General features: G+C 38.4%; 1 protein-coding gene across 1 annotated transcript; it reads left to right on the top strand.

Annotated features, from left to right (window-relative positions):
- The first annotated feature begins 93033 nt into the window (after positions 1 to 93033).
- CABCOCO1 (ciliary associated calcium binding coiled-coil 1) lies at positions 93034 to 252226 on the top strand. The gene is made up of 8 exons (XM_051982611.1): positions 93034 to 93393; positions 126783 to 126886; positions 128808 to 128977; positions 154972 to 155113; positions 158997 to 159069; positions 242941 to 243069; positions 245357 to 245494; positions 251659 to 252226. Exons 1-8 carry the CDS (start codon positions 93358 to 93360, stop codon positions 251731 to 251733), a joined length of 867 nt encoding a protein of 288 aa, XP_051838571.1. The 5' UTR covers positions 93034 to 93357; the 3' UTR covers positions 251734 to 252226.
- The last annotated feature ends 36132 nt before the right edge of the window (positions 252227 to 288358 follow it).

The following is a 288358-nucleotide window of genomic DNA, read 5'->3' as shown; positions in this document are numbered from 1 at the left end:
CACAGTCCCCCTCCTGGATTAGCCTTAAAATATTTGAATTGAATTTAGATGTAGAAAGAGGATTCTTGGCAAGAGGAGAGGGTACAATGTTTCCTAAAATCTACCCAAATATAATCCTGAGTTGTAACCAGACTGGAAGTTGCAATCTCTGTCGGTGAAAAGCTTCCATGCTAGGAGTTCCCTGCCACATTAAATCACAGGTTCAAAATATCCCCTCTCTAAAACAAATCAGTCCACAGCACAGTGGTAAGAATACAGCAGATGCTCAGCAGAAACTTCTTAATTGATTTAAAATCAACCTTGCAAAATACCTAATTTCTTATGGAGTTTCACGTATTTAAGCCCATATATATGTGTGTGAATATGTACATGTATAGTCAAAGAGCTAGAATGTGTTCAGTCTGACTCTAGGATCAACCTTCTATCTACTATGTGGCTATACTTTGTGAATAAATGAGCACATACACATATATAAGAATTTATATTCCAATTATGCCTTACAAGCTGGATATTGTATTTTTAATATATAATATATATTACATATGTATATATGTATATATATATATATATATGGATAGCTATTGTGAAGGAGCTTGAAAAATCCAAATATATAAAATTTTGAGTAGAAGAGGCACAAGGGAGACCAATTTTTGACCCTGTCCTAAATGGAGTTGACCACTGAGCTAAGATGGTAAAAGTCAGTTGCCCCCTGTTCTTTAGTCTTTAAAATGCCAGCCTGATGTCCAACAGGAGCTCCCACAATGAGCCCAGACAGTGAGTTGGATTAAGTGATCCATTGTCCATAAATAGGAAAAGGAACATAGCTCTAGAATAGATTAGTGACCAGTTAAGTCCTAGGCTCAAGAGAGAGGACAAGAAATCAAATCCTGAAGAATGGCCTTTTTCATCCTCCAAACCCCCATTATTGTAAGATTGCTGAAATCTCCTAAGTTGGACAACACTAAAGGTATTTTATATGTTACAGATGGCATGGAAGGCTTCCAGGGAGGCCGTGGGGATAGCTTTTGTCTGGCTTTTTCTAGTGGCAGAAAGATAAAATGGACAGAATCAAATCACTTCAAACCTGAATCAAAGAAATGGAATGAAAACATAAACTCATTTAAAAACTCAGAGGATTTCTATGGCTTAATACAAATCAAGGGGAGAATTCGATACCTTCCAAAAAAAGAAATCATTTCATATCAAATCATCCAACTAAAGTGTCCCTGGAAAAGTGAATAAGCCCATATTACAACTGTACAAACTTCAAGGCATGAGTGTGTGTTTGTGTGTGTGTGTGTGTGTGTGTGTGTGTGTGTGTGTAGGGGCGGGGGTGATGAATTGAAGGTGAGTTGGGGGAACTTTTAATATAATTGACATCATTTTTATATTTAAGGCAAAAGAGGGATTTGCAGGGCAGAGCTGACCAGTTAGGCTACTGAGAGAAATGATTATTTCTCTCATATTAATAACCAATTACTAATTAAGATTAATACTTTTCTTTCTATTTTTTCATAAAAAATAAGCCCTGCATGCTAATACAACCAGTCTTTATAGGACATTACTGAACTTATCCAAAAATTTACCCCACCTAGACTATCTTATTTAGGTAGAATTTGTTATCCCAGATAACTAATAAAAACAAAACCTGATCTGTGTGAATTCCAGCCCATTGTGTTCTGCTCAGATTTGGGGAAGGGGGAAAGGGGGAGATGCTTTGTCCAGATTTCTGGAGGTGGTCAGAAAATAAAGTAATCAAATTCAAGTTCTCCAGACTCATTAGAATAAACCACTTTTTATTATAATATTCATTCTCTTGGTAATTGTTAACCACAGTTTATTGCTGCCTCTCAAGATCACCCACTCTTCAAGAGTGTATATGTAACAAGAAGTCTTCAGGAGAGATCTTTACTAGCCATAATTAATGATTAATTAATTATTCACTAGCCATTATTAATAAAATGATTAACAATGTCCTTGAACTTTCTATACATATACAGTTTAAAGATATTTTAGAATAAATTAGAATTTTAGGTAACTAGGTGGTACAGTGGATAGAGTTCAGAACCTGAAGACAGGAAGACCTGAGTTCAAATGCAGCAGGAGACATTTATTAGTTGTGTGACTCTGGGCAAGTCACTTACCCTTGTTTTCCTCATATGAAAAGTGAGCTGGAAAAGGAAATGGGAAACCACTCCATTATTTTTACCCAGAAAACCCCAAATGAAGAGTTGGAGACAACTGAAATGAATGAACAACAATAATTTGGAATCAGAAATTTGTTGGAGCTGGAATGATTGTCTGTTGTCTAGCTCGCAATCGTCATTATACAATTCAGACACCTAAGAAACTTAGTCTAAGTCACACATCCATTCAGTGGTAGTGCTGAAATTTGGACTCCAGGTTTCTCATTCTCATCAAAAGTTATTTTGACAGTATTATCTTATGACTCTTTTCTCCCTTTCTTTTTTGGTCTGGGATCTACATAGTAATTCTAACAAAATTTAGGGAAATGAGAGAAGATTTAATGGAGCTGAAACAAAGTTAAAAAAAAAAGTTAAAATATGAAATTCCCCCAAATTTGGCCAAATGAGTGAACAATCATCATTTTTATCCTTAATCAAATTCTCTGAATTTGGGGAGAGGGAATAAAATTAAAGACTCCCTTCATTCACCCAGAAGTCAATTACAATTGATTTTTCTTGGATATTATCTTCCCTCTCCAGGATCATACATTTTCTAGAATTCTAGAGTTCTCAGGGACACAATAATCATATGAGATGCTGACACAGCAACCCCTGCAAGAGCCATTGAAGACTCCTTGGAGAACTTGAGGGACCTCAAACCTTCTAAGTACCTGCTTTCACCATCTGCTACCACTGTGCCTGGACTATTTCCCAGTGGGTACCATATATCTGCCTCTTCTTATTCTACCCATTGCTGAACTCTTAAAAGTCTGTCTCTAATCCCATCTGGCTGTGAGCTCTCTTTCTCATCCTTACCTCCATCTCTTATTCCCTTTACATTATAGGACATAATCTCCTTCACTCTAGTTGAAGGCATGGTCCTCCTATTTGCCAAGGTCAACCTCTCTTCATGTATTCAAGTATCCTTGATCCCAATGCCTCTTCCCTATTCCATCATATTGCTCCCACCATCAGCTACCATCTTTCATTAATTTTCCATCTCTCCATCATTAATCTTCCTTTCTGTTGCTTCAGACACACACAAACCTTATGATCCATAATCCTCCTTCCCTCCCAACTGGAGGCTACCATTACTTTCAACTATCATCCTAAATCTTTCCTTTCCTTATCAACTAAATTGAAAAGACAATCTTGACATGGTGCTTCCATGTCTCTCACTCTTTTAAACTCTCTGCATTCTGGCTTCTAAAGGAAACTTCTTCCTCTGAGTTACCAGTGATCATTTAGTCACTAAATGGAATGGCTTTTTCTTAATCCTCATTCTTTTTTGACCTCTTGGTACCAACTGACACTATTAACTACCTTCTCCATCTGGAACACATTAGGGTTTTCCTACGTGTGTTCTCTCTTGTGCTTCTTATCTTTACCTATTTCTCAGTTACCTTTATGAAATCTTCATCTAGTTCAAGGTCACTGAGAATAAACCCCCAAGGCTCTGCCTGGATCCTCTTCTCTCTCCCTTCAATTCTCTCTCACTTGTTGATCTCATTCGCATCCATAGATTTTATTCTCTCTAAGAAAATTATTCCCAGATCCAATCCTAGTCCTTTTCACCAAGTGCCTGTGGGACATTTTGCAGTAAGCATCCATTAGGCATCTCAAATTCAACATATCCCAAAGAGAATTTGTTTTCTTTCACCCAAAACTATCCCCTCTTTCCAACTTCCCTATTCCAATTGAGTTAACCACCATTTTTCCAGTCACTCACCCAGGTACTATACCTGACTGCTTACTCTCCTTCATGTCATATGTCAGATCAGTTACAAAATGTTGTTTCTAGCTCAGCAACAACTCGTGTATAAATTGTATTCTTTCCACTCCCACTGCTCCAACCCTATTTCTAGTCCTCATGACCTCTTGTCAAACTAGTGCAATAGCCTCCTAAATGGCTTCTCTGCCTTGCCTCTCTCTCTATTCTGATTCATTTTCCTTGCAGCTGCCAAATAAATTGTCCTGAAGTGTAAATTCGACCATTTCATTCTCCTACTTGATAAACTCTGGTGGCTACTTAGAGGTGGCTACCTCCAAGATTAAATACAAACTCCTCTTCATAACCCGGCTCCTGCCTACCTTTCCAGATTTCTTATTTTGTGCTCCCGTCTAACTGGGCTATTTATTCCTCACATGTCCCATCTCCTTGACTTTGGATCGACCATACCCCATAACTAGTGTTCCTTCCTCACCTCTACTTCTTAGAGTCACCCCTTCCTTTGGAAGCCAAATGAAAAAATGCCACCTTCTCCCTGAATACTTTTCTGGTCTCCTCCCATCCCCCTTCCCTATTAATACCTCTTCCTCTAAGATTACCTTTCTTTTTTTAAATATTTTTTATTATAGCTTTTTGTTTACAAGATATATGCATAGGTAATTTTTCAGCATTGACAGTCGCAAATCCTTTTGTTCCAACTTTTTCCCTCCTTCCTCCTCCCCACTCCCCCAGATGGAAGGTTGACCAATACATGTTAAATATGTTAAAGTATAAGTCAAATACAATATATGTATACATGTCCATAAAGTTATTTTGCTGTACAAAAAGAATCAGACTTTGAAATTGCAATGGGCTGAAACTAAGTTGATGCATCGAGATCTGAGCACTTAAGGCTAATTACCAATTGGACAATACTCTATAAGCATATGCTTGGAGAAAGAATGGCCCTACCCACTACTCTGTGCAGGTTTGATCTGTTTGTCCTATAGAGAGATTGAGGCAGGATTTAGAGGATGGAGTAAGACAATCGAGTTCTCCTCTCCCTTCCAAAAGAATAAAAATCAAGGACTTTCGCTTATCCTGACTCCAGATGATTCTAAAGTATTCAAGGTGCTAATGTGGTCTTCACATGAAATAGTGTACAATTAGCCTGTGAAGGAATCAAAAATACAAGCGGACAAAAATAGAGGGATTGGAAATTCTATGTAGCTGTTTATAGTCATCTCCCAGAGTTCTTTCACTGGGCATAGCTGGTTCAGTTCATTACTGCTCTATTGGTACTGATTTGGTTTATCTCATTGTTGAAGAGGGCCACGGCCATCAGAATTGATCATCATATAGTATTGTTGTTGAACTATGTAATGATCTCCTGGTCCTGCTCATTTCACTCAGCATCAGTTCATGTAAGTCTCTCCAAGCCTTTCTGAAATCATCCTGCTGGTCATTTCTTACAGAACAATAATATTCCATAATATTCATATACCACAATTTATTCAGCCATTCTCCAATTGATGGGCATCCACTCAGTTTCCAGCTTCTAGCCACTACAAACAGGACTGCCACAAACATTCTTGTACATACAGGTCCCTTTCCCTTCTTTAAAATCTCTTTGGAATATAAGCCCAGTAGAAACACTGCTGGATCAAAGGGTATGCACAGTTTGATAGCTTTTTGAGCATAGTTCCTAATTGCTCTCCAGAATGGCTGGATGTATTCACAATTCCACCAACAATGTATCAGTGTCCCAGTTTTCCCACATCCCCTCTAACATTCCGTATTATCTTTCCCTGTCATTCTAGCTAATCTTACAGGTGTGTAGTGGTATCTCAGAGTTGAAAGATTACCTTTCAAGGACTGTTCTATTATATATCAAGTTCATAACTTAATTATACAATTGTGTCTTTTATTAGAATAAAGCTTGAGTATGGAATACTTCTTCTTCTTCTTCTTCTTCTTCTTCTTCTTCTTCTTCTTCTTCTTCTTCTTCATCTCCTTCTTCTTATCCTTCTCCTTCTTTTCTTTTTCTTTTTTGTATCCTTGGCATTTAGCACAGCACCTGGATAACAGGAAGCATTTAATAGAAATTTTTTAATTGACTGATTCAAGGATAGGTGAAAGATTTGTGGAAATTCCCTCCACTTTTCTGACACTTAGATAACAACTCTATCTATAATTTAAACAATAAGTCTGAGAAAATTATTTGAGTTTCAAAGAGAGTAAAGATGTGTCCAGGGTCACACTGATAGTAAATGGCAGTCATTTCCATCACAATTCCTTATCTATATAAATTCTCTCTACTTTTTCCCTCTATTTCACCTTTTTTTTCTCTATCTTGTCAATATATGCTTAAATATTAGAGCCTCCTGAAATGTGTAGTGGAGTCTCATTTGACTCATTTAATTTCATAAAGGTTATGTCCCCCCCAAAAAAAGAAATGTGCTGCATTTTGTTTTCCTCTTCCTGCCCTAAAAATTTCATTCTTCTTTGTCTGAGTCTGACACATTGTCATCAGATAATCTAATTTAAATGAATTTTTCCTTCCCTGTTTCTAAAATATAATTCAAAGAGAATATGCAAGGAAGTTTTTTTTTGGGGGGGGGGGAGGTGTCTTTCACAGACTCACAAGAAATTACACCTGCCTCATAGGGCTATTATGAGGCTCAAATGGGATAATGCTTTCAAACATGAAGGTACTTGATTGATTTTGGTTGTTATTTTTTTATGATAGTGATGATGATGGTGGTAATGGTGATGGTAACAAAGATGGTGATAGACGTCAAGCCCCACCCCACCTTCTGAGGTAACTCAAAGGAAAGATTCAGTTTTTCCCTCATTTTCTCTGTTTCCGGGAGCCAAATTGTGAGGGATTGGGAGTTAGTTTTAGTTTTGTTTTTTGTTTTGTTTTTTTCCCCCAAGGGAGAAGATATAAATTGGCTCAATTCAAATAAACAAATATTTGTTAAGCTCTCATAACTTGCAAGTACATGACAATATGGCCTCATGGTTAGAGATCCAGACACAGAGGCAGGTCTAGGGGAGAGAGGGCTGGCCAAATAATTTCAAAGACATTGATCCTGTGAAACATGTTATCCTTAAGACCTTACACAACCTAATTCACCTCTCAGTGCTGTTCATGGCCCCTAGTGAGCAAGAGAGTTCTATCCTAGGAGCTTTTTGAACCAAGAAGTCATTCCAGTAAAATAAAAAAAGGAAGAAGAATAACTTGTAAGAAACAAAAATTGACAGGATGATAAGATTATAGTTGTGTAGCTGGAATGGACTTCAGAGATCATCTAATAAGGAATAAAAGAAAACCTGGCATTTCTCTAGCCCAAGCTAAGTGCTAGACATTATGCTAAAAACCTTATAAATGTTATCTCCTTTCATCCTCATAAGAATACTGAGAGGTAGGTGCTATTATTATCCCCACCTTAAAGATGAGGAAATTGAGATCAAGAAAGGGCAAGTGGCACAGCTAATTGTGTCAGAGCCAAGATTTGCACTCTGGCTACAGATACTTCCCAGCTATGTGACCCTGGTCAAGTCACTTAACTATGTTTGCCTCAATTTCCTCATCTATAAAATGTACTTGAGAAGGAAATGGTGACCCACTTCAGTATCTTTCCAAGAAAACCCAAACTCGTCATGAGGAGTTGGACACGAATGCAAAACAACTAAATGACAAGTTCTAGACTACAAGGCCTTTTCTTGAGGCAGCTGGATGGTGATGTATACAAAATGATTTTTATCCTTAACACTTACCAGTTGTGTGACTCTAGGAAAGTCACTTAACCCTAATTATTGGGCAAAAAAAAAAGAAAAAAGGAATTTACTTGGTCTTTTCTATTTGCATACCTAGCCACCTATTTTTATAATCATAGCCACTGATATATATAGAAGGTACTTAACTAATGCTTATTAGTTTACTGATAAGTGTCATTATACCAAATTTATAGAGGAAGAAACTGATACAGTACAGGCCCTCATTACTTCATATGTGCACTGTTGCCATAGCTACTGATGGGTCAGTCTGCCTCATCTTTCCTCATTACAACTAATTATTCTGTCACTAAAGAGATTTTCCTAAAACACAGTTCTGATCAGTCATTCCCCTACTCAGTAAACTCCAGTAGCTCCCTATTCCCTCTAGTACCAAATATAAAATGCTCTATTTAGCATTTAAAGCCTTTCTTGCATCTTATTCCCTGAAATTTATTCTTCAGTCCAATGAGGATCCCTTCTGGATGCTCCATCAACAAGACATTTTCTCTCTCAGCTCTGGGCATTTTCTCTGGCTGTCGGCCCCAGTTTCCTGAAAGTCTCTAGTAAAACCCAACTTCCTCCAGGAATCCTTCCCCTACCCCTCTTAATTCTAGTGCCTCTTCTCTGTTAATCATTTCCTATTTAAACTGTCTATATCTTACCTTGGATATATTTGTTTGTATGTTGCTTCTCCATTAGCTGTAAACCCTTTAAGGGCAGGAATATCATAGATACCTGATAAATATCTCTTGAGTTGAGTTAATAAGCATATAAATGAAATATCATGCCCCATGGGCAGAATCATCAAAGGTCAAAGGTAGCCTTTCCTATCAGTTCTTCCTATCTCCAAGTATACACTGCTCCATGTGATGGATTGGTTGCTAGATTGGCAATAAGAAGCCGTGTGTTGAAATCCCAACTCTACCTCTTTCTGTCTGTGTGAACTTGTAGAAGAGCCTCTGTTTCTTCTCCTCTTGCTTGGACAAAATGATCCCAAAGCTCCAAACATGCTTTAGGGCCATACCGGAAAGCATCTCAAACTACACTTGGACATTAAGTTGGCTACCATGTCTTTGATGTTGAGTATTAACCTCTCTGATTCATTTATTCACTTATTTAGATTTTTTAACTAGGTGAAAGAAGCCATTCATTGTCTCAATTGCTAACTAGCTTTAATCGCTGAATGGGTTGGACTCAGTCAAACTGATAACTGTTACAGACCTTAGCTTAAAAAAGTCAAGATTGCCATTGTATCTAGGGCCATCTCCAGTCATCTTGCTCTATATCTTGACATTGAACCCAGAAGGCTCTGGAGGAGAGAGTAAGGCAGGTGACTTTACACAGTCCATCCTCAGGTAAATCTAATGCAAGTCACGGCATCCCCTTCCCGATGTCATGGTCCTCTTCAGGAACGAAGGACAAACAACAATGACAAAGCACTATCCTAATCCTTGATGATCTCCCGAGAGAAAACCTGACCCTTACACATGAGAATTATTTCAATATTACTTACTATAAGACTAGCCAAATGAGACGTGAGTTGTGTAATGAGAATGGTGTCACATTGATGCCCTCTATTAAAAACACTTTGAATTTCCCTTGTATGAGTGGACTTTCTTGGTTTCATCCTTCCAATTAAGCTTGATTCTCTTTGTTCCCTCACTGAAAAAAAGATTGTCAAAGCCATGAGCATCTTCTCCAGTGACATATGGTCTACTGGCATCTTTGTCATGCTCTGTAGACAGGTTTTCTTTGCTGGAATTTTTTTAAATGATGACTTTTTCTTTTCTCTGCACATGTATTTTTATTTAAATTTTCTGGATCTGTGCAAGGAATTCTCAATATAGGAAGAAAAATTCTCTCTAACATAGATCAAAATTTTTCTACCACTTATAATTTTAGTGGGAGGATCTGATGCTCCAAAACCTTAGGTACCTTGCCCATCATCACAAAGGGGATAGCAGTCAAAGGGAGGATTTGCACCCAGCTCTTACTGATCCCAAATGTAGCCCTCTAGCCATTAGACTGCCTGGATCATTGAACACAAGAATACAAAAACGTGAATTTCATTTCTTTTTTCTGAACATTTTCTAAAACGTACAAACAAATCAGATATTTGTCACTATATTAAAGATGTTTATTAAGTAATACTTGTTTTGAAGGTTATGTGGGCAATTTAGCTAACATTTATCTAACATTTAAATGTATTATCTCATTTGGTCCTCATAACAACCCTATGAAATATATGGTATTATCTGCATTTTACAGATGAAGAAATTAAAACTAATGAGCTCAATCAATTTGGCCAAGGCAATGTGTTAGTAAGTGAAGCAAGATTTGAACCTGAACTGAAGTTCAGTTTGCTATCCATCAATCAATTAGCTAGAGATCTAGCTCTGGAATCACAATGACAGGCATTAAAATCCAGCCTCAGACACAAACCAGCTGTGTGTCTGGGTAAGTCATTTAACTTCTGTCTGCCTCAATTTCCTCAATTATAAAAGGGAGTTAATAATAGTATCTACCTCATAGAGTTGTTATGAGGAACAAATGAAATTATATTGGGAAAGCACATAGCACAGTACCTGGCACATAATAGGTACTTGATAAATGCTTATCCTCCTTCCTTAATTCAAGCTTCTTCTCAGAAAATCATGTCATGTTATTTTAAATTAAATGCATTCTCTTCTCTAGAAATCAATATAATAATATTTTGATATTTAAAAGTGCATCCACAAAACAAAACATTTGACTGAATTGGGAAAATAAAAGAAAAATATATAATTAAACTCAATCTAACATGGGTCTATCGGTCCTAGAGGATCAGTTTCTGAAGCATCCATAGGTATTCCCTCTAAAGTTTTAATCCAGGGACCATGTAGATGAAAAAAGTGGGTGCTTTATGATGATGAAAAGTATCTCAACTGAGTTCAGAGCCAGAAGGACTAATGTTTGAAAGTTTATTTATGTGCAGGGATAGGGTATGTCCAGGTTTCGTGAAAATCATTTATACCAACTGCTTTTACAATATCTGTTTAATAAAGACATTTTAAACAATCCAACTAAGTCTAGCTAGATAATATTAATTTAATTTAATTTTAATTTAATTTAAATAAAATTATTTATTTAATTGGGGAACTCACTGATGGGGACTTATGAGATATGCTCAAGGTTATCCCTAGATCTCTGAGGAGAAAAGAGGTCATCTGGACTCTGAAGACTAAAACTGCTAGTGTCCTTGTAAGGAAATATTACACCAATATTCAGTCACTGTCTCTATCAGCAATTGATATATATCAAGAGTTGATAGAGACAGACAGAGAGCAACTGAGAGACACAGAGAGATGTCTCCATATACACATATATGTATGCATATGTGCATACATTATTGTGTACATATGTGTGTGCATATACATGAACATATGCACACACACATATATACAGTAGATAATTTTCTGGTTAACTAATAATCAGGATTGAGTTCTAATCTTGGTTCAGAAATTAACTCCTTATTCGAGATTGAGCAAGTTACTTGCCCAATCTTGCCCGGTTTGTATCAGCAATTCTGATGTCTATGGCAGACAGATTCAGCTAAATGTCAGCCCAGAAGGCAGAGATTAGATTATGGTGGTCAACCTCACGATGCAAGGCCCTATGGAAAGACAGAGTCAGGATACTCCTATGTGGGAGGGAGACAGAGATCTGGATATGGCATGTGTCTGCTGCTACAGATGACATCATTTGGGTGAAGGAACAATGGAAGAAGGGGTGGAGGGAGTGAAATTGAACCTTTTCAAATTAATTGTCCTTGTTAATGAGATGCTAAATATAAGTATTGCCAGTTCCTGCTAAATATACTCCCTTATGGGAAAGCCCTAATGACCCTACCCAACTTACAGCTCTGTTACTCTGTTCTCTGTGATTCATTTTTCTCATTTGTAACATGAGACAGTTGGATTGGATGATCCATAAGATGCCTCTGAATGCTCAATCCTATGTATGATCATATTTATTTTTTAGAAATGAGGGAAGGGAGACCTAAAGATGTGAACTGAATTTTTCAAAGTCACACGATATAGTGTCCCAGGTCCAGATTGTATTTCTACCGCTACATATTGCCATGCACAAAAATCATGTCAAAAAGGACGTATGGGATGGAAATATGTTCCCAATGTCCAGATCAAATATAAATTTATGACTGAATAAGTTGCCAGCATAAAATGGATGTAGATTGTTGGGAGAGTTGGGAGGAAAACTAAGAGAGCTTTGGGTATAGTAAGAACAGTGTGAATCTCCATCTTTCCTGAAGAAGGACAAGTTTGGAATGAAAGTAACATCTGGATGAGATTGTTAAAACCCGGACAGGAGACAGGAAACCCAAAAGACATTCAGTTATACTGACTCACATCAAAAAATTGAAGAAAGGAACAGTTTAAGACAAAACAAGGCAAAAAGGACTTATAAGAGAAAAGCAGCTGCTATGAACTAGTGCATGGGAATGACAAATATTCAACAAGAGATGAATTGCTTTCTCTCTCATTCTCTCTGTCTTGTTCTCTCTCTCTTTCTCTTTCTCTCTTTCATCTTCTCTCTTTCTGTCTCTGCCTCTCTGTCTGTCTCTGTCTCTGTCTCTCTCTCTCTCTCTCTCTCTCTCTCTCTCTCTCACACACACACACTCAGACATGTAATGGAAACTGACCCCAAAAAATGAAGTTCAAATATGTCATTAGTCTAAGCCTTTAAGCCAGTCTAATTGAGTTTGTGATCCATTCTAGGCTGAAACACCACTGGGGAATTTCAATTTTTCCAGAGATTTCTTGAAAGGCTGTGCATCCCCTGAGCCGGCCACCAGTCCTCTCTAAGGAATGTTAAGCCACATTGATATCTTTATTATCTTATTCAAATATTTACTTCTGAGCTGAGAAACCCATGTATTTATCAGATTCCTCAACATTTTTATCTAACTATTCCCTCTAAAAACAAAATATAGGGGAAAAGGTCACAGAATGTCTCCAAGATAGATAAGGGGCATTTTCATCGCCCCAGACTAAGTAGTTCCTAAAATAGCTGAGAGTATGCTTGTGTGTGTGTATTTTAATTTATAATATTGAGCCCATCATGCATGTGCCTAGAAGATATTTCTAGTTTTAAAATGTTTTCGTTTTTAAAATGAAATGGTTTTAAAATCCCTTCAGAATATGAGGAGGAAGAAGAGGAGCAGGGAAAGAAGGAGGAAGAAGAGAAGGAAAAGGAGGAAGAAAAGGAGAAAGAAGAAAAAGAGAAAGAAAAGAATGAGGAGTTGAAGAAGAGGAAAGGGAGGAGGAGGGAGAAGAAAAGGAGAAAGAAGGGAATGAGGAGGAGGAGGAAGAGCAGGAGAAGATGAAGAGGAGGAGGAGAAGAAAGAAGAGGAAAAGGAGGAGAGAAAAGAGGAAGAGAAAGAAAAGAATGAGGAATTGAGGAAGAGGAAAAGGAAATAAAGAAAGGAGGAGGAGGAAGAGAAGAAGAGAATGAGGAGTTGAGGAGGAGAAAAAGGAGAAGGAGGAGGAAGAGAAGGAAGAAGGAAGGGAGCAGGGACTAGAACTTAGCTCTGAACTCAGAGAAAAAGGTTGCAATCTGTTCTCTGACAATTCCCTAACTGGCATCCTTAGGTGCATTCTTAATAGATCAGGATCCCTCATATTCTATTACTTACTAACTGTATGACCTTGAATAAATCACTTAACTTGACTGTCTCTCTATCCCCTTTATTATAAAAGAAAGAGATTGGTCTAGATAGCCTTGGAGACGACTTTTAGCTCTAGTTCTATAAACCTCTGAACAAAAATAATAACAGATTATTTAACCTTTTGAAGTTACACAAGACTCACAAATGCTAACTCAAACCTCATATCTGCTGTGGAAGGCAGTGCCTGCAGATATTGTTGTCCCTATTTAATGGGGGAGGAAAGTGAATTAGAGAGCTGAAATGTCTTGTTCATGATAATATAAATAAGTATCGGAGGTGGAATTTGAATTGAGATCTATGAGGAAAGTATGTTCAGACATCAAATAGGAGAAAATCCAGGGCATCTTTTTCTACAGCTATAACCTGGGTTTCAGGGAGTTCCCAATTTTGTGCTCCTATGCTGCCTTACCCAGAGCTAAGCCACTGAAATTTGAATATATTCAGCTTCCACAAAGCTATTCCCAGATCCCATACAAGCATTCAAGGTAATAAAAGGCATTTATCTTGTATAAAACAGCCTTTATTTTACTCCATTAGTGATAGAGAAAAAAAAAAAAAAAGGCTCACAAAAGCTCTTAAATGAAAGCAGGCACCCCCAAAAGAGACTCACAGTGGTCCATAAACAATCCATATATTCTCCATATCTAGTGGCTCCCACTTTCCTACATGGTCACTTCTTTACCCATTCAAAACCCACAGTTTAGCACTACCCTATGGTTTAAACTTCCTTCATAAAGGAAATGCAGCAGGGAATTGCTGAGTGATTAGCACATTTGAGGGGCTACTATATGGCTCAGTGGAGAGAATTCTGGGCCCTATCTGAGATCAAGAAGATCTCAGTTCAAATACAGCCCTATATACTTAATATAGCTGTGTGAACCTGGGCAAATCACTTAATGCTCTTTGCCTCAGTTTCCTCATCTGTAAAATGAGCTGGAGCAGGAAATGGCCAACCACTCTAATATTTTACCAACAAAACCCCATTGATGTATGGTCCATTAGGTCACAAAGAGTTTGACATAGTTGACTCAAATGAACAACAACAGAAGCTTCTGTGACACTGAAGTGATTCCCTGACCATTGCTTTATCCAGCACTAGGAGTCCCATTTACTCGACTCTCTTCTTTCTCCAAGAGTCCCTCCTGTCATCAATGTCTCCTTCTCTGGAAAGAAAGTCAAATTGCTGAACTTTTTTATTTAGAATTATTATAATTATTTATTTAGAATTTATTTTTATTTAGAATATACCAATGCCCAAAGTGAGTAGTACCTAAGACTTCCCCCTTCTCTAGACAGATTCTGGGATCATGATACCCGGGAAATCTTTGCTGGCTCAATCCCAGATCTCTTGCTAAAGGGGAACTCTTTGAGTCTGACTCTCCCCTAGATAGATAATGAGATTTTGGTAATATGCCACCAAGGAAGTTCCCATCATCTCCTTCATGTAATTAGAGGGCAGGACTTGGGAAAAGATATCGTCTGGGTCATAAGCAACTAGCAGGACCTCTTCAGCAATTTTTATCAGTGGTTGAGGAGGTAGGAGGGAGATTCTCCATTCCCTACTCACTTTGTGAACACTAAGGATATCTCAAAAAGAAAGGTAGAGGAATCATGATTGAAAAAGAACCTGAGTTTTCAATGAAGATCCCATTTAATCTTAAAAGGGGCCACAAATTGAACAATTTTGTTAGCACCTTGTCAAATTTAATATCTTTAAACTAGATATGGAAATTCACAGGAAATTCACATTCATAATTAGAATCCTCTTTTTTGTTTCCCTTTATATGTTGAAATGCTTTGAATTTGTTGATTAATGTTAAATTAATAAATTCAATTTTGAAAATTGCCTTTATAGGCAAACCCCAAGTAATGGTCACTCAAGCCAATATTCTTCCAAGCATATAAGATGGATTTCATAATTCATCCTGGAGATCCAGTGATGAAATCCAAGATGCAGCAGATGTTTAGGAACAGACCCAAAATAAGTACATTGAGATGTACTGAGATCTAGTCTGTCTTTTCAACAGATGTCCATAATGTCTATACAAAGAAAAAATAAGAGTCCCAAAAGAAAGGCTCCTGAAAGCTTATCTATTGAATCCAGAAACTATCTTGAGGGCTTTCCAACTGAATCCAGATATAACTAAATAGGAGCTTCTCCATGGACCTTAAAAGGTAATAAATTTCTCTTGGAAATATCGAACCAAACCACAAGAACTCTAACCCAGTCTTAGCTCAGTTGTGTGGCCATTGGTACATCCCTTCACTTATCTTAGCATCAATTTCCTAATCTATAAACTTTAAACTTCCCACAAAGGTGTCATAAAAATTTCTGTAAAGAAGTCAAGACTAGATGAATAGGGTCAAACAAATAGAAAAATATGTCACTAAACAGAACGTGAGGATCCCTGTGAGCCATGTGTTAACTTAGAACAACACATATTAACATTATCTACAATCCGTTGTAATTTTATGCATTTTGTTAAATATTTTTTAATTACATCTATTTTAGTTTGAGCAAACTCAGTGGAATTGTTGGTCCTAAGTTTGACACCTTGGACTATATTATTTCAAAAGTCTCATCACTTGTGCAAAATTCTATGATTCCTAAAAATCACAGTTAAGACCTATTGTGAATTTCTTATGGAGAGAAGATGACAGATTCATAAGGGAATTGACAGGTCTCCTGCTACTGTTCCTTGGATGAGAATAAACAGACTTTCTTTTCTTATTTAGGGACACAGCTAAGTCAGGAGAATTAGAAGCTAGTTCTTTGCATCTGGCATAAGTTTGAGCCATTTAACACCTCTTGGACTCTAAAAATTAAAAATATCTGTTTCTCATTCCTTACTTGAAATAATAATTAAAAAAAAAAAAAACATGGGTTCAGATTCCACTTCTGATACTTCCTTTAGACTTTGGCAGGGGTTTGCTGGAGCCAGCTCAAACCAGCTCAGAACTGACTGGCCAATTTTCAGTGGGAAACTATATAACTTGAAAATCTGCAAATGCTACAAATCAGTTCTTGATTCATTATTTTGTTGATTACCTAGTCCAGAGGTGGCAAATACTTGGCTGTAGCAGCATTGCCCCAAAGCTCAGGAATATGGCCAGAACAGGAAAAATAGAATTGAGAAATATTTCAGAAAAAAATTAAAATACAATAAAGATAATATTAATATGTGGTTTTCTAAGTCATTACATAGCCTATGAGGATCTTTATGTGTGGTTGAGTGACCCCCAATCCCATATGAGTTTCACAACAATGGTTTAGAATTAAGAAAGCAATGGAGAAATTATTTAATTGTTTTCAGTCAAGTCTGACTCTTGATGACCCTGTGTGGGCTTTTCTTAGCAGAAATATTAGAGCAGTTTGTCATTTCTTTCTCCAGTTTATTTTACAGATAAAGAAACTAAGGCAAACAAGGCCTATCCAGGGTCACATAGCTAGTAACCATCTGAAGACAAATTTAAATTTGGGTTTTCTTAACTTCAGGCCAGTGCTCCATACAGAATAAACTTAAAAATATTCCCAGTTGCTTTTTTGAAGATATTTTATTAAATAAATATCAACATATCCTAAACATTGGGCATATCACTGCCATTGTGGACTCAGCTCTTTCCTTGGTAAAGTGAGATGGTCACACTCAATGGCCTCTAATATTCTTTCTACTTTTCAATGTATGATCCCATTCAAGACAAAATGTCTTCATCCCAATGGGTTAGCCACTGTTCCTGAGCACCATCTTGGTGGACTAAAAATCTACACATGTAAAAAATCATGTAAAGACACAAAATAGGGGCAGCTAATTGCACAGTGGATAGAGCACCCGCCCTGAAGTCAGGAGGACCTGAGTTTAAATCTGGTCTCAGACATTTCACACTTCCTAGCTGTGTGACCCTGGGCAAGTTAAGTGAAATCATTTAATATTGCCTCTGCAAAAAAAAAAAAAAAAAAAGAAAGAAAGAAAGAGAAAGAAAGAAAGAAAGAAAGAAAGAAAGAAAGAAAGAGAAAGAAAGAAAGAAAGAAAGAAAGAAAGAAAGAAAGAAAGAAAGAAAGAAAGAAAGATACAAAATAAATCATCTCATTTGGGTCTACAAATGAATCTTCTCCACTGTCAATCTCCAAACAAGTTCAAAAGAAAGTAGAAAAGAAAAAGCTGATTTATGGTTTTGATTTTTCTCTTCTGTGTATGGGAGGCAGTGGGAGAAGGAAGGAATATTTTTGTGCCATCTAATATGTGTGCCAGATAGTATGTTAAGCATTTCACAATGTCTCATTTGTTACAAAAGGATTATAAGGGTTACAAAATGCTAAGAGATAGATGATGTTATCACCCCCCTTTTATGGCTGAGGAAACTGAGGCAAGCAAGTTAAATGATTTGCCCATGGTGACATTTAATAAGTATCTGAGGCTAAATTTGAACTCAGGTACTATAGACTGCAGACTCAGCACTCTGTGCACTATGGTACACCTAGCTGCCTCTGAAAGAATAATTGGGTCTACTCCAGTCTAGTGCGACCCTGAGCACATCATTTAATCTCTCAGAGGTCTTGATAAATAGAAAAAATGGTGAAAAAGAAGGTACATTTGCAGAAGGTCCTCAGTCCACTAAATGACCAATCTAGACTCCATCCCTGTCCCATTGTCATAGAATGAGAGATCTCAAGTCCCCTCTTTATTTGACAGATGAGCAAACTGAGACCCAAAAGGATGTGACTTTTCTAAGATCAATTGAAAGAAAGTAGAGTCAAAGAATCACTGGTTTAAGGCTAGGAAGGACACCAGAGGTCATTTCAACTATTTACTTTAGTCTTCCTATGAGGAAACTGAGGCACAGGGCAGATAAGGGCCTCCAGGGCCCTGGCTTTGAAATCTGAGAAGTCTAATTCTATTGTTCACACCCTTGTAACTTTGGGTGAATTATTTTCCCTCTGCATTTTAATGTCTTCTTCTGCCAAAAGATCACTGGCACTTCAAGCTCATTAAATCCACTCCTTCATTTAATGAAAAAAGAAAAGGAAAGTTTGACTCAGAGGTGTTCAATCACACAACTGAGACAGGATCAGAATTCAGCTCTTCTCAATTCCCAATCAAATGCTTTGTCTGACAGTTCTAAGCCTATGAATCTGAAATTAGCTCAAGGTCAGAATGGGTTGCAGAGTGAGGTGGGGTGAAGTTTGAACCCAGAACCTGCCTTTCCCAAACCCAGCATCCTCTCCAAGGCCCCATGCTGTCTCTCATTAAAACATCGGACATGCATTTTCTACATTCGCCTGGAGTGTGGGGAACAAGCGCCTCTCTAAATTAGCCTGTCTTCATTTTTTCTTTTATTTAACATTCTAAACAGGTTTCTAATTATACACCCTCAGTACTATTAATAACCAAGTTGTGGAATAAATGTGACTCTCTGGTTGATAGCATCCCTTGCAGCTCTCCATTACAGTGATCTGCTAATCTCCATGTTCCCCCTTTCAAAAATCCAATCTTCAGCCATCATTCCAATGAGTCAACCCTGTTTCCTTGGCTAAACTTCCCTCCAGTGGCTGGAATTCCAGTTCTGTTTACAGAAGCTGATAAAGGAAATCATTCTATACTTTGTGCTAGCTTTCCCACACAAGACTGCTAGATCCTGATAAAAAAAGGCACAGATCTTACAAGGTGAAGGTGGAAACTAGGAAAGCGAGGACAAATGATTGATGGAACCCAAAGGCTCCGGCCAGAGTGGGGCAAGATTAGAGGCTCCAATGGAAATTATTCCATGTTTCCTGTTCTCTAGGAACACTTAAGAAGCAACTGATTTCCCTTTCCTGTTAAGGGAAGTTTCTGAATTGGAATATGGGATGGAGGGAGAAGAATATTCTCAATTAAAAGTCTAAGTCAAATGGAATCAACAAACATTAATTGTACCTTTTTCCCAAAGAACACCTTACGGGGGTAGGTTTCTAAAATAACACACTTTGCTCTTGATGGAAGCTCTTTCTGAAAATTTCTCAGTGATTTGCTTCTTATTCAGTTGGAACATTGCATCATATTTTTGGCTAAGGGATATTGGCCATCATGTCAAGTTAGTTCTTTAAAATCCAAACTGTAATGGACCGCCATTTTGTTCTAACAAACAGTCATTCTGCTTCTGACTTCAAGGTATTGCTTGTCTCCTAAGGTGTCCTATGCAGCAAGTAATCCAATATAGAGAGGGAGACAGAGAGAAGAAAAAGCCAGAAAGAACCAGAGACAGAAAGAAGCAGAAACACAGAGAGAGAGAGACAGAGACAGATATAGACAGAGACAGAAACAGAGACAGAAAGAACCAGAAATGTATACACAGAGAGAAAAATAGAGAAAAAGAGAGAGAGAGACAGAGAGACAGAGAGACAGAGACAGACAGAGAGACAGAGAGAGAGAGAGAAAGAACCAGAAACACACAGAGAGAAAAAGAGACAGACACAGAGAGAGCCAGAGACAGAGAGAGACAGAGAGGGAAGAGAGAGGGGGGTGGAGGGAAGGAGCATTTTAAACTTCAGAGCACAGAGAGACTTGCGACATATTCCAGAGAGGCTGCCCACCCTCATTATTTTAGACACCACTGACTATTCTCCTTTCCAAGCATCCATAGAACTGGCTCAGGCTATTCCAGTACAAACCTATTCTATACCTTATTACCCGAATGACCTCAGGAAAGTCATCTCTAAAACGAAAGAAGCAGAAAAGTTGATATTTTGGAACTATAATCATCATGCTCAGCCCTGAAGAATTGAGAAAATGCTGCTCCCTTTCTCCTCTGCAGAAGTTGAGGTCCATGGGCTTGGAATGCTGTCTTTACCCTCATGTTTAGTTGATGTGTGGTTGGTTTTGCTGAAATACTCTTTTTTCTCTCTTTATTATTTTGTTATTGAGTTTCCTGACAAGGGAGAAGGAACACCTGGCACAGAAAGGGGGAATAAAATGAAAGATATCAGTATTTTTAATGAGAAGATTATATGGACAATTGCTAAGAACCTTTTCAGCTCTAGATTCTGGAATCCTATGATTACAGCACTCAATTATATAAAATTTCAAATTTTATTGCATAATGCTGCTATTGTCCTAGAATTGTCTTGTTTTTAATTGTGTAATACATATTGACAGAACTCCTCCAAGAGGCCAAGCCACAGCTCTTACTGTAATTCCCTTCACAGAGATTAGCATGGAGCTACAAAATGTAGGAAATACTGAATTGAAATGAAAAGGGGGATCTCACCAGCATCTGGGAAATCGAGGTTAATCATATAACCAGAAGAATTCCTCTAAAAAAATAAAAATTAGAGTAATAATTTATACTTGTTTACGTAGGGTACGTCTCATAGGGTGCTGCACATAGTAGGCACTTAATGATAATTAATTTCTCAATAAGTGCCTACTATGCGCAGCACCCTGTGAGATATACTGGAGCTACAAAGTTGATTCCCCTTTCCTGTTAAGGGAAGTTTCTGAATTGGAATATGGGATGGAGGGAGAAGAATATTCTCAATTAAAAGTCTAAGTCAAATGGAATCAACAAACATTAATTGTACCTTCTTCCCAAAGAACATTTTACAGGGCTTTTTTTTTTTTAACGACAATAGCCCAAGTGTATATATTCCATTGGAGAGTATTACATATTATGGACTCTACCACAATCAACTAGGAAACTTTGTTCCTACCAGATGTCAAGAAGATTTAAAGCCCAATTCAATCCAGCAGGCATTAAGTTCCTACTGTGCCCAAGATATCCCACCAGCTTCTAATAACACAAAAATAAATTTTATGTCTTGAAGGAGATTCTAGATACATTTGGGAGTTCATAGATACATAAATATAACATCTATCCCCAAATCAGACAAAATAATTTCATGAAGAAAAGAACATTATCCCAACAAAGTCTGCCATTTTCTTTATCACAGCCTCTCTCCTGTTTGGGAGGGATTTGTTTGCTCTTCCCTGACATGTGCTCCAAATGGTTCATTCTTGTATTTGTCTTCGGAATATTCTCTTGGAAAATGCTGACAATACCTCAGATTTAATTATCCCATTTGAACCCCCACAACCACCACCTAAAGAAGTGATAGAGAAAAGGTGAATAATGAAAATTAAACATTAAAGAGCCATCTACGCTCAGAGAGAGGACTGTGGGAACTGAATGTGAATCACAACATAACATTCTCATTCTTTTTATTCTTGTTTGTTTGCATTTCATTTTCTTACTCATTTTCTTTCCCTTTTGATCTGATTTTTTCTTGTACAACAAGAGAATTAGATAAATATGTTTACACATACTGGATTAAACATATATTTTAGCATGTATAACATATATTGGATTGCTTGCCATCTATGGGGAGAGGCTGGGGAGAAGGAAGGGAAAATCGGAATCACAAGGCTATGCAAGGTCAATGTTGAATAATTATCCGTGCATATGTTTTGAAAATAAAAAGCTTTAATAAAAAATTAAATTTTAAAAAGTGTCATGAGAACTTTTTCCCCAAGAGCTGGTTATATAAAACATTTACTTGCATACCCCTGATTCTAACCTAATATTCACTTAGCATTTATTAAGTATTACCCTCGGGAGATGAAAACAACTTAGTCTCTGCCCATCAGAGTTTGCATTGTACTGAGCTAGTCTTGCTTGCTGCAGTGAGGAGTGCCATGATCAAGGTATAGAAGGTAATGGGGAGGACGTTATTTTCCTACCACCACTCCCTCATCCCAGCACGCTCTAACATATGAGATGAATGAAAATTTTGATCCAGAGTTTCTAGATAATTTATAACCAATTTATTAATTAGACTAGCTGGCAATCAATAAATTGATGGTCAATGGCTTCTCTCAGTCACCAGAGATGCCAAGGGAGATGCTGAATCACCATGAACACCTTTTAATAGGGAATTCTCCTGGCAAGGGAAAATCAGTCCTAATTGGTTGACATTCGATGAGGAGCTGGGCTAAAAAGTCTTTAGCTCTTCCTGCTAAGAATGTGATTTGACAATGAGATGCTACAATCTGGATTCCAAACTCTCTAGTTAGTTTTTTTTTTCCTTTCCAAGCTCAGTTTCTCTAAACTCTAATAAAGGGTCCAGAGACAGGGATTCCTTCCCTTATGATAAGGACTGACCCAGACAGAATTCTGTTTATATTCTAAACAGAAATTAGTTCTTCTCTATGAGTAAGGTCCTCATCCAAACTAGTTAAAGAACAGGCACTTGGAGGGTTATGAGCAATCTTATCAATGAGCCATGCTCATCAGAGATTGTTGACCTTAGCAAGAGTCGGTCATTTGCAGAAAATAAAGGAAAAAAGGTGGGTTGTCATTAATAATCAGTTATTAGTAAAATAGTATAATATTAATTTCTCTCACATCCCCTTGGAAAGCCTTTGTCTTTCTTCTATACTGACCCTTTTTTATTATCTTGATTGTCCCCAGACTTACAGTGCTCTCTCTGTGTGATTGGATCACTTTACTATAGGTTCTGGGAGAGAAACTAGGAAAGACCCCCATTGAGCCCATTACCCCTAGACTTTAAACATGAAATCTACATCTAGATTCTAGGTACTAGTGGCAACCAGGAAAGATGGAAAAGTGGGGAAGTGGGACATCAATTCTCTCTTAAAATATGATAGCAAAACAGCCTAATATCCCATCTCTGGCTACAGCCCCCAAATGCTAATTCTAAATAAAAACCACCAGACTCCAGAGACAGCAAAAGAAGACAATGACTTGAATATAATTTGAAGAGCAGGGAAAATGTTTAGGAAAGCAAATCCTAACATAATTCTGATTTATGGTCCTAGTTCCCCATCTGGGAAAACATCTCCTATCACCAATTCTTTTATTTCTTCTCCAAAGATAAGACAAATTATGGGCTTTCTTCTTCCTCCATTCTTGTATCATATAATGAAATCCAATTATGAGCCGTTTTTCCTTAGTTTCTAATACCTGCCCAGAATTCCATGCTTAGATCCAGCACTAGTCGCACCTTTGTTATCCTTCCTATATATATGAGGCTCTTGGCTTTTCCTTAAAAGCCCTGAACTGGGAGTCAGGAACTCTAGGTTCATGTTGTTACTCCAATGTTTACTAACTGGGGGGTCATGAACAAATAAATAGCTCCCATTCACTGAGCCAGCTTCCCCATTATTGATAATAATGATGACAATAATAGTTATCATTAATATAAAACTTAAGGGTTTACATAGCTTTTTTATATTTGTTATCTCATTTGAGCCTTACAATGCCATAATATGTGTTAATAATGATGATGATATGATAATAATAATTAATGTAATAATAATAATTTGGGCACCCAGGTAGGACCTGGAAGCAAGAAGACTCATCTTCATGAGTTCAAATTTGGATTCAGACACTTAACTAGCTGTGTGACCCTAGGCAAGTCACTTACCTCAGTGTCTTCTTCTGTGAAATGAGCTAGAGAAGGAAATGGAAAACAACTCTAATAAACTTGCCGAGTGGGGTCATGAAGACTTGGAAATAACTGAAAAACAAATGAAGAATAACAACACTAATAACTCAAAAATGTGATAAAGACAGCACTTTGAGGTCTGAAAATGCTTTACATATATTTTTAATCTGATCTTCAGAACAGTTCTACCAGGTCAGTATTATTATTCTCTCTATGTTACAGATAAGAAATGGAAAGTGAGAGAGGTGAAATAGCTTGCCCAGCATCACACAGCAAGCGTATAAGGCAGCAAGCGTATAAGAGACAATATAAGCTTTATAAGCTTATATTGTCATGAAAATTATTACCTGCTTTATTGTTAACTCTGCCGCAGGCTACATGCAGATGAAACAAAATAACTGGTTATAAACTCAAAACTGTGACTGTAGGCACAATCTTCAAGGCTAGAATACCAGGTTTGAAATAGCATGAGAAGTTCAAATCTAACCACAAACATTTATTAGTTACATGATTCTGGACAAGTCACATAACCTCTCTGTCTGCCTCAGCTTCCTCAACTGTAAAATGGGGGTATAGCAGCACTTTACTTGAAGGGCTAATTGTCGCTCTATTGTATTAAATTGAATAATATCCATAAAGCATTAGTAGAGTTTCAATCAGACACTAGGTGCCATATAAACGTTTCTTCTCTTTCCCCTAGTTTTCTAAGGATCTATTAACTTTGGGGTTTTGGAGAATATTTTTTTTATTATTATGAGCTTACCATCAAACAAAACTAATATCTATGGGCACCTAGATAGGAAAGGAAAAGAACGTTACACATGAGACACCGAATATTAAATCAAGCTTGTTTTTCTTTTTAAATTTAAATTTCTTTTACAATTCAATTTCATCCAGTTTTCAAAGTTGCTTATTTGTGATTCTCTCCATCAAGGATGAATTTAAGTCAGCTCTCTTTTCATACCCCATCTGCTGAACTTATGAGAAGAAAAAGACAAGAATTCAAAAAGTTAAAGAGACATGGACGAAGAACCATAATTAAGACTTTTAGTGGCTGTCGTTTATGCCATATTAGCATGTGGGGCAAGAAGAGCTTCATAAAGTCATGAAACGTGGGAGTTGGAAGGGATTTCGACAATAGAATGAATACCCACTATCTATGGGAATTAAGCAGACCAATCAGCCAGAAAATAAACATTTATTAAGGATTCACAGGGTAAGCCAGTCACCATGCTAAGCCCTGAGATGAGAAAGAAAGATAAAAGACAGTCATATACACATAGTGTGTACACACCGTGTCTACATACACACACATGTACATGCGTATACATGTGTAAACATACATCTCACACATCTGCTTGTGTGTGTTTGTATACACACACAAATAAGCATTATTTAGGACAAATAAGAAATAATTAACAGAGGAAAGGCACTAGAATAAAAAGGTTAAACAGAAATGGGACAGTGGTCAAGACGGAGAAGGTTCTCACTACAAACTACCATCTGTCAGCATCCTATTTTCACTTATCATTCTGGCTGACTAGATAGTAGGCTGTGTTATTTCTATGTTGATAGAGAATTCTTAGCTTCCCTTGATTTTAGCACCATGGGACCAAACCCTAATCACTCTATCTTGGATATATCTCTACACAAATTGGTCACAATTTTGGAGATTGAACCCATTTTAATAAAAGTAGGTGATTCAGTGAACAAAGGGCAGGTCCAGGAGACAGGAAGACTCATCTTCTCATGTTCAAATCCTACTAGTTGTGTGACTTTGGGTGAGTCACTTAACCCTAATTGCCTCAGTTTCCTTATCTGTAAAATGAACTGGAGAAGGAAATGACAAACCACTCTGGTATCTTTGCCAAGGAAACCCCAACCAGAGTCATGCAGGATTGACCATGTCTGAAGTGACTGAACCAAAAACTCACAAAGGAGTGGAATACTATACTTGTTTATCCTTCGTTCTCAAAGAGGATTGTGACGGAGGTGATATCATGACATGCAAGTGAAGGAGATTTAAGTGAGGGAGAACTGAGTAAGGTTCCTTACCTTACTTTCCCTTCTAGAGCCATCCGAATCCAGTGGGAAGATACAGATTAAGACGACTGAGGATGGCCCTCAACATCCGAGAAAGAACAAAATGTCTGGTTTCATCGTTCTGTTGTAGCTTGTAAGGATTTATGAGGAGAGGAGAGATATTCTCAGTCATGGTCGTAGTCCTCCACTGGTATCTACCATCTAAGATGCAGAAATTTCAAAAGAAAACAGGCTCATAAATCCAAAATATGTAAATAGTAAAGATTGTTGGAAATCAGTAATGTTGTCTATCATATACCAGAGGTAAAATTAAGCTTGTAAGACTTTTCGGCTGCATTTAATACTGAAGCACATTAAGGTCCTCATAGATCCATTTAAACTCTCTGATTAAGCTATCTACTTCAGTAATTATGTCATGTTCTTTTTACTTAGCTAGTTTCAATTTGCTCGAGGAAGGAAGGGGGGGACACATGCCCATCAAGTTAAAGACCCTTTTAGAAAACCCCTCTGTTCATCCCCTTTCTCAGAAATGGAATGAAATATCAATATTGGGCTGAGGACATTCAGCCCTGCCAAGATTTACTTCCTGTTTCTACTTGGGTTGCTCGAATATTATTATCCACTATTCTGAAATTGCATGTCAGAATTTATTTGAAAACATAATAATTTGAAAATGGATTTCTTGCTAATTGGCACATCTGTCTAGAGGGGGCTCTTTTCTTCTCCTTTGCACCACTCTGATTTATAATGAACCCCTCACCTCAAGGGCTATTGCACAGTGTTTAGGAATAATGCTCAACCCCATTCTGTCTGTGGAGCAACGGAAAGCCATCTCAGGTTCGAAGATTATTCTACCAGCAGAGAAAATATTTCTCTGCTTTGTTCCCTGCTGAGCTGGTTTGTTGCCAAAGCGATGATTTATGTTTTGTTTGCTTCCAGACACTGTTATTCCAATTTTTCTTAAAGAGAGACTGATTGAGCTCTGCATAGGCAAGAATTTGAAAAGTGGGGGCTATCAGGTATTTAGTACCATATTCCACATCTTTTCCATTTTTCCTAAGGTCAGCTAGTCAATAAGGCTTTATTAAATACCATTATGAAATAACGAGACACATCAAATGTCAGAGAATTCAAACAGTTAACTGTTCTCATTTATGGATGTGGTGATAGTGATGATAGTGATAGCAATGGTTGTAATGGTGATGATGATGATGGTGATGGTAGCAGTAGTGAGGCCAGTGGTACTGGTGATGATGGTAATGGTCAGGATGAAGAAGGTAATAGTGATGATGGCAATGGTGATTGTGATGATAACTAGCATTTATTACTTAATTATTTCTCCTTATTACTTTAATCTTTGCCATTCACTTTGCATATATTACTTGATTCGAACTTCAAAACAGTCTTAGATTATATACTATTATATATACCATATAATAATATAGTAATATAATATATAATACTATTATTATCCTTGTCCAGATAAGTAACGTGAGGTAGATAGAGATTAATTGACTCACTCTTGGTAACAGTGTCAGAGGCAGGATTTGAACTCAGGTCTTCCTGACTCCAAATCCATCATTCTGTCCAATATTTCACCTAGCTGCTTCTTTATCATCAATTCTTGCATTTTTAAAATAAAAAACTTCTTTATGTTGCCAAGTATGTGTTAGCTACAAATACTTGAATACTTGTAATTTTTGCCATAACTCCACAGAACTAATCCAGTTTAGTGTTTTATTCCAACATTTTCCATAGATATTCTCAATGAAACCATGGGCAACTAACTCTATCCATGAAGTCTAGACCAGAGAAGTATAAGCTCTGTCACATCCAGCCAAACCTGAAAACTTTTGAGAAAGGGCCTAATCATGGTAACTAGGGGTAACTAGTCATGCTAGAAGGGGAAAAGACCCACATTTTTACCAACTTTTAAAATATAAAAACTTTTTGGACCCAGGACTAGTGGGTTATGTAGGCCTTGGCAATTGATTACCTGCAAAGCTGAAATTATCCCTCCAAAAATTAATATGTAATTTTTATCATGGAATAGATATGTATTGAAATCTTTCAAATCATAGAGAAAAGGAAATGTCAACTTTGTACCAACTATATATACCGACTATAACTTAAACTGTGAAGCACCTGGGTTAATACGAGAAATATTAACTCAGAAAAGAGCATATAAATATAATAAAAATATTCTTGTATAATGAAAAGAGAATATTTAAAGATAATTTAGATCATACAAGGCAAACAACAACTTTGTGGGGAAAAAAGAAAGAAGGAAGAAAGGAAAGAAGGAAAGAAAGAAAAAAGAGAGAGAAAGAGAGAAAGAAAGAAAAAAGGATGGTATTTGATTATAATTAATATTTATTCCAGGCTAAGTTGTACAAATATAGATTTGAGATCCTGTGAAATTTTCAACTCCAATGAGAAAGGAGGGGGGAGAGAAAGTTTTGCAAACTGAAAAATGAGACAAGCAGAAAAAGAGGAGGAAGAAGAAGAAAAGGTAAAGGAGAACAAGGAATAAGAGAAGAAAAGGAATAAAAAGAGGGAAAGAGAAATAGTAGAGGAAGAAGTAGAAAAAGAAGAGGGGGAAAAGAAAAAAGAAAAGAAAGAATAATGGAGAAAAGAGAAAGAAAAAGAAAAAGGAAGAGAACCTTAGAGAATTAACTAAAATTAATTTTAATAATGAATGATTTCAGCAAGTTGCAAGTTATAAAAGAAATCCACATTAATCATCTGAATTACTGTATGATACAAATGGACTCCCAAAAGGAAGCTATAGAAAAAGGAATTTCAGTTAAAATAACTACTTAGAAATCTAGCTACCAAAACAAAGGAATCACAAGAAAACAAGCATAAAATGCTATTTGTAGAAGTAAAGATAGACCTAAAGAACTGGAGAAATATACTTGATTTTAGGTAAGCTGAAAAATTAATAAAAATTATGACACTATGTAAACTATTTTATTTATTCAGTGTCATACCAATCAAATGACAAAAGTATCACTTTATGGAAGTAGGAAAAAATGAACTGTATCTTAAGGAACTTAAGAATAGAACCACAAGTGCAGTGATGAAGGAAAAAGAAAGGGAATGAAAAGAGACTTAGTAGTACTGGTCTTTAAATACTTTACAAAATAATATTCCTCAAAACTATTTGGTACTGGTTAAAACAGTACCAAACAGATTAGGTGCATAACAAACAAAAACAAGAGAATTTAGTAGCTTAGCATTCAATAAATCCAAAGATCCCAAATCCCAAGGTAAAGACTCACTATTTCTATGAAGTAGAAACTGTTGAAAAAACTGGAAAGCAACATAGGAAAATTGCTTTAGACTAAATGCCGCACATAAAATAAAAAGGTTAATTCCATAGGTACAAATGGAAACCAGTTTAACTAAAAAGTCACATTACCAAAAAAAAAAAAAAGAAAAAAAGAAAGAAAGAAAGAAAAATAGAAAAACAAAAAAGAAATTTCCTTTCAGAACAAAGGACAGGGGAGGACTTCATAACCAACTAAGAAATGGAGAGGATCACAGAATCTACAAAACAATTGGAATCACATAAATTGAATCATTTTTGAACAATGAAAACAAATGCAGCTAAAATTAAAAGGAAAATATTTGCCACAAGACTCCCTGATAAAAGTCTGATTTCCAAAAAATCTAAAACTAATTCAGTAAAAAAAATAAAATAAAATAGAAACCATTTACCAACTGATAAGTGATCAACATATATGACCTGGCAGGTCACAAAAGAAGTCATTCAAGTTATCAACAGTCAAATGGAAAAAATGCTTCAAAACACTAATTATTATGGAAATACAAATTAAAGAACCTCTGAAATCTTATCTCATGCCCATAATATTAGACATCTAGGTGGTGCCGAGGATAGAGCATTGGGTCTGACGTTAGTAAGGCCTGAACTTCAAATCTGAACACAGATTTTTACTAACAGTATAATGCTGGGGAAATCATTTAAACCTTTTAGCCTTAGTTTCCTTATGTGTAAAATGAACTAGAGAAGAAAATGGCAAACCAAGTCACTATCTTTGCCAAGAAAACTCCAAAATGCGTCATGAAGAGTCAGACATGACTGAAAACGACTAACCTCACAAAACTGGCAAAGATGAAACAACAAAAGGAGAAATGACAAACATCAGAGAGATTTCAGGGGAATGTATTTGTTGTTGGTGGAGCTATGAATTGGTGCAACCATTATAGAAAGCAACTTGAAACTATGCCCTTAAAATTACTAATCCTTTCATACTCTTTGGCCTTAAAATCCCTCTATTGTCCAGTAAGATCAAAGAAAAAGAAAAATGATTTGATATTGTTCATGTTTCTCTCTACTATTAACTAGTCTGAGACTTCCATTAACTAGAGTTTGAAAGCATAGTAAACAATCCCATGAAATTAACTATTGCAGACACCAATAAACCTTGAATGGGATCACAAACATTTTACTGATCTTAGAGAACTCCATAAATGTCAGCTGTTAGCAATAATAACATTGCCAGCAACTAGTCTATCAGAAAATGAATAAAGACATCACATTCACCCCTTTAATGAGCCAGAGATAAAACTAATTCCAGTCAATACTGAATAACTCACATTTCTATTGCTCTTTGAGATTTACTATCCTTCCCACAATTCCAGAAAGTATCACATAAGCTTAGAATTGGGAAGGAACACAGATGGTCCATTCCACACCTGATAAACAATTCCCTCTACAATTCCCTCCCTTTATAAAAGGAGAGTTCTTCCTGTCTCTGATTTGCAACTTCCAGGGAAGGGCTGTATCTCCTCAGTCTACAGCTGCCCCTACCTTCTAGCTTTAAAGCTTTGGTGTTATAATCCCTGAGATATATACATATACATGTACACATGCATATGTACTTGTTGAGTATGGTAGCAAGACTTTGGACTAGAGCTAAAGACTAAGTGATATAACAAAGTTACAGCAAAGGTTGCTGTTGGTCATTGTGGCAAAGTTCCTTCTGCCAGAACTCGATGCCCATTCCACTCACCCTGCTCCAAATGGGCTAGTTTTATGTAGAAGAGATTGGAGGCTCCTAGAAGTAAAGATATAAATGTAAAGTTTCTTATTGTTGAGTCATTTTTAGTGTATCTGACCCCTTATGACACCAACTGGAGTTTTGTTGGCAAAGATAACGAAGTAGTTTTCCATTCCTTCTTCAGTTCATTTTACCCTTGCCACACAGCTAGTAAGTATCTGAGGTAGGATTTGAACTCTGAAGATGAGCCTTCCTGATTCCAAGCCCAGTGCTCTCTCCACTGCACCATCTTAAGGGTGCAGGGTGTGTTCCAGGAGAACTAGAACCTCTGGGGTGAGGGCTGCTGAGCCTTTTTGCAGGGCTATTTTCCACCTTTGATATCTACCTGACTCACCTGTGGCTTCAAGAAGCTGTAGCACGATCCCCCAGCATAAATGTAAGGTTCTTTATTATTGAATCATTATCCAGTCATGTCTGATACCAATTGGAGTTTTTATTCCTGTGCATTATGTTCTTAAGTGTTGTTTATTTTCTTGTTGAGTAAAAATCAACATCTGTGGCTGCTTCCACAAGACTTAACTCTGTTGTGTCAAGGTCCTATGAGCAGCAGTTATTCATATACAGCCAACTCACCAAAAGTGGATTTCATTAGTATATGGGGGCTCAGAGCTAAGTTCTAACTGGATAGATAGGCGTCTACCCATCTCCTATCAATACCTTCTAGCTAGAGGTGGAGCTAAAAGAGTAAAGGTCACCGATTCCCTGGAAACTACAGAATGGAGCACTTTCACTGATTGAGGTGTGTGCACACCGCCAAGGGAAACATGGGACAAGTCCATTTTCAGGTCCAGGTAATGCTTTCACTGCCATCTAGTGGAAGGATGGGGAGTTTTCTTCAGGATCTGATGCAAATTGACTCTACAAAGTCCTATATGTCAGAGAAAAGATTAGAATCCAGCTTTTCTTGGTTCTAAGGTCTTGTTTCCATCTACTATCTCATAACAAATATGAGTTATAATAAAGACATTTCCCAAGTTTAGATTTGAGTCATTGGAAAATTTGAAAATCAAACTAATGGAAGAAAAAAAATTTTTTTCCTCTAGGGCATCACATCCTTCCAGTCAAATGGTTTTTCAGTCATTCACTCTTTATCTTCTTCACCTCATTCCTCATATACGAACATATGCCAAGTCCTATCAGTTCAACTTTTGTCACATGTCTTGCATATGCCCATGTCTGTGGCACAGTCACCAAACTAGATCCAGTCCTTATCATCTCTCACCTAGATTATTACAATGGCGTCCTAACTGGACTTCCTGTTTCCTATATCTTCCCATTCTGATGCTGTCTCTATACTGTTATCAAAATAGTAAAAAAAAAAAAAAATAGCTTAATGCAAAGCCTCAATTTCAGAAAAGCCTGGGTTCAAGTCTTATCTCTGACACATATCTTGGCTACGTGATCCTGGGAAAGTCACTTAACTTCTTGAGATTCTAAACAAGTTTCTTGGTCTTAGACTTAGGCTATTAAGAGAAGATGCCAAGTTGATTTCCTCTTCGTAAGCCAGTGACATCACATGTCCACCACCTATCCCTATGGATCTAGCCATGCTGATCTTCTCCTCAAGATCATCGATGGCTCCCTATCTTCTCGAGGATAATATACAAAATCTTCAGTATGGCATAGAAAGTCCATTTCAGTCTACTTTTTTAGATTCATTCTGTATTATTCTCTTTGGTGTTCTCTGTTCCAGTCCAACTGACCAATTTGATGGTTATCCAAACTTGGTATCCCAGGATGTACTGTCGGCATTTGCACAGACTGTCCCTTATGCTTGGTATGCCCTTGCTTCTTAAATCGACTCTTTGTACTACTTTAAGACTCAATTTATATGGGAAGTCTTTACGGATCCATCCCCTCTCCCCCACCATGTACTCTCCCTCCTCCTTGAAGGAATTAGCTTGTATTTATTCTCCCACTCAGGAACCAAGCACAGGGTCTGGCACGCAGCATTTGCTTAACAAATGCTTACGAATTGATAGCCTTATGTTTTCCATGACATGTCTATATATATATGATGAATGTAATCCCAACCACCATAACAACCCCACAGCAAGGATGCTTCTTGAGGGAAACTCTTTCAGATTTTTCTTTCTACTCCCTTGCCAAGCATAGGAAACAGTGACCACTAAATAAATAAATGCTTGCTTAATTGAATTGAATCACACCATAATTACGAGAAGACTTATGGTTAGTCCATCCTACGAGTTCTACAAGGAATCTTCTCTCTCCAAAAAGAAGACCCGAATTTTGAACAAAGTATTCATTTGATTCTTTTGAGTCAAAGCAATGCCTCCTACTCTATTGTTTTAGAGGCCTGTTTCTGGAGTCTTGGCATGGAGGATCCACACACACCCAGATGCAGCCAATAGGAGTGCCCCACAGAAAATGCCTTCTTAAACTTGGAATCTTTCTCAGCATCCTTCTCGAATAATACCCCTGAGTAGCTGTTGAATTGAGACATCTGGGAAATGAAGGCATTATGTGTTGACCTGGGATAATTTGCTATGATGCTAGTGATTTTCTATTCATTTTCTTCAGTACTTTTCAAAAGACTATTGTATTTAAAAAACCAAATTGCTTGCACCATGCAATTTTTTTTTTAAATCCAAGTACAAAAATTACTTAGGGGAGGGGAGGGAGGGATTTGAGAGTTTATTCCAAGAAAAGCTGGTAGCATGGAATGTGTCACACCAGAAGCTGGTGAAGTCACTCTTTGTATATTTGCAGATGTGATTTATCGCACTCCTATGCAGACAGTGTGCTTATTCCAGAGCCAAAGACTTTGCCGGCAATCACAGTTTCCGCAAGCGCCGATTTCTGGTCGTCGACTTCGAATGATCCCATCATTGGTCTGAGCCCCGGTCTCTTTGTCCAAAAAGGTCGGTGAATAGACGGTGTGTTTGTCAACGTGGCTGGACCCCAAACCAATTCTGTCACATGGCCTTGGTTTGGAGACAATCGAGGAAAGGTCTCATCAAAACCGCCCCGTGTGCCCCGTGTGGCTTGCTATCCCATTACCTGCCATGGATCTCTGAAAGGCTGTGTTTGCGCTACCTCCAATTACTTGCTGAAAGCTGCCCAGGTTGGCTAGTCCATAGCATTGTTTGTACAAAGCAGAAACATGAATTAAATCTGTCACTCTTTTGATCTACATGCCAAGTCGATGGAGCAGTCATTGTAAGCACTTATCAAAAAAAAAAAAAAATCCCTCTGTATTTTGCCGCGGAAAAACCAGAAGGTTCTGCCCTTATGTCTATCTCCCCCACCCCGTATCATTCTCTATGTTATATTCCTTTAAAAGTGACATTTATTTGTCAGCAGGAAAAATAAATTTGTCAGATGCAGGTCTTAATTATAGATTTTGTGGTTTGTGCAGGCTCACATTACATGTTTCATCTCGGGACAGACCCCACTAAAGAGTCAGTGCAAGGGAAATTGGGGCCAGAAGATGAATCCCACTCCCCCTCCCAGAGCATAGTTTAGAACTGCCTTGGAACTCTTTCCAAACTCTGAGCACAAGCTGTTGTTCCACATGCATCATTAGAGTAGACATAATATGAAGCAACAGATAGAATGGAAACTCCTTGAGACCAGGGAATGTGTGGTGTCCGCTATTCCTATGTAGCACTTCACTAGGCACATAGTAGGTACTCGATATATTATTCAATTGAAGGAAGAACAAGATAGAAGATGAAAGAATATCATTTTTAGATCATTTAATTAATTCAAGAAAATTCACAAGCATTCAATATGTGCTAGAGGTTAGGGAGAGTAAAAGAACAACCTTGCCCTGCCTTCAAGGAGATTCTAGTCTACTCGTTAGATTATATTAGAATTATACAAGCAAACCAAATATAATGGGGTAAAGGAGAGATTCAAAACAAAGTACTCTAGAAAGTTCTGAGGAAGGAAGTAACACTTTTAGTTTGGGGGAGGTTGGGTGGGGAGAAGGACTAGATTAGCCGGGTTCTAATCTTGCCTCTCCTTGGCCAAATTATTTGATAATGAGAAGCCTTGTTTTTTTTAATATGTGAAATAAGGAGGTAGGTGGAATTGGTTTTAAAGGACCCAGACAATTGGAAATCTAGAATCCTACAGTTCTAGGAAGTTTAGGTATTCTCTGTTCCAGTCCATGGAAAGATGACATGCACTGTCATCATGAAGGAGACAGTCCCTTAGATGCCCTTTGAAAGAAGAAGATTTTGAAAGGGGAAGAGGAAGGAGGGCATTCTAAGTAACGAGGAAACCTGAGGAAGTATGTGGAGGTACAAGACCAAATGGCACCTTAGGGTCCAAATTATTAGACCAGTTGGACTGCCACAGATTGCACAGTGAAGATAGAAAAGAATGTAAAAATTACTGGAAAGGAAGGCTATAGGCTGATTGTTGGAGACCTTTAATGCCTAGTTAGGAAACATGTTTTTGTTTTTGTGGGCAATGGCAAGATACTGAAATTTCTTGAATAAATGAGCAACATCTGAAGATGTACTCATTAGGGAGAATATCTAATGTCATCCTTAAGGGTGAGAAATTAACATTCAAGGCTAAATAGAATCAGGGGAAATGAGTACTTCAATCATACAAAGTATTTTAATAAAAGAGGGAAAAGGAATGATCTTTTATTAAGCATCTACTGTGTGCTGAGCACTTTACAGTCATTATCTCATTTGATTTTTCAAGGAAAATGACATTATTATCCCAATGTTACAGTTTGGATTAAGTGACTTGCCCAGGGTCACACATCTATTAAGTATCTGAGATCATATCTGAACTCAAGTCTTCTTAACTTAAGGTCCAGAACTTTATCAATTGAAGTGCCTGGTCACCTCCAGCAGATGAAAACAATTGACAAGAAGAGCTACTTTTCTGGAAAAAATAGAACAGAAAGCTCCCAGAGAAAGGGGCTGCTTGCTCCCCACAGAGCTTCAAGTGTGAAAAAGACCAAGGAGGTTGGTGTGATTTAACCATAGAATGAGTGAAGGGATATAATAGACTGAAAGACTGCAAAAGATATGGCCACATACTGGAAAACTTTAAGTGCTAACTAGGGAAATTTCTATTTGATGGTGGAGGAGATTTTTTAGTGACAAAATGCTTTGGAGAATCCCTGATACAAATAAGAAATGTTTATTGATTGGTTGGCTGTTCTCTGTACCTGTGATGCTTTGCCTTCTCATCTCTACCTATTTTTTTTTTTTTTTGAGGCATTTGGGGTTTAAGTGACTTACCTAAGGTTAAACAGCTAGGAAGAGTTAAGTATCTGACATCAGATTTGAACTCAGATCCTCCTGATTTCAGAGCTGGTACTCTATCCACAGCACCACCTAGCTGCCCTTGCTTATTTCTTTAAGATGGCTCAAATCATGCCTTCCAAAGGAGTCCTTTCCTGGTCCTCCCAGCTCATAATGCTTTCCCCTTGAGATATTCTTCCAACTATTTCTTGAATATCCCCATTACTTGCAAGTTGTCTCTCTCCTTAGGATGTGAGCTCCTTGAAGACAGGAACCATGTTTTTTTTCCTTTCTCTGTATTTCCACACTCATTTAATCAGTATTTTGTTTAACTCAGGATCTGATAGGAGCACCGGAACTTAATGAATATGGAGATGTCATGGCCACTCCTACTTTGGGGAAAATAACTTTGGCCATTATCTGAAGGCTAGATAGATTGGAGAGGGAGGAAACTTGATACAGGGAGCTCTCTATTAGGAAGCCATTGCAATAGGAGAGATAAAAAGCATTGAGGGCCTAAGCTAAAGTGCTATGAGTAGAGAATGTCCCTGTACCATTTCTCGGACTTGAATATGAGAGCCTTCCTTGTGTGTGTGTGTGCTAAAAAAAAAATAGCATTTTAGGCAAACATCCATTTGGCATTCAAACAACATGGCCAGCCCAATAGTTTGAACACTGGTAGTTTAGTTAGAGAAAGGACCTCAGTGTCTAGAACCTTATCTTGCCAGGTGATCTTCAGAATCTTCCTCTGACACTTCAAATGGAAGCGGCTCAATTTTCTGTCCTGGCACTGGTATACTCTCCAGGTTTCACAGGCATATAATAGTGAGATCAGTCCAACAGTTCTGCAGATCATAGTTTGCTAGGCAACCTCTTCTATGCTACATTTTCCTTCAGAGCTTCCCAAATACTGAGTTAGCTCTGACAAGTTGGGCCATTGAGAGAGACTCTTGAGGAATCTCTGAAAATTTTTGGAATTGGTTGTGAGACATAGGAGACACTGATATGGAACTGTCCAGCATCAAAGGGACATTGTGCTCAATGAACAAAGCAAAATTGCAGAAGCTCAAAAGAAATAGGAGACCCATAAATTTAATAATTGCCATTTCAATTGTTCAGATGGACCATTTGTGTCTAAACTGTGGTAGAAACTTCTGAGGTACATTGACTCTGATCCAGTGGTATCATTTTGGAGTATAAAGGACAATGGCTAATCATGAATGTAGAGAAGGGACTGTATCAATTAGATGTAGTGAATAAAGAAATGTCAAATCTTGGAGATTGAATGAATATACAGAGTCAATGAAGAAAATAACAAATCTAGATGATTAGAAGAATAACCATATCCTCAACAGTTATAGATAAATTTTTTTTAAAAATTGGGGAAAGATAATGAATTTTATGTTGGATGTATCAAACTTGAAATGCCCATGGGGCACTCAGTTTATAACTTCTAATAGGCAGTTCATAATGAGAAAGTGAAGGAAGAAGAGATGTTAGGGATGAATAAATAAGTCAGAGAATCATCTTGATAGAGATGGTAATGAATTTCATGGGACTTGACGAAATTATCAAGTGAAAAGAAAGAATAAAAGGTTCCAGGACAAAATTTGGAGAACTCTTGGAGTAAACTGGAATGATGTGGTCAAAAATTTAGGAAAAGAAGCTGAGAAACAAAAGTCAGACAAGTAGGAGAATGACCAAGAGAGCTAAGAGTCATGAAAATCCAGAATGGAGAGAGTGTGTGGGAGAATATGGTTAATGATTACAAATACTACAGGCATCCAAAAGGATGAGGATTGAGAAAAGACCATTGGATTTGGCAATTCAGAGAGCATCAGTAACTTTAGAGACTGAGGATTTTGTTGAATAATGAGATTTGTAAAGTAGACTGCAGAAAGTTTGGAAGAGCATTTGAGGTTATGGAATAGAAACACCGAGAGGTGGAAGCTTCTTCAAGGATGTTAGTTGAGAAAACTAGGAGAAATAGAAGGTGATAACTAGCAGAGATGGTAGGATATCATGAGAATTGATGAGAATGGGAAAGATATGGCAGGCTTGCAAGCAGAAAAGAAGGGTCCTGATAGGAAAAAATTGGGGAGAGACGGACCGAGACAGTGGAATGAGAGAAAGACAGAGACAGAAACCTAGAAACAGAAGAAAATGAAGGCAGTATTAATAGTGGAAACAATCTGATTGGAAGAGATGAGTTTGCTTTGGAAAGAAGAAAACCTACCTCTTCACTAGAAACTCAAGTAAAAGTGGGAGAAAATATCAGAGGGGTGTGAAATAAGAAGAAAACAGGGAGTTGTAGGCAAATTGCCTCAAAATTCTCAGATAAGAAGATAGAAAGGAGATTGTCATGGAAAGATTGAGAAGAAAAGATAAGTTTGGAACAGCTATTGTGACAGATGGAATAGAGAATTAGTAAGGAAGGGAGTACATGGATTGCCTTCCTGCATTGAGGGTCCAGTTGAAATTAGGTGACCAAATTCAGAGAGGATCCAAAATCAGCATGGTTCTGTGACCTACTCCATCTCTGTTAAGCAGCATTTAAGTGGGAAAAAAGGAATATTATGACCCAGGTCTGGCAAGGAATGCTAGGTAATAGTAAAGGTGATAAAGGATTCAGAGTAGAGAGTTCCATTGGCTCACCGAGGGGTTGAGAGTGGGAAGGGAAGGGAATGTAATCATAGGAGAATTTATGATCTGATAAAAGAACTGAGGCATAGAGGGATTGTGGGTCGTAATAAGAATTAAAAATAGCGGTCATAAAATATAAAGGAATATGGAATGAGAGGAAACTTTATTATTAGGATAAGTGAATTTAATCATTTTTGAACATGAAAGTGAAATACATGGAGATGAAAGGAATATCAAAAGTATAACCATCTTTGTGTGTGGTTAAGGTGGAGGACTGAGGCAATGGAAGAATAGAGAAGGTCATTGGGAATTGAGTGGGATATAGGAAGTATGGTATTGAAAGATCATCAAAATGAATTTACTCTGCATTTTGAAGCACTTTCCTCTGGTCAACATCACTTCTCTACCTATATTATCCTACCTATATATTAATATGTAAGAGAGAAAAAGATGGAAAAGAGAGAACAACTGGGCAAAATAAAGGGAATTCGTTAAAGAAGGAAAGAGAATGTTTTGGGGATTGAGGAATAAATACCAGATCTAATCTGAGTGATACATGTGGATGTTATGCACTTCAAAGGAAGAGAAGTAATGGTTGGAAGAGTTTAGAATTAGCAGAAGCATTCTAACTCTGCTGCCACATAGCGGTGGAGGTTATGGGGTAGGATAGGGGAGTGAAGTGGGGGATGATATGAGAAAAAGTGCAACTATAATTAGAAAGGATGGCCAGGGACGTCATGACATTAGGAGGAGCTCCACAGAATATGTTGGAAGAGACAGACATAAGGTTGAGGTGGGATGGGAATAAGGAAGTGAACAATTTTGTAGGGAAGGGGAGTTTTCCTTTTGCAATCAGGAGGTTCACTATCACTGCAGTGGGCAGAGGGAAAGGGTGCAAAAGGGGATAAACAAAATCACTGGGAAGGAATACAGGTAAAATATCAGTGGATCAGGAGAAATCTGCTGACCAAGGGAGGGCATGACAAGGTTCTAGATCTTCCCTACTGTTCTCACTAAGAACCCTGCTTCCTGGCAAGCACAACAGGGTCTGATCATGTTCTGATTATAAATGAGCAGAGACTCAAATACCTCAAGCTGGAATGAATCATAGAGATCATCTAGATCAAAACTTCATTTCAATACTCCATTTCACAGATGAGGAAAGTGAGAGCCAAGGACATTAAGTGATATGACTAAGGTTAAACAGCTATTCTATGTCAGAGGCAAGATTTGAACCCAGGTCCATTAAGTCTAGAGTTAGCATTTGGTGTTTTTTCTATTCTATCACACACTATAATTTTTTTTTAAATCAACTCTCCTCCCACCCCCTGCAAAGAATAATATTTATGAATCCGCAGATTAAAGCTCTCACCTCTAGAGTTGAAAATGAACTCACTCAAAGTCTTATAAAAAAAACTATTGATTCAGGATCTCTAATGAAAGCTGAATTGGCTTTTTCTTTTTTGAAGGAGAGAAAAATGCTTTCTAAGTCGTCAGCAATTAATACCTGAACCATTGATCTCCAGCAGCATCCAGCTAAGCACAGCTCACAGTCTCTGAGAAGTCTCTTCTCTGAGGTTGTAGGGAGAACAAAGGCACGATACTGAATGCAGTGTCCCCAGCCCTTTTCTGTGGCTGACCTTCCCGTGGATGAGAAATCAGACACAGCTGTTGCTCTGGACAGCGAAAAGCTCATGCTCAGGATTCTGGCGGAAAGCTCCCATCCCACTTGTTCGTCTTTGTTTCCAAAGGCGTCTCATGCTCAAGTTGCAAAGCTGAAAGACAAAGAAAGAAAATGCCTATGAGGAGTCAAAAGCAAAACCTTGATGAGATAGAAGTGAATGGACTCCTCCATATTTCTTTTTTTTTTTTTTTTTTTTTTTTTTTTTTTTTTTTTTTTTTTGCAGCAGCCTGTGATTCATGTTTGGGTTCTAACATCAGCAAAATGAAGTCACTGAGCCCAATATGGTGACACAATGACCAAAAAAAAAGAAAGAAAGAAAGAAAGAAAGAAAGAAAGAAAGAAACAAAGAAAGAAAGAAAGAAAGAAAGAAAAGAAAAGAAAAGAAAAAAAGCTATGTCCGGAGTCTAACAACCTGAATGCCAACTCTGACTTGGACAGATCCCTAGATTTATAACCTTTGTCAAGTTAGTTCAACCCTCTGGGATGCAGTTTCTTAACCAGTAAAAATTTAAAAAGAATTGTTTATATCAGTAGTTTTTAACCTGTGGCCTATGAATTTTTTTTAAGTGATTTGATGAATTTAGAGCAAAGACAGTAGAATAGCAAGAAATATAGGAAGCTCCCCATCACAACGTCTCCAAAAAGATCTAGTAAATACACCAAACCAAATTCTAAGGAGGAAATCCAAGGAAAGTCACAGTGAGTCATTTTTGCAGCTCAGGTTAGTATAAGGACACAGAAGGACAGATCTTTGGAGAGGGGCAAGGGTCTGGCCGGGAGTGTGCTGAGGAGCACTGTAGTACAAGGAGGGGGTGCACCAGGTTAAGGGGAGGTTCTCTAGTTGTAATAGGGCATTGAGATAGAAACAAGTGCCAAGTGGCAATTTTTTCACTCCTTCCTCAATACCAGGTCATAGATCCAGGGAGAACTGAGGAGGGTAATGGCACTTTAGGGCAATGTTCAGAGATAAGGAGCACTCATACCCAACTGGATACCAAAAGTAAAGCAATAGCAATAGTGTGATGCAATCTTGGTTTCTGCTTCTAGCATAGTCTGAAGCCTGCAGAGGAATAAACAGAGCAGGAATAACAGATCAAAATAAAGCTTGTCGCTTGGTCTATCATCCGAAATTAGTAAAGTTTACTAGCTGGATGATAATAGTAGATTAATATTGCTTAGATCTAAAACAGATTAGAAACTTGCAGAGGCCAGATGGGGATGGGGAAGCAATCAGACTTTTCTTCAATCAGACCACTTTAGAATCACTGAAATTTTGAAAATTCCCCAGAATATTCCTAAAACTCTGAAATAATATAATACTTGATATCCTAAGAAAACAATAAGAACAGCCCAGACCTTCCCTATGGAAGTATAGCAAATTCCAACCATAACATCAGATCTAAAGTAAGTAGGCTGAAAGAATGGGCAAACATAAAAAATGCTCCACTAAAATGACCTATTATGTTAATGGAACATTTGAGGCACAAAAGGAGAAAAAGAGAATGATTCCTGGTCATCTATAAACAAAGCCTCAAAGAAAAATGCAGCTTGGGCCCAAATTTAACTAGAATTCTTGGAAGAGATAGAGAAGAATGTTTATTTTTCTTTCTTTCTTTCTTTTTTCTTTTTTTCTTTTTATTATTATAATTTTTTATTGACAGTGAATATGCATGGGTAATTTTTTACAACATTATCCCTTGCATTCACTTCTGTTCCAACTTTTCCCTTCCCTCCCTCCACCCCCTCCCCTAGATGGCAAGCAGTCTCATATATGTTAAATATGTTATAGTATATCCTAGATACAATATATGTGTGCAGAAGTGAGCAGTTCTCTTGTTGCACAGGAAGAATTGGATTCAGAAGGTAAAAATAATCCGGGAAGAAAACCAAAAATGCAAACAGTTCCCACTCATTTTCCAGTGTTCTTTCTCTGGGTGTAGCTGCTTCTGTCTATTATTGATCAATAATTGTAACTGAATTTGATCTTCTCTTTGTCAAAGATATCCACTTCCATCAGAATATATCCTTATACAGTATCATTGTTGAAGTACATAATGATCTCCTGGTTCTGCTCTCACTCAGCATCAGTTCCTGTAAGTCTTTCCAGGCCTTTCTGGTCATTTCTTACAGAACAATAATATTCCATAACATTCATATACCACAATATATTCAGCCATTCTCCAATTGATGGGCATGCACTCTGTTTCCAGTTTCTGGCCACTACAAAAAGGGCTGCCACAAACATTTTGGCACACACAGATCCCTTTCCCTTCTTTAGTATCTCTTTGGGATATAAGCCCAGGAGTAACACTGCTGGTTCAAAGGGTATGCACAGTTTGATAACTTTTGGGACATAATTCCAAATTAGAGTAGAATGTTTAAAAGGTTAAATATTTTTAATAAATTAAATGATAGAATTAAAAGGAAAAAATGGAAAAGAGATGAGAAGTTTGGAGTAAAGAATTGAAAAGGGAATTAAAAGTTTTGCACAAGAGATACCAAACTCTGCCCAAGTAACAAATGGCCTGAAAATAAACATAACCATTGATTTCAATAACTTCATAGAAAAACAAGAAACATTAAAATAAAGTTAAAAGACTGACAAAATAGAAGGAAATATAAACTATTTCTTATTTAAAAACTGATTTGGAAAACAGATCAAGTAAAGATAATTTAAGAGTCATTGTACTACTTGAACACTAGATCGAAGAATTAAGAAGTCATATTCAACTTTATTCAATGCTTTTTTTCCCTTTTAGAACATAAGCTTTCTGAAGTCAGACTGTCTCACTTTCTCACTTTTCTTTTTGTATTGATGGTTTTTAGCCTATTACTTTGAGCACTTCGTGAATGCTTCTTTTGTTTATTCAATTTTCATTCCTAAAAACTCAGTTACATTCAGCTCTACATTTATGATTCTAAAATTGTATGATTATTGCAAAGAAATCACCTCTGAATAATAATAATATGAAAGTAGGGAGGGGAATTAATAGGAATCTAACCCAATGATTTTTTTTTTTTATTATAGCCTTTTATTGATCAACATGTGCATGGGTAATTTTTCAACATGACCCTTGCAAAAACTTCTGTTCCACCTTTTCCCCTCCTTCCCTCCACTCCCTCCCTAGATGGCAGGTAGTCCCATACATGTTATATATGTCAAAGTATATGTTAAATACTATATATGTATACATATTTATACAGTTGTCTTGCTACACAAGAAAAATCGGATTTAGAAAGAATTCAAAAATAACCTGGGAAGAAAAACAAAAATGCAAGCAAACAATAACAGAAAGAGTGGAGATGCTATGTTGTGGTCCATACTCATTTCCCAATGTTCTTTCTCTGGGTATAGCTGGTTCTGTTCATTACTGATCAATTAGAACTGATTTGGATCCTCTCATTGTTGAAGAGAACCACTTCCATCAGAATACATCTTCAAACAGTATTGTTGTTGAAGTATATAATGATCTCCTGGTCCTGCTCATTTCACTCAGCATCAGTTCATGTAAGTCTCTCCAAGCCTTTCTGAAATCTTCCTGCTGGTTGTTTCTTACAGAACAATAATATCCCATAACATTCATATACCACAATTTACCCAACCATTCTCCAATTGATGAGCATCCATTCAATTTCCAGTTTCTAGCCACTATGAAAAGAGTTGCCACAAGCATTTTGTGCATACAGGTCCCTTTCCCTTCTTTGATCTCTTGTAACCCAATAAATTTAATGATTATTCTTCTTTTGTAAAAATATGGAAATGTGCATTAAGGCTTAGTAAGGAGATAGCTAACAATTACTGACTTTTGGAATAAATTGAGCTGTCTCCACAATTATTGACTTGAGAGAGACTCTTGTCTGTTGAACCACCTTTCTGTACTAAAAGATAAAAAAAGAAAGTGGAGTGGGCTCCAATTGGTCTCCTGATCTCTTCAGCTTATCTCTTCTATGTTTTTCTGGATTGCCTCTGGGGCAGAATTGGAATGAAGAATAGTTAATTGTTGTTCTCTCAGAAGCATGGGCTTGGCCACCCATCTTGAAAGAGGGTTCTAGATTTTCCCAGTCCAAGATTTAGTAACATCTCGGTACAACGGTAGAGTATCTGCAAAAATACATGGCAGAGGTAACCATATTTAGGCCCGGATTGCCTAAAATGGAAGTTCATGAATAACGTTCCCAAATATTACTCTCCCAAGTGGCAGTACATATTTTGGTTTCCTGGGCAGTCTGTTCCTGGAATCTTGCCCTCTGGCTAGAGAAGGAAGATTTCCTAGGCAGCACTAGCCTTGGAGTTTGCCTCACAAACAATTCTAAGTTCAAGGACCCTAAAATATGACCTTCTAACCAGAGGAGTTCTCAGGTGACCTGACCCCAGAATCTAGAATTTAGACTTCTAGACAAAAAAAAAAAAAAAAAAAAAAAAAAAGAGTTTTCTTGAGTAGCACTAGCCTTAGGGATGTCCAGCTCCCAATCCAATCACTCTTAGAATTCCTAAATTTGAAAGTTCAGTGATTTGACCTTATAGAGGGAGAAGATCATCTTTTGGAAAGAAGAGTGTGGTCTACCTGATCCCTAAAGATAAAGAAGTAATGAAAGAGACTTATGCCTCAGTGATTTATCTAGCACAGCTGTGATGGAAAGGGATCGTTTACCCAACAAGCTTGAAGTAGATTTGCCTTCCAAGAAAAATGTAAATCGTTGGAGCTTTCCAAATGTTGGGAGAATGGACTCGAGAGAATCGACGATAAGTTGGCTTAATGGCAACACCCGTTTTGATTCATTTTGAGGAGAATTTCTTTGATTACCTAACGTGGTTTAAGTGTGTTTATAGGCTTCTGAGAATTATTTGTATCTTTTATATGATCAATACGGTGAAACTAAGGCTATCGTCTCCACATATTGTTGCCTTGAATGCTTCTGTGGGAACTCAGACACTTTGTTACTCATATTTAGGAAAGCTTAGACAACCTATGGCTGAGCTATATTGTATTTGGAAATTTCCCAGAGTAAGCTTTGGATGGGAACAGACTGAGCCAAAAGAGAAAATTACCTTCTTGAATCAGCTCCCAGGATTGAATTCAGTCTGTATGAGTCCACAGGGGTTTGGTCCCTGGGCTATGAGTTACAATAATAATAGTGTATATTTATAGAGCACTTTAAGGTTTACAAAGCCATTTACATAGATTATTTCCTTGAAGCCTTATGACAGCCCGGGTGAGGTAAATGCCACAGGCATTATTATCCCAATTCTAGCCATGAGTAAACTGAGGTTCAGAGAAGTAAGCTGATTTACCAAGAATCACACAGTCACACTGGAGGTGGAGCCACACTAAGCCTGGCACTCTATCCAGTACCCATTCTTTGTCTTAAGTTGTCATCGGAGTAGGCACGATTTTTTTTGGCTGCCCTCAATTCAAACAAATTTAGATTCTAAGCAGGAGTGAAAAAATATTAATAATAACTCACATTTATATAACATTTTAAAGCTTGCAAAGCACTTTACGTATGAGTCATCGGGGTTTTTTGGGACCACTTCTGAGGCCAACTTTCCTTGGTTCTCTAAATACATCTAACATTAGGATATGCTAAAGTGGGATAGAAATCTCAGGAGACAAAACCTTCAAATGAGATTTCTAATACTTCCTGCTCTCCACCAGGCTACGGACACTCTGCCGTGAGTCTCCCCGGGGGGCTTTTGTTTTCCATGTTTCATTTCAGGCCAGACCCCAGGGTCGTACTATTTTGATCAATTGTCTATGACTCTCATCAGTCTGTAAGGTTTCTCTTTTCACTTAGCTGTTGACTATCCCATGAGCCCGTATTTGTCTGCCACAGTCAGACACCCTATATCTTGACCCTAATATCGTGATATCATTTGGTTCTTTTCAAGAATGAAGGACAACAACCAACCAATTATGCCATGGAGGAAGTCCCAAAGGATCAGAAGACCCCAGCCACGAGAGATAACACAGATTGGCAGAAGGACTTTGGGTTCAGAAATCAGCAGATGTGAGTTCCAATTCTGCTTGTCACTTATAATCCATATGATCTTGTTGATTCATTTGCTTGCTGTGAGCCTCAGTTTAGTAATCTTTCAAAGCAAAGAATTAGATTCTAGCATTTTTAAGCCATCCTTCCAACTCTGGATTTATGACTCATTTATAAAATAAGGGAGACTCGGAGTCACTTCCAAATGAAGCATTAAAGGTGTTAGAGAATCTATCCAACTCATCTCAAAAGAGGGAAATCATGTCTGCTTTTTAAAGATATTAGCATCCACAATGCTGACCCTGGAAATGAAGCTGCCTGTGGTGTGATTCCCTCTAGATGATCCAGAATCTCACCACCGCCCCTCAACCAATCAACCAATGGCATGCTAATTTATTAACAGCTGATTCATCACCTGGGTGACCTGGATTCAAATCCTGACTCCACCCCCATTTGACTATGGATTTTAATGTCATTTAATCTCTCATTTTTCTCAGCTGTAAAATGGGGACATTGGTTGATGGTTAACATGCATCTGTCTTTCCCAAGTCCCAAGTTCTACATCAGTAAAATCACAGGGTTCAACTAGATAATCTATTGTGTCCCTATCATTACTAAATAATATAATTTTATGACTCTATGAATTACTGAGCAGCACCCTGAGGACACTGAAGTAGAGGGGAGAGAATCAAAGGAAAATGAAAAAATGTTGAAGAATTTGGGGGAAATTGGATGAATAATGAAAAGGGCAAAAATACTCAATATTTGACCTTAACTCTCCCCTCCCCCCCCCCCCAAGGTACTAGATTATTCTGAACATTTGTGCGAGTGGAGAGATGTGGGGGAAGGAGACTCTCAGCAATCATCATAGGCCATTGCAAGTGATGACTTGCTGATTAGGAGGCTTGAGTTGAAGTTGAGAGATGATATGATAAATTGGAGGGCCATAGGTTACTTGTGAAAATTTGGAAGATGGCATGTTTTGTCTTCATAAAAAACGAGCGACTGGATCTCAGTCAATTCTGGCCTGGAGCAGAAGGAAGAAACCCAAAATGTAGAAAGAAAGGCTCAGCTGTTTAAAAAAAAAAAAAAAAAAAAAAAAAGCTTTAGTGAAAACCTTTGGGAATTCGATTAAGTAGAACCTTTCATTGGAAGCTAAAAACAGCAGCATATCACCTGACAGAGTATGCAGTATTCTATTCCACTAGCCCCCAGCTGATAAAATCTACCAACCTTTTGAAAACCCAAATGCACCTTCTCTAAAGACATATGGAGAAGGGAGAAAGGGGAGGAAGAGAAATGTTGTTGACATTAATTAAGTCATGAGCTATATATAGTGTAAATCTGGGAAATTTTAGTCCCTGTCTATTAACCTCTTTTTCTTGCCCTTTATGAAGATGCATGAAGGACAAAACATTTAATAGGTTTAGTACTTTTATTCTGAAGATCTGGAACTTAGCTCATTCCAGTGAGAGAAATTGCTAATATGGCCAAGGGTGCCTGACTTCTTCCTAAATGATTTTAATAAATAGTTCAGATACTCATTCATCAAAGAAGGTTTATGTTCAGTTTTGTTTGTCCAGCAGAAGGAAACCAGGCAGTTGACTAGCCTGTATTAAATAATACTAGAGTGATATAGGAACTCAGAAAATGACAAACCACACATTATATTTATAGGTAGGATTGGAGTTGATTCATTAGAGTAAAAAGAACTCTGGATCCAATTAGAGGAACTCTGATGACCAAAAATTTTCATTATCTAATGGCCAGAAATCTAGAGATAGGCTTCTCTGAACTTAGCTAGGCCTGTCTTATGCTAACATAACATAATATAAAACATACACACACAAACACACATACACACTTTGGGCCAGGCTGTTATCTGTTGCTATTCCAGCTTAATGGGTCTTCCCCGCTGGTGCTGAAACAGAGAAATGCAAAATAAGACAACTTTGAGGTACCACTACACACTTCTCAGATTGCCTAAAATGACAGGAAGAGATAATGACAGATGTTGGAGGGGATATGGGAAAATTGGGACACTGATGCATTGTTGGTGGAGTTGTGAAGTGATCCAACCATTCTGGAGAACAATTTGGAACTATGTACAAAGGACTATCAAACTGTGCATACTCTGTGATTCAGCAGTATTTCTACTGGGCCTATACCTCAAAGAGATGATTAAAAAAAGAGAAAAGGACTCATGTGTGTAAAAATGTTTGTAGCAGCCCTTTTTATAGTGGCAAGAAACTGAATGGATGCCCATCAGTTGAAGAATGGCTGAATAAGTGATGGTGTATGAGTATTATGGAATATTATTGTTCTGTAAGAAAAGAACAGCAGAATCATTTCAGGAAGGTATGGAATGACTTACATAAACTGATGCTAAATGAAGTGAGTAGAACCAAAAGAACACTGTACACAGCAATAACAAGATCATATGATAATCAACTCTGATGGACGTGGCTCTTTTCAACAATGAGGTGATTCAAGCCAGTTCCCTTGATTTTGTTATGGAGAGAGTCATCTGTACCCAGAGAGTGGACTTGTGGGAACTGAATGTGTATCATAACATATTTTCACTTTTTTGTTCTTGTTTGCTTGCATTTTCTTTTCTTTCTCAGTTTTTTTTTTTCCTTTTTGATCTGATTTTTCTTGTGCAGCATAATTGTAGAAGTATATAAAGAAGAATTGCACATCTATCATATATTGAATTATTTCCTATTTAGAAGGCGAGAGGGATGGAGGGAGAAAAATTTGTAACACAAAGTTTTGCAAGGGTGAATGTTGAAAATTATGCATATGTTCTTAAACTATGTTTTTAAAATTAAAGCAAAATGCTTTAAGAAGAAAAAAAGAAGTGATGAACTCTGAAAATTAAAAAATATATATTTTTTCTAAGTATCTAGGGTAACCACATGAGCCGATGAGACTCCACAGGGAGACTTTTGTGAGGATCTAGTCATTGACTACCTAATCAAATAAAGTCAAAACAATTTTGGCCAGGCCCACATCCTCCCGCCTCTGGGCCCAAATTGGTTAACACCCAGAATTGTTCATTTTTCCACAAATAGGCCATTTTCATACAATTCAATTAAAAAATATTTATTATCATAATCTCTCTTCTAAACTTCAGTCTTACATCCTCAATTGCCTATTAGGCAACTTAAATCACAGGAAGACATGAAACTCAACATGGCCAAGATTGAACTCATTAACTTTACCCAAAGCTCTCCCCTCTTTTTAATTTCCATGTTATTTTCCATGGCTCCATAACTTGTCCAGCTACCCAGGCTTACAATCTGGATGTTGTACTTCCTTTTACTCACTCCCCATCTCTCAAATCCAATCTGTTTTCAAGTCTTACCAACTTTTCCATGTCCCTTTCTCTCCTTTGACACTGCAAATGGACTTCACCACTCACTTGCACTATTGCATAACTTGCTGATGGGACTCCCTGACCCAAGTCTCTCCCCATTCCAGTCCACCCACCACTCTGCTGTTAAATTTATCTTCTAACATGAAAGTGGTAGCTTTTTATTTTTTGCTGAGACAATTGGGGTTAAGTGACTTGCCCAGAGTCACACAGCTGGGAAGTGTTAAGTGTCTGAGGCCAGATTTGAATTCAGTCCTCCTGAATTCAGGACTGGTGCTCTATCCACTGTACCACACAATTCCCTTATTTAATCAATTCCACAAGTTCTCTATTGCCTCTAAAATCAAACATAAAATCTTCGGTTTGGTACATAAAGCTCCTCCCCATTAAGCCTCTTCCCCCTTTCCAAACTTCTGAAGCCTTATTTCTTCCCCACATGCTCCAATCCAGGGACCTGGCCTCCTCCCTGCTCCTCAGATTTCTAGTTCTATGGATTTCCACTGGTCTTGGCACTCTCCCTATTCATCTAAACCTCTGGGCTTCTTTGTTTTCTTTGAGGTCCCAGCTAAATTCCTACCTTCTATAAGAGGCCTTTCCCAAACTCCTTTAAAGCTAATATCTCGGGGCACCCAGGTGATGCAGTGGATAAAACACCAGCCTTGAAGTCAGGAGGACCTGGGTTCAAATCTGGCCTCAGACACTTAACACTTCCTAACTGTGTGACCCTGGGCAAGTCACTTACCCCCAATTTCCTCAGCAAATATGTATACATATATAAAGCTAATAGCTTCCCATTCTTATCTTCAATTTATTCTGGGTAGATCTTGTATGTACCCAATTATTTGCACTAGGCTACGAGTTTCTTGAGTTCAGAGACTATCTATTGCCTTTCTTTGTTCTCCCCAACACTTAGCACAATGCCTGATACATCCAAGGTGCTTAATAAAAGCTTTTTAATTTGTTGACTTATTTAGTACCTACTAAGCACAAAGTCTTAAGAAAAGAAAATTGAGGGAAAAAATGATAACTTGCCTTGATCAAGTATACAGATTACAGGGAGATATATGAAATGTCAATAATTAATTGTAACGTGACATTGAATGTGGTTGGGATCAAGAGGGAAAAGTCCAGATTAAGTGATCCAGGAAAAAGTGAAGATGGACAAAGTTCCTTTAAAATTGAGGTCTTTCAGTAGGGGAGAAATTGGAACAAAAGGTTTGGCAATTGTCAATGCTGTAAAATTTTTCATGCATATAACTTGTAAATAAAAAGCTATTAAGTACATATAGATCCTTTGATCTAGCAATACAACTATTAAGTCTGTAAACCAAATGAGATTAAAAACAAAAAGGAAAAAGATCTATATATACACAAATATTTATATCATCTCTCTTCTTATGGCAAAGAAATGGAAATTGAGGGGATGCCCATGAACTGGAAAAAAGCTAAACAATTTATGGCACATAATTGTTATGGAATATTATTGTGCTCTAAAAAATGAATAATGGGATATTCTCAGAAAAACCCAGAAAGACTTTCATGAACTGACACAGAAGAAAATGCACTTTGTACAATGTAACAGCATTATTGTAAGATGATCTGCTCTGAATGATTTAGCTATTCTCAATAATACAATGATTGAAGACAATTCTGATTCATTTTATTACATAGCTTCATTACAATAAAAACTGCTATACATTCCCAAAGAAAGAACTGATGTTGTCTGAATACAGATTAAAGTATGCTTTTTTTAACTTAAAAAAAATAAAAATAAAATAAAATAAAATTGAGGCCTTTCCTGGAGAGACTTATATGAACTGATGCTAAGTGAAATGAGCAGAACCAGAAGGTCATTTTACATGTCAACAAGAAGCTTATACAATGATCAATTCTAAGGACATGGCTCTCTTCAACAATGAGATGATTCAGATCAGTTCCAATTATTCAGTGATGAAGAGAACCATCTATACCCAGAGAGGACTGTGGGGATTGAGTGTGGTTCACAACAAAGCATTTTCACTCTTTTGTTGTTGTTTGCTTGCTTTTTTTTTTTTTTGCTTCTCTTTTTTTCTGATTTGATTTGATTTTTCTTGTGCAGCAGGATAATTGTATAAATATGTATGCATATATTGGATTTAACATATATTTCCACCATGTTTAACATATGTCTAATCAAGAAAAAGTATTAATGAACTGATATTACCTATACTGGTGACATATATACTTGTATAATGGCCTTCAATAATCAATCATCAATAATCATTATAGGGGCCATGTCTGATCATCCTGATCTACATTTTGCCATTGGACCCAGATAGCTCTGGAGGAGAGAGTGAGGCTGGTGCCTTTTCACAGTTCTACTCACTTCAATCCACCTCACTACTATGCCATAGCATCACCTCCCTGATGTTATGGTCCTCCTTGAGAACAAAGGACAAATAATAACAACAATCACTAATGATCATTTGCTTTTGTATGGCAATCTTCAATAATCAAACTTCCTAGTATTATGTAAGGTATGAAAAGCTTTTCAACAGGCTCCCAATACTGCCACAAAGATCATTTTATAGCTGTATAGCTAGAAACTAAGTCAGAAGCCTTTGAGTCCAACTCCCTCATTTTACAGATGAGAAAACTGAGGACAAGGAATATGAAGTGGTTTGTTAGGAGTTATCAATAGAGAATCAAAGCTGAAATTTGAATGTGGCTCCTCAGACTCCAGCATCAGAGCTATTAGCCACCTCTCTATACTCTGCCAATCTGGAAAATCCATCTGCCTAGGGGAATGCAGGAGCCAATGGATGCCTGACTTTTGATTTCTTGGGATTGTGAGTCTTGGCTTCCTTCTGGTGACCAGGGGACTTCCCATGAGCTCATATCATTTCAGAGCCATGCCAGGGACTTTTGATCTTAGGCTCAAGCTGGACAGTCAAGTAAAGATTGGTAGCCATAGGAACTTTTTGAGAGTGCAAAACCTTGAGGTTTTCTTTAATTCCTCTCACTAAGTCTTCCTTCACTTCTGATCACTGCTGCCAGATTCCAATTCTTTAAATTACTGCATATACTGTGCTTAAGTTTCAAAATCAGGGTCCCATAACTTCTGAGTTCCCAGATTAGAGGATAAAAGAGTAAGAAGACCATAGATTTAGAGCTGAAAGAAGCTTTGAGGGCTCCTCTAGGCCATTTCTCCCATTCTACAGATGAGAAAATTGAGACTCAGAATCCCATAGATAGTAAATCCTACAGTTGGAAGTTGAACTCTGGCCATCTGTCCACATCCAGTTAGTGATCCCTAACAATAAAACGTTCAAGAAAAAATGAAACTATTTAATAGGCAGAAACATAATGTCTTACACTTGGGTTCAAAAAAATCAAGTACTAGATGTGGGAGTCATAGAAACTCACTTGAAAAGACCTGGGAATTTTAATGTGTTTCCAATCTTGACAAGAGTCAACAGTGAGTTGTGAAACAAGGAAACTCCAGAAATCTTGGGATTCTCTAAGAAAGGTGAGGCTAAGGTGCTATTCTCTACATTTCTCAAATCACCTCTGGAATGCCACATTCAGTTCTGGGTCTTATATATGACAGAGAACATTGTTAGAATAAAGAGAGCCTAAAAGAGAACAAAGAAAATCTCCGAGACCTCTGGATTCTAGTGCCTAAGGAACCGCAAATATTTAGATTTGGGAAGAAAAGACTAAAGGAAGCCAAAACAGCCCTTTCAGACATCTCAAATTGAATTGATTGATTCCAGTAGACATCTTCAACTCAATACGTCCAGAATGGAGTTCAATCTGTCCCTTATCTTTCCCCTAAATTCTCCTCTTTCTTCACTTCCCCATCACTGGAGAGGATACCACCATCTCCCCAGTTCCTCAAGCTTACAACCTAGAAGTCATATTGAACTTACCTCCATCCCTCTGGCTCCTTCCTTCTATCCATATCCAATATGGCGCCAAAGCCTGCCAATTTCTCCTTGGCAACATTTCTGGTCAATTGTTTCTTTTTGATTTCACCTTTGAAGTATCTTTGGTCAATTTCACCTTTGTAACATCTCTGGTTAATGGTATCTTTGTAACATTTTTGATGAATTTTAACTTTGAAGCATTTTTTGAATCTCCCTCTTCAGTTCTGTGACGCTGTCCCCACCCTAGGTGCTGGCCCACCTGGACCACTAATATCTGCCTGCCTCAAGTCTCTCCCCACTACAGCTCATCTTCCATTCAGCCACTAAAGGGATTTTCCTATAAAGCAGGATTGGTCATGTACACTCCCACCCCCACCCCACCACTCCAGTGCCCCCTAATGCCTCAAATACAAAATGCTCTCTTTGAAATTCAAAGCCCCTTATAATCTTGTCTCCTCCCCCCTTTCCTAACTTCTTGCTCTCTAGTCCCCAACATGTATTCTTTGATCCAGTGGCACTGACTTCCTGGCTATTCCATGAAGAAGATCCTCTATCGCTCATCTCTGGACATTTTCTCTGGCTGTCCCCATGCCTGAAACACACTTATTCCTCCACTGAATACTAACTTCATAGAAAGCTTAAGTAAAATTTCACTTTCTACAGGAAGTCTTCCATAACCCCCCTTTTTAATTTCAGTGCTTCCCCTCTTAATTATTTCCTATCATCCTGTATATAACTTACTTTGTATATGTTTGCATGTTGTCTCTCCGACGAGAAATTATGTTTCTTGAGAGCAGCAAATGTCTTTTGCTTCTTTTTGTCTCCCCAGTGCTTAACACAGGGTCTCACACAGTAGGCCCTCAATAAATCTTTACTGAATTGAATTATTGAATGTCATGTAGAACAGAAGTTAAATTTATTCTCCTTGATTCCAGGTGACAAGACTGTGTAAAAGAATGTGGAAAAGCTGAAAAGATTCAATTTGAGCTTGATAGAAAGAAAATATAAATTTGAGCTGTCTAAAAGTGAGTTTTCTGTCATTAGAGGGTTTTTTTTAAGCAAAGATGAGGTGATTGCTTATCAATGTTTAGATATGCTTTAGAAAAATATTCTAATTTCGACTCCAATGGTTTTTAGGCCCTTTCAGACACTGAACTTTTGAGTTTGCAATTGTGTAAATAGGAAAGGGTTTGGAAAATATTTTCAAGAACATGGATAGCTTGATCTTGAGACAGAGGCATCACCTCCAATTGTCAGATATTCTTGTAACCAATAAATCTTTTAGTTCACAACACAGTCTAAAATACAAGACTTTGTATTTTAAGTGATCACAAGTACTTGCGGTCATTAAAACACTGCAAAAATACATCTACAGGAACTCATTCAACAGGAGTGCATAAACACCAGGGCATGGGATTAAAGTACCCAACATTCAATCCCCCAGAACATCACTGCCTCTCATCAACAAATGAGTTCTACTTTCTTTCTTTTCCTCGCTAACTGCAATTTAATCACAAAATTATGGAATGTTCAGTCATCTTTTCCAGCCCATTCATTTTGCAGATGTGGATGGAGACTGAGATTCAGATAGGGGAAATATCTAAAGTCATAAGATTATGAACTGAAAAACCAGAACTGGAATTCAATTCCCAGACTCAAAGTCTCTTCCATTTTGCCATTATAAACCAGCCTAAATAATAATCCCAAAATGGGGCATCTACGTGGCACAGTGGATAGAGCACTGGCCCTGAAGTCAGGAGGACCTGAGTTCAAATCTGGCCTCAGATTTAATACTTAACACTTCCTAGCTGTGTGACTCTGGGCAAGTCACTTAACCCCATTGCCTCAACAAAAATAATAATAACCCCAAGGCATGAAAGCTACTTGATTTTATATAATATTTATAGTCAGTTTGAGTAGGAAAAAAGTCTGAATAGAGACTATTGGCAGCGCTATTACACACTTTGTCTAAACTCATCAGCCCTGTAATGGGCTGTTCACACCTGTGTGAACCCATCTCCAGTCATCCTGTTAGATAAAAAAATCTAACCCAGACCCAGATGACTCTGGAAGAAAGAGTGAGACTGGTGACTTTGCACAGCCCAACCTCACTTCAAACCAATTCACTTGGTCACACACCTTCTATATTAATGGTAGATATTATCAGCTACTGAACAACTAGTGAGGAGCTTTTCTTTCTTATTCTACCACAGCTGGTGTTACTAGCCCTTAACCTGCTCCTATTCAATTGGAAGAGTCAGCCATTCAGAGTTCATTCACACTCTCCTTGGCTGTTATGGTGCTTCTATGGCTTTACTGGGAGTGGAAATTCTAGGGAAACACACTGGTTCCCATCGTTCTCAGAAAGGAGGTGACAGAGTCAAGAGAATGCTATTGTTTAATAACTATTCCCCAAACAATGGGTAGAATTAGATTCCACCACCAACCTAAAAGCCTTTCTGGAATGATTGGACCTACCCACGTTTACACTCCAGAGACACAGGTTTCTAAAATCGAGGGTCACCTCATGTCAAAACAAGATTGATTATAAGCATAATTTCATTTTCATTGTTAAAATTTCTATTCTAAGTAATAATAATATGCAGGTCATAAGCTCTTTTATCTGAAGATTTTCAGGCTGTCTGAACTCACCACATCACATTGACTGCATTTTGCCTAATATCTACAAGATGGCATAAGTTCCAGTACTATCTAGATTGCCCTTGAGTAAGATTCATCATCATGTCCTAAATTCTTTACACGCATCATTGAAAGCCTAGTGGCAGACTGAAGGGATTTTCAGGAAGCATAAAAGGCAAAATAAAAATTTTATGCTGTTTTAGGTAAGCGAATAGCTGCCCTATAGCACTTTCTAATATTAACTCATTAATCTTCACAACTGACCTAGAAGACAGGTTTCTGTGAGTTCTAGCCTTTCTCCCCTTATAAAATATACCAGTATGTAATAGTGGCACCTTTATTTTGGTTCTGAACACTTGCAGATTCAAGTGAGAAATGACAAATAAGAAAAAGAAATCTTGTGATTATTTAAAGGAGGAAAGAAGATGGAGAAGAAGGAGGAGGAGGAGAAAGAGGAGGAGGGGGAGGAAAAGAAAAAGGAAGAACAAGAAAGAAAAAGGAGAAGGAGAAGACAGAAAAAAAGAGAAGAATTAAGAGGGGGGAAGAAAAAGGAAGAAAAAGGAAAAAGAGAAGAAGACAGAATAGAAAGAGAAGAAAAAAGAGGAGGAGCAGGAAGAGGAGGAGGAAAAGGAGGAGAAGAAGAAAAACAAGAACAAGAAGAATAAGAAGAACAAGAACAAGAGAATGACTATAATCATGATGACCACTTGGAAGTAAGATAACATAATTTTTATATCTTTCAATAATTCAACAGTTTGAATAGTTATGATATTAGCATTGTCAGGTTTCTTCTCCAGAAATGCACATTGCAACTTTTGCAAATGGCACTCCTGAATGCTGGGACAGATAACATCTATCACTAAGAAGCATAGCTGGTCCTGAGCCACTTGGACCTAGGCTTATTGGACTGTATACATATAGCAAGCAATATTGAGAACGTTTCTAATTTGGTAAGACCAAACGGAACTTGTTGGCAAAATCTTTGAGAGGCACTTCTGTTTCAAAATGAGCTATCCAAGAATGACAATATATCATTGTGTGGTCATTTCCAAATTTGGAAATATTAGAAAGAAGCTTTTATTTTCTCTTCAAGTACTTTAAAATTTGTCAGGCATGAGTTTTGTTTTGTCTTGAAAAAGGAATTTGAAACACTTAACCATGAACTCTATCCCTATTTTCATAATACACATGGTTTTAATAATAACAATGGTATAATATTTGTATTTGACATTAATATAGTATGTTAAAGTTTGCAAAGAACTTTAGGTATGTTATCTGATTAATCCTTAAAACAACTTTGTGAAAAAGATGCCATTATTTCCATTTTACTGATGAGAAAGCCCATATCTAAGTTTGTTTCCCTAATTAAGAAGCTTCAATGCCTTCCTAAGTAGTCTCTTTTAATACTAAACTCATTAGTTTGGAATTTAAAACCCATCACAGTCTGAATTCAGAATACCTTTCTCTGATATTACTTTGTATTTATTTGATCTATATTTTATGTTGGTTTACTGTAGTCAAATTGCATTCTTCCAGAAGAATGCAAACTCCTTGATCAGAGGGATATTTATGTATCCTCATTATCTGACCCTGTATTTAGTACATACCCCAGTGGGTATTTAATACATGCTTATTGAATAAAATAGAATTAAGTTTAATGAGGGGAGGAGAAGGGTAGAAAGAGGGGAGCAGAGGAGGAGGAAAAGGCGAAGAAAGGGAAGAGGAAGAGGGGGTAAAAGGTAGGGGGAAGAGGAGTAAGAGAGAAGGGAAGAAGAGAAGGAGGAAGAGAAGAAGAAGGAGGAGGAGGAGGAGAAAGAAAGAAAGAAAGAAGAAAAGAGACGAAAAGAAAGAAGAAAAGAAATAGAAGAAAACTCCAAAAACAGAAATATTTTGTGGAAGTGGGGTAAATACAATTCATATAAATTTAGTCTGGTGCCTTCTCTTAGAAGAAAATAAAATGGCCAGCCTCATAGTCTGCTCTTATCTTCCAGGCAAGAATCAAGTTTCTTTTGGAGATAAGTCGCCAATATTCCAAAAATGTTTTTTCTCTAAAGCAACGTTTAAACAATCTATGTAAATATACATTTTGCCTAAGTAGCATGTATCTATACAAACTCCTCCTAGTCTAGTGTTCCATTCTTATATTTTTCTCAGTTCAAATACTTCAAAAATCCAATGAATAGATGATCTGAGCGATTTGGTTTTTCCCTCCAGTGATACAGATCACCCAAATGCCCATCCAAAACCATTCTTGACCAAGAATTCCAATAAATTATCCTCAATGAGTCAAGTACCCTTCCTCAAGTATATTTGATATAGCCAGGACACAAATGAAGTATGAGAGCTATTCATCCATCACTCATGCATCTTGCATTCTTATCTCTTTAGGCCATCATTTAGACTCCCAGCCCATCTGAGAATGGGACTCCGCATTAGTTTATCCTGAGCTTTGATAAATCAGATTTGATGTTTTTTTTTCTTTTTTAAATCATTTTTATTTGTTTCCAAAGAAAGAAAAAAGAAAGAAAGAAAGAAAAATTGCCATGTGCACAGCAGAACAGGAGAGGATTCAAAATATGAGACAATAAATTTCCATTTCAAGAAAACATATATAATAAATACTACCTATTGCGTTCAGAGCTGTCCATCTTTTCTCTGCTTCATTGTGAGTTTTCTTTTGTTCTTTGCTGAGTGCTTTTTACTTTATTCTTTTTTTTCCCCTTTTCCTCCTCTCTACTCCCAACTCCTCCAAGAAGGCTACAATTAAGCACAGATATATTTCTATATACATATATATGCACATGTACATTTACACACATGTTTTTAAGGTCATGCTGAACTTGTTTGTGTTTCTCAGTAAGTAGACAGCATCATCGTTCATAAATGCAAGTCTTTCCATATTTTTTCTAAATCCACCAATTCATCATTTTCTACAACACGGCATTATTCCAACCTTATGCTATCTAGTTCTTTTAAATAGTCTAAAAATATTGAATAATATGGTTGGCATTTGGTATAGTTTCCCTATTTTTCTTTTTTATTTAAATCTATTTTAGCTTTAATTTTGTCTGAGACCAATGATTATCAATCCTGTTTTTTTTCCCCTAAGTTCTATTCCTGTTCATTGTTGTTATGTTTGTATGTATCTTTTATTTCTTATCCCTATTGACTCCTCTACTTTACTTATACCTTCTACCTTGCCTTGATATTACTTCTTATCCCTCCAGGAAACCTTCCCTTATCATCTTCCCCCACTTTTTCCTCTCCTTCTTTATCCCATTTCCTTTAATAGACATACTTCATCCCATTTTTGTTAATCTATATACCATTCTATACCCTCCATGTTATTCCCCTCTCTCTTATTTCTTTATAAGTTTAGAAGATTTTTATGTCCTTTTAGATATATATGTATTGTTTCCTCATTAACCCATTCCCAATATGAGTAGAATTTCAGAACTAGCAGCCCTTTTCCCCTAATTCCTCTGGGTCAGTTCTTGTTCTTACATTCATGCTTATAATATAATTACTGTTTTTCCTTTTTTCTACATGTTTTTGCTTTTTAGAATCACATCATACTCAGCTCTACCCCAATCTTTCTTTCAAATTATCCAATTACTGATGACAATTAGTAGTAGGAATGACAATCTTAGACATATGATTTATATTTCCATGTATAAGATATAAACAGTTTGTCCTTATTGAGTCCCTTGAAATTACTTACCTTATATTTCTCTGGGATCTTATTATGTTTAATTTTCTAAAAGTTCAGAATTTTTTAACAACAAAACCCTCTAAAGTCTGACAATTCATTGAATATCCATTTGTTGTTGCTGCTGCTGTTGTTCAGGATTATATTTAAATTTGCTGGTTATTTTCAGCCACAATCCTAGTTTTGTTTTGTTTTGTTTTGGGGGGGAAGGGGTTTGGAGGGATTTTTTGTTCTTCAATATATAGTATTCCAAGACTTGTAGTCTTTTTATTTAGCTGCTGTTAGGTCCTATGTGATTCTAATTAGGATTCTATCATATTTAAATTGTTTTTTCCTTGTTGCTCATAAGATTTTCTCCTTCATCTAAAGGTTTCAGAATTTATCATTTATGTTCCTATAGGTTTTCCTCATAGCATCTCTTACAGGTTGTGAGGGGTGGATTTTTTTCTATTTCTATTTTTTCCTCTTATTCTGAAACTTCAGGATAAAATCAAATAGGTCAATTATTCTTATGTTTACTCTTACTGATCTCTTCTCCAGATCTATTGTTTTTTTTATGTTTCGCATTCTCTTCTATGTTTTTCATTCTTTAATTTGGTTTTATTATTTCTTTGTCTCGTAACTTTGCTTGCTTCCACCTGTCCGATTCTAGTTTTCAAGGAGTTGTTTTCTTCCTTAAAATTCTGGATCTCCTTTTCTAGTTAGTTGATTTTCTTTTCATAACCTTGTTTTTCTTGAATTGCTTTTTTTTTCTTTAGTTTTTTCCCAATCTCCCCTACTTGATTTTTACTCCTTTTTGGGGTTCTTCTGTGAATTTTTTTCAGTATCCTTTTCTGAAGATGAACCCAGTCCTCTCTATTTCCATAGAAACTCTATTATCTCTCCTTTTCCTGTTCTTTATTTTTTTTTTAAATAATAACTTATTAGTGTAATCACCTTTAGTCTTAGGATCGGGAAATGGTGCTTCTATATTCAAGTCATCCTTCAGTTCTCCCCTCTGGCCTGGAACCTGAAACCAAGAACTCCACCTTCTTGTAAGTGTCCACTGCCAGCAGTGTCTCTGCCCCACCATTTCAGTACCCAGCAGGTGTACACTGGTTACTTCTTGCCCAGAGCTGTGTCTTGGCAGCACAGCTAGACTGGGTATTTATAATCAGCAGAGGTTCCCTCAATCTTCCCTGACTCAGTCACCCAATTCCTCACACTGTCTGGAAAGTAAAAGTTCCTGTGGCAGGAGCTGAAGCTACTTCTCAACCTAGCTAGTCCCAGGGATATCCTGTTTGCTATTTCAGGGGAACCCAGAGATACCCTGCTTGCTATTTCAGTGGAACTATCCTGGAGGTGTTTACACTTCACAAGGGCCAAAGCTCCTCCTGATATCTTTCTTCAGATTTTCCCTGATTGCCATAGGAGGACCATTCCCAAGTCCTATTTGTTTTTTGTTTGTTTTTTATTTTATAATAACTTTTTTATTGACAAAACCATGCCAAGCAAATTTTTTTTTACAACATTATCCCTTGCACTTGCTCCTGTTCCAATTTTTCCCTTCCCTCCCTCCACCCCCTCCCCTACATGGCAAGCAGTTCTATATATGTTAAATATGTTATAGTATATCCTAGATATAATATATGTTTGCAGAACCGAACAGGCCTTTTAACACAACAGGACAGTGTCCAGAAACTGGAAATTGAATGGATGCCCATCAATTGGAGAATGGCTGGGTAAATTGTAGTATATGAATGTTATGGAATATTATTGTTCTGTAAGAAATGACCAGCAGGATGAATACAGAGAGGGTTGGAGAGATTTACATGAACTGATGCTAAGTGAAATGAGCAGAACCAGGAGATCATTATACACTTCAACAACGATACTGTATGAGGATGTATTCTGATGGAAGTGGATTTCTTTGACAAAAGAGACCTAACTCAGTTTCAATTGATAAATGATGGACAGAAGCAGCTACATCCAAAGAAAGAACACTGGGAAATGAGTTTACATTCATTTTTGTTTTTGTTTTTCTTCCCGGGTTATTTTTACCTTCTGAATTCAATTCTCCCTGTGCAACAAGAGAACTGTGCGGTCTTATTTGTTTTTAACTGCTGTGGTAGCCCTGGGGCACAGTTTTCTTTTTTTCCCCCCTTTGTAGGGGAAATCTGGAGAGGTTGAAATTTTTTGCCTTATCTCCCCATCTTCCCAGAATCCTCTCAGTCTTTTCTTGCTTGAGTCTAGAGTCCATTTCACTTCCAGGACATTTATGACCATATTACTTCATGTATACTTCCCTTTTCCAGCAACCCAACTTCCTTTTATGTATTGTCCTTTCTCATTTAGAATATAAGCTCCTTAAAGGCAGGTACTGTCCTGCTTGCTTCTATCTTTACTCTTTGTGCTTAGTGCAGTATCTGGCATATAATAATCATTTAATAAATGTTCTATCTATATCCCCCTCATTCTCTTCACAAAACTGGATCATATTTTTTGCTGATATGTTTCTTTGATTATATCCTTTACATATCTCTTTTTGTTTTTCCTTATTTATAATTTTTCCCACGTCCCTCTTGGGCCTCTCCATGGCCCTCTGAGTGATACCTGTTTTCAAATCTTGGTAGACTATTGTGAGCCATTCCAAATTGGAAAATGCTTCATTCTCATTTTTACAACACAAAATAAATGTCTGTTTGTTTTCTCCTTTTATAAAATTGTTGCCATATTCTCCTCCCCTCTCTCACACAAAGCAATTTTCCTCGTGGGATTTGGAGTCTCTGCTACGTGAAATCTCTAATAATCGGTATGAAATCATAATTTTACAAACCATTACTGAGCTAATTCCAAGGACTGTAAAAAATAATCCAAATCTTTTCTGGGCCTTCTTCCATATCTGAATCATAGTAAATGTAAGAATATTTACCGACGATTCCATATTTCCCACGTAGTGAGCCTTCTTCCTCCCTCCCAAAAGTTGAGGTTTATCTTCTTTTCACAGAGATTTTGATCTAGCACATAGTAATTCTGGCACGAAAGCTGGTGTTTAGAAAGATATTCAGTTTATTATAGACTGTGAAAATCAAAACAGAACTAAAGTAGACTTAAGAAAATAAAATAAAAGCAACATTCTACATGAAGTATTGGGTTTGGACTCAGTCTGAATGGAATTTATTATTTACTTAATAATGCCTCTCAAAATTAGGAGAAAATATGTAGTTGCTAGATTAACAACAAGCTTTTAAAAAAAGACTCACAAAAAAGAATGAAGACAGGTATTTAAGCTTATTTGCATATTCTAATTAACATTAAGAGAATCATCTCTGAAAGACCTGAAATAATTTAATAGCCTGGTACTCAGTTTATGGAAACACAAAGTGGAGTTTTTTTAATTAAGTTGTTACATAAGATTCCTGCAGTCTCTGCTGGAATTGGGCTGCTGGCTCAGCAGAGTTCTGGAGCTTTGGTCACAGAAGGATCTGTTCAAGTTTCAGAGACACTGGAGTGTTCACCAGTGACCTTGATGCAGTCATAACTAGCAGTCTTAGCACCCAGCACAAATTTTATTAAGCATGACCTCAAATCAGTTCTGTTTGGGAGAAAGATACCTCATCAATACATCCCTGAGGATATAAGGTAAATGAAGGCTACAAAATACAAGACTCCCAAGACTGGAGTTAACTAGCACAGCTTGTTAACCAAGCACAGTCCTTTTCTATACTGGTGATGGAAGGTGAGTGCTTTTAGCACCCTCAGAAATTTAGTGTCTGAAGAAAAGTCTCAGTCACCTACCCTCAATGTGGAGTTGCTATAATATAGGGGAAGGGCATTTCCCACAATTGCATTAAAAAGTAGATCGCTGATTACAGTTAAGCAGGGAATTCCACTTCCCTGAGTCTATATGATGCAAAATGTCCTCATAAAAGTGAGATAAATGTCAACTTTGGGGAGTTGGAAGAGGGCTCGCAAAGTGGGAAATATGAAATCATTGGTAAATATTTTTACATTTACTATAACTCTGATATGCAATAAGGCCCAAAAAAGATTTGGATTTTTTTTTTTACAATCCTTGGAATTAGCTCAGTAATGGTTTTTAAGGCTACCAAATTTATTCATTTTAAACAAATCTTTTATTAAGTGTTTGCGCTGAGCAAATTATTTCTTCCAGGTAATAGTAGTAGCAAGCATTTGCATAATACATTAAGAGGCGAAAGATACTCTCCAGTCAACATTTTATTTGAAGTTTTCTATAACCCCATGAAGTAGATACTATTGATAATAGCATCCCCATTTCACAGAGAAGGAAAGTGATAGTAAAACACCCTTTCATGTACAGATTGGATTAGGCCACCATCAATGCCCCTTCTGATTCTTAAATTTTGTTATTTTTTCAGTGAACTCAAACTTTTGTTAACTAAAAAAATAATATTCTAAAGGAATGAAACTGCCTCCAAAATAAAGATTATAACTGATTTTTTAAAGTCGCATCGCTTTTTCAAATCATTTTTGTCCCCATTTTTTGCACTTTCCAGTTTCCTAGAAACTGGTCTCAGTCACATACACCCCCGCCATTGCCATGGTTCTGGTCACACGACTGAAAGGACTCGTAGCTAATATCTAAATGAAAGTCTATCCTGGGCTCAGCATGCTTTCCATTGCCCCCTGCCTTTGGAAAGATGTTTGGCGCAGCATCGAAACAACCTAAGCGATGCTCTGATTGACCCCTAGGTACTTACAGGGCTATATTAACATCTTCCAGCACAGCTATAACATCAGGAAGGCATCCTTTCATTTCCTAGATGAGTGCAGGGATCCAAAATTAAGTCAACTATCAACATTAGGTGTCAATATTAAGAGGAGAGATTTTCTTCGGTATCGACCACAAAGTGCTGTCTGTCTCAACTAGTACTCACTTAAAGGATAATAAATGGGATGAAGAGAAGATGTAACAGACAGCAATCAATGCAAGAGGTCTATAGAACACATTAATCAATGCAACTTAAAATCACAGGTCATTAACCATAAAGGTAACAGAAAGGTATGGGAGATGGGAAGAACAGAGGATTTGGAAATGGAAGCAAGAGAATGGCAGTGTGGCTGCTCACTCAATGACCTTTTACAAGCCTTTTTCTCTTTTCTGGGCACCAGTTCCCTCATATGCAAAGTGAGAATCTTAGTTTCTGCTGCATGGATGTTGATCAGTTAGGGAATGTCAGAACACATTGTGGCATTTGAATGTAACGGAATATTTTTGTTCCATAAGAGACGACGAAAAAAAATTCAGAGAAATCTGGAAAACTTTGTATGAACAGATGCAGAATGAAACAGGCAGAATTAGGATAATAAATGGTCAAAACGACTTTAAAAAGTCTTCATAGATCTGATTAATACTAATTAATAAATATATAGATTAAATGTGATATATGTTATATGTAATATATTACATTATATATTCACATATAGATTATAAAGGAATTAATAATTAGTGATAATTATACTGGCCAATTGTGGCTTCAAATTTGTCAAGTATGCCCCTTGCCTCTCAGAAGAATGGTAGAAGGCTGTTATTAATTTCTTTATAATCTATATGTGAATATATAATGTAATATATTACATGTAACATATATCTCATTTAATTTATGTATTACAGACCTTACCTCATTTGATATTCCCCATAGCCCTAGGAGGGAGGTATTATCTATTTTTCAGAAAAAGAAACAGATAAACAGGGGTTACTGCTCAGAGTCACACAGCTAGGAACTCAAATCTCCCTGACTCCAGGCCCAGCTCTCTATATCCTGGGGTGCCCTGTAGTTTTAGAGAGTTGCATGGATCACTAAAAATTTAAATGACTTTCTAGAGTCATTTAAGCAGCACTTGAACCCAGGTCCCCCTAACTCCAAGGCTGGTCCTCTATTCCCTGGGATATGCTGCCACTCAAAGCACCAGATAATCATTTTTTACTACTAATAAAAGCAATTATCATTTGATGACCAAATTCATTCATTTCTTTGCTTGTTCCTTGAACAAATACTTAATGACCTCCTTTGTTGGAAAATCTGCAATACTAAGTACTAAAGGACATTCCAAATTGATTAATAAATGACCCCGGCCCCCAGAGAGCTTTCAATTAAGTCAGGAATTAAAAGACCAAGCACTTCCTCCATCCCTCAGCCTGTAGTATTTCTTCCCCATCCTCACCATAACCAACTTTCTTTTGAAAAGAACACATGAGAACATACATCAAAGCAAAAAAGGAAAGTAAACACTAGACAATTTCCGGAGTCTTCAATGTCCACCCTCTATAGATTCAGTTTTTGGACCAGCCACATAATAAGTGGTCAATAAATTCTTGTTGAATGATTTATTGAGTAAATGAGGTCTAGATAGCCATCCATCATGGACTCCTTAGTGAATTATTCTGCTTTTCAGATAGAGAATATGCATGAAGAGTCCACAGTAGTCTAGCTTGACAGCCTGGAAGCAGGAGTACTTGCTCTCTCCTTTACTAGCTGTGCAGTCTCAGGCAAGTGATTAACTTTTGATGAGATTCAATTTCCTTATATATAAAACGAAGGGGATTAGAGTTCCTTTTTCAGCTCTTAATGTGATCTTAATATTCTGAATCATCAATAAAGGCTGGTTTATTTAGAACTAAAGAGACCCCCCATCACTGGTAACATACCTCAAGAAGAAAAATGATTGATAAATGAAAATGAATGACAAATGAAAAAATATATTGATAGCAAAGAACTAGAAAGTAGATATCTCTATTGGGGGATGGCTGAAACTGTGGACAATGGAATGGTTTTATTCCAAATGAAAAAAATGAAAATGAATTCAGAAAAATGAAACCACTTCGGAAGATGTATAAGCTCATGTTGAATGAAGTAAACTGAGCTAAGAGAGCGTTATATGTGACTAGAATAATGTCAATGACAAGAACACTAAATGAAGCCCAACCACAAGAACTATAATGGGCTGTCTTGGCCACAGAGGAAGGAAAATGCCCTTTTCCTTTCCATAGAGAGGTAGGTGATGACGGAATGTATATATTGTCAGACATAATCAGAGTCATAATTTCTTTGTTTTTCTGTGCCATGATACAAGCTACTAGTTTGAGAAGAGAGGAGAAAGGAGACATCTCCAAAAAGGACAATGATATAAACACAAAAAGCATCCGTAAAACGTGGAGGCCTGGACCTCGCCCAGATTTCTGGGGACAGAATGTTACTGAGTGCTGCTTTCTGGATAACTGAGATAAGGGAGAAGGGAAGTGTCTTGAAGAAAAAAGAGTAGCCATGGCTAGTCATGGCTGACTAACCACAGTGGTTGGGAAGAGCCCTTTGTGTGTTGACTGCATAACCAGAACTGTAGAGATTTCCAAAAGGGCATAAGTCAGCTTTGAGCATCTCTGATCTGCACATGGACGGTGATTGCTCTATAATGGGGATAAGGCCTTCTTCCCCTCAGCTATCATAAAGCCCCTGACACAGCAGCCTCTGTCCTTGTCCTTGTCCATCTTTTTTCCATTCTTGGGTCAGAGAGCGCTTTCATATTTGGCCAGAAGAGTAAACCACAGGAAACCACGAGCCAGGATTCAGGCCAGATTTTGTGCCAGCCTGACACTAATGCCTCGAAGTGGAGATCTGCAGAATGATGTTTGGAACTCCATGACAGAGCAGCCATGACACATCTATACATGATTTTGGCAGGATCAGTGCTTTATAAGAACTGAGTTGTTATGAATTTAGTTTCTGCCATACCACCTTTGCCACCAAGAAACCAATATATATCTTTTGTTTGTTTGTTTTTGTTTTTGCTGAGACAATTGGGGTTAAGTGACTTGCCTAGGGTCACACAGCCAGGAAGTGTTAAGTATCTGAGGCCAGATTTGAACTCAGGCCCTCCTGACTTCAGGGCTGGTGCTCTATCCACTGCTCCACTTAGCTGCCCCCCAATATATATCTTGAAATCAGGAAAACCTAAATCCATCTTCAGATACTTACTAGCTCCTATATATAATCCCTCAGGATGCCTCAGAACCAAAGAATGGAACCAATTTAAAATTTTGAAAATAAATTAATTTTTTGATTTAAAAATAAAAAATTAAATAAATATAAAAACCTCTAAAGATTTTCTAATATTGACATGAAATGTTGTCACTGTTAATAAGATCTTTTAAAGACTATTGACTATACAACTAAAAGAAACAAGTTTAAAATGTCCACAAATACTGTGGACAGGTAAAGTCTCAACCTCACAAAACACCAATAACTTGTGGTAGAAACCATGTCTCCCAGGCAATGGAGTGTCAATTAATAGAGACACTATTATCAGCACTTTCATGTTAACAAATGCTTTTCTCATAGAAATTTGGTGACAGAGCCAGTACAAAGATTACTTCTTCCATTTTATAAATAAAGAAACCAGGACTCAGGTGAGCTAGTAAAGAGGAAATTTAAGCCAGATGTCTTGATTTCGGTTGTCTTAACACTATATTTTGTTATCTTTTTCAATCAACCCAGGCAAGAAATTCAGTTGAAGGATTCTACAAATTTTATCTCCCAAATATATTGAGCAATCCTTGGAGATAAAAAGAGATAGAAAAAAGAAAAGGTCAGAAGAGATGGCCATTAAATAAGCCTAAATTGGAACGTATATTTCAGCCTGTTATCAGCCACTTCTGACAATGGACTGATAAACCTATGGGTCTGAAGCTCTCTTCGACACCGTGGGCTATACAAGAGATAATTCATCCAAGCTCACAGGGGCCTTACAACTAATCAGTCAATAAATATTTACTAAGCATATATTGTGTGTCAGTAATTATTCCGGGTTATAGAGACACAACTATACAAGTGAAATAATTTGTGCTTTCTAGGCGCTTAGTTCCATGGTTAGAAAGACAAAAGTAATATATGAGAAACAATTCAATACAATGAAACAGGGATGTATTAGGCACTTACTATGTGCCAGTTGTTGTACCAAGCAAAATTATAAGTAGTTCCTTCACTGGAAGCTCTCCCAGTCAAACAAGTATACCTTCCTTTTGGTAATATATAACAATCATGATGTGGGTGGTTGCTGTTGGTCAACTTTCACAATTATTCTCTTCCATTTAATTATATAACAAGATGATACACTTGGAAAACTTAACCAAAGAAGACAAGGCTTGTGTACTTCTGTTCAATTATTTATGGACTTTATTGTTATTGTTGCTGTTTACCCTTCATTTTTTTTTTCCTGAGGCATTTGGGATTAAGTGACTTGCCCAGAGTCACACAACTAGGAAGTGTTAAGTGTCTGAAGCCAGATTTGAACTCAGGTCCTCCTAACTTTAGGGCTGGTGCTCTATCCACTGTGCCACCTAGCTGCCCCTACCCTTCATTCTTAAAAAGGGTCAAGAATGAGCTTTAGACTAAGTGTGAAAAATCCAGATAATTTAAATTTAAACATGCTGGGTGTTTATACATGAAGTCTGTTTGGACTGGTTGAGAGACAGTCACATGCTATAGGATTCATATAAAACTAGTAAACTAATTGGGATTGGAGATATGACTATGTCTGCTAGCATAAAGGAAAAACCTTTCAAAATTAAAGGTAGAGTAGATTAAATTAAAGGGGGAAATGGAAAAAATCACACTGTCACCAATCTTATTCAATTTTTTCTTAGGTCTCATTTCTCAAGAATATGAAGAACTTTGTCAAATTTATAAGACTCCAAATCATACTCTCAATTTACAAATGATCAAGGAATAGGAACAGGGAATTTATACATAATCATAGAAAAAAATGACTAAATCATTATTGATTAGAGAAATGTAGATTTAAACAACTTTTAGGTATCATCTCATACCCATTAAATTGTCTAAAATGATAGCTGCCCTTCAATTGGGCGATGGTTTAAAAAAATAAACTCTGTGATTGTGATAGAATACTACTGTAATATAAGAAATCTTGAGTTGGTTGATTTAGAAAAACATGGAAAGACTTAGATCTATGAAGAAAGATGCTAGCTATCTCCAGAGAAAGAAGTGACATAGAAAATGTATAGTATGGTCTTATATATATGTATATGTGTGTTTATGGATATGTATGTACATGTATTCATATTCATGTTTGATTATAGACTTGATGGGAAGAGATAGGAAGGAAGGGGGGGGGGTGGAATGAAACAATAAAAAATGCACAGTCGAGAGTCAAAGCAGCACAGAAGGAAGCCCAGAAAATCTGAGTAGCATTGAAAATATATAGCACTTATTACATAAGTTTTCTTGAAGTGGGAATTCATTTGTTTTATATTGAATCCTTTTGTATGTACTAATGTATACTTAGAAAAGTTTTTTATCTCCTCATGTTTTATATTTAAGTTTATATTTATATATAACATATATATGTATGTGTGTGTATATATATAGGAGAAGCCTTCAGCCAAGTCCCTAAGAAGGAATAACTTAGTCTAGAGGAAGAGGAGGAGGAGAGCACATCACCCTTGGACTTATTTTTGGCCCCTTTGCTCCACACCTATTGTCTGGAGAAAGATCTCATGAACTCAAGAAAACCAGAGGATTTGGCCTTTTTCATTGGTGTCTTAGCATCTAATAGCAGTGTCCACATTGAGAGCTAAGAGCAATCTACATACATTGAGGAAAGTCAGGTTCAAGGTTAGTTATACAAGGAGGTAGAAATAGGGTCTATAATGGGGATATTTGAGGAGTCAGCAAAAGGACTTCCAGGGTTATGAGTTACCACCTTTTCCACATGTGCTTTAAACTTAAAATAACATTTTCTTTGTCTCTTCTATGCAAGAGTATATCATAGACTTCTGAGGGGTGGTTTTACCCCAACTATACCACTAAAGTAAATGCCCATTTTTAAAAGCTAATTTCATCTGGAGGAGTAATTAATATCTACTGATAATCATAGGAGTGGGGAAAGCACAGAAATTGGGGCTTGTGAACAATAGCATTATTAATAGAAGTTCTTAACCTGGGGTCCATGAACTTATTTTTGGATTTTTATAACAGCATTTCAATATAATTGGTTTCCTTTATAATTCTCTTTATTTTATGCATTGAAAAACATCAATCTGAGAAGGAATAGGCTTTACCAGAATATTAAAGGCGTCTACTACACAAAAGTGGTTTGAGAACCACTGTGCTCAGACACATCTCCCAGATCCCTTAGGGCTACCTTCAGAGACCAGAGGGATGTCCTGATATTACCCTCTGGAACGTGACCTGTTCTATAGAGCTAGTTGGGTTTGTAAGAGTAAGTCTAGAATACTTGCTACGCTAATAACAAGAAGAGTAGAGTCTGAAATTAAATATATAAAGATGAGCAGAGGAAACAAAAGGATCTCTATTTGCCAGTAACACCATGTTTTAATTAGGATATCTGGAAAAATAGCAAAGAAATAAAAATCGCTAATAGTTCTGATAAAGCTGCATAATTAAAAAAATAACAAACCTCCACAAATCAACACTATATCTATATAAATTTAAATATATCTAATCAATTCTCCCATTTACTGATGAGAAAACTCAGACCTAGAGATTTTAATTGACTTGATCAAAGTCATAAAAATACTAAATGCAAACACTTCCCTCCCCCCAAAAAAAAAAAAAAAAAAACTTTTGCCTTCAAGAAGAGTACATTATGTTGGCCCAAGGTATTAGATGGGATTTTGAGACTCTATTCAGTAACAGGTAAAGCCAGATAAATTGGAAACACTATGGGCCTAGGTAGGATTCAGAAGGTAGAAGTTCCACTTAGGGTTCTTTCATTACTAGCAATTTGATCCTGGCAAGGGCACAATAATAGTAGCAATTATTAATATGGTGCTTTAAAGTTGGCAAGATATTATAGATTTAGATCTATTGAATTTAATCATATCTATCTCTCTATAAAGAGACAGATACACACATTTAATGAGATGGTACATAGAAGTAGAGGTACCTGTATCTGTATACATGTATGTATATGTGTATGTATTTGTATCTATGTATACACATATAATCTCATTGAATTTAATTATCACAACTCTGGGATATCTTTATTCCCATTTGGAAATAAGGAAACATCAAGACAGGTAAAATGACTTTCCAAGGATCACACAGCTAGCAAACATTTGAGGCAGGAATCAAAGTCGGGAGTTCCTGATTCAAGTCCAGGACACAATATTCTAATTTACCATCCTCCTCCTAACTTTCCTGGAACTCAGGCACCTCAATCTCCACATAAGGGGATTAGGCTAATTTAAAGAATCTTAGCACCTCTGAGCCAGAAGAGACCAAAGAGCTCAATTCCCTTCCATTTCTAAAATCCTCTGCTCCTTAGCCTATATTTCAGCCATGTCAGGGAAGAAGTCTACAGCCTCCTGAGTAATATTACATTTTTGAGCCTTCAAATTTAGAGCTTAAAAAAAGCCATTACAAGCAACAAATAATGGAGCGCAGCTTTCTTGAATCTCCTCAAAAGAGAACTGAGCCAGCATTCGCCTATTTTTGATCCCAGGATAAATGATTTTGTGGAAAAATATACTGAGAGGGAAAAAAGATGACTCTGCCCAGAAAATCTAACAGATATTTTTCCTCATGTGTCTCCTTCATCTTGCTATGATTTTCTAATCAATTGCTATAAAATTATTTTGGATGACGTGTGTCTATAAGAGTGTTATTTCTTCCTGCCCTTGGGGTTGTTTCTGCCAATAGATTTTTGGATTACAAATGTATCTTTGAAAATAGAAAATCGTGAAGAAAATGCATGTTGGGTTGTGGGGCTTAGTTTTGTCAGAGTAGCGTTTTTCAGACTGACTCAGCAGCTCTGGGTCCAAGGCAGCTGTTATAGGGAAAATGCCCTGATTGACTCTGTAGGGAGAAAAAAAAAAATGAATAGAAGAGGGAGGCAGGACAGGGGAGGCATTGTGATATACAGAAGCAGCACAAATCTGAAATCAGAGGTCCTAGGTTCAAATTCCCGCAGCGCCTCTTGCTACCTATATGAATTGATCTGTCAGGGCCTTAGTTTCCTCATCTGTAAATGTTGGTGAGAATGAGACAACCATCACGCTGTATGGAGACAAAGTCTCGTGGGTAGATTCTTTCTGGGGAATTGATGGGAGATTGTGAACAAGATGGACAGACAAGGTTTTATCTGAACTGTTGGAGGGAAGACCCTCATCAAAGAGGTGCCCAATTCAGGGGGGCTTTTGACTAACATCTGACAAGAATTTCTTTACACTTATGGGCTGGTTTGTTTTTTTAAGCACTCTCCACACATAATCTTGTTTCAGCCTCCTCATGAGCCCATAAGGCAATTACAGCAGACATTATCCTTTCCCATTTTGTAGATGAGGAAATTAAGACTCAGAAATGTTAAGGGATTTGCCCACTGTGACACAGCTAGGAAGTATGGGAGACCAGAATTTGAATCAGGTCTCACTTGGTTCCATTACATTCCTTCTATAATACCTAGAAGGTAGTATATTGTTGTTAAATATTTATGTTAATGTTAAATAACAACAAATATTATATTGTTGTTAAATATTTATGTTAATGTTAAATAACAACAAATATTATATTGTTGTTAAATATTTATGTTAATGTTAAATAACAACAAATATTATATTGTTGTTAAATATTTATGCTAATGTTAAATAACAACAAATATTGTTGTTAAATGTTTAACAACCTAACTCTGAGGAAAACACATCTATCAGGACCCACTTTTAAGTTTAATATACATTACTAACATTTTCTCCATCACTTTCTTAAGTCCGGACAATCAATGAAATAATAAATCAAGCCCTAATTGGTAGCATTTGCTGATTTCCAAGGTTTAAATGCTCACACTGAAAATTTGGGCTCTCACAAGCCAGTTGGCGTTTAATCCAGCACACACCTGACAATAGTGAGTCTCTCCTTGAACCTGAGAATATATAAAAAATGATAGTAATGTAACAGCCACACAATCTGACAAAGAAATGACAAGTAAATGTACACATATCGGTGGGATTTTATATTTCTGTGTGTATAGAGAGAGACACACACACACATATTATGTGCATGTACATGTACACATACATGTAATTGGGGGAGAAAAAAGTCAATAGAGGGTTTTTATTGATCCAGGCAAGACTTGGAATCAGAAAACAGGGACTGAAGCTGAATATGAAGCATGGTTTAGTAGATAGAAAACTGGCTTTGAAGATTTGGGTTCAAGTTTCATCCCTACAGCTCACTGCCTGGGTTACATTCAGGGCAACTTTCTAGGAGCTAAAAAGCAGAAAATGTGCAGACTTGTTTTGGCAGAGGGGGCTTCCTCACATCAACAAGATCCCAGGTCTAGTCCCTTTCCCTCTCTGACAGAGACCAGCAGCGTGATGACTGACCTAGAACCTCTCAGGACCCCGGACTCCCCAGAAGAGCAAATGTTAGGGACAAGTCACTGAACTACACTGGGGAAGGAGGTTTCCATGAGAGGCTTTCCCTACCTCAATGGCATCAAACCCAAGCTTGGACCACCATCTATTAACAGACACACGTGTGTGCATACATCCATGTATGTGTGCATAGATGAATACACAGTGTTCTAAATACACATGTGTATATGTGATATAATGTACATATATGTCTACATGTATATTGTATGTGTGTATATATGTGTACATAGATAGATACATAGACATGTGGAGTTAGATATGAGGTAGCTGGATAGTTAACAGAGTGCCCATCCTGGAGAAGACTTGAGTTTAAATCCATATTCAGATGTTTACTAGCTGTATAACCAGGTAAGTCATTCAACTTCTTTCTGCTTCAGTTTCCTTATCTGAAAAGTGGGAATAATGATATCAGCATCACTTATCTGACTGGATTGTTGCATGATTCAAATGAGGTTTAAAAAGTTGAATAAATGCCAGTTATCATCATCATCTGAGTCATGTATTTGATAGAGTGTTAGTCCTAGAGTCAGGAAGTTTTTGTTGTTGGAGCTGTTTCACTCTGAATCTCCACGACCCCATGTGGGGTTTTCTTGGCAGAGACATTGGCTGGTTTACCATTGCCTTCTCCAGCTCATTTTCTAGATGAAGAAATTGAGGTAGACAGGGTGAAGTGACTTGCCCAGGTTCACATGGCAAGGACGTGCATGAGACTGGATTTGAACTCAGGTTCTCATAACTCCAAGACCAATGCTCTAACCACCTCGCTTCCCTGGCCAGCTGTGTGACTTATTGGTGTCACTTAACTTCTCTTTGCCTCAGTTTCCCCCTCTGTAAATGAGGATAATAAAAACACCTACCTATTGTGAGAATTAAACGAGATAATAAGTGTAAAGAGCTCAGCAAGTGCCTGACACATAGTGAACACTATATAAGTTTTATTTTTATCATTATTTTTTATTATTGTCTATGTTTCTCTTTCCCTTTTCTACAAGCATAAGAGGAGGATTATGGATTAGAGTCCCAGTCTTCAAATATAAGTTAAAGAATGTCTTAGACTATATAAGCTTTCCAGATCACAATCTAGAATGGAAGAGAACCGCAAAGTCCTCAGCCTCTTCATTTCACAGAGACAGAAACCGAGGCTCAGAGCAGACAATAACTTGGCCAGAGCCACACAGCTGCAATTTTCCAGAATCTTAGAAATTATGCAGCCCAGTGAAGAAAACTAAACCTGACTGGGCGTCTCTGGGTCAAAGCAGGCTCTAAATTCAGGTCTTCCTCAGCCCACGCTACCTCTTTTTTCCCCATGCCGCTGCACCAAAGGAAATGTTGAGTTAATCTTTTCAACTCAGAGGGAAGAGTCATCCGAAGGTTCCTAATAGACTTGTCTTGCAGAAAACACAGAGTCTGCCTTCTCACGCGTAATGGACACATTGAGACAGTGATACAGCTGTGTCCTATGTGACAGTCCCAGCCCGTGGCTTACAGCAGATGATATCATAAGTGGAATCGTTCCATTATGAGAAGAAAGACAGCTACCCTTCCCTTACAGCACGCTGCTGTGCCACACTTTCCTCTATGAGGACCAAATGAGACAATGTGTGTAAGGCACTCTGCAGAACTTTAAAATGCTGGATTAATATTTGCTGTTATTCTAGGCATCTAGGGGTTACCGTAGGGAGCGTGCTGGATTCGAGGTCAGGGAAACGAGTTCAACTCTTGCCTCAGTTATGTAACAGCTGAATGATCCTAGACAGATCTTCTCCTCCTTAAGTATCTCATCTATAAAATGGAGATAATAAATAACAGCTCCTACCTTGTAAGGCCGTTGTGATGATCAAGTGAGATAATATATACCAATGCCTTTAAAAACACCTTCAATAAATGCTAGCTATTGTGATTACTCGTGTTGTTATTGTTAATTTGCTGCCATCCATGGAAACAACCATTGATCCTGGGAGAACAGCAATCAGAAAGTTAAATCTCAAGATGATTTTTATCATAGAAAAAATTAAGATAGTTTTATCATTTTTTTTTAAAATACATATTTCTAAGGTAACAAGATTTTTTCAAATATCATTGACAAGCTTGAAAACATGTCTGACTTGGTACTAATGTATTATCTGTTACCATTTATTCTCTTTTTCATTGTCTCCAGTTTTATTTGATCATAATGATTGGTGCTCTTCTAGTAATAAATGGAGACCTCGCAAATGAAAATTCCCCTAATGGTCTGGACAAGTTCCTACATTCAAAAGCAGCAGGCAAAAGAGGAAAAAAAAGAAAAAGAAAGAACAAAAAGCCAATATGTTAATTGTAGACTATTTTAATGCGCACGAGCCATTAATTAAACAATAAATTAAAAACAAGCCAAACATGTGATTTCATCTTTGTGGAGCTCCTATTGTGGAAATCTTTTTTGCCAATGCAAATTACCAACTAATCCACAATTTAGGGAGTTGCCTGGGTCCGAGAGTCAAAAAGCTCATTTTTGTTCAACTGATATTTATTTATTCCATGAGATCATGGGATTTTACATTTAAAATTTGGATAGACCTTAAAAGCTATTCTCATTTTGCAGATGGAGAAATTGAGACCCAGAAAGGTTAAATGATAATAATAGCAATAATCATAATAAATAAGTATTGTAATGATATGGTCATTGTGTAATATATAATTATAATAATATAAATAATAACAAAAAACTAATATTTATATAGTACTCTGAGGCTTGTAAAATACTTTATAAATGTTATTTCATTTTATGCCATACCACGCTATAAGGTATGTGCTGTTATCATCTTCATTTTACAATTGAGGAAACTGAGGCAGACAAGAGTTGAGAGATGCAAGTCTAAGATCATATAACTAGCAAGATCTGAGGCTCCATTTGAACTCTGGTCTTCCTAACTCCAGATCCAGCACCAACTACCTCTAAGATGAATAGCTAGCTAATAAATATCTACCACAGAATTCTAATTCAGGTCTTCCAGATTCTAAATTTTATCTGATTTCCTCAAAAATAGACACTTCCAATCCCACCATTGTATCTTCCTCAGCCAGCCAAGGCGATCGGGGTCTCACGCCTCGCCTCCTATCAATAAATCACATTCAATAAAGAGGGGCTGATTCACTGCAAGCATAAATGTCTTTTTCTCCCTCACTCCTTTCAGTGGGCATTTCTGCCTTAGTGTTCCTCCCGCATACACAAACACACATGCTGTAATCATAACCATAAACTAAATGACTCCATACAGCACAGAGATGGCTGGGAGAAAATACTCCAGCTAATTGATAATGACATCATGCTGGTGTGTGCATTACAGTGTAAATGAGGCTTCTAGACTCATTTATGGATCTTTTATTCAAAGTTCATTCCTGATTCCTTTTATTTGTATGGTTTTGAAGATTCTTCTTCAGTCCGTGAAATAACTTATCCCTGCTGATTTGCCCCTTTGAAATTGGAAGACAAGTGCCAGTTTTTAACTGGATTTTTAAACAGATGCTGACCAGGATTGAAACCAAAATAAAACGTTACCATGAAAACCACATTATTGAAAAGAATACAAGAGGAAAACTGATTCATGAATCTGCCCGTACCAGCACACAGTGTAACTCATAATAATACTAATACTAATAATCAAATTGTATTTTTTATTAAAATGTATTGGTGCTTATGGTGGGGGTGGGGATGGATCATCTGTGAGCATGGAACAGTGCTGGAGCTTCCATTTTTCTAAAGTAGGTTAACATTCATCACAGATGCATGTGTAAAATTAGCTGATTTCCCAGGGTCAAATGGAAGGTCTGCAAGAAAAATGCAGATCTCTGGATTTCTGATGAACTGAACAACGAGGGAAGCTTGCTGTCTTGAGAAAGGGAAAATTAAGGTGGAGAGGGAGAGAAATCTGGAACTTAAAAGTCCTCCAAAAATGAATGTTGAAAACGAATTTTTACATGTATTTGGAAAATAAAAGACAATTAAAATTTTAAAAATAATTGAATCTATGACAAAAAGAAAAGAAAAAGAACTAGGAAATGAAAAAGATAAACGTCTGATCTCATAGACCTACATTTAGTTGGCTCTGGAGGAAGTCCCATCAAAGAGTGCCTCAATTCTTTTCTATTCTAAGAACTTCCAGCTCCTAAAGTTCTAACAGTGACCACGCTGAGGGGTCAGCATAAGGATGTCTCCCTTTCTTGTCATATTCTTTTATGTTGAAGAAAAATAGTCTTAATATCTTAAGTTCATTCATATTCACAGGAATAAGAACTTGGTATTGATATGTATAGGTCTGTGCATTTATGTGTTGTTTTTACATTCTCTTCAATAATTTGTGTCCTTATTGATTTGTGTTAAGCACAATATTTGGGCTTCACTTTTAAGTAGAAATGGACTTACCTTTTTGAGACAGTTTAGCCCATTCCCACAAAAGCCACCTTCCATCCTACCTTGGATGGTAGAAGGAGCTTCTGGACTTAGTCTGAGGACTTGGGCTCCATTGCTCACTGCTCGAGTAGCCTTAAGTCACCCATTACCCACTAGACAAATCATTTAAGTTCTCAAGGATTGAGCATTTCATATTTAAATGAGGTTCTACCTTTGAGCCCTTTCCAACTTCTTGATTGCTCATATGGGACATGGAGAAGTTATTATAATGGCCTCTGAGCTCCCTTCCCAGTTCAAACCCAACTCCTGTGATCCTGCCTGAATGAATTTGGACAAGCCTTTTTAGCTCTGGGCCTCAGTTTCTATATTTGTAGAATGTGAGTAAGGAGAGTGTATTTATTTGTAGATTGGATTGGATGTCCTCTGAGGTTTCTTCCGGCTCTAAACCCATGCTCTTGCAATTCTGAGATTTATGATCCTGTGATTTACACCAAAATGAACTCCAGGCCATCATGAAGTGGAGTAAGGGGACAAGTTCATTAGCCCTGATCAATCAGCGAGGTGTCAAAAATGGTCCTGGAAATGATGGAAACACTGAGAGGAGTGCGTTAAGGGATGATCTCATGCAGTGATCTCACAAGAGCCATTTGTCAGCCTCCCATTCACTTGGCAGGGAAACCAGGTGCTGGGGGCTGAGAGCCTTCCTTTGCAGTCTGAGCTATCTGCAAACAGAAGGCATCTTCCTGCTTTGTCTTACCACTCACCTTTCAGGTGGGTTTCTTGGACAGTCACCATGCAGCTGGTGGCTATTGTTGCCTAAATTGCCCTTCTTATTGTAAAAGAACATTGTAAGAGGCTCCAAGCAGCTCATCCAAAGACCCCTTTCCTAAATGAGTCTGCATTTTCCATTACTCTCTATGAAGACCCTGGATCAAGCACAAAGCACATTCGAAGGAACCCCAATCCTATCATTTGTTGCCCTGACAGGTTGAGGAAGATATAAATATTGTCTGGGAGAAATCAGACAACTTGTGGGTGATAGTATGTCCAGGCCCAGGGGGAAGGGGAGAGGACTCTGGGAAGTTTGTGGGAGAATTAGAAGTAACTCTCTCTCCTATGTCACTCACTATGAACTTGCAGCGATGGGTTACTTTTTATCTGAGACAGGGTTCTGGCAGGAATCATGGGCATCTAGGAAAATAACCAAGTAGGAAAAGACATGAGAAGCCAAGTCATCCCATCCTTACCAGACTGAGAATCCTCTCTGCTTCATTCCTGGCAAATGGTCCTCAAACCATCACTAGAATCTGTGCAGAGAGGGCGAACCCTAACCCTGAAAAGGCAGATGGGATGATACGTGCACAGTGATAACTGATGTCCCCTGCTTTCATCAATGAAAAGTAGTAGCAGTTGTGTTAAGACCTGGGATTTGGACATAATAAATCATTTAAGAGATGATCTTTTTTTTTTTTTTCATTCAAAGCTCAAAACAGGTTTGTCAAACTTGAGAAAGTGATGACATTTGAATTTATTTCTTTGTTCCCCAAAAGCTTTTGATATCATGGGGTCAAGGTATCATAGAATGAGAGAATTTAGAAATGGAAGGAGTTTAAATTAAAAAATAGCTATTTTCATTAATGAAATTGAACATTTCTTTCACTCAAAGCTGTCCTTTTACAGGAAGGAAACTGGAATTAAAATAACTTGGCCAAAGACAAACAGACAATGCAGTTGGGTTTTTAACTCAGGCCTCTGTATATTTAGGATCTTTACTGAAAGCAACTAAATAAATAAATTACTTGATTAGTGTACAAAAGTTGAGATAGGTGCTGTATTTGCTTATATATTAATGCACACAGACTTGCATGTATATAATATATATCATGGGTAGCATGCACATTTCTTCAGTGATTTATACATATATCTCTGACCACATAAGGAATATTCTGGTGTGCATTAGCTTGAAAATATATTACAGTCAGAACTAGGTATATTTTCACCTGGGGAAAACAGTAATTGGGATGAGGGATGGGCAGTGGGTAGCAATGATGCAGAGGGCAGAGATGTCAGGAAGGGGAGTGATGGTTCTCTCATCCCCATAGGGGATGAGGGAGAAAAAAGGCTCTATGGTAGAGGTTTGTAGGGAGAAGGGTAGGAGGGCAGTCCTTGGTTGTATACAAAGTAAAAAATGAAATATCCCTGAATTTGGAGTCAGAGGATCTAAGTTGGAGCACCAGCTCTGCCATTGACTGGGTGACCTTAGGCAAGCAAACCCACTGAAGGTCTTTGGATTTCAGATCCAATATGTGGGGTTGAGTAGTGGACCAGTCCCAATTCCGTGATCCTTAAGAAACTAGCAATATTCTCACCATCTGGTGATACCCCTTCCCCGTCCCCAGAGCATGGTTTTCATCTTCTTGGATTTAACATTGAGTTTATCCCTGAACTGATCCTCCTCCCTCATTTCCAGAATGGTGGCCCTGAACCTGAATGTTTTCACAATGCATCTCTATTGAATTGAGTTTAGAATGGCATAAAAGCCAGACTCTTAGTGAAATATTTTAGAACACACATAGAATTGATGGATTTTCTGAGTTCATTTCCATGCTTTTATGAGAGATATAAATGTCTTTATGATTTTTTTTCGTCTAGACTTATGATTTCATCTGTGTAGGATACTGCTAGTGAGGAAACCTCTTCTAATCAGTTCCTGAACTGCTCTGTAACGAAAATCTTAAAAAAAATTGTCTGGGACACAGAGATTTAATGCTTGTCCAAGGTAACACAGCCAGTCTAAGTCAGAGGACAACCTTGAAATCTGGCTTTTCCAAGGCCATCTGTCCACACATTAAACCACACTGCCTTGTTGGACTTAGGAAATAAGTGATTTACTCTAATCAAGGATTCCCAAATAATGCAAATCTGTAAAGGATTATATGTGACTCATCAGCCTTGGAGATTACCGATCTACGGTCTCCCTCTATTAACCCAGATTACAACCTACTGTGACTTAAAAAGTAGAAAAGATGGATAATACAAAGAAATCAGCACTGATTTTGGAGGGAGAGGACTTTAGTTCGAATCCTCCCTTAGTCACTCACTACTTGGCATTTCCTTGGGAGCTCTACTTTCCTCATCCATAAAATGAGGAGATTGAAGTGAATGTCTCTGAGGTCCCTTCCAGCTCTTCACCTCTGATCTCAGGGAGTTGTTTAATAAAGACAAAGTGAAGTGATTTACCCAAGATCATTAAGCTGGTGAATGTCAGATGCCAGATTTACAAGAAACTCTTCCTGATAACCATAGCCAGTGTTCCACCAATTGTATAGCACTGCCTCTACACCCACAAACACATACACATATATGCACGTGTATTTCGACATATTGATTCAAAAATATAAAGAGAACTGGATAGAACAGAAAGAGAAAACTCTTTCCTTAAAATCAAGAGAAATCTGGGCTTAAATCTTGCCTCTGGAACCAAACCCAGAGATTCTATGATAGCCTAAACTGTCTCTAGCTGTGAACTGACCAGAGCTAATGGTCTACCAGCCCTGATGCTAATTTTGTTGCAGTGGACAAGACATTTAATCTCTCTGATCCTGTTTGCTTCTCCACAAAATGAGGATCCTAATGCACATAGCGCTTTCCTTGAAGGCCTGTTGTAAATTGTGATGGGACGTTGTCATGTATGAAAAACACGTCACAATCTCTACAATGCTGAATTGTTTTTGTTTTTGTAGGGGCTGCATTAAGCATGTGTAACGTACCTAAGGAATCTTTAGGACGGGAATCTGTGGCAATAGTTTCTTTGTTGTCATTTTTGTTATTGTTGTTGCCACTGCTACTGCTGTTTTTCAAGTTAATTTGAGTCAATGATGGCCAAAAAAAACCCCAAAAAACTGAGGCAAACTTGAATTCTATGGAGAGTTGAAGAAAATGAAAGTTTCCATGATTTCTGTCTTGATCAAGGCTACTTCTAGAACCTCATCTTCAGTAGTCAAGGTCATCGTAAAGGAAGGGCATTGATGAAATGGAAAGAATCCCAAGGAAGTCAGCCAGTCTGGTGAAGAATTGTGAATTGATGGCTCATTGGGAGCAGGGGGAGGTAATGGGGGAGATGAAGAAAAGAGAAGGTTTGACAGGAATAAGAAAGTTGTCTTCAAGTGTTTGAAGAAAGATTAATCCTAGAAGGCAAAAATGGCAGGGAGAGGGGAGAAGGTGCAGAAAAGCAAATTTAGGCGTCATTTCAGAAAAATGCTTGTTACCATTCAAGCTGTTCCCCCAGTTGGAATAGGTTTACCTTCATTAGACATTTTCAAGCTAAATATGAATTACTGCTCATCAAATATATTGTACATTCAGATGAGATATGATTTGGCCAAGACAGCCATTAAGGTCCTTTCCAATTCTGAAATCCTATGATTCTGGGAAAACCGTGCTTGAATCTCACTCCTTATTTTTCCCCCATTCATAAAACATATTTCTTCATTCATTATTTATTTGATTTATTTCAAATGTGTTCATTGCCCAAGGACCTCTGGACATGTGCGCAAAATATAAATACAAAACTCAAACTAAATCTAGTTGTGAAAATTCCTGTGGAATTAGAATGGAATTACCAAGTTAATGGAGCAGTGTAATGAAGGCAGACTTAATAAATATGGCGTGGCGTTAATGGGGGCTGTAAGAAGAAATGTCAATAGATATTGGCGATTTGCTAGGCCAAGGCCTGACATTTGTTATGTTTATCCTCGTGTTGTCAAGAATTAATTATTTTTATAGCCCGGTATTGCTGAGTGTTTTGGAGCCAGACTGATAAGCCACATGGAAAGAGGAGATTTCAAAAACCTTTCTTTCCAGGATTCGAGTTATCTGAGCTGTTAAAAATAACACTAATTAAAGCTCTCCAGACGTCTATCCAAACTCAACCACCAACACTAACAAACAGACCCGAAAACATGTCCTTAAAGTGCAGTGGGACTTGGGGTGAGCGTTAAGCACTCAAGGAATGTCTTCCAATCATGCTATATGGCTGTTTCACAGAGTACTGATAGATGTCAACGTGTGTGTGTGTGTGTGTGTGTGTGTGTGTGTGTGTGTGTGTGTGTTCTATTCTCCTAGGAGGAAAGTGTTTAAACCCTTTGGAACTTACCCTCCTCACTCCACTTCCCCCATATACAGGGAAGTGACTAATCCTTTTGGAAAAAGTATGGCTCTTAAGTCTTCCTTGAAAGTCTTTATAAACATCTGCTAGCACAGCATGGCTTGTATTTTAGCCTCAGAATTCAAGAACAAAAGAGCTCCCCAGACTGATTACAGAATATATATAAGTCTTATACACTAATGGACCTTGCCAAACTCTATCTATTAGCCAACAAGAACAAAGAAAGGAATGGGGGAACAGCAATAGATGCTCTAGTTGGCTGTGTGTGCTAATTGGAGAACTCAATCAGCGAGCATTATTATGCTTGTTTTTATTTTTAGGAATAAAAGGCCGAAGCTAGGAAAGAAGAAAGAAGGAAGGAAGGAAGGAAGGAACGAAGGAAGGAAGGAAGGAACGAAGGAAGGAAGGAAGGAAGGAAGGAAGGAAGGAAGGAAGGAAGGAAGGAAGGAAGGAAGGAAGGAAGGAAGGAGAAGGAAAGGGAAATGAAAAGAAGGAAGGAAGGGAAAGAAGGAAGAGGGAGGGAGGAAAAGAGGGAGGAAGGGAGAGAGAAAAGGAATAAGTAGGGAAGAAGGGAGGGAGGAAGAATATTTATACATGGATCCAATCAGCTTGAAAAGAAGCAGAGTTCAAGAGATAAAAGTTCTAGATGAGAAGGACCCACAATTTCAACAGGACAAATGGTAAAAACCCTGAGTGAGGGAAGAAATGATTATAATGTATTATGTTCTACCGACAAATTTGAGTATTTTAATTTTAAAACTTTAGAGGTTAAAGCTGGGAAGCAGTAAATTCAACAACTGGATATTATAGTAACCTGTTGTGGGAAGAGTTGTATTAGAAGGGCTGACTGTAGTACAATCCAGATAAAGGAGTAGATCTGGAATGCTATAGATTGAAAGTTTAGTGCTGCTTATTTACCTGAAAGAAGCAATTCTGTGGGGCAGCTGGGTGGTTCAGAGGATAGAGCACCAACCCTGGAGTCAGGAAGACCTGAGTTCAAATCTGCTCTTGGACCCTTAACATTTCCTAGCTGTGCAAGTCACTTAACCCCAATTGCCTTGGCAAAAGAAAAAAAGCAATTCTGTGATTTTTTATTATTATTAAAACATTTTAACTTTCTTAGCACTCTGCCAATAGGCTGTATTCTAAAAGAGCTTGACATTGCTTCAGAAGCAAAGTAAAGTCTATTCTCATTTTCTCCAACAGACATTAAGCTTGCATTTGCTGTGAGATTCTGACCCAGGTTTAGGGATAGAGTGTTGTATTTTTATTATTCTTGCTTTTCTTTTTACTGAGATTTTCTGTAAATAGGAAGCAACATAGTAGAGCCTCAGGAGCAATAGTGGCAAGTCTCTCTCTCTCTTTCTCTCTCTCTGTCTCTGTCTTTGTCTCCCTCTCTGTCTCTGCCTCTCTGTCGCTCCTTTGCTGTCTCTCTGTCACTCCTTCTCTCTCTGTCTGTCTGTCTGTCTCTTTCTTTCTCTCTGTCTGTCTGTCTCTGTCTGTCTCTCTCTCTCTCTCTTTCTCTCTGTCTGTCTCTGTCTCTGTCTCTGTCTCTGTCTCTCTCTCTCTCTCTCTCTCTCTCTCTCTCTCTCTCTCTCTCTCTCTCTCTCTCATTCCAATTACTACTACCCATATTCAGTCTTTCAGTCATCTCTTACAGGGACTATTACAATTACCTCCTGATTGGTGTCTCAGTAACACATCTTTCTCCATTTCAATCCACTTTCCACACCCACCAACTGATTTTTCCAAAAGCACAAGCTATCCTAATTTTCCCTAAAGCACTATATCACTTCCCATCTACTCTCAATCAATTCCAGGGGCTTGCGACAACCTGCAGAATTAAATACAAAATCTTTTGCACTTAAAGCTCTTTCACTATCTAACCTGTTCCTACCTTTCCAATCTCTACATATTGCTTCCCTCCATTCATTCTCTTCTCCAACTATAATGGTCCCTTGCAGTTCCTTTCACATGACACCCCATTTCCCACTGGCTGTTTCTTCTCCTGCTTTGCCTGTTCTCCCTCTTCACTTCTGCCTCTTGGAATCCCTGGTTTCCTGCAAGATTCAATTTGCAACCTAAAGAAGACTTATCCTGGTTCCCCCATACTCATTCCACCTTCCAATTCTTAGTGTCTTTCTCCCTAGGATTATCTCCCATTTACAGCATGTATACTTTCTATCTGATTTTTTTATTTTCAATATGTCTTTCCACTAGAATGAAGGCTCATTGAGGGCAGGAACTGCTTTTTGCTTTTCTCTATATCCTCAGCCCTTCTCACAGCATCTCGCACATAGTAGGTGCTTAATAAACTCTTATCAATTGTGCTTTCACATCAATTTCCATCTATCATGGTTGCCAATGAACAAATGGAAATAAGGAAATAGAAAACTGAAAGACATGGCCTGTCAGCTGAGATTATACTCAGTGGGGCAGATATATTGCAGTCTATTAGATTAGTTGATTTCATATTGATTTCATATTTATTATAGAGCAGGGCCAGTAGTGTTTATGCTGCATAAAGATGAGACTGGAAAGAATCTTGGTCATTTGGATTGTAGATGAAGTCGACTGAGAAAGTATTCCTCACCATTGACCCACATGGCTACTTCCCCAGATCTATGAAACACATCTGGGAATAATCTCATGAATAGGCATTTGAAATAGTAGAAAGGAAATAAGCACTTGATATGTGTCAGGCACTGAGTGCTTTCAAAATATTATTATTTTATTCTCACAGAATCACTGGGAGGGGGAGTTATTTTTATCCCCATTTTATAGTGGAAGAAACTGAGGCAGACAAAAGTTAAGTCCAGCTATTCTAGCATAATGTGTCTCAAATGTGGCAGAACAAAGCATCTTCAATAAGAGCCATCATCACTGAAAAAGATTTTAAGCCTGAGTTTTTACACAGCAAACAGTTTATGAACAGAGAAAACTTAAACTGTAATGTATTATGTAGATAGGCAACCCATGATTCTGGTCCACCATTATAGCACATCTTAGACAGACATGACAGGTGAATAATGGACCAGACGCAGAATAAAAAAATAAAAGAAGGGAATAGGATTGCATTTAGAAAATTGTCTGGTGCTTTCCATGATCCCTAAGTTTCTCAAGGTTCATTTTTATAGCATGAATATTTCCTTGCTTTTGCTCTATGTTGGTAAATCATGGAATATCATCATTTCTAAAGTATTAGAGTTGCAGCTCACTCAAGGAATAATGAATGGAAAGGTATATTATGGGCATGAGTAAACAATAACACACTGTTGTTGATGATGTTGTTATTCAGTCCTTTTTCAGTTATGTTTAACTCTTCATGATCCCATTTGGGGTTTTCTTGGCAAAGATAAGTTTGCCATTTCCTTCTCCAGCTCCTTTTCCGCATAAGGAAACTGAGGCAAACAGGGATAAGTGGTTTGAACAGCGTCAAAAAGCAAGTATCTAAGGCCAGATTTGAAGTCAGACCTTTTTGATTCCAGGCATAGTGGATAGTGCCACCTGAGAGAGATTTGTAACCAGAGAAGTCAACACATTAAACTGGTTGCCAACAAGTTAAAAGCCAACCAGTGGACAATTTATGGATTCATTTGGTAACTGTATGATGGCAAAAGAATTGCCCATAGTGGGTGGGCTTCTAGGGATATTAAAGGAGGACATGGGCAAAAGTCATCCGGATGGACCTGGAGAAATGATCTCTACTGTTGAAAAAGTACCTACTTGAACACTATCTCATAGATCCATCAAAGTATTAGATTATAAATGCTGAAGAGAATCAATCAGCAAGCATTTATTAAGCACTAACAATGTGCCTTGAGGTAAACTGCTACTACAGAGGTTAGAGATCTAAAGGGAGCCTATTTAACATCTCATCAAATTACAAAGGGAAAAGCTCCTTTCTATGATTTGCAAATTTCCCTCCTTTGGAAGTCTGTCTCTCAAAGACTCTCTCTACTCTGGCACTTCTGAAACTCACTGATGAGCTCACCTTCTAAACCACCTTACAGAGAAGGGCTCCAGTATCAAGAGTATGTTATACTCCTTTTTTTTTTTTTTTAAGAAAGAATATATATATATATGTTGGGTTCTTGTTCTTCTTTAAAATATTATAAAAGTTCTCTCTGGGTGCCTTCCCTGGAATCAGGATTTTGTCTGTCCCTGGTCAGGCACCAAAATGTGGTGAGTTCAAATGTTGGAGTTCTTGTTTTTCTCGAAACACAGCCGGTTTAGCTTAGAGCCCTCCGAATATCTCCAAATCCAAAGGTTCTCTCCTTCAGCCTCTGCCTCTGCTTTCTTCAGCCTCCAACCAGCACAGAGATGGAATGAATCTCTTGTCTCCTTCTCTTGGGGCTCGGCTAGCTTTCTGGTGAGTCTTTCAGACCAGCTTGGTCTCAGTGGGGGGCGTGCAGGAGCCCAGCCACCAACCACAGTGGTGTGAGATGAAGATGAATCTGGTTGTCCACTGAACTCTCGACTCGTAGCTTCTTCCTCTGAAAACTCTTCTTCTGCCACCAGCCAGCCAAGTGGAAAATATTCTGCCTTGCCTGGGAGACAGGGCTTCTGGCGTAATTCCGCTGAAATCTGTCAAAGTGCCCTCTGCACCAGAGTCGCTCCTCTCCAGTCCAGCTGAACTCTCCTCTGCGACCAGCCAGCCAAGTGGAAAATATATTCTGCCATAGCTCTCTCTTCATTGGCCTTATATGTGAATCTTCTGAGAGAATGGGATTATGGGTTTTCTCCCATAGTGCTCTCTGGCCCAAAGAGCTTTAAGGGAGGTGTGAACACAAAGGTGTAAACACAAGCATTGTACTAATTAGTTCTACTTAGTACCTTGTTTCAGGTTCTGGCCAAAATCTTCTTGTAAGATTAGATCAACTCTAATTAGTTAGCAGTTTGTAAGGATTCCAACATATATATATGTGTATATATATATATATGTACATATATATATATACACATATATATATACATATATATTATATATATTGTATTTAAGATATACTTTAACATATTTAACATGTATGAGACTGTCTGCCATCTAGGGGAGGGGGTGGAGGAAAGGAAGGGGAAAGTTGGAACAGAAATGAGTACAAGGGTCAATGTTGAAAAATTACCCACATATATGTTGTCAAAAAAAAAAAAAAGCTATAATAATAATAATAAAGGTACACATATTTTCTGGGTCAAATGCCTAAGGAATCTACATTTTGGATAACCTAAAAATCAATAAAAAAGAGATGATGTATTTCTGAAGATGACTTACATTCAAGAAGGGGTGTGAGGGATATAGATTATTGAAGAAATGTAGAACCAGGAAAAGAAAGTGGACAAGAGGGAAATGCTGGAGTTAATTCTTGATGACTTATGAGAGCCGATTGTTAACTTTGTGGTGTATTTATCTTTGCTGTATGCAACCAGTTTAGATTAGGGCTTGATTTATTGTTTATTTATACACTTAAGAAAGTGATGGAGACAGCGTTTTAAATGCAGATTATATTTGACCGTATTATGCAAACTTTTTGTTGTTGTTGTTGTTGGGTAGACAGTCCAAGCACTCTACCAGTCTTCACAAAATCTAAAAGGCCTATAAGAAGGCCGCCTCCAGCATTTGTAAGGACAGGGATACTCCATAAAGGATTTGTGGGAGAATGTGAAAAAATATTGCAGAAAATCGACTCAGTGAAGGAAGCTCGTCTTGTAGCTTTTCCAACAGGCTTAAGGCCCATTCTAATGCAGTCCATAAAAAGAGGATACCTGTGAAATGAAAGGATTTATACCAGAGACCTCCATGATTGAGGAGCAGTGGAATATAGTAGAAAAAGTAGAACACTCCACCTGGAGTCAAAAAAAATGGGTCAGAATTCTGTCTCTGACATTTTCTACATGTGTTGTGCTGTCCTGGGTGAATCATGTGATCCTTTATCTACAAAATAAGAGAGTTGGACTCCATGATCTCCAAAATCCTTCCGCTCCAATTCTATGAGCCCATAAATGGGGTTCTGAATCTTAACTCTTATTTTTACATATGTGACAGTGAAGAAGAGTCAAGTAGAGCAATGGATAGAGCACCAGACCTAGAGTCAGGAAAACCTGATTTCAAACTTGGCCTCAGACACTTACCAGCTCTGTAAGCCTGGACAAGTTACTTAGCCCTGTTGTCCTCAGTTTCCTTATTTGTTAAATGAGCTGCAGAAGAAAATGGCAAACTACTTCAACCCCAAATAGGGTTAAAGATTTGGACATGACTGAGACAATGAATATGTGATTGTAAGCAATTCTATTGACCTCTTGAGACAGCAATACCATTCTCTTTCTTTGTGATACATTCAATCTATTATTTTTTGTCTCAAACACAGGATCATAGATATGAAGCTGGAAGGAATCTTGGGGATCATTGAACCTGACCCACCCCAATATTTTAAAGACAAAAAAAAATTAAAACCCACAGAAAGGATGACTTGCCAGAGATCATAAAAGTTTAGACAGGTAGAGCCAAGAATCCAACACAAGGCTCCTAAGCTACCGCCATGGCTCCCTCCATCATGCTGCCCAACAGACTTGCATTGAATATCTGTTTCAAGGGTTCTGAAAAGCAGAGAGAAATAATTTCTCAAGTGGTCAAGGCTGAGGTTTCATTGCCTTTATATTGTTTGCCAGTTCATAAACATTCATCATAAAATTATCCAGCCCTTGTCAAGATCTGACTCCAATGTGTTATTTTCTGAACCTTGTTAAAGGTACAGTATTGAAGCTGGTTCAATTTCACCAACCTTCATTTTTAAAATATTTATTTTCCAAGAACAGAATTCAATGATCACAGCAGTCCCATGGGATTATCCTGGGTAATTACTCCAGATTCCAACAGTGAAAGGCAACGGGATATAGGATAGGAAGAGGCGTGGCCATAAAAAAACCACTGAATTTGAAGCCAAAAGATGTGGCATTAAATCCTAGCTCTATTCTATACCTTAGAGCAGGGCTTCTTAAACTTTTTCACTTGTGGCTCCTTTTTGCCCGGTTAATTTTCATGCAATCCCAGGTATACAGGTATATAAAATAAGTATACAGATCAAACATTTACTGATAATAAATCATAATTTTGTAACCCTCACATTCAGTGATATGACTCCATATGGAGTTATGACCCACACTTTGAGAAATTTTGCCTTATAGGCCCTTGAACAAGTCACTTCTGTCTGGGTCTCAGTTTCTCCCTCTGTAAAATGAAGAATGACTTCTGAGGACCCTTTCAATTCTAAATCTATGATTCGAAGTTTAAGTGCTAGCACTGGGTCCTACTCTTTGTGTGCTCCTGGGGGAGGACTTCACAAGGCTGAGTCTTATTTCCTCATCTGTAACATAAAGAGCTTCAATATCATATTAAATGAGTTCAAAGGTTAATCCTAGCTCCCTAGTCTACAAAACGATGAGCATTTATTCAGCATCTATTATGTGTCTGGTCCTGAGCTGGCTGCTAGCGATGCAAAAACAAACACAAAATGAAATGTGTGGATTTAAAGCTAGACAAAATAAATACAAGGAAAAAAGGAAGTAATATGGGGGTGGGAAGCAGTAAGTCTCAATAGATGGGGGAATCAGGAAAGGCTTCATATAGGAGGTAATGTCCAAGCTGGGCCTTGAGTCTCAGAGAGAGGGGTGAGACAGAAGCAGCAAGATTATACCATGATCATTTCTGATGGACGGGGCTCTTTTCAACAGTGAGGTGATTCAGGCTAGTTCCAATGGTTTTGTGATGGAGAGAGCCGTCTGTACCCAGAGAGAGGCCTGTGAGGACTGAGCGTGGACCACAATATATTTTTTCAACTTTTGTTGCTGTGGTTTGCTTGCTTTTTTAATTTCTCTTTTTTTTTTCTTTTTGATCTGATTTTTCTTGCTCAGCATGATAATTGTGGATATATGTATGGAAGAATTGCACATGTTTAATATACATTGGATTACTTGCTGACTAGGGGAGGGGAGTAGGGAGAAGGGAGGGAGAGAAAAATTGGAGATGGGGTGAAAAAGAGGGCAGGTCAGGTATGGTCACAGGCTGCGAAAAGGCCCAGAGACAAGAGATAGATATTAACTGTATGAGGAGCAGCAAGCAGGTCTATTTGGCTGGGCTGGAGGGCAATCAAGGGGTAATAAGCCTTTACCCGGATTTATACTTTTTTTTTTTTTTTGCACAAATCTCAATAAACATTTGTGGTTTGAAAATGGAGGAATTATGTGTTACCTATGCTCTGTAGGAACTGGAAGCGTTTTGAAAAACAAATTCAGCACAGGAACTGTGCGTGTGTCTGGGAAAGGCATATATCTTCCAAATGGATTCAACAGGAGAGCGACTCTCCGCTGACCTCCCAGGTGACGAAAGCCCTTCCATTGAGCAGATTTTTCTTCTCCGTTGACAGACACCTGCTTACCAAATGTATGGCAGATGAAAATGAGCTTCCTTTCCGCCAGATCAGGCGGGGCCTCCGGCCTCCCCGGACAAAGGCTGCCTCGTGCACCCCCAAAACCTCTTTTCCAAAACAAGCTCACAAATGTGGCAAATGCTGGGAAGTGCCTCTCGTCTCGGGTTCCTCCCCTCCCCCTTTCAGGCCTCCCTTCATCCCCCTTAGCTTTGGTCAGGGCTTAATAGAGTAATTCGACTTCCTCCGGGCTCCCCCCGTGAAAATTTACAGGGAGCTCAATGGGTGGGACAGAAGGAAGAATGGAAGAAGAGGGTGACGGGGGACCAGGGTTACCCAGACTGCCAAGTGAGCCCGTTATCCGGAGGCTGGTGATGGGCAGCCTCTCCCCAGGGGTAGGAAACATCGGAGCCGGAGGCGTTTATCTGTGTAAGGTGTAGACGAGACTCGGGGGAAGATGGAAGGGAAGGGATGCAGAGACAGTGAGGGGGAGAGGGCTCTAGAAGGGCAGGCGCCTGCTCTGAGCCTCCCAGAATGTCTCTGGAAGGTGCCCCCCACGCCCCAGGCCATATCTCTCGTCCCCTTTATTTTACAGAAGAGATCAGAGGGGTCCACGACTGAAGGGAAGTGATTGTAACGGCCTCTCGGTCTCCCAGCTGACCTGAAAGCCTCCCTCCAACTTCCTGGGTTCGCCAACCCCCACCCCTCAACAGCTGAAGTGAGCCCACTCCGGGCCCGCCCCAGCTCCGCCCCCTCCGGCGCAGTTCCCATAGCAACAGAAAGACGCTTCTCCTGCAAAGATGAGCACCGCCAGTACCTCCTCATCTCGGCCGCAGGTATGGACTTCCTTCTTCCCTCACTTCGATCTCTACTGAGTCTCACTCCCACGGAACCCCTGGTGGGCCATGGCTCCCAAGTCTCTGGACCCGCAGCTGGGGAAACGAGGGGACAGGGCCGGGGGAAGGGGAGGGCTTAGGTTTCCAGATGAGCGGGAGGAACGAGAAACTCGCAACCCCCCTCAGGTTTAGAGCAGGAGGGACCTGTCCAATAGCTGAATCTGGGCAGACTGCTGTGCCTAGAAAGCCAGGTTCAAATCCCTGCTCTGACACTTGCCAGCCAAGTCTTAGTTCTCTCTCTGCAAAATGAGGGTTAAGATGGACTGTGTGATGCCTGTGGTCCCTTCCAGCCTGAAATCTATTTCTATGACTTATCCAAAAATCACAATACATATCAGAGATAAGATTTGAACCCATAGGCTCTGACCCCAAATCCATGCAGTTCGCAAGTTCTGATCCCAAATCTATGCAGTTCGCAAGTTCTTTGAGGTATTTTGTCATTTTAATAAAATATAACATCTTCTACAAATAAAATATGAGGGATCAAGCTGAAAACGAGAACTACCCTCAGAGATCAAGGCGAGGTCCCTCACTAAGAAGAAACTGAGACCCCAACACCTAATGTGACTCGTCACTGATTGGAACTAGTTTTCACTTTCTAGCCTGCAAGAAAACTTGAGAGACAGGAAGACTGGAGTCAAAATAATAATTATAATAATGCTCATATAGCAGCTTATGAAGGCTACCCTCCTGGGGCAGCCTGGGCAGCACAAAGCATATTATCCCCTTTCCAAAGCTGAGGCTCTAAGAGGGAGCTAGCTTGCCCACTGTCACATGGCCCATGGGAATAGTACAGGTTTGGGAGTCAGTCTGGGATCCTGATGCACCTGTGACTCTTAAAACCTGGGTAATCTCAGGTGAGTGACTTTGCCTCTCTGGAGGTAATCCCCCTGCTGGGGACATTGACCCAGGACAGTCATTGGATAATGAAGAGTACAGATTCAGAGGACATAAGTTCAAGTTCTTGTTTGAGCTTCAGTTTCTTCATAAGTCAAAAAATAGTCTCTAAGGCTTCTTCTAAACCCATTGATATCTGTAAAAGTGAATTACGTTATTTGTTCTCATTATCAGGGCTTGAGGAGAAAGTCACCAGGCATGTTTTATTAATTTATTTTGATTTTTTAATTTATTCTCTTAAACATTTCCCAATTATATGTGAAAAGTTTTTTTTTAAAAAAATTATATATATATATATATATATATTTTAAGTTCTTCCCTCCTGCTCATCAACCCTCCTCTCCTGGAGAGGGCAAGCAATTTTATATTGATGATACATATGAAATCGTGCAAAACATTCCCATATTAGCCATATTGCAAAAGATACGCACAAAAATTAAAATTTAATTAAAGTAAGGCAAAAATTTTAAAAGTATGCTTCAGTTTGCATCCTGGGTTCTTCCATTCTCTTTTGAAGTGGATAGCATTTTTCAACATGAATCCATTGAAACTGTCTTAGGTCAGTGTATTAATGAGAACAGCCAAGTCTTTCATGATCGATCATCATCACGATATTATTGTTACTGTGTACAATGTTATCCAGGTTCTGCTCACTTCACTTTGCATGAGTCCACTTAAGTCTTCCCAAGATTTTCTGAAAGCATCCTGTTCATCATGTCTTACAACACAATAGTATTTCATCACAATCATACCACAACTTGTTCAGCTATTCCCTATTTGAGGGGCAAGCCCTGGATTTCCAATCCCTTATTACCACAAAAAGGGTTGCTATAAATATTTTTGTCCAAATGTATCCTTTCTCTTTTTCCTTGATATCTTTGGGATATAGATCTAGTATGTTTAGTCAAAGGGCATAGGCAGTTTTATACCTCTTTTGGGATAGTTCTTAATTGCTCTCCAGAATAGTTGAATAAGTTCTCAACTCCACTTTCCATCCTGCATTTGTCATTTTCTTTCTATCATGTTAGTCAACTTGAGAGGTGTAAGGTGATATCTCAGAACTGCTTAAATTTTCATTTCTCTAATCCAGAGTGATTTAGAACATTTTTTCATGTGAGTATAAGTAATTTTGATTCCTTCTGAAAACTGTTCATATCTTTTATCATTTATCAACTGGGGAATGACTCTTATTTTTATGAAATTAGCTCAGTTTTCAATATATTTGAGAAACTAGGGCTTTATCAGAGAAACTCAGTATAAAACATCCCTCCCATAGCTTTTTTTCTTCTAATTTTGTCTGTTAGTTTTGTTTGTGCAAAACCATTTTCATTTCATGTCATCAAAATAATTTATTTTGCTTCCAGTAATTCTCTCTTTCTCTTATTTGGTCAAAAAATTTTACCTTATTCATATATCTGACAGGTACATTTTCTCACGCTTCCTTAATTTACTTATATCACTCTTTGTGGCTAAATCATTTATCCATGTCAACATTCTCATTTTACACAATCTGACATGCTGGTCTAAGCCTAGTTTCTTCCTAATTGCTTTTTACTTTCCCCAACAATTTTTGTCAAAGGCTAAGTTTTTAACCTTAAAAGTTTGGAACTTTGGGTCTATCATATACTAAATTACTATAGCCATTTACTACTATGTATTGTGTACTTAGTCTATTCCACTGATTCACCCATTTCTTAGCTAATACTGGATCATTTTGATGATTATCACTTTGTATTACATTCTAGTATCTGGAACTACTAGGCTACCTTCCTTCATATTTTTTCCATTGCTTTTCATGATATTCTTGAACCTTTGTTCTTCCAAACAAATTTTTTTTCTGGCTCTATAAAATAATATTTGGAAGTTTGAATGGAATAGTACTGAAAAAAATCAATTAATTAGGTAGAATCGTTATTTTGATTACATTGGTTTGGACCACCCATGAGCAATTTATAATATTTCTCCAACTATTTAGATCTGTCTTTATTTCTGTGAAAAATGTTTTATAATTGTGTCCATATAATCCCTGAGTTGGTCTTGGCAGTTAAGCATTTTATATTGTTTACAAGTCCTTTAAATGAAATTTTTCTTTCTATCTCTTGCTGCTGGATTTTGTTAGTACTATATAGAAATGCCAATGATTTAAATGATTTATTTCCTGCAACTTTGCTGAAGTTCATTATTTCAGTTAGTTTTTTTTTAACTGATTCTCTAGGAGTTTCTAAGTATACTATGATATCATCTGCAAAGAATGGTAATTTATCCTTCAGTTTATTTTTCTTCTCTTATTGTTAAAGCTAGCATTTCCAGGACGATATTAAGCAATAGTGATAATTCTTGCTTCACTCCTGATCTTGTTGGGAAGGCTTCAAGTTTATACCCATTCCAGATAATATTTACTCTTGATTTTACTACTTATCATGTGAGGAAAGGCTCCACTGATTCCTATACTTTCTAGTATTTTTAAACAGAAGTTGGTATTATATTTTCTCAAAGTTTCTTTTTTCTGCATCTACCATTATAATAAAATATTTTTCATTGTTTTTGTTATCAATATAGTTGTTTATGCTGATAATTCGTCTCATATTGAACCAGCTATCCATTCCTGGTAAATATCCCACCCAGTCATTGTAGATGATCTTTGTAATACATTACTATAATCCCCTTGGTGGTATTTTATTTAAAATTTTTGCATCAATAAAGAAATTAAGGCAATTGGTCTCTGGTTTTCTTTCTCTGTTTTTGTTTTCCCTGGGTTAGATATCAAAAACCATATCTGTGTCATTAAAGTAATTTAGTAAGACTTCTTTACAGTTTTTCAGATAGTTTAAATGACATTGGAACTAATTGTTCCTTAAATGGCTGGTGGAATTCACTTGTGAATCCATATGGTCTTGGGGATTTGGGTAGTGATGGTGGGGGAAGAAGAGAATTCAATTATGGATTGTTCATTTTTTTTTCCTAAGAAGGGGTCATTTAATTATTTATTTATTTATTCTTCTGTTAATGTAGGCAGTTCATGTTTTTTGTAAATATTCATTCATTTCAATGATTATTGTTTTTATTGGCATATAATTGGATTGTGTTGGTTAATTAATTTGATTAATTATTAATTGTTGGTTTGGCATATAATTGGACCACGTTGCCTTGGTTCTCATTGTTGTTGTTGTTGTTCAGGCATTTGTTGTGTCTTCCTCTTTGTGGCCCTATTTACGGGTTTCCTGGCGTGCTTGGCAAAGCATTTTTCCTTCTCCAGCACATTTTAAACATGAGGAAACTAAAATATACAAGTTTAAGGGGGCTGCCCAGAACCATTCACAGATAGTAAATGTCTGGGCAAGATTTGAACTCAGGAAGATAACTCCAGGACTATTATTCTATCCAGTGCACTGCTCTGATCTTCTATGGGCCCAGCCACTTTGCCACTACAGAATTTGCTTTGAAGCATCATTTTTAAATTATTTGTTAGCCACTGTTGGGCGATCTCAGCCAAGTGCTTTTTCTAATCTGACATCAGCACTTCTTAAGCATTTACTGTGTTTTATATTTTATATTATGTCATGCTATGTTATATAATTACATGTATGTAATTATACAGAGCACACACTTACATAATAATATACATGCATGCATGCATACATATATAGCAGAGGTGATGGCAGTGGTGGTAGTAATAGTAATGGTGATCTAAATTAAAATGCTATCTCCAACACACATTACCTATGTAATGTTGGGTAAGTCAGTTTCCGCCTCAGTTTCCTCATCTGTAAAATGAGAATATTAGCAGCTACCTCTGAAAGCTGTTGTTAGGATTAATGATAATAATAATAATAGATAGATGTAAAATGTTTTGGCAAACAAAATCCTCTAGAATTGTAGATTCTCATGATTATCAGCTGATTATATTCTTGTGAGAAGCATGCTTCCCAAACTTTAAAAGCCCATAGAAATATGAGTTCTTTATTTTTCTGCATCAGATATTCTGGGCTGCTGCCTGTGCCTGCCTATGGCTACTTATGAGGAACACAAATCTCTGCCCTTCATTGCTGAGCACATCAATATTTCTGCTTTGTGCTTTGTCTAAATATACAATGTGGCTAAGTCACAGATGGCCTGGAAATAAGCTTGAAGACAACAAGGGTAAACAAAGCCAGAGTTATTCTGAAAGAAGGGCAGGTCTTTATTCTATGTATTACCTCCTCTCCCCCACCAGTTTAGAAATCACTAAATTGGGACCACAATTTTCCCCCTTCCCCCCAGTCCTTCCTTTTTTTAAAAAAAGGATTTACTTAAGAACTCATTTTAGCAAGAACTTAACCAAGTACTTTGTAACTCAGTAACTCAAAACAACATTCCTGAGTAGGAGATAAGTGTTATCTGCATATTACAAATGGAGAAACTAAGATAACAATTCATTAGATGCCTTATGGAAAGCCACTTTATGGGTCATTGGCAAAATTGGCAGTTCCCCCAGAGTTCCAGATGCCCAGGATTCTATCCAGGGCAGAACATTCTCCCTCTCCAACGTATTCTTAAAAGTAGAGATACATTAAAACACATTACAGTTGTATATTGGCTTAGGCGGCCAAGTGGCGCCATGGCTAGGGTGCTGATCTTGAAATCAGAAAAGACTTGAGTTCAAGTCCAACCTCAGATACTTATTACCGTCTGACTCTATGCGCATCCCTCAAGTTTGTCCTACTTAGCTTCCTTATCTATAAAATAGAAATAATATAATAACAATAATTTATGTGGCATTTACTATGTGCCAGGCTTTTTCTCTAGCAAAAGAGCTGATAAGGTCCTTGATTTCATGCCAGACAGAAGGTCCAGCAGTGAAGGCTAGCTGGTTCTGAAACTGGCATCTTTCCATGGTTAAAAAAGAAAATCTGAGGATTATAATGAGCTCATTAATTTGACTCATTCCTTATGAAAATGGAAAACGACCTCTTTCTCAGGAGACATCAACCTTTAGATCAGTTGTTAAAAGGTCTGTCTGATAATGAATAACAACATCTGGCAATCATATGGTACCTGAAGGCTCATGAGGGGCTCTCTATGAGAGGCAGGGTATTCGGAGTAGGAAGTGCTGGATTTAAGAGTTTAAGAACTTAATTCTGCCATTCTTTAGCAGGGTGACCTTGGGCTAGTTCCTTAATGTAACTTAATTTCTATTTAATTTAACATTTTCTCAGTTGACAAACACAACAATCCAGGAAAGTAAGTTCTATTATTTTCCCCATTTTAAAGATGAAGAAGTTGAGGCAGGCAGAAATTAACTGACTTGCCCAAAGTCATAATAAATAGTTCCCACGGTTGTTTGAATTAATGAGACAACACGTCAAATGCTTTATAAGTTAAAGTATTTTAAAAGGGCTCAATTTTATTATTGACCATAATGATATTAGAACAGTTTAAATTGCCTAAGATATCCTTTTATTCTTTGTCTCTCCCAATATCACTCAGCTGTCTTAGCAGAATCCTGGGAAGTTTTGATGCTGTGAATTCTTTTCTATATCTATGATGTCAATCAGAAGCATGGGAAATTACCCCAGGTGGGAGGTAGTCCAAGAATAAGGATTGCTAGCCTTAGGATAAGGAAGACCTGGGAGAGGGGAGGGGAAGAGAGCCACTATGGTGGAGAAACACCAGGAAGTTGTTGAGCTCTCCCCTCAGAGTTCTTTCCCTTGGAAATGACATTAAGTCAAGACATTAAATGAATTCTGGAAGGACATGGACTGAAAGTCTTCGAGTTTCATAAAACTTACAAGGATTTCAAGAAGCATCTCTTACTTGGGTTACAGGGGAATTCAACCGGGTACAGATGGTATCTAGACAAGCCAGTGGTAATTCTTAGCTGCAGCACAGATCAACATCCAAGACTCCTCGGTACTGTCTCAGCAGGCAAGTGGCACAGCAGGCCATCTGTCGGACATCCAGCCCTAAAGCAGAAGAAAATTTCCAGCCCCCAAAAACCTCATCGTAACAGGTGTAACTAGCCTAGGAAGGCCAGTGTAGTGGGCAAGCCACCTGAGGCCTAGGTGAAGAAAGCAAGCGATCAGACCCCCTGGCCCACAGCACAAGGAGATTGGGAGTGTGCCCCTTGTTCCCCAGAAGCAGAGCTCAAAATTTTTAAAAATGAGCAAAAAATGGAAAAGCACCCTGACCATAGAAAACCATAATGGCAACAGGGAAGATCAAAACACAAATTCAGAAGAGGACAACAATGTCAAAATGCCTGTCTGCAAGCCTTAAAAAGGCATATAAAGCAGTCCCACGCTCAGAAAACCTTGGAAGATCTCAAAAAGGATCTTAAAAATCAAATAAGAGAGATAGGTGGAAAAATTGGGGAAAGAAATAAGAATTATGAAAGAGAATCAACAGATTGGAAAAGGACAAAAATTGACTGAAAAAAATCAATTCCTTCAAAAATGCAATTGGTCAAATGGAAAAAAACAATCCACTGAAAAAACTCAATTCCTTAAAAAGGGGAATTGTCCAGATGGCAAAGTACAAAAGTTAAGTGAAGAAAATAATCCATTATTTGAACAAGTCTATCAGATATAAAGAATCAGTCGACAAAAACTAAAGAACAAAAAATAGGAGAAAATGTAAAATACTTCATTGGAAAAGCAACTGACCTGGAAGATAGAACCAGGAAAGATAATTTAAGAATTATTGGACTGCCTAAAAACTGTGCTCAAAGAAAAAAAAAAAAAAAAAAAAAAAAAAAAAAGCCTGGCAGCATCATTTAATTCTACATATTCTAGAACCAGAAGGTAAAATAGTCATTGAAAGAAGCCACTGATCACCTTCTGGAAGATCATCAGATGAAAACCTCAAAGAACATTGTAGCCAAATTCCCAAACTGGGAAAAGTCAAGGAGAAAAAAAAAGTTCAAAAATCAAAAATCACAGTCAGGATTACACAGCAGCTTCTACATTAAACAATTAGAGGACTTGGAATATGATATTCCAGCATATAAAGGAGCTTGGATTACAATCAGGAATCAAATACCCAGCAAAATTAGGCATAATCTTTCAGGGAAAAACATGGATAATTAATTAAATAGAGGGCTTTCCAATTTTCCTAATGAGAAGACCAGGGGTGAACAGAAAATTGTTCTTCAAATACAACATTCAAGAATAAAAATGTAAATGGGGAAAATGTAAAATAAGGTTTAACTGTTTACATCTCTCCACTGGAAGTTGATATTTGTAACTCTGGAGAACTATGATTCTATTAGGGCAGTTAGAAATATGGGTATAAGTTGACTTTGATGGGAACATGAAAAAAAGGAAAAAAAATTGTATTTGGAGAAGTGGAAGGGGGGGGGTAAATTATATCATATGAACAGGAACAAAAGACTTATTAGAATAGAGGAGGGAAAAGGGGAGGGGTAAACATTATTTGAGCCATAATCTTATCAGATTTTGCTCAGAGAGGGAATAACATACACATTTGGTTGAGTATAGAAATTTATCTTACTTTATAGAGAAATAGAATGAAAACGGTAAAAGAAAGGGGGAAGAGCATGTGGAAGGGAGGACAGATTGAAGAAGACAGTAGTTGGAAGCAAAACCCTGATGTAGAAGAATAGGGTAAAAGGAGAGAAAGTATTAATAGGAAGGGAATAGGATGGAGGAAAATATATAGTTAATAATCATAGCTGTAAATATTAATGATATGGACTTTCATAAAATGAAAGTGGATTTAAAACCAGAATTCTACAATATGTTGCTTATAAGAAACACATTTGAAGCAAAGATATACACATACACAAAAAGGTAAAAGGCTGGAGCAGAATAAATTATGCTTCAACTGAAGTAAAAAAAAAAAAAAAAAAAGCAGGGCTAACAATCTCAGAAAAAGCAGATGCAAAAATAAACCAGTAAAAAGAGGTGGGAAAGGAAACTGCATCTTGCTAAAAGATACCATAGACAAAGAAATAATATAAATATTAAAAATACATACAATTGGTATAGCATCCAAACTCCTAGAGGAGAAGTTGAGTGAGTTTTGAAAATAAACAGCAAAAATATCCTAGTGAGGGACCTCAACCTTCCCCTCTCAGAACTAGATAAAACAAAGCAAGTAAGAAGTTAGGAGGTGAATAAAATCTTAGAAAAGTTAGTTATGATAAACCTCTGGAGTAAATGGAGTGAGGATAGAAAGCAATACAATTTTCTCAGCACTACATAACACCTACACAAAATTGATCATATATTAGGTCATAAGAACCTCAATCAAATGAAGAAAGGCAGAAATATTCAATGCATCCTTTTCAGATCATGATGCAATAAAAATTATGTGTACTAATGAGTTATAGAAAGATAGATTAAAAATTAATTGGAAATCAAATAATCTAATCCAAAAGAATGAGTGAGTTAAACAACAAATCATCGAAATGATCAATAGTTTCATCAAAGAAAATGACAATGTAGGGGAGGGGTGGAGGGAAGAGAAATCATTAGAACACAAGGTTTTGAAAGAGTTAATGTTGATAAACTATCCATGCATATGTTTGGAAAATAAAAAGCTTTAATAAAAAAATAAAAATTTAAAAAGAGAATGACAATAATGAGATAATATATCAAAATTTATGGGATGCAGCCCAGACAGTACTTAAGAAAAATTTTATATCCCTAAATGCTTACATGAATAAAATGGAGAAAAATGAATTGAGCATGCAACTAAAAAAACTAGAAAAAGAACAAATTAAAAATCCTCAAAGACCAAGGAGAAATTAATAAAAATTGAAAGTAAGAAAACTGTTGAACTAATAAATGAAACTAAGAGCTGGTTTTATGGGAAAAGAAACAGTTAAAAGGATAAACCTTTGGGTTATTTGACTTAAAAAAAGAAAGAAGAAAAGCAAATTACCAGTATGAAAAATGACAATAGTGAATTCACTACCAATTAAGAAGAAATTAAAGCAATAACTAGAAATTGTTTTGTAGAATCGTGTGCCAATAAATCTGACAATCAGTAAAGTAGATGAATATTTACAAAAATATTAGAAATAATAGGAAAGAAAATAAAATGCTTAACTCAATTTTAGAAAAAGAAATTGGCCAATTATGTCCTATAAAATTCATCATATGATTAAATATAGGGCTGATACCTAAATGGAGAATTCAAAACAGAGAAAGAAAATTACAGACCAATTTTCCAAGTAGGAAAAAGTGACTTAAGACTACACAGCTGGAAGTGTTGGAGGCTAGATTTGAACTCAGGATGATGAATTTTCCTGATTCTAGGATTGGTATTCTGTTCACTGTGAGGCCGCTCAGGCTCCACAGAGTGTTCTTAGTGAAGCTCAAATGGGAATTAGCTCTTAATCAATTGGAAAATTCTTATAGATTTGCATGTTTCAATATATTGTCTATCAAATTGTCCTTTGTGCATGTGCATAAGTGAGAGGGCATGTGTGTGAATACATACAAGTAACAAAGTAACAAGTGTTGTTACTTTGAATATCCTCAATTTTCCTCATCTGTAAATGGGAATAACAAAACTTGCTGAGTCACTCACAAAGTAATCTCCCCTCCCCCCCCCAAAAAAAAAAAGATTAACGGGATCATAGACTTGGAACTTGGTAAAATGAGAGAGTCCAGATGCCACAGAAATCCTATATAGATGTATCTACAGAGATAGGTACTATTATTAGCTAAATTTTGCAGATGAGGAAACTGAGTCATAAAAAGATTAAATGATTTGCTCAAAATCACTTATGTAGTAACATCTGAGACTGGATTTGAACTTGGGTTTTTTTCACTCCAGGTAAAGCATGCAAATCCACTGTGCCATCTGTCTACCTTTTAGTAGAATTCTATGATTAATCTTCAACCAATGGTTTGCTGGGGCTCATTCACTTTCTTCAATTGAGATAATATTTGTAAAGCAGTTAGCACAGTGTCGGGCATATAATAGATGCTTTAAAAATGCTTGCTCCCTTTGCTTCTCTCCCTCCCCCCAAATCTCTTCTTATTTTTCGAATTAATTTCTTGATGTTTCTAAAAACAACATATGGAAAGTATTGTCATTTTCAGAATGGACTTGTGTAAAAAGAAATCTGAATAACAAATGGTAGAGCTTCTAGTAAAATAAATGATTATTCTCTAATTGTTTTCTCCCTGATAATGTTTACTGAACCTGTCATGCACTACAGCCTATTTTATGAGTGGTGGATAGTAGAATTTGCAATAGAACATATGACATTCAGAAAGTGTAGGATACGGAGTTGGAATTAGAAAGAGGGTTAAAGCCCAACCTCTTGTTTAACATGTGGGAAAAGTGAAGCACAAACAATTTATGTGAACTGCTCAGTGTCATACTGTGAGTATTTGATACAAAATCTAAACTCAGGTATCTTTGATTCTAAGTCTAGCATTCCAACCACTGTACCACCTTAATGCCTAACTTTTTGGATTGATGCCAGAAATTATTATTATTAGCATTATATATAATTTCTTCAAGTTTTTTTATAATTTTATGCATAATAGTTTATTTTTACTTAGCAAGTAATATGTTCCTCCTACTACCCTTGCCCCCTAAATAGTAATTTTATATTTTTTTTATAAAATCCCTCGATACCCTATATAGACCTGAAAAAATAAATTCTCACATTAGCTTTGTCGAAAAATAGCTTTCTCTTTCTGCAATTTTAGTTCAACATCTGTAAGTGAAATGACCTTTCTCATCTTCCATTCTCTTAGACTTATGACTGGTCATGTTGATTAACATTCTAAAGCATGAAAAGTTTCTTTTTTCTTTCTGTTTAATGTTATCATCATAGAAATTTGTTCTCCTACTTCCACTTATTTCACTCAATATTAATTCATAAAGTTCTTCAAAGTCTCCCCTTAAGTTGCCCGTTTCATTATTTCTTATGGGACAGTAATATTGCAATACTTTCATAGATCGTATTTTGTATAAGCATTCCCCAATTGAAGAGTACCTTCCAGGGTTCTAATTTTACCATGGAAAAGGCTACTAGAATTATTTTGTAGATCGATTGATAAGACAGACAGACAGACAGACAGACTGATATAGATAGATCCTTTTTCTTAATTTGTTTGGACGTATAGACCCACTGGTTGTATAGCTGGATTAAAGGACATGCATATTTTAATAATTTTCTGAGCATAGTTACAAATTGATTTCCCAAATGACTGAATCAATAATTCACAGCTCTACCAACAGTGTACCTTTTTTTCCATAACACCTGCATTATTTGTCATTTTATTGTTTTAGCATCTTTACCCAGATGATAGATGTGGGGTGAAAGAGCAAAATTGTTTAATTTGTATTTTTTAACTTAGAGATTTAGAGCATTTTTTTTCATACAGTTGTTAATAGCTTGGATTTCTTCTGAAAACTGCCCATGTGTATCCTTTGATCATTTATCTATTGGAGAATGACTCTTATAAATTTGGATATGTTCCATCTGTTTCTTGGAAATGAGAACTTTATCAAAGAAACTTGTTGCAAATATTTTCCCAGTTATTTCCTTTCTCATTTTACTACATTAAATTTATTTAGGCAATTAAAAAAAATTATGATTAAAATTGTGTGGTCATGTTAGGTCATGAACTCTTCTCCAAGAGTAGTTAGTTGACATCTTAGAGAATTAGAACATTGAGCCTGACAAGAAGACATCTTCCTGAATTCAAATCTAACCTCAGATGATCACTAGCTGTGTGATCCTGGGCAAGTCACTTAACACAGTTTGCCTCATTTTCCTCATCTATAAAATGAGCTGAAAAAGAAAATGGCAAATCTCTCAAATATATCTGCCAAAAAGACATGGAGTCATAAAGAGTCAGACAAGACTAAAGCAATTGAACAACTACTTTATAGTTATAGATCTAAAACTATTTTTTCTTTGATCCTCTTAATTTGTTCATGGTATAACCTTTCATAAATTAATAATAACAATAACAACAGATGGCAGAGGGAAGCCAGGAATTTGGCTCTGCTCTCCCATTTTCCCGCAGAAATAACATTAAATCAAGCTTCTAAATGGATTCTGGAGTGACAGAATCCACAAAAAGACAAAGTGAAACAATTTTCCAACTTATAAGGACTTCAGAAAAGGCCTGTCTCATTTGGGTAAAGAGGGAGCACAGCCCAGCACAGATGGTGTCCAGACAAGCCAGTGGGAGGTTCTTAGCCACAGCACAGATCAGCAGCTGAAGTCCCCTAGTCCTGGCTCATCAGGAAATCTGTGAAGCTTCCAGCTCCAAAGCAAAAGGCAAACTGCAAGCCCTAGGTGTGATTAAACTGAGCCGCTCCTCTGCAGTGAGCAAACTGCTGCAAGACTCTGGTCCAGAAAGCCAGAGACCAGATCCCTAGCCCCCCAGCCCAAGACAGTTGCAACAGTGCCCCCAGTGCCCCAGGAATAGAGAACAATTTTAAAAGTCATCAAATAGATTAAAAATGAGCAAAAAACAGAAAAGAGCCCTGACCATAAAAAACTACTATGACAACAGGGAAGAACAAAACACAAACTCAGAAGAGAACAGTGCCAAAATGTTTACCTGTGAAGCTGCAAAAGGAAATATGTTGATCTCAAGCTCCAAAAGTCTTCTTGGAAGACCTCAAAAAGGATTTCTTAAACAGCATAGAAGAAAAATTGGGGAATGAAATGGGAGTTATATAAGAATCGACAGCTTGAAAAGGGGAGAGCAAAAATTTACTGAAAAAAACTTTAAAAATAGAAATGTTCAAAAAGGAAAAAAAAAAAACTACTGAAGAAAACAACTCCTAAAAATTAGAATTGTCCATATTTAAAAGGAGGTACAAAAGTTAACTGAAGAAAATAATTTGTTAGAAATTAAAATTGGGAAAGTATTAGCTATTGACTCTATGAGACATCAAGAATCATTGAAACAAAAATTAAACAATGAAAAATGGAAGAAAATGTAAAAGATCCTATTTATGACCTCAATCAATTTCCTGACCCCATTACCACTAAGATAAAATATTAGCTCCAGCATTTAGTTTTTAAAATCCTCTAAAACCAATTTATCATCACAAATGGATACTATTCCCCTTCAGCATTCTACCATACTTACAAAAAGGCCTTCTCTCTTCATCTCCTACCTTGGAGCTTTTGCAATGACCTTTTCTCCCCTGTTCCCTTCCTTCCTCTACATTATAGAATCCTTCTCCTCTTTTACCATGAAGCTCAAACCCCATCTTCTGCAGGAAGCCATTATTGATTGCCCCATTTTTACATCCTTTCCACCCAAATAATATTTAACTATTTTGTAGTTATTCATTTTTTTCTTTGAGCTACATTTATTTTTATATGTGTCTGTTGTCTTCGCCATTATAATGTCATCTTCAGAGCAGAGGTTGTTTTATTCTTTGTACTTGTGCCCTCAGTGTCTAGAACATAAATGCTAACTGATTGATTGATTGACTTTCAGATTATACAGAAGCTTCATGATTTTATTTTATGAGCAATTTTTTTCAGGGGGAAAATATCAGTTGTTGCTAGAAATGGCGAGTACAGAATAACATCACAAAATTAATTTGAAATGAATTCTATTTTAACAGACAGGAAAAGATTTGTTATTGATATGAAAGTTATCCAGGAATCAATTGTCTGTGTATAATCAGATCATTGAACTTGTCAGAGCTAAGATTGGAATTAGTAAAACGCATGAAAAAAGAAAAATAATCACAACAGAATATACTGGAAATTGAAACAACTCAATCCTGAGTGATTTAAACAAGCAACTGACAATCAAAGATAGGAAATGAATAATAGAAATGCCGCTGGAATTATTTTTAATGGAAGTTGAACTCTTGTCATTCCAAAGACACTAAGAGATGAAAATAAAAGGACAATAAAAGTAGAAAAATGGAAAAGATGTATAAATGAAGATCTTTTGTTTTAATTACTTATATTTTGTTATTTATTTTAACAAACTATTCCCTCTGTCATAGAACATTGATATACTTAAATGAAAACTAGAAGTGATATGAAAACAACAAAGAAAAGAAAAACAACCTTGGACCAAGTCAATAGAGCAGAGATTTAGACTCAAGAGTCCCATAATTATAAAAGTATTGAAGGATCAATATTGTGGTATCTGGAAAATGGCAAAGTACTAAAGACATAAAAAAAAATTCATCGATCTTTACAGTAGGGAAATGTAACTAAGGGAACATGAATAATCATCTATTTTGCTACTTTTCCATTTATACAAAATGTTTATGTTAGTCTTCTCTATACATGTAACCCAAGGGGTTACTATGTTAAACTCATGGTCTGAGGATTGAAAAGGGGCACAAGTTTGAAATCATTCCACTTTTGGAAGGGCAGTTATGAAACGCAAAAGAAGATGTCCAAAGATGGACAGGGAGGCTGGGATCTCAGTCCTAGCCAGGAAAGGTCATCTCCTCTGTGTGGCTCCCAGAGCTGAACAACATTTTATGCATAAAGCAAGGGCATTCTCGATGATGGAATGAATAGAGAACAAGCCGACTTTGACAAGTATATTCAGCAATGGACTATTTTTGTAGCATGTCGTAATTGACTAAAAGATGCAGAGAACATGAGTTCCCATTGTGTTTATTATTTGTTGATTATGAAAAGGTATTTTATTCAGTGAAATCAAATTCTACTTTAGAAAATCTTTTTCAACCAGATGTCTTCCATCCATAGATGAGATAGACAGATAAATAGGGAGAGAGAGGATGGGGAGAGGGAGAAGGAGGGGGGGAGAGAGAGAGAGAGAAAAAAAAAAGAGCGAGAGTGAGAACAAGAGTGAGAGTGAGGGCAGGGTGGGGGGATGGGGGGAGACAGACAGACAGAGAGAGAGAGACACACACACAGAGACAGAGACAGAGAGAGAAAGACAGAGACAGAGAGAGAGAGAGACACAGAGAGAAAAAGAGAGAAAGAAAGAGAGAAGAGAGAGAGAGAGAGAAAGAGAGAGAAAAGAGAGAGAGAGAGAGAGAGAGAGAGAGAGAGAGAGAGAGAGAGAGAGAAAGTTGAGTTATTTATATGTACCCAGTGTTGTGCTAAGCACTGGAGATAAAATCACAAGAAAACAAAGTGGTCCCTATTCTCCAAGAGTGTACATTCTAAGAGAAGATAAAACAAAGTGAACTTGGAACATAGAAGAAGCCAAGACTGTATCCACTGAGAGTGAACTGAACTGAGAATAAAGTGAGAATTGCTGAGGCCCCTCATGAAATGGCCATCTCAGCCAGGGATTCACCAGTCAGGAGGCCAGGCATCAAGACGTAGCAACTTAGCCAAGTCTAGATGGATATGGAATAGCCTTTGGAGAGGAAAAATAGAACAGAAATGACCCTCTGATCAGAAACATCAGGAAAGGCATAAAGCAGGGAAATATATGTTTGTTAAAGGTGATAACTCTCTGTTGGAAAAGTTTCAAAACAGATGGCCTAGTAGAGACAAAGTATAGTACTCTTTCAACATTTCCCTCCAAACCACTTTAAAATAACTCCTGAAATCAAATTTGGGAGCAACAGAGCCAACAAAAAAAAAAAATCAAAGGAGATATTTTTCCACAACTTGGGAAGTCTGCAGAAAAGGTCTATCACACCTGGGTCACAGTTTCATGACCGAAAGGAGAACATATGATCCATCATAAGGGAGCAGGGAATCTGATCACAATTCTAACACCTAAAGGATGCAGGAGATCAGAAGCCCTTCCTGGGTAAAAACCAGAATACAGATCAAAGAGGAGTAACTATACCCCCCGCCCTGGATCACACCACCTTAGAAGCATTGAAAACTTGCAGAACCCCAGAACTAGCTCTGAAAACAGGAGCACAGAAAAAACCTGGAGTATCACACAGTGCTTTCCCACCCACAGGTGGGCAGAGTTCATGAAGTTCAAAGTCAAGAAATAGCTAGTAAAACTAGTGAACAAAAAGGAAGGGGAAGTAGTAGTAATAGTAGTAGAAGAAAAGAAGTAGTAGTAGTGGTGGTGGTGGTAGTAGTAGTAGTAGTAGTAGTAGTAATAGTAGTTGTAGTAGTAATAGTAGAATTACTACTACTTCTACTACTGCTACAACGTGACCATAAAAAGCTTTTAGAGTGGCAGGGAAGACCAAGACATAAATTTAGAAGAAAGCAACAATGTGGGAAACTGCTACAAGAAAAGCTTCAAAGAAAATTGCCAATTGGATCCAAATCCAGCAAGAATTCCTAAAAGAAAAATATAAAAATGTTAGAGGAAAATTTTGGAATATAAATGAGAGGGAGGTGAGAAAATTACAAAAAGAGAATAAATAGCTTGTTAAAAAAGTCACAAAAAAATGCTGAAGAAAATAACACCTTAAAAATAGCATTGGCTAATAATAAAAGAGGCACCAAAAAATTCACTGAAGAAAAGAATTCTTTTAAAAACAGAATTGATGAAATGGGAAAAGAAAAAACTAAAAAGCTCATTTAAAAAACTAATTACTTAAAAATTAGAATTGATCAAGTAGAAGCTAATGACTCCATGAGACCTCAATAAAAAGTAAAATAAAATCAAAAGATTTTTTAAAAAATAGAAGCAAAGTGTGAAAGCTCTCATCAGGGGAAAAAAAAACTTGCCAAATAAAATAGATTGAGGAGAGATAATTTAAGAATTTTTGGACTATTACCTACAAGCAAAAAAAAAAAATTTAAATAAAAGAGTCTATATGTCATGTTCCAAGAAATTATAAAGGAAAACTACTCCCAATATCTTAGATCCAGAAGATAAAATAGAAATTGAAAGAATCCACTAATCACCTTTTGAAAGATATCCCAAGGATGAATTCCCAAGAAATATTATAGCCAAATTTCAGAGTTCCCAGTTCTGAGAACAATAATTGGTCTGAAAAAAATTCAGATATCATGTAACCACAGTCAAGAAAACACAAAATTTAGAAAGGTTTTAAAGAGCAGAGGACTTGGAATATTATGTTCCAGAAAGCAAAGGAGCTAGGATTACAACCAAGAATAATTTACCCAGCAAAACTAAATATAACCCTTCAGAGGGAAATGATATTTAATGAAATAGAGGACTTACTTCCAAGAATTCCTTTTGAGAAGATCAAAGCTGAATAGAAAATTTGACATTCAAACCAAAGACATAAGAGAAGCATGAAAAGGTAAACATGAAAGAGTAATCATAAGGATACTCTTAAGAACTTTATCATTTGTAGGGCAAGTTAAAATGAATCTACATAGAAAAAGGTCATGAGCATGAATCAATTCTGTTAGGACGATATTATAAAACAAAGAAGGGAGAAAGAGAAGAACTGGGAAAAGGGAGAAGGGAGAGAATGGAGAAACATTTCTCATATAAAAGAGGTACACAAAGAAGAGCTATGATGATGGAAGGGAGAGCTGATAGGCAGTGCTTGAACTTCACTCTTTTTTGGAATTAGCTCAAAGAAGGAATATGTGTTTGTATACATATGTGTGTGGGCATGTGTGATAGATTTCTCTATTTGTGTATGTCCAGCTCAGTATAGAAATGTATTTTATCCAATAAGGAAAAAGGAAGAGAAGGGAATAAAAAATATAGGGGTGGGGTGATAAAATGGAGGACAGATTAAGGGATACAGTAATCAGAAGCAAAACAGACTTTTGAAGAGAGACAGTATACAAATAGAGAAAGGATAAACAAGAGAATAGGATGAAAGGAAATAAACATTTAAAATCATAACTATGAATATGAATGGGATGACTTCACCCATAAAATGAAATCTGATAGCAGAATGGATCAGAAATCTGAATCCAACAATATATTGTATACAAGAGACACACTTAAAACAGAAAGAGAAATGCAGAGTTAACATAAAGGGATGGAGCTAAATTTATTATTCCTTAGCTGAAATGTTTTAAAAAAAAAAAGACACCTAATTTAAGGAGGTAATCAAGGAAATTACATTTTGGTAAAAGGTACTATAGACATTGAAGTAATATCAAAAAAATATACAGCGTTTCTCTTCTAAAGGCCTCATTTCTTCAATTTAAAAGCATTTCTTCTATATAAAATTTATAAAGATAAGAACTGTTCTGCAATTGATAAATGGTCAAAGGATATGAACAGCAATTTTCAGAACAAGAAATCAAAGCTATCTATAGTCATATGAAAAAATGCTCCAAATCACTATTTACTGGAGAAAGTCAAAATCAAACAACTGTGAGGTACCATTTCACACCTATCAGAGATGATAAATGCCAAAGGGGAAGAGGGAAATAAGTACATATTGAATTGTTGATGGAGTAGCAAACTGCTCCAACCATTATGGAGAACAATCTGGAAACATGTCCAAAGGGCATATTTTTTGATCCAGCAATACCACTACTAGGTCTGTACTTCTAAAAGATCAAAGAAAAACAAAAAGGACCTGTATGTACCAAAACATTTATAACAGTTCTTTTTGTAGTGACAAAGAATTGACAAATGAGGGGGTGCTCATCAATAAAATGCAATCAATCAAGTGAAGGGATGTTAAGCAAGTTTTACATTATGATCGTGATGGAATACTAATTATAATTGCACTATATATTATATTAAAAAGAGGGGTGTTTTCAAAATAAGGATAAGACATATGAACTGATGCAAAATGAAATGAGAAAAGCCAGGAAATCAATGTGTACAGTAACATCAAGGTTGTAATTATGATCAATATAATGATCTAGGATAATTCCAAAGGAGCCACGATGGCAAAATGCTATCTACCTCCAGAGAGAACTGCAGCCCTGAATACAAATTGAAATAGAATTGTCTTTCTCTTTCTCTCCTGTTTTTTTTGTTGGAATATGGCTAATATGGAACTATGTTTTGCATGATTTCATGTGTCTAATTGATATCATATTGTCTGCCTTTTCCATGGGTGAGAGAGAGAAAGAGAAACTGAAACTCAAAATTTACAAATAAAAGAATGTTTAAAATACATAAATGTGGTGTTCCCCTTCACACACTGTATTTTTAGTCCAACTGAACTATTAAAACTCTCAGACCATCCGGATTTCTTCTAGTTCCTATCTCTGCATCACCCCCATACTTTAAATGCACTACTTTCATAGCTCTGCCTATTCAAATTCTTTCTTTTCGAGGTCCATTTCTTTTCTGACCTTTTCTGACTCCAAGTAAAAGAAGAATATCCCTTCTCAGGACTCCTTGTAGCTCATTGCATGTTTTCTTTGACCCAATCACATCTTACCGTTGTCATACTTGCTTGTATTTGTGTCGTGTCCTTCTTTTCATAAAGGACTCATTATTGTATCTCCAACACCAATACATGTCTTGAACAACAATAGCTGTTTAATACATTCTTACTGAATTTGTTCAAGAATTTATTTGACTTGTTTACTCTCCAATTGAAAAGACACTGCCCTTTCTGTTCCTTAGAAAAGTAGATGTTAGGGAAGCTCATTTGACTTCTATTCATTGGGCAAGTTTGTGGGAGAAGGAAATGAGATGAGTAAGAACACATAGAAAATAATGTGGGTGATTTGGGGGAGTTTAGATGAATAGTATAGATCAAAGTTTAAATTCAGAGAGGAAACATTGGGGACTAATTTGGGGATCTGAAGGATCTCAGGATACAGATAATGGATGAAATTCTCCTTTGGAGCTGAGGGAGAAATAAAATATAAAATTCAAGAAAACCAAAGAAGATTATGGAGTAGAACCTGAAGAGAAGAGCTCAACAATTTGGAACTATGCTCAAAAAGTTGTCAAACTGTGCATACCCTTTGATCCAGCAGTGTTTCTACTGGGCTTATACCCCAAAGAGATACTAAAGAAGGGAAAGGGACCTGTATGTGCCAAAATGTCTGTGGCAGCCCTGTTTGTAGTGGCTAGAAACTGGAAAATGAATGGATGCTCATCAATTGGAGAATGGTTGAGTAAATTGTGGTATATGAACGTTATGGAATAATACTGCTCTGTAAGAAATGACCAGAAGGATGAATACAGAGAGGACTGGCGAGACTTACATGAACTGATGCTAAGTGAAATGAGCAAAACCAGGAGATCATTATATACCTCAACAATGATACTGTTTGAGGATGTATTCTGATGGAAGTGGATCTTTTTGATAAAGAGAGCTAATTTAGTTTCAATTGATCAAGGATGGACAGAAGCAGCTACACCCAAAGAAAGGACACTGGGAAATGAATATAAACTGCTTGCATTTTTGTTTTTCTTCCCGGATTATTTCTACCTTCTGAATCCAATTCTCCCTGTGCAACAAGAAAACTGTTCGGTTCTGCACACATATATTGTATCTAGGATATACTGTAACCTATTTAACATGTATAGGACTGCTTGCCATCTGGGGGAGGGGGTGGAGGGAAAGAGGGGAAAAATTGGAACAGAAGTGAGTGCAAGGGATAATGTTGTAAAAAAATTACTCTGGCATGGGTTCTGTCAATAAAAAGTTATTTAAAAATAAGAGAGAGAGAGAGAGAGAGAGAGAGAGAGAGAGAGAGAGAGAGAGAGAGAGAGAGAGACTGACTCAAGAAGGAGAAGGTAATTGGCAAGGTAAACAAGAAAATGTATATTGGACAATTGGAAGATAAATCAGATTGGTAGATGGGATTTGTGAATGAGATTATTGGTAAAATCAGAAAAGAGGTTGATACAAGGGAAGGTGAAATGTGGATGAGGAATTACTTAAAATAAGGAAAGGGAGATAAATAAGGTTGTTGAGTTTTTAACAAGTAATAACTGGCCATAAGGAACTTAAGATGTTTAGAGGTGAGGTGTAAATACTCTTAAGTAAGTGAGAAAATAGACTAGGATTCAAATATCAACCAGTATAAGGCATAAGGAAAATAGCATAGTAACTCCTAGAGTATGTCATGTTTATACTGCTCTTGGTATTCTTAGTCTAGGTTATCTTCCGTCCAGATGAGAAGTTGAAGGGATTCAAATTAGGGTTTTCTACACTCCAGGTTTTTGAAGACAACGAAGTGTTTATAAAGGAGTAATGCCTTAATGGACAAAAGGGAGGAGCCCTAGAGTAGAGAAGAGGTGTGTTGACCCTTGTCAAAATGGAGAGTGAAAATATATTATGGTGTATTGGAGGAGAAAGATAGAAGAAATAGGAGAAAGGGAAAGAAAAAGCAAGTTATACACTCGTTGAAAACAAATGTGAGGCTCTTCTTGAAGTGAAAGGACCTGGATATCAGAAAATAGCTGCTTTATCATCCACAGAAAGAATCACAGAAATAAAGAAGAGATGGAGCAACAGGGGTCAGAAAATGAAAGAGATTTAGGAATCAGTGTTTTTGTTATCGAGGCAACTCTTTGTTAACAAGGGAATGGTTTTGTTTTTTATTTTATTTTTGTCTTCTCGTAGTAAAGAATGTAGTATATAAAAAGCCCTGCGATTTCTAGTGATTTACACAGGTACAAATAATGTTGCCAAAGGGAAGCTAAAAATATCACCAATGATTGTGCCATCTTTGACAAGAAGCTGACAACCAAAGGGATATAGGTTGTGTTTTTCCCATTGCAAGGGATGCATAAGAGAGGAACTATTAAAAAGTTGGCATTTGAGGATAGGATCTGGACATTTAGATAATGGTATAAAATATAAAGTTGATAGATTTTTCACCAGAGATGAAGCCAACTTAATAAAAGCTGGTAACAGAGTACTTGCTGGGTGTCTTGAAATTCTAATGAAAGACTATAAACTAAAAACGACGATAGGAGACTGGCCTATGTCTACAAATCACCCAAATTAGATGGCATTCGAAAAAGGAAAAACAACTGGTTAGACAAACACAAATCCATAGTAGAAAAATGCCTGGAAAGAAGATGGTAGCAAATTCCCTGACCTCATATGTCTATATAGATACAGCCTCCCAAAGTTTAGGCAATAAACAAGAAGAATTAGAAATTCTAATTCAATTAGGAAAATTTGGTCTCACAAGTACTACTGAGTCTTAGTAGAATAAAATCCATTAGTGGACTCTGGCTTTAGGTGGATATCCCTATTTCAAAATAAAGAGTGTACGTAAAAAGGGGGCAAGAGAATTGCCTTGTAAATTAAACCAGAAGGGAGTATGGTGGAAAGTATTTGGGTGAAAATAAATGAAAGGAGAAATATATGCTATTGTATATTTTAGACTGGCAGGACAGGAGGAAGAAATAGATGATTTAGGAAATGTTACAAGTTCTATGTAAAAGTATATCATAGTAGTTATGGGAATTTCGGTTTTCCTGACATATGATTCTCTCTGTCTCTCTGTCTCTGTGTGTGTGTGTGTGTGTGTGTGTGTGTATGTGTCTTTGTCTCTGTCTCTGTCTCCGTGTCTCTGTCTCTGTCTCTCTGTATGTGTCTGTCTGTCTGTCTGTCTCTGTCTTTGTCTCTGTCTCTCTCTCTCTTGTTTCTATCTCTCTGTGTCTCTCTGTTTTTCTCTTGTCTCTCTGTCTCTCTCTTTCTCTCTCTGTCTCTCCCCTCTTTTTGCTTCTCCTTGGAATGGAAAATGAAGCTAACAGGACCAGGGGAAGGAGGACGAAGACATGAGGAGCAAGTAGAACATTTTGCCCAAAACAAAGAAGGACTAAAAGAGTAATGGAAAATCAGTCTGGAAAAATGGGTGGCAATCAAATTGTCAAGACTTTTAAATGCCAAAAAGAAGAATTTGTACTTTCTCTTAGAAGCAATAGGGAACTTTCAAAGCTTCTTAAGGTTTAAGTAGCCTCCTGGCATTCTACAGGCAATTCCACCCTCTGTCTAGTCTAGCCTCTGGACATTCTCTCTGGCTGTCCCCCATGCTTGGAATGCTCTCTTACTAGTAACCTCTCTAGCTTCCTTTAGGTTCTAACTAAAATCCTACTCCTACGGGAAGCCTTCCCCAACCCCTCTTAATTCTAGTGCCTTCCCTCTTTTAATTACTTCCTTTCTCTCCAATATATAGCTTATTCATACATATCTGTGGTATTTTGTCTTCTCCATTTGACTGAAAGCTTCTTGAGAGCAGGAACTATCTTTTGCCCCTTTTTGGATCCCTCTTAGAACAGTCCCTGACATAGTAGGCACTTAATAAATGCTTATTGATTGATTATCGATTTTCCTCCCTGGGTCTTTGCTTCCTGAATGATAAAATGAAGGGATTGTGAGGGCTGATCTCTAAGATTCCTTAGGGCTCAAAAAAATCTACAGCCTTCTAGGCAGACCATCATCAAAGGCAGTTTACTACTCCATATGGCCTTTTACTTTTGTAATAATGGTAGTTTACTTCTGGGGATGAGAGCACTGGGAAGAATAGAGCCTGTACTCAACGAGACAAAAATATTAGTGAATTTTCTCAAACACCGTAGGGCCGTAACTATCTCCCAAAGCCTCTCTTTTCGGTATCAAAGGGTCCCACCCATTTGATATTGTGCCATTTGGATCGGCAGGAGAGTGGTTTTCTCTACCAAACTATGATTGAAAGAAACTGATTCAGCAAAAGCAGCCTTTAGAAAGTAGACATTTATGGGAGGTAAGTGGAAGCTTCTTCCCAGAGGAGCTTTTCTCCAATGAAAGCAGTTTTTTGTTCACATTTTCTGTACATTTCTTTTCCTTTCTCCTCACTGGTGAGGGTCTCAACTGGCCTTCTCTTTCACACTCCAGCCAAACCCTGACAATCTTCTCATCCCTGCTAGCTCTAGCTCACCACCAGGTCTGAACCCTGATAAAGCTACTCCGCCATTGTTCCTGAAATAATGGACCCATTGGGGATCTGTTTATCCACGACTCACTCACTTTCTTTGTAACTTTCCAGACTAAAGTATTCTTCCTGACCAAGCTCCCCAAAGTGTATGAGCTCTCCCTATTAGAAGGAGGGGGGGAGGGAACAAACATTTATTAAGCACCTACTATGTACCAGGTACCCTACTAACTTATTTAATCACTGCAGCAACTTTTGTGAGGTGGGCTTTATTACTGTCCCTATTTCACAGCTGAGAAAACTGAGGCAGAGAGAAGGTAAGTGACTTGGCCATTGTCACACAGCCAGGAAGAATCAGAAGCTTTGAACATAGGACTGAGATATTCAACAGCAGCTTCCTAATTGCCAGTCCAATGCTCCATTGAACGGGCCATCGAGCTGCCTAGAATTAGAATGCTACCTCTTGTGAATAGGAACTGTCTCATTTCTAATTTTTGTACCCCCAGAGCTTAGTACAGTGCTCGCTACATAGTAAGCATTTAACATAAGTAAATGCTTTTTTCATTCATTCATTTCCCTAACATTTGCCTTCAATTAATTTGTCGTTTGGATTTTATGCCATTTGTAATATTTCCTCTGTGGATCAATGATTTCATCTAGCCCTTCCTTGGCTTACATGGCATCAGCTTTGTGCTTTCTGACATTGGAATTCTGCCTTCTACATCTGTGAATTAATTATGCCATTGGATATGCTTGGGCTTGTTTTCATTTTAATTGTATGTGCTACAATATCTCCAAAGGCATCATTTCATGTTCAGGCTGATTTAGGGGAATATTTCTTCATAATATTTTACTGTTAGAGACCAGATGTTTGAAATATCATTAATCCCAGAAACAATGCCACACTTGGAATGGAAATGCACAAAGCATTAATGTTCTTTTTTTTTTTTCTGGGAAGGATGAGGGGCTGGGGGAGTCGGGGCCTGTGATTTTATTGGTTTAGGGAATTCCCAGTGAGGAAACTCCTTCCACCGACACATAGAAGTACCTACTCTACCCCATAACACCTTTGAGAGATACCTCTGGACCTGAGACATTATTAGAATCCAAGGTTTAGAGCTGTACGGAATGAAGAACTGAAGTCTAGAAAGGTGGAAAGCATTCATTGTAAGACCATGAGGTTATAGATTTAGAGTTAGAAGAGATCTCCAAGGTCATCAAATAGAACCATCTCATTTTATAGATGTGAAAACTGAGGCACAGAACTTGTGCTGGGATTCGAACTCAGATTTTCTTGACTCCAAGGCCAGCACCCACTCTGCTTGCCCACAGTTACCTAAATTGTAGATGGAAGCGCTGAGTTCTGAAACTAGGTCTTCGGACTCCACACCTTTTATTCTTTCTACGTACCAGGCTGACTTGCTCAGGATCACAAAACCAGAATGTGTCAGAGACTCATTGTCCATTAGCATCATCTGCCCAAGATAGACATCCAGCATAATGGCTAAGTAAGCATGTCACTGCTGAGTGGCAGCCTATGCCAATAATTCTCATTTTTCTGCCATTCTGGGTACCAGTTCTAGAAGAAATGGTAGCTTCTTTTTTCAGAAGGAATATCTAGTCCCCAAGTTCTCACATTTTTTGGATCATCTCCCCAACCTCTGTCTCCTGAGGAGAGTTGCTAATTTCTAAAATATTACCTTTGGCTCTAGTCTAAGATTTTTGTCCTCAGAAGGGGAAAAAAAGGGGAGGAAGTTGTTCTTTTTTAATAAAATGCATTCAATACCCCCAAATAAATCAGATATTAGATAGGTTTGTTCCCACTCAAAAAGTAGAATGCTAAACATAAAAACATAAATGAAAGTGTGTATTACAAAGTGATTAAAACAAAACACAGTAACTTATCACTCCAATTATAACCATTTGGGAGACTTATATTCAAGCTTCATTGGGACAGAAACTATCCTTGCAGTGTTGCTCATTAGCCATCTTTTATTTTGCCTTTATGAGCATAGTCTGATCAAACGCCAAATGTTATATTCTTTCTCGGGCTCCCCTCCCCAAACAGATCTTTCCCTTGGTTCCAGACCATCACTTGTACTGCTGCTCCTGCTGCTACAACTTCCACTTGGATGATATGGCTTCTCTCCAGCATTCAAAGGCCTTACAGGATCTTTTAAAGCTCACAAAGTTGATGCTCAAGGAAGAAAACCCATAGGAGAGGCTGGGGCCAGTCGGGGACCTTTGTACAAACCCAGCTGGTTGAGTCCGCGGTCCACATCCAGCCCCCACCATTGTGTGAGGGGAAAGAGAGGCTGCTCTTCTCTTCTTCAATGAGCTAACATGTTGTCACAGAGGGAGCTTTAATCCAAGATGGCCTCCAACCAAAAGCTGTTTCTTTATGTCCAAGGAACGGTTCTATTTTCTTTCCACTTTCATAGTGTTGAACTCGTGAAGGGGATATGGAGTATTGACCAAAGAAACACTCACAAAGATCCCATTATTTTAAAGCTCCCAAAAGTCCTTTCAGCACTGAGCCAGGACTAATAAGCATTTATTAAGCACCTACTATCTACTAAATAACATACTAAGTGCTGGGAATACAAAAAAAGATATGATCTCTGATCTCAGGAAGCTCATAGTCCAGTGACCAGAAAGTTTCTTCAGCTCCAAAGGCTCAAACAATAAGACATTTTGTCCATGTATTCTCTGGAATTTTCCAGGGGAGTTTAGAGCACACACTTTTTAAAATAACGATAATAAGTATTGGCTCTCCATTTAACTATGTAGCACAATGTGGACAATATCCATTCTTCCACTGTTTGGTTTTACCTCTATGGAAAGTTAATCACCATAATTTAATTAATTGTGGGTCTTACTTAGATGGCACTGCCTTGTTCCAGATCTTGATTTAAAAAATAATAACAATAATAATAGGGACAGTTAAATAGTGCAGTGGATAAGTATTGGCCTTGAAATCCGGAAGATCCGAGTTCAAATTCCTCCTCAGATACCTACAGTGACTCCACTTTAATTGCTTCTCTAAAAAACCAAAAAGAAAAAAAATAATAGCCAACTTTTATGTTATACCTACTATGTACCAGGCACTATACTGTGATTTTAAAAAAATATATTATCCCATGTCGTCAGCCCTGGGAGGTCAGTTATTATTATCCCCATTTTACAGCTGAGGAAACTGAAGAACACAAGTTAGGTGACATGCCCAGAGTCACACAGCTAATAAGTATTTGAGGTTGAATTTCAAGTCAAGTCTTTCTTACTCTAGGTCTGGTATACTACCTACTATGCCACGTAGATGTCTCTACAATAATGTGTTACTGTGTTTAATAATATTCATATAGTGCTTGCTATGTGCTTGGTACTTTTGATCCTCACAACAACCCTAAAAAAGAGGTGCTATTTCCCCATTTTAGAGATGAGGAAACTGAGGCAAACAGTAGTTAAATGACTTGCATGGGGTCAAACAGTAAACTATTTGTCTATATCTTGATTTCCAAATTATAACTTATATTCCTAATATTTCTCAATGTGATCATTGATTTCTGGTAGCACATCACCATCATGAAAACTGGTCCTACTCCTCTAACTTTTTTGATAGGAACAAAATCATATTTATTTATAACTTTATCAACACAAGAGATTAAGGAACACTTGGTAGTAATACACTAGAAACTGATAATAATTCAGTAGAAACAAAATGAAGAAAGAAATTGTAAGAGCACACATTTAGAGTCATGTGGGACTTTTATGGTCACTTCTTGTCTCTCCTAACTTGCAGATGAAGAAACTGAAGCTCATGTAAGAAAAATAATTTGCTTGAGGTCATGCAGTTAAGATGCAGAAGTATGATTCCCACCCCTTTCATGGGATTATAGTATCATGGAATCATAATTTAGAACAGGGAGGTTACTTTCGAACTTATCTAGTTCAACCCATTCTCTCTTTTTAAAGATGAGATCATTGAGCCCCAAGACTAGGGAAATGACAGACTTGCCCAATATCACGAATCTAATAAGTGACTGAGTCAATATTCAAGCCCATGCCCAAATCAACAACTCCATTTCCATGACATGGTGACAACTCCTAAAACAAACTGAAAATTCAATTCCATCATTACTGCATCAAATATTATAAAATAATAGAAAATCGGCATCATTGTCTGTTCCAAGAAGCTTAAGAAAAATCCTTTTCCTGATTATAATTTGGACTAAGAGAGTATTACATGGTAATCCAAACTGCGTCGAAGGGTTGATTTCATGTAACCAAAAGTCAGATAAAAAATAATATCCATCATTTTAATAAAGCTTTTGCTTTTCTTCTTTTTCTTTCATGTTGTTTCTAAACTCAGCTCACCCTACGGTACCCCATCTCAAATTAACAGTAATTCCAAGAGAAAGCATATCTAATTCTGAGCTTTATAGTTCACTTTCAACATTCTCTGGCTTGGACCTACATTTGGAATCTTGACTTGAGATTTCTTTCAAAGTTCATCAGAAAAAACACAACAGGTTTCTGTAAATGAGCCATCTTGGGATACCAGACTCCAGTGAGTCCTGATGTTGGGGGAATAATCCAAGCCCAGTGAGGTGGTAGAAAACATTTAGGTACAGCTTGAGTAGGTGGCTCCATAGTGAGTAGGGCTCAGGCATGGAGTCAGAAACACCCAGCTCCTTGAGTTCAATTCCTGCCTCAGACACTTAATAGCTGTGTGACCTCGAGTAAGTCACTTCAATTTGTCTGCCTCAGTTCCCTCATTTGTAAAATGTCTGGAGAAGGAAAAGGCAAAGCACTCAAGTATCTTTACCAAGAAAACCCAAATGGGGTCATGAGAAATCAGGCACAACAACAAATAGCCTAGTTTGGAACAGTTATGTCCCCACTCCAAAGGACAAGGGCAAATCACAAAACTAGCTACAATAGTACCTTGAAACAACCATTACAAGTTTAACTTTCTTTCATAATTCATTTAATTTTTACAATTAAGTAAGTCAATAAATATAAGCATCTGTTAGGTACCAGACCCTGTGCTAAGTACTGGGGATAAAAAAGGAGTAAAAAGTAGTTCCTGACCACAAGGAGCTTATAATCTAAAGGGGAAGGTGACATATAAATATATACAAAGTAAGCAGGATGCTAGATATGCAGGAAAAATAGCAAATAATGAACAGAAGAGAGGGGTTGGGAAAAGCTTCCTATAGAAGAAAAAGAAAACTACTTTCCCTTCTAATAAGAATATCAGTCTTGTTAAAATATATTAGAGGATGCACACATATATTGTATCTAAGATATACTGTAACCTATTCAACATGTAAAGGACTACTTGCCATCTGGGGGAGGGGGTGCAGGGAGGGAGGGGAAAAATCGGAACAGAAGTGAATGCAAGGGATAATGCTGTGAAAAATTACCCTGCCGTGGGTTCTATCAATAAAAAGTTATTTTAAAAAAATAAAAATAAAATAAAATATATTAGAGGAAATAAATTAGTCAAATTACCTTAATGCTATTTCCTTTTTTAAATATAATAGAGAAAAATGGTTTCCCAAAAGGTGGTCTTCAAGGAAAAATCATGTTCCAAAAGGGACTACTCTCCAGATACAGATATAGTCTGTGCTATGTTGTTTTCAGTCATTTTTCAGTTGTGTGTTTAACTCCTCATGACCTCATTTGAGATTTTCTTGGCAACGATGCTGGAATGATTTGCCATTTGTTTCTTTAGCTTTTAACAGATTAAGAAACTAAGGCAAATAGGGTGAAGTGACTTGCCCAAAGTCGCACAGTTAGTGAGTATCTGAAGCCAGATTTGAACTCAGGAAGATGAGCTTTCCAGATTTTGAGTCCTGTGCTCTCTTCACTGCATCCCCTAGCTGTCCAATCTGTGCTATATTAGCATCAATAATGGATGTCACTAGGAGACATAGTACATAGGGCTCAGCCCTCGGAGTCAGGAAAATTCGAGTTGTAATCCAACCTCAATCACTTACTAGCTGGGTGGCACTGGACAAGTTGTCAGCCTCTCTGATCTTCCCATTTCCCCTCCATATATTAATGGAAATCAATACCTGAAGTACGTACATTCCAAAATTATATGAGGCTAAAATTAAGCTATGTCTGTAAAGCACTTGTGCCTGCTGTTAATATCTAAGCTACCTCAGCGGTGGAGATTTCCAAACCAGAACTTCCCCAGACTGATGAAATCCTACGTCCAGGGTGGTTCAATGAAGAAAGCCCTGGATTTGAGGATAGAAGACCTGCCGCTGTTGGGCAAATCACCTGTTCTTTCTGGGACTCAGTTTCCTCATTTGTTATATGACAGGATTAGACTAGGTGACCTATAAGATACTTTCTAATTCTAACCTTATGAATCTGTGGCTCAAATCGTTTCCCTACCCCCTACAAAAAAAAATAATAATAATAAATAAAAGAATATGTCAGAGTTATTTTATATGTATTGATGTAAACCGTGCTGCTGACTTCAAGTCAGTTAACTTGATATTATTTATTGATTATATTATAACTTGATATTATTATTGATTATTATTTAATCAATTAACATATATTAAGCACCTACTCTGTGCCAGCCCCTGTGCTGTTCTGGGGATACAAAAACGGTTTAAAAACCGTCTCCACCCTCAAGAAGCTTCCAATCTAAGGGGAGAGACGGCATGCTATAGAACAAATATACAACACCAAAATTTTCCATATCATACTTGCTATTATGCCTTTGAATTGTTTATACTTGGACTCAGTGGACTCAGGAGGATGATGGAGAAGACAGATTGACAAAGTGGCACTGGATGATTCTGAAACAAAAGGGAACAATCATCTTTTCCCCCCTCACCAGGAGTGTGTCTGATGGACATTGAGGAGGAATCTGGAAATATAAAAAAATCAAACACTGGAACATCCAGAGTTCAGTTGAGGCTGGATCTGCCTTCCTTGGACTTGATTTTTTGAGTTTTTAGGAAGGGGACAGGATCACCTGGGGCTGTAGCAGTAACCGGCTGCTGCCAAAGGCACAAGTGATCTATGACCTGGATCACATGGAACAGCACAGAGACCATGGCTAGTGTTGCCCTGTGGCTGCGGTGACACACAAATGGGACGAATCATGTGAGAGTGACTCATGTTGGAGACCAGTGGAGCAGAAAAGATGCTGATTCTGATACGAAGAGGGGGCCAAAAGATGAGAGCTTTTTATGCATAGTGAGGGGATTGTGAATGGGAAGAACATTACTTCCATGCTCATTCTTTCCATCTTCCTTTTTTCCTAATTCTTCATTCAGAGTCAAGGTAAAGAAGTTACCTTAATTATTTTGCATGAACGCATATTGAGTGTCTCTAAGTTATCCCATGATATCTGGGAAGGCAATCAGGAGGAGGTTTAGGAGACAGCTGCACATTAATCCTTCCATATAGGGATGTTCAATCCATTTTTATATCTTATTCTGTAATATTTTCATGATACGATACTAGATTCCATCCTTTGATATTGGTAGCCAGAAATTACTCTTCCATCAAGAGGCCATTCCTGATTCCACAATTTTGTTTCTCCATCTCTAAGCTAAGAATCTTGTTCTTTGTTTTATGTATACTTGTGTGTTATTTATTTAGCTGTAAAATAAGCTGGAAAAGGAAATGACAAATCACTCTAGTATCTATGCCAAGAAAATCCCCAATGGGGTCAAAAAGAGTTGGCCATGACTGAAAGATGACTGAACGACAGCAAAAATCTGCATATGTGCTCTCCCATTAGAACATAACTCCTTGTAGACAGTAATAGCTCACTTTTGTAGTTGCATAGTCATTATCCCTCATACTGTTTGGCACATAGTAGTTGAATAATATGTGCTCAGTGATTAGTTGATTAATGGGAAATAAAGCGTGTAATAATGTCATACTAAACTCTCTGATTCTATTATAGAGATAGAACTAAGAGAAGGAAGCCCAGATAGGATGAAAACTCAGGACCTATATAAAGGTGATAGATTTCATATTTTAATATTTTCAGACATGTCTCCTTTTTTTCAACCCCTTAGATTGACTTGAAACCCTGTCATCTGCAGTTAATCCAGACTACTGAGTACTGACAGAACAGGGGCTTCTGTTGGGGGGAAGTCTGGGGTCTTGGTCGGTTGTGTGCCATCTCTAATGCAGTTTTTTTTGAAGACCAAGATCCACTTAAACCAAAAAAACTGACAAGCTCATGATGATTCAAGACAGCACTACCTTGTGGACTTCTCCGATATTGCACTCCCTTTTTGGAAAATTAATGCAACGTCATGTTGATTTCCAGTAGGCGAAAAGAAAGTCCATACTCAAACCCCACAACCCCAAGGGTCCCTGGAGTACTTGGAATGGAGGGGAAATAATCATAAATGTCACAGAAAATCGCAACATACTTTTAAGATAACGAATAAGCAAAATGAAGCAAAATGAGGAGGGTCAATGATTTGCTCAAAGCCATATGGTTAGTCAGGGTCCCGAGGAAAGGTTGTTCTAATTCTCAATTTATGATTCTCCCAGACTGAAGGTTCAGAAGAGTAGTATCACATAAATCCAGGATTAATTAAGGGGATTCCTGTTCCAATTAGTGTAAAAATAGTGCTTTGGAGATGTTCTTTTTGCTTCCTGAAGGAGTAGATCCAAACCAACTACCATTAGCTCTGTTTGGGGGTATATGGATTAAGTCTGTGCAGTACTTGATAGCAGAACAGACTGGATCCAAATGGTCACTAAAATCATCTTCATCGTTGTCTTCTTACAGAAACCGTCTGAGAAAGTACCGTCTCCGAAGTTCCTGACTTCAGATTTCCTTTCAGATGGCCAAATCAATGATTTAATAAATGAAAACATACATGGAGTTCAAAAGTGAGTATTCTGACAGTACAACTCAACCTAGTAAGCTTCCCAACAAAGGAGAGAACTGAATAGTCATAGTATTAAAGGTTATCTAAAATAATCATTTAGTTCCATTCAGAATCCTTAGGCTCTTTGCCCCTATAAGAACGTTTAAACACACACACACACACACACACACACACACACACACACACACACACACATATAACATAAAGCATTTTGCCACAAAGACTGCAAAAACTTGTTAGATTTTTTTCTATTTTATTTTTTAACAACTGGAATCCATTGAGATGGAATTGATCACAAGCATACTTTCTGCTAGGGTTCCTGAAAGAAATGAGAGCCCTCGAGTGTCTCTGCTATTCCATAGAGGTGCACAAAGGAAGAGAATATGATCATGGGAAGAGTCCTGGACCCATAGGCAAGAAACCTGGGCTGCTGTCCAGGATCTCCCACTGCCACTCAATTCAACAAATATTTATTAAGCAATTTCTTTGTGGAAGGCCTGATGCCAGATGCTGGATGTATGAAAATCAAAAATTAGCCATTGTCCAAATGTTTTCACTTGTTTTCAATTTCTTCCTTTCTAAAAGAAGGGGATTGGGGCCTAAATTTTCTTCCATTTCTGAAAGAATATGAGTCTAGGAAGCAGGGAACTCACCTGAGCCAGTTAGATCATGAAAAGAAATAGAGATTGGTGAAAGTTGACCACAGATTGGGACTTTGCTTGTGTTTGAGGTGGTGCTTCACTTCTGAGGAAGATTATGGTTCCCTTGAAAGAATCCAAACTACCTCATCAATTGTTTCAGCTTTTTTTCTTCAAGTTTTCATATTCCTTCCACTAGAGTTAATTCCCAACTTTGAAAAGAATCCAAATGAATCTAGTGTTGTATTTTTTTAATCAATGAATGCTAATTGTACAACTACAGTCATGTGTGGATCTGTGCAATGATTTTGATGTTTAAAAGGGTTTTTTGTTCTAGTGATAACTAGTAGTTTCTACACCTGAGGCAAGTGGCAGCTACATGTATATGTGGGAGGATTTGAGGGGGTGTGGGGAGTGTCATACAGACTCACCCATGATCTAACCTCTGGGCAGAAGAAGCACATTCTAGATAACCACAAGGTTTCTGAGCTGTTAAAAATGAGGAAGGGCCCTTGAAGGAGTGCATTCCTTCTGCCTTGAAGGTTGGCGAAGGCAAGGAAAAAAGGGCCCCTGAGACAAAGCTGCCATCCTACCACTTTCAGGATTGGGGAGGCAGAGTCAGGGAAGGCAGAGGAGAAAGTGTTCCCCAGATAATGCTGTTCATACTTACTCAATTTCTTGTCCTGAAGTAAAGACTCAGTTTCCACCCTAATTGTACCCTCTAGTTATCAACAAACACTTGTTAAGTGCTTGCTGTATACTACCAGGGTTTTTGCTCAAAAAGGTTGAGAATTATTGTCAGAGAAGATAAGTTGGGACAAAGTTTTAATTCCTAGGATCCTACATTTAATACTGAGAAGGCATTTAGCCCAATATGATCATTTAACAAATGAGAAAAAATGCATTCCAGAGAGATTAAATCACTTTTCCAAGCTTGGTAGGAAGGGACAGAAGTCAGATTCAAATCCAGCCCACTCTTTTTCCACCTTAGTATAATGCCTTTGTTTCAATCACACTTCATCCCTTCATATAGGAGTATCTGCAAATTTGTTCTCCCCTCCTCATTTTGATTAGAGTTTTCTTGGACCCTCCTAATTCTTTAACCCCACCAAACCTAGAACGGTGAGTACTGAAGGCATTAAATGCCAGTCTCCTTGGCTGGGACCAACACCATGCCGTCTAAACCCTACAGGGCCCTTCCTTTTCCAGCTCCTCTAAGAAACATCAGTTGGACTCTATCTATTAGGGCGAGATTTAATTTCTATGATTTTCTTTTAACTACAGAAAACTGGAAGAGTTCTTAGACTTCCACAAACTTCCTACTTCTCTAAGAGAAGCCATTCTGCTTGATTATTACACATCCGGATTCTGGTGGGCCAAAGGCAAGAACTTCACCGTTCCCCAACTGTCCAAATTTATGTCTTTGCTAGAGAAGCTGCTACACAACCTCCAGAGTGAGTAGACCTGCCTCTTTTCTTCAAAGGAGCTGAATATTGGCCCATCTTCAGAATTCATTGTTCTTAAGTAATAGCTCATTTTATTGAAATTTCTTCATGAAAATGATATCATTTACCCCCTAGGTATAGCTGAAATGTGGTTCTTCTCTCAAGGAGTAATAAAACTCTGGATAAGATTTAACAGGAGAAAAGTCATCTTTGAAATCAATTTTGTGTAAAAATTTGGATTCCTCGCTCCCCCCATCTGTCTGACAGTTCAAATTTGCTCATTTTGTTTCTGTTTTTGAGCTCTTCTCAACTAAGTGTAATTTAGAAGGGTTATTGGTGTATCTCAGGATAAAAGATGCTGAGTTCTGCCTGGGTCCTCCTAGAGTCCTTGGAAAATGGTCCGACCAGCTGGGATTATGTAATAAGAAAGTTTGCAGAGCCTTTTTTTTTATTATTATAGCTTCTTATTTATAAGATATATACATAGGTAATTTTTCAGCATTGACAGCTGCAAATCTTTTTGTTCCAACTTTTTCCCTCCTTCCCCCACCCCTTCCCCCAGATGGCAGGTTGACCAATACATGTTAAATAGGTTAAAGTATAAGTTAAAAACAACATTAAGTATACATGTCCAAACAGTTATTTTGCTGTACAAAAAGAGTCGGACTTTGAGATAGTGTACAGTTAGCTGTGAAGGAAATCAAAAATGCAGGCAGGCAAAAATAGAGAGATTGGGAATTCTATATAGTTGTTCATAGTTATCTCCCAGAGTTCTTTCGCTGAGTGTAGCTGGTTCAATTCATTACTGCTCTATTGGAACTGATTTGGTTCATCTCATTGTTGAAAAGGGCCAAGTCCATCGGAATTAATCATCATATAGTATTGTTGTTGAAGTGTATAATGATCTCCTGGTTCTGCTCATTTCACTCAGCATCAGTTCATGTAAGTCTCTCCAGGCCTTTCTGCAATCACCCTGCTGGTCATTTCTTACAGAACAATAATATTCCATAATATTCACATACCACAATTTATTCAGCCATTCCCCAACTAATGGGCATCCACTCAGTTTTCAGTTTCTGGCCACTACAAAGAGGGCGGCCATGAACATTCTTGCATATACAGGCCCCTTTTCCTTCTTTAAAATCTCTTTGGGATATAAGCCCAGCAGTAACACTTGCAGAGCCTGCTGATGCAATGAACAACTGAAAGGGCTTTAAAATCACCTTTCCTGAAGATATTTATAAAGTAGGGTAGACACTGATCATCTCCCTTTTAAGTGCAGATCTGTTTTGAGAGAAAAAATGGACTCAATGAACTCCTCAGCTCTTACTAGCTCAGTTGGAAGAAAATATTGTTACCCATTCTCCTGTTAATAGGGCCTGAAGCATCTCTGCCACTGAAGTGGGAGGCAGAGGATGACCGCCGTTTCTATCCCATACATTCTTATTGCCTCACTCTTGCATCCAAGACTAAGCAAGTATTGGCCATTGGGGTTCCATCCCTTCTAAGTTTTGTAATGGATAGTCTTGGAATCAGTAAGATGTAAGTTCAAATCTTGCCTCTGCAGTCCATGGCAGAGGGATTCTGAGTAAAACACTTCACCTCAATAACCCTCAGTTTCTTCATCTGAAAATGAGAGTTTAGAAAAGTAGATTCAATGATCTCTAAGATCTTTTCTGGCTCTAAATATATTATCCCATAATAATCCTTCTTTGGACCTCATTTTCCTTATTTATAAAGTAAGACACCTGAGTTGAAATCCTATTTCTAACCTATATTTCTTGTGTGAGTTGCCTTCCTTTCAACCTCAATTTCCACAGCTATGGGATGAGGACCATAATAGCAGTAGTTGTGACATAGTGACATAGGAGACTGGGATGTGGTGAATAGCAGATGACACCCACAGAGTGTGACCTCTTCCAGGACCAAGCCTGACTCCGATTTGTCTTTGTACACAGATGGTCCCCTCTCATGATTAGTCTCTATCCCTACACCTCAAAATTATTTTATAGCTAATTTGTATGAATTGTTTTATTCACTTCTTTGTATACATGGTTCCTCCCTTCCTCTCCCAGAAAAATATAAAATCCTTGAGGGCAGAAACACCTTTTGTTGGTTGTTTTTGTTTTTTGCTTTTGGAGGGTTTTTTTTGGCACATGTTTAGCCTAGTGCCTGGAACATGCAAGCATTTAGCAAATATTTGTTGAATTAAATTGAATCAAATAGAAACCTCTGCACAGTACCTAGCATATAATAGGCACTTAATAACTGCTTATAACATTGAGCAGAAATGAAGTGAATCAAATTGAATCCCCAGAGCCCAGCTTGGTGGCTTACACATGGCAGTAGCTTAACAAATTCTCGTTAAATTAAAGAAATGAATTTTTTAACCAATATTCAATAGTTATTAAGTGCTCACCATGGGCAAAGCATTGAATTTGCATTAAATCACTTTTTTCAAGAAAAATACAACTTCCTTTTTTTGTTTTACCTTCTGTGCCAGTCCTTAAAAGTAGTTCAGTTCCAAGATTAAATAAAAACAGATCTCTATCCAGTAATAAGCCATTGGTATCTGGGCACTTTAAGATGTCTTTAACCAAAGCATTAGTTTCTAAAAGTGATATCAGAAAGTGAAATTCATAGCTCTAAAATCATCAATTTTTTTTCCCCTACAATTACAAGAAGTGACCACTGGACTGTGTTATGTTCACTTTAGTATAAATTATAGCAAGTTCTCAGCTTTAGCAGCGTGAGTAAGTCAGACATTAGATGGACAAGAGATAGAAGGCTAGAAGTCTTATAGGCCTTTGGTCCTTTCAGAAACACAAATCAAATTAGTCTGTCATCAGGATAAAGACATAGGAAAACTGTGTGAACTGGAAAAGTCCCATGTCTAGACAAAGAAGATTTTGACCCAAGTTTAGCTTTTCTGTATGTAGGAGATCAAATCTACAATAACAAGGGGGTGTTTGAGAATTTTCAAAGAAAAACCTACTTATATAAGTTATGTCTATATTTCAGGCAAAAGTCGCCCTTAGCTCTGTCAATGCAGACAATGAATTCAATTTTCCATTGTCATGTTCTCATCACCTTGGCAATGTCTATTACCCAGACTTTTGTCTATCCATTACTATTTGACTTTTGTTTACAAATAAATAAATGCTCCTTGTAGTGAAATAAGGTCTCTCTAAGAACAATAGATTGTGTCCTTGCCGTGTACCTGATAAGTCCATCTATAACATCTTCATCTCCTGACATCATATACTTCCTTCAAGAACCAGATTAAATATTAGCTTCTCTATGATTTTTTTAATTTTCTTGCCCTTAAGATTATAAAGGAAGTTGTATGTTATGGGCCAGAACTCTGAACCTGAAACAAAAGATTCTTACAAGGCTCTAAGTCAGTGGAATTGATAGAGACAATAGTTATCTAATTTAGCGTGGTTCAGGATGATTGATTTAATCCTACAAGGAGATGTTATGGGCCAGAACTTGAAACAGGGTACTAAGTAGAATTGAGGAGACAGTGGTTAAATCTAGTTTAGCATTGATTTAATCCTACAACAAATAATGGTTTCCTAGTGATGTAATGATTGGTTTGTACTCAGTGTGGGGCATATAAGCAAGAAGCCTCAACCAGGGAGATTGAGACATTCAGAGACAAGTGGACAGAAGGCTGTGGAGGCTGGAGCACAAGCCCTTAGACTCAGACAGATTCATCCCAGGCCACATCAACTTGGTGGCAGGCTCTCCTCCTTCATTTTCCCACTGAAACCAAGATTCCCGAAGGCCTCCAGAAACCTAACTGAGCCCCAAGTGAAGGAGATAGGACTTTGAAAAAGATAATAAAGGATTTGGACTTTAACTCCTGGCTGCACTTGTGGTGATTACAGAACTGAAACAAAGGCTGCTCCCAGAGACCCCAAGAAAACCTCCACAGAGAACATTACATTTTAGAGAAAACATTACAGTTGTACTATTACATTACAGTAGCCTGAAAAAAAAGGCCAGTTCTACCTCTTATTAGTTGTGTCAATGGGCAAGGCATTTCTACTTTCTGAATTTCAATGTCTCATCTCAAAAATGAAGGCATTAGACAAATGACATTCAAGGTCCTTCCAGTTTGGTTCATTCCTTCCATGATCTTTTTTCCTTCAGTAGGACGATGAAGGACCTCTCTCTTTCTCTCTCTTTTTTTTATTATAGCTTTTTATTGATAGAACATATGCAGGTAATTTTTGCAACATTGTCCCTCCCTCCACCTTCCTCCCCTAGATGGCAGACAGTCTCATACCTGTTAAACATGTTAAAGTATATCTTAGATACAATATATGTGTGCAGATCCATAAAGTTCTCTTGTTGCACAAGAAAAATTGGATTCTGAAGGTAGAAATTACCTGGGAATAAAAACAAAAATGCAAGTAGTCCACACTCATTTCCCAGTGTTCCTTCTCTGGGTGTAGCTGATTCTGTCCATCATTGATCAATTGGAACTGAATTAGATTTTCTTTTTGTCGAAAAGATCCACTTCCATCAGAATACATCCTCATACAGTATCGTTGTTGCCGTGTATAATGATTTCCTGGTCTCACTCATTTCACTCAGCATCAGTTCATGTAAGTCTCTCCAGGCTCCTCAGAAATCACCCTGCTGATCATTTCTTATGGAACAATAATATTCCATCACATTCATAGACCATAACTCATTCAGCTATTCTCCAATTGATGGGCATCCATTCATTTTCCAGTTTCTGGCCACTAAAAAAAAGGCTGCCACAAACATTTTGGCACATACATGACCTCTCTCTTTTTAAAAATAAAGTTGTAATTGCTTTTTTTCACTCTACTATATAATTATTATATTCCCCCAGTATCTCTCTCCTTCCCCCTTTCCAGAAAGCCATCCTAGTTGGCAAATAATCTTTTTTTAGAGACAAAAAAGAGAGACAATCAGTATAACTATATATGTATATGAATACATAGGAAAAGTCTGAAAATAGATGCAATGTATGTCATTTATGGAGCTCCCATTTCTACAAGGGTGTCCTCTCAATCTCTTCCTTTGAACCATTCTTATTCTTTGTAATTTTACATTCGTTTTTTTGTTTGTTTGTTTTCTTTGTTTGAGTATATGATTTTTGGGGTTTTTTAACATTATTGTAGCCACTGTGTGTATTGTTTTCTTTTTTTTTTTAATAATTTTTTTATTGATAGAACGCATGCCAGGGTAATTTTTACAGCATTATCCCTTGCATTCATTTCTGTTCTGATTTTTCCCCTCCCTCCCTCCACCTTCCTCCCCTAGATGGAAGGCAGTCTCATACCTGTTAAACATGTTAAAGTATATCTTAGATACAATATATGTGTGCAGATCCATAAAGTTCTCTTGTTGCACAAGAAAAATTGGATTCTGAAGGTAGAAATTACCTGGGAATAAAAACAAAAATGCAAGTAGTCCACACTCATTTCCCAGTGTTCCTTCTCTGGGTGTAGCTGATTCTGTCCATCATTGATCAATTGGAACTGAATTAGATTTTCTTTTTGTCGAAAAGATCCACTTCCATCAGAATACATCCTCATACAGTATCGTTGTTGCCGTGTATAATGATTTCCTGGTCTCACTCATTTCACTCAGCATCAGTTCATGTAAGTCTCTCCAGGCTCCTCAGAAATCACCCTGCTGATCATTTCTTATGGAACAATAATATTCCATCACATTCATAGACCATAACTCATTCAGCTATTCTCCAATTGATGGGCATCCATTCATTTTCCAGTTTCTGGCCACTAAAAAAAAGGCTGCCACAAACATTTTGGCACATACATGACCTCTCTCTTTTTAAAAATAAAGTTGTAATTGCTTTTTTTCACTCTACTATATAATTATTATATTCCCCCAGTATCTCTCTCCTTCCCCCTTTCCAGAAAGCCATCCTAGTTGGCAAATAATCTTTTTTTAGAGACAAAAAAGAGAGACAATCAGTATAACTATATATGTATATGAATACATAGGAAAAGTCTGAAAATAGATGCAATGTATGTCATTTATGGAGCTCCCATTTCTACAAGGGTGTCCTCTCAATCTCTTCCTTTGAACCATTCTTATTCTTTGTAATTTTACATTCGTTTTTTTGTTTGTTTGTTTTCTTTGTTTGAGTATATGATTTTTGGGGTTTTTTAACATTATTGTAGCCACTGTGTGTATTGTTTTCTTTTTTTTTTTAATAATTTTTTTATTGATAGAACGCATGCCAGGGTAATTTTTACAACATTGTCCCTTGCACTCATTTCTGTTCCAACTTTTCCCCTCCCTCCCTCCACCCTCCTCCCCTAGATGGAAGGCAGTCTCATACCTGTTAAACATGTTAAAGTATACCTTAGGTACAATATATGTGTGCAGATCCAAAAAGTTCTCTTGTTGCACAAGAAAAATTGGATTCTAAAGGTAGAAATTACCTGGGAATAAAAACAAAAATGCAAGTAGTCCACACTCATTTCCCAGTGTTCCTTCTCTGGATGTAGCTGATTCTGTCCATCATTGATCAATTGGAACTGAATTAGATTTTCTTTTTGTCGAAAAGATCCACTTCCATCAGAATACATCCTCATACAGTATCGTTGTTGCCGTGTATAATGATTTTCTGGTCTCACTCATTTCACTCAGCATCAGTTCATGTAAGTCTCTCCAGGCTCCTCAGAAATCACCCTGCTGATCATTTCTTATGGAACAATAATATTCCATCACATTCATAGACCATAACTCATTCAGCTATTCTCCAATTGATGGGCATCCATTCATTTTCCAGTTTCTGGCCACTAAAAAAAAGGCTGCCACAACGCACATACACGACCTCTCTCTTTTTAAAAATAAAGTTGTAATTGCTTTTTTTCACTCTACTATATAATTATTATATTCCCCCAGTATCTCTCTCCTTCCCCCTTTCCAGAAAGCCATCCTAGTTGGCAAATAATCTTTTTTTAGAGACAAAAAAGAGAGACAATCAGTATAACTATATATGTATATGAATACATAGGAAAAGTCTGAAAATAGATGCAATGTATGTCATTTATGGAGCTCCCATTTCTACAAGGGTGTCCTCTCAATCTCTTCCTTTGAACCATTCTTATTCTTTGTAATTTTACATTCGTTTTTTTTTTTTGTTTTGTTTTGTTTGTTTGAGTATATGATTTTTGGGGTTTTTTAACATTATTGTAGCCACTGTGTGTATTGTTTTCTTTTTTTTTTTAATAATTTTTTTATTGATAGAACGCATGCCAGGGTAATTTTTACAGCATTATCCCTTGCATTCATTTCTGTTCTGATTTTTCCCCTCCCTCCCTCCACCCCTTCCCGAGATGGCAAGAGTCCTTTACATGTTGAATGGGTTGCAGTATATCCTAGATACAATATATGTGTGCAGAACCAAACAGTTTTCTTGTTGCACAGGGAGAATTGGATTCAGAAGGTATAAATAACCTGGGAGGAAAAACATAAATGCAAGCAGTTTATATTCATTTCCAGTGTTCTTTCTCTGGGTGTAGCTGCTTCTGTCCATCTTTGATCAATTAAGGCTCTTTTTATCAAAGAGGTCCACTTCCATCAGAATACATCCTCAAACAGTATCGTTGTTGAGGTATATAATGATCTCCTGGTTCTGCTCATTTCACTTAGTATCAGTTCATGGAAGTCTCGCCAGTCCTCTCTGTATTCATCCTGCTGGTCGTTCCTTACAGAACAATAATATTCCATAACGTTCATGTGTATTGTTTTCTTGACTCTGCTTACATCTCTTTGCATCAGTTCAGACAAATCCTTTCATATTTCTCTATATTTGTCACATTGGTTATTTCTTACAGCAAAATAATATTCCATCATATTCACATATCATAATTTGTTTAGCCATTCCCTAATTAATGGTATCTTCTTTGTTTATAATGTTTTGCTATCACCAAAAAAAAAAAAAATGATGCTGGAAGTATTTTGGTGTATATGAGAACTTTCTTCTTGGGACATGACTAATCATAGAATCTCTAAGTCAAGTGGTGTGGATATTTCAGACACTTTGCCAAATTTCAAATTGCTTTTCAAGCTATTTTTTTCCAAAATTTTTTCTAATTTTTCCAAAATGGTTATACTATTCCAAAAGACTCATTATGGAAAATGCCATCTACATTCAAAGAAAGAACTATGGAGTCTGAATGAAAATTGAAACATACTATTTTCACTTTTTTTTGTTTTTTTTTCCTCATAGTTTCCCCCTTTTGTCCTCATTCTTCTTTCACAACTTGACTAATGTGGAAATAAATTTAGTATGATTGCTCATGTAAAACTATATTGAATTCCTTGCCAACTTGGGGAGAGAAGAGGAGGAAGAAAAAACTGGAAATCAAAATCTTATAAAACCAAATACTGAAAATTATTTTACATGTAATTAGAAAAAATACTATTAAATAGGAGGAATGGCTGTACCATTTCATAATTCCATCAAATGTATTAGTGGACCCATCTTTCCAGAATCCTTTCAACATTGACAATTGCCATTTTTTGTCATCTTTACCAATTTGTAAGATGTGAGGTAAAGACCCAGGATTATTTCAATTTGCTCTTCTGTTATTATTAATGATTTGGAATATTCTTTCATGTGATTGTTAATAATTTTCAGTTCTTTTGAAAATTTTGTCAATATCTTTTGACCATTTTTGTATCATTCTTATCCACTCTTCCTGTTCTATCGTGCAGCATATTCTTAGCCTGTTCAGAAGCCTAATTCCATTTTTGCTTTTGTTCTTTTCATATTTCTCCTACTCAACAGTTTTCTAAAGACAAGGACCAGTTCTCAGTGACCAGTCTGGTTGTTTACATATGACTCACACCTAATAAATGCTTAAGCAAATGTAAGCTACTAAATTTAGGCCAACAAGTAGATTATGTAAGCAGAGGGAATTTTGTAATACAACATGTCTTTTGAAAGACATGTAAGAGGTCAAGTGATGGTTCCATTGTGTTCCATTCCTAGTAAGACCACATTTATTAGTAATGCATTTGACTGTAGTTGAAATATTTTAAGAAAAATATTGTTAGAGCTATAACAAATCAGTATCATTTTTCTCTACCAAATTTCAGTCTAAAAATACTTCAGTAGACAGTGTCTTCACATTCTTCCCCCAATTACCTTTTTATAAGGCTAGAGAACCTACAGTTATTAAGGTAATAAGTTTTTTTTACCCCCTTAGGGTTCTTTTTTTTGTAAGTGGTCAATAGAAATACTGGTGATTGGGGTCCTGTTAAATAACTATACAAGAAAAACTCCTTCCCCAACTCAAGGTTAGAAGTAATATCTTTGTTTTTTGTTCAAACTTTGTCAGAGCAATCAATCACTAAAGGCAATGTTCCTTTTCCAAGGAAGGAATCCATTTTAAATCTAACGGTCCTGCCCTATTCGTAATAATAATAAGGCACCTCTTCAACCTACTCAATCTGATTAATTGGGGAGGAGGGTGTCAATCTTTCATGGGTACTTTATTTATTCTGAAAATAAATGAGGGAGAAGGAAGATATAATGAGTCCCTTTCATTTTTAACAACTAGAAAGTGTCAGCTGTCAATTATATTACCAGAGTTTGTAAACAGGTTGTAGTATCCATAGACATTTACACCCTAAGGATGGCTATCATGATGGTGAGGAAGCCAGAGACTATGCTTTATCAGGCTTATTTGAATAAATGATATATTCAAATGGAAAAAGAAAAATTTAGAGAGATCATGATAATTTTTTTTGCTGTTCAGTCATTCCAATTGTGTCCAACTCTATTTGGGTTTTTTTTGGGCAAAGATATTGGAATGGTTTGCTTTTTTTTCTAGATTTATAGATGGGGAAACTGAGGTAAATAGGATTAAATGACTTGCATGATGTTATAGAGGCAACATAGTTGTGTCTAAGGCTGGATTTGCACTCAGGTCTTCCTGACAGTAGAGCCAATGCTTTATCTACTATACCATTCACTGCATAATCATCAAACGATATTGAAAGGATTAAAATGTGATCAGTCATTTAGTCAGTCAATTAATTATTGTTTTCTTTAAGTTCCAATTTCTGAGCAAAGTACTAAGGATACAGAGGAAGTAAAAAAAAAAATCCTTGCTCACAAGGACCTCACAGTTTAGTGGAGGAGACAGATGTGAAAGATGATGAGACTCGCTGGGAGAAAGGTTCTTCTTCTAACCCTACCTGTCAACTAAATGGCAAGAATATAGGATTTCCCTGGTGATGATGGGAAGCTGACTGGCTCCAGAGAGAACAAGAAAAACCAATAAGGCAAAAGATATGGAGAGGCAGATTTTGTCTTCTTGTAAAGACCATTAGAGTTGTCCAAAAGTAGAACGTGCTACCTGGGAAGATAATTAGGTCCCTTTACCTGGAAGTTTTAAATGAAGTCTGAATGACCCCTCAGCAGCAACGGGATAGAAAGAATTCTGGGTCAAGCACTGATTGGAAAGTGATCTCTTCCAACTCTGAAACCTTTTCCTGGACATCACTGAAAAGAGAAGGCAAAGAATGAAGGTGAATACTGGAAAAATGGGTTAAGTGGAATGGAAATTACTTTCCTAAGGATATTTTGGGGGGCAAAGAGGATCCTCAGAAGGAAACTGACCAGCCAATGGGGAGAAGAATAGAAACCATGAAATTAACAATAGTTCATGGGACTATTGTACTGAATTCATTTATGTAATAAGAACAAATTAGGAAGTAATGAAGCCTTGCTTTAAAAAAAAAAATGGCTATCAAGAAACAGGTCATGGAATGCTGAGAAAAATTGAACATATATAAAATTAGCAACACCAGAAATCTTTCCTGAGGCATCATGAGTCTTGCTTTTGAGTTAGAGACGTATAATGTGATGTGACAACAAAGAGGCTGTTCAGGGTTGAATGTTATTATCAATGCACCACTTGTCTTATCTCCCTGAGAGCAAGCGGCATTTTCTCTCTCCACACATCGAGCAACACCTCTCTTGGTTTGGACCAATTTTGGAACAGAATAATGTAAGCAAATTGGAAAGAGTTTCAGTGGGGGAGAGGAAGTGGGAGAGAGTAGGGGAGAGAGAGAGAGAGAGAGAGAGAGAGAGAGAGAGAGAGAGAGAGAGAGAGGAGAAGAGGAGGGAAGAAGAAATTGGAAGGGAGAGAGAGGAAAGGGGGGCAGATTTAGTATTTGCCATTGAAATCTAGCTAGGAGTGATGTTGGTTAAATGAATTCAAGTGGATGGAAATTCTGGGACATGAGACAAAATGACAGAATCTGTCATTCCAAATTGGGAAATATGACTCTTTTTATTTAGATTTGAAGCACTCTCTCCATCCTCTACCTTCACTTTACATAGATTGGGGCATTAGGACATAGGTCAGCTGCACCTCTAATTTCTGGGCATCAATCTGTGTTTACACCCTACACCCCCACTAACTCTCACACGTGTCTTTTTTCATTTTCCTGGGACTTTCAAACAAATGATGATGTCCCACGGGATTGTTCCATGTCACCATGGCAACCATAGCAATTTCTATCCCCAGCAGCTAGCCCTGTGTCAGATACATAGTAGGTACTTTAAAATGTATTCTTGATTGATTGATTGATTGGTTTTGCTCCTTTTCCTTATTATAATATATCAACCTTGTTGAATCACCTTTTGTCATCCACTATGGACCTAGACACACATAAGCCCTCAATAATCATGAAAAACAACCTCAAAAACAGCCTGTGTTTATATAACACTTCCAGGTATATAAAATAGTCCTATAGGATCCATCAAAGGTTATTAGATGACATAATGGATAGTGCTGGGCCTAGCAGAATCAGAAAGACCTGAGTTCAAATCTCACCTTGGATATTTGAACAAGTCACTTAATGCTTCATCTCTAAAATGAAAATAATAATAGCACCTACCTTGTTGTGAAGATCAAATGTTATTATAATAGTAAAGCACTTAGCATAGTGCTTGGCATATAATAAGCACCAGATAAAAGTTAATGTTATTATTAGCCTTAGTTTCCTCAAGTGTAAAAAGGAAATAATAATAGTACCTCCCTCCCACAGTTATTGTGATTTTTTTTGTGGGGGGAACTCAAGATAACCCTGGGAAGTAGATTTCACAGGTATAATTATCCCATGGATATGTATGAGGAAATAGGTTCAGATTGCCATGGTCACACAGTTAGGAGTGTTTTTGCTTTTTAATAGTGTTTTGCTTTTCCAAATAAATGCAAAGATAGTTTTCAACATTCACCTTTGCAAAACTTTGTGTTCCAAAATTTTCTTCCTCTCCCCCCCTTTATCAAAACAGCAAGCAATCTGATATAGGTTAAACATGTGCAATTCTTCTAAACATATTTCCATATTTGTCATGCTTCACAAGATAAATCAGATCAAAGGGGAAAAAGACATGAAAAAAAATAAAACGAGCTAACATCAGACAACAAAAAAAAGGTAAAAATAGTAGGCTTCCATTTGAATTTAATCTCTATAGTTCTCTCTTTGGATTCAGCTGATGAGCCTTTGGAGGCAAGATTTGAACCTGCTATCCCAGGCTGCCTCTGAGAGGAGTTTTAAAAAGACTGTGGCCCTCCCCTCCTTCTCTACTCCTCATATTCTGGAGCCCTGACACTCTCTCTTAGGCCATGTTGTTCTGGAGAAGCCATAGTTGCAGCTGATAAGGGATTTGGAAAACTAATGAGCTTTGTTTTCTCCACTGGGGAGGGAGATAAAACTTGTTGAGAGAAATAGTTCACTCCAACAGAATCAACAAAAATTAAGCATCTACTGTGTGCAAGGTGTGATGTAATTCATGGGAAACCAGAATTGGGGGTGAGAAGTCCCTACTTTCAGGGGGCTTACCTCTTCTGAAATATAGGAGGGGAAAAAAAACTTTGATGAAAATCATTAGGATGCAGCTGAGTGAGTCATTAGACAGCTTAGGAAGGTCTGTCTAACCTCTAAAACTCACATCAAAAGCACAGCGTGTGTATGTGGCCCCTCTGCCTTTCACCCTTTCTTCTGCACAAACATTTGAGCTAAAGTGGATAAGGCGTTTCCATTTTTAACTCTCTTTGCTTTGCTTAAAATTGACTCAGAATTATTCTTCTTAGGCTGAAACTTTATATCACTGGCCTCAGTTCAAAGTTGATTTTTGAAGACTTGAGCAAAATCCATTTAGTTGCTAATAAAACCGCGGGAGAATAAAAAGTACGAATGCACAGCTAATCCAGAGATTGGGGGAGGGGGGAGAGTATCCAATTTTTTTTTCCCCTTTCTGGCAAAAAAAAAAAAAAAAAATAGCTCAACCCTTCCATCTCCACACGGCCAGAGTCACCAGGAAAGAATGCAATCTCAGCCAGCTACTCCAAGAAGGAAGGTGATGGAGGCTTAAGGGAAAAATATGGGCTATTGAAATCATATGTACCCAGGGCTCAGACCCTCAGCAGCAGATTTTAGAATAGCATTAAATAGAGAAGTGGGCTCTGGGTGAAGAAATGCAATATGATCATTACTGTACATCATTATACCAGGAACGCAAGACTTTGGTCAGGGTGGGAACCACCTTCATGTTAATTCAATTTGATAAGCATTAATTAAACACTTGCTGTATACCAGCTAGTATTATGTAGAATTAGAGAGTCAGGGAATAAAGTAAAGTCCTTTCTTTGTCATATGCTAGCTGATCCCTGGGCAAGCCAATTAATTTTTCAGTAACCCCATAACCAAGCCTATAAACTTCAGAACATTTTACTAGTGATCTGCAATGGTGAAGAGAATTTCCCTCTACTCCACTGAAATCACAGGTATAGAACAAATAAATGAATAAATTAATTGAATGAAGGAATAGGTAAATGAAAAACAAATAGAAAAACCAACATAAATGTTCTAGGCACTGTGCTTGATCCCAGGGATCCAAAAGCAAAACAAAACCTCAAAAAAACCTTATATTCTACTAGAAGGAAGAGCCACATGTTTATAAATGAGAAACAACATAATATATCCAAAAATGAGCATTTCAGCTTATCTATAACCTAAAGTGAGAGAATTGCCTGCAGCTCAGGGAGGAAAAAGACTCACCCATTATCACAAAAGCATCATTTGAACCCACATCCTCCTGACTACTGCACTGAACTCTGTACCTATAACTTCACGACCCATTCGGGGCTGCCCATCTTGTCGGCTACCATCTAGGCGTTCCTGAGACCCCACAAAAGAGAGAAAGGCAATTTGGGGGGGAGCAGATACATTGACGAAGTCACAGATCCATGCAAGCTAGTGGCTACAACATTGAGTCATTGATGCAGTCCCAGAGGAACAAAGTGAAGGCCCAGGAATCCCATCTGTGAACATCCCGTGAGTCTTTCCACCCATCTCTGCTCTTTGCAATTCAGCCAAATCCAAACTTGACCTGAACTAAGACAGTGGGGAGGAGGACTCAAAGAAGAGCACATATAGGAGCTCCATGAAAATATAGGAGCTAATATATGTAGGTCTCGGCCAAGGGTAGGTCAGGATTAGATTAGAAAGGTAATCACTTTGTCCCTCCCCAACACCACTGACTCATATCAATTGCTCATTGGGTGTCCAGGGACAAATTCTAAGTCAAGAAGTATCTATTAAAGATGCTTGTTCCCACCAGCCTGAGGAGGAGTGCCATCCCTACCAGTTCTTTAGTGTATGATCTGAGCAAGTTAACAGAGTATTTCAGGGTTCAGTTTCCTTGTCTGTAAAGTGAAGTACTGGGGTAGACAGCCTCCAGGGAGTCTTCCCGCTCTGAATCTCTATTTCTATTGTCTGGATTTGAAAGTCTTGTTGTAACTGCTCTCAAACCAATTAAACGAGTGTTCATTAATTGTCAACTCTATGTAAAGTCCTCTCCTGGAAGATAGGTAGAAAATAAAATAATGCTTTTCCCTAAGGGGTTTGCATCCTAATAAGGTGGGGAGAAAGTGCACACAAATTGTGTGCAAATGGATAAATGCAATATAAACACAATAATTTCTAGGGGTAGAAAGTCCTAATAATTGGGGGAATCAGGAGGGGCTTCTTGGGACTGGGCTTGAAGGGAACCAGGGAATTCTTTAGGGTAGAAGTGGGAGGTGAAAGCATTCCAGTCATGGAGGACCACCAGCACAAAGATGTGGAGGTTGGATTGTTGTGATCAGGGAATAGCTAACAAGTGTGACTAGACTAGAAAACGTGGGAATAAAGACAACTAACATAAGTAAGTCTGGGAAAGTATATGGAAGTTAGATTGTGGAAGGCTTTAAATGCAAGATTGAGGATTTTATATTGAAATTACCCTAAATTGCTAGGATAAAACTTGTATCCAAAACATAGCTTTTGCTACATAAAAAGCTGAATCTTGCCTAGTGGAGAAGATAAAATAGCTAAAGCTAAAAGGAACCTGAGAGGCCAGATAGGTGAACCCCTCATTTTACAGATAAGAAATCTGCTTCCCAGAGAGAGGGACCTTTGCCCAGGTCACTTTGGCAGTGATATTGCCTCCCTCGTTTTAGAGGTAGAGAACCTGAGGTCCAATATGTGTGACGTATCCAAGGCCATACAGCTAGTAAGCATCAAAGACAGAATTTGAACTCAAGTCTTCTGCCTAACCCTACATTTTTAATGTGAACACTGCTAAATGAGACGTAAAAGCATATAGGAAACGACTAACAACTTTGTACTCATGAAGGACATGGTTTTGAACTCTACCTGTGATACCCAGTGTGACCACTGGCAAGACTCTTAGTCTCAGTTTTCTCATCTGTAAAAATGGGGATGATCATGCTCTAATATTAACCCCACAGAGTTTTTGTGAGAATCAAATGAGAAATCACTTGTAAAGTGGTTCACAAGCTATAAACCACTTTGCAAGCATAAAGAGAGAAAAGGTCACCTGTTACTGCAGTTATCATTATTATCATCACACAAATCCCTCGTTCACACAAGTTTAGAGGGAAGGGAAACCAGATTTCCCTTTTGGGGAAAAAAAAGACACCATCTCCACTAAAGTCCTGTTCCAAGGTTTCTTTATGGTACAGGAGTGATCCTGAGTTCCTCAAGGTTATACCAATAGAAAATAAACTTGGGGGTATTCATCTATGCAGGGCTAGCTTTGAGTATGAATTAAGTGATGGGTCACATGCTCAATGAGAAAATTAGCCCCTTCGGTATGAAGATGTTCATCCCCAAACCGAAGGCAGAATGATGACTTTTTCAGCCTCCGAAACTTTGAAAGTTTCCATGTCACAGAAGAGATGCAATCTTTAGCAGTGAAAGGATTTCAGACAAGAGCAAAATCACAGACATGTGAAGGACGAGAGATGGACTTTTAAAAATCCAGTCATGTTCTTAGATGTTCTAAAAATATTATAGATCTTATTAGATGTGTGTGTATATATAGACATATACGAATAACTATCTTGTGTGTATGTGAAAATATAGACATATATATACAATCACATCCCTGGATATTGCTGGAGACTTAGATTTCATCAGGAACTCTTCACGTAGCAACTTCCTCCACTATTAGAAGTCATAAATCCTCCGTAATTTAGAATCTTAGAGCATTCCTAGGGCACTGAGATGAAATGTGACTCACCTGCAGTCAGAGGCAGGCCTGTCTTCTCAATATGATATAATAAGGCCATATAAAACTGCATTTTGCTTTCAGCTGAGTAGATCCCAAATTTCCTTTTTAAATTGTACATCTTATTCCTTTCTGCTCATTCTGATGGATGGCTTTCACCAGAGTGACCATTCCCTCCATTAATATAGATTGCAGTACTTCCCCATTCAATCCTATAGAGCTCTTATCATCCCCTCCCTGATAAGTCCTCCATCAAGAACAAAACCACTGTATTGGGGGCGAGAAGAGGGGATAGGGAGGGGTTTTCCCCACCTTTACCCAGTAACTCAGAACTGCTCAGGCTGGCCATCCATTATCTCTTCTTGTCAATCTCTAGTGAACATTTTGCTCTTTTCATTGGCCCTTTAATATCCCTAATTTCAATCACAAATTAGCCCTTTTTCAACTTCCCAATCAACAGTTTTATGGACTGCTCCTGTCTAATAGGGTTTTTCATTTCACTGAGAATTCCCACTGACGTCAAATGGAGTTAAATGTGGAGATGAAAATGTACAAAGAAGCAGACCCCAGTTATATAGAATAGAGAAATACCGGATCCATTCGGCAAGAATTCAGGAATTCACCACATGTAGAGAGAAAGATCTATTTGATTTGAGTTGATAAGCAATAAATCTGAAATCATAATTAGAGCTTCCAGACAGTATCTGTCTTGTTTCTATAACCTACAACTTAGAAAGTAACCCAAATTAATAACTTCAGAAGTGTCTCAATCGTTCTGTCCTTCAATTTATTTTTATTTATATAACTGCCCTATCCAGTATATATCTTACACATAAGTAAGTTCAATATATTTGTCCGGCTTTCCATTTTCTAATCAAAATGGTGATATGGGGGGGGGGGGGGTTGACAATGCCATCTTTGTTAAAAGTTGAAATAGGCTTTTTTTTTGACATAATACCTTTTCAGTTGGATTTTATTTTAAATGCCAAAGAACATAATGTTTTAGTGTAGCTATAATGTAATAGACTTTCCTTTGTACATTCAATGGCCTTTGGTTTGTTTTTGTAGTGATGGTCATAGACTTAGACTAGATGGGCTGGCAGCCTTAAAAACCCAAGATGTCCCACACAGGATTTATTATTTATGTAACCAAACTGATTTTTTCTCTTTACCATGATACGTCATTTAATGAACATCGCCATTTTATCAGTTTTCCAGGTTCAAAACTCAGAGCTCTAAGGAGCCGAAAATGAAACTCTAGGGAAAATAAGGGAAGTTAGATTGGGAGAGGAAAAGAAGTAGAAGGGATTACAAGGAAGAGTCCCCCGATACAGTTATGGCAGAAGGAGGTACTTTGTCAGTCTATCAGTAAACATTTAAGTTTCTAATACGCGTAGGACTCTGGGGATATAAGGTTCCAAAATAAAACCATTCCTGACCTTGACAAATATATTTTCTCCTGTAAGCCATTTCAGAATCTGAACTTACTACCCAGAGATTTCTCTAACCAACTGAACTAATACATCTGCCACTATCCTATCTATGTAATTTTGAATTCAACCCTTTAAGGGTTCATTAAATTATCTGTTTTTCAACATAATCTAAATTCACAAAAACTGCAAACTTTGCAAAATTTTGAAGATACAATTTTTATTGTTTTTCTTTTAAAAGCAGAAGTTGTTCCTAAGAAAAATACAAATTAAGTAACCATATGCTTTCATCACCTAATAAATTTAAAAGATAATTTTAAAAATCACCAGTACAGTTATCCTTACAGCACCTCTTTTTGGAGATTAAGGGAATGCCCATCAATTGGGGAACAGCTGAACAAGTTGTGGTATATAAATGTAATGAGATAGCATTATACTGTAAGAAATGATTAATAAATGAAAGACTGGAAAGGGTTACATGAACTCCTGCTGAGTGAAGTGAATAGAACCAGAATATTGTACACACGAAGAGCAACATTATACGATGATCAACGATGATGGACTGAGCTCTTCTTAGCAATAAAATGACCCAGGACAATCTCAAAAACTCATGATGGAAAATATTATCCACAAATAGAGAAAAAGCTGATGGAGTCTAAATGCCGATTGAAGCATATTTTCCACATTTTTTAAATTTCATGATTTTTCCTTTTGTTCTGTTTTTCTTTTTTTCACATCATGACTAATTTGGAAATATGTTTTATATTATTGCACATGTATAACCTATATCAGATTGCCTGTTGTCTTGGGGGAGGGGAGGAAAGAGAAGGAGAAAAATTTGGAACTCAAAATCTTTCAAAAAATGAATGTTGAAAATTATTTTATATGTATTTGGAAAAAAACCAAAATACTATTTTTTAAAATCACTAGTGTTGGAAGGACTGTGGAAAGATAGACACAGTAAAGCTGTTGTTTGAGCTAATAATTGGCCCAGTCATTTTGGAAAACAATTAGGAATTTTACAAGTCAATAAAATGCTTACATTCACTAACTATTAGATCCAACTATTATACCCCCAAAGAGATCAATGAGAAAGAGAAAGGGCATGTGTATGGCAACAGGCCCATTGCAACATTCCTCGTGGAAAATTATTTTAAGCCAGAAATAAAGTGAGTGGATGGATATCCACTGATTGGGAAATGGCCAAATTATAGTATATGAATGAAATGGAATATTATTGTACTATAAGAATGACTTCATATAAGGAAGGCAGAACACAGAAAGACTTATGCAAATAAATGTAGCCTAAGAGGGTAGAACTCAAGGTAGCACCACAGTGGAAAGAAATCTGGAGTCAGGAAAACCAGAGGTCAAATCCTACCTTATATACTTTTTAGTTGTAATTCATGGGCAAGTCTTTTTAACCCCTGTCTGCCTCATTTGTCGCATTTATAAAATAGGGATAATAACACCCACTTCTTTCTAGAAATGATTAAATAACGTATTTATAAAGTGCTTTTATTATATTTTATTATTTATTATTTATAATAAATATATTAAATGTAAATATAATAAATTGGATCAGTATAAATATTATTTATGATATTTATTATAATAAAATATTAATAATATTTTATTTTATTCCCAATTACATGTAAAAATAATTTTAAACATTCTTTTTTTTTGTTTTGAGTTCCTGATTCTTTCCCTCTCTCCTCACCCTATCCCTTTCCCTGAGACAATAAGCAGTTTGATATGTTATACATGTGTAATCATGTCAAACATATTTCCATATTAGTCATGTTGAAAAAGAAGAAACAGACACCAAAAAGTCAAAAACAATAGGCTTTGATTTGTATTCAGATTCCATAAGTTATTTCTGGAGATGGACAGCATTTTTCATCATGGGTTTTTTGGAATTGTCTTTGGTTGTTGCATTGATGAGAATCGCTTATATCTATGAGAATAGTTAACTCACCCACAGCTGACCATCATACATGCTGTTATGATGTGCATTGTTCTCTGGGTCTGCTCAATTTGCTTTATATCAGTTTGTGTAAGTCCAGTTTTTTTCTGAAATCATTTGCTCATTTTTTCTTGTAATATAATTGCATTATATTGAATTTGTATACCACAATTTGTTTAGCCATTCCCTCAATTTCCAATTCTTAGTTACCACAAAAAGGTACTATAAATAGCATTATACAAACAGGTCTTTGTTCACTCTAAAAATGCTCTTTGGGATACAGATTTAATAGTGGTACTGCTGGATCAAAGAGTAAATACTGATTTACAGATTTTAGGAGCAGTTCCTAATTACTTCCAAAATGGTTGGACCAGTTCACAACTACATCAACATATTAGTATCCCACACCCCCTCCACCATTTATCATTTTGCTTTTCTGTCATATTACCCGATTTGATAGATATGAAGTGATACCTCAGATTTTTTTCAATTTGTATTTCTCTAATCAGTAATGATTTAGAAGTTTTCTTCATGTAACTATAGATAGCTTTGATTTGCTTTTGTCTGAAAACTGCCTGTTCACATCCTTTGATGATTTATTAAGAAATGAATTTTATTCTTCTACATTTGACTCAGTTCTCTATATAGTTGAGAAATGAGTCCTTTATCAGACACATTTGCTATAAAAATTGTTTTCTAGCTCTTTTTTTCCTTCTAATATTGGTTGCATTGGTTTTAATTTGTGCCAAACCTTTTTAAATATATATATAATCAAAATTGTTATCAAATATATCAATATTAATATGTAAATAATTAATTCAAAGTATTCATTTTACATCTTATGACCTTCTATGTCTTGTTTGGTCATTAAATTCTTTCTCCATAGATCTGACAAGTAAACTATTTCTTTGGTCATTAAATACTTTCTTTCTCTATAGATCTGACAAGTAAACTATCCTTTGCTGTCCTTATTTGTTTATGGTATCATGCTTTATGTCAAAATCATGTACTCATTTTGATCTTTTCATGATATTCAGTGTAAGATGTTGGTGTACACTGTTTTCCAGTTTTCCCAGCAGTTCTTGTCCCAAAAGTTTCAGTCTTTGAGTTTATTAAACAGTAGATCACTATGGAAAATTACTACTATATCTTGTATTCCCTAACCTATTCCACTGATCCACCGCTCTGTATCCTAGCCAGTACCACATAGTTTTGACGATGATCACTTTATAATATATTATGAGATATGATATGATCTCATAGTCTGGAATGAGGAGGCCATTTTCCTTTGCATTTTTTTCATTGATTCCATTGATATTCTTGACCTTCATTCTTTCAGATGTTATGACTTTTTGTAGTTTGATTGATATGGGACTGAATAAATAAATTAAGTTATGTAAAATTGTTATTTTCATTATTTTAACTCAGCTTATCCATGAACAATTATAATTTTTCCAATTGTTTACATCCAACTTTATTTGTATAAAAAGTGATTTGTAATTGTGTTTATACAATTTCTGGGTTGGCATGTAGACTGCCAAATATTTTAGATTTTTAATTTACGTTGACAATTTTGTCATCAATATTATATTGACAATTTATGTTGTCAAAAGTTATTTTAAATGGATTTTCTCTTTTTATGTCTTGCTGCTGGACTTTTTATAATATATAAAAATGCTGATGACTTAGGTAGATTTATTTTATATTTTGGCTACTTTGTTGATATTGAATTATTTCATCTAGTTTTTTCATTGATTTTTTGGGATTCTTTAAATATACCATCATATCATCTTCAAGGAATGATAGTTTTGTTTCCTCGTTGCCTGTTCTAATTCTTCAATTTCTTTTTTTCTTTTTTTTTATTGCTGTAGCTAACATTTATAATTCAACATCAAATAATAGTGGTGATAATGAGTATCCTTGTTTTACTTCTAATGTTATTGGGAAGACTCCATTAGAAAAAATTGCTTACTGATGGCTTTAGACAGCTACTACTTTTCATCTTAAGTCCATAAATGAACTTACCCATTTTAAACATTTTAAGCAAAGTTCCATTTATTCCTACGTTCTCTATTATTTTTAGTAGAAATGGGTTGCTGTATTTTGTCAATAGCTTTTTTCTGCCTCTTTTGAGATAATCATAAGATTTCTGTTAGTTTTGTTATTGACATGGCATTGATATATTATTGATATTGATAGATTTTCCTAATACTGAACTACTTAGTCCTGCTTTACTGATATATATCACAGCTGGTCTTAGATATGATCCTCAAGATATATTGCTGTTATCCCCTTAACTTAAATTTTTTTGTATCAAAATTCACTAGGGAAATTGATTTACTGTTTTCTTTGTCTGTTTTGACTCTTCCTGCTTTATGCCAAACCAGGACCAAATAATTTTATATAGTAATGAATTTTTTTTTAATGTTTAGTAGAATTCATTTGTGATTCCATCTGACTCTGTGGAGGGTTTTCTTAGGGTTTCCTAGAGATTATCAGATTATTGGTCTATAGTAAGGCAAAATATCCCCTAATAATTGATTTAATTTCCTCTTCAATGAAGGTGAATGCATCCTTTTCATTCTTCATAACAATAATTTAGTTTCTTTTTAAAATCAAACAAACCATTGATTTTATTGTATTGATTTTTTTTATCAAAACAGTTCTTAGCTTTATTTATTAGTCCAATGATTTTCTTATTTTCAGTATTATTAATTTCTCCTTTTATTTTCAGGATTTTCAATCTGGTGTTTGATTGAGGATTCTGAATTAGATTTTTTTTTTTTTTTTTTCCGTAGTTTTTTTTTTTTTTCAGTTGTATTCCCAATTCATTGTCTGCTCTTTGTCTGTTTTATTGATGTAAGTATTTAGAGATAAAAATTTTCCTCCAAGTAGTACTTTGGCTGCATTCTATTAATTTTGGTATATCATCTTCTTTTAATGAAGTTATTGTTATATGATTTTTCTTTAACCCACATATTTTTAGCATAAGATTTAGTTTCCAATTAATTTTGATCTATCTTTCCATGACCCTATATCACTTGTAATTTATATTGCATCATTATCTAGAAAGATTGCACTTAGTATTTCTGCCTTTTTATATTTGATTGGGGGGGTGGTATGCTCTAATATTTGATCAATTTTTGTGTAAGTGCCATGTATTACTGAGAAAAAGGTATATTGTTTTCTGTCTCCATTCACCAGAATTTTGAGGACCACAGCCTCCCCTAATATGCCCTCCTTTTTAATTTACTTTTCTTATTCCCTCCTTTTCCTACTTTATTACTATTGTTATTATAGATTTCTACATTCAATTAAATGTGTATTTATTTCCTCTTTGAACCAATTATAATGAGGTTAAGGTTCAAGCAATGTCCCCCACATTCCCATTTATCCTTCCACTGTAATAGATCTTTTGTTTATCTTCATGTGAGATAATTTACTCCTATTCTATCTCTTCCTTCCTTCTCCCAATACAATCCTCTTTCTCACCCCTTAATCTTGTTTTTGAATTTTGTGAATATCATCCCATAAAGTCAACTTATACCTGTATCCTCTATCTATGTGTACTTCTTCTAACTGCTCTTAAAATGATAAAATTCTTAAGAGTTACAAGTATCACTTTCCCATGTAGAAATATAAACAATTTAACTTTAATAAATCTTCTTATGTTTTTATCTTTCCTGTTTACCTTGCTATGCATCTCTTGATTCTCATATCTGAAAGTCAGATTTTCTATTTTGCTCTGATTTTTTTCATCAGGAATCCTTGAAAGTCCTCTATTTCATTGAATATTTGTTTTTTTCACTTGAAAGATTATGCTCAGTTTCACTGTATAGGTGATTCTTTTTTGTAATCCTAGCTCCTTTGCCTTCTGAAATATCATATCCCAAACCCTCTGGTTCTTTAATGTAATCCTAACTGAAGTTCCATGATATTTGAATTGTTTGTTTCTGGCTGCTTGCAGTATTTTCTCCATGACCTGAAAATTCTGAAATTTGAATAGAATATTCCTTGGAGTTTTCATTTTTGAATCTTTTTCAGGAGGTGATCAGTGAATTCCTTTAATTTCTATTTTACCTTCTGATTCTAGGGTATCAAGGCAGTTTTCATTGATAATTTCTTGAAATATATCATCTCTCTTTTTTTTTTTGTCATGACTTTCAAGTAATCCAATAATTCTTAAACTTTCTCTCTCAGATATATTTTCTAAGTAACTTGTTTCTCTAATGTGGTATTTCACATTTTCTTCTTTTTTTCATTCTTTTGATTTTTGTTTTATTGTATACTGATGTCTCATGGAGTCATTACCTTCCATTTGCCCAATTTTAATTTTTAATGAATTAACTCTTTTGATTCTTTTTTCATTTGACCAGCTCTACCTTTTGAGGAGTTGTTTTCTTCAGTGAATTTTTGAATATATTTTCTCCCATTTTTGTGCTTCCTATTTACCAAGGAATATATTGACTTTCTTTTCATGATTTTCCCCCAATTTTTCTTCTACCTCTTATTTGTTCTTGAAATTCTTTTTAGTTCTTCCACATACTCTTTTTTGGATCTGAGACCAATTGACATTTTTCTATGATGCTTCACATATAAGTGTTTTGACACTGTTGTCTTCTTCTGAGTTTGTTTTGACCTTCATTTTCACTACAGTAATTTTCTATGGTCAGGTTCTCTTTTTTTTTTTGCCCATTTTCTGGCTTCTGGCCTGCTGCACTGAAGGCTTGAGGTCTTACCTTCTGTGTCACTGTCCTGTTGTATCAAGACCACAGGGCTTTGCCATTGACCTGCACTAAGGCTTAGTACCTCTCATTGACTTGCTGGAGTGTAGTCTGTTTCTGACTTGCTTAGACGCCACCTTCATTGGACTGCACCCTTCTTTTATCTGAGTGAAATAAATCATTTATACTGATCTTCTAAGTTGTCTTGGAAAACTATTTTGCTTCATCATTTTTGTTGTTTTATGAGGCAGAGTTTGTATTTGAAGGTAAATTTGTGAAGGCTTGTTAAGTTCCTGTCTTATCATGACTTCTCCCAAATTTCAAACTTTAAAGAACTATATAAATAGGAGTTCTATACAATATTAATTTAAAAATTATCAAGATACTTCCAAATTCAGATTTACTGCAAGACCAATATTGTTCCCTCCTCCTTCCCCCAAAAAAGAACAAGAGGCAGCATGTAATAATGAATGGAGTTCTGAAGTTGGAGTCAGGGGCAGAGTTAAAATCCTACCTCTAATACTAGCAATGTAATCCTCAGCAAATCAATTTATGTCTTTTATGGGTGCCCTCATCTGTAAAATGAGAAGGTTGAACAAAATGATCTTTGAGAATTCTTCCAGATCTAAATATGTGATAGTATTATTATATTAGGAAACATGTTTCCCTCTATATGGTAAGAGGTAGAGAACGATGGAAATAGCACGATCTATTGTAAGAAATTATTACTTTATTGGTTGAAATTTCCCTTCCCCATTTAATTCTCACAACAACCCTCCTAATATGGTCCTAATAGTACAGATGAGGAAATTGAGGCTGATAGTTTAAGTGATTTGCTCAGGGCAAGTATCTGTTATTTAATGCTATAGAATCCAAGTTCAGAATACTGTCCACAGCTACCACCACCATCTCAAGAACTGAGTTGCAGTGAAGTATCCTGGAGAATCATCCTAATGTTTAAAAGCTTGAATAACATTATTAAATAGGAATAATGAGAAAAAAATTAAGTAAAAGTCAAAACTGTGCTCAAATGCTTCAGGCATTATTATGCAACTATTTGTGTAAATAACTCTCAGTTGTTAGGGTTGATGACTGCTTTCAAGGAAGGAATATAGGCAACAATATTTGCTGTATCTGTCTTTGGAAACACTGCATTTTAAAGAGTTCTGAAAGTACTTTTTTTTGCACTCTGAGTAGGTTTCGAGTGCCAAGAAAGCATCCATCATAATTACACTTACTTCTCATTTCTTTGAATTTCATTTCAGCCCTACATGCATCCCTGGAAGACAGCATAAAGTTTCTGGGGGAAGTAATGGCTGAAATTGGACCCAATATCATAGATAAGCCTTACATGAATGTCTTTAACGTACAACAAGCCAACGAGATCGTCGATTACCTGAAGACGAGGTATTCTTCCTTTCACAAAGCTATTCCAACCCTGAAGAAAGGGCCTATGAAATAAAATAATGCCTTTAAGAAACTTTGAACAAAGCCAACTTTTTATTTTTGTACATCAGCGTATATAGATCTGCCACCTAACAAACAAAAGTCAGGAAATGCAGAGTTTTAGCTAACTTAACATCTCTAAAATGTGCTTATGGTAAGATGGCATTTTCTAAAGTTCCTCTTATGCTAAAATACGCCAGGATATTTTTAGGCCTAGTACTCAAGCCCATATCTTCCTGCACATCTCATGTTTCAAGGGTACTTCCGTGCAACCTCTAAAATGGAAGGGTCCTCAGTGGCCATTGAAGGTTGTCAGACTCACAACCCAAAGGCTAAGTGTAGCCAGAACTAGATCAAAATGTAATGGAGAAATGTTTAATAAGAAAAATGCAATATGACATAGATAATGTTAATTTATGATTTTCTAAGTCACTATGCACCCATAGGTATCGTTGCTATTTGGGTTTGACACCATTAATCCAGGCCACCTGACAAAGAGGCCCTCTGCTTCTCACACAGAAAATGACCATCATCTTCTGCCATAATTCCTTCAATGGCAGAATACACAATCTCCCAAGGAAGCCCATTTCACTTTCAGCTAAGACTGATTTCGGTGAGGTATATAGCAATTAAGGTGATGAGCATAGAGCCAAGATGACCAGAGAGAGATCAGATTCTGCTTCTGACACTAAATTAGCCTCTTGAACAATCAACTACGGACAAGCCATTTAACCTTTATGATCCTCATGCAACATCGTAAGACTAAAAGACATAAACAATCATGAATTGTGCCAGTGAAATGAATGCCTATAAATAACATCCCAAATGACTGACTTACCTTCTTTACACAGAGTTAGAACGTGTCTCTTCTTCCTCTGTTTCTTGTCTCAGTCCTGCCTCCAGGAGCCAAGCAGAAGAAATAATCCCTATTTCACGTGATAGTCTCCTAAAAACAGGACATTTGTTGTGTTCCCTGATCGTTCTCTTCTCCAGACTAAACATTCCCAGGTCCTTTAATTCTCATTCAGCAGCCACACCTCAGTAAAATCCTCTGCTGATAGACAAACCCACTGGTTAGTTAGGGCATATTTACCTCAAGTATCTGAAAACTTCCCCTGCTAAGTGGATGAGAACATTTTATTCCCTTGGCCGTGGAGTCAGCTGAAACAGGCTCTGTATTATGTTCAAACATCCAAGATGTCCAGGTCACCATTAAATTGTGGTTTATCCCTAATCATTTTGACTTTTTGTTCTGTCTTTAAACTTTGGTGACTCTGGAAGAGAGTGGGGCTGATAACTTTATGCAAATCTGCCTCGTTTAAATCCTATTCATATTTTGAGTCAAGACATTACCCAAGATGCCAATTGTCCTCTTCAAAAGCAAATGACAAACATTGCAGCAATTTAGCATCAACTTGAGGCCCTTGGTTGCCTTCTAGCTTATCATATACTCACAACTAAGCACTCTATCTCAGCTATTATAGTTCTTAGAGGATAATAAATCCACTCCCTTCATTTTACCAATAAGGAAACTGAGGCACAAGTGGTTTAAGGACTTGCCTATAGTTTCACAACTAGTGCCTGCATCAAGATTTGAATCCAGGTCTTTCTTGTTCCAACGCCAACCATTCATGCTGTCTCAGCCACCACACTCAGCCACCATGTACAAAGGCTCAATAAACACTGAAATCATAGAATAGAAATGGAAGAATAGCACCAGATATTCTGACCCCTTCATTTTACAGATTAGGAAATTGAGATTAATAGAGAGTGACTTGCTTAGTGTCCTACAAGAAGCACCCTCAGAGGTGAGATTTGAGTCCAGATTCTCTGACTACAATATCAAGCTCTTTTACCCAAAGGTGTGAAAGTATGAGAGAGAATACAAATCTTGCCAGGCAATTTAGAAGCAGCCAAAAATGTACACTAATACACATTAACACAATAAAACAGTGAGTGCAGACTCCTAAACAAGTCCAGACATCCCCCATCCCTTCACAGCTTCTTAAAAACACCCCATATTTCTCTTTTGTGATGGCCACATCCCTCATTTTTTACTTACTGGTCCTACATCTTACATCCTTCCTTTGATTATGAGCTGCACATTTTTACGCTTTTATGTCCCTGAGACTTGCACGTAGTAGGCCCTTAACAAATGGATTTTTGAATAGAACAGAATTAAATTAAATGTGTTATGTTAGTGGAGAGATCCGCTCCTAATGTTACTCTGAGAAACCCAGCTGCCTGAGGATTTCTCCATTGATTTCAAATGCATTGAAACTTTGATCCATTACAACTTTCAGCAAAAGCCATTATTATACATGCTCAGTAGCTACATTTTAAATGTTAATTTCTCAGTTATATTAAAATCAATTTTCTTAAATAGCAAAAGGCACCAGAGTGAAACAGAAACCACTAAGATTTTTTTTTGTTCTCGGGCATTTTTGGAGATTATGAGACTATTAATTTTCCCAACCAGCAGGAAGAGAATTAAAGAAATTCAAATATTACCACAAACAGGATATTAAAGCTCAACATTTCAGCATCTTCCCAGTCTCCAATGAGATGTCACCGAGAGTCATCTTGGCACTAGCGACAGTATCATTTGTTTGGGGGACGCTCTTGACCCTTGATATTGTCAGAGCTACTTAGTTTTTAGGTTTTAGGGAAGGAACAAAACAGACTCATTAATCATTCCTTCTTTTCTGCTACATTCATGCAACCTATCCCAAGAAAATTAATTTAACCATATTCAAGTTCATGCTTAAGAAAAAAAAAAAAAAAGCAACATGAAATTCATGATGAATTTCATCCTAATCAGTTTTGAATTAGAAAATAAGCTCATTGAGGGCAGGAACTATTTTTTTTTTTGGTTTGACTTTAGCCTCTTGGTTAAATTTCGGACTTTCTATACTTGGACATTTGATCTGAAGCTGAATATGTGTCAGGGAGCAGATAACTTGATATCTTATTATTCTCAATAAATGACACGGCACAAAAGGGCATCCCCTAGCACCTGACACATTGCCTCACTCATAGTAAAAGGTTAATAAAATGCTTTTTGAATTGAAATGACCTGAAGTGAATTGAATGGAATTAGGGAAAACCACAGGAGAAATGAAAACAGATTGGAGCTCAGAAAAGCAGCATAGCTGGTTCCAATGATTAGGACTTTTATATAGGAGAGGAATTGGATTTCTTCTGTTCAGTCCCAGAGGGAAGAGTTGGGAGAAATATTTCAATGGAAGGTACCATTCAGCTAGTTCAAGGCTGATGTAAAGAAGAATTTCCTAAGCTCTCCCACATTGGAGTGTGCTTCCTCAGAAAAGTCACCAAATGGATACTTCCCCATTAGACCATTAAGGGAATTTCTGTTCAGATCTGGATTAGATCAGATGACCTGTGAGGACCCTTCCTACTCAAAGATTCAGTGTAGTCCTCCAGTTCTAGGTCTTCAGGGCAAGCCCAATAAAATTACAGGGTGGGGAGGGAAGTTGCCCTACCACTGAGTAGTATTTGGGAGTTCTTTCAGGCCCATCACTCTTAAAAAACAGTACCTAATAATTCTTAAAATAATTCTAGTTTCTTAATTTTTCAGACAGAATTGTGACATGATTTTAAATGCTACATCACATTTCCAAACACCACATCATTTTAAAAACGCTTAAATGTCTTAGCCTTTATCGATAATTTTTTTTCTACAATGAGGGAATAGGGCCATAACCATTAGTGTTGAACATCTTTCTCCTGGTCAGCTTGACAGACTGCTAATATAATCATTACCTGTGGATGTGTACTTGACAAACGAAATTGACTGCAGTTCCCCATTTATTTTGTATTTCAGCTTATTTCAACATTATAAGCTGTATGAATTTCTCTTCTTCACTCCCAGGGATGAAATTGTGATAGGAACGGAGGTAAGTAATTTATCTGGATGGAACCAATTAAGCTGGATCTCTTAATGCATACTGATTAGCATCTGGGTTCTTTAAAGGCTTAGAGCAAATTCTTGTCATGATTACTCAAGTATTAATATAACCAACTAGTAGTTTGGGAAAAGAATAATGGTATCAGAGGAGCTCTGGATGGAGAAAGCCAGTTCTCTTTGGCAGCAAGCTTTGTGGATGGTATGCATTTCAATTGTTGGGGCAGTGTGAAAAAAACAGATCAAGGATGTCTGATGTCAGTCATCGGGCAAAAGCCGGAGAGGAGAGGGGACTGGGGCTGGATTTGGAATCAGAGGATGTGGAGTCAAAGAGCAATTCTGGTCCTTAAGTGCCATCACATAATCTAAGGTATATTCTGGTATTTCTTAGAGCCTTTTGCCTCTCTTGAAAAATGGGGAGTTGGGGATGAACTAGACAATACTCCATCTTTAAGTTCATCATCTTATATTCCAATTAAAGCTTTCAGATCCTTCCTCTGGCCTTGTCACTCCTTGAAAGTGTATTTCATTCTCTCAAGATCCTTTTTGGTACCTATAGACCTCAGGATCGTTCTCCCTAAAAAGTTCTGTATTAAAAAGGAGACTCCTTTTATTTTCACATTTTTCTCTTCCTATCCAAATCTGATCAGTTTAAATTCAACTTCCTCCAGTCATGTGATTCAGTGGGAAAAGCTCTGATTTTAGAGACCAAAGACCTGGGTTCAAATGCATATAATAACTGTATGACTTGGGGAAATCACTTAGTAGGATCTTGGGCTTCTAGATTTAATTCTGGATGGGATCTCGGAGCATTCTCCTTTCGCATGTGAAAAAACTGAGGCACAGAGATGGTAAGTGACTTGTTTAGAGTTATATGGCAAGTACGTAACTGAATTGAAATTTGAACCCAGGTCTTCCTTACTCAGAGTAATACAGTGGATAGAGTGGATAGGAAGGGGATAGAAATAAATCCAGCCTAAGATACTTAGTAGCTGGGTAAGTCTTTTCACTCAACTTGCCTCAGTTTCCTCATCTCTAAAATGAACTGGAAAAGCAAACGCCAAGAAAACCCCAAATGGAAGAGTCAAATACAACTGAAATAGATGTACAAATTCCTTGCTCCAAACCAGTGCACTATCCACATTGCTGGGCCAACACTACCTCTGACTGCCCTCTTTGGGCATCAATTTTCACCTTTGTAAAGCACGGTTGCAATGGATGACCTCCAAGATCTCTTCTAGCTCTAAATCTAAATTATTTGTTAAAATGGAGGGGAAGGGATGAGGGCAAAAGACCCAGAAATGGGAATTCTTACTCTGGGACAAAATCATCTGAAAGTGCAGATGGTGACTACAATGGAGAAGCCCACAAACCAAGCACTCAGTAAGAATATTCAGTATTTTAAAAGCAAGTTAAGATTTGTAAGCCTCTTTTACAAATATTATCTCATCTTTTCTTCACAATAATCTTTGGAAATCAAGGTGGGTTGCTAATATTTTCACTTATAGTTGAATCAGAGAGACATGTTAAGTTACTTGCCTAGGATCACACTGCTAGGAAGTGTGAGAAAATTTGGGTTTTCCTGACTCTAGATTCAGCAAACCAATCCACTGTCCCACTGGCCTGCCTCTTAAGGGAGAGGAGAACCTGAGGCCCATCGGTGATAGTAACACAGATCTAGGTAGGATGGAGTTGGCTTTAAGGAGGAACAAGAGTGATTGAGAGATGGTGGGAGATGGTACGGAAGCCACTGTAACCTGCTGACTTTCTATCAAGGGCTGTGAGTGCAAGAGCAGCCAGCCTTGGAGTGGCTACAGCCAGTGAAATGTGCAGTCATGTGAGACAACAGAAGAAAGGGGAGCAGGACAAAGGCGTGAGGGATGGAGGTTGACTAGCTAGAGAGAAAGGGAGAACACTGGAGGATAAGGACCAGGAGGGCTGAAGAAGTATGTGTTGCCATCCAGAAAGTAGATGCAAAGTTTTGAATTACAGAGATTAAAGAGACAAGAGGTAGAAAAAGTTGCTTTCCATGGTGAATGGGCATTATCCAGGATTAAAGAATGAAATGTGCCCAAAGATCTTCATGCGAATGAGAAGTCCTGACTGGGAGGTAGAGCTCAAGGTGTGGGAGTAGGGATGGGAGTGGGAGAAATAATCATGGGAATGAATTTTGTTTGACAGGAAATGTATCAACTATTATCATAATCATTGGCAAGTATATAATGAGTGTTTACTCTATACAGGGTGCTCTTCCTAGCTCTGAGGGACTATGGGAGGGAGGAAGAAGGGAGGGAAGCACAGATGCTGCTCTCAGAGAGTTAAAAATGAAGATGGGGTGTGGTCTGGTACATACCACCGGGTCTGCTCATCTTTCTTCCTCACCTCCCACTTCTGATCCTGTGCTGCCCAAGGTTTCTTTAGGGTTGGGGTGGAAGACAGGATATTACTTTACCCTCCCTCCCCTTCCCCCAAAGAAAACTTCCTCCCTAGATATTAGCACCCTTGAGCCAAAGCACTTTGTGGTAGTTCTGGCACTGAGGGCTGGACAAATTGGTCTTTAATGTCGACTTCATCTGTAAAATTCTATGAATAAACTCATTCCTCTTCTGATCTGTCTCTCTCTGAACCTCTATATGCACTTAGAGCATGTCCCCTAATCATTTTGATTCTGGGTGGTCTTAGGCTGATCTCTCTAAGGCTGGATAGGGTTTGGAGATGAAGCAAACCTTAGGTCTTGCCTACTCTAAGTCCAGCTATCCATTCACTTAGATCAAGGGCACAAACTATCTGTTATTTTTTCCCCTTAGATGCCCTCCCTCAAAGGGTCAAACATGCTGCCCACAGGCCACATGCAGCCCTTAACTCTTAAATGCTTCCTGGACCAAATTATAATGAAATTAGGAAACATCTAACAAAATAATTAAAAACACAGATAATATTATATTTTAAAACAGCCAATCTGCCGCTTCCGGGATAGCTATATGTGCAGGTTAATAACCCCATTTACATTTGACTTTGACACCCGTGAACTACCCCTTGGTGCTGGGCAGACTCCATTGAACTTGTGATTCCACTTAATCAGTCATTTAGTTCATGTGCCATTATTGTCCTGTTCTGTCCTCCTGCAGTATTGCAACTAACGGGATGATCTCATTCACCTTCCACCTTCCCAGAAACAAGAACAAGATGCTGAGACAGATTTCCTGGCAGGGGGGTTACGGATATGGTCAGGATTCCCAGGGACAATACAAGATGTTCAGTTATGTCCCCAACTCCTCAATGAAAATGGAGGAGCTCATAAAGTGAAATGGTTGACCTTGGGCTTGATTTCAAGGGTGATTTTCAACCAGAGAGAGCTGTCCAAAGTTAGAACGGGCTACCTTGGGAAGGCAGTAGGTTCAAGTCATTTAATTCAGGTAAATTGGTTTTCTATCTGAGAAATGGGATGGATCTTTGGTCTCAGGAGTCTCTTGCAACTGCGATGTTCTTTTTCTCACATCTCAGGGATAGGAGCAAGGACTAGGCAGTAAATGAACACACAGACATCCCTTCAATGACAATGACCTCCTCCTTTACAGATTTTTAACTTAAATACACTTAAATAATGACAGTAGGGGACAATTGTTCCCCACTCTTAGTTGAGATGTTCTTGAGTTTATAAAGTTCCTTGCACACCCTCCACCTTAGCAATTATTAAAATTTAATCCAATTTAATATTTAATAATTATTAAGTAACTTTTAGATGTCAGGAACTGTGCTGGGGCACACAAAGGCAAAAAACAGAAATATTCCCTACCCTCAAGAAACTTGCCTTCTCTTAAAGGAGAATCAATGTATACATAGAAATATAAATAATATGCAAAATAATAATAAAAAAGGTCTATAGAAAAACTAGGGAAAAGCTTCTTATAGGAGAAACCACTTTAACCAAGTCTTAAAAGGTTATAGGGGTTTTAAGAGGCTGAAGTGAGAAGAGAGAGTATTCTCTACATGGAGTCCAACCTAGAATAACAAAAATACCTAGCATTTACATCTTGTTTTAAGCTTTGCAAAGAACTTTACTTGGGGAAACTCATTTGATATTTATAACAACCCTGAAAAATAGATACTATTATTGTCCCCACATTCCAGGTGGGAAAACTGAGTCTGAGAAAAAATAAATGATGATCTGGGGGGATCTTAATATGTGTCTGACTCTAAACCCAGCACTCTGTTGCATCACCTCCTGATTATGTAAAGATATGAAGACAGTGGATAATATGTGGTGTCTGGGGAACGGTGAATAGCTCGGTTTGGCTAGAACATAAAGCATGGGGCTGGGTAGGGACAGGGTAGAGGAATAGAATAACATGGACATCTTTCAGTGGTTTAGAGGAGGGACAAAAGGAGAGCTGGAGCTGCTACCAGAGGCTTGGGTTAAAATTCTGATCCTGTTCCCTCCTGAATGACTTTGGATAATTCACTTCCCTCTGGGAATCTTTCCTGACCTCAAAAATGACCTAGATGACCACCTTTGAAGCTCTCAATCTACAGTCCACACATTATCTCTTCTCTAGAGCCTTTGCTAAGAAATTTTCCCTTTCCATTTTCTTTTAAGTCAGGCACCCTGTAGCTTCCACCAGCAGTTGCCTGTGGAGGGGAAAGGCTGCATTTAAAAAACCTGCTTCGAAATTACAATGTATTTCCTTTCAGCCTCATAGATATTCACCATGTTGACGGTGATTTTTCTCACATCTGTTTAACTGAAATGATGGCAGCAGCAGTGCTGGTCTCCACAGAAGTTTGGTATTATGAAGATCAAGCTTAATTGCATGATAATAATACCTGACATTTGATAGATTGACTGTTGTACATTAGCACAATTGAACCCCATAATAACCCTGGGAATTCCGTGTGGGTGCAATGAGTGTTGTTATCCCCATTTTGTACAACAGAAATCTGAGTCTCAGCAAGGTAAGGAGATTGACCTAGCGGCACACAACTAGTATCTAATAAAGAGCTTCCACATGAGTCTTCCTGTACCAAAGTACCTTTCAAATGCTTTTCCTTCTCTCTCTTTTTCTCCCTTCTTTGCTCCTCTCCCTCTCTCTTCTTGCCTTCATTGATGTGAAAGCAACAAAAGTGATTTATAGAGGTAACCTTCGGAGATTTATGGACCTCATTTTTCTTTTCTTTTTTTTAATAACTTTTTATTGATAGAACTCATGCCAGGGTAATTTTTTACAACATTATCCCTTGCATTCACTTCTGTTCCGATTTTCCCCCCTCTCTCCCTCCACCCCCTCCCCCAGATGGCAAGCAGTCCTGTACATGTTGAATAGGTTACAGTATATCCTAGATACAATATATGTGTGCAGAACCGAACAGTTTTCTTGTTGCACAGGGAGAATTGAATTCAGAAGGTATAAATAACCCAGGAAGAAAAACAAAAATGCAAGCAGTTTATATTCATTTCCAGTGTTCTTTCTTTGAGTGTAGCTGCTTCTGTCCATCTTTGATCAATTGAAACTGAGTTAGCTCTCCTTATCGAAGAGATCCACTTCCATCAGAATACATCCTCAAACAGTATCATTGTTGAGGTATACAATCATCTCCTGTTCTGCTCATCTCACTTAGCATCAGTTCATGTAAGTCTCGCCAGTCCTCTCTGTATTCATCCTGCTGGTCATTCCTTATAGAACAATAATATTCCATAACATTCATATACCACAATTTACCCAGCCATTCTCCAATTGATGGGCATCCATTCATTTTCCAGCTTCTAGCCACTACAAACAGGGCTGCCATGAACAGTTTGGCATATACATGGACCTCACTTTTCTTATTTGAAAAGCAAGTTGGACAAAATGGCCTCAAAATGGCCTCCCTTATACGCCTGAATCTATAATCCCAGGATGCCTACTACTCCAGATAAAATGGAAGCCAATAGAGGCAGTTAAATGGAACCATAGAGCAAGCTCTTGGCCTGAAGTGAAAAAACCCTGAATTCAAACCCAACCTTAGACACTTAGTGGACAAGTCACTCAGTCCAGTTTGCTTCTGTTTTCTCATCTGTAAAATGAACTGCAGAAGGAAAGGGCAAATTCCAAATGGTTTACGAAGAGTAAGCCATGACTGAAATGCAACAACCACACTTCCTCCATGCGGATCAAAGCTATAAAAGTAACCCTTAAAAATGAGGGAGATAGAGGTGGGGATGGTCCTTAGCAAGTGCCTACTTCTCTGAAATTTCAGGGATTTAGCTAAAAAGTTTACTGTAGGAAAGTACAATAGACCAAATGGAGAGAAACAGACTATACAAGATGAGAGGAAAGGGAATTCATTTGGGATCAAATAACTCCATAGGCTCAGCTGAGAGGGAGAGCTAATATATTAAATAACAGTCAGGAGACAAACAGAATCTGACAGCCTACAACTCTGTGTTTAATCTAGTAAGATGAAATTTATTTAGAGAAAAAAATGCAAAGCTGCTCACTTGGGTTCAAAAAATCAATTGCAAATGTGTAGGATGGGAAAAGTATAGCTAGGTAGCAGTGAACAGAGATTGAAGGCTTACTGCACTGCTGGCTTCCTTTGAGGCTACAGTGTGACATGGCAGCCGAAAGACATTCCAGTAATGAACACCCAGTCCCTCTTCCCTCTTTATCTTACTCTGTTGTCCCTTCCAACAGTGATTCTATGCTCTGAGGAGTCGGTGATTCTTCACGCTTTCAGGAGCCCAGCTTGGGTGTGGGGAGCTCTCAAATCCATCTCTTGCAAAATCCTGAAATTTGATGAATTTGACAAATTTCTTACTGTTGATTCAAGATTCAAGCCAGACCAAAAGAACAAATCTCTAATCAAAAAGCATTCAGAAATATTGCCTTGTAAATTTTAATGGAGGACAGAGATAAACGAGATCTGTATCATTTCTCCCTATGTGTCTGTCTTGCATGTGTTTTTCAAGTGTTTCTTTGACTATTTTACTTGAAACTTGAGTTTTCCAAGAAATTTTTGTTAAGATCAAAGAGACAATTTTTCAGGGAGTGTCTTTCATTATTCATGGCCTGGGATTTGCATAGTCCAGTGATCTAACCAATAGATCAGGTTCCTAGAGAAAAGGTTTTTTTTATGGTTCATATGAAGGCAACAGAGCCACAGATGCTTTGAAGGAAGGCAGCATAGAAATTGGTTTGGGCAGCAGAATTAGAAGAGCAGGGACTGACTAGAAAGATGGTGTCCATCTGAGTGGAAGAAAAATATCTTCATTGTCCTCTTCTGTCAGAGAAGAAGGAATCTAAGACTTGTAGTCATCATGAGATGCATTCTGCCATTAAGCATGAGAAGTCTATAACATATTTAAGGAACAATAAAGAACAGCCAAAATGAAAGATATCACAGAGAAATGAGTGGTTAAAAGGATGGTCAGATGAAGAATCAACATTTTTGCCCAGTGACAGCCTCATGGCATCAAGAGAAAGGGATCAACATTTTGGGTGCCCTTCCTCCCAGGGATTATACAGGATGAGCGATTGAATGGATTACTGGCTGCATTACTGGGAAGACATCTCTGTCTAGAGAATAAATGAGCCATTGTAATATTTAAGTCAGGGAAACAAGATAGGAAGTATGCAAGCTCCTATGAGCTCAGCCATGACTCCTGAACATGGTATAAGGCCCTTCTGGCCCCTTGTGATGTTTCCATCCCACCCTGGAGCATCTCGGCAACAAAGATTCTCAGAACCACGCCTGAGCAATGTGCTCTGAGCACAACAGTAATAAGGGTCCATAGTAATGCCTCAAAGTCCCCAAAGTTTGATCCTCTGATCTCCAGTGAGACTTCCACTGCTGGAGTTTGTTTGCGTATGGGCTTCCCACCATGAAAAAGAATATTGACTATGAAGTCAGAGGGTTTGAGTTTCAAGGTTAGATTGGTCACTTGCTACCTGGACTTTAGTTTCTTCATCTGTAAAATAAGTATATAGATCTAGATGATCTTTGAGCACTTGTCTAACTATAACGCCATCACGCTGCTACTCAACAAATTCCAGTGGCTCCCTATTACCTCTAAGATCAAATACAAAATCATCTGTTTGGCTTTTTTTCAGAACCTGGTCCCTTCCTACTTTGTGGTTTTCTCTTTTTTAATTAAAGCTTTTTATTTCCAAAATATGTACAGGCTAATTTTCAACATTCACCCTTACAATCTTATGTTCTAAATGATTTCCCTCCTTTTCCCCATCCTCTCCCCTAGATTGCAAGTAATCCATTCTACTATACATATTTCCACAAATATTTTGCTGCACAAGAAAAATCAGATCAAAAAAATGAGAAAAAAAATGCAAGAAAACAATAATAAAAAAATGAAAACACTATACTGTGATCCACACTCCGTTCCTCCAGTCCTTTCTCTGGATGTGGATGGCTCTCCATCACAAAACCATTGGGAACTAGCCTGAATCATCTCATTGTTGAAGAGAGCCACTTCCATTGTTGTTGCTGTGTATAATGTACAATGTTGTCAGGATAACCTTGGTCCTGTTCATTTCACTTAGCATCAGTTCATGTAAGTCTCTCCCGACTTCTCTGAAATCCTCCTGCTGATCTTGCAATTTTCTTACACCTGACACCTCATCACATACTCTGTGAGCCAGTGGTGCTGTTCTCTGACCATTCCTGGCAAACGATACTACTCTCCCCACTCTGGATTCTTTCTCTCACTGTCCTGAATGTCCAACATGCTCCTCCCACACCTCCTGACTTGGCTTCCATCAAGATCATCTCCCCTTTTATAAAAGGCTTTTTTAGGCCTAGGTCTTTCCCTTCTGAGATTGCCTCCCATTTACACTGTATCTTCTTGTATAGAATTAAAATATAGGATCCTTGAGGACAGGGATCATGTTTTGACTTCCTTTAATCCCTGAAATTCCCTCCCTTTACATTGTATCTCCTTGTATAGAATTAGAATATAAATTCCTAGAGGGCAAGATTGATGTTTTTGACTTTCTTCATATCCCCAGGATTTAGTCCAGAACCTGAAACTGAAAATTTGCTGATTGACAGAACACAAATTTAGGTTCTACTGAGGGCAAGGATCATGTATTTTCTGCCCCACCTGGGTCTCCTTGCCTTTGTGAGGACCAAAGTAACCTTTTGAAATCCTTAGACATTTGAGTGTTAATAGCAAGGACTCTGTGCCTAAAGGACCTGAGAGGAACCCCCAAGAGAGTCAGAGCAGACAGAATGTAATGGGATACCACTTGACAGCCTCTATCGAGGAAGCTCACATGATTTCTATGAGTTACAACATGTAGATCATATCATTTCTTCTCCCTACTATATTTATTTTAATTTGATAAAATGATAACCTAAGGAAATCTCACAATATTTATATAATCCACATTGTCCATATGTATCACCCCCTCCTTGTTTGTATCTGGATAAAAAAAAAACAATCTGATGTGATAAAGTCAGAAAGCAGCAGCTTTCAGTGAAAAGAATTCCAGATTCACAAAACTAAAGATAAGGGTTCAAATCCAGCCTCTTCCACTTATTACTCATGCTGCTTTGAGCAAATTATTTCAATTTCTCTTGATCTCAGTTTCCCCATCTATAAAAGGGGGAAATGTGGGATTAGCTAATTTATAATTTTCCTTCCAGCTTTAATAAAGGCAGCTCAGTGGTACAATACCTAGAGCTCTAAGTTTGGACTCAAGAAGAAAATCATTTAATCTGTCTGCCTCAGTTTTCTCAACTGTAAAACTGAGGTGATGTAGCATCTACCTCCCATGGTTACCATGAGGAATACAGCAAATAGAATTACATTTGCTTCGCCAGTCTCTGTTATTCAGTTTGTTCTTCCTGTTCTATACATGGTCTGTTAGTGGCTGCAGTTTTCCAACGCTGTCTCAAAGGTTATTACTCATCCCTCTATAGGGTTGAAGGCCTCAATATCTCTTCAAAGAGGAACATGGGTCCAATCTGTCGTGATTTGAATAAGGGCGAAGAAGGTCTCTGTCAGTGACAAAACTCCAAGAGTGAACGATGGCTTATTCAGGCTTCCTAGAGAAGAAATCGGGCATTTTTTCCTCAAAGGACCAAGCTGTGGCTCTCTAAGAATTGCCAACCCAGCTCAATTAATTTTCAATTCCTTCCCATGAGTGCTAATGAAACTCTTCATAGGAATTTGCCAACAGAACTAGAGTTTTCTAAATTTCTTTTGGCCTGGACAAAATGTGTCTTGGCACAGTATACCTAATAAATCACACACAGAGATTTATTCTTGAAAACTGAGGTATCCATTTATCAGATGCAGTGTTAAAATATAGACTCATTTTTGCCTGTTTGGTTTGAATTGAAATTTTTCCTGTCTACCAGGAAAGTTCTTCATAGGAAAATTTAGCTCTAATACAAATCCTAATTATAAACATTCACATATACATATTATATATACATATATATAATATGTATACATATACATATGTAATGTGTGTATATACATACATATATGTGTGTATGTGTATATGTGTATATATATATTCAATCAAGAGCCATCCCAAGGAACCTGTGGGGACTCCAAGGATATGGTGACCCATCATCTAAGTCTTTGGAGGGTAATGATCATCTTGCTTGCTTTCAGGCTCAGAAATGAAAGGACTGATGAATGAATGAATCAGTGAATGAAAGAAAAACTTGAACATAAGGTGGCAAATATTGTTCTTCCTCTTGTTCCATAATAGCAACAGGAGAGAAAAGCCCTATGTCAATTAAAATAAGACATCATTTCCACACTGGGCCCCTTTGTCAGAATAGTATGCTCTATCTCCAGACTCACTGAGGCTGGTAGATGAGGAATCATTCTATGGAAATCATGGACTCAAACAGGCAAGTTTGGCTTTTCTGCTTTGTGCCTCCTTTTCCTAAATAGGCAACTGATCGTGGTTCTCAAAGTTGACTTTGAGACCTTGGACTTGTTCAAAATTGGAGTAGTCCTTGGAAATTCAAAAGATAGGAAGATCCTGGGTCCAGCGAGTGAAATGGATTGCTGATTTCATTGAAAAAAATGGTCACCTACAAAAGGATTTGGATGATATAGGATAGAGGCCAAATGCAAAATGTCTATTTAGAATTCCTCTAAATAACTTGATGCTTTGATTAGATTTTAGGATCAGGCTCCTTGCAGATTTCAATAGTAGTTATAAGCCTTTACAATTGACTCCAGCTTTGTTCATGTATGTTGTGTCTTCTACATTTAGTCTTTCTCATATGTGTAACATTAAACTGCTAATGCCATACCTGACTTGCAATGTCTATTGACATAATTTCTACACTGTGGCAAAACCCTACATGTAGAAGGTATTGCTTCAAGGCAGATGATCCTTGGGATGGCAAGGTTGACGTTTATTAAGCCACATAATGTGAGATCAGAGTGCCTATCCCATCCCCATATCCCACACCACCTTCCTCATAGGAGTCCAGACTCCTCAGGATTAATCCCAGTACAAAATGTGTGGTTGGATTCAGAAAGTCTCCATCCCTTGTGGCCCAGCAGTTTTTCCTCCAGATTAGGCACTCATAAATGAGAATTAGAAGTATTATACCTTTCTGGACTCCTTGCTTGAGTTTGGGAGTCTTCAGTCAAACCTAAAATCAAAATGTCCTACAAGGATACCCAAAGATAGGACTCTGGCAAAAGGTATCAGAGATCTGTAAACTTTCAGGAGTTAAGGGTCGATCAAAAGCTGTTAGGAGACCCCCAGAGCTTCAAGTTCTAGGATCTAGGAGAATTTTTTAAAATCAATATTTTTATATTCTCTTCATTCCTCCCTTTAAAAGATTTTATTTTTCCCACAGATATCCAAAATACTCCGTATTACAATAGTTAGAGTGTTGGACTCAGAAAGGAAATTCTCAGTTCTAAATCTTCCTTAGCCATTTTCTAGCTGCGTGACTCTGGCAACTGATGTGATTCTCTGGATCTCAAGTTCCTTATCTGTAAAATGGAGCTGATAATATACCTCTTTTCAAAATTGAAGTAATGATAAAATGAGTTAATATCCCCAAAGTACAAACTATGAATATTATTGGTTCACTTTCAATCCATCCAGCAAAAGTCATATGTCTTGCGATGCTTCCACAGGGGAGAGAAAAGGCAAAAATAAAGGAGAAATAGATTCTTCAGGTACAATTTCCAGGTGGAATCGCTCTTCTTTTCCTATTATTTTCCTGTCAGTTTCTAGATCCTCTCTAGTAGTTTAGTGATAGAAGAGATATGACCTTGTCTTACCTCAAGGAAGTAATATTTGTAAAACACTTAGCACAGTGTCTGGCACACAGTAGGTGCTTAATAAATGCTTCTTCCCTTCCCCCTAATTCTTTACCCTTTCATAATATCCCAAATTTCAAGTTTACTCATGAAGAACTATGATCAATGATTTCAGAGATTGGATTTAGGCAATCAGTGAAGACTTAAAGAAACTCTACCCTGTTTCTTAATCAGTCAACTAAACAGATTTATTAGGTATCTCCTTTGTGACAACACCAGCTTATGGGAATGCAGTTAGGTACCAACAATGTGGATGAGGAATTTCCCTGAAGCAGTCCCATCATTTGAATTCACTCAGAGGATTTCCACTGGACTAGACCCAATTATCATATTTTACATAATTATGACTTCATATAGTGCAAATTGGAATATATGTAACCACTTTCTGGCATGCATTATTCATACTAATTGGGCCCAAACTCTCTCCACTCAAGGAGCTTACAGTCTAGCAAGACAGGGTCTTTTGGGACACCATATTTAACAATGGGCAACATATAAACAAAGTAAATATAATGTTTCTCCATTGTAATACACTGTTCCCCCCCCCAAAAAAAAAAAACCTATCCAACATAGGGACTTCATTTTAGTTTTATTCTGTACACACAGATGTCCTATTAAGCAGCGTGAATGTAGCAAACAATAAGCATTTACTAAATGCATTCTGCTTGTAGGGTCTGTGCTGAGCATACAGAGAAAAACAAAGCTATCCTTGCCCTCAGGGAGCTTACATTCTATCAAGGGCAGCATCACGTGAATAAATAAGTATATATCAAATAATCCAAAATAAATGTTGGTGGGGGAGGGTACTATGGACAAGGGAAATGGGGCAGGAGCTACTTGGGCAGATATTTGAAGAATACAAGAGAATTGAAGAAATAGAAGTCTAGAGAAAGTATTTTCTAGCATGGGAGTGCAGCCACTCAAAAGGAACTGAGATTGGAAAGGAGAAATAGCAAGTCAGGTTGACCCCTGCCATGGAGCATATATGGTAAGGGGAGTAACATAAGGTGAGAATGGGAAATAAGTGTCTGGCTTTTAAAAGCCAAACAGCAGAACCTATATTTGAGCTTTAAGTGAAAGAAGCTATTGGAGCAAGACCCAAGCGCATCATGTGGACATTTCTGCACACCCGCACGTATAGGATCGAGGGACTGCCACCAAAAGCCAACAGTCATCTGGCAGGCTCAGAGGCAAGAGCAGAGCTAATTCCCACCCAGGAGCATGATTTGCCCTATAAAGGGAATACTGGCACGTATCAGTGTGAAGCAAAATGCAGAAATGAAGGTCCAAGACTCCCAATTTAGAGAAAGACCCCCTAGAGGGGTGGATTTCACCACAGTGGCTTCAGGTCGGGCACATCCACTTCCACAAAGAAAGCCAGCCCTGTTCACCATACAGCTCTACCATTTTCTTTCTCTTACCCTTTTTCTTAATTTGATAAAATGGCACCCAGCAAATCTCAGGATGGTTTGATGATTCCATACCTTCGTCACCATCCCCCCACCCCATCAAAACTCACACCCTTTGTGCTTAGATGGCAGAACAATCAGATGTGATGAAATCTGGTTAGAAACTTTGTTCACTGCAAAGAAATGATGGCTGGGGAAAGAGCCACTCTTGGGTCTCTCGTTTATTCAGAAGTTTACCTCTCTAACTGCACGTTTCCTCTAGCAAGCTCCCACTGGGATCCGATGATGATACACACGATGTATTTTAAATTAAGTTGAAATGCAGTGACACATGGATGCTTAAGCAGTGTGTACTTTGCCTAGCAACATATTTTGGCAAGCTGTCATAGACAGCTACAGTCATCCCTAAGTCCGGCGAAAACTACAAAATCCCCAGTGTACCCAAATCAGCAAGATTCAACCAGATAGAATTGTTCATTTTCTGAGCATTTACCCCCAGAGCAAAAACAAAATAAAAGAAAGGACCATTTTCTTTTCTCTCTCATTTCAAATGCCATTCAGATTATAGGGGTTAATGACAAAGTATTCATTCTTTGGGTTCTTTTGGAGAAAAAAAATTATCATATAGATAAATGGATCTTATTTTCCTTCTTAAAACTGTAAAGCTACAGTGTCATTGAATAAGCAAAATATGAGCCTTGTGTCAATACTCACCCCTTTAGAGGAAAAAGCAAAAAAAAAAAAAAAAAAAAATCACATCGGCATGTCTGATCACATTTTGGAAAAGAACAAGGCACTGGAGTGAAGCTAAAAAGATAGCTTTCTTCCCTTTAGTTTACCCTTGAGCTTTGTACTTATCAAAAGAACAGAAACTTAGCCAACATGGGTTTTTTTTATTATTATTCTAAAATCTCAAAAAGACTCCATAAATGTTGGATTACCCTATTAGTAAACTGCTGGAAGAAAAATTACAAAGAGGGAATTGATAGTTTGACTTGTTCACTCTGGGTGTTACCAGGGAAAATACAGCCCAAATTGCTCAGTTAAAATAATGTTGTCTGTGCCCCATGCCCCATGCAACTCACTAACCTTAGGATCTGTCATTTAAAGAAAGTGGGAGATGGCTTAGTAATTTATCACACCTAGCTCTGGTCTTCCTTCCCCAAAGTAAAGGAAAAATAATGGTCCTCTAAAGGCATAAATCTTGTCAGAGAAGGGCAAAAACATCTCTTCCCAAGAAAACAGCTGAGAAAATGGCAGAAGTAGTTTCAAGGACACTGACCTTCCTCTTCACCCCACACTGCTTCTCAGACTCTTTTCATCAGTGGGCCTCAGGACTAATGACCATCCCTCATCCATGTTGGTCGCCATCTTCCTTTCTCTTCATTTAGCCCTCGGAATTCATAGAGCTTGGGCTGCCCACTCATGAACTTGATTTTAAGTCAGTGTAGGATCATCCAGGGCAGGGAAGCCAGTCAAGCTGAAGTAAAAAAGAGAGGTGTTGGGCAAGTCAAATCACCGCCACCATTCTTCTCCAAACCCCAGTGAATAAATCGCAGGACCCTGACCCTCTCTAGTGGACAGGTAGGCCCCAAATCCCCAGAAATAGGAATGTTTACCAGAGGACCAGTCTTGCTTCTAATCCAGCCTTCACTATCATTCAGGAAAGCATCCCTTGTGCAGATGTGACTTAGCAACTGCATTTGTAGGTGGGACACCCCCCCACCTCGTGTCTTTGGCACTGCTAACTGGTCTAGCATCAGAAACTGATATAATTTTATTCATGGAAATGACTTTGGAGAACCATCTGATTTACAACTATACCCTAAAGCCAACAGGACGTTCCCATCTGAGTTGCAGCTGATCTTTGCTCTCTGTGTGGTCTCCCCATATTAGGATGCTCCCTCTTTGAGAGCAGGAACTGTCTCCACTCTTCTATTTGTATCCCAAGTACAGGGATCTGCAAATAATAAATGCTTAATTCTTTTTTCACTTATTCATTCATAAACTGAAAACTCAAAGAGGTTATAAAGACAATCTAGTTCAATTTTCCCATTTTACAAAAGAAGAAACTGAACCTCAAATACAAGTCAAACTTCATTTTTGCCCAAGATCAGCAGGATAGGAAGCATCAGAGTTAGGATAGAAACCCAGTCCCCTGACTCCAAGACCAGTGTTCTTTTCACTGTATCATGATCATTAGTTGATTCGTTTGTATGTCAGGTGCGTCTCCAATTCGATGGTACATCCCTTGTCCTTAGGAAGCTTCCACTCTATTGTTGTAAGCCCCAAAAAGGAAAACTATTTATGAACATTTGTAGGTACTCAATAAATGTACAAGCCATGCATTCTCATCACATTTCCCCAATTACATGTTAAAACAATATTTGACATTTTTAAAATGTTTTAAGTTTCAAATTTTATCCCTTCCTCCCTTTCCCCCTTCCTGAAATGGTAAGCAATCCAATATGGTTTATACTTGTGCAATCATGAGGAACGTTTCCATATTAGTCATCTTGTACAAGACTTGAATAAGGAAGGAAGAAAAGAAGAGAGGGAGGGAGGGAAAGAGGGAGGGAGGGAGGGAAAGAGAGAGAAGAGAGAGAGAGAGAGAGAGAGAGAGAGAGAGAGAGAGAGAGAGGAGAAAAAAGAAAGGAAAGAAAGGAGGGGGAAGGGAGAAAGAGAGGAAAGAAGGAAGAAAGGGAGGGAAGAAAGAAGGAAGGAAATGAAGGAAAGGAAAGAAAGAAGGAAGGAAGGAAGGAAGGAAGGAAGGAAGGAAGGAAGGAAGGAAGGAAGGGAGGGAGGGAGGGAAGGAGGAAGGGAAGGAGGGAGGGAGGGATGGAGGGAGGAGAAAATACCATACTTCAGTTTATATCCAGACAGTATCAGTTCTTTTTATGGAAGCAAATAGCATACTTCATCATGAATCCTTTGGGGCTGTTTTAAGATTATTGTATTGCTGAGAAGAGCTAAGTTATTCACAATTCTTCAAAGTTGAATGTTGCTGTCACTGTGACAATGTTCTCCTGGTTCTGTTCACTTCACTTTTCTTCAGTTCATTTTAGTCTTTCTAAAGATCATCCCCCTTTGTTATTTCTTAATATACAATAATATTCCAATACAATACAATCCCCAATTTCATCACAACAGCTTGTTTCGCCATTCCCCAGTTGATGGGTATCCTCTCAATTTCTAATATTTTGCACCCCAAAAAGAACTGTTGTAAATATTTTTGCACATGTGGGTCTTTTTCCCCCTTTTTTATCATCTCTTGGGGATAGCAATGGTATTACCAGATTAAAGGAAATGCACAGTTGTATAGTCCTTTGAAGACACACCCTCTAGTCTCTGAATTATTATTTCTCTCTGGTTTTCAAGGAAAATAATAATTGGAACATAAGACAGCATAGCATGGGCTACAGGTTACAAATATTTAGTAGATGAATGAATGATCCCAATGCATAAGAAGCAATGTAACAGTGGCTACAGCAACAAGAGTAAAGTCAGGAAGACTTGGATTCAAATCTTATCTTTGATATGTATTAGCTGTGTGACCTTGGACAAGTCAGTCTCTCTGAACCTCAGAAGCCTGTGTTAGATTTATCTATTAAGTCTTAGATGATCTGTGATCTATGTTAACAAAAGGATCTCAAACATTAAGGCAAATATGAGATGGTTAGTGTATCTTGATATAATAACAACATATAAATGTGTTTATGCTATGTGTATACATGTACATGATATATTTGTATATATGTACACATGTTATGTATGTGTTTGTATATCACATTAAGGAACTAATCAAATGTGTCCTAACAAGTCTAGAAATTAGGTGATACTAAAAAGAGTATTGTACCCATTTGATAGGGAAGGAAACTGAGATGCAAAGGATAAAGAGTTTCTGGCTCAGGCTTTGAACACAATCCTCCCGAATCCAAGTCCAATGCTCTCTAAGTGAATGTAGACAAAAGAAGTTAGGTAGCCTTTATGTATTGTGGGTATCTTTGCACTCAGAAAAACACACACATACACACCCTTATAGAAATACAGTTCAGTATTTTCAAAACCTCAATTATGTTTCTAATTATCTTAGATTTGCTGTCAAAATCTTGAAAGGAGTCAGTTCCTTTTTTAAAAAATTAATTTATTAAATGTTTAATAATAAATAAACATTTATTAAATGTTACTAATAATAATATGTTTAATAACAGTAGCATTGTAAATAGATAAATATATAAATCAGTAAAAGGAGGAAGGGAGGAGGGACGAGAAGAGGAGAGACAGAGAAAGAGACAGAGAGAGAGAGAGAAACAGAGACATAGAGATAGGCAGAGACAAAGATGGAGACAGAGAGACAGAGAATGGATCAACTATCCATCCCCAACTATTTGGCTTTCTCCCAAGTGGAAGCTCAGCCTAGCATTGTTTCACTCCATTCCCTTGTCTATCCTTATTCAGCATTATTTCTTCTCCTTGCTTATCCTAACTTTAAAAGTTTGCATAGAATTATGAAAATGTCGAGCTGCTTCTGAAGAGATGCCTTTCATGTTTATCTGATTAGGCAATGTTCTTCCCCCTGAAACAAAAGGTTCCGTTGTAAATGAAGATTTAATTGTTACTCAAGGATAAGAATCATATTATTCATGAGTTACATAACTCATAAAACTGTCCCCTGTGCTCCCAATCAAACGCAGCCAGCTCAGCAATGCCTTCTGGGAATAAGGAATCTATCTAATAGCCTAGAGAAGATGGTCGTGGTAAGTGGTGAGAAGAGGATGATGGGAGAAAGAAGATAATGTCCTCCCCCAAATTCACATTCCCCTGCACCCCAGCCCCAAACCACAAAACTCTCTTTGCACAGACGGCAAAACCAGTTTTGCTGGGAGCTGCCAATACAACTGGCAGTGTCTGACACTTTTGCTGATGAGGAAAAAAAAATCAATTATTTTCTCCAGTGGGAAACATCCCAGAAAACTTTTGACTAGGTATTGAGTAGGGAAAGACAGAGTTCAACATGGATAAAGAAACATCGAACTGATTCTGTACCTCTTCTTCAGAGCAGCTAGACTGAGGGACAAGAGCCTAGAGTACAGGCGGGACCATTAGATGGAGAGTTTGGAAGGGATATGGAACCCTAAGATGTTCCTTGTTTGATGCGGTTCTGCCGACTGGAGAGATTTTAGGCTCATTAGTTGTGGATAAAATGCAGGTTGTAAATGCTTTGCCATACTGGCTCCCTGGCATGAACTTCAAGTTCAACTCACATAGTTGTATGAACTTGGACTTACCATATAGGTCTTGTTATTTTGTAACTGTAAAATAGGGAATTATTATAGCACAACCACCCAGGAGGGTCACAAAGATCATTGAGCTATTATCTACAAAAGGCTTTACCAACCATAACGTGCCTCAAAAATGTGAACTATCACCCTTACTCTCCCATCACCCTCATCATGGCCATCACTATCATCATCAGTCAGTCCTTAAGACTAAAGATGAATTAAGGATAACACAAATATTATGTTTATTCATTCGAACCAAACTGGCCAAAAATGAATCAACTTCTGGAGCTACAATCAACATGCACCAAATTATGGGCTCACGCCAAATTTCCAACAAAAGAGATGTCCTCAAATCCATAATGTAGGAGAACAGAAATTTAAAATCCTAAGTGGCTTTTCTTCTTTCCCTAATGTGAATCAAGAAGTGAGAGGAGAGGGAGAACATCAGACACATGAGTATAAAATTAACTTTGCAGCTGTAAATGCTTCCTTGAGCTTTCTACATTGGTCCTGCTTTAATCTTCAAGTCATTGACAGAGCAACATCCCAACCACATATTATGCAATGGGAAGAAGCATTGCGGGAATATGATAGTAAAATGTTTAACAACTGGCTCTCAGGGGTGTGTGTGTGTGTGTGTGTGTGTGTGTGTGTGTGTGTGTGTAAAATAACTATATGATCCACTTTTATGTTTAATCTGCAAAATTACCATTTTCTCCTTCATTTTCTTGTCTAGAAAATCAACATAGCAAAAAATTAAGTCCTCATTGATAGCATTTGCATTAAATGTTCATATTGAAAACAATATTCAGCTCTTGTGAGCCAGTTGAAGCTAGCTCTAACACATCCCTGAGTCAACCCTGTCCTGGAGACATGGTTTATTATAGTGTAAGTTATCAGAAATGATTCCCTCTTTCAACGTAAGCTGCCATTTTGATGGTCTGCCGGCTGTTCTCTGTAAATTTTCCATTACTCTCCTTACTGTTCCTTTGATGGCCAGCTCGCTTTTCCCGGTACAGTACATCTCCATCTTCTGTACTTTTGTGTAGCCTGCTCTGTGCCTGAAATGTTCTCTCTTTTACAATGCCTAGTGGAATCCCTTGCTCCCTTCGAGGACCAGCTCAAGAAGTACCTCAGACAAAAGACCTTGAGTGATCCTCCCAATCCTTAATGCTCTCCCCTCCTCAAAATCACTTCCTGTTTATTTTCCTTGCACTTTATTCTTACCTACCTGCATCCACGTAATTCCTCCCCAGTAGACTATAAGCTTCAGGGTGGGGACTCATCATTTGGGGTCTTTGTCCCCCCAGAATCTGGCGCCGTGTTCAGCAGATGGGTGCTTGTTGAATTGAATTGAATTCTTAGTCAACACTCAACATCACATCGTTGACAATGGAGAGGATACCGGAATTGGTCAAATACGTGGCCAGCAAATCTTTCTGGGGGGAGAAGGGAAGCCATAGCCAATAATCCTTTAGGGAAAATGTGGCTGACCCCGCTGATCCAAAACCAGGCAAGTCAAATGCTACAGCACCACGTAGATGACGGGGGCTGCCTCGCTCTCCCCCTTCGTGAAGCTGTTGGCTAGAATTCTTCAATGCTCAACCACATGCTGATGTTTCCATAGCATTCAGGTCTGATTGTAGCAGCAGCCTCAAGGACCATTGAGTGTTTGACAGATGGCCGAGAATTTGCAAGCCAGGCGCGTTGTGCAGAAAAGCATGGAAGTGAAGAGTCAATCAAAAGAGAACCAACATGCTGAGAAAGAGGCCTCCTGATTGGTATTCAGGCTACGGGACCAGGCAGCTTTCCTTGCGAATTATACTCGCTGCATCAGCGCCATTGACACCACGGGCAGAAAATAACAAAGTGACTTGTGGCCAACTAACTCTGTGCTTGATCAAGAAAATCATGTGGGAGTAGATGAGGGGCCGTGATTTCCTTCGGAGCTCCTCGTTTCTTCGGCTGGCCCGTGGTCCTAATGACTCTCACAGCACTGGCAAATGGAACTTAATGAATATGGAGTGGCAAAGCTCCCAGAGCAAGGTTGACAAACTAATCAGCATGGAGTAGGGACCAACAACCAACTCTTCCTTATTTAAGGATTTGCATGACTGCTAAACCACAGTCCTAGAAATGTTTGCTAGTTCTGCAGGAGAGGGGGAAAAAAGCTACATTCATTTTCTCGGTGGATGTAGCTGAAGAGAGGTGGAATATTTGGGAAACAGGAGCCTTCACCTTGAAGGTCATCTCCTATCGAGTCTGTATGTGTCTGCTCTGCACCTATGGACCTTCATTTTTGCCTCCCCGATTAGAATGCAGGCTCTCCGAGGCCAGGATGATGAAACAGAGAGAAAAAAGCCAATTTGTCTGGGTCGTGAAGTGCAGAAGGGGAAATCGTGTCCAATAAGACTATAAAAATCCATTTGATCCAGGTTATGCAGGGCTGGAAGAGCCATTTGATCCTGAGGCGTAAGGAGTCCCTGGAGAAACGGTCACATACAAGCTAAAGAAAAATGACGTTAACAGTAGAACAGAGCATGGACTGGAGTGGAGAGAAACTTGAGGCCCATTGGGGAGGCTGTGAAAATAATCTAGACAAAAGGGAATAGGGTTTGAGGAGGAATGACATTATGTGTGGAGACAAGAGCTTGGATAGTAGAGATATTCCATACTGGGAACACTGAAGTTAGGAACTTGGGAAATTCAAATAGGAGCTCCTTGGACAATACTAACATGGGAGCTTAGACAAAGTAGCCTCTCCCTCAAATTTGTTATTGTTCAGTCATTTCAGTCGTACCGTGACACCATTTGGGGTTTTCTTGGCAAAGATACTGGAGTGGTGTGCCATTTCCTTCTCTGGGTCATTGTACAGATAAGGAAACTGAGGCAGTCAGGGTCAAGTGGCTTATTCCTGGTTACACCACTAGGAAATGTCAGAGGTAGAGCTGAACTCAGGAAGATGTCTTACTGACTCCACTTCTGTACTTTATCCTGTACTACCTAGTGACCCTTCTTCAAATTACCTGGTAGATAATCTATATTCTGCCTAGATATTTATTTCCCTCATTAGAAAGTAAGCTTTTTGAAGCAGGGATTGTTTCACACTTATCCCTAATGCTTAACACAGTGCCCAATATATAAAAGGGGCTTAATAAGTGCTCACTGACTATTTGAACAAAAATATATTTAAAATCCCCTGTGTACCAAGCCCCTGGTTGGGCTCTGGGCATCCAAAAACAAGTACAAAATAGTTCCTGACTTCCAGAAGCTTATATTTTATTGGGATTTTCAAACATGCACCCAGATACATAAATGCAAATATAAAAAGAAGAAATGCCAAAAAGTTTCAAGAGAAGCTACTGCTCATAACTGGAGGGAATCAGAAGGGCCATTCATATGGGGAGATGCCTGAGAAGGACTTGGAAAAAGGCAAGAAATCCTACAAGGCAAGGGCACCAAGGTCACCTTGGAATATCATGTACGGGACAAAGGCAAGCACCCCGGTTTCACTGGAATAGAAGGTATATGATGGGGAGTAGCTTGAAATAAGTTTTAAAAAAATAAAATGCTACTCAAAATATACCAATTCACAGCATTAAAGGGCCGTTATGATCATTTTGGACCCTGGGCCAAGAAAAGGCTCTGGAGGGGATGATTGGGCTCTACTTGCCCAATCAATCAGTAAATCAACAAACATTTGTTAAGTGCTTATTGTGTTCTACTGTATTAGTACCAGAGACACAGATAAAAAGAATGAAATACTCTCTATTCTCAAGGTATTTACCTTACAAGGGGAGAATGTTTTCTCTCTATCTTATCTATCTATACACACACACACACACACACACAAGTGAATGTGTACATATATGTATACATATATACATATAAAACACACACATCTATATACATATAAATACAGAGTCAATGTATATGTAAAGTACTTGGGAGAGAAGGCACAATAGACACATACAAGAAGCATGAGACTTCATCTATTATGATCAGCCTCGGAATCCCTTAAAGACTGAGAAAACTTAGCAAGATAGCCCCTACAGCCTGGGTCATGGATGGGCCCAGAAATGGCACAGATCTCACACTGATGACCCATCCTCAGGAGTTCTGAAGAATGAGGGTGCAAGTGCTCACTGGTCACGTGAGATGTCCCGGGACTCTTTGGTCACTTACTGTTCTGACATTAGACATTTTGGGGATCAAAGAGAGGCCTTTATATGGGTGGCCAGATGCGTGTATATATGTATATGTGTATTATATATTCACAGATATGTATATATACACATAGAAAGTATATAATATGCAACTCTGATATTTGATGAGCAGTTTAGTGGCACAGTTCATAGAGTACCAAGCCTGAAGTTACAAAGACTCGAAATCAAATCTTACTTCATATGCTTACTAGTTGAGCTCTGTCTGCCTCAGTCTCCTCAATTAGAAAATGGGGATACCTTTCTTCCAGAGTTTACGTGAGGATCAAATTAAGGCAATATTTTGTAAAACACTTAGCCCAGTATGCGGTATATAGTAGATGCTTAATGAATGTTTATTCCCTCCCCTTCTTTCTTGTTATAGATTATGTGCCTTCATGACTATGCATCTTGTACAATATTCAAGCATATATGATATTCCTTGTAAATAGAAGACATTTAGTAAATTATTGAACAGAATTCAATCAAATGTATGTGCAATGTGTCCTAACGATAAAAATAATGATAACATTTATATAATCTTGGGGAACCTTTTTTATATCATTTGACCCTCACAATAAATCTGCCAGGATAAAGTATAGAAATAATGTTTCCCATTTCATAGGAGAAGAAGTTAGAACTGAAGAAACCAAAGGATTTCTCCTCTGATTGGAGACTCTAGTGAGCCTAAGACGTGGGATTTGAACTCTGGTTTCTCTTGGATAGATTTCCAGAATCTTTGCCATATTATGCAGCCTAACTATGTTTCTGGACTGATTGTCATGTGATTCTCTAACAATGATACATTATGTATTCCCCAAATTGTAAGTATAGGCATCCAGTGCAATTTGTAGAGACTATGATTTTTTTAACCTTGGTAGATCATAAGATGAGTGAATAGTAGGGAAAAGATATTTCCCAGGATACCTGGGCTCAAATCTAAAGTATTCACTAAAGGAGAACAAGGACTCCATTTCCCATGTGTCTGTTTGCCTTCTGTACATTGATTAAGAGACCTCTGCAAAGATAGTGGAAAAAATGGAAGTCTTTGGTGGGTTTGTGACCACCCTGTGTAACGCCATTCACTTCTGAGAAGAACAGCTGCAATTGCAAACTGTTTATCAATAGAATCCTCACAATGATTTCCTGGGTATGGAAAAGTAAGAAGGAAAAGCATCCGGCTCATATAAAAAGCTGCTGAGCAGGAAAACCACCAATGAGTTGGAAATAACTGAGGAAAGCCATACTAATTGCTGCACTGAAGCTATGGTGATCAAGAAATTAGCTAGCTACACACTGAGATCAAACCAAGCCAGAATACATGAGTCTGGGGAGATTGAAGCCTCTTCTTCCCCTCAGAAAAAAGAATGGATGAATGGATGGATGGAATTTTGAATAGATGAATGAATAAAAGGATATTTGGATGGATGGATGGATGGATGGATGGGTGGTGGATGATGATCTAAGGATGGTCTATCAAGTTAAAAGATCTGAATATTTATGGAGTCTCATTTTCATACACTGAATATCACTTTTAAAACTACTTGTTTCATTTCTGTGAATTTCTAGCTAACACGAACCTAATTTAATGTGGTCTTATTATCTGCTTAGAACATTTTTCCATATCACAGTCTCACCACTTTGCTGAATTCTTATTCAACTGTTTGAAAAAATAAATGCAGATTCTAGCATGGGTTGTGAGCCTAAAACCTTCTAACAACCTGTTGTATTTTTTCTACAAGATGTTAACTTCAGCCCCTATTTGAAACAAGAACAGAAACCATAGAAACTATATTTACCTTTGCAACGTGAGAAAGTCGGAAGCTAGTCTCTAAAGGTCCCTTTAATTCTTTTATCCCATGATTCCATGGCACAGAGGAAATATCTCTAAGATAGAACAATGGAGATTCTCTGCTTATAAATGACTACAATTTGGGGAGTTCAGCACACACCGAAAGAAAACATGAATAAATTTCTCAATGTGATTGGGAAATCACATATAATGGAAGTGTGACTCTGCCAAGCAAGCCAACCATTTTAATGAAACCCTTTTTCTGATGGATACGGACAGGTGAAAGATAACACTCAGCAATATTCACTATCAAAATGTTTTTTACTCCGGCTCAAACAGCATTAGTATTTCAATTTTATCTACTTGAGTTCCAAGAGGGTTTCTCTAGTCCCTTACAAATATATATTACTATTGTTATACTCCTCTGACTTCCTTATCTTAGAAAATGAATTATCTTTATGAAAAACCCTATTTTATTATGAAATCCCTTTTATGTGCTTCACTGGCAACAGAATCAAGGTCTTCTGTTTCCCAGGCTGATAGTCTTTTCATCCTTGATTACACCATCCCTTTCCTAATGCCAGAACTTCCATATGCATAGGTTAGAATTCAGAGTCCTAACGATCAGATTTCTCCACATGGGTTTGCAAAAGATTTGTATACCTTTTATGGTTGGGGTGCTCGAGGAATTTGGATGAGGCTCAGGGTTTGAAATTCGTTTCCATAAATTCAGAATGAATAGATGTTGCAATTGTTTTAACATGCAACAGTTAACATGGAATTGGACAGATTTATGGTTGCTTTCATTCCCTTTATCCCTACAAATTGTTACGGAAGACAGTTGGGACAGTCAGCCAGAAGAAATCCCCAGAATCTTTTCCAGGGAAATACATCTTTCAAGTACTGGAGGTCTTCCACCCAGAGATCATTTCAAACAAACGCACATATTGTTTGAATTTATATGGAACAAAAGCTTAGAACTGGATTAGCCATTAACTGGTTCGATTCCAAATACGTGGCCCCCCTTAGATCGAAGGAGCCTAACGAGATCGCTTCAGCTTTGATTGAGATGTGACTGCAAGATACTGGTGATCCGATCTCTTCACCCAAAATTCTGCAAACTTTATTCAATCTTTTAGTTAATAAATGACCTCGATATCAATAGCAGTGAGTCGTCACTAATCAGTTTGAGAATATGTCTATGGGGTTTGATTCCAAGCATAAATGGACTACAATCCATCTTATTGAGCAGACCACTGATCCAATTTTATACCTTAGTACAATTTTGTACCAATTTATTTTCCTACCATAGCTGAATATAAATGAAAATGTCTTAAAGTAATATTTTATTTTCCCTTCCTCTTTACAACAGGAAAAACAAATCAGCCAGGTGTTTTTATTATTATTATTATTTGATTGGACCTAGGAATTTATCATTGTAATGCCCATTGTAATTTACCATTGCAAGTTTTCAGTCAAGAACTTCTCCCACTAATGTAGGTGAACACCTTCTCTGAAAATTACAGTCTTGGAAAGTTCCCTGAAACACAGGGAGGTGAAGACCTCTATAGTCTATAGACAAGCAGCCACACTTGAGCTCAAAGTTTCCTGCCTATAGTCACACAGCCAAACTTGAACTCAGATCTTCCTAACTCTAAGACTAATTTCCTATCCACTACACTAACAATCTTTCTTGCTAGAAAATAATGGTTATTATTAATGTTAAGAATAATAATAATTGGTTTTTTTTTCAAAGCTCATTGGACTTTCAAAGCAACATAAGGTGGTAGCCAGCTAAGTAAATATCTAAGGCCTCTGTGCACTTTAGCCCCTAGCTGGCTGTCAATGTTTGTAGGATACTCTTATGAGCATAAGAGACTAATAGAGATCTCAGATGTTTTTACACTCTAGCTTCTTTGACTGAAAACACAAATGGCTCTAATTGGTTTGTAAAAACAGCATCAGTCATTCACTAATAATCTTTTGCATCGATATAGTCCAGGACAGGGAAACACAAGGGAAATCAGAGTTGGGGGAGAGAAAGGGGAGAAAAAAGAATAAGAGAAAACAGAGCAGAAGGCAGATGGGCATAGAATCTACAAGGTGGTGAAGGAGTTAGAAATCTCCCAGCCTTTTCCAAGTTCTGACAGAATGAGATTTTATAGTGAGGGAAGCCAGACCCTAAATACAGACTCCGGAAATGAATGAACTTTAGAGAAAGGGCGGCCTCACTCAGAAATAGGATCTGCCTTCCCTCTGCATGTTGCCCTGGACTGTCTATTTCACCGTCTTGTTTCTGAAAACCAAAACACCATTTTCTGCATTATTCAAGTTTTTTAGAAACTCTATTTCCTTCAGTCTTGTAGTCCACACATGTCACTGCTTCCTTGCATGTCTGCTTGGAAGAAAAACAGCTTCAAAATAATTTGGAAAATTCTTTGTTGTTTCTCTTTGTTTTTCTCTATTCCCTTAGAATCTTCTACTTAAGGGGTGGGAGTTCAGAGGGCATTTAGACAGATGTACAGCTTTTGCTTGAATTCAGGATTCCAGTCAGGGAGGGAGGAGAAGGTGGGAAGACAAACATTTATTAAGCACCTACTATATACCAGGTACTGTGCGCTAAGCACTTTATAAATCTCTTATTTGATCTGAGGGGAAACTGACTACTTCTATGACCCACTTTAGATCATAAATTTTAAGATGGAAGGGAGAGAAATGGTCATATAGAATTTAGATCTGAAATCATCCACTTATTTCATAGATAAGAAAACTGAAATGCAAAGGAGACAAGAGATTTTTCCAATGTCACACAGAGAAAGTATCAGGATTTGAACACAGATCCTGTGCCTCCTACTTTCTTCCCACTTTACCCTATTGCTTCCCTTTTGGAGAGTTCCATCAAACCAAATTTGTCTCTGCAATCTCCAAGCAATTATGCTTGGTTCTGTGCCAAGGGGGCCAAGCAAAATAAAACTAATCCCTCTTCTTTGTGGCAGCCTTTTACCTACTTAAAGACATCTATCATGTCTTCTCCCCCATCTCCACTAAGTGCAACATTATTTCCTTCCCCAAACTAGATGTCCCCTGGTCCCAGAGATTCCCTTTTATTTCTGAGACTGTTATCTGCGGTGTTTGGGTTAAATACAGCAGGAATATTCCATCTACCTGTACCTAGAATAATCCCCCAGCACAGCACAATTAAAATTCAGAATCAGAAAATTAAAAAATAAAACCCCCCAATTTTCTGAAGGTGATGGAACTTAGTCTTCCAGAAATAAATTGCCTCAAACACACTGTTTTTCAGCCTTTGTACTTAGTACCAAGACTGGCACATAGTAGGTGCTTAATAAATGCATGTTGAGCTCTCCTAGAAACCATGAGAAATAAAAAAGATAGAATGCCATTGGCATCCTTAATGAGTTCATAATCTAGTTGAGATAATATAACACAAGTAAGGCAATTAACAAATACTTCAATGCTAAGCACTCTGATGCTTACCCTAAGGATAATAGGAAGTCAGGTGGTCACAGGCTGCTGCATCAAGTTAGACTTTGGGGAGAAAGGACTTTCTTAGGTGAGCAGATTTTGCAGAGACTGAGAGAAAGAGTTCTAAGATTCCCATCAGGGAATAAATAACCAGGGCAAATTAACTTAGGAGATCTGGGAGGTGAGTGAGACTCAGGGGATTGGGTGATGCTATATGGTGTCTTTCTCCAGCTGGTGACCAAAAGTACAGAGTTGTAGGATTCCCATTACACCTCTCCAAATTGGCTTAAAATTATCATCATTTCCTTAAAGGGGAATTAATCTACCGTGTTCATAAGGAAACAGATACATTGTACCATCGGCAAAGGTCTCAGTTTCTTCCATGGCTACAGAATCAGAACCAGGAGTCTCTTATCTTTATCTTTTTGTCAAGAAGTGGACAGTTCCCTGTGTGGTGGGAGTTGGGGGAGGGGAAAGCGTGAAGGAATCAAAAACACAACATTTGAATGAAAAGACTTTTCCACTTTTGTGTTGCACATATAATATGATTTGAAATCAGAAGTCTTTCTGAAGTCAAGATACAGTACATCTATTGTTTCACCATCTCTCCCGGCCTTGTCACCTGTCACAAAAATAAATTAGATTAGGCTGATGGGATTCCAGTCTTCACAAAGCATGTTAATTTCTACCTCTCACCTCCTGATCTTCAAGGAGCTCAAAAATTGATTTCCAATTCATTATAAACAGTCAAACGAAACTGCCAAATAGAAAGAGAAAAAAAAAAACCTCACAGTAATTACTTTGCTCATATATCTCTACTTTCCAATCATTTTGTTAAATTTATTAAAAATCATTTGGTCATAAAAATGACCTTTATAGGTGAGGAGCAAAAAAACAACAACAACAACAAAAAACTCATATGTATATATGTGTGTATGTGTATGTATGTATATATATATATATATATATGTGTGTGTGTGTGTATATATACGTACATATATATACACATATATACATACACATATATTTATGTACATATGTGTATTTATGCATATAAACACACATTTATGTATATATGCATATATATACACATTTGTATATATACATATACAATGTATATATTTATATACATATAACATCTATATATATGTAAATGCATATATGAATATATATGGATTGCATATACATTTATATTTAATTTGTTTCTGAATGTCATTGTCAGAGTAAGTTTTAGGAGCTGATTGGCTGCCATCTCAAACAAGATATTCAATATCATCAGTATGCCACATAAATTCCCAAGATTAATTATAAAAAGTTACGATGGCTGATAGTTTGTTTGGTGGTGGAAGAGAAAGTGCTATTACAGGTGAAATTGTATAAAATATATGTATATATGGTGAGGGATACAGAGTTGAAGTGCCATTGACATAAAGAAATAGTCGTATGGAAATGCCCTTCACTAATGGAGATCAACAATTCATCTGTCATTTAAAATATTTGTGAGATTAAGTGACTCACCAAGGGTCACACATAAAATGTGTCACACTTGAACCGGAGTCTTCCTGTCTCCAAAGCTAGTTCTTTATCAATCAACAAGGATTGAGTAAATGCCTACTGAGTGCCAAGAACCATGCTAGACATGGGGAAGACGAAGGAAAAAAGTTCAATGTCACCTGTCCTTGAAGAGCTTCCATTTTATACAACATAAACCTATAAGTAATGGTGTAAAAAAAAAAAAAAAAAAAGTTTTGCAAAGTAAATGCTAGATAATTTCAGAGGGGAAATATGTATGCTACACCATACTACCTCTCCTGTAGAATTATAATTATTACATTAATGAATCTTGATTGAACCTCTGGGTCCCTTGGAAAAACAAAGCTATTTGCACCCACACGTGGACTCTCAAATTACAGGCGTAATATTCCTGAGGGAGGAAAAAGCCGACTAATATGAAAGGGAAAAGGGGGTAGGAGAAGCTCTGTTCCTTTGAGTTTCCAAAGACCTTAAATTTTCAATTGACTCTTGTTACAGATAGCCCAAATGCATAGGAAATATTTGTTGAATTGTTGAATCGAATCAAACAGCCTGCCTAAAAAGGCTTCTAGATTGCCATCACACATTTCTCAGAAAGATAATTTGTCCAATCGTAATATTTCCACTGTTTTTCCACCATAGACTGAGGAAATAAATTAAAAATTGTTTTAAGTTAATTGAAATGCATCTCTAGGAGCCCCGGAGTTCAAAGAAAGTACAACCAAACCCCGATTCACAGCATTTCTCTCTAGGGAAAGAAAATAGCTAGCAAAGTCTGTTTTCATCCATGGCTCGCTCCAAATAGCAGCTCTATAAAAATGATTCTCACATGGACTGAGAATAATTTGGAGAGGACAGAAGGTAGACATGGTTTTTCCTTTAAATTAGCATTCCATTTCTGGTCTCTATTTTCTATAATATTCATCTGTGTTGATCAGGGACAGTCTCTAAGCTGGCTCATCACAGCCATGACTCAACATAAAATAAACCCAAGTCATTTGGAATATCTGACAGGTAATATTTAAAAATATCTCCTCGGGCTGTAAAAATTAGATGGTTGAAATACTTCCTCTGAATGTTAATGTACAGCTACTTTCCTCTTCTTCCACATTCATTTCTCTATATATAAACTCCTTAAATCACAGTATAATTAGGGAATGTTAGTAGAAAGAAGGAAAAGTGTTTTATCAATCCCTGTAAGCATAATTTGCATTAGCATCTGTTACAGAAAGAGTTTTAAATATTAATTTCAGAGTTTTGAAAATGGTGGGTCACTGGAATCAGAGTTTGGATACGATGAGGCCGTGGAACTAGGATCCATGGTCTTGAGAGGTTAAATCCTCAAGACCGCTGCTAAGAAAAATAATGATATTTTATTATTATTATTATTAATAGCTAACTTGATATAATGCTTCCTATGTGCTACGCACTATGCTAAATGCTTTACAAATATCATCTCATTTGATCCTCACAACAGTTCTAGGTGGAGGGTATTGTTATTACCTCCATTTTTGCAGATAAGAAAACTGAAGCAAATGGAGGTGAAGGGATTTGCCCAACCAGTAAGTGGCTGAGAGTAGATTTGAACTCAGGCCTTCCTGACTCCAGCATCCTATCCAATGTAACTAGCTTCCCCTTGACAATTAAATGGTAACTGGACAATGCAAAAGATATCTTTCAAGACTTAGATGTCATCAATAATAATGGCAGTGAGCTGTTCATAGAATTGTAGAATTATGGCTAGGAGGTATCTTGGAGGTCATCTGATCAACCCCTCTTCGTTTTACAAATGAGTAAACTGAGTCCCAATGTGGTTAAGTGGCTTAATTCCAAACCCAATGCTAGAGGTATCTGAAGTGCGGGGATGAAAATAGGACTTCTTGACTTGCTGTTCAGTACTCTATTCATGAACCCAAACAGGAAAGAATCCCATAAAAGACATCGGTCCTATGTTCTAAAACAGTCAATCAGGCCCTTAGCAAGCACTCAACTACAAAGTATGAGAAAAAGGAAGCTCAGAGAGTCTGAGTATTCCCCCAAATCAGTCAAGGTCAGTGGCAGGAGCGAGAAGACTTCAGATCTTCCACTCAAAATCGGGCTCTCTCGCCCCCAAACCATACCTCCAAGCTCTGGAGCCAGATGGAGGCTTCAAGGCCGCCCCTTTGATTTTTTGTTTTTAGTATGGCAGTACAACTCTTCATTAAGACAAGTAGGCATAAACATTCATTAATATTAACATAAATGATGTATTTGTACAGGATATGCAATCAGAGCAAGATTTAATGAACGATAGACACCCAGTACAATTAAGCACTTGTCTCACTAATAGGGGATCGCCATAAATCATGGCTTACTCTAGCTGAGGTTTTATCTCCAGGACTGGGTGAGAGTAGGGGGCAACATGAAGGTACACTTCACTGAGAGAGTCGGCTAATGGACTCGGATTTGCCCCTCAGAATTCTCCCTGAGCTCCAGCCCCTTAGGCCTTGAATGGCCTAACTGGTGACTCAATGGAAGCTTAAGGCTGAGCTCATTTCTAAGAAAAAAATCACCATGAAAGCTGCTTTTCTCATCAATCAAGCCCCCAACCCATAGGTGAGGGGACAGAGACATAATTAGAGCTTGACCAATCACTTGGAGATGGACAAGGGAAGGCCAGCGAGGGACTCGAGTGGGCCAGCTAGATTGGAGAGCTAACTATCAAGGCATGGCATCTGCCAGTCACATCTACATGTTTAGAAAATCCCTATTAGCAAATACTATCTCTCAGCTTACATACTTATAATAGGGCCCTAGATTTAGAACTGGCAGGGAGCTAAAGACCATCAGGGTGATCCACCTCATTTCCTTAGAAGAAACTGAGGGTCATAGGGAAGAGACTTGACCAAAGTCACACAAGTAGCAGAGCTGAGGCTTGAACCAACGTATCGCAGCTCCCACCCAGGGTTATTTCTACTACACAAAATACCTCTCTGGAAAAGAATGATACCACAGATTAGATGATTTCCCAGTTCTAGAGTTAGGGACTGTTCCAGATCAGCAGAGTATGAGCAAAAGGTCACAAATGGGTTGGTGACTTTGAAGAAAAAAGCCGATAATCATTAAGGAAAACTGCTAAAATATCCATATTGAGTTTCCATCCCTGGAATCATCAAGAAGCATTATTTAGCACCTACTATGTGCCAGAATGAAAGCATTTATTATGCACTTACTATGTGCCAGATTGGAAGCATTTATTGAGGAGAGAGAGACAGAAGAGAGAGAAAGGGAAAGACAGCGAAGAGATCAAGAGACAGAGAGAGAATCAAAGACAGAAACAGAGGCAGAGATCGAAACAAAGAAACAAAGATAATATGTGTTTTTAAATAAACATATATGAACATAACCATAGAGCCACTAGCATTTGAGGTAATTTGGAAAGGGCCTTTTGTAGGAGATGGTACCTGAGTTGAACCCTGAAGATAGGTTTTCTAAGAGGTGCAAATTAAGAAAGACAGAACTCCAAGCACAGGAGGCAAGTTACACAGAGGCAGAGATAAGAGATGGCCTTTTGTAAGCCTATTTGTCTGGATTGTGTAGTGCATGAAAGAGAATAGTGTGAGGTAAATAAATCTGGAAAAATTTTGATGGAGATGATATTGATAGGTATAGATTTAATACTTAGAGATTCTATGATTTTTTAACATATATGCTGTCAGAAATTAATAACCCATACAGTTCAGAAATATGCAATAAGTAAATTCAACATGTCCACCTACCTAAATGAATTCATTTAAATGAATGTAGGACTGACCTTCCATATAACATGTTGACTTTATTGCTCCCCTGGAACATTCCAAACTAATTTCAATGTGAGTGAATATAAGCGCATGGACCTAAATTTCATCTTCATTTTGTCCAAATTTCTGCCCAAATTCTCACTCCTGGAGGAGTAAATCTGGAGCAGCCTTCTCCCCACCCTTATTTGGGAAATTCCCAGATAGGCTTAGATTCCTTCCAGGCATTTAACAAGCTAGACTTGTGGATCCCTCTCTGGAAGAAAAGTATCTCTGAGAATCTGGGCACCATCTTTTTTCCCCCTAGCTCACTCTCCCTAAAAGATTCCAGGGAGTTTCATTTTTAATTCTGAAATATTGTAAAAATTACCTCCTTTGGAGGTATTGTGATATCCAAACCCAACATTCGAGCAGATTTACTGGTTAAGGAATGACAATTCATGGCCCCTGAGAAAGACTGAATTTCCTTTACCAACTCTTTCCCAAAGGCAGTAACAGTCTTGTACAAAATCTGCCCATCTGAGTTGAGTAGATTGATTTTCTAATCTGGGGAAAGATCCCAACACTTCCTGACATCCAGCTGATCTTTGCTCTAGTTGTAGCCTAGAACAGAGGCACACGACAGTGCCCTCCTGTGGAGGTTGGATTAAAAGTTTCAATTTGCTTAGGGATGTGTTTATTCGTTCCTCCACTTGTTTATTTATTTGTTCATTCATTGGTTTTGTTGAGTTTCTTTGTTTTGTTTTGTTTTTCTGCCGGAGAAAATGAACGGAGAACGAGAGGAAGAAATCTAGACAGCTACGAATGGCAGAGCTTGATAGGCCTTCCTGGGAGGCCTATATGTTTCTGTTAATTTATTGCTTAAAGAATTAGCTCAATCAAGACTAGAAAATCCACAGTTAGCCCTCTACACTTAGTTATAAGAATCAGGATGACTTCTGGAAGAGAAAAGCTTTCTTGTTCATCACCGGAGTCTGGTCTCATTCAAGGCCATGCTCTCAAGGTGAAGGTCAAATCTTCCCTTCTGCATTTCTTAGGTCTCTTTTCCTATGAAACAGGCAGTTTATTCATCTTTATTTACACAAGTGACTCTAAAGTTACTGAGTTGGGGGATGGGGGGGGGGGAGGAGGAAGATGGTGCTCCGACTCTCAGAAATACTTTTCTTCCATAGAGGGATATACAAGGCTAATGTGTTAAAGCCTGTGAAGGCATTCCCAGACTGGCAAAATGAGGCTGGGAAGAAAGGTGCAATCAAATCAATCAATAGATAATTAGCTAAGTACCTACTATGTGTCAGACATCATATTAAGTACTGGAGATTGTTACTGTTCATTCTCAGTCATATCTGATTCTTCGTGACCCCAGCTGGAGTTTTCTTGACAAAGATCCTCAAATATCCTGCCATTTCTCCAGTTCATTTTACAGATGAGAAAACTGAGGCAAATAGGGTTAAGTGAGTTGGCCAAGGTCACACAGCTAGGAAGTGTCTGAGGCTGGATTTGATCTCAAGAAGATGAGTCTCCCTGACTCCAAGCATTAAATACAAAATCAGATGTCCTTATTGTCCTCAAGGAACTTACATTTAGCCAAGGCACCATTACATTTGTCTAATAAAAACTTTGTCATCACATATATACATACATTTATATGCATATATAAGGATATATTAAAGGGAATATATTTATTTTAACACCTACTGTGTGACAGGCTCTGTCATATTCACTTTAGAATATGATGTCATTTGATCCTCATAAAAAGGGAATATGTCTTAAATTTTTCCTTTGTATCTCAATGGAATACATAGACTAGCGCACTGGTCCTGGAGTCAGAGGTACTGGATTCAAATCCTACTGTCACTACTTACCACCTGTGTGCCATTGAGCAAGACTCTTTGCTTCCTTAGGCCTCAGTTTCCTACTCTGCAACATGAGAAAATTGGAGTAGATGGCCTCTGAAGTCCCTTTCTAGATCTCTAGTCCTACTGAAATGGTTGGCAATGGAGTCAGGGAAGAACCCAGGATCAGAATGAGCAGGTGGAAGGCTGGCCAGCCTCCCTCAGCAACAGGCTATCACCAGCCAGGACAACAGTTCAGACCTCCTGGCTTCCTGGCAATGGATGCTTCTGATTTAAAAGTTGCAGAGGATTTTTTTTTTGTTTTATTTTGTTTTGTCTTAGTACTTTTCCTTTGGTATAACTGATTATTTAAATGTAAATAATGCTAGCTGTCAAATGAAAATTTTTATGTAAAAAGCTGAAATGACATCAAAAATTTTTAAAAATTTGGAAGAGACTATTTCCCTTTTGGTTACTGTTTCTAAGTGGAGTAGTTTTTTTTTTTTTCATACTTTTTTTTTTCTCTTCCAACCCTTAAATCTTCAAGAAGAGAGAAAAAGGTCACATAAACAGGAGGGGAAGAAAAGAAGCAAACAAGCCAACAAATATACTCTTTCATGCCAAGATGTGCCCCTGAATTTTAAGAAACCTTCCTTATTCTATGGATTCATGAGTCGTGGGGCAAAAATTTCCCTACTTGTGTTTTCTCTGCTGCTCCAGGCCACATTCCCGGCTTCCCCATCACCCCTGACATCCACAGCACCTGGAATTGTCTGCCCAACTGAGTCAGAAGGCAGACAATCAGGACTTGAGGGTCATAGATATCAAACTAAACTGAAGATGGATTATGATAAAGACCATTAGCACCTGAGGATTAGCATCAGAGGAAAATCATCTGATAAAAAGCTAGACAATGAATAATAGTTTTTAAAAATGAGAAAGCTTTAGATGGAAAACAGAGAGCTTCTTAAAGGATTTTCTTCAATTTGGATCGATATATATATTTGTCCGTGGATCATATACATTTCCCAGTGCATCTTGCCCTTCCCACCAAAGAACCATCTTTTATAACTGAGTAGAATTTTAAAAAGGGGGTGAAAAGGTAGTTTAGCAAAAAATAAGCAAGACACTAAGAGATTTAAATAGCAGTGTTTTACCCATACTTTTCCACCTCTATAAAGAAGAGAAGTTACATTCTCAAACCTCCTTTTCCTGGCAAAGCTTACTCGTTACATTTAGTAGCGATTCAATTATTATTTGTTACTCTGTCCATTTACATTGTCATAATCATCGTATATGTATTTCCCATGGTTCTGTTTACTTCACTTTGCATCAGTTCATATATTCAAGAGATTTTTCATTTCCAACATCTCAGGAGGTTTTTCATTTCCAACATCACTGTACTATTCCATTATGTTAATGAATTCCAACTTTTTTCGTCATTCCTCCGCTGATGGGTCTATACTTTGTTTCAGACTTTTGCTGTGACAAAATGTGCTACTTAATTAATTTAGTATTATCTATGAAAACTTCCTATCTTTGACTTTCTTGGGATATAGGCTAAGGTAGTTAGGGGATCCTGGCTAAGTCATTTAACCTCTCTCAGTCTCAGTTTCCTCATCTGTAAAATAAGGAGAATAACAACATATTCCTCCCAGGGCTATTATGAGAATCGAATGAAATTACATATGTAAAACACCATGTTAATGCTGACTATTATTATCACAGACAAATCCAAGTATAAGTGTTTGACTTTGCATTTATGACTGTTAAATGTTATCCTAAGAAGCAAAGTATTATAACGTTGTATTACTTTACATTGTAAGTTTATATTGCTTGAAGATCTCAATTTTTTTTTAATTTGGACCCATTCCAACCTCCAAATATTTTAACTTTATAATTCATTCTTCCAGGCTATTTCAGGAAGTTTCCCAAAAGAATCAGCCAGACTAGGGAATGACAAATGTCCTTTGTTATGGTTCATATAAGGGAAGTTTTGAGAAATGGGGATGAAAGCAGGGGCAGAAAGGGCTGGTAGTACCAGACCATGGTGGCTAAGCCACCGTGTCCAAAGTGTTCTAGAGAAGGGATGGCATAGGACAAATTCAATGCCAAATTTCAAAGAAAAGGACAGCTTCTCATTTAAGTGGGACTAACTGGTCTCTAAGCTAGGAAATAAGTAACTGGGGTTGGGTTAGTATGGTTCCCAATGTGGAGTCACGGAACATGAATGTTTTTAGATGTTTCCAGGAGAGGGCAGGAAGAGAGCTTTGTTTAGGGCAGACTGCCCCGAGTGAAAATAGGAAACTCCAGAGGGACCTTTAAAAATTAAAATGAAAAAAGAAGCAATAATAGAAGTCTTACTTCTTAACATAACAAACGAGACAGCCTGGTATAGTGGCTACAAGGCTGATGTCAGAGTCGAGATGTTATCGGTTCAAATCTTACCTCTGATGACCCTGAGGCACTCAACCTCTGAAGACCCCAGACAGCTCTCTAAATTATACATTAGAGAGAGAATACACTGGTCCATATACCACTGAAATCAAGCAACCAGTCCCTTTCTCAGACACATATATATGTGTGCATATAAAACACAGTACCTATATGCACATATGTGTGTGATCATACAGACACACATGTGCATGCATATATTTTCATCACATACGTGTGGTTTTTCAAAGTCTTGGTCACATTTCAAGCTTAAAATTGCTCTGACTTCTTGAACATTTTTGTACACGCATTCACATGCATATTTTGAAGAGAGAAGAAAAATCAGTATTAGTTTTAATTTTCTTACTTAATTTAAAATACAGTAATTTGGAATTAAAATTATCGAGAATTTGCGTGATATTAATAGTTTACTTTTCTACCTAAAGGCAAAGTCCTGAATAAATTAATAGCACAGACAAGATTATAGAGAGATTGTTGTGCACCAAGGTTGTTCTCCTAGCCCACTGGTTTTTATTCAGATGGACACTGTGGATGGCAAATTAATTTTCTAATTCATTAAAGCAGACCAAGGAGAACCTCGATTTGGTAACTCTTTTGCTAGTAATTAGTTCCAGTTACTCTGTGTCCTTGAAAGTAATAAAACTATTATTTGGTATGTAATAGAATAAAGCTTTATAAAGGGAATACACATATAAGTTCTATTTAAACATTTCTGCATAGAAGACTATACGTTGGTGTGACATATAGACACACAGACATCAGGCTTTTTTCTCATTCAGATGGGCCTTCCATTTTAACCATTCTTCTTAATATCACCAGTTGGTATTTATAGAGCTCATGTGTTTACTGTAATAAAATGCCAAATCTTTCCTGAATCAAAATCATTTCTTTCTTGGGACGATAGCAGAGAGCATTTCTGTAGCTATCACCCAAACTTTGCAAACCACTTGATGTATATTATCTCATTAGACAAGTCACCTCACCTTTCTCCGATTCAGTTTCCTCATCTGTGATATGGGGACATATTGACTCAAACTTCCCATTCTAGGGGTCCTTTTCAACACAGTCTCAGGGCAATCTCATGCTCTGCCATTTCTTTGTTTCGCTCCATTTAGACTTCTCTTTCTCCTGCTTTCCTAAAGCCTTGAAGTTATGGTTTTCTTAAAGGATGAGGGCAGGAAAGAACCTCAGAGGCTATCTGGCCTGCCTTTATTGTAGAAATGAGGAAACTAAGACACGTGGCAGTAAAAAAAATTCCTAAAGTCTCACAGAATGGAAAGGACAAAGGTTAGATCCTCTAATTTTAGATCAAGTACTCTTTTCTCTACATTCTAATGGGGGTCTGTCTACCTCTAGGACTGTTGCTTCTTCCCATTGTGCCCTGATTCTTCCTCTCACTCCAGCAAACCCCCTAACCCCTCTTCATCTTAAAGTCCTTTCTCCTCCTTGAATCTCCTCCAACCATTACTCCTGAAAATCAGGAGCCTTCCTCCTCTGACCCCTATGTCAGCAGCAGCAGTAGCAATAATAACCAGCATTTATTAGCACCTACTATGTGCTAGTCACTGTGCTAGCTTTGGGAATACAAAGAAAGGCAAACAAACACAGTCCTGCCCTCAAGGAAGGCATCTTCTAACTGTAAAGTTCTCTGTGGGTCCTTAGATAGTCCGAAGTTCGGTTTCCCTGGTTCGCACATCCCTTAAGGACCCAGAGAAGTTACATGTTACAGGTGAGAAGAAAGAGCTTTCCAGCATGGAAAGACATGGAAGCAGGACAGCCAAGACAAATGCACGAAATCAGGAGACAAAATATCATGACCAACACCAGGTCAGTCATTGCAAGGGCAGCTGTGAGACGCCATAGCGCATTGAGCACTGGGTCTGAACTCAGAAAAACTCATCTTCCCGAGTCCAAATCCAGCCTCAGATACTTCTTAGCTGTGTGACAAGCCACTTTACCCTGTTTACCTCAGTTTCCTAATTTGTAAAATGAGCAGGAGAAGGAAAGGGCAAAGCACTCCAATATCTTTGTCAAGAAAATCCTAAATGGGGTCACAGAGAGTTGTACAGGATTGAACAAAATCTAGAACCTTCAATAATAAGCAAGGAGCTGAAGGCAGGGGGCTCAGATTGTGACATGCATAGCCTTCTAAAAAATTTGTGTGTGAGTTTCCACAAGCCTTGGTCAGTGCTCTCTGTTCTCAGGAGAACTCCCTCACACTGGGGTGCTCCCTATGTCTGTGCCTCTGCCACCTTTGGCTCCATAAAATCCCCAATGTGGCTGATATCTCGGATTAGTCCGCTTCCCTTTGCTCTTGAGTGTCCCTGAAGAGAATTAATTGTTAAGGACCTGCTTCTCCTCTCTACATTCTCTTTTGTGGATCTCATTAACTCCCAATGATTCAATTACTATTTCTACATAGAAAACTCTCAAATCTATATAGCCCTGAGTTCTAACCTGAACATAGCCAACTGACTGCTGAATGTCACCAATGGATGTCTCATCGGCATTTCAAACTCATCATATCTGATGCAGAATTTAGTGTATTTTCTCAAAAACCTATCTCACTTATCAACTTCCCAATTTCAGTGGATGGCGCCACCAATTTCCATCATTTCACTATCCATCCAGATTCATTACCTCAGAGCAGTATCATCCTTAACTCTTAACTCTTCACATCCTTCACATCTTAACTTCTCCCCACTACATGGACAATTGACGTCATCTAAATCATCATCTTCCATCCAGCTTTCTCCCCTTCTAATATATATATTTAATGAGCTAATGAATTGATATCGCATCCTAGCTGTATGATCCTGGGCAAGTCACTTAACCTGTTTGTTAAGGAAATAGCAAACCACTCCAATATCTTTGCCAGGAAAACCCTAAGTAGAGGGGGTAGGGAGGAGGGGAAAATGTGGAATAAAAGGTTTTGCAAGGGTCAATGTTGGAAAAATTACCCATGCATATGCTTTGTAAATAAAAAAAGAAAGAATAGAAAAAATAAGAAAAAAAAAGAAAAGAAAACCCAAATGGGGTCATGAAGACTCCAGTCTTTAGTCCGGGAAACATGACTGAAACAACTTAACAACAAAAACTTTGGCACCCAGCCACAGCACTAGAAGAAAGATAATATTCCCCCCAAAATTGCATGAGGTCAGGTTTGAACTCAGGACTTCCTGCCCCTATACCAGCATTCTGTATACCACGGCTCCACCTAATTGCCTCTTATATAATCTCATGTAATCCCTAGCTCATGAGTCCATGTTTGATTATATGAGTTACTTTATATTACTTTTTACTTTACTTTATATTACTTTATTTACTTTATGTTACTATATTTACTTTACTTTATATTACATTTAATATATGTGTGGATAGATAAATCCATATTGCTCTATATGGACCTAAATAATATGCAAATCCATGTAACATGTAGAGCTATATAATGCATAATGTATAGATCTCTATGAATAAATACCAGATAAGTAAAAACAAACCATGCAAATAATGCAAATGTACATATATATATGTGTGTGTGTGTGTGTGTATACATTTGCACTATATGTACACATGCCTTATATATAAACATGTGTGCATATGTGTGTGTATACGGGCACATGTGTTTATGTGTGTGTACATGTGTGCGTATATGGACTTTGTATTTATTTCTTTCCCCCAGTCAGATATAAGCTTCTTGAGTAGTCGGGCTGTTTGGGGTTTGTCCCATGTCTCCAACACCTAACCCCATGCCTTGTATGTAAACAGTTCTTCATAACCACTCGTTGAGTTCCACCTTTGAGTCCTTGCAATGATTATAAGATAATCAACCAATAGGAGCATGGAAGGACCCCACGTCCTTGCCTCCCTTTGACCTCTGTATCGGCCCTAAACACCGACAGACATTCCCACTGAACATATCAATCTTTCTTTCCATTTACACTTTGCTTGATGTCAGCACATCATGGCCATTTCCAAAGCCACATCTATCATCGAGCCTTGGATGAGTCTAATATACACAAGGATGACATCTCATCTGAGGTGAACATTCGGGGCTGACTTGTACTCTACCAGGACCAACACTTCCTCAAAATCAATAAAAAATTAAGGATGAGAGATTTTTTTTCATTCATTCTGCACTTCTGTCATTCGCGTGCCCGTGAGCTGTTGTCTCCTATGGTAATAATGGTAACTGACATTTATATTGTGTTTGAATGGTTGCAAAATGATTTATATACATTATTGAATCGGAGCCTCAGCAAACTTGTGAGGCAGGAACTGCAGGTCTTATTTTTCTCTCTTTATGTATAAGAAAATTGAAGCTCAGAGAGCTTAGTGGTTTTCTCATGGTCACGCAGCTAGTCAGTATCCAAGATGGGAGTTGATCCCAGATTTTCCTCACTCTGAATCTTATAAGCTATATACTGCGCCATACTTCCTTCCTTTTGGGGACATCTTTCACTCATCCCTTTTCTTTCTCACCCACATGTGCCTCATTGAGTCCTTTCCATTTTTATTTCCCTTCTCTCCCATTCATCTGTCCCTGGCTACTTCTACCACCATCCCTGGTGTCCATAACCCTATGCCATCTCACACTGAAGAAAGTGGTTTCCAAAGTCAACTTGGAGGGTCTTTGTTTGAGTAAAGATTTCTTCCACAATGTTTTCTATTATTTTGGAACCTTGTTGGAGGCAAAAAGACCTGGTTGGGAAACCAGGCACAGACATCAACTAGCTGTGTTATTCTGGAAGAGTCATTTAATTCCCCCTTGATTCAGTTTCCTCATATGTAAAATGAGGGTAATAAAGGTACCTATATTCCAGGGTTACTGTGAAGAGTTTGCAAATTCTCCAAGTGCTATAAAATTGTTGTTGTTATTACAATTGTTTTGCTGTTGTTGTTGTTGTTGTTGTTACAATCATTGAGGTGTAATGAGATAAAGAGATGAATTATGGTGAAGTCCGTGGAATTAGAAGGGGGCGAATGGACAAGAGAACTTTCAAAAAGAATGGAGAACTTGATGAGTTGGAGGTGGGAGAAATGATACAGACAACTGAAAGATAGTAAACTTGAACAGCAGCAACTAGAATGTACTATTGTTGTTCAGTTGTTTCATTCATGTCCTGCTTTTCACAATCCCACTTGGGATTTTCTTGGCAACGATACTGGAGTAGTTTGCCATTTCTTCTCCAGCTCAATTTTACAGATGAAGAAACTGAGGCAAACCAGGGTCCTCAGAGTCCAGGGTCACTCAGATAGTAAGAATCTGAAGTCAGATTTGAACTCAGGAATATGAGTCTTTCTGACTCCAGATCCAGAGCTCTCACCATCTAGCTGTCCCAAGGATGCACCAGAGAGACAGATAAGGAAATAAAACAAATAAGCTAATTTGAGCATATTCAATTCATTCATTCACTCACATACTCAGTCATTCATGCAATAATCATTCAATTCAATAAATACTGTACCTACTATATACCTGCCACCTTGCTGAGGGCATATTCAAAAAAATGTTCACTAAGCAAGTGTGATTGGAATCCCGAGGTAGGACAGTAAAAGTGTAGGTAAGATACGCTCTCTGTCCTCATGGAGCTTATATTCTATAATCGACATGTCACAGGTGTATTTGCCTGTTGGATGTGTCCGTCTGTTTGTCTCATTGTCCCCTCTCTTTGAGATGCTGGACCATGAAAGACAGTCCAATAAAATCGATTAGTTGCTATCTTTTGTTTTCAAAGAGGACCAAAATGGCACCATTGTGTTATAGTCCCAATGTGGAGCATCCAATGGGGGCCGATCAGACCCATCCTAGCTCCGACACAAATAGTCCCTCTTTGGGGAAGCTTCTCTGTGAGGAGGACTCGATTCCAGAGCTGGCTACTGCTAACCAGCTCTGTGACCATCCACAGGTCCGCTGACCTCTCTGATGTTCTATTGACTCATCTATGAATTGAAAGGTTCAGTAATGTAGATCTCTTCCAGCTGTCATAGCTGTGGTTCTTTAGAAACCAGGGAACAAGGTCAGGGCCAGAGGCACAGATCCAAGAGCCACCTTAATCATGTCAGTTGTCAAAGATAACAGAGGAACTAAATTAGCAAAAAGAAAGGTACAAAGAGGCGGAGGAGCAAAGGGGTGGAGGAGTCCAGATAGATTGATTGATTTTTTTGTTGTTGTTCATTTGTTTGTTCACCCATTCATTCATTCAGTTAGTTAATTAGTTTTGTGTACATGCTGCCAGGTACAGTGGAAAGAAAGCTGGCTTTAGGAAAGCCAATGTGGATTTAAATCCTGCCTTTCTCACTTAGCATGTGAAACTGAAGAGAGCTGATTAACCTTTAACCTCAGTTTTCTAACCAATAAAATGGGGATAATAATGCCTGTGATCCATCTCCAAAGGGAATCGCGAGGTTCAAATGAATAAATGTATTTTGCGAACCTGAAAGTGCTATATAAAAATCTGCTCTGGTGATTACAGGTCTTTAGGTAAAATACAAGGTTTTTCTATAATTTCTCTTGTATCATGGAGGCCACTTGACATCTTGTAAGTTCTCTCAGTCAAGCAGAAGTCCTGACCACTCCCGCCAAGCTGTAACTGTCAACTGCAGGTCCCGACCAAACACCAGCCTAGCCCAGTGAGGGGGAGATGTTCATCATCAACTCAGCTTTGGCCATAACAACTCTCCACAAGTGTATACTCTGAGGTAGAAGGGTCCCTAGGCACATCGGTGGAAGGACTGCCTACAGCATGGCAGGAAGTACTAATAAGTACAAAAATAAGTATATAAGCAGTGAATATGCTCCCCATTGGTTAATCTGCCTCTTGTCTCTCGCCTTTCTAATCTACTTCTCTCACTACACACACACACAACACACACACCTGAGGTACACAGTGGATAGAACACTGGCCTAAAGTCAAAAGCACCTAAGTTCAACTTTAAACTCAGACACTTATTAGCTGTGTGATCCCGGGTAAGGTACTTAACTCTGCCTCAGTTTCCTCAAAGGTAAAATGAGCTGGAGAAGGACATGGAAAATCATCTTAATATCTTTGCCAAAGAAACCCAAATGGGGTCATAAAATACTCAGATATGACGAAAAGAACTCTACAATAAAACTTTGGTGTCTATCCACAGTACCTGGAACAAAGATGCCTTCTTTAAATATTGTCAAATGAATGAATTAATATTTAGTATTTTCTTATATGGGTATGTGTAAACCCACAATGGTCAGGCCCAATTTGGAAGCCTTTCATGGGCAGACACAAGTGTTTTTCCTCTCCGTACCTCAGAGAGTGATTTCTGATATCAGCACAGTGCCAAGCACTGTTATGTAGCTGTCACTACACACCTGAATACATTTAAATTCAGTTCCACGCTCTCAATGCTACTGATGACTCCAAGTTAAAACTTCCCTATCTCACGGCCACAGTCAGCCAAGATTCCGATCTGTTGGCGTGGTACGAAACCAACCAAGGACATGGAAAAGACATTCATAGGGGTAGATTTGCATCGGAATGCCCTCCCAGTCTAGACACCAACCGGGGGAAGGACACCATGAGACCATAACATGACAAAAATTATAGAGATAGAGAAGCTATTCTCTCTTTTTCTGAATCAGTCAGATTCTCAAGTCATTTCTGGGGAAAGATATAATCCCCTATACTGAAAAAAAAAAAAAAAAAAAAAAAAGGGGGAGAGTTAAAAAGCATTGTTAACAAAAATAGACCAAATTTACAAAAAAACTTCTTAGTGCACTGGTTAACCTTTACTTCTCTAATCATATGCACAGCAGGGGAAAAGGATGTGCTAAAACAATTTCTGTATCAGGAACAAAGCCGGAGAATATTTCAGCTCAGAAATCACACTAGGAAAACCATCAGTTGGAAGTCAAGTAATAAGGCCAGATTTCTGAATTTTTTAATGGAGCCTTGAGTAACAAGCAATAGTTTAATTACATTAATCAAGTCAGCTTCCACAAGGGCAAGAAGGATGATTCAGAAGTGGTATGCCAAATTTTGCAAAGCAGATGTAATAGCATATATTTAGATATTATTAAAACAAAAAGCTAAGGGTTTGGTTGGGGTTTTTTTTAATATCCATCATTGCTTTTAGTAAGGTTTAAAAGTCAGAGATAACTTTACACTTTCGTAAAAGAATGAAAATTGTCATCATCACCACCACCCCACACCATCATCATCAGAGTTTTTTCTAGACTTCACAATTTGCAAAATGTTTCGTGACATCATCTCATTAGATGCTCACAACAAACCTCTGAAATAAGCACCACAACGATGCAAATGAAGTGGCTACATGTGTTCAAATTTACTTTTTCAAAGTTATAATAATGTAACATATGGTCATTGGTTCCAGTCCAATGGATAGAATGGAGTGAGAATTCAAGAGGTAGGATGAATTAGTGTAAAACATGGGCTCTGGGGGCAGCTGGTCAGTGTAGTGGATAGAGCACCAGCCCTGAAGTCAGGAGGACCTGAGTTCAAACCTCAGACACTTAATACTTTCTGGCTGTGTGACCCTGGGCAAGTCACTTAACCCCAATTTCTCAGCGAAAGAAAGAAAGGAAGGAAGGAAGGAAGGAAGGAAGGAAGGAAGGAAGGAAGGAAGGAAGGAAGGAAGGAAGAAACAAACAAACATGAGCTCTGCCCTCAGGGAAGACCATTAGGAAATCAGAAAACGGGAAAATCCATGCAACCTACAATAGTTGGAAAAGGCTTTATGGAAAAGATAGTGTTGAAAATGGCTACAGAATGTCTTGTTTAGAGAGTGAGATGAAAGGTAGTTGGCTGTTGGCCTTCATTCTCAAGGAAGATCAAAATGATGTCACCAAGTTTGGGTCAAGATCCCCTGACTGGGGCTCATGGGATCAATAAGAGCTTGGAAGATTCTGCCATAAGTTGGGCACAAATAGTCAAGATAAACAAGTCTGCTTTGCTTATCGAGCACAGAGGCTTCTTCAATGGAAGAAGGACCAATTTGATGTCAGAGCTGGAGTTCATTTAGCCCAATCCCCTTATTTTTTGATTGTAACTAACTTTTCTGAGACCTTCACAGATAATCTCAGGGGAGCATCTCAGTGGCTCAAGGAGTTGGGCTGACTTGAATCCAAGTCTTCCTCACTTCAAGTTTGCCATTGTAACCATTATATCTTAACAACCGACCTTCTAAAAAAAGAGGAAGTGATCTATTTATCTTATTATTTTATCTTACATGGAGCCATGCCTTGGACTCCAGTCTCCTGGTCCCCAGAAACCTCATGCTTCTTCCTTATCCTTGTCCCCTTCTTGCTCTTCCCTTTCTTCCATTTCTGCTGATTCCCTTCCTCGGGTTTCTAATAGCCTGCATGTAGTGATCTCATTGTTGTCTCAGAGTACAGATGTGGCCCACATGGGCTTCCAGGTATTTCAAAATTATCCTGATCAGGTCCTTTACACATTGCTTAAATTCTAACAAGCAGAGTACTTCTTTAATCATTGTCATTAAGCAGGCCACAGGCAAGCTCCCTCCTTTTCCTTTTTCATAAATGGCTCTGATAACAGCTGTTCAGCTCCAAGAGGATTCAAGGAAAGAAAGGGCTAGTCTACAAACCGTTGATGATCCCTAAGCTTCTGGAGTCCTGCCCCACTATTGCCTTCAAGTTTTTTTTTTTTTCTTTACTAGTTTTATTATTGTTTACTTTTTGGTTTTTGTTGATTTTTACTGCTTTCTGTCTACAGCCATTTCTTCATATATCTCCACCTCCAAGAACCACCTACCCCCTTACTTCAAGGGAAAATAGAGTATATATAACATTAAGCATCTTTGGTCCCCTACCTCTCTCCCATTTTCATCATATTTTATCATATTTTTCCATATTTTATCATATTTAATAATGATTAAAAATGATTGCCTTTAATCTGAGATCAGCTCCTTTTGGTGTTATTTACTTTTTGATTATTTTAATAGCATTTATGTCATATTTTCTATTTTACAAAGTACTTGTTAGCATTTATATAATACTTTGCTGTTTATATAATACTTGACATGCTATTTCATTTTTTTACATATTACATACAATATATGTATACACATTTATACAGTTATTTTGTTGCACAAGGAAAATCAGATTAAGATGCTATTATATTTGACCCTCACTACAGACCTCTGGAGTATTAATCCCATTTTACAATTAGGAAAAGTGAGGCAGACAGCAGTTAGTGACATGCCCAGGTCACACAGTTTGCAAGTATCTGAGACTGGATTTGAACTCAGGTCTTCTTGACCTTTCATTCCATGCTTATAATCAATTCTCTGTTTCCTCCCCACTCGCCTAATTGGCATGGGGTAGCTAGTTCTCCCATATCTGCTTCCCTTATGACACAATATTATATAAATTGCCCAAGGCTCCTCCGAATTTATTTGTTCCAGCACCATAGCACCCCATTATGTTCCTGTACCAACATCTGTTCAACCATTCCTCAATGAGTACCCACTTTTCCCCTATTTTTGGTTGCCATAAAGGGCATCCACACTTTTCTCTCCCAGTCTATTTGTGCCTCTTTTGAAAAAACAATAAAAAGCCAGTATTCCTCATCAGATCTAAGGCCCATGGCATCTAAAGTCCAAAACAGCCATATGGTATAAAAACCTAATAAGTTGGGCCATGAACCTAGAACCCCTTCAACATCCAGCTGCAGAATTATCTCCTACAGATCCCACACTTAGGCAGAAAAGACAGTTCTTCCTTCCTTTCAGATTATAATAGATGAGTCCTTTGTAGAAGTGAAGAACAGCTATAAATATGTACATATGTATGTACATCATGTAGTATACATGTGTTGCAGCTATATGTGCTTATTTGTACCAGTATATTTGTATCAAATATATATATATATATATATATTTGTACCAGTGTATTATACATGTTTAATATATGGTTATGTGACCCAGACCACATATATGCATATATCAATAAATAAACTAGCAAATTCTCATAAGCCATGTTCTATGTTCTATTGCAATGTATATTTTCTGTGTTTCTGCATTATTTCGCATTGTACACGTATGTTGTGCTTAGACATCTGTGTGTTTGTGTGGATGTATATATGTGTGCATAATCAGGACTACTGGCCGGGTACATTGGGAGGAAAGGCACTGTATAAATGTCAGTGGTTATTAATATTTGGCCTTTTTTATATTTAGCTATCAAGGGCGCTTTCCATAATCGGTGACTAAAGGTCTATTTCTGTCCCTCCAACTGTAAACATTTTCAGTAAAAATAACCGTTGACCGGGAACAGTATTTCTACTGTTCATAATTTCTGATAAACATTATCTTGGAGATAATGAACCTTCGCTTTCTCTGCCTCCTCTGGAACCCCATTCTCCCCAGTAGGCTGGCAGGCCTTTCCACGGCCACCTCCAGGTACCTCCCCACGGAAGCTATCTTGTGGGTTCTGCATCTGTGTGTACTCACAAACTGGATGTGCTTACTGAGTGCCACAGAATAAACAAGTGTACACTTCTTATATGTTTGCACATGTGCACAATAAAAATCTCGGGAATCAACAATAGTATGTCCATAAGTGTGTGATTTTGTTTAAGGTCTTATTTAAAACAGGAGTCAATTCCTTTTACTTGGTTGCCAAGACTCCTAAGGGGAAGAGAGAAGAAACATCAAATTATCCCAGAGCTGGAATATGAGAGTTCCAATCTGAGCTACCATTATAAATTTAAAACCATTCTGATGGTTTCTTTCTAGATATCTCTACCTTTTTATGCACTGGGTAGTTGGGGGAATGTTACCCAAGTTGCTGTGTCATGGCATCAGGCTTGAAGATCCATACCAAAATGGTAACATTGGGAGGAACTCCAACGAAATGGGATTAGGAGGGAGAGGACCAAGATTCTGTCACTCACAACTTTTGGGACATTGGACTTAAGTTCTCCACCTTGGACTAAATAACCTCAAAGACCCCTTACAGCTCTAATGCTAGGCTTCCATGTTCATCTCTCTAGACCTCTAGTTCTTCTTCTGTTGGAAGAGGAAACTAGGCCCAATGATCCCTGAGGTCCCTTCCAAGCTCTGAATCCCTGAACTGAGAATCTCGTGCTATGTTGGATCAGTTGGGAAGCCACATCGTCCTTGTCCACGTGTCCCTTGGCTCAACCAGGAATATTGTCTTTCATTTTAGGAATACTCAATCTCACTTTAGTTTTAATATTGATGTGAGGGTCATCTTTTTTTAATGAATCTTAGAATTGGGGAGAATTCAATTTACAGCATCTGATGCTAGAAGAAACTGACTGCCTCCTAAGTTCTAGATTTCCCATAATTCAGCAAATGGATCTATATTTTTCTATTCCTTCATGGACTAGTCTGGTGGAAAAACCAAGAATCTTGTTTTTGGGGGGGAAATATCAAAAGCGCATGCTCTTTGAATGGACATGCTCATGTGTCCCAAGTAGCTCCCATCCATCATGGCGGAGGCAAGATGGGCAGATTATGCCTTCCCAATGTCAGGCCTGTGAATTAAAGCTTTGTTACAACTCAGCATACTTTGCAATTATTCCCACTGTTCCCAGACTATAAATCATGGCTTCTGGGCAGACAATCAGCGGTTTCCATCTCCTGTTCGAAGGCGCCCATGTTTGGTCTTAATTGTGCTGTCTAGTCCTGCACCCAGGACAGTGGGACATGACCAGTGTGGATAGCCTGGGAAATAAATTTCACTGTCACGAGTAGGGCCTATTTAAGGCCCATTCTATAAACCCTCTGTCTACATAGCTCTTGGGTATTTATGTTTGAATAATAGGAAATGAATTTAAATAGAAACACTTCTCAAGCCTTATCTCTGCAAACAAAAACCATAATTTATAATAAATTAACACAGCAGTTGTGAGCCTGCCATGCTTTTACTTTGCAGTTCTCACACCTCAGCTCGCAGGATGACACTTTTTTTCTGATAAGGTAATCTTTATAAGGTGGTTGTGCAGGTGATTAGATCTGACAGATGCTGGTGCAGTGGGGAGAGGTTCACAGATAGAACAAGCAGACGAAAAGATTCCAGGGGGAAAACAAGGAAATCACAAACAGGACACCAGTGGAAAGGGGATCTGATAAAGGAATGAACTGGTTCCAGGAATGCATTTCTGGGTCTCCAACAAAACTAACATTATTTACTCAAAACTATATAAATCAGGCAAGAAAACATTAACCTGGGGAGGGGAACAGAGAGAAGCATTATTATTTTTTTTTTAATGCTGCCCTTCTAACTATTCCCTAAGATTGCTAATTTCTGTCATAGATACCACTCTTCTTGCAGTCACCCAGATTCCCAACCTTATGGTCATCTTTGATTCTTTCTCAATCCTTCTAGCACAATGGAATATGGATTTGGTGCTAGAAGATCACGGTTCTTGACTCTTGCAACCCACTACATAGATGACCCCAAGTCACTTAACCTCCTTGCCCTCAGTTCCATCATCTGTAAAAGGGGCAGATTTATTAGATGATTTCTAAGGTCCCTTTTAGCTCTAAAATTATGATTCTATGATCTTATGTCCATTCTGAATCAATATTTTTATAAAAAAAAATTTTAGACTATTCATTGGAAGGTCAAATACTAAAGTGGAAGCATGAGTATTTTGGCCACATAAGAAGAAGAAGAGACTTATTGGAAAAGACCCCGAATTTGGGAAAAGTTGAAGGCAAAAGGAGAAGATGATGGCAGAGAATGAGATGGATAGAAAATGTGCTGGAGGCAACAAACCTGAGTTTGGAGAGACTTTGGGAGCTAGTGGAGGATAGAAGGCCCTGGTGTAAACCTAGGGTCATGAGGAGGCAGACAGGATGGGAGAGCTAAACAACAGCAGCAAAATTACTCATAAGCCCACAACATGCTTTGAATCAGTCCTCTTCCCTGTATTTGCAAGATGCTTTCCTTAATAAAATTTCTCACTATTTCTGGTCTAGAGTATTGAAGCAGCTTCCTAATCATTCCCCTTATCTCCTCTATGCAATCATTAAGTATCCATCTCAGTCACCTTCTTGTTCTGTTTTTTCCCCCTTTCTTTTTTGGGGAGGGGGAGAAGGAAGGCTCAGTCACCTCCTTAATATAGGCTACTGAGCTCTCTGGATCATTAGACCCCCCAGAGACCATCCATGGAGGTTTTATCCATCAGGAACTCCTGCTCTGAGAAGTTGTCCTATCTGGTGAAGAAGGGAACCCACCCGGCCCCACAACCTAGATCAGAGCTACGGGGAGTCTCCATGTAGCTCACAGTACCCGAACCACATGAAAATGGATCTCCTATCTGATTTTAATGTCTTCGTGTATTCATGAAAAAGAAACATAAAAATATGTGTGGTTTTCTGGGTCAATATGCGGTCTGTGGGTACCTTTAGGTTCATTTAGGGACTCCTGTTTCTATCTGAGTTGGACACCACGACCCTAAGCTCTGCTTGCTGGCCCATCCTGCCAGCCTTAAAGGAAAGGGGCAGATGTTCCATTTATCTCCCTCCCCACATCCCATTCCCCACCTTCCCCCCAGCTCTGGGAACCTCTGTCAAACCAGTGTTACCACTGCTTCCGGAAAGGGGCCATCCACCCATCACCCCGGCAGGATGACTTCCCAAACCAAATGTCCCCTCCCCGGCCACCCTTCCCATGGTGGCGTCTCCCACTTTGGTTCGGCCCTTGCATCTCCCATGACTGACAGAATTCACAGTTCATAAATGCCTGTTGAATTTCTCTCTCTTTTTTGTACCTGTTGAATTTCATTGAATTAAATGGCATATTCCTCAGCAGACTGTGACTTCCCTGATGTCAGAAATTAATGTTTTTGTCTTTGTATACGCAGCATCTCACATCCAGGAGGTATTCAATAAATGCTGCTGAATTAAATAGGATTTGCAGTTATGAGCCAAACAGAAACAAAGAGTTAGAGACAAAGCTGAGCACAAAGACACATTATCTCTGGTTAATATCCAAAGGCCACAATCACCCTGATTCATTCAGAAAGAAAATCTAAGTGGTCTTCAGAGACATTCAGGGTGTAGCCAGTTGACAGAAGTGTACAGAATTGGCATCAGAGAGACCTGTGTTCAAATCCTTCCTCAGATACTTACAAGCAGGGTGATCCTGGTCAAGTCACTTCCCCCGTCTTCCTCAGTTTCCTCTTCAATAGAATGGGAGTGATAACTAATAACACCTACTTCCCAGGATCATTATGAAGCTCAAATTAGATGATAATTGTAAAGCACTTAATACACTGTAAACAGTTTGTAAATGTTAGTTATTATTACTCTTGTTAATACTGCTTTGATCACACAACCTCAATTATATATATTCACTCATTTATAAATGGTACATGCACTCTGTTCTAATAATTGTGTACACTATGTCAACTGTAGAAAAATAAAAATTAATAAAGGAGTTCATCAATATGAAATAATACTTGGTTCTAGAATCCTTAGGGGAGGAACCACAAGAATTTACTGTCCTGAGCAGAGGTGTGATGTGATCAGGTCTGTACTATGAAAGCTGAGAGGAGGATGAATCCACATCGAAAAAGGCTGGAGGCAGGATTCCAATTAGGGAACGATTGCCACAGTCCAGATGAGAGGCAAGGAGGTCCTGAGCTAGTCTGAGTAGAAAGACGGTGACAGATTGAAAGACATTAAAGAAATAAAAATGACAAGAGTGGGCCAGTGATCGAATGTGGAGGATGAGGGAGAATGTGAAAGCAAAGTTGACGTGGCCATCGCCAACCCAGCTGATGGAAGGATTGTGACGCCCTCAGCAATAAGACAGAAATCTGAAAAAGGACAGGTTTGGGGTGGGTGGATGGGAAGACAATGTAATGAAACCCAAGAGGAAGATCACAGTCTTTCCATGTCTGCTCATCCAACACCAATCCCTTTACACCAATAAAGGCTATTCAGCCCACAGAGCCTTCCGACTGAAGGGGACTGCTCCAACCCCCAGCCGATGAGGGGCACAAGACACTGAAGGAGAGGAGGATGTTTTCCCGAGCACACCATTGCAGCTACAGCTGGAAGGGCAGGGGTCAATCAGGACATAAATGCCTTGAACAGCCAGCTTGACTCAGAAAGATTATGACCTTACTCACCAGAGGGAGCAGGACAGTGGAAGAATTTGGCAGGATTTGGTGATTGGGGGAAACTATTTTGAAGAAAGACCCATTATAGGTCATTACAGCCAAATCAGGATCTAACCTTCTTCCAATCCTCTGGTTGATTGATTTTGTGCCCCTTGAATTGAGGTCAGAACCCACTTACAGTTAGGCTGCATCCCTCACTTTGGAGACCAATTCTTCAGACCTCAGTTTACTCATCAATAAAACTGAGGCAACAATATTGAGTAGTTTTCATCACTGAGTTGTGAGGGAAATTTTCTCTCTACCACATGAGATCCTTTAGGAACACGATGTTTTATAAACTTTATATATCTTGGATGTAGCTAGATGATTCATCATCTCGAACCTCATTAGATTGTATTCTCTGAGAGCAGAGATTTGTATTTTTGCCTTTCTTTATATCTCCAGCATTTTGAATTGTGCCTGGAAGTCAATCAGTTAATAAAAATGTATTAACTTATTAATCACTGATTAATAGTATTAATTTATTAATATGAAATATGTGTTAAGTGCTGACATATAGTAAGTACTTTTATGAATTTTTATTGACTTTCTCTGCTTTCCACCACAAAGTGCATCGCCTGATATGTGATAAGCACTTAACAAATCTTTAATGAGTTGAATTGAACTTTAAAGCACTCTACAACTAGATCAAGAGTATGGAAGGGCCTTTAGAAATATTCTTGTTGCATCTCTGGGGGTGGATGGAAGGAACACACAATATCACAGAGCTAATAAACGAAGATTCAGGACTCAAACATATCTCCTACCTCCAAGTCTATTGCTCTTTTTCATGAATGATTCATTATCTTTTAAATTAGGATAAGGGAGTCATGGACTTTGCCGGGATGACAAGAATTTTGAAAGAGGCCATTATCTTTTGTATCTTCCCTTCCGAGGTTTCTCGTGCCTTTTTCATATTTATTGACAATTTCATACTTCAAAATCATTTGCATGATTGGGATTCAGTAAGGAGAGGGGAAAAGGGAATGGAAGGCAAGTGATTCTCTCCAGTCTCAAAAGACTCGGTGGAAAGTGTCCACACAGAGACACACTGCTCTCATCCTAGGGCATAGAGAGGGCGAAGGAAGTCCAGTCTCTCTATGTCAGCTAGGAGGAAGGGCAGGATGCTTTCCATTTAAAAAGAAAAGTCTTCAAGTCATAACAGCAACCTAAGCAGTCCTTTTGTGAATGAGCCAAGTGAAGTTTTAAGGCTTACAAACAACAGATTAAAATAGACAACTCCTGAAGCATCTTGAGATGGCTTCATTAAAACAACAATCATTATATTTCCTCAAAGTAGCAACAATGATAGGAAGCAGCAGCAAAGTGAAACTTTGGCAAATGGAAGCAATGGATGGAGACAGCAGTGACAGACAGATGAACAGATGGCAGAGTTTCATCAGATAATAATTATGGTGGCAGGATGAAGCAACACAGTGGTGAGATTCTATGTTTTTCAAGAACCAAATGCAGAGCCTAGAAGGTCAGCCCCACAGAGGAACCCTGGACCACACCTAGAAGCTACAGGAACAAAGAAACATCAACATACAGTTAACTGCCAGAAGAGGAAGCCATAAGGACTCAGTTTACAAATCTGTCTCATAAATCAGTCTTACTCCAAAGCATTACATTACTCCACCTCTCTAATGCTCATGGCTCAAACAGCTTTGAAGCATCACAAGTAGTTTCAAAGAATCACATCTTTCAGCTTGTGTTTGGAATTTTGACCATCGTAGTCTCTGGCAGAAAAAAAAAAAATCAGGATATGAATTTCCAGAACTGAGACACATTGATCAATGGACCAATAAAGCCTTGATACTTCCTCATTTCTGAGTAGTTTTGCTGAGGAACTTCTTACAAAAAGACTGGCGGATACTTGTATCCAGTTATTTGTGGTAAGCAAGTTCAACATTACTCTATTACAAGTTTTTCCCAGTTATTTACTTGCTATTCTACTCCAATTAAATACTCTGTATTTGATTTGGCAGGTAGGTAAAGCAGTAGAGAGAGGATTGGGCTGGAAGACTAGAAAATCTGAGCTCAAATGTTGTCAACACTTACCAATTGTAGGATCTTAACCCCTCTCATCCTCCACATCTTGTAAAATAGGTGTCCGATGTGCAACCCCCGAAGGTCCCTTTTAGTTTTAAATCTCTGAGCCGATGATCCAATGATTTAGGATTCCTGCCTAGAGATTTAGGATTTTTGTTGGTGAAGCCCAAGTAGGAACTTGAGCCTGCCAGTATCACCCCGATATGAGACTGACCAGTCAATGGAATTCCAAAGTGAGGGGAATATGTGTGTTACATTAGCTTTGCTATATGTCAATTTATATTATATATTTTTGCCCAACTGTGCTTAAACATTTGTCCTTTTCTGTTTTTTTCATCTCTCTCCCAATTAGCTAATGGCTAGATTCCATTTCCAAATATAAACATATTTCATTTTATTGTCTTTATTGTGCTGTTTTTTTTTTTTTAAACAAATTGAAGCTTTGTGGCGATCCTGGGTCAAACAAGTCTATCGATGCCATTTTTCCAATAGCATGTGCTGACATGATTTGTATTTGTCATATTTTGATAATTCTCAAAATATCTCAACCTTTTTCCATTATGATTATATCTGTTATAGTGATTTGTGATCAGAGATTTTTGATGTTGCTATTGCAGTTGTGGATAGAGAACTGAGGCTAAAATGAGAAAGACTTTTTTCCTGAGTTCAAATCTGTCCTCAAACACTTACTAGCTGGGTGACCCTTTTTTTCCCTCAGTTCCTCATCTGTAAAATGAGCTGGAGAAGGAAATAGTAAACCACTCCAATATCTTTGCCAAGAAAACCCCAATTGGGGTCACAAAGAGTCAGACATGACTGAAAAATGATTCAACAACAGCACAGCTATAATTGGGGGGGAGGGGTGCCATGAACTGCATCCGTATAAGATGGCAAATTTAATCAATAAATGTTCTGTGTGTTCTGACTGCTCTACCAATCTACCATTCCCAGTCTCTTTCCCTCTCCTAGAATCTCCCCATTCCCTGAGACACAACAATATTGAAATTAGGTCAGTTAACAACTCTACAATGACCTCTGAATGTTCGAGGGAGTCAATTGATATGGCAAATTTCATTGTTTTCTTATTTTAAAAAATTGCCACAGATCTCTACACCTTAATCAATCAGCAACCATCAACATCAAGGCGGGAACTTCCACCAGCAAAAAGATGATAACTAGCTGAAGGGTCAGATGATGACGAGCATTTTTTAGCAATAAAGAATTTTTAAATTAAGATAGACATAATAATTCTTAGACATAATAATATTGTACATTTAATAGACTATTTATATTCACTGGGAAACCAAAACATTTTTGTGATTCACTTTATTGTGGTGATCTGGAATCAGACCCACAATATTTCCAAAGGCCCTTAGCAAAAATAGCCTTGATCAAATTTTCCCATTTGGCAGGACACTTGTCCGTTATATCAGATGGAGATGCCAGGCGAGAGCAGAGCTGATGTCTCCATGATCCAGATGCCTCAACATTCGCTGGACCAATCTGCATTGGTTCCAGATGTGGATATTCTGTGTCTGCCATCCAGTGTGATAATCAACATTCCCAGCCCAAATTGGAAGCTGTGATCATTCAAAGTTACTTTACCTTTGAGCCATGAGGACTAGAGCTGAGAAAGAAATGTAAATAACTGCTTTGGACTAAGGCAATATTTCTTTTTTTTTTTAATAACTTTTTATTGACAGAACCCATGCCAGGGTAATTTTTTACATTATCCCTTACACTCCCTTCTGTTCCAATTTTTCTCCTCCTCCCTCCACCCCCTCCCCAAGATGGCAAGTAGTCCTTTACATGTTAAATAGGTTACAGTATATCCTAGATGTAATATATGTATGCAGAACTGAACAGTTCTCTTGTTGCACAGGGAGAATTGGATTCAGAAGGTAGAAATAACCCGGGAAGAAAAACAAAAATGCAAGCAGTTTCTATTCATTTCCCAGTGTTCTTTCTTTGGGTGTAGCTGCTTCTGTCCATCCTTGATCAATTGAAACTGAGTTAGATCTTCTCTTTGTCGAAGAGATCCACTTCCATAAGAATACATCCTCATACAGTATCATTGTTGAGATATATAATGATCTCCTGGTTCTACTCATTTCACTTAGCATCAGTTCATGTAAATCTCAAAGCTCCCCACAGATCCTTTGGGTTAACATGTTACATGCTAGAGCTGAAGCTATGTGTCCTATAATTCTCATTTCTATATTTACAGCTGGAAGAAGAGGTCAACGAGTCCTTCCTCACAACAATCTCTTTCTTTATCGTCTTTATTTTCTAGCATTTTCTTCTCTTTGTGCTTCATAACCTCATCACATCATTTTGCTACATAATTTTGTTTTGGCATCATTCCCATTAAAATGTAAGCTCCATGAAGACAGGGAGTATTTTTTCATTTTATATAGATATTTCCCAGACTTAGTTCACTTACTATATGCTCAATGAATTGAATGTAATTAGCTTTAAAAACAAGGACTCAGTCTTAACTAAATTGTGTTTCTTTCTCAAGACCTAGCAGAGTACATACTCCATAAGAAGAATTTGTTGTGAGAGAATTTGATAATTCAGGCTAAAAAGGAGTTGGATAGAGACAATACAAAATGACAGCAGAGTGAAATTAAGATTTGGTCCTGAGTGTAGTTAGAAAATTTTTTTTTTAATTTCATTTTTTATTCATTTTATTTTTGCAAATACATGCAAAGATAATTTTCAACATTTACCTTTGCAAAGCCTTGTGTTCCAAATTTTTCTTCCTCTCCCCCCTAAAAAAAGGCAAGCAATTCAATATAGGTTAAACATATGCAAGTCTTCAAAATGTATTTCCATATTCATCATGCTGTGCAAGAAAAAAAACAGATCAAAAGGGGAAAAAAAATAAGAAAAAGAAAGAAAAAGCAAACAAACAACAACAATAAAATACTATGTTTTGATCCATATTCAGTCTCCATAGTCCTTTCTCTGGATGCAGATGGCTCTTTTCCATCTATTTATTACAACTGTCCTGAATTATCTCATTGTTGAAAAAAGCCAAGTCCATCACAGTCAATCATCATATAATCTTGTTCTTATGTACAATGTTCTCTTGGCTCTACTCACTTCATTTAGCATCAGTCTTTTCAGGCTTTTCTGAAATCATCCTGCTGATAGTTTCTTATAGAAAAATAATATTCTATTACATTCATATACCATTCAGCCATTCCCCCACCGATAGGCATGTATTCACTTTCCAGTTCCTTGCCTGGAACTGGAAAAAAGTTACAACAAACATTTTTGTACTTGTGGGTCTTTTTTCCCTCTTTTATGATCTCTTTGGGGTGTAGATCTCTTTTGGGATATAGATAGAGATACGGTTGGAATCAAAGAAAATGCAAAATTTGGTAGCCCTTTCGCCATAGTTCCGAATTGTTCTCCAGAATGGTTAGATCAGTTCACAACTCTACCAACAATGTATTAATGTCCCAGTTTTCCCACATTCCCTTGAGCATTTATCATTGTCTTTTCCTGTCCTCTTAACCAACCTAAAGGTGTGAAATGGTACGTCAGAGTTGTCTTAATATGCATTTAAGAGAAAATATTTGGCAAAGGTCTTAAGACTATTATTTAGCCACATCAGGCCAGAAATGATTATTTCTGTTGCATCAGGAAACCAATATGGTGTCATGGAAAGAGACCTAGCCCAGGAGACAGAATAGTGGGGTTGTGTAATCCTGGTTAAATTGCTTCCTTTTATAGGCCTTGGTTTTCCCATTACTTTAAGGTTTGTGAAATGCTTGACATAGACCATTTCATTTGATCCTCATAGCCCTGTGAGGTACATGCTACAACTGTTATTATAACCAATTAACAGATGAGAAAACTGAGGTCCCAAAAGAAAAGTTCAATGGCATAGCTAGCCAATGCCTGAGATGAAATTTGAACTCAGGTCTCCCTGATTCCAAGCCCAGGGTCTAGTGGCTCAAATGAAGAGACTGGATTCAATTAATCCTAAATTCTCTTCCATCTATCAATTATAGGATTACTGCTTCACTGTTAATGAAGTCTAAGTTAACTTGCTGGCTATAAGCAAAAGAAGCTCCATTGCTATAGACTCTCTGGAAACAGCTCTTTGCTTTCATAGAGGAGTCTCTAGATCACATCAAAGAACTACAGGGCTTCCTCTTGTAATTAGAATGTCCCCTTGCCTCATCACATATGAAAAATGTGAGAGAATTTGGCATGTGTTCCCTAGTTATTTCTAAATTTCTATCTTGTTTCTCTGTTAAAATACAAACTTCCTTTTTTTTTTCTTTTTTTCTTTTTTTATCCCCAGTACTTAGTAGAGTGCCCGCTATATTCAAAATACTTAATAAATACTTGTTGAGAGATGCAAGATTATTCCAAAGAACTCATGATGAAAAATGCTATCTGCCTCTAGAGACAGAACTAATAGAATTTTTTTTTCCACTTTCTTTTTTGTTTGAGTTTTCTTCCACAAAATGACTAATATGAAAATGTTTTACATGATTGCACATGTATAACCTATATCAGATTGCTTACTGTCTCACAGAGGGAGCAAGAAGAGAAGGAAAGAATTTGGCACTCAAAAAAATTTTTTTAAGATTAAAAATGTTTTTATATGTAAATGGAGGGAAAATAAAATAACATTTAAAAATTAAAAATAAAAAATACTTGGTGATTGGTTGAATGATGTAGACAGAGGAAAAAGGCTAGAGGGAAGGGAGTAGATATTAATTAAGGACCGCTATGTATCAGGAATAGGGTTAAGTGCTCTATAAATATTATCTTATTTTAGCAATGGATATTGTCAAAGAGGATACATTCAGCCCTTCCCTGTATACACAAAGATGCAAAACAAAACATTAACACACACACACACACACACACACACACACACACACACACACACACAATCCATGTCTAGAATTTCTGAGACTGGAGGACTGTCATGTTCTACTATGGTCAAGATAAGCCAATTTCATGCTGATATGTCTTTCTTCAATGAGGAAATTCTCCACAGCTGCCTTTTTCTTTTATGAAAAGGATGACTTGATCAAAAGTCATGGCAATGGGATGGGCAGTGAGAAAGGCCAAGCCCAAGGCCAGTATCTCCTCCCTACAGCTCAGCCCTAAAACAATAGTAGACCTGGAATTCCGATAAATTATCCTTCAGATTTCTGTCCCAAATCACCATGTTTATAATTTAATATCTATGATTATAATGTAAAAATAAGAAAAAGAGCAACCAAAAGAGTCTGTAGCAATTTTCTGATAAAGTAAATTAGTTCTCCCCCCCCTCCATTTGGATTCAAACAGCCCAGAGAAAGGTTTTGTTTTGCTTTTTAAACTATGTGTTAATTAAAAATATGGAAATGGATTTTGAAAACCACAGTCCATCCCATAGTGGAAGGCCGATCGCCAGAGATCTGTTCACACAACCAGGCCTTTTTCCTGATGCATTTTAATAAAAATCTAAGTTGCTAATTGTTTTTGTACATGCTGTTCTCCAAAGGAAATTATGATTCCAGTGAAATATATAATTATGCTTGCAACAAACATGATAACTCAAGCTTAGGCAATACTGAGCAATTTGGGTCAGCAAAGCACTAAGCCAGAACCTGTTTTGTGCCATTGTTCTTCCCATTAAAGTCAAGGACCCTTTTCTGATTTTCACTAATTCTCATATTTTGATAGTATACATATTCAAAAGAGGCCTAGCTTACCATGCATCACTTCCCTTGAGAAATTTGGAACCAGGAACCTGGTAGATAGAAAACCAACTACTTGGGTCCATCAGGATGCCTATATCCCAACAGTGATAGGTTGAGTGAACTGAGTTTCTCTCCAGGGTGATGAAATTCAGGGAGGGCACTCAAAGAATTTCTTGGCCTTTAGAAGCATACAAACAACTAAATTCAGACATACATATGCACATATACTCCTTAACAATAACAGGTTAAAATAGGAAGCTCTTTCTTTCTTTCTTCTTTCTTTCTTTCTTTCTTTCTTTCTTCTTCTTCTTTCTTTCTTTCTTTCTTTCTTCTTCTCTTTCTCTTTCTTTTTCTTTCTTTTTTCTTTTTTCTTTCTTTCTTTAATTCTTTCTTTCCTTCCTTCCTCCTTTCTTTCCTTCTTCTTCTTTTTCTTCTTCTTCTTCTTCTTCTTCTTCTTCTTCTTCTTCTTCTTCTTCTTCTTCTTCTTCTTCTTCTCTTCTTTTCTTTTCTTTTCTTTTCTTTTTTTCTTCTTCTTTTTACAGCCTTACCCCTTGGTGAGTTCCTTCTTAACCCAATTTCTCATTGATTTTCTTCCCTCTGGCATCCAAACCAATGCAACTGAGGGCAAATTCCATATCACTTAACCCTAGGAGTTTCATGCTCCATGCACAAAAGAAGTTAGTTATGGCTCTGAGCTAGAAAAAATGCTTTAAAAAGTTTGAATCACAAATTATAGGCTCACACATGAAGGAATGAAAGAGAATTAGAAGTCATTTATTCCAAACTCATTTGACAATTAAGGAAACCGAGGTCTAGAGAAGGGAGATAGCATCCCATATTCATGTATGTATAATATCTATCTCACCAGTTACTAATCTAGTCCCTGGAACATAATATGTGCTTAAAATGCTTGTTGAATTAATTAGTGAATGGACCAAACAAAAGATAAAGAGGATCATGATAGGTAAAATAGATAATGTTGATTGCATAAAATTAAAAAGGGTTTGCCCATACAAAGTCAGTGCAGCCAAAATTATATAGAAAACAAATAAATAGGGGAAAAAATTTAAAGCAAATTTCTCTTCCTATAGCCTCATTTCTTAAACACATAGGGAGTTGAGTTAAATTTATAAAAAGTTAGAACCATTCCCCAATTGATAAATGTTTCAAAGGACATGAACAGATAGTTTTCAAAAGAAGAAATAAAAATTATCAATATCAATAGTCATATGAAAAGATTGCTTTGAATCACTAATAATTAGAAAACACATATGAAAACAACTTTCAGGTACCACTTTACACTCATCAGATTGGCTAAGATGACAGAAAAAGAAAATGACAAATGCAAGAGGGAAGTGGAAAAATAGGGATACTAACACACTGTTGGCAGCTAGGTAGTATGTAGTATAGAATGCCAGGCTTGGAGTCAGAAAAACTCATATTCCTGATTTCAAATCCAGTCTCAGATACTTACTGCCTGTGTCACCATGGGCAAGTCACTTAATTCCATTTATCTCAATTTCCTCCTCTGTAAAATGAATTGGAGAAGAAAATGGCAAACTACTTCGGACATAATTGAAAAATGACTAAACAACAATGTACCATTGGTAGAGTCGTCCATTTTGGTCAAATCATTCTGAAAAACAATTTGGAACTATACCCAAAGATTATAAAACTGCATGTATCTTATGATTCTTTAATAACACTACTAAATCTGTACTTCAAAGAGATCAAAGAAAAGTCAAAAGACTTATATGTACAAAAATATTTATAGCAGCTCTTTTTGTGGTGGCAAAAAAAAAAAAGGAAATTTAGGGGATGCTTGTAAATTGGGAAATGGCTGTATAAATTATAGTATATGATTATGATGGAGTATTATTGTGCCATAAAAAACAAAGAAGGAGATGGTTTCAGAAGAAAGCTGGGAAGGTTTGTATGAACTGATGCAAAGTGAAATGAATGGAATGAAATCACTGAATATAGTAATGGCAATTTTAATGATGATCAACTGTTAAAAAAAAAAAAACTACTATGATCACTATAATGAATGATCCATGACAGCTCTAAAGCACTCATGATGAAAAATAACATTCACTTCCAGAGAGAGAACTGGTTAACAGAGTATAGGTTGAAGCAGACTTTTTTCATGTTCTTCATGTTTCTTGCTTTATTTTTTAAAACCAATGACTAATATGTAAATATGTTTTGCATGACTTCACATTTATACTTGATATTCTATTGCTTCGTTTCTCAATGAGTGAGGGAGTGGCTAGAAGATAAAAAAAAAATCTGGAACTCAAAATTTTTCAAAATGAATGTTAAAAATAACCATTTAAAAAGTGAGTAAATGAGGGTGATAATTGTTAGAACTGGGAATGAAATCAAAATCCACTAACTCCAAATGCAGCATTGATTTCTTTCCTTTTTTTTGGTAGTCCTTTGAATCGCCTCAAGTACTCTCCTATATTAATCCCTTCTCTTTTCTGCTGACAAAGTTATTTTCCTAAAGCTCAAGTCAGAACATGTCATCTCTCTTCCCTACTTGATGAGCTCTAGAGGGTCCCTATTACCTTCAGTATCAAATATAAAGCTTCCTATTTGTTATTTAAAGCTCTTTATAAACTGATCCCGTTCTACTTGTTCTAGCCTCCTTGCACCTTCCTAGCTATCACATACTCTACAATCCTGTGACAGTTCTAGTTTCAGTTCAACAGACATGGTGCCCAATCTCCCATCTCCAGTTCTTTGTACTACAAATACTCCCTCACTTAAACCCTCAGTAACCTTTAAGGTTAAGTTCAAATAGTACTTTCTATAAAAAGCCTTTCTAGGTCCCCTTTAGCAGCTAATGTCTTCCTTTCTGAGATTATCTCCCATCTATTCTACATATATCTTATGGGCATGTAATTATTTTCATGTTATCGCCCCCAGGATCAGTCTAGCAGGAAGCAGAAGGCAGAGAGCCAGGAAAGCTGCAGCTTGGTACCCGGCAGCTCTGACTGCCTCAGGAGACCAGTCCCAAGGGCTTGTGATTCAGGCCCAGGCTCCAGTCGTTCTGACTCTGGGCAATAGGCAGGGGTCCCAAGCACAGACTTAGACATGGAAGAAGACAAAGAACCAGGTTTATCTTGGTCCATCTCTATCGTTTGTGATCTCTCCAAACCTCAGGTCATCTTATGGAATGAATCAGAATTATTTTCAACATCCATTCCAACCTTAAATTCTATACTGAGACCGAGGATCGAGACAAGGCCCTCCATTACAAGGAATAGAGTGACCAGGAGTGATGTGACTCGATCCAGGGGCAGCTCCCCTGTGGATCTAAGAGTTTTCATTGCATCTTCTTCTCTATCCCATCAAAGATTGGGTTGATCCTTAAGCTCTGAGGACTCTGGGATTCAGCACAGAATCAGCGATACAGTGTTGCAGCTGGAGTTAAGACCTAGATTCACATCCCACTTCTGACACCTAGGGATTTTGTGACCAAGAACCAATCACCCAAGCTCTTGAAGCCTCCATTTCTTACTCTATAGTCTTATGTTACGAACAGAATCTTCATTGTACTTGGCCCTAGAAGGGGTTGACAAAGCATGATGAACATTTATCTTCTAGATTTGTTCCTGAGGAGCCCAAGGCAGCCTTGTCCAGAAGTACTGGAGCTAATGTCAGGAGACTGAGTTCAAACTCTGAGAAAAAATGACTCAGCTGCTCTTTTATCATCCCTGTAGGAAGTGTGTTGCCCACATGATGTGTACATCCACATGGCTTTGTCTATATGGGGATTGTGGAGAAACTTTGATAGTTACCTCCTCTCCCCAGTAAGATTTCAGTTCCTGCCTAAGGAGTAGCAAGAGAAGAAGCAATAAAGCTGGCTACTATTCTTCTCTGAAATGGGGTATCCAGCTGGAATTACACCTCTTGACTCCCTTAAATATTGCCAATCTAGAGGAGTGAATGTTTTCTTAGGTTCAAGCTTTCCTAATATTTTTCCTCTAGAGAAGAAGGTTTATCTCTGAAGGCAAAATACAAAAAGTCATCACCAATATTTAATAATAAATAAAATCATTTATCCAAGCTGATAGCAAAAAAGTAATATAAATTAGAAGATGCTAAGAGTCTTTTTTTTTTTTTCCTGAGGCAATGAAGGTTAAGTGACTTTGCCCAGGGTCATACAACTAGTAAGTGAAAAGTGTCTGAAGGCAGATTTGAACTCAGCTCTTCCTGATTTCAGGGCTGGTATCCTATCCACTACACCAACTATCTGCCCCAATACAATAGTCTTTTATCTGGGAGAAAGCTGAGATCTGGCTCAACCAAGAGAGAGGTTGCCCAGTCTCACCCTGAAATTGAAGTAGACAAGATATAAATCTGAGAGATGTGGAAGAGCTGGATTTCCCCAACGAGTTTGCTGCTTTCAGTCTTTTTTCCCCCTCTCTCCCTGGAGCTGACTGTGATCTCTCTCAAAGAATGGAGGAAAAGAATTTCTCTCTTCTCCAAAACTCTGGAGCCACCTCTGTCCCTCCCACAGGAGCACAGAGTGACATCATCATTATCCCCACCAAAGAGGAAGATCTTAATGCAAATGCTTCAGGCTTAAAGCCAGGCTTACCGCTGCCAAATGGCTACAATGACCCTTATACTTTTGATCTCCCAGGGTTATTATGAAAAAAGTTTACAAACTTTAAGCCTACTTGGAAATAGAATTGTTATTAAGAATAATATCTAGTCAAGGTGGCCCAAAGAAGAGAAGGCTAACCTTGGAATTGGGAAAACCTAAGTTGTGATGTTACCTCTTGTGCTTTCTAACCAGTTGTGTGGGTCTGAGCATATCACTTAACTATTCCCTGACTCAATTTCCTCATCTGTAAAATAGATAAATAATAGTATTTATGAGGAACAAATTGACATAATTCATAAATCACTTTGCAATTCAATAAGTAAATTCAATTCAATAAACATTTATTAATCACCTACTATGTATCGGGCACGATGGATAAAAAAAGGGGGGGGAAGATAATTCCTGATTTCAAGAAGTTTGCAATCTAAATGCTATTATCATCATCTATATTAAAATAAAATTATCAAGAGGCAGCTATTAGCTTAAAGGATCTGGGTGCTAATTACTATTCATGTAATCTTGGGCAAATCCCTTCATCTCCATAGGCCTGAGTTTCCTCAATTTTAAATGAGGGACTTGGACTAAATCACCTCCAAGGTGCCTCCCAGCTCTAAATCAATAATCCTATGAATTTTAGATCATTTGTAAAGAAGAAAAAAAAATCCACTTTAATCTTCACAAGAAATTTTAGAGCTAGAAGAGAATCTTGAAATCACATAAACCAATTATTCATTTGACAGAAAAAAAAAAAAAATTGAGACTTAAAATGACTCCCAAGACCACAAAGCTTGTTGATGACAAAACCAGGACAGGAAATTATTTCTCTTGTTGCCCAGTTCAATACTCTTTCCATAATTTTTTTAAAATATCTTTTCCAAAATATTGTGTTTATAATGAAGATGTTTCTTCCAGTGTGCTTCTTTGCATTTTTGACTTTTAAAAACAAGAGGGACTTTGTAGTCACCTTATGATTCATTCGAGTTCCAATCAGTATTACCAATTAAGCTCTTATTCTCCTGGGGGATACAACATAGGAACATACAAGACAAGGATTTCAGTTAACTGGGGATCCCAACTGGCATTCAGTGTTCAGAAAAGGAAGTTTAGAACCAAGGAAGTCAAGTTACCTGCCTGGTTCAGAAGCCAAATGAGAACCTACTCCCCTGACTTGAAATCGAGAGCTCTTTCCACATGGCCCTGCTCCTGTATAGATAAATAGACACAAAATATATACAAGGCATTATGAGCTAAATTCAAGAAAAAGCTTGAACTAACAACTTGGAGGCTCTAAAAAAGGCTTCATGGAGGAGGCAGCATCTGAACTGTATGTTGAATGAAACTATAGATTCTGGAGTGCATAAGAGAACGTGAAACTGTGGAAATAGGAAGTGGAATATTTTGTAAGGGTGAGTTCAATAGCCTAGGAGAATATGACTAGAAATAAAGTAAAATAAAATGGGAGCAGTAGATCTCTCCATTCCCCCACTCCCCAAAATTGTTCACCCTCCCAGGATGATGGTAGATTTCAGAAAATGACCTGAAAATCTTACTTATGGAAGCTTTCAAGGTAACTTAGCAATAGAGATGGCCACCAAATCTAAATATTTACCATCTAAAAATCGAGTTAGCCTATCACAAGCAAGTGACCTTCATCATGTTCACAATAACTTGCCTTGAGCCAGCTGGGCTCCATCTTGCCTAATGGAGGCCCCTGAGAGAGCTTGGGAGGTCCCTGAAAGCAATGACTTGTACAGTGCGTGGGACGAGAAGGTGCTTGGCACAGTCCCTGGGGAGGAAGGGTTTGGTTGCTTCCTGTGGGAGCTTTTGGGCCAAACACAGATGAGGAAACTGGCAACGGTCAATGAAGGAGCCCCAGAACACTGCCCTGTCCACCCCGTAAAGACCCGGAGCTGGACGCTGGCTGCTCAGCAGTTAGTTAAAGGATATTAAAAATGCACAGCACCAAGGGAAAATATTTATAGGCGTGACAGCAAGTTTCCTTGTAATAATTTATGGGCTAACTGCAGAAAAAGGAAACACACAAACGTTGAATAAAATAGCCAATATGTAAACATCATGGCTTCTACAAACTCTCCCATTAAAAATTAGGATTGAGGTTTAGTAAAGTAAATGACTACATTTCAGTGGTCAACAATGGCCTGCATGCTAAGGGTTACTGACTGATTTATAATTTCCTGGGTTGTTGCTTTATTTTTTTTTTTTTTAAGAATCTATATTTGTCAGCACAATTTTTATGTCTCATTCCTTAAAATAGTCACCAGAGATCTCAAAAGATACATAATGTTGCTTTGATTTCTCCAAAGATCTCCTAGCTCATGAAAAATGTCCAAGCTTATCACAAAAAGGTTTTTATTTGTGAACAGAACCAGCTTCCAGGTAGCCCCAGCCAGGATAATGTTCCTTCCCCCTTTTCTCTTTCCCTTCTTACAAGTTAACCCCGATCTGCCATGTAAGTGGCCCTCCAGATGCCATACTTTGAAGTCAGGTTAATGACCTGTGTGGTTCACTGCCTTTCTGTATTACAAGTTGCAAAATTGAGTCAGGAGAGGAGCAGAGATGGAAAGAAACCCAGGATGTTCCCATCCCAAGCTCTTGTGCTGAATGAGCAAAATTTACCCAAGAACTCTGCCTTGAAACTCTTTTTCAAAGCTTCAACTGCCCCCTTGCAGAAGTTATCCCATTCCCCATACTTCTGAACAGCTAGCATTAAGAAATAGCAAGGAAAACAACAGTAGAAGTCAATTCCCCCAAAGATCTCCATGCTCAACATGCAATGCAACATGGCAACCACAAAAACTCTAGTGTGGGTGAGGATTGTGATCATGTCACCTGAGAAATGAATAAGGTTGGATCCACTTGGTCCCTTGAAGAAGTGAATGGAAGTTTCATTGGGACCAATTTAGGCTGGATGGTAGGGAAAAAAGTCCTGACTACTAGAATTATCCTAAAGTAGAATGGGATTATGCTCCGACCTCATCCCACCCCACCTCACACACACCCTCCCATCCCACTCCCAATTTCCTCCTCTCCCACACTGGGGAAGGGGAGTCGGCAAGCAAAAGTTATACGAGCATTTGTAAGACGTGTTGTAATGGGGATTCTTTTTCAGGCGTGGGTTGGACTGGATGGCCACTGAGCTTCCTTCCAAGTCTGAGATTCTGTGATTTTATGAAAAAGAAGAAAATCAAACATTTTAAAAGTTTTCCTTGACAAACATCCAGGTACATATGTGGGTGCCATGGAATGAAGTAACCTGATGATGTTTGAAATCAGAAATGTCACCAAGAAAATCTCTGTCAAACTGAACTAATATAATGTACCAATAATTGACTTCCTAGTTCTTAAAAATAAACCCCATGGAACATTTACTCAAGGTTCAAATATTCATAAGTGCTCATTTAAATAGATTTGGATTTCATTTCATACTGAGAGTTCTGTGCTTAAAACCCTTCGAAATACTTTACATTTCATTTTCTGATTCACCATTGGGAGTGTAAGCTACTAATTTAATGGAATAGATCTTTCCAAAACAGCCAGGATTTGCTATGTAGTTTTCCAAGTATTTTTTTTTTTCCTGGTAACAACAAACTGTATTTTCTTTTTCCCCCTTTGCATACACCTTTATTTGGTTCTCAAAAAGGGGAGAAACATAAAAGTGAATGAAAAATCATGTACCCCTCCCAATAAAATTTCCAACTCTGTATAAGGCACTCAACTTAATGGATCATATTTTTAGCCACTGTAAACACTCCTTAAATATTATACAAAGAAATGGGATAAGATGCATGAAAAAACATAATATTGTATTTAATTATTTGTATGTCTCACAGCAATCAATACTATGCTATTAGCATTTATTTTCCATTGCATAGTATTAAAACCATAATAAATAATATTAAAAGTATCATACATTAAGATGTATCAGGGAATTATGATGTGGTGTTGCTACAAACTATGTTTTTTAACTCTCAATTCAATACACTCCAACAGTTATAAATTAAGCACCCACTACAATGTGCTCCCTATTATGCTAAACAGTGGAAACAGGATAGGGATATGAATTGTGATTTTTTTATTATTACTAAGTGAGGAAATTCCCTCTACTGATGCTGGTTGTTATTTTCTCTGTAATTAATAGTCAGATACTGAAAAGTTAAATGCTCTGTCGCAGCTTGAATAGGTCATCAGCAGGACTTGAAGCCAGAGCTTCCAAAATCTAAGACTAGTTCTCTGTTCACCATGACACATTTCCTCTCCTAGGGTTCCAAAGACCAAAATAAAACTATTTCTGGCATCGAGCTCTTACATCCAATCAGAGGAACTCTTATTAAAGATAATACTTTTTAGCATCAGATTCTTTAAGTTTTGGGGGGATTGGTTTTGAGGAGTTGTTTTGTTTTGTTTTTTTAACATAACCCATTTAGGAATAAAAACTGAAACCCTGTAATTAGAGTGGGGAAACAGGGACTTTGTCCAAGGGAACACATTCAGGGGTTACTGGGAGTGATTCAGAAGCATATAGGAATGATGGCACTAATCCTAAAGTTAACATGATAATTAAAATAGGAAGCTAATAGATGAAACGCTAGAACTGGCACCTGGGTGCTTTTCTGCTCCACCCCTCCGCTGAGGTAATGCTTCCTGCTGATTGCCCGAGGCATGTAATCCCTAGGTTTAGGGTTCCACTCTCAGATGCCGGCCCCTCAGAGTCAATAATCAATCAATAAACATTTATTAAATTCCTACTATGGATGGCTAGCAGCGAGACATACAAAAACCAAGGTAGAATTGGCCCTGCCCTCAAGGAACTTCCATTCTAATGTGAGAGATAGCACGTCCATATGTAAGCATGGAGATATTACATACATGGTGACATGTGGAGGAATGAGATGGCACAAGCTGCTGGAGAACTTGGAAAGGCCTCATACAATAATAATAATAATAACAATAACAATGCATGAGCTGTCTTGAAGGAAACCAGAGATTCTTAAAGGCAGAAACAAGGAGAGTGTTCTCTGTGGAATTACCCTTTCCTTCAGAAAATGTCTGCACTCTATCCTGAGATTATTTTTCCCCCCCTTGATTTATCCATTTATCCATTTTTCCCAGTCATAGCCCAGTGTCTTGGAAAGAGCACTAGAAAATAGTGAGTTTATGTTATGGTGCAAAGGGAACTAAAAAGCAAAAGAAAGTAACATCTGGGACAAACTGATGCAGAGGGAAGTCAGCAGAACATTATAATCAATGACTGTGGTAACTCAAATGTTGTCAACCCTGATTATGATAACTCAGATGTTATCAACCTTCTGTTCTGTGCATAATATAAATACTATTTCTATGTATTCTATATAGATTATATTATTTATATGAAGGCTATACCTATAGTACTGTATGTGAACTGTATACACACACATACACTGTATATATATATGTTTGTAGACTATAGGTACTATGTATATGTATGTTTATTTGTAAACTAGAGGTACTATGTATATGTATGTTTATTTGTAGACTAGAGCTACTATTTATATATGAATTATATACTATGCATATAGGGGTTATAAATTTCATATATTCATAAACACACACAATTTTCCAAAAATCTTCAGGCAATTTTAAGCTTAAAACTTGGATTACCTGGATACCTATATTTCAACTTTGTACTACTTTATAAATCTTATATATTGATTTATATGTGTACAAGTTGATTTCTTAAATAGACTATAAGCTCTGAGGGAAGGGACTGACCAGGTTTCCCTCATACCTGGCACATTTGGCACATAGTATTTGTTATTGTGCAATCCTGTCCCACGCGCCACGATGTCGTTTGGGGCTCTCTCAGCAAAGACACTGGGGGAGTTTGCCATTTTCTTCTCCATTTTACAGATGAGGAAACTGAGGAAAACAGAAATAAGTGACTTGCCCAGGATCACACAGAGAGTAAGTGTCTGAGGATGAATTTAACTCAGTTCTCTCTGACTCCAGGGTCCATTGCACCTCCTGGCTGCCTGAATGATTAAATGTTTCATAGGAGTTTATTTTGTTGATAGTGGTTTCCTGTTTCAAAAGGCTCATGGGCAGAGGGGGCGGGACAAAGGGAGCTCATATCTGGAAATATCTCAGTGCATAAAAAGGCATCAATAAAACTTTGTGGAAGAGAAAATGTTCCTTTTCTATGACTCACCATAGGAACCTTCCTAATCTGAAGCCATCAAGATCTGCTCTCCCTTTTGTCCAAGGCTTCCTACAATCTGAAAGTAAAATTAAAAAAAAAAAAAAATAGTGAACCTGAAAAATGATATTTATGTCTCTTAGATAAGTTTAAATTTTTTAGCTTAAAATTGCCCTAAATTTTTTGGGACACTCTGGGCTTTAAATATTTTCATTTTATAAATGAGGAAACCAAAAGTCCAAGAGAAGAAATATAATGTCTTCTAACTTGTACTGGAATGGAAAAGTCAGGCAGCTGATTGAGAGGATTGGCCCAATAAATAACGTGTGTGTGTGTGTGTGTGTGTGTGTGTGTGTGTGTGTGAAAGGTGTTAACCCAGGTGTCCTGCCAGAGCCTAAATTGGTTTACCATTGGCTGCCAACACAAATTCCTTCTGCAGTTTCAGCTGGAATGGGTGTCCTTCATTTCCTGCCTTAACTTGTTCTTCCTTGTTATTGTGCCTTGTTCAGGTGCGTGTGTGTGTGTGTGTGTGTGCATCTGATGATCTCAAAGGCCTATTAAGTTAGAAATGTCCAAACTCCACCACTTTGCTGCTGATAAAAATAGAAGTCAGCTATTTATTACTTCTCCCCTCATACAGTGCAGAAACCTGGCAACATTTTGAACTCTTTGAAAATGTAAACACTGCCTATTAAGCAATAGGGATTTTTTTTTTAATGCGTTGCAGTTTCAGATTAATTTTCAAGTTGAAAAATGCAAAAAACCTGGTGTCTCTAGCAAATTTAATATTGCCCACATTCAGCACAACAAATTTAATAGTCTAAACCCCCAAGAAAACTTCTCGGCATGTGGCTTGTCCCGCCTCGTGCAAGTGGTTCTGATAACCTCCCATTTTACATTTCCTCTCTTTTCATTTTAAATTTATGGCCTCAATGAGGCATTAACAGACTTGTTGCAGGTGGCATTCATATGCTGGTACCACTGGATGTTTCACATATTGTGGGCCTTCGGTACCACAAATATACTCACTAAAATTAGTTTTTTAGTATTCACAAAGAGGGGGAGGGAGCAGTTTTCAGGACCAAATAAAGAATTCTTTTAATCGTATTTCCAAATGGACACTACTTGTCTTTCTCTTTAAAACTATCAACCAAACCTGGGGGAAATAGATTAAAAAACAAAAACTTTATCACCACCTTCTTTTCTCATCTTTTTTTTTTCTTCTTTCTACCTTTTATCCTCCATTCCTGAGGTCTTACACATTCAGCCTCTGCCTCTTCTGAGCAAGAATTTTTCAGTTGTTCAAACTCCCAGCTCAATTTCCTTTTTAAGTCTCAGTTATATTTTGTTCACGGGCCCAAAACATAGACAGCCGAACGAATTTAGCTGCTTCCAAAAATACTCACCTTTTCAGCAGGCCCTAAATGTGGAAAGTTGTAATTCCAAAGAAGTTTTTCTCCCCCACCCCCCTCAAAAAATGATGAACCATTTATGGACTTATAATGCCAGCCATTTAGTCATCTTAATTACAGAATTCACTGGGGCCCCAAACAGCCCCATCTTTTATTTTCTCAGTATTAATTCGGACTAACAGTTCTCTGCTACAGATGCTCAAATAAGATTCTGACACTTAAAACAAAAAAACAAAACAAGATGAAGGACTAAAAATTCTTTCATTCCATGTCTGCAGGCACATTACACAGCCCAAACTGACCCTGACCTTAGCCTTAGCTGAATTCAAAGACCCTGACATTTATCCCCTCAGTGAAGAAGTCCATTTTATACCACATACATAAATGCAGCAAAATATTCCTGCAGCCTTAAGATGCTGCTAAGTAAATAGTCGTTTTCATCTCGAGCCTATTTGGAGCTGTGACATTTGGTGCTATGAATATTAAGATATGCCAAAGAGGCATTTATTTGACACTTGAAACTTCTGGCTAGATATAGTATTATTATTTTTTTTTAACGCTATAGTATAATTCGACCAACACAAATGGTCCTTCAAAACAGAAGGGAGCTGAGACCATAAACAGATGATTTTGTTGTAACTAAATGGGGGGAAGAGTTTGTTTTCAAGTAACAGATAACATCTGGGGGGGTGAAATAGGAAGTTACATGGGCAGATTATGCAAAGCTAATTTTCCATTGACCAGATCTGTAGCTGTTATTTATTATATGCCCACTTAACAGTCCATTATTCTGTTTATAAATGTATTCTTTTCTTCAGGAGAGGTTTTTGTTTGTTTATTTGGTTGGTTTTGATTTTGTTTTTGTTTTTGTTTTTTTAAAAAAACTCACCTTGGTCAAAATGGTTTGCTCATTATCAGTCTCCCTCCCCTCAACCCAAAAAATAAAGCAGAGGGGGGTTGGGAGTACCAGGAAACAGCATGATTGTTTTTATTATATCCATTTGTGTGCATGCATGCACAAGCAAAAAAAAATTCAAAAGGGGGAAGGGAAGGAACACATTTTATTGCTTTTCATTCAAAGTCATATTTAGAGGGTATTTGAAAGTCAGGCAAAAGCAAATCATTTGGCCAAATGGATGTACCTAATCAGGAACTTCTGATTTTTAATCTCCGAATTAGGCCTCAGGCAAGTGACTTAAATTCCCTCCCTCTGTTTTCTCCTCTGTAAATGGCAGGGGGGCAGGAGGGGGCCAGGCTAAGAGGGATGGGGGTGGGGAGCAGAACCAGGGTGCGAAGTATATGGGCCAGCATATGTTTGTTTTTTTATGAACGTTTTTAATACTTTCTCTCTTTGGTTGTTGCTTTTTTTCCTTATACCAAAATAAAAGAGATTAACCAAATCCTTTGAATAGCCTATTATATTTTGGAGGGAAAGTTTTTAAATAATGAGAATTCAACAGTAGGACATGAAAAGAATTCTAGCAATCATTTTATTTAATTTGCTTCCACTGTTCTGATTTGAAAAAGTTAAAACTTTCAGGGAAAGAAACTTAATAATGCTCTCTTCCCCCTCCCCCTTTCCCTCCCTTTTCCCCCCTCTTGTCCCCACTCCTCTCCTTCCCTCCTCCCATCTCTGTTTTAAATAGGTTTTATTACAGAACCAATGATATTATAAAACATGAGGTTTTGTTAAAAAAAAAAAAATACAAAGACCTAATTGTATTTTTGAAAGGAAAGTATTGCATCAGCCAGCTTCATTTAAACACATTTGCTGGCTCTGGGCTCTCACCACAATTCATTGGTTCTAATTTTCTCTGAATTTGTTGTGTGTGTGTTTTTTTAAATGCAGCTTTTAAGAACAATTCATAATAACACTTGGGAGATATTTTGTTGGCCTTTAAAATATATGTCATGTAATGTATTAATGAAGAGACTCTATGGTGAGACCATTTTGCAATTAAGACACAATTTTCCTTTAGTATCTTCTTGTTGCTGTTGTTTAAACCTTAATTTGGTGAATGTGATGGTTCATGGGAAGTCAGTATAATGTAACTAATGCACCTAGAAAACTCTGCAGTGGCCGGGGGTTTTCAGGGATGCTACCCAGAGGTCCCACCAAGAAGGGATGCCGCCAAGCCCAGGGCCCACCTGAAGGACAGAGAGCCTTCCTCTCAGACAGGTCACAGGGCAATCAATATTTCAGTCTTGTCAGCTCAGGGAGATCCTATCTGCTCATTCACCTGAGCAGGGGGTGGAAAATGCCCAGACAAACAAAATCACAGAGACTGAGCTCCCCGGCATATAAGGCTTCTGCCACTAATATTTCAACAACACCGAACACCCACAGGAGGAGTTGTGAGGGGCCAGACTTAACCTAAAGGTAATCTCGGATTATTCCCATATCCCCCGTCTTTGTTAATCATCACATGCTCCCCAGACAGAGCTGGTGAAAATGGCGAAATTGTGCTAACTGGAGCCCCTCCCAATTCAGGTGACATGATCTCGACTGGACTCTCTCTAAAGCAAGGCAAGTCTTCTACATCTCCCTAAAGGAATCACTAGCCAAGCATTAACATGCAGCTCTGCCAGACCTGGGCTCTCCTCAAACTTTTCATGGCATCTTCTCTGCCCGGCTCTGAGCTATGGACTGACTCACATGCCAACAAAAAGATGGAGGCCGTTTGCTAAGAGCTCTCTTCTCTCTTCTGTTTCATCTCACATTGCTCAGAGGCTTTCCTGCACTACCACCTCTGCCCCCACCTCATCCCCCAGACTTTACAAAAAGAGGTGACACTTCTTGTCAAGACAAACCTCCCTATGTGCCCAGGAGATCCCATTCCATCCTGTCTTCTCCAACAGATTGTCCCCCTCTATCATCCTCCCTCTTTATTAATTTTTATTCTCTCTTCCTCCCTCCCTCTATCCTTTTCTTTCTTCTTCCCTCTGTCCATCCTTTTCTTTCTTCCTCCCTTCCTCCCTCACCCTCTCTCTCTTCCTCCCTCATTCCCTTCTTCTTCCCCCCCCACCTTTTGTCTCCTTCTCTTTCCTTCTCTTGCTGTCTCTCTGTTTCACTCCTCTTTCTGCCTCTGTCTCTGTCTCACACTGTCTCTCTCTCTCTCTCTCTGACTCACTCTCTTTCTCTCTCTTCTTCTCTCATTCCCTTCTTTTTTTGCCCCTCCTTTTGTCCCCTTCTCTCTCCTTCTCTTGCTGTCTCTGTCTCTGTCTCACACTGTCTCTCTCTCTCTGACTCACTCTCTTTCTCTCTCCTCTCATTCTCTTCTTCTTCCCCCTCCCTTTGTCCCCTTCTCTCTCCTTCTCTTGCTGTCTCTGTCTCTGTCTCACACTGTCTCTCTCTCTCTGACTCACTCTCTTTCTCTCTCCTCTCATTCTCTTCTTCTTCCCCCTCCCTTTGTCCCCTTCTCTCTCCTTCTCTTGCTGTCTCTGTCTCTGTCTCACACTGTCTCTCTCTGTCTCTCTCTCTGACTCACTCTCTTTCTCTCTCTTCTTCTCTCATTCTCTTCTTCTTCCCCCCTCCCTTTGTCCCCTTCTCTCTCCTTCTCTTGCTGTCTCTGTCTCTGTCTCACACTGTCTCTCTCTGTCTCTCTCTCTGACTCACTCTCTTTCTCTCTCTTCCTCTCTCATTCCCTTCTTTTTTTGCCCCTCCTTTTGTCCCCTTCTCTCTCCTTCTCTTGCTGTCTCTGTCTCTGACTCACACTCTCTACAGTTTTTCATTCTTCCAGCCTGTTCAAAGTTACCCATGATCCAATGGTCAAACCCAAAAGCCTTTTCTTGACTTTTTATAGTCTTTGTAGTCTCTGATATTGTCACCCTGGAGCAGGCCCTCACCACCTACCCCCTTCCCGAACTATTACAGTAACTCCTCTTTCCCCATTTCAATCCAATCAAGAGGCAGTTGATGGTATAGTGGATAAAGTGCTGGGCCTAGAGTCAAGAAAGTATGAATCTAAATCTAGCCTCAGACTCTTACTGTGTGAGCCTGGGCAAGTCACTCGACTACTATTTGACTCAGTTTCCTCATCTGTAAAGAGGTGTAAATTATTATATTTCCACTATGGGTTTCCCTGATTCTCTTCAAAATTAAGGTAAAATTCCACCTTCTACGTCGCACCTCCCATGACATCATCTCCCCAGATCTTGTAGTTTTCGGCATGTTGTTCCCCCATTAGTCGGGAGCGCCTTTGAAGAATTTGTCCTTTTGTGCATCACCAACACAAAGCACAGGGAGGGTACAGAGCAAGCACTTAATAAATGCTTGTTGACTGTTTGCATGTAGTACAAGTCCCTTAAATCAACAAATACTTTCATAGTCACATGAGCAGCATTAATTAAAGCCAAAGAAAATGAAACATGGTGGCTAAAGTCCTGGATGGAAATCAAGAACTCTGTGGCTGACACCCTGGCTACTCTTCCATGGGCAAGACCTTGAACTTTACTAAACTTGTTTTTTCATCTGTAAAATGAGAAAATTGGACTAAAATCTATGATCCTAGGAAAAGCCAACTTTACCAAAACTGCCCCAGAATCCCCAACTTTTGTTACATGATGCTCCAGAAAGGGGGAAGCCTGTGTCCATCCAGCAAATACACATCTGCATCTACACAACCAGCAAATATCCATCTGCATCTACACATCCAGCAAATATCCAACTGCATCTACATTCGCCATCTGACCCAAAGACCTTGGAGACCTTGAATGAAGGTTTCACCTAGACTAATCAGCACTCATGATTCATCCAGACCAAATGTCATCAAAAAAAACTTTCATCCAAGAACTTGAGGTAGAACAAGGAGAGAGTGCCCAAAACATCCAGAACTTGAGGTAGAACAGGGAGAGAGTGCCCAAAGCATCCAGAACTTGAGGTAGAACAGGGAGAGAGGGCTCAAAGCATCCAGAACTTGAGGTAGAACAGGGAGAGAGGGCCCAAAGCATCCAGAACTTGAGGTAGAACAGGGAGAGAGGGCCCAAAGCATCCAGAACTTGAGGTAGAACAGGAAGAGAGGGCTCAAAGCATCCAGAACTTGAGGTAGAACAGGGAGAGAGGGCCCAAAGCATCCAGAACTTGAGGTAGAACAGGGAGAGAGGGCCCAAAGCATCCAGAACTTGAGGTAGAACAGGGAGAGAGGGCCCAAAGCATCCAGAACTTGAGGTAGAACAGGGAGAGAGTGCTTAAAGCATCCAGAACTTGAGGTAGAACAGGGAGAGAGTGCTTAAAGCATCCAGAACTTGAGGTAGAACAGGGAGAGAGTGCCCAAAGCATCCAGAACTTGAGGTAGAACAGGGAGAGAGTGCTTAAAGCATCCAGAACTTGAGGTAGAACAGGGAGAGATCGCCCAAAGCATCCAAAACTTGAGATAGAACAAGGAGAGAGTGCTTAAAGCATCCAGAACTTGAGGTAGAACAGGGAGAGAGTGCTTAAAGCATCCAGAACTTGAGGTAGAACAGGGAGAGAGTGCTTAAAGCATCCAGAACTTGAGGTAGAACAGGGAGAGATCGCCCAAAGCATCCAAAACTTGAGATAGAACAAGGAGAGAGGGCCCAAAACATCCAGAACTTGAGGTAGAACAGGGAGAGAGGGCCCAAAGCATCCAGAACTTGAAGTAGAACAGGGAGAGAGGGCCCAAAGCATCCAGAACTTGAGGTAGAACAGGGAGAGAGTGCCCAAAGCATCCAAAACTTGAGGTAGAACAAGGAGAGAGTGTCCAAAGCATCCAGAACTTGAGGTAGAACAAGGAGAGAGGGCCCAAAGCATCCAGAACTTGAGGTAGAACAGGGAGAGAGTGCCCAAAGCATCCAGAACTTGAGGTAGAACAAGGAGAGAGGCCCAAAGCATTGGCTAATGCTTCAGCAAATAAAAAGAAGGAATAAGAAATGAATGGCATCAGATCACCAACAGTATGTCTCCCACTATGGTGGTGGAGCTGTTACCCCCTGCGAGGAACTGCTAGGAGATAGCCTAGGGGACACATTGATGGATGAAACATCCTGCCATGTGTATGGATAACCACAACCATCCTCCTCCAAGATTTTCAAAATCATCTCCAAGGGAGAGGAAAAATAATGTTTCATTTCATGTTAGCAGAAAATGAAAATGGGTGCTAAAAGGAACTGCTCTCCTTGCATTGCTTAGACTAGTTCAATGAATAATGACTGACCTTAATAGCATCTTAAGATTTGTAAAATGCTTATAATACATTATCTCATTTGAGATTCGCCACAACCTCAAAATCTATATTATAGATATTATTATACCCATTTTTCAGACTAAGGAAATGAATCTTGATAAAGGTCTTGCCTTTGGTCATTCAGTTAGAAGTCAGGAGTACCCAGGTCTTCTTCCAAGTCCCAGACTCTGCTTCCCTTTTGCATTCTCCTCAGAGCCTGCAATAAATCCAACAATCTGCTATTTTTTGATCCAAATCAATCACTTTTCCTTCCTTCATTCTTCCCCTTCCCTTCTCTGTAGCCTTTTCAACACACATCATGTTCCTCCTTCCCCCTGAGTCCTCACTCTATAAAAACACTTCCTAAGGTTTATAGGCACTTCCAGGTGAACAGACTGTCTAATCACTTCTTTTTTTCTGTAGCAGTTAACGAAAGGGGAGAAGGGGAGAGAAGGGTTACAGTTTCCATAAGTAAATGAAAATAAAGGAGTTATATAGTGTGTTGGAAAATGTGCAGATCAAAGACAGGAGGTGAAGGTCGGGAAAGAGCTGAACAAATTGGCATATGAATGTGGTTATACATTATTGTGCCATAAAAAATGAAGACTGAAGAATCCAGAGAAATTTGGGAAGACTTTTATGAATTGATACCAAGTGCAGTAGGAAGAACCAGGACCAATTCATCAACTTCTCTGTAGATTATTTCAGTTTGGAGTTTTGTTCTCAGCTAAGAAACCAAATACATATTGACTGGGACAGCTGAATGGTGCAGTGGATAGAGCACCAGCCCTGAAGTCAGGAGGACCTGAGTTCAAATCTGGTCTCAGACACTTAGACATTTACTAGCTGTGTGATCCTAGGCAAGTCACTTAACCCCAATTGTCTCAGAAAAAAAAAAAAAAAAAAGTGTATTGGAGTCCTGTGGTGTCTAGGAGATCCCATTCCCCAGGAATTTTAATCTCATCTGCAAAGTAGACTTGTGATCTTGGCATGTCAATCAACACACACAGGCACTAATTACATATACATACATGTGTGAAATGAATCCAAAATGACTTCTAGTTTTTCAGCAGCCAGGAAGGGCTCTGTGGTTCATGAAAAAAGCAATAAATGTGTAAAAAGTCCTGGCCAATCCTATGACATTTACCTTATCTCAGTTGCCACATCTGTAGAATGGGAATAACAATACTGGGAGTCCTTTTAGCACAGAGTCATTGTGATAAGAAAGTGAGATGATGAATATCAGTTCAGCAAATGTTCAGGAGCTCCTGGCAGCCTGTAGCACAGTGAGGAGATGCGCTGGTGTCTGTCAAATTGGTCTCGGGCACTTATTGGCTGTGTGGTCCTGAATGAGTCATTTACATTACATCTAAGTCTCTTCATCTGTAAAATGGGTATAATAACAGAGCCTGCCTCTCAGAGTTGTTGTGAGGGTCAGATGAGTGTTTGGGAATGCTTTGTCAGTCTTGAAGCACTGTATAAAGGCTAGCTAGCACCTCAGTCATTATTATTATATTTCAACATAAAATTTGTGTTGTGTTTAAAATCCACCAAAAATAGACTCCACGTGGAATCTGGATCCCTTTAGACACACCATGAAAGAAAATATTTCTCCAATGATAATGCAAGCATTCACTTAAGCCCGCTAGAATTAAACTCGCTGAAGACAGAGGCTGCTTGGGTTTTATTTTTGTAGCCCCGGGACCCAGCACAATGTCCGGCGTAGAGGGACTGCTTGTAAAGACTGATGGGATTGAATAGTTCAATAGACATTCATTCATTTTTTTCAACAAATATTATTAAGTGCTTACTGTGTTCAGAATAACACGAGAGGTACTGAGGGAGATGTTAACCTTTTCGGCACTAACGGAGCTTAGAGGAGGATAAAACTCCCACGGAGATAGCCGTGATACACGGTATTAAAGGAGGAGAATGTTAGAGAGTTGCAAAAACCTTGGCTGGGATGAGCTTCAAGGGGGAGGTCAGGACCAGCCCGGGGGGACTTGACACTTGACCCATGACACAGGATCTTATTTAGGGTGTTATTCACTAGCTCCTTAATTATGCTTAACTTTTCTGCTAAGTAAATGCCGACAGAGCTCTACGAGTCTGAAACCTGACCTCTGCCTAAGAGGAGCTAACAAATCAAGGTGAAGGTGAGGCTAGCCCATTGCCCATGGAGAGCTAGCAATCAGGGTGAAGGTGAGGCTAGCCCATTGCCCATGGAGAGACAACAATCAGGGGGAGGGTGAGACTAGCCCATTAACCAGAGAGAGCAACAATTAGGGTGAAGCTGAGTCTACCCCATTGCCCATGGAGAGCTAGCAATCAGGGTGAAGGTGAGGCTAGCCCATTGCCCATGGAGAGACAACAATCAGAGTGAGGGTAAGACTAGCCCATTCACCATGGAGAGCTAACAACTGGAGTGAAGATGAGGCTAACCCATTAACCATGGAGACCAACAATCAGAGTGAGGGTAAGGCTAGCCCATTGCCTACAGAGAGCTAACAATTGGAGGAAAGCTGAGTCTACTCCATTGCCCATGGAGAGCTAGCAATCAAGGTGAAGGTGAGGCTAGCCCATTGCCCACAGAGAGCTAACAATTGGAGGGAAGCTGAGTCTACTCCATTGCCCATGGAGAGCTAGCAATCAAGGTGAAGGTGAGGCTAGCCCATTGCCCATGGAGAGACAACAATCAGGGTGAGGATGAGACTAGCCCATTCACCATGGAGAGCAACAACTAGGGTGAAGGTGAGACTAACCCATTAACCATGGAGACCAACAATCAGAGCTAACAATTGGAGGGAAGCTGAGCCTATCCCATTGCCCATGGAGAGCTAATAATCAGGGTGAAGGTGAGGCTAGCCCATTGCCCATGGAAAGCTAACAATCAAGGTAAGGATGAAGCTAACCCAATGCCCATGAGGAGCTTACAATCAGGATAAGGTTGAGGCTAGCCTATAACGCATATTTAGCAAGTAAGGGTAATATAGCACAAAGTGGTGCCATTGATAGAGGTAGACAGTAACCAGTAGAATAGTGATATTAAAGATGAACCTTTGTTTCTAGATAAGCTTAGGTTCTATCAGGAGCTTTGGAATTTCCTAAAAATAATCCATTCCACTCTTCTCCCGTTCTCCTTTGAGCACAATGTCCCATACAGATGGACAAGTTCTACAGGGCATCCAACAAATCCATGTCGAAATCTGGGCCTTAGACCTTCTTCATCCACTTGGTCTCTCTTGGGTGAATAAGCAGTCCAAATTCTTTTGAGGACCTCAGCCAGTACATATAAATGGAAGCAGAAAAAAGAAGAGAGTTACCAGGAAACGCTTTGCAAGGAAGGGACTAAAAAGATATCAGACAAGACATGACCATACACTTCCAAGAGGAATTAAGAAAATGGAGGTCCATTATCCAAGACTATACAATGATACCTTGTCCTTTCCCTTACAGAAAGTGATTGAACTTGTCAAGTCAGCAGATTACCCTTTTCCAAATCCCCTTGAAGAAGGCATGGCATATGACATTTATTCAACATTTTTAATGCCGAAGCCTCCTCCAACACCAGTTATCCAAGTTGAGGTAAGTCATCAATCCTTTTTGTTGTCTGACACTCACTTAACCTTAGCTTTCATTAGATTGGAGAATCAATCTGCCAAGAAGGATTTATTAAGCACCAACTGTATACCAGGCACTTTGCTAGATACTGGTGTAATGCTGGAGAGACTAAGCAAGATAGAGATTAGAAAGTATTTAATAATTTATTAAATGGGAGAGATTTCCTGGGACCAAATGGATCCATGGTTTGGTCCCAGAGCTGAATGAGACCATCGTCTCAAAGAATCCAGCCGTGAATATCAGATAAAAGATTCTTTTATAGGGTAACAAGAACGATGACATAATGGGGGAGCTACCTGGATGGGGATGACCTAATGGGGGGGAGGCACTTAGGATGATATAATGGGAGATACAGGAGAGGCTTCTGATATTCTAATGCTCTCTAAAATGGATAAAGACCTTTATCCCATCAAACATTAAGAGGGAATGATTATAGCCCGAGATCTAAGATATAAGATCTTTATCCTAACATTAAGAGGGAATGGTTATAACCTGAGGCAGAGTAATCAAATAGGACAATTAGGGAAACTGGATCAGGACATTAAAAGAGAACTCTGGCACAACATTGAGAATATACAAAGAGGCAAGATACAGGCTCCCTGACCTCCAGAAGCTTACATTCTAATTGAAGAGACAAGATGAAAAAAAAAATACATAAATGTATGTATATTTACATATACATATGTATATACAGTGCCTATGGAAAGTAATCTGAAAAGGGAAGGCACTAATGCAGTGTGGGGAAGGGAAAATCCTCTTGCAGAAGGTGAGATTTGAACTGTGTCTAAAAGGAAGGTAGAAAAATCCAGAAGTAGAGATGAGGAGGGAAAGCATTCCGGTCAGAGATGAGCACAAAAGTGGGAGGTGAAATTTGCATGTAAGAAATGGCAAGTGTGTGGGTCAGAAACCATTAATAAAACAACTGGATAGATCTCTAGAAGCAAAGCAAAGTTTATTATACGTTCTCTCAAGAATTGGGCCTCCCACCCATCAAGCAGTCAATCGAAGGGAGGAAGCACTGTAGGGGGCAGGATCGAGGATTTTAATCCCTAACGCAAATTCCCCTCCCACCACTGACCCTCATCCTTATTGGCTGAGGATCTTACATCCTAAACTCAGGAACTATCCAAGAAATTGAACTTGACCAATTAGTACATAGGTGCCCCTATTTGGCTAAAATAGGGAGGATAACAAGAAGGGGACTTAAGTATGCCCTTAGGGGGATAACAGGGAGGGGATAGCAGGGAGGAGACTAAGTATGTCCTTAAGATAGCAGGGAGGAGACTTTAAGTATACCCTTAGGAAAATAGCAGGGAGGAGATACTTTAAGTATGCCCTTGACTTAATACTTAAAGTCCTTCAGGCCTACTCAAACTTTGAAATAGATGAAGCCTTACTGATTTTCACAACTATCTTGAAAGATCTCACTTTATCTCATTCACAAGCAAAACCAAGAGAAGAATGCTTATGGGGACCAAACAGAACTCCTTGGCTAGGAATCCTTTCACTTGGGAAAAATCTGTTGGAAAAGCAGACTGAAAAATGATAGCAGTGTAGAAGGCCTATGGATGAGGGAAGGGTATATGGCAAGGTAAATCCAGAAGAACAACCCAAGCACAGATGTGGTTGTCCTGAGAAGAACGGACCATCCCACAGACTTGGTTAACTTTCCTCAAAAATGGGGATGGAGAAAGTTAAATAAATTCTCTTCAAATGTCACTTCCAGCTCTAAATTCTCAGTCCTGAGGATAGGGATCTTTGGGATCGGCACAGATTGGATAGTGGAAGGCCCGCAGGATAGGTTTGTCGGTCAATTCCACCTCCATCCCCATCCTAAGCCACTTAAGACATCTGCATTATCTTGATATTATCAGTCTTTACCTTCATGGGACCTGATTTAAAAAATCATTGGTAACTCCTACAGCCCAACCTTCTCTAGATTTCTTGTAGAAAAGTATCCACTATTTACACCTAGTTTTAGAGTGTTTAACATATATTGGATTACTCGCCATCTAGGAGAGGGGATGGGGGGAAGGGGAAGAAATTGGAACTCAAGGTTTTGCAAGGTCAATGGTGAAAAATTACCCTTGCATTTTTTGAAAATAAAAAGCTTTAAAAAAATTAAAATAAAATAAAAAAGATAGCTGAAAGGAAAAAGAAAAGTAGCCACTAAAAGCTTGGGGCTGCAGATGAGTCATGGAGAGCTCCCCTTGAGCAGTGGTCTCTGAGCTGTTTATTTGGCCCATCCTAGGAGGTTGAGCAAGTGCTTTCGGAGGAGTCCCCTGTGGAAAGCGAAGTGGTCGAGGTGGATCCCTTGGCCAATTTCACCATTGAAGAAGTCAAAACAGTGCTGAGTCAGATCACGGATGAAGTCATAAACAGTATTCAGGTACTTGTGGGTGGGGGAGAGGAAGAGGGAGGGGGAGAGAAGCACGCCTTTCTATTTCTTGGATGACCAATTTCAGCCTGAATGAGCTTGAACCTTCCCCAGTGAGGATGACAGCAGAATTCCGACTTAGCTTAACTTAACTTAATGAAACTTACCTTACCTTACCTTACCTTAACTTAATGGCAGAACTCTCTGATTGGTCACCTAAGACTCAGAAAGATCACAAACATCCATTCCCTAACCATTGCAAGTGTCTGAAACGTAAAACAGCTAAGTCCCCATCCCTTTTCACAATGCAAACGTGAATCGTGCATGTGTTATTTAACTATATCAAAAGGATGGGTCACTTAGTACCCCGAACAGGAGGCAGACACACACGGGTGCAGATCTTCCGTGTGACCCAGTCCAGCTGGGATATCTCAGCCCTTCTAAAGGGCTGCACCCAGTAAAACCCCAGGTCCATCTGAAAAATCACTGAGCACCGAGCAGACCTCATTTTGTGTTGGTCATCAGACATCCACCAAGAAGCAAAGGAACAGGCAAACGTTCCCAGAAAGTCTCCTACGCAGGTCATACTAGGATCTCAAAACCACTAGACCAGGCTTGAGATCAAAAGCAGGAGCCGCCGCCCATGTTCCGCCACCCCCAGACTCATCAGCAGTTACAACTCCTCACGTTTCCCCCTATTTCCAAAGTGACAAGTAGCCTCACTCCCCGTAGGGAAGGCCCCTCCCACTGCATCATTCTCCAGTAAGGGAACCAATTCAGCCCAGTGGCTGTTCTGACCACGTTCCAGATTCCCGTAGAAATGGAGTAAGGCGGTAGAAATGGGTCCAACTGGACGACGCACGCAGAAACCACGTGAATGCTCTGCTGGGGAGGCTTACTTAATTATCAGAACACGGGAGCCCGTATGTAAAAACACCCCTGTTCAAACAACTAATTTGGGACAAGCTGGAGATCAGCCTGGCATAAGGTCCCTTTGTGACTTACTCAGTCATCAGATGTTATTGCACTATTTACACGAGCGTGCAGGGATTCTGTGCCAGCAGAAGGAGCCAAAGTCCTCGGCTTAATAAGGGGTGTTTAGTGTTTACCAGAAATAGTGGAAGAACATGTTTTTACACAAAGCTCTTTATTGTGAGCCGTCTGATGAATGTAATAACCGCTTAATAGGTTGGAGGGCAGAGGGCAGTTACTGGAAGCCAGAGGTTCAGAATGTATCTCCTCTTTGCATTTGATAATATTTCTTCTAAATATAGTTTATGTATAACTCTGGCCCCTGGAGGCTTCTCACAATCCGATGGAATTATCACCAAGGCTGCTCTTAGACAGTAATGGAATTGTTTGTGAGGCCCCCAGAATTGGAAACATCTCTGCCAAGGCTGTATGGCATGGAGTTCCCCATACATCTTAAGCAACTTGTTTCCAAAAAAAAAAAAAAAAAAAGAGCTGATACTATTGTCCCTCTGGTCCACAAATGAAAAATGAGGATGCTGTTTAGCTTTTGGATGTGATCCCCTCTTTGACCCAAGGCCATCATCCCTTGGATGTGATTTCTAGTGAACAACAGGTCAAAGGGAATTAAGCTGAGAAAGAAGTTGGACCAGAGGTGAGGGACAATGATCTTTTTTGGGGGGAGTGCAGATTAATTTCTATATTAAGTGAGTTCTGAAAACTAAGGAGGACCAAGCAAAGTGCCAACTCCCAGATAATGACAATGATAATAATACTCACAGGGTAGTTGTAGTGATGATAGTAACGTGAGCTACCATCTCAATATTTTACTCAACAACAAAAGAGCATCATTTTCCTACTCTTGCAAACTACAATGCTTATTAAACATGGAAGTAGAATAGAATTTGTCTTTCTGCACTCCAATGAATATGGTGAGATTGAATGAGCGATCGACATAATAGTTCTGGGACAGAGTGATGGAGCAGAGAGAAGTGAACCTGTAATCCAGAAGGCAGGCGGTCAAATCTTTGGCCAAGAATCGATTTTCCTAGCTGAGGTAGGGCAGCATCCCTGGTCTAGATGGCCTCTGAGGTCTGTTTCAACTCTAAATCCAGATCCTAGAATGTTATGATTTTTAATATCCCTCTTTACATCCATCTTCTTGCTAGCTTTATCGATCTCCATGTAAACGGGTGGTAACTAGCATTCAGACCAGTTGAAAGCAGGAATAATGATAGCTTCAAGAAAAGAATAGATTCCCTAGAATTCCTAGGTCTGTCACTAAAATTGAGCTCACCTTCCTGAGTTCAAACCCACCAAGCTCCCACAAAAGAAATCCAGATACCTTTGGGATTTGGGTGCTTTCATAGAATGGTGTTTCCTGAGCATCCATGCTTGTGTCTTAGTACAGTTCCAAATTGGATCATGACATTCTGCCTACCAGAATCTCCTCACCTCAAATACTTACTAGCTCTGTGACCCTGGGCAAGTCACTTAACCTTATTTCCCTCAGTTTCCTCATTTATCAAAGGAGCTGGAAAAGAAAATGGCAAACCATTTTCATTATTTTTGCCAAGACTGTTTCAAAAAGGGTCATGAAGAGTCAGACATGACTGAATAACTCAATAACAAAAATATCTAAATGGTTCTGTCAGGCAGCACAGAAATCATCACCCCTGGCCATATACTCTAAAGTATTCTTTTTCTAAGCTCTTAGAATTAATTATTGGTATACCTCACCTTACACAATTGATGAAGTCCTGGAAATTTAGGGCAAATCATTTTTTTTGACAAATTAAATTATTTCCTCATTGACTTGCACTTTTATTTTACATGATCCTTCCCACAGGAATTCTCTTAGGTTCCAAGATGCATAATAAAAGCCATACTTAATAGAGAAAACCTTTTTTTTAAGCTCACATTTAAAAGGAAATTCCATTTCTGAGACAATATGAATAATGATTTTCTAATCCTGTATTCATTTTGACTGTTGGCACAGGTAAACTTGAAAAGCTTAAGGGAAGTCAGCAATTTGGAGACCATGGGTTTTTCATCCCTACTTCTCATTTTTAGGTTAAGAAATCAATCTGAGTGCCATCACCACCCTCACTCACCACAGTTCATGGGAAAGAAAAGTCCCAGGTTTCAGGGATGTGTAAGACATCGGTTTCTCTTTTTCTTCCTGAAGCTACTCAAGCAAAGCCCAGTCATGCTGCTCACAGGATAGTTCTTAGAAATCAATGGTCTGAATCTACCTGAGCTGTTAGGAAGAGCACAGAATTCAAAGTAATTACTAATAGTTTGTTTGGGAACAGAGTGGTAAAGAGAGACCTTCTGGAAAAGTCACCTAGTAAAAACCTCCCATTTTAGAAATAAGGAAACTGAGGTCCAGAAATACAAAATAGTTTGCTCATAGTCACAAAATACTAACTGGTAGAGCCAGGAATTTAAACCAAGTCTTCTTGGTTTAAACCAAAGGGCAAATATCTGCACCCTCTTCTTTCTTTCTATTACCTGGCTGTGAAATATTCATTCAGAAATGTATGGCATAATTTAGGGAGTAGTAGAGACATGACTCTCAAGAGGCATTAACAGTTCTTGCACTCCTTCAAAAATTTCAATCAGAACAACTTAGTACCTACTGAGAAAGGGAACTTACTTAAAATGAGGGGGTTGAACTAGATGATCCTGGAAGTTGATTCCAGGTCCGTTCAATGCCTTCATCCCAGAGGGTAGGGATATTATATTACCCTCTCTGCCAAACCATATGGCTGTGGGTTCCCTTGAGCACATAAAACATTGCCCCAAGGCAGACAAAGCTCTTGTTTGTGGTTGTGTTCCACCAAAGTATCGCTGAGTAAGAAATGTGTCCTCTCCCAGATGGGTTAAGAGAACCGGATGATTGAAAATGGACTGGGACAGTAGGATTTTTATTGGTGGAAAGGAGATGAGACTCTGGATGAAATGAGAAGTACTTAATTAAATACATGGAAGAAAATTGATCAGATCTGGGATTGGGCTGGGGATGCCCAGAATTTGGGGAGTTATGGAACTCCCTTCCAATCATTGGATCAGTGTCATAGGAACTGCCATAAGGGCTATATGAGTTATATGACATACATTACTCTTTCAAACTAAAGTGATTTGAAATCAATAACAATAATTACAAAATAGTCAGCATTTATAAAATATTTAATTTTGCAAAACATTGTGTATTCATTAGTTCATTGGGGGTTCACGCTCATCCCTGCCTATTTCATGGAAACTATACCTCATGTAAATTACAAGACAGGTATCCCAAGGAGTCCCTTGAGCATCTCAGGAGCTAGCTGGTGACCGCCACAAGTGTTGGGAATTTCTTAGAATGAAAAGCTATTGGGCCAGCTGGGTGGCCCAGTGGATAGAACACAGGCCCTGGAGTCAGAAGAAATTGAGTTTAAATCTGACTTCAGACACTTAACACATAATAGCTATATAATCTTGGGCAAGTCACTTAGCCATGATTACTTTGAAAAAAGAAAAGTTAGTGTTCCATGGGAGGGCAGGTGGCTTATTTTAATTTGGAAGATTAGTTCTCAGTTCTCCTGTAGTCCACAACTCTCCCCTGAATCTCCCTCTGTTCCCCCAACTCATTTCCTTTCTTCCTTTTCTCAATCATTGTCAAGAAAGAGAATATCAATTAGACATGGCTCAAAGGCAAAAAAAAAAAAAAAAAAAAAAAAAAATCCTATCCATGTCTCATCTAATCATTAGCAAAAGTTGAAATCTAGTCTTGGATGCAAAGTGGAACATGGTGGGATAAAATGGGCAAAAAGGACTTTTTCTTGTCTTGGACGCAAAGTGGAATATGGTGGCATAAAATAAGCAAAAACAACTTTGCAAATCTTATAAAACTAATGCAATATCTGACATGAGCATTGCTCCTGTTGAAATTTCCCAATAAAAGCCTTATAAGACATCAGTGACTCTGGAAAACCCAAGTGACCTAACAGATATTAACATTCCAAGCTTTATAAGCATTTTTCAGGTCATTAATGGTTTTTATTTTCTATTTGAAGATGGAGGGAACTCTACAGGCTGTTAGGAGGCGCCATGTTTGGTACACCAAGCTGGTTTGGGCACGTCTCCACACATAGATTTACCTGTCCTGACCACATTATTTATTATTAATAATAAATGTGTAATAAATGATTGGGTTTTTATTGTTTATAATAAATAATGCATTTGTCTTTTAAAATTTGTTTTATTGGTGCCTTTTGTTTTTATATTACAAACGTTTCCAGATATACTACCCAATATCCCACACGTAAACTCAATAGATCTTCCCCTGTAGCAATTAATAAGAATTGAGCAATACCAACCTACAGAATGACCATGTCTCACAATATATGTAATATTCCTCACCCATGGTCTCTTTTCTCTCCAAGGAAAGAAAAGGAGACTACAATTAGTCTGACTACAAATATATATTCCTCCTAATTAAAAAAAAAAAAAAAAAAAAAGGATGTTCTAGAGCTAGGAGTGTTTAGGAGATATATATTCTCACCTCTTCACCGAAATATCACCACCATGGGCCAGAAGCCATCCAGCCATCCACTAAAGCTTGTCAGCAATCACTCACTTTGCTCCAACTAATCATAGGCAGAAAAGTGGCAAAATTCCCAGCATCCCAGAAGAGAAAGAATATTCTTAATTGTGGAATGACAAGGAGAGCTGGAGACTTATTGGCACAGTTCATCCCCACTTAGTCCTGACTTTCTGGGACCCAAATGAAAATGTATTGCCTCGGAGACAAAAATAATAATAATAATAATGATCCATTGCCATTGGGGTTGGGCGGGGGTGGGTAGAGGGACTGCATCAATAAAACCCAGAGCAGTTATCCTGATTGGGTGTTCATTGGTAAAGTCCGTCTGAAAACACAGATAAATTATCCAATCTCCCAACCCAAGGTGATATGAAAAATGTCTGTCCAAATACCACTTCCTGCTGCTAGCAGACACGCTCCACATCGGGACCGGGTAGAGAACGATGATAAAGCTTTATCACATCACTCCAGGCTGAAACACCATAATGTCTGCAAAACAGGAAGGTGTGCCTGGCCTAATGTCTGCCTTTAAGCGCTCGAGCATGTCCCGGCCACAGAGACAATGTGCACGCAGTGATAGCTCCATCATCACCCCATTTTTCTCTGATTGTCTTCGCAGGCTGAGATAAACGAGAAGCTGCAGATGCAGGAAGAGAACTTCAATGTAAGGATCGAGAAACTGAAACAGGCCTGAGGATGCTCAGGGACAGGAGCCAGGCTGAACTTAGAGCGTCCTAAGCCCGAAACCCAAGAACATTTCTATAGCATCCCATCCTCTCATGTCGTAGAGATTTATTGCCTTTTATCCCCTTTATTTTATTATTTTTATTTTATTTTCTTAGTCCTGATTCGGCACTTTCCTGGCACATCTCAGCATATAAGAGTTTGCAGAATTGTATGTCAGATATACATGTTTTAGAATGTTTTTGACATCATGCATCATAAACACGCTTCTTACAGAAAGAAACTTTTTTTTAAACCAAAAAGATAACAAATGAAAATAATTTTCCTCTCCATTGAGTCCTTCACTGGACTTAGAACGCATCACAGAAATCGAGAGACGAGGGTTCTTAGACCAACTCTTATTGGATCCTCCCCCATTCTGAGCCACTGAGTTTTCTTGTTTAGACCCTACATGTGTGAAGCCCATTTCCTGAAATTATATAATGCGTCTCTGAGCGGTTTAATTCCTTCTGCACTGTGTTTGTTATTTCTAATCTTGTTACCCTCTCCAGAGAATACATGACCTATATATATACATAAGAGGAAGCAATACATAAGTGGTTATTGAAGACCAACCTCAATAGAGATGAGAGAAGTCTTAAATACAAATTCTGCTTTGTGGAGCCGTGAAAATTAACCATTAGTGCCATGAAATAATTGAAATGTCGAACATAATTTAAAATAGTTTAATTAAAATGGAATTTTCGAGGAAAAAAGAGTCCTCTGGCAAGCTGATTAGCTCCTGGTTTTACAGATTAGATTCCTCCCTAATTGGGCTCTTTGTCTCCAGGTTTCTCTTAAAATATTCCCTGGAATTGGAAAGATAGCCAGAAGGGGGCCATGGCTTCAGCAGCAGCGACTTTGTGGTTCAAATCACACCGGCCTCTAGGTGGTACTTAAAAGGAAAAGCATTGGTGCGATTGCAAAGGGAGTGCCAGGCCCTGACTCCCTTCACGAAGGGCACGTTGTGGGGCAGCAGTTACTCAAAACCTTAACTCCAAAGCCCCCACTGATGTGTTCCTTTTGCAGCTGAACCAAGGAAATATTCATTCAGAGCAAAAGAAATAGAATTAAACAACTCAGCAAAATAGCTAGGAAGAGGCCCCCCATTCACACAGTAATACACTCTCCCGCTTAGCACTCTACAAGTTGGAGGGAAAGATGCTCCGGTACTACTGATAGCTAGGAAACACCCGTGGCCAAATAAGTCCATTGTCCTAAGTTGACCTTCGTACCAAAGTGCCTTAAATACCGTGATTTGCTCTCCAGCACAGAGCTGCTGCTGTCTTTGGGGGTCATCGGACAGCCTCAGCCTGGCTGGATTTCATTGCTCTCTCTGCTGCAGAAATGGCGACTGTGCTGTTCCTCCTGCCTTTGTCAGAGAACCATTCTATCTGACAGGGAGAGTCTCACCTGAGCAGCCTTTGTCAGTAACAGCCATGACATCACCATCAATAGGTAAATAGGTATTAGAGCCAGCGATGGTTTAGAGGGATTCCAGTTATCAGATTGCTTCTCCAAAGCCCAAGGCAGAGAGTGTTAGAATACCCCACATTCAGCCATGTGAGCTCCCCCTAAGTGCACATTGCTCCCATGGATGGGCAGGAAGCAAGTGAAGCGGTATTTCGGGAAGTCCAAGATTGTTCACAGGTGAACCTCGTGTCCTCGTACATGTGGGCCGAAGGGATAATTAATAGCCATCAAGGTCTTTTCAGGCATGTTCCTAAGCCTACAGCATCACTATCATGAAGGTACAACTTAAAAAATGAAAACCCCATGTAAAAAAGTAGAAAAAGTGCTAGAACAGCGCTCCGCAGACTTGGGCTCAAGTCCCCTGTGGGCTGAGAGCAAACTAGTGAAGTTTCTTCATCTGTAAAATGATGTTGGAGCATTTGACTGAAGGGCCTCCCAGGTCTGATTCATGATCAGTAAGGATGATAGTAATTCATGTCTACAAAGCATTTCCCCCACAGCCCCCCGATGGGGGTGTGCCCTCTGGATAGCACTTGGTGAGCTCTGGGAGTCACCCACACTCCTAAGGAGCTTAGTCTGATTGAGCTCGGACTCGGGCACACAAAAGCACCAGAATGGGTGACATTCCATTTCTCAGGATCATCCAGGAGAGTCGGAGATATAGAGATCTGGCCTCCAAGTCCCTTCCGGCTCCAATCTCATGGCTCGCTGACTCCACCATGTAATGAACCTGGGGGATCGTCTGGCTCAACACGTTCATATTACAAATCAAGGGCCCAAGCAAAGGAAAAAACTTGCCCCACGTCACATGGCTTAGCCAATGGCAGAACTGAGACTGGAATCCATCTCCTCTGACTCCAAGTCCGGCACGCTTTCCTCTGGTGAGAGCTCACAATCCCAAAGGGCTTTTCTCTTTTACCTCTGTGAGGAAGCTGGAGCAACTATCACTGTCCCCATTTTACACAGCAGGAAACTGAGGATTCCAGAGGTCAAGGACATATCCACCCTCCCAAAGCTTGTGACTGTTGGAACCAGAGTTTCCTGATCCAATTCAGCGCTCTTCCCATCCTCCACAAAGCTTTCAAATATCAACAATCCAAGTCTGTCGGAACAGAAAAGAACCAGAAAAATCATCGTCCAAACACTTCACTTTAGGGATGACATGATGGCTGTCTTCAAACAATTGAAGGGCTGTCACATAGCGTGAGGATTGCGTGGCTTAGCTGCCAAGAGCAGGACAAGGTGCCATATTTAATTGTTACAAGGCACTCAAAGTCAAAAAAAAAACCTTCCTACTGCAGCTGCCCTCAGGGGTTCCCATCTCCCCACCAATTTGCAATAACATTGGACAGTGGGTCCCCACACAGATGATTACTCTTAGGTATAAAGATGCTCTGTGGGTCTGCACTCCTAAAAACCATAGTTTGGGATCCCTCATTGAGGCACTTATATGTAATAGTCAATGGAGCGATTAGCTCAAAGCAAAGATGGCAGAGAAACAAGAGTAGCTCCAAAATGGTGTCACATAAACTTGGATACAATCTCCCCAAAATGCACATAGCCCCATGCGAAGAGGAGGGTCACACATAGAATTCACCAATGGAAAGGCATGCATGTAGGGAATGGATACGGCCAAGGCATTTCACGCCTGGGTACTTTCCAAGAGCTCAGATGTCTTTCTAAGAGTGCCCTCCTTGATGGACATCAGACCTTCTTTCTATTGCTCAACTGGATTCCGTGGAGTTTTTTCTTTCATTCAATTTCCAAATGCTAATGCTAATTCCCTCTTGAATCTATAATTGATTCTCTTCTCTGCTGCCAGGAGTCATGCTCTTTGAATCTATTCTCTCTTTCTCTCTCTCTCTGTCTCTCTCTGTCTCTCTTTCTGTCTCTCTGTCTCTCTGTCTCTCTCTCTCTGTCTCTCTCTCTTCCTCTCTCTGTCTCTTTCTGTCTCTCTCTTCTCGCTCTCTCTCTGTTTGTCTCTGTCTCTCTCTCTCTCTGTCTCTCTCTGTCTCTCTCTCTCTCTGCTCTCTCTCTCTCTCTCTCTCTCTCTCTCTTCCCCTCTCTGTCTCTTTCTGTCTCTCTCTCTCTTCCTCGCTCTCTCTCTGTTTGTCTCTCTCTCTCTCTCTCTCTCTCTCTGTCTCTCTCTCTCTCTGTCTCTCTCTCTCATCTGTCTGTCTGATTCAGGGAGAACTAGCACCTCTTGCTGTGCCTTTTTCAGAGTTGCTTATTCACCTTTGCCTCAACTTCCAAGCAGCTCCAAGCTGTGGCTCCAGGCAGCCGTAGCATGCACAATGGTCACCCTTTAAGAAAACCATCTCAGTAGATAAACTAAACCAGACTGAGGGGAACTAATGAGCCTCAAACCCGTCAGTGAGTTAGAGGGATTCCTACCTCAAGCAAGCGAAGACTTCCCCTGGTGAGTTGGGTAAATGAGAACAATTTCTTCCAACAGTTATGCCCACAGCCAAAGCCGTTATGGAGTACCTAAAACCTGGTCAGACCTCCAAGGTCATCCACGACATTCTGGGACATCACCCGTCATTCTGACTTTCATCTGGCCACTGAACTCTGAAGCCTCTGGAAGCAGAGTGAGACTAATGACTTTGTACAGTTCTGCCTCGGATCCAATTCGCTTAAGAGTCAAGACATCCATGTATCATTAATCCTCTTTGAAATTAAGGGAAAACAACAACAGCTAGACAGCACAGAAAGATATCATGATGAATGGAGAGGTAAGGAAAGAGAAATCTCTTCTTCTTCACGCCGCCCCTAACCGAGGGGGCGGCTTCCTTCCACAACTGTTTCTGGAGCCGACAAGCTTAACTTTTTTGTTAATTTGGGAGGGAATTTGGACTTAAGTGACTTGCCATGGCCACACAGTTAGTACGTGTCAAGCTTGGCTACCAAGGGAGTGACCAATTTTCAAGTAGCCAATGTTCAATCCAACTCTCTAATTGCATCAACTTTCCGTTGAAATGCCCTGGGCCTTCCAATAAAGGCTCCCTTATCTGATACCCTCCAAGGTGCCATTCAATTCAAATTCTAGGACTTTCATCCCTTCTTTCTGTAGCTGGGCCTTGATTTAGAAAATCTAAGCACGGGCTCTTGGGTCTGTGTTTGTTTGGACTGATAATCTCATCAATTTGGGGATAGATCTGGGTTGAGGTGAATTTCCTCTATTAATGCAAATGGACAGCTTCTTGTTAATACTCAGACATAGAGGATTTCCTGGGGACCCAGAGAGTAAGACACTTACCTAGGTTCACACAAAAGGGCCGGATGCCTCAGGAAATGCAGGCTTCCTCCTTCCTCAGGGTCTCCCAATGATGGTGGAGGACTCATTTGCTGGGAAGCAGTACAAGGTGTGCTTACCCTAATATGTGTTAGACTAGATGACCTGAGATCACCTCCAAACTCTTAAATCAGGGGTCCTCAAACTTTTTAAATAGGGGCCAGTTCACTGTCCTTCAGACTGTTGAGGGGGCCGGACTATAGTGAAAACAAAAACTTTGTTTTGTGGGCCTTTAAATAAAGAAACTTCATAGCCCTGGGTGAGGGGGATAAACATCCTCAGCTGCCGCATCTGGCCCACCGCCGTAGTTTGAGGACCCCTGTAGAGCTGCTAGACTGGTGAACTAAAGTAGTTAGAGTAGGGAGAACACAGGACTGGATTTCAGAGCCCTGACTGAGAATCCTTATTCTTCCACTTCCTAAGTGTCCAAAGAAAATTTTGCCAAAACAAAATAAGAAATATTTTACAAGGAGTCGTTAGTTTTTGGGTAGCTGTTGGCATAGTGTGTGCCGTAGAGTGCCAGGCCTGGAATCAAAAAGACTTATCTTTCTGAGTTCAAATCTGATCTCAGACACCGGTTGGATGACTTTGACCAAGTCACTTAACCCTATTTGCCTCAGTTTCTTTATCTGTAAAATGAACTAGAGAAGGAAATGGCAAATCACTCTAGTATCTTTGCCAAGAAAATGCCAAATGGGGTCATGAAGTATCAGATATGATTGACAGTGGGGAAGCTGGATGGCAAAGGACCTGATTTCATATATCACCTCAAACTCTTAACACTTACTACTTGTGTGACCCCAATTGCCTTACCAAAAAATAAAATAAAATAAAACAAAAAGATATGCCTGAAAACAAGTGAACAAAATTAGTTGTTGCTCATTGTTTTTACTCTGTTGTTTATTTTTAATATATTTATGAGGAAAAAAACAATCACAAACAAAACTGTGCACTAGTGCTTAGCACATAGTAGGCACTCATAGAATTGAACTACATTACATGAGAAAGAGATACAAATATCTAACCAAAATTCAGAAAATGGAATCTGGCTGTTTTGCAGACTTGGGAAAGTGTTCTTGGGTAGGAAGTAGAAACGATGAACAAATTTAATTTTAAAGAGCAAATTGCCTTCTATCATCCGCTCTGGCCCTCTCCGTCATTCCTCCAGCTTCTCACCAGAATCAATCTCCCAGACAAAAAATTTGCATCTTTCTATAAACACGTCTATTCCACAGGAGAAGGGAGTAATTGGAAAAGGTATAATTGATTTCTGTGAGGACCTAATATTCTGCGCCTTAACAAGGCCTAACAGCTAACCCTAAAGAAAGAGAGGATCTTTGAGGGAAATAACCCAAGCTATCAAGCTGCAACAATGAACCGAGTCCCCTTAGGAATCCGCTAAGTGTTCTCCAAATGAATGTTACTTGTACAATGCATCACAAGGAGGAAAAAGAAAGGCGCGTTTTTATCGCGCACTGTCTACATGGCAACCGGAGAGTTGGAATAATGGCTCAAGGACAGGACTAAGAGTCGCAAAGTCGTGACTGCAATTCCTGCCTTTGACATTCGAGCAAGTCCCAACCTCTCTATTCTCAATGAGTGGCTGATCTGCATCGGTGAAAGGATTTTCCATATCAGGGAGCTCCTAGACCAAAGAAAAAAACATGCAAAAGGGTACACGGCAGCTTGGGACTAGATCTAATGATCTATCCCTGCTTTGGTAAGCTTAGATTTAAATCTGGGAATGATCTTAAAAGCCACCGGAGCCAATCTCCTTTTTTTGTAGATATGATCTCTACACAGAGATCATAAAAGTCAGAGGCAAAGGTTTAAGCTAAGACCAAAATCAGTATTTTCTTTTCATAGCATCATTCAAGATGCAAATGGTTAAAATGTCAAGATAGCAATCAACCTCCCTATTCTGTCTCAAAATGAATTTTAAAAAACCATCTGTTCTTGCCCTATTAGATTTCCATCATTAATACCGAAAAGACGTAAATGGTCTTCATGGAAACTAGACAAAGTATTGAGAGCAATGGACCCCTCACCTGCCAACCTCACACTTCCATTTGATCCCCTTCCTGGGCATCTGAAAGCACGTGATATCTGGCCTCTCTTATCTTATCTGGTGGAATAGCTAATGCTATTATTTTTCATTAAGTTTGTCTAAGCCCTGAACTTGATGGATCAGGATAAGGCAAGAATTCGAATTGAGCTCATTGTGGCCAAGAAGGCTGAAATGAAGGAAAACAACGTGTCCTTAGCTCACCTGACTGGATCCAAGACTAGACATCTCGACCTGCTGGAGAAATGCAACTCTGAGTGCTTGTCTTCCCAAAAGTGGCGCAAGATTTATTTTTCAAATGAAAATCACTCAGTTTGGGTAATAAGAGCTGACATCTATATAGCCCTTTAAAGTTTTCAGAGCTTTTTCTAGACATGATTTCATTTAATGCTGGTAACAGTCCTAGGGGGAAGGAGCTGTAAGCATTACTACACCTGCTTTACAGGGAGAAAAGCAAAGCTTGGGAGCATGAAGAAAATACTCTATTAATGAGAGGGTTGGACTTGGTGACTGCCGAGATCCCCACCTGTTCAAAAGCCACAGGGCCGTGATGAAGCTGGCACTAATAGCATCTTTAGATGGCTACAGATGCCAAAGGTCACATAACCTACCCAGAGTCACATACCCAGCCATCATCAGACGCTGCTGAGAAACAAGACCTTCCTGCCACTGGCCCCTGCCTAAATAATCATGCAATAAATGCAGAGCCTCCCCTATCAGATCTGTGGTTGTGGCTGTTGAGTCATTTCAGCCCCATTTGGGGTTTTTTTGGCAGAGGTACCGGAGTGATTTGCCATTTTCTTCTGTAGTTCATTTTACAGGTGAGGAAACTGAGGCAAACAGGGTTAAGTGACTTGTCCAAAGTCACACAGTTGGTATCTGGGGTAAGATTTGAATTTCCTGATGCCAGGCCCAGCACTCTATCTACTGCACCAGCTCGTTACCCCTGTATCAGACAGTTATATACATTTAGACTATACATGTTTATATGTACGGACATGCACGTGAACATATACATGCACAGTATATAGTATATATGCATGTGTATTATATGCTACATGTGTCAATATGCATGTTTATATATTGGTTATATTTACTATATATAATAATAGAGAATATATTGTCTTCTACATACAAATATGTTTTCTACATATATGTGTGTTTGTGTATTCTACATGTAATATGTACTATATGTTATACGTGTAATATATACTATATTATATAGTATATAATGTACAATATACTATATATTATATAATATGCTATATATTATATATAGAACACCTACAGAAATTGACATAGATATCTATGTTGATCAGCATATATCTAGATAGATATAGATATCTATAGAATATCTATAAATACAACTATAAAAGAGATACAGAGAGAGACAGACAGAGAAAGAGGATAATGACTTTTTTCCAAAATTCAGCTACATTATCAACAACTATACAAATTCAATAATTAGGCACCTGTTGGTAGCCTCATTGTAAAGATAATGATATCTTATCTGAATCCCCAGATTCAGACAAGCCATCAGATGTTTGCCATCCCAAACTTCTGCTCTCTGACTTTTGCTCACTGACAACGATTGCGCCCCTGGCAGAAAACGTGAGTGATTCACATGTAACTCCCAACTTCGACACATTCTCTCTTATTTGCTGCCAGTAATGATTGTTTGAGAGACCTCAATTAAGAGATGATTATAATTGACATTAGAGATGTAAACAAGATGAATTTGGTAATAGTTATTCACTATTTGAGAATATTAGCTCCAATTTGGTCTTTATCTTGGATAAGGACTTTCAGAGAAAGGACTTGGCAGGTGGAAAAAGAAATTGCCCCCCTCACCCTTCACCCCCACTCCCAAGAGATCTATATAGCTACAAAATCATAGGTCCAGTCAAAACCAGTAACGAAGAATTAGACTTTACTGTTAGTAGGAAGGCTGAACGATTGACTTCTCCTCCCCCTTCTCCCCTCCTGTTCCTCCTCTCCCTCTTCTTCTTCCCCCTCCCGCTTCCCTTCTTTCCCCTCTGTCCTCTTCCTCTTCCTATTCTCTTTTTTCTCCTTCCTCCTCCTCCTCTTCCTCATCCTTCTCCTTTTCTTCCTTCTGTTCCTCCCCCTCCTTTCCCCCCTTTTTGTGTTTTATGATTTCCTCAGTTTACCTAATTCTTCATGTGGAAATTCCGTCCACTGAATCCTAACCCATTTATAACCTTAGAGAAACAGCCTTAGAGAAAATCCTGGAGCGCTAAGCATTTACATGACTTGCCCAGAGTCAGGATGTACCAGAATTAAGGCTTGGACTCGATTTCACAGAATTTCAGAGGTGGAAGCAAGCTAGAGATGATCTTGTCCAGCTCTCTCATTTTTTCAGATAAGGAAACTGAAGCCACAGAGGAAAAGTGATTTGCCTAAACTCACATAGGTGATAAGTAGCTCAGCCGGTGTTGAACCCAAGTTCTCTGACACCACCTTCTCCATTGCAAGAAAAACACATTGTCTTCATTCCATCACTCAGTGCAGACAATATGGTTTGCGATGAAGCGTTCTGGAAGAAGAGGGAGATGGGTTCTTTTGGGTGCTTCTGCTAAGTCCCTCTAGGACTGGGATAAGTCACATGAACTCTCTGGACTCATTTTGTCTTCTGTAAATTAAAGGGGTTGGACTAAGATGACTTCAGAGGTCCATCCCAGCAATGAAATCCTCAGTCAAAATAATTGAAGACCAGTTCCATCTATCTGAGGACTCAGGCTCTGCCACAGTCTGACTGTGAGAACATGTGCAAGTAACTCAACTCTTTAGAGCCCTAGGTTCATCATCAGCATGGGGATACCTACACATATATAACATTAAAGAACCTCAAAGAGATCATTTTTTTTTCTTTTTTCTTTCTTTCCTTCTCTTTTCCTTTCTTCCTTTCTTTTTTCTTTCTTCCTTATTTTCTTCCTCCCTTCCTCTTTCTTTTTTCTTCCTCTTTCTTTCATTCTTCCTCCCTTTCTTTTTTCTTTTTTTTCCTCCCTTCTTTCCTCCTTCCTTCCTTCCTTCCTTCCTTCTTTTCTTCCTTCCTTCCTTCTTTTCTTCCTTCCTTCCTTCCTTCTTTTCTTCCTTCCTTCCTTCCTTCCTTCCTTCCTTCCTTCTTTCTTCTTTATGTGAAAGATTTGATAAGAGTAGTTAACTGCTACTGTGGAAACCTTCTCTACTGATCCATATGATCCATTATTCTGCGATCTGTAGTCTTAGAGAGACGCCTGGATCCCTACAAGATTATCTATGATACTTTACAGATTGGCTGGGAATTATAATGAGCATGAAGATACATTAAGCTCTGTAAATCTTACAATGCTCCACAAATGTCAACTTTTATTATTACTGTGGTTCCAACATTGTTATTGTTATTTCCTTTTCTTTCCGCCTTCCCCCAACACACACTTAAGGCATTTAAGTCCTGCTTAGCTGGGCCGGGATCACTTCAGGGCTACATGCTCTAGGCCGTACCTCAAATTACAGTTAGTGGTCAGGAAGGGGAGGGAGGAGACAGGGGAGGGCTCGATCTCCATACATTTCCATGCGAGGCAGTTTGAATGTGGACCACTCTCCGGCTACATCCCAGCCAATTCGCAGCACTCACAAAGCTCGGCTCGCCAAATGAACCCCAACCTCATGGAACGCGGAGGCCAGAAAGCGGCCTGGTGACTGGGACTCCTCATGTCAAAGCTTTCAACACAAATCAGTAGCCAGGCAGCCAGCCGCCAGACCCAGAGCTTTTCAACACTTGGAAAAATTGAATTATGGAGAAGCTTAGCTTGGTTTTCCATAGTTAATAACGATGACGTCTCCAGACCCAGGCGGAGCATACATTACTCCCCCTCATATACTCCTTTTCTTTTTCTTCCGAAGTGATTGGGGGCAACTTATCCGGGATCGTAGCTAGTAAATGTTAAGCGTCTGAGGTTGGATTTGAACTCAGATCTTCATGACTCCAAGGCTGCTGTGCTATCCAATGGACCACCTAGCTACCCCCCTCGTACACTCTTTTGGCAGAAAAGCTGGCTTAAATGGCCACACTCAATATTTTATCTCCCACCATCTTTATCCATGCTATGCCTGGAATGCTCTTCATCTTCCCATCTGTCTCTTAATGAACAATATTTTAGGCTTTGCAAATCGCTTTACTTATGTTGTCCCTCATTTATTTAATCCACAAAACAACCCTATGCATTAGGAATTATTATTATCCCTATTTTATAGATGAGGAAACTGAGGCTGAGAGCGGTTTGCCTACAATCACATACTAGTAAGTGTTCAGGGCAGGATTTACACTCAGCTCTTCCTGCCTCCAGGTCCAGTAGCTATTTCTTGGAGCCTGTAGCTCCTTCCAAGGGTCAACCCAAGTGCCACCTTCCCTGAGACTCCTTGGTGCTCTATCTGGCAAAATTTTTAGTATAGCGTTTGCAACATACAAATTGACAACTGTTGTTCTCAAGAATATAAGTGGCAGGAACTTTTTTTTGGAGGGGAAGGTCTTTTGATCTCCTGCCATGAGCATACAGTAGGTACTTAATATATGCTTATGGAATTTGAAGTAAAAATTGCAGACAAAGATTCTTGATTTGGAGTAATTATAGTTTTTGACGTGGAAGTGGAAGGACACCTAGAAGTCAGATGATCCAATCAACTCATTTTATAAATGGGGAAACTGAGGTCCAGGATCATAGAAAATAAATAGCAGGCCTGAGGTTCAAATCTCTATCTCCAGATTCAAGGCCTTTTCCTTTATAACTTTTTTGCTGGCTCATGATAAATAAAGACACATTATTTTATTTCTGTAAGTCATTTTCCTCATTTCTAAAACAGACTAATGTGTAAAGTCTATCTCGTTATATAAAAAGGCTTCTGAAAACTTGAAGCACTCACAAAATGTGAGTAATTTTCACTATATTCTTCATGGCTACCATCCGCCTCTCCTTCATTTCTAGCTATCCCAGGACTGATCTGCCCCAAAGCATAATTCCCCACACAGGTGTAATCTCTAACCTTATGTCATATATAAAGACAATAAACAAAGATCCCACTCCCTCTGCCCCCTGCTATCCCCACCCAGTGAATGAAAAATAGAGGGAGAGGGGAAAGAAGAAGTACCATAGCCAGCCCACCAGATGTTTGGTCTATAGAGGATTGGCAGAAGTCAGATGAAAACATCTGGACAACTAGTTGGATGTTTTTTTTTTTTTTGGCCAGATGTTTTGGCATATGGATCATGAGCCAGAGACCACATACTGCTGAGTAGTGTTTCACAGTCAGAACCTGGAGTAATTCCTTTGAAAAACTGCCATGGGAAGAGGCAACAATACTGTGTAGTTGAACACATGCTGGAATTGTATTCAGAGGATCTGGAACAAAATCCAGGCTCTTTTATTTGCCACCTGTGTGACCTACATCAGGTCACTTCCTTTGTCTGAACCTCAGTTTGCTCATCTGTAAAGTGGGACCATTTCTAGGTCCGAAACTCCTTTGTCTTCTAAGCGTCTTGGTCGTTGGTTAATTTTTACTTTAGCTCCCTCCCCCATTAGAAGGTAAGCTTCTTGAAGGGCAGGGGCTGTCTTATTTTTTCTATCTGAATCCCTAGTGCTTAGCACAGTTTTTGTATGTGATAAGTATTTAATAAATGCTTTATTCTTTTATTCAGGTTCACTAGCTTTTATTAAGTGCCTACTCAAAAACCTGGGAATTCACTTCATCTTGAAGGAGTTCTCCCCCACTGAGGTTCATTGTGACTTGAGTATGAACCATATGAGTTCAAACCTTTTCCCACCAATGATCTTTTATTGTTTCTAGATGACACTGTCTTCCCCTACCACCCTGATTTTTTTAAAGATTGCCACACAAAAGTCTAAGACCACAAGTTCAAAGCAAAAAGACCCCTTAGGGCTCATTCAACTTCCTCATTTTTACAAATAGATAAACTGAGGCCCAGGTGATTTAGGATTATAGGATCCTAGGTCTAGATATAAGAAGGATCTCAGAAGCCAGATGATATAAGATTATAGGATTCTAGGTCTAAATATAAGAAGGAGCTCAGAAGCCAGGTGATTTAAGATTATAAGATCCTAGGTCTAGATATAAGAAGCCAGGTGGCTTTAGGATTATAGGATCCTAGATCTAGACATAAGAAGGATCTCAGAAGCCAGGTGATATAAGATTATAAGATCCTAGGTCTAAATATAAGAAAGATCTCAGAAGCCAGGTGATTTAGGATTATAGGATCCTACGTCTAAATATAAGAAAGATCTCAGAGGCCAGGTGATTTAGGATTATAGGATCCTAGGTCTAGACATAAGAACAATCTCAGAAGCCAGATAACTCAGCCCCATCATTGTGAATTGACTGTACCTGTCTTTATTGAAATATTTTGATTCACAAGGAGCTCTCTGATTCTTCATGTACAAAGTCTCAGCGTATAATGTATACAAGCTGAAGGTGGATTAAACAACATTGAGAAAGAACTTGAAATGTTTTCAGGCAGCAGGAGAAAGAGGGACTTTCTCTTTTGTCTTTCCTTTTTTTTTTTTTTTTTTTTTAATCGATTACTCCTTGACAACTAAATATGGATTGTTTCTTCTCTCAGGCTCTGCCCTGAACCCCAAATCTTCTTTCCAAAAAGTTAAATTGTAAAGGGTGAATCAGACTCTTTCTTTCCCCAAACCACCTGATAGCCTTCTCCCAACGCATCAAGATCCAAATAAAACAACAACCATAATAAATATTAAATTATTCAGTAATAAAATTGCATTCTCTTCCTTTGGCTGAAAGAGAACTTGTCTGTTGGTGATTATTTGCACTATTCTCCCATTCCAATGGAATGTAAAGACAGGTACACTCAATTCACAGTAGTAGTTTTGAAAAATGCAACTAATTTCTTTTTTTTTTTTAATTTTTATTTAATAATTACTTTATATTGACAGAATCCATGCCAGGGTAATTTTTTTTTTTTACAACATTATCCTTTGCACTCGTTTCTGTTCCAATTTTTTTCCCCTCCTTCCCTCCACCCCCACCCCTAGATAGCAAGCAGTCCTTTATATGTTGGATATGTTGCAGTATATCCTAGGTACAATATATGTTTGCAGAACCGAACAGTTCTCTTGTGCAACTAATTTCTTTAATCCCTCCTTGATGAGGCTTTTGACAGGAGACAGAAAGGACAAATCCAGGTACTCTCCTCGTCTGGGCACTAAAAGATAGAGATATTTCACATAATCTTAAAATCTCAGTCACCATCTAATGAAATCTATTTTTAAAAAATCTTTTCTCCACATCACGTGGTCATATAGTGTATGTTTTAAGATTTCCAGTGAAAGGGATCATGGGACAACAAAAAGTTCAACTCTGAAGTCAGAGAATAGACTTAATTTTCTGCATCTGAAACCCACTGCCTGTGTGATCTGGGGAAATTCACTGACTCTCTCAGAGGCTTAATTTCCTAGTCAAAAAATGAGGATTTGGACTAGATAGCCTCTAAGGTTTCATCTAGCCCAAGACCAAGGAGTCCACTTGACTCTTTTTGGATGGCAATCTTTGTGAGTGAATTCTTCTTTATTTCAAGCCAAAGTTTGTTTCTTTTTGATGTAATAGAGAGAATTTCACTTTAAGATTTGCAAGTGATGATCATTTCATCTTCACAACTACTCTGGGAGATAGGTGCTAATAGTATGCCCATTTCACAGATAAGGAAATTGAGAATGGCAGAAATGAAGAGACATATCTAAGATCACACAGTGTCAAGAGGAAATGTAGCCTTTTCTGAATTCTGATTGCTGAATTTCCCTCCCACACCCCATGAGAAGTCCAAAGGAGAGATGAGAAAGCTCATGCTTTGCAGATGGAAAGAGAGGTCCAAAAGGCTCAGCCGGTTCTCCGGTGGTCAGTCTTCTTTGATTCAGTCCTCATCATGGATTAAATAGGACGAGGGGACTACAATGGAAGACTGCCCAGAAGCCTTTGGTTTCTCATGTCTTCTATCAAAGACTCCTAGAAATGGACAGAGTACATACTCAACTTACTCCAGTCCAGCCTTTCTGCTACAATCTGTCTGGGATGCCACAGATTCGGCAGCAGGAAGACCTGAGTTTGAATTTACACAGACATGTACATGTATACATAGAGGGAGCCCTCCAGGGTGACGCAAATGTAGCAGGACTAAACAATCAGAGGATTCAAGTTTGAAAGGATCTTACAAATGAGGAAACTGAATCAGAGAAAGGTTAAGTGATTTTCTGAAGTTCACGTAGAATTAGGATCGGAAGCCAGGTCCTCGGACCAGTCTGGTGTGTTCACTAGCAGAAATGGAAAGAGTAGTTTTCCTAGATAGAAATGTCCATTCTCTTCTTCCATTAAATAATTCCAGGCACTTATTTACATATGTCTATTCTGTCTCTCTTCCATTTAATGAGTACACAGGGATTTTAGAGGAAGGGGAAATGATGAAGTCAATTTGAAATTTCAATAAGTCACCAAATGGCCTAAAGAACTGACCAAAACTCCAAGAAAGATCTGTTCCCAAGATGGCTGATTGGTATCGCTAAAGAGTGGGAAAAGTGAATTAGAGAACAAACATCCAACGCAAAATTTACCCCATACCTCTTGACAACTAGGCAGACATAAATCTCAGATAAAGGATGGAGGAAATCACTTTAGAGAAAAGAGTCATTGAATCAGGCTTGCAGTGGAAAAGACAGAAGAAAGAGGAAAGAAATTCAAGACTCATTGCTTCCCTCCTATCCCATCCTTAACTGTTGACAGGGCATGAGTCTCTCAGCTTCCCAGCACTCTTTGCTCTGGGCCCTTCATCAGAAGCTTTTCCTATTAAGTCCTTAAATTATAACCATCAAGGAGTAGGAAGGAGCAGAACAGATTGGGAGGTAGTTGAAATTTCCAGTCAATTAATCAACATATATTAAACACCTACTGGGTGCCGAATGTGCTAAGTGATGAGGAGACAAAAAGAGGTGAAAGACAATTTCTGCCCTGAAGGAGAACACAATCTAATAGGACAGACAACACGCAAACACCTATATACAAAGAAAGCTACGTGAAGCATAAATAAGATAATTAACATTAAAAATGCACTGAAATTAACAATCCAATGCAATCCAATATTTTTAAGGACCTACTATGCATCAGTCATTAGGGAGACAGAGACACAAAATTAATACTCCCTGTCCCCAAGGACTCATTGGATTTCTTGGTTAAAAGGGGTTTTCTTTAGTCTAACCTATACCAGAATCATCCCCCCAAAGTGTTCTTCCAGCCTCCCTTTGAAAATCCAATGAAACACCATTTCATGAAGCAGTCCATCCTATTTCGGGTTAGGACCAATGGTTTAGAAATTTCTCCTAACAACCCCAAATTTGCTTCCTTGCAAGTAGATAGAGCCAGGCCTGGCGTTAGGAAGACCTGAATTCAAATCAAGACTCAGACATGTGCTGTGTGACCCTGGGCAAGTCACTGAATCCTATTTGCCTCAGTTTCCTCATCTGTAAAATAAGCTAAAGAAAAAAAAATGGCAAACCATTCTAGTATCTCTATCAAGAAAACGCCAAAATGGGTCACACAGAGTCAGACACGGCTGAACAACAACCAACCAGACTTTCACTCACCATTCCTTGTTCAACCTTCCGGGGCCAAACTGATTAAGTATAATCTGTCTTCCACCAAAAAAAAAAAATCCAACACAGTAATCTCTATTACCCATACAGAGAGAGAGAGAGAGAGAGAGAGAGAGAGAGTGAGAGAAACCTAAATAATAATAATAATAACAATAAGATCTGTGATAAATTGATCAAGTCACCCAAGCATAAATGCATATATTTTCCAGGACTAAACAAACAGAGGATTCAAGTTTGAAAGGATCTTACAAATGAGGAAACTGAATCAGAGAAAGGTTAAATGATTTTTCTGAAGTTCACGTAATAATCTTGCTTCAGACCCAGGAGAAGAAGCCTTCACCCGGCCAGTGGAATTCTGGATCCTGTGTCATGTGTGACCTAAAATGAATCCCCGCTCTGCAAAGCCCCAGTCAAGATTTAGAATTTCCAGGACGTGAGTAGACTATGTTCAGCTTACTTTCTTCTTCCATGTTGACTACGGAAAGTGCCTTTGACTTTCCTGGGATCTGATTAATGTCCTGGGAGGGAGAAGGGACATAATGTAAGAGAGGTGTCTTTGTGGTTACAAAGTCAATTAGAGGAAGTTGAAATTGCTCTCTTTAAGCAACTGAAATAAATTGTTAATGAGAAATTTACCTTCACTACGTCTGAAGGTTGTCTTATTATCCTGAAGTCAACATGACTGAAGGTGAAGATGTTTATTAAAGCTGACATTGTTTACATAGGGGATAGTAGACTTAACAGGCCGAGATGAAACAGTTGATTCTGGGCTCCAAAGCCTGGAAGTTTCTCTGTTTGAATTCTTACTCCATTATTGTGGTGCTGAATGACTCTTTGTCTTGTTGCCTTTACAGAACTGGTAGAAGTAGAGTCCCAAAGTGGTAAAAACCACTTAACCTCTCCAGGTCTCAGTTTCACATCCTGCCTTAGATTTTTAACTAGCTGTATGAGTACTGCTTGCCACAGTTTCCTCATCTATAAAATGGGAATCCTCTCTTTAGGACTCAGTTTCCCATCTGCAAAAAGGGCAGGGGGCTGTCTGAACAGGATGGTTTCCCAGATCCCTCCTAGCTCTAAACCACTGATCCCGTGTTATTTTACAATTCTATCCTCAGGATATAGATTTAGAACTAAAAGGTAACTTTAAAAGTCCATCTCACAGATGAGGAAACTGACTACTGACATGGCAAATACTCAGACAGGAGCCCTCCACTGGTGAACATCATCACCCATTCAGGACTCAGTGTGACTATGACTCCAGCTCAGTGAAAGTCACACAATTTCACCTATAAGTAAGAAAATCAGGTTTGGCTTCAGGGCAGATGTTTCTTCAGGCCCATCAAACACCTTCCCTCAGGAACGTAGTCCATTGCACAGTTTTCACACTGATCTAGATAACTAGATCAATTGCCCATCTAGAACTTCCTCTCTTAATGCGATCAGTGGTTTAGCTGTGTTATGACCAGTTTCAGTTGACTATATAAGGAAAGTCATGGACAGAAAGAAATGCCCCTTAAACAAAGACTTGGATAGTCTGTAATGAGCTGAAGCTCGAGTTGATGCACTGCAGTCCCAAGCATGTGAGGCTAAATAGTAATTGGATCATACTCTATTAATATATAAGCTTGGAGAAAGAATGGCCCCCGCCCACTCTTTGTGCAAGTCGTGCCGTGTTGTATAGGAAATGACGATTTTGGTGGGTGGAGGCAGAGGGGAGGAGAGAGAGGCGAAAAGAAACTATGGGTTGGGTCCTGTTGCAGCTTTGACCTCCACAAAGAATAAGGATTGAAGATTTTACCTTAACCTGAATTCCTGACTCTGGCTGACTTTAAAATACACGGTCATCACAATAGTCACTTCCTAGCTGGGCAAGTCATTTAACCCCAATTGCCTTGCCAGAAACAAACAAAAAGAAGGCAGGGGTAGATTAACTCCTTGTACCCATTTTTCAGAGCTCCAGGACATCTGACTCACTGAAACTAAATGGAGACAACCTGATGAAATGGGAAGAGTTTTAGAATAAGGATTAGGAGATGCAAACTGGATTCAGCTAAACAATTTTCAGCACTTTCTCACATAAAAGGGGCACAGTGGAGTCATACACCTAGCTGTCAATTTAGAAGGGAAAAAGATGGGGGAGGGAGGAAGGAGAAGGTTTGTACTGATTGACACTAAGGCATGAAAGACTGATACTTTGCATCATTTGATTCAGCAATGAATAGGAGCAGGTACGGTCTGGACTTATGTATCAAAACTCCGTGTAAAATATGGTTGGGTTCACAGCATCTTAGATATGCAATAGTGGGAAAGTAGGCAAAACAATGGTTATCAGAGGCAAAGACATTCCTCCAGATGTCCATCCTACCTGCACCTGTCATTCCCTGCCACAGTATGCTTTCTCTGATTGAGGAGACGCCGAATGTTGGAAAGATCACTGAGAACAGTTTTGCTGGCCCTGTGTTCAAATCTCTCTTCTGACATTACCTCTGTGGCAGCTAGGTGGGACTGTGCACCGAGCACTGAGCCTACTGTCAGGGAGACTTGGATTCGAATCCAACCTTAGACACTTATTAGCTGTGTGACTGAGTCACTTAACCAGTTTGCTTCAGTTTCCTGATCTATAAAATGGAAACAATAATAATACCTAGCTTCCAGATCTGTTGTGAGAATCAAATGAAATAATAATTGTAAATCACATAACACAGTAATTAGTACATAGTAGGTACTTAATAAATGTCTGTTTCCCTTCCTTTTGACTTTATTTGATTCATGTAACTTTTCTGGCTTCAGTTTTTTCAACTGGAAAATAAAGGAATTGAACCAAATGGAGATCCCAGCCCTAGGACTGTGATTCATGACTTTAAACTCCTGTCTAATAATTTCCCTCACTTCATGAAGCCATGGCCATCCCTCTTCTCCTTTTGAGGAATCTTTGGTTAAGCATTGAATATTATACCTAAACACTAGCTCCAGTTCACCCTCATTCTCTCCTACAGATGGGAAATTTTACCCTAGAGATACTTCCTAAAAGTAGGAAGAGCCCATTCCAACTATTTATATCTCTGGCTACTGAACAGATATCTCTTCACTTTCTTTCCTAATGCCCCATAACTAATTAGTTACTAATCCTTGTCAGTCTATTTCCACCGCATCTTTTACCTTTTATCATTTCTTTCCACCTATAAGGTCACTCTTTATTTCAGGCCCTCCCTGCTTTACCCCTGACAATCTCTTAAGTCTTCCAATCAGTGTCTATGCTTTCCATGTCTCCCCTCTCCAATTCATTCTCCGCCACACAGCTGACAATTTTACTCTTCCAAAAATATACATCTGACTATGTTATCCATGCTCCAAACTGCCAGTGGTTCATTCCTGACATTATCAATAAACTATAAACTCTTCAGTTTATAGCCCTCCATGGGCTTTAAATATGCCTTCCTTTTGGCTTCAATCTTCCTTTTTGGATTATTTCTTACTACTCCCTTTTCCACACTTGACTTTCCATACAAACTTCCAACTCATTTTTCTACTCCTTGAAATCTGATTTCCAAGTCACCAACTAAGTCGCACTGCCATCTCGAAACTTGACATAAGCATCCCACCCCGTATTTGCATTGTATCCCCCCACACAGCTTCACTTCTTAGAGATCATTAACTTCCTTCAAAAGTGAATTAGATACCACCTCCTACATCTTTTTCCTCATCCTCTTAGTTGTTAATGCTTTCTTCTTCTTGAAATTCCTTTGCATTTCCTTATCTTTTTTAACTGCCAGCTTTTCAATAGAATTCAAGCTTTCTGAGGGTAGTTAGTCAACAAAGTTATAGCGCATATTTGCTATTTGCCTCACACTATGTTTCCACCATGTACTTGGCAAGTAGTGGGAGCTTCATAAATGTTAGTTGAATTAAATTACATTTACCATTGAAGAAGAAGAAAAAAAAAAGGAAGAAGGAAAAGAAGAAGGAAGAAGAAAAAAAGAAGAAAAGGAAGAAGAAACGAGAAGAGGAGAAGGAGGAGAAGGAGAAGAAGCAGTGGGGTGGATGGGAGGGAGAGACATAAGGGTAACCCTGCCTTCCATCCCTATTGCACTCCATACTAAATGGTAACTGTGGCAATGGTACCATGTGCTTTCCTCCCCCTCCTTCTGACTTTGCCCTAATCCCCAGCTGCCAGCTTTCTAAAGAGGAGCCAGACTATTCAGACTATTTCTGACTTCTCTAGAAGAGGAGTCTTTTGATCTAGGACACAGGCCAAACTGTCCTTTTAGGTAGCTCAGGCTCATTTATTTGTAGTTCTTGAACATTTCTCTTCTTTCCATTTGCTTCCTCAAACAACTTGATATTCAATAGAGGAGCAACTTGACCGCACTGAAAGGCAGGGGCGAATGACTTGGTCTGGATAAATCTTCTCTGGCCTGTACAGAAAATGAGAGGCAGAGAGAATGCAACAGGGACCTGCTGCTTGTTGACCATGACAAAAAAGGGTTTTTTGAACATGAGGCACAGCCAGGAAGGCTGGACTAAAGTATTTCTTCTGCTCTCCCAAGGTGAATTTACTCCTTTTAATTTTCTGACTGGATTTTGGGTCATTCCTGACGACGTGAAAACAAGTCTGTACAAAACCCAAACTGCTCCAGATGTTGCCATCCAGAATGAAGAAGGCTGGGTCTGTTCCTTCCCACAGGCTATTTTTAAGACCCAAAATCCTTAGAGTAATTTTAAGCTTTAATAATCAAACTACACTGAAACTTTTGGGATACTCTATATATGGAATGACATCTATATACAAATTGATCCATCCTTGAATTGGATTGGACCATGATCTTGATCCCCCTCTTTCTCCCTACTATGGACTTAATGATCTGTGAACACAAGATCAAAGATATGGAAATGGAAGAGATAGCAAAAGCTGTCTAGTCCAAATCCCTCATTTTCCAGATGAGAAAATTGAGGATCAAAGATACTAAATGACTTGTCCAAATTTTGCCCTTTTGTTCTGTTTCCTTTTTTATAACATGACTGATATTGCATATAACCTATATCAGATTGTTTACCATCTTGGGGAGGAGTGATAGAAGAGAGGGAAAAAGTAAAAATTTGAAACTCAAAATCTTTTTAAAAAATATCTTATTTTTCCAAATACATGCAAAAATAATTTTCCACATTCATCTTTGCAAAACCTTGTGTTCCAGTTTTTTTTTTTTCTTTCTCTCCCCTAGACAGCAAGCAATCCAATATAGGTTAAACATGTGCAATTTTTCTAAACATATTCCCATATTTGTCATGCTGCACAAGAAAAATCAGATCAAAAGAAAAAAAAAAACAAGAAAGAAAAAACAATCAGATGAAAATAACCTACTTTGATCCACATTCAATCTCCATAGTTCTTTCTGGATATGGATGGTTCTTTCCATCACAAGTTTATTAGAATTGTTCAAAACTCATTTTTTTAAATGAATGTTTGTAATGTAATTGGAAACAAATAAAATGCTATTTACTAGAAATAAACAAATAAATAACTTTTAAAGTGACTGTCCAAGATCACAGAAATAGTAATCATCTGAGGTAAAATTCAAACTCCAAATCTTTAACAAAAAAGGGAAAAAAGCACCACAGTACCCCCATATGCTCTCTTCCCTGTGCATTAAAACATTGTTTTCTTAACCTGGGGTCCATGAATTTTCAAAAAATAATCTGATAGCTATTTCAACATAATTGGTTTCTTTTGTAATCTTATTTAAACAAGATTAAAGTGTAAGTTGATTAGAATGTGAAATACTTGAAAACAAGGACCATTTAGTTCCTGCCTCTCCTGTACCTAGCACATTCCAGGCACATAGTAGGCCCTCAATAAAAGCTTGGGAAGTGAATTTAATTGAATAGAACAGAATAGAGCAGCGCTGAACTGAACTGAACTGAAGAGCAAGCACTCACCACACTATTGATGACTTTATGAACATTCCTCATCATGGCCCTTTCTTTGAGATGCAATGTCTCTTCTTGGATTATGATTGTTTGGTCATTTTTCTGTCATGTCTGACTCTCCATGACCCCATTTGGGCTTTTCTTGGCAAAACTCCTGGAATATCTTGCTGAGAAAACTGAGGCAAACAGGGTGAAGTGACTTGTCCAGGATCACACAATTATAAATAGTCTGAGGCCACATTTGAACTCATGAAGAAGAATGAGCCTTCCTTGACTCCAGGCCTAGTGCCCTGTGCCCCAAGGGCACCCCCTAGCTGTAAATACATGTACGTATATACAGGACATGTAAATACAAAGCATTAGGTATTAATTGTATTATATTATGTTATTATATAATATATTAAGATTATGTATAATATATTGTATAATGTTATAGGTAAATATATAATTACATATTATATTATATATTAATTATCCCATTTTATAGATGAGGAAACAGAATCAGAAAAGTCACATGAATTGTACGGGACCACAGTTAGCAGACATTAAAGAGAGGATTTGAACCCAAACCTTATGACTCCAAGTCCAGTGTCATACCTATTATTCTTCAAGATTCTGATATATGAATATGTGTATGTATGTGTATGAGTTGGGAGTGAGGGGAATTTTGAAAAGATTCCTTGACATCAAAAGGTCTAAGTGGAAGAAAATTGATACATTGGAGTCCAGAAGTATTGGAACCCCAGCCCCCCGGCCTGTCCCAAGTAACTTCACATTTGGATGTGTTTCCTTATCTAGAACATGGCAGGATGAGGGAGTGACTGGACTCAGTGATCCGCTCTGAGATGCTGTGATTTTATGATTTTATCTGAGTTTCCGTCCTACTCATTTAAATACAGATGTTATTATTTTGTACAACTCTGCTCTGGCCACCAAGGAGGGAGAGACTCTCCCATCCTTTATTCTGCCGGGGAAAGAGAGAAACAAAAGGGTATTCAGTTGAAGGTGCTCAAAAGCTTTCTATTTCTATTTTTATTCCAATTAAATTATTTTACCAATTCCTACTGTCCTTGATGGCAAACTGCATGTTTAGAGGCGAGCTTACTATTATTAGAGGCTCCTCGTTTCTTTCGGAGATGGAGCTTAAAGTCCAGAAAGGTATGTTTACCAGAGAATAAATACCCTGACAGTATGAAGCTAAGTCCATCAGGGCAGAGTTTCTTAACCTAAGGGGCATGAATTTCACAAAATATTTTGATAACTATTTCAGTGTGATCGGTTTCCTCTGTAATCTTAAGATTTCACTTTATACGTTTGAGACCTCAATTGTGAGAGAGGCCCACAGACTTCATAAGAGTATGAAAAAGGTTAAGACCCCTAGCACAGGGGGCTGGTGTTGACTGGCACACGGTGACAATGGAAAACATAAATTTCCCCTTGCTATTAATAAAAGGGAATAGATGAGGGTTCCCGGGAGCTAGCCCTTCTAATTCAAGAGACAGAACGGCGAGAGCCAAAGGCCCTACCCAATATTGTATAAGGAGGTCCCAAATAAACTCACACCACTGGTGGGGTACACAAAATACTATTAATTATTGCTTCCCAATGAGCCTCGTCTGGGTTCCTGTGGAAGCTCCTTTCTAATTACAGGAAGACATTGTATGTCCATCTGGTCACTGGCTAGATACACCTGGCCCTTGTGCAATGGTGCTCCCTTTGGGTAATTTCTTTCTCTGTGGGCTGACAGACCTATGACTGGGGCTATTTCCAGTTCCTACGTAGGGAGGTTCTTTAGGATTAACTGGAAGGGGACATACACCTGGATTTAGCCATTGAGTCATGTTTAAAAGGGCCAGCTTCTCAGGTTGGGATGGACTTTCTCAGCTCCTAAAAACATACCAATGTTAAAACTAAGGAAAACAGAGCAAAGTCTCAGGAGCCCTGAATGTTCCCCCAAGTGTCCTAGACCATTCCTGTGTCCCAACTCTGGCTCTCCTCTGATTCCTTAGGACATTGCGATTTTCCAAAGCTCTGCTGGCTCACGTCTTCCTAGCTCTACTGAACCTACAGTGCGCCACCAAGAGCTCCATCTCCTGTCATGTGCATGACCTATTGCCATAAATCCAGAGGATCTGAACTCAAATCTCAGTCCAGCACTTCCTACCCCTTGATTTTGGCCAAATGCTTGACCTCTATGGATCTAAATTTCCTTATCTGTAAAGTGAAGGGAGGGGGGGGGGGGGGGTGAACAAGGTGACTTCTAAGTTTCCTCTATCTTTAAAACTCTGATTTAATAACAATTCCTGAACTGCCAAGTCAGCATCTCAAGGGAATTGGAAACCTTGGCCCAAGGTACAGCAAATGTAGTCTGTAATCAGACAGAGAAATGTGTGTCTCATGACGTGCCCAGGAGGAAGCAGAGAATGGCCCTCTTCCATCCCTGCTTCACCTTATTTAGGAGATGCTTTCTGAAATGCATCATCCTAGAGTGAGCGTAATTTAAACTTCTTTGGAGGATTCCATTTTGGTTTCTAATAATAATGTCTAACATCTACATGAGACTTTGAAGGTTCGCCAAGCATTTTACAAATATTGTCTCGTTTTATGTCCATAACAATCCAAGGAGGATTACTATTTTATTTTTATTTTATTTTTATTATTTTTCCTATTTTACAGATAAGGAAACTGAGGCAGACAACACTCATATGACTTGTCCAGTTTTATACAATAAGAAAGCAGCTGGGACTGGATTTGAACCCAAGGCTTTCTGACTCTGGGTTCAGTTCTATAGTTTGCACCACCCAGACATAGTTAGAAGTGGTGCTTACAGGTTCCCTGTACCCGACACTATGATTCTCATTTCTGGACTTGTGCACGAGCCTGGAATGTTTGTCCCTCCTCTTCCTCATGTCTTGGACCCTCCAGCCTTGCCCAATACAGGTGCCACCCTTTTCTGACTGCTTTCTTCCATTGTTAGAGGCTCCAGAAACCCAACAAAATTTTGCATTCACTTTCAATATATTTTGTGCTTGCTTAAACTTGTACATGTTTCTCACAACAAAATGTAAGCTACTTGAAGGAGGAACTGTTTTATATATATATACACACACATATGTATATGTATATATAGACATATATGTGTGTGTATATATATGTATGTGTGATATTCCTGATATTTAGCACGGTGTTAGCATCTGCTAGTCACTTAGTACAAATGTATAGAATCTAATTGAATTACTCTGGTTTCATCTCACACCCATTAGACTAAACTTGACCAAAAAAAAAAAAAAAATGACAAATGCTGAAGAGCCAGTGGGAAAACAGTTTACATAAAATGTAATAAAACACCAGTACATTGTTGGTGGAGTTAGCAACTGGCCCAACCACTTTGGAGAGCAATTTCGAACACTGCCCAAAGATCTATGATACCGTACATACCCTTTGACTCATGGAAACCAGTACTGGGTCTATACCTCCAAAAGGAAAAGGGAAAAGGACTCACATGTACAAAATTATCTATGGCAGCTCTTTCTGTGGTGGAAAACAATAGGAAACAAAGGTTGCGGTAAGAAATGATGAAGCTCTGATTTCAGAGAAATCTAGGAAGATTTGGATAAAGTAACCACAAGGTGAAAGGAGCAGAGCCTGGAGAACAATTTATACAATAACATCAATATTATAAAAACAAACAGCTTGGAAAGATGCGGGAACTCTGATCAACACAATAATCAACCACGTGCTTGAGAACTCATAAGCAGGCATTGTACCCAGCTCCTGAAGAAGAAGAGCTGCAGAGTGAATATTAGAAGGTTTTTTCACATTCCTAATGAGGGGATTTGTTTTACTTGACTATTTGTGTGAAAATAAAATAAATTTTAAAATTAATCTAATCAGGTTGACTTTCATTGACTGGTCTCTGGACCTTTCCTGGAAGGTTTCTTCTTAATTCCCTGTTACAACTTGTTTTCTCCTTTCTTATTTGTGCGATTCTAACACCTGGTTCTCAACTGGATCAGTGAGGTCTTTGATCCAAGGAAGGAGTCTCACTTGCAGTCAATTGGCCAGTTCTGTTACTGACCAAGACCCTCATCAGGGACCTCTGTTCTGCTCAGTTCAAGCCCCTAAATTCTCATTTGATCCGCTGGGTCTTGCATACATCGGGTGGGAGCCGGCCTGCCATCTTCCACAGAACAGGGACAGACTCAGTAGTGGCCAGCCACTGACCTCGGGGCCACGTGACAGCTCCTGGTGCTAGGACTGGACCAAATCCAACTGGAGGATCTGCCATCCAAGAGGAAGTGAAAGGATGAGTCTGATGAATATGTAAATTTCATACAATTTCTAGAATCCTGAAAGCGCAAGAGTCACTTCAGTCCTGAATCAATCAGCTTTTCCCTCTCCAATCCTACTTCTAAACAAACAATATGGAAGGTTCACTGGAGGGATAAATCTTAAAGGATTCTCCAATGGGGTGTCCCCAGTGACCATGTGATACAGGCAATTAGTCAGACAGCCTAATTTTATCAGATAACCTCTGTTTGGGGGGAGTCTGATCCAGCCCGGGTCAGGGACACAAGTTTGTGCATCCACTAATAACCATTTATAAAACACTGACTATGGGCAAAGCCAGAGGGGTCAGAGGTCCCACCTCAGTCTCAGAAAGACTCAAGGTCAAGCCCTCTTCCGATCCCTGCTAGCTGGGTGGCTTTGGGCAAGTCGCTTAATCCCATGATACCCGGGGAAATCCGCTAAACGTGGCCAACGTGCAATTGGCTCCTTCCAAGTCTCCGCTCCAATCTGACTTTCCTCAGGAGTCTTTCCATGATTGCTTGTTCCTTCCCTGCTGCTTACCAGCCTTCTCCCGTTTATTCTGCGTATATTTTGCTCATTAGCTTGTTGTCTCCCTCCATTAAAATGTGAGTTCCTTGAGAACTGTTTACCTTTCCTTGTATCTACAGAACTTCACACGGCACCTGGAACAATTTACTTAGTAAATTATGATTGACAGATAAAATAGTGGAGGGAATTTCCTACACCGCTGAAATCACAAGTCAGGGCCAAAATATTCCAGGTACTGAGAAAAGTACAAAATAAAAGAGATCCTGCCACCAAGAAGCTTACGATCAACAGGAACAACTCCAGGAAATGGCAGGGAAGGGGTCTGCAAAGGAGGTAAACTGAGGCAAAAACCAAGCTATCTATGACTTATGCAGGAGGAACCTGCGGTGGCCAATATTAAAGTGACTTACTCTTTCCTTCAATTTAAAAAAAAACAACGCATAAATGGCCAGTTTGGTTCAGTTCTGCTTAATTGCAGTTTTTGTACGCCAGTCTCTGCCTTCCACAACCTTGCATTTTCTTGCCTCCCCTCCCCTGATGCTGGATCAGCAAGAGCTTCTTCTCACCGGCTTTGCCTTTTTCAGGCTGAATTCCAAAATCAAATTACATGAAAATATACGGCACGATTTCTCTGTACGTTAGGTGAGACCGATCTGCGGCCGAGAAAAATAGTGGTAAAGAAATGGGAAAGGCCGCGGCCAGAAGGGGGTGGAGGAGGTGAAATTTTCAATAGCAGACAGAAAGCCGAGAACCATGCATGCTTTGAGTATTGATTCAGTAAATACAAGCAATGGTGAGCAATCGTCCACTCTGTGTAAGGCCCTGGAAGCGCTAGGAGGATAGGAGGCAAAAACCAAAGGGAAAAGCTGAACTTGGGTTCAGAGCTTACACTCTGCTCTGGGATATGTGCAAGTTTAACCAAACCGGACAAAAGTAACTGTTCCACACACTCGCACGAAAAAGGGGAAAAGATTCAAATTTGGCTTCAGACACTGTGTGAGCCTAGGCAAGTCACTTAACCCCAATTGCCTCAGGGAAAATAAAAGAGTACAAATGGATTACGAAAAACAAAGAGTTCAGCATGATGTCTGTGAAAAGATATATAGAAGAACTGCACATGTTTAACATATATTGGATCTTTTGCCATCTAGGAGAGAGGGTGGGAAGAAGGGAAGGAAAAATTAGAACACAAGGTTTTGTAAAGGTGAATGTGGAAAATTCTCCGTGTATATATTTTGAAAATAAAAAAGCTTTAAAAAAAAAAAAAAAAGCAAAGGGTGAGAGAGATAATGTGGCCCAGTGGATAGAACGGTGACCTTGGAGTCAAGAAATTGTGGTTCCAAGGCTTACGGCTCACACAGATGTGACCTTGAGGAAATTATTTACTCTCTTTTCACTCTAGACAACTCTCTAAGGCTACGCAGTTTAGAAAAGGTGACATTACGTTGGTGTGTCATCCACAATGGAATTATGGGCCACCAAAGCTAAGGCTCATACAGGATGAGCAAAACTATACCGAGGGTTGTGATATCCGTATTAATTCAGTCATGGCCTACAAGATACTTTTTATAATATTTTAGGATCCTCCTACTGTCAATGGGTATTGTATTTTTGCGTTCATTTGACGAGTATTGAACAATTACAGACAATGATGGTCCTTGATTCCCGGAATCCCAGATTTAGAGGTGGAAGAAACTTCAGAGGCCATTGGGTCCAGCCATCCATTTTCCAGAGGAGAAAACCAAGGATCAGGGAGGTGACCCGTCCGTGATCAGAGATTTCCGAAGCAGAATTTGATCCCAGGTCTCCATTCCTACTCCAGCGTGCTCTTGACTGTGCTACATTTACTCTCTCTTTAATTGTTCATCAGAACTGTGATTTATGTCATGCTAATAAGCCTTTGATCAAGAATGCAAGACTAATTATAGCATTGTTCCCATTGGAAACTGTAATCCAATTTCTTTGATCCACTGAGGATGAGGTTTCTGAGATGGCACTGCGGAGAAATAAAGATGCCCTCTCTTGTCCAAAGCCACAGCTGTGAGATCCTGCCTCCTCCTTCCATTATTACCAGAAGCTCCATTCTCAGAGCGAAGAGAAGGCGGGGCACTGACGAGCATATTGATTGGCGTAAACAAAGTCAGCGGGGAGCTTCATTTAGCAGTTAACTGATGTGCCCACTGGGAAATTGACATTTCCTCAGCCTTCCTCCACCCGTGGCAGGAGGACCAGCATGGCTCCCAGCTCGCCTCCGCCCTCAGAACCCTCAGCCTCCTTCCAGGCTCAAGTCCGCGTCCCCTCCGCCATGAAGCCGGTCCCATCCCCCCGGCAGCTCTCTCCTCATCAAATCATCAGCTTTGGAAGAATCTCCACGATCCGTGTTGCTGACCCTCAGCAGGATGGGGGCACCTTGGGGGCAGGGCCTGGGCCAGATTTTTTGGGGGGGATTCTCTTGAGCATGGCACCTGGTGCCCAGGAAGCGCTTAACAGAATGGTCCTGGATTGGACTAGACTAGACTGAGCTAGACATAAGTGGTGAGGGAGGCTCTGGCCCTCCCGGAATTCAGACAAGGAATGCTGACAGCACTCTGTGCTCCAGAGGGGCACATGAGCTTCCACAGGGAAGAGAGCGGGCAGTGGGCACCAGAGAGAGGGCAGTGGGCACAAGAGAGCAGGCAGTGGGCCCCAGAGAGCAGATGGGCACAAGAGAATGGGCAGTAGGCATCAGAAAGTGGGCAGTGGGCACCAGAGAGCAGATGGGCGCAAGAGAATGGGCAGTAGGCATCAGAAAGAGGGCAGTGGGCACCAGAGAGCAGATGGGCGCAAGAGAATCGGCAGTAGGCATCAGAAAATGGGCAGTGGGCACAAGAATGTGGGCAGTGGGCACCAAGAGCACTTGGGACACACCCACATGCATGTGTCCAGGCTGGTTAAGCCATGAGGCCTTGGTCAGCCATTCATTGCTTTAATAGATGAACAAAGCGAGGTCCATAAAGGCCGACAGTTTGTCGCTCGCAGCATGTGAAGCTGCCCTTCCTGGTGCTGCCCAGGGAGGCCGAGGGCTTCACCTGCGGAGAAGTGAGGACTCCAGAAGAGGGAGGGGAGGATTCCTCCAGGCTTCCCCTCCCCTCCAGATGAACAATTAAGACATTGACAGAATGTGGGTTAGGACCAAGGCTGGGAGTTGGAAAAAGTCTCGTGGCAGAAGGTGTCCAAAAAAAAAAAAAAAAGGGATAGAGCCCTTTTAAGAGATTCCATAATCATGGTTATGGAACCCCCTTAAATAAAACCACATTTAAGTGATGAAAAAAAAAAAAGGTGTCCAAGGGGAGAGACAATGGAGGGGATCCCCGCCAAAGCTTAAACAGCAAAGAAGGAAATTCCCTGAACCTGCTGAGCAGAGGTGGGGAGAGCTAGAGCAGGTCACTTAGACCCCTGAGACTCAGTTTCCTCATCTGTAAAATGGAGGTGATCTCTGAAATCTTCCCCAGTCCTAAGTTGCATGATCTCGGGGTGTGTAGTTTTGGGGTGTATGTGTAAAAGTGTATTCTGTGCCTTTACCCACATGAGCATTGGGCACCAAGGGCACTCTCCTTGAGGGCTTGGTGGGGACCCCCCCCTAAAATTCCTTCCCGGGCTTCCATGAGCCAGGATCCAGCCGAAACTCCTCCCTGCACCCACTCACTTTGAGGTGAAGAAACTCAGACCTAAAAATGTTCCTTGACCCAGCTACAATATTTACAGCAATTTCTCACTCAGAACTCGAACTCAGAGCCTCCTCCTTCCAAAGCCAGTGTTCGATCCTCTGTGCCAGTTTTTAGAGTCTTCATTCTCCCCCCACCAAAAAAAAAAAAAAAAAAAAAAAAAAAAAATACTGTGAAAGTTGTAGGGGAGGTTGGGAGAGGCGGGGAAATCTTTCTGGTTAGAAACACGGAATAAGCGTGATAAGAACAGAGACGAATTTCGAATCAATCAGAGAGCAGCAGAGGAAGTGGGCTGGCAGACTCCGTCCTTCCCTGCATTAATATTCAGAGGGTTTAAATGGCAACCCAGACCCCAAAGCCGGGAATAATCAGTTTGTCTTGGAGAATTCCGGGCTTACAAACAAAGGGACATAAAGACTGGTCCAAAGTAAATATTGACACGACTAAAGAGGAACTAGGAAAGCTTTTAATGGAGCCAAATGTATTGCATGGGGGGAGAGGGTTCACATTTTATAACAAACGTTGTGTACCCAAATGTTTACGGAGGATGTCGGAGAAAAATAATGCTCATTCTTTTGAAAACTGATTTGGAAGAGGGAGCTCTTGTAAGAATTAATGCACCAGCGATAATAACAATTACAGGCCTTGTTATTTCTTGAAACAAGGAAAACTCTCCCAGGCAAACATACATTTACCCACTACCAGGAGAAGATTGGGCCTCCTAGCTCCGGGAGATGGATGGCTGGGACACATGGCAGCGGGCTTGACTCGGAGGCCGGAAGGCCTGAGTTCAAATCCCGCCTCAGACGGGTATTAGTTGTGTGGTCTGGGTGAGTTATTTAAATTCCCTGAGTGTGTTTCCCTTTCTCTACAATAACAGCACCCACTTGGCTGTTTGGTTTGGGGCTCAGTTGGAAAGCAAGTTCCCTGTGAAAGTGCTTCTCAGTTTCCTCAATTTTGCTACATGACCTCGGAAATTCTAATTAGCTCTAAATCTGTGAGACTATTAATCACAACAAAGAAGTCTTTCCTCTAATTCCAAGAGTCCAGAAGGGGATGGAGAGAGCCTGGAACCCCTCAAACATGGGACCCTAAAATGTGTACTTGGTTTAAAGCCACCTTTGGGTCAGCGATTATTCAAACCCATAGCTCACGAGCCCCCACCGGTGTAGTCCCGAGAGCCGAAGACCTTCACTGAATCAGCACCTTATTCACCACCCCCACACCAACCCATCCAAGTTCACACCTTCCTTTCCCCAGGAAGATGTTGAGGTGGGGTAACCTGAAACTCCAAATAAACAGAAGTCCATTATTAATGTGTAGTGGGAGGGAAAAAAGGCTCTGGGCACCATGGCAACCCAAACTTCAAAGCATTCAGAAAACACAAGGTGAATTTCATCTGGAAACGTCCCAATTACCCAATTAAAGTAAGCTACGGAGCCTTTCAGAATAATCTCTGATCATAAATGAGGGACTACCCAAGATCAAGCCATTCCTTTCAGATTAACTTAGAAAATGGAAGGGTGTGTGTGTGTGTGTGTGTGTGTGTGTGTGTGTGTGTTTCAGAGGGGAGAACAAAGTGACTTTGCTTTGACATCAGACTTTAAGTGTTTTGTACAAATTTCACAGTAATCCAAAAGACTCATAATATTCACAATATCATAATGTTCTGATTAATTCTTCCCATTTAATAAAATGGAAAACAGAAACTGTTCCCCTTAAGGTGAGGTAATGACTCAAGCTTTAGGTGTTGTTTTCTATTCCTTTGTAGCTCTTTCCCATTGGCAAGACCCAAGAAATGGCTGTATCTTTTGATTAGTTAATGCTTAAAGATAAAGGAAGGAAGGAAGGAAAGAAAGAAAGGAGGGAGAGAGGGAGAGAGGGAAGGAGAGAGGGAGGGAGGAAAGAAGGAAGGAAGGTAGGAAGGAAGGAAGGAGGGAAAGAAGGAGAGAGAGAGGGAGGGGAAGGAGGAAAGGAGAGAGGGAAGAAGGAAGGAAGGAAGGAAGGAAGAAAGGAAGGAAGGAAGGAAGTCTTTCCAACTGGGTGGAGATTTTCAAAATGCATTCTTTTTTTTTTATTTTTTATTTATTTTTAATTTTTAAATTTATTTATTTATTTGTTTTCAAGATGCGTTCTTTTAACATAGTCTTATCACCCTAAAGAAAATCCACCATAGTGGAGCAACAGATATGAACAGCAGATGAACATGCACTGTGAATGACTTATTGTCCTTATCCTCCATGAGCCTTAGATGCTCCTTGGGACTTGGACGCCATGGCTTCTCACAGCCAATAGAGCAAAAGCTCTTAACTCATCCTACCATGAGGAAAAAGCTGATGATGGGCGATGTTTCTGTTCTCCCAAGACCAACCAAACAAAAATAAAACTAGGATAAATATCAACATTTACAAAACACAAGAAGGTGGACAAAGCACTTTACACATATAAGCAAATCTTGTTTTATCCTATAATAACCCTGAGAGGTATATAATAGGAGTATTCCCATTTTTCAGATAAAGAAACTGAAGGGATATGACTCACCCAGTCTCAAACATCTAGTAAGTGTCTAAGTTGGAGTTAAACTCTAGTTTTCTTGCCAATCCAGGACTCTCTCCATAAAGAGATTCATCACCAACTGAGCACAAGATGATGAATTTGGGACTAAAGCAATTCTGAAAGACAATCAAGTAATCGTAAGCGGTAACCATCAGTGTAGGTAGAGAAAACAGCCACTGACAAAATCCGTAATCCCTGGGGTATCCAAGAAGGAACATTTCTCTTCCGAGTAAGAAAAGGGAAAGAAGGAGGCAGGAATATTGAAAAAATTCAACTCAGTTTCATCTACATAACATGAGCTGCTTTCTAATGTTTGTGGGACTCTAAGAAAATGGCCCGTGCTGGTCTGAAATCAAAAACGAGATGCCGAAAGATATTAAGAAAGAAATTAATTTGAAATTTTGAATCTGTCAAACAATTCGGGTCTCTCCCAATAAAAGATCGTGGCAGAATCCAGGCAAATGACTTCCAATAAAATCTCCATCGGTTGATAGAAATCTGCAGTCATCCCTGAAATGATTGGCTGGATGAATCCATTAAGTGACCTATTTAACTGCTTAAGTGACAGAGCGTCACCGACGGCCCCCAAAGAGCAGTTCCCTTCTGGCCACATTTTCTCATTTTGGGGGTGTCTAAGACGGCATTATTTTCTGAGCTCTTATATTTATACTGCGTGATGCTCAAGTGTCCATAACACACATGAAGTGTTTTCTCCAGGCACCCATTGTTATTGCCTGGGGCAATAGATAGGGGAGGTACCTTAAGGGAAGACCTCAGATACTGGGAGGTAATGTCCCATTCAGTGAGAGACTAAGACATGGCAGAGAAAGGGAGGAAATGACAGAAGCTGCTGTTGAGGAAACAACAGTTGGGGGTTAAGAAGCTGTTCAAGGAAGAATTCTCCTGCAACCCTAATGGGAGAAGGAAAGAGCTTCTTTTAAAGTTCAGCTCAAAAGTCACCTTCTCCATGAGGCCCTCTCTGATCCTCCCAAGTGCTAGAATCTCCTTCCATCCACTGCCCTGGGCTTCATTTGTGTAGGTTTTAAATACTTATTTATCTCTGTACATACCATCCCTCTCTTTAGAATGGATCCAGCACAATCCAATGGAAAGGCTTCCATTCAACTCCTAGCTCAGCCACTTATTACCTATAGGATCTTGGGTAAAGTACATAACCTCTGCACCTTTCACTCCATTTGTCAAATGAGAAGATTGATCTAGAACATAATTAAGATTTCTTTTGGCCTTAGATCTATGATCTAATTAATAATCCTATGCTTTGAGGACAGTTACCATCTTATTGTTGTTTTTTGCCTTAACAATTCTTGGCCTACAAATAAAATTCAATCAATGCTTATTGACTGATGGATTGGGGGGCAGTATGTCATCTGGTCATTTTCTATTTTGAGTAATTATTCCTGCTTACTAGATGTTCATCTCAGTTGTTTCCACTTTCTGAAGAAATATGAGCTCTGTTAGTGACCTCTAAATTTTAGCACCCTGGGAAAAGCCCCTATTGCCTTGCCCTAGTTCCTGCTCTGGTTTTTCTTTGTTTTCTTTAAAATATATATATATTGAAGAAAAGGTCTAAAAATATTCAGTTCGTTCAATTTGGGGAAACCCAAAAAGACCTCCTGAAAGAGACTAAATACAGTCGTTCACATGAGACAAAGTCAATGGAAATGGGAGACATTGGGCACAAATCCTGAAGCCCCGCAGGATGAACCATTCTTGGACTGGATTGTGTACCCAAGGTGAAGGAAAATCAGGCTCACCCATCATATTCTTCTCCAGGGCCTCTAACCCAGAGTTGACATATATTCTACTCTGTTTCCTGTACCGCCCCCAAGCACAGACACACACACACAACCCCACATAGGCACACTCCATCCCCATGTCCCCCCGTTGCTCCCCAAAATGAAATTCTGATATAAATCTAATATTCATTCTCCCCTGCACAAACCTACACACTCTCCACTGCAACTTCCAGAAGCTGCCACAAGCATACACAATCTACCTGCACACTCGACTCACATACTTGTTAATCTATTTGATGATGAAGAAAGCCAAAAAGGCAACTTAAAAGCCACTGGCAGGATGTATGATAAACACAGGGTTCCCAGGATGCAGATTAAGCATCACAGAGGCAGCCGGCCTTTCTCATTTCTCCCCAGTTGTTAGAAATCTCTAAGGCCGATCCCCATCCCCTCTGTGTGTGGTACAATGGGAAGAGGACCAGTCCCGGAGTCTGGAGGGTCTGAGTTCCAGACACTTATTAGCTCTGTTGACTCATTTAACTCCGTCTGCTTTAATTTTCTTACATTTGAAATGAGCTAGAAGAGTTATCACTCCAGTAATAAAATTCTTCTGCAAAGAAAACCCCATAGACCAAAGTCCATGAGGAAATTAAACAATAACTCTATGTATTTTGCATACAGCTATTTATGTGTGCTGTCTCTCCACGAAAAGGAAAGCTCTCTGTAATATGTAATTTTGGCCAAAAGGCTATAAAACTGATCTAGCAATATCTGTCTTAGATCTATAACCCAAAGATACATACACACACACACACACACACACACACACACACACACACGCACACATACGGGAGGGGAGGATCTATTTGTAAAAAATATTTATAGCAGCTTTTTGTGATGGCCAAGAATTAGGAATTGAAGGGATGCCCATCCACTGGGGAATGGCTAAATAAGCTGTGGTATATGGTTATGGTAGAATACTATTGTGCCATAAGAAATGACAAGCAGGATGATTTTAAAAAAAAAAACTTTGGAAGACTTACATGAACTGATGCAAAATGAAGTGAGCAAAAGCAAGAGAATATTGTATAGAGTAACTGCAACATTGTACCATGACGAATTGTGAACAACTTAGCCATTCTAGACAATGCAATGGCCTAGCTGTGTGACCCTGAGCAAGTCACTTAACCCTAATTGCCAGACAAACATGGATGGATGGATGATTGGATGGATGAAGACACTTATATTTCTTTTTTTAATTGTTTTTTAATAGTTTGGAGAGGTAGGAGAGAGTGAGACAGAGAGATAGAC

The sequence above is a fragment of the Antechinus flavipes genome, chromosome 2 (assembly GCF_016432865.1).
Source record: "Antechinus flavipes isolate AdamAnt ecotype Samford, QLD, Australia chromosome 2, AdamAnt_v2, whole genome shotgun sequence".
NCBI lineage: Eukaryota > Metazoa > Chordata > Mammalia > Dasyuromorphia > Dasyuridae > Antechinus > Antechinus flavipes.
This window is presented reverse-complemented; position numbering and strand designations above follow the sequence as displayed.

Bases quoted from the DNA above. Each gene is read 5' to 3' on its own strand.
- CABCOCO1 (XM_051982611.1), top strand. From the start codon at position 93,358: ATGAGCACCGCCAGTACCTCCTCATCTCGGCCGCAG. The intron at 243,070-245,356 runs GTAAGTCATCAA...GGCCCATCCTAG, and splicing joins CACCAGTTATCCAAGTTGAG to GAGGTTGAGCAAGTGCTTTC. The intron at 245,495-251,658 runs GTACTTGTGGGT...TTGTCTTCGCAG, and splicing joins AAGTCATAAACAGTATTCAG to GCTGAGATAAACGAGAAGCT.